General features: G+C 42.0%; 5 protein-coding genes across 7 annotated transcripts in view; 4 read left to right on the forward strand and 1 right to left on the reverse strand.

Annotated features, from left to right (window-relative positions):
- The first annotated feature begins 34,558 nt into the window (after positions 1-34,558).
- ivns1abpa (influenza virus NS1A binding protein a) lies at positions 34,559-47,247 on the forward strand. The gene is made up of 14 exons (XM_072439077.1): positions 34,559-34,779; positions 34,976-35,110; positions 35,998-36,167; positions 36,262-36,337; positions 37,289-37,462; positions 40,952-41,077; positions 42,754-42,861; positions 43,321-43,462; positions 44,435-44,659; positions 45,101-45,222; positions 45,556-45,682; positions 45,756-45,887; positions 45,961-46,134; positions 46,204-47,247. Exons 2-14 carry the CDS (start codon positions 35,000-35,002, stop codon positions 46,464-46,466), a joined length of 1,950 nt encoding a protein of 649 aa, XP_072295178.1. The 5' UTR covers positions 34,559-34,779; positions 34,976-34,999; the 3' UTR covers positions 46,467-47,247.
- Positions 47,248-49,833: 2,586 nt separating this feature from the next.
- swt1 (SWT1 RNA endoribonuclease homolog) lies at positions 49,834-95,181 on the reverse strand. The gene is made up of 17 exons (XM_072439082.1): positions 95,148-95,181; positions 94,114-94,185; positions 93,350-93,540; positions 92,038-93,277; positions 91,459-91,588; positions 91,288-91,380; positions 89,456-89,647; positions 87,072-87,165; positions 85,480-85,718; positions 84,580-84,731; positions 84,316-84,454; positions 80,909-81,051; positions 80,700-80,830; positions 79,750-79,896; positions 71,685-71,748; positions 71,532-71,596; positions 49,834-50,115 (listed from the first exon to the last, which is right to left on the reverse strand). Exons 2-17 carry the CDS (start codon positions 94,180-94,182, stop codon positions 50,010-50,012), a joined length of 3,195 nt encoding a protein of 1,064 aa, XP_072295183.1. The 5' UTR covers positions 94,183-94,185; positions 95,148-95,181; the 3' UTR covers positions 49,834-50,009.
- Positions 95,182-108,542: 13,361 nt separating this feature from the next.
- On the forward strand, positions 108,543-191,473 carry anos1b (anosmin 1b). 3 transcript variants are annotated; one of them, XM_072439073.1, is made up of 15 exons: positions 108,543-108,813; positions 128,619-128,666; positions 150,753-150,815; positions 152,885-153,092; positions 153,841-154,025; positions 164,090-164,219; positions 170,343-170,436; positions 172,774-172,987; positions 182,407-182,545; positions 184,233-184,580; positions 185,573-185,670; positions 188,277-188,439; positions 189,664-189,890; positions 190,408-190,551; positions 190,629-191,473. In XM_072439073.1, the coding sequence occupies exons 1-14, from the start codon at positions 108,634-108,636 to the stop codon at positions 190,546-190,548; spliced, it is 2,238 nt and encodes a 745-aa protein (XP_072295174.1). In that variant the 5' UTR covers positions 108,543-108,633; the 3' UTR covers positions 190,549-190,551; positions 190,629-191,473. The 3 variants fall into 3 exon arrangements, with proteins under 3 accessions (XP_072295174.1, XP_072295171.1, XP_072295172.1); XM_072439070.1 differs by having other exon boundaries at positions 108,545-108,813; positions 172,771-172,987; positions 190,629-191,472; XM_072439071.1 differs by having other exon boundaries at positions 108,545-108,813; positions 172,771-172,987; positions 184,236-184,580; positions 190,629-191,471.
- Positions 191,474-191,874: 401 nt separating this feature from the next.
- senp5 (SUMO specific peptidase 5) lies at positions 191,875-201,495 on the forward strand. Its single transcript, XM_072438907.1, has 10 exons — positions 191,875-191,947; positions 193,073-194,606; positions 195,465-195,570; positions 195,747-195,894; positions 196,878-196,925; positions 197,055-197,132; positions 197,298-197,435; positions 198,083-198,166; positions 198,873-198,923; positions 201,236-201,495. Exons 2-10 carry the CDS (start codon positions 193,295-193,297, stop codon positions 201,344-201,346), a joined length of 2,076 nt encoding a protein of 691 aa, XP_072295008.1. The 5' UTR covers positions 191,875-191,947; positions 193,073-193,294; the 3' UTR covers positions 201,347-201,495.
- A 53,753-nt stretch (positions 201,496-255,248) lies between these two features.
- The window catches only part of pde4ba (phosphodiesterase 4B, cAMP-specific a), a 266,818-nt gene continuing 233,708 nt past the window's right edge, over positions 255,249-288,358 (forward strand). The window contains exons 1-2 of the mRNA XM_072439007.1: positions 255,249-255,305; positions 280,585-280,826. Of these exons, the coding sequence (XP_072295108.1) occupies positions 255,264-255,305; positions 280,585-280,826 (284 nt within the window). The 5' untranslated portion in view covers positions 255,249-255,263. The remainder of the gene's footprint in view (positions 255,306-280,584; positions 280,827-288,358) is intronic.

Here is a 288,358-nt window from a genome sequence, read left to right on the forward strand (position 1 = left end):
CAACCTTATATTTAACCTTATATAACATGAAATGCCTATGACACCGGCGCATTCCTCCACTTCACCACCGTCCCATAACTGCTGGGACATAACTGTTTGTTCCCGGACTTCACCAGAACTGTGCGGTATGTACGTGCTCAAGAACAAGGTGCGAAGGGTCACGAGGTCACGAGGTCACGCGCCTGACACAAACGCACCGACCAATGAGCCGCAGTCTTGTTTGTCGCACTCGGGCTTTGAATGTTTCCACAGCAACCGTTACGCAACAGCAGGAAAAGAACACGTGTGGTTTTTATGGTCACGGGAGGTTTTCTTACCAGAGGATATTTCATTCAAACAGATGGGATATTGTACGGATTAAATAATACATAAAGGCTTTTAAATTGAGTGCGTCAGCGAAAGGAAATGAGGGAACATCAGAGTAAAGTGCACGTGACAGGGTTTCGTGTTTTTATAATTGTCACTTTGGTGGGACGGTGCATGTGGGAAATACTTATCGTAGTTTTATATCAGTCGAGTGGCAGAAACACATAGAAAATTACAGGAAGCAGCTGAGTCTTCAGTAAACAAATGTAATCAGGCACAAGGAAAAAAAAAACTTAATTCTGACAGTTTAAACATTCCTCAAAGAAAGAAAATGAGGTCTTATATTTTCAGTTTAGTCACATATTGAAGCTTGTGTAAATTAGACAAGCTTTGGGCCTTGTTTGCCCTTGGTTGCTAGGTGACGGTTATTTATAACGATGCTGCGTTTCAGTCGTGCTTGACGGTCGGAACACGTTGATCCAACTCAGATCATTTATTAATCTACAGCGGTGTTACGTACATTTGTGAGTTATGAATCAACCTTTGGAAGTGAATTTTAGGTTTTGTTGTTGTTAGCTCCATGGACTTTAGCCACATTAGCACAACAAAGTGTTTAACTGCAGAGGGACGGCGCAGGAGCAGGCTCACAGTCAGCCGGGACAGTAGACAGACTAAAGTAAAAATACACAGACACGGCCATGTTGGGGTTCTGAAATATTGCCCAGGTTTCCAAGTATGAATTCCCAGATGTATGTGTGACCAGGAAGTAAAATAAGAAGCATCACCAAAAGTATCAACCGGTAAATCAACCAAACTTTATTTAGAAGCACTAAAATAATAAGCAACATAACAAAAAATAATATATAAAGTGCTTTACAGATCGTTAAAACCAGTCTCACATGCCCTTCCACCGAATCTACATTGTAAAATACATGAGTGCAGATGAACCAGTTGAGAAAGTACCATCAGGAGCAGAGAATCAGTTGATTATTATTATTATTAATATTATTATGTATAAATTGTCATGAAGGTTAGTAAAGTATGAATGGGGAAACCTCAATAGGAAGTTTAAAGCTGTTAAGTCTTAATAGAACTGCTGTAAATAAGGTCACTTTTTGTTTGCTACTATTATTATTATTATTGTTATCTTATTTCATTTCTATTTATTTTTTTTATTTTACTTCTTATTAAGAATATAAGAGGTTTTGTATCTTATTTTATTTAAAAAAAAAAAAATACTTGTTATTAATAATATGAGAGGTTTTGTCAATAACAGTTTTGTTTATAAGAGTTTTTCTATTAAGAGTGTTTTTTCTTAAAGCTTTCTATAAGTTATCTTTTCGTTTACTTCTGTACCTACTGCGTTGCAACATTCAAATTTCCCCATTGTGTGTACAAATAAAGGCTTATCTTATCTTATCCTATCTTATCTTATTACACACCTTCATCCATGACTATTTATATTTCATCGCAGTAAAAGTACTACCTTCTCGTTCTCTCTGAATTCCACTTGGTTGACGCTTTAACTCGGAACACCGCAGCCGCCCGCACACTTCAGCAGCTCCTCTCTCTGCACGGGGGATTAATACATGATGCATAAACGCACTGAGTTTAATCCCCATAGGTTGAGATCAGCAGTGAACGTGTACTTTTTTCAAAGATGCAGTATGTTCCGGGCTGTACGCGGCTGCGGGGGAATCCAGGTCAGTCCCATGACTCCTCGCCCTCGACTGCTTCTCCTTTTCACTGCTCGGGTTAATCGAAGGTCTGCGGTCGGACTCAGCGAAACCGCAGAGGAGAGTTACTGTTTACACACACTTTCCACACAGTTCTTTGTACTTTCTTTGTACTTTACTCCTTCGCTTGAGTTGTCATCGGGTACTAGGTTTTGGGTCACATTGAGATAAGAGAAGCTGAATTTGTGGGGAAATTCCACTGTTGCAACACGGATTAGGCACAGAAGTGGTGTAATAAAAACAGATAACTTACTTAAAAACAATATATGGTATACCGTATTTTCTGGACTATAAGTCGCACCCGAGTATAAGTCGCACCAGCCAAAAAGTGCATAATAGAGAAGAAAAAACATATATAAGTTGCACTGGAGTGTGAAATGTGGTAAAAATAACAAATAATATCACATATAAGTCGCTCCGGAGTATAAGTATAAGTATATAAGTATAAATATAAGTAGTAGAAAAAGCTTCAGTTGTAGTCATCTGGACTCAGTTTGAAAAAATAGACGTTTCGACTCTCATCCAAGAGTCATTGTCAATAAAAGAATTTAGATCGAGAACTCCGATATTAATACTGTTCTGTGGTAAGACCCGTCCATTGGGAGGAGCCTTCCTGAAGTAGAAAGAGTTGTTTGTTTCAACAGAAACTCCCCCCTTGTATCTACCGAGCTAGCCTATTCAGAATCTTAATGGGCTATTAGAATCCTCTTTGTCTTTGTGAGACCCTGGCTCAACCACCCTGAGTACCTGATTAGCATCTGAATGTCCTCTACCTTTCCAGGGGTTCAGAATCCCATTATAAATAACAGGAAGATTAAACCTTAGCCCTCCATTTCTGTTTAAAGAAGGTCTTTCTTTTTTAACAAAAATAGCTTCCTTGACTCCTCTTTCAAACCATCTTTTCTCCCTGCTTAAAACCTTCACCTCACCGTCTTCAAACGAGTGATTAGAGGCTTCAAGGTGGAGATGCAATCTTCCTGTTATTTACAATGGGTTACTGAACCCCTGGAAAGGTAGAGGACCAGGACCAGGACATTTAGATGCTAATCAGGTACTCAGGGTGGTTGAGCCAGGGTCTCACAAAGACAAAGAGGATTCTAATAGCCCATTAAGATTCTGAATAGGCTAGCTCGGTAGATACAAGGGGGAGTTTCTGTTGAAACAAACAACTCTTTCTACTTCAGGAAGGCTCCTCCCAATGGGCGGGTCTTACCACAGAACAGTATTAATATCGGAGTTCTCGACCTAAATTCTGTTATTGACAATGACTCTTGGATGAGAGTCGAAACGTCTATTTTTTCAAACTGAGTCCAGATGACTACAACTGAAGCTTTTTCTACTATGGAACACGCCTGGACGAATGAGGGATTACACCGATATAAATATAAGTATAAGTCGCACCCCGGCCAAAACTATGAAAAAAGGTGTGACTTATAGTCTGGAAAACACAGGTACTTAAAAACAATATATGGTATAAATATAAGTTGAGGAAAAAAAATGCACTAAAAGAATGGAAAAAAACTTGATAAAACTGATATTTTCTTTTTTGAGTTTTTTTTTACGGGGATTTGTTTTATGGTGCACAACGTTTCATGGAGATGTTTTTTGAATGCTCCATGTTATTATTTATCTCTGTGGAGACGAGGAGAGGACAAAACCAGGCCAAGTTACAGGTCAGAGCTGTGGAGAGGCAACAGTGCGGAACAATTCAGGCAAAGCAGTCAAGCAGGCGATGAAATAGTGCACCTTTAATATGAGAGAGTAGAACATTATAAGTATGTTGTTATTATTCTTCAGAGGGGGAAAGACACTGGTCAATTCAGCGGTTTAGTTCCTGAAAATACTCGTTGTACAAGGTCACGAGCAGGTATTTCTGTGTGGAGTGCTGCGTTTTAAAATAACTTTTTCGATCTTTAACATTTTCTCATTCATTTGTGTCTTTTGTCACATTAGTTTGCGTACTTTTCCCATCAAGATCGATCAACAGTTAGAGATAAAACACATCGCTCACAGATGTAACCGTTACGTGACATTTCAATAACCTGATAACTCCAGAAATCAGACAATGATCATCTTACATAAATCGTAAACGCTTACGACGGAAATAAATCTTTTTCACGCAATTTCTTTCCTTTATAAAATGAGCTGCGACTCGATATTTGTTTATACAGTCACACTTTATATCATAGTAGAAAAAGATTCAGTTGTAGTCATCTGGATTCTTTAAAAAAAAAAAAGAAACAAAAAACAAAATACAAAATACAAAAAATACATTAAACAAATTTAAAATAAAAACAAAACTAAATTAAAAAAAATAGATGACTACAACTGAATCTTTTTCTACAAGGGAACACTGTATGAGGGATTAGACTGACACTATATATAACATATTTTTTTCTGAGCAACCATGCCATTAAAAGCAGAACAGTTAAGCATGCATTCTTCCTTTAATCCAGTATTGCTTCCTGTCACGCAGCACATTTCCTTGGCCTATGTAGCCTTTGTTCGCGTGCCTTTGATCCCATTCTACTGCGAGTGCCCGGCTCCTTCAGCAGCGGAGGAAGCGGGAGCCTGACAATGGAGAGTGGGCCATGAATAATGAACAAGGCGAGAAAGTGGGACGGACGAGGAGAACAGGAGACAAACGGCTTGGAGATGAACTAAGTGGGTTGATTTACATGACGCGTTATGCAATGTTTATTTCGGTATGAGGCATCTCCAACAAGCCGTGGTTCTCATGAAGACAACACAAGACAAACATGGATGGGGGAAAAAGGATGGTTCCCAAAACACACGAGAAACTGCAACGATGGCAAATATATGCAGAGTAGTGCGAGTAAAAAAAGCATGTAATAGTCGTAATTTGAGTTTGAGTCAGATTTATGTGTAAGATTAACCTGGGATTAGACAAATGCACAAAGCTGGAGGTCGCGAGATGATCTCAAGAAGTTATTTTAAAAGTATTGACACTATTGCTACTGAAAAGTCTGTGAACCCCTGATCTAAATCATATGAATAATTAAGGACTGGACGGACATTATAACTGACATACGCAGAATGGAAAAAATAACCACCGGACTCAACTTGAAAATAGACGAATTCAACAAACAATGGACAAAATGGGACTCGTTTTACCCAGCGCTTCATCTTTTTTATTTTTATTTTTTTATTTTGTATATTTTGTATTTTTTATTTTGTATATTTTTTATTTTGTATATTTATATATTTTGTATATTTATATATTTTGTATATTTATGTTTTTTTATTATTATTACATATTCCTCTTTACATAGGTCAGTTTGTTTTAGGTAAGTTTTTGATGCTGTTGATTTAAAAAAATAAATCGGAAAAAAAAGGAAAGTATTTTTGTGGTTATTAATCTCTCTTTTGCGGTTATTGTTCTCTCCTGACTCACATGTTGTACCGGACAGAATGTTTTGTTCGTTTTTAGGTCAAATAATGAACAAAAGACGTGTTGAATCTTCACCGTCATTACGTCAAACCAGCTTCTTTGTCATGTGTTGCTGCATCAAATTAAAACGGTGGTAATATTCCATGTTCAATAGCAAACTATTTCAATATTTGGTATGTTTTGTTATTATGAAAAGGATAAAATGGTATGATTTATGCATATAAAGTGTCTGTCATTATGTTTGGCTACTGCAAAACTACCAGGACCTTCAAAAAAGTTAAGGTGGTGCTGAAAAAAATCCGTACAGACAAAAATATATTTCTTTAGTTTATAAGTTTTGATGCTGATGGGTACAGGAAGTTGTGCAGTTTCACCACACACAAACAAATAAAACTTAATTTGTTCAAATTAATGGTATTTACTTTGATTTGTGCCACAGCAATAGTTCAAGTGCTGGGATTTTGGACGTATTTAATTCTCTAGCCATAAATATTTAACATATCTTCAGATGATACCTGTATTTTGTGAAAAACAGAACAAAAACGATCCTGTAGTGCAGCAACAAAAGGGAACAAATGCAGCTTTTCTTTCCGCAACCCATGTTTACTAGTACTTTTATTTCAACGTCAACCACCGTTACCAATATTCTACCCTGTCACTTTTCTCATGCGGTGTAAATTATGGGAAAAACCTGCCGTTCTCAAAACACATCTCCAAAGAAACTGGCATCTTCTCTGAGAGCACAACATCTCACTCAAAGGACAAGCAAGCAGTCCCATGCGAGCGCGCGTTTGTGTGGGTGTCTTCAGGACGTCCTCGTTTCATAAGCGTCCAGTGCTTGCCCCGTCCTTGAGGAATGTTTGACGGAATGTTTAGCTTATATAACGACATCTGCTCGCCTGAGAATTACCTTCGCTGGCGGAGAAATACATCAACAAGTTAAAGAATTGTGCAAAGTGATGCGACGCGGTCTCCAGACTTCGAATGGCCTGTGGGAAACGATTAACTTTGAGTGGAGCTTTGCTGGAGGGCTTTGAAAACAGTTTGGGTTAATAATGTACAACAGTAGAGGTTCGGTGGTTGTGCTTGAGGAAGTTAGGTTTTTTCCATGAATAGTCAGGATAAGTAAGAGTCGTACACATTCTGTAAAAAACAAAGAGCTCATTGTAGGAGAGTTGTTCATCTCGACTTGGAACAGCTTTGTGTAAAATGGCACAGACCAAACTGCTGTGGTCAGTCAATAGAAATAAATGTATTGTTTTGAAATCTGATACTTTACGTTCCACCGTATTGCATTTATTGAGTTACAGGTTATTTTTATTGCCTAAAAATACATTGAAAAAATGTAAATGTAAATAAAATAATAAATAAATAAAATACTTACAGACAGAGAACGATCAGGTTTTCAAGAGCAGGCTCAAAACCTTCTTTTTATCTCAGCATTTAATTCATATTTGTTATTTAATTTGTATTTATTTAATTTATCTATTTATTGTATCTATTCATCTAAATTTTTAGGCTTACTATTTTGTATTATTTAGGTTATCGTTTTTATGTTTTACTCTCAAATTAAGTCTTAGCTTTTAAACATATATATAGTTTTTATTTATTTTCATCCTTTTATCCTGGTGGGCCCCTGGTGGAGGTTTGGCGTCTCATCTCTCCTCTGGGCCCCTGGTGGAGGTTTGGCGTCTCATCTCTCCTCTGGGCCCCTGGTGGAGGTTTGGCGTCTCATCTCTCCTCTTGGCCCCTGGTGGAGGTTTGGCGTTTCATCTCTCCTCTTGGCCCCTGGTGGAGGTTTGGCGTCTCATCTCTCCTCTGGGCCCCTGGTGGAGGTTTGGCGTCTCATCTCTCCTCTGGGCCCCTGGTGGAGGTTTGGCGTCTCATCTCTCCTCTGGGCCCCTGGTGGAGGTTTGGCGTCTCATCTCTCCTCTTGGCCCCTGGTGGAGGTTTGGCGTCTCATCTCTCCTCTGGGCCCCTGGTGGAGGTTTGGCGTCTCATCTCTCCTCTGGGCCCCTGGTGGAGGTTTGGCGTCTCATCTCTCCTCTTGGCCCCTGGTGGAGGTTTGGCGTCTCATCTCTCCTCTGGGCCCCTGGTGGAGGTTTGGCGTCTCATCTCTCCTCTGGGCCCCTGGTGGAGGTTTGGCGTCTCATCTCTCCTCTTGGCCCCTGGTGGAGGTTTGGCGTCTCATCTCTCCTCTGGGCTCGGACAGGGACGTACGCATCCACAAGGTCAGAGCGGGCCTTTCACACGTGGCCTCGGTCGAAGCTCGTGTCGATACATCGTGAACAAGAGGAGGACATGAACGCGTGTAGTTAGGCCGCAGTTATTTTATTACTTGGTTTACAGATGTTTAATTGAAATATATTGAACAGGCGGACAAAATATAAATGTAATTTCAATTTCAGAAGATTTTTTCTTCATAAAACATGAATATAATAATTTAAGGAAATATTGCGACAGGCAGGAAAAATATAAATGTCAAAGAACACGTTTGATGAATTTGGCACCGAAGTCTCTAAGTACGAACAGCGGAGTTGACATTTCATCAGGGTCCACTTTGGAGGAGTCCAAAGGCTTCATCACTTTGGAGGAGGAGTCCAGAGGCTTCATCACTTTGGAGGAGTCCAAAGGCTTCATCACTTTGGAGGAGGAGTCCAGAGGCTTCATCACTTTGGAGGGGGAGTCCAGGAGGCTTCATCACTTTGGAGGAGTCCAGAGGCTTCATCACTTTGGAGGAGTCCAGAGGCTTCATCACTTTGGAGGAGTCCAGAGGCTTCATCACTTTGGAGGAGTCCAGAGGCTTCATCACTTTGGAGGAGGAGTCCAGGAGGCTTCATCACTTTGGAGGAGGAGTCCAGGAAGCTTCATCACTTTGGAGGAGTCCAGAGGCTTCATCACTTTGGAGGAGGAGTCCAGGAGGCTTCATCACTTTGGTGGAGAAGTCCAGGAAGCTTCATCACTTTGGAGGAGTCCAGAGGCTTCATCACTTTGGAGGAGGAGTCCAGGAGGCTTCATCACTTTGGAGGAGTCCAGAGGCTTCATCACTTTGGAGGAGGAGTCCAGGAGGCTTCATCACTTTGGAGGAGGAGTCCAGGAGGCTTCATCACTTTGGAGGAGTCCAGAGGCCTCATCACTTTGGAGGAGGAGTCCAGGAGGCTTCATCACTTTGGAGGAGTCCAGGAGGCTTCATCACTTTGGAGGAGTCCAGAGGCTTCATCACTTTGGAGGAGGAGTCCAGAGGCTTCATCACTTTGGAGGAGGAGTCCAGGAGGCTTCATCACTTTGGAGGAGTCCAGAGGCTTCATCACTTTGGAGGAGTCCAGAGGCTTCATCACTTTGGAGGAGGAGTCCAGGAGGCTTCATCACTTTGGAGGAGTCCAGAGGCTTCATCACTTTGGAGGAGTCCAGAGGCTTCATCACTTTGGAGGAGGAGTCCAGGAGGCTTCATCACTTTGGAGGAGTCCAGAGGCTTCATCACTTTGGAGGAGGAGTCCAGGAGGCTTCATCACTTTGGAGGAGTCCAGAGGCTTCATCACTTTGGAGGAGTCCAGAGGCTTCATCACTTTGGAGGAGTCCAGAGGCTTCATCACTTTGGAGGAGGAGTCCAGAGGCTTCATCACTTTGGAGGAGTCCAGAGGCTTCATCACTTTGGAGGAGTCCAGAGGCTTCATCACTTTGGAGGAGGAGTCCAGAGGCTTCATCACTTTGGAGGAGTCCAGAGGCTTCATCACTTTGGAGGAGTCCAGAGGCTTCATCACTTTGGAGGAGGAGTCCAGGAGGCTTCATCACTTTGGAGGAGTCCAGAGGCTTCATCACTTTGGAGGAGTCCAGAGGCTTCATCACTTTGGAGGAGGAGTCCAGAGGCTTCATCACTTTGGAGGAGTCCAAAGGCTTCATCACTTTGGACGAGGAGTCCAGAGGCTTCATCACTTTGGAGGAGGAGTCCAGGAGGCTTCATCACTTTGGAGGAGTCCAGAGGCTTCATCACTTTGGAGGAGTCCAGAGGCTTCATCACTTTGGAGGAGGAGTCCAGGAGGCTTCATCACTTTGGTGGAGGAGTCCAGAGGCTTCATCACTTTGGAGGAGTCCAGAGGCTTCATCACTTTGGAGGAGGAGTCCAGGAGGCTTCATCACTTTGGAGGAGTCCAGAGGCTTCATCACTTTGGAGGAGTCCAAAGGCTTCATCACTTTGGAGGAGGAGTCCAGAGGCTTCATCAATTTGGAGAAGGAGTCCAGAGGCTTCATCACTTTGGAGGAGTCCAGGAGGCTTCATCACTTTGGAGGAGTCCAGAGGCTTCATCACTTTGGAGGAGGAGTCCAGGAGGCTTCATCACTTTGGAAGAGGAGTCCAGGAAGCTTCATCACTTTGGAGGAGTCCAGAGGCTTCATCACTTTGGAGGAGGAGTCCAGGAGGCTTCATCACTTTGGAGGAGGAGTCCAGGAGGCTTCATCACTTTGGAGGAGGAGTCCAGGAGGCTTCATCACTTTGGAGGAGTCCAGAGGCTTCATCACTTTGGAGGAGGAGTCCAGGAGGCTTCATCACTTTGGAGGAGGAGTCCAGGAGGCTTCATCACTTTGGAGGAGTCCAGAGGCCTCATCACTTTGGAGGAGGAGTCCAGGAGGCTTCATCACTTTGGAGGAGTCCAGGAGGCTTCATTGCTTTGGAGGAGTCCAGAGGCTTCATCACTTTGGAGGAGGAGTCCAGAGGCTTCATCACTTTGGAGGAGGAGTCCAGGAGGCTTCATCACTTTGGAGGAGTCCAGAGGCTTCATCACTTTGGAGGAGGAGTCCAGGAGGCTTCATCACTTTGGAGGAGTCCAGAGGCTTCATCACTTTGGAGGAGTCCAGAGGCTTCATCACTTTGGAGGAGTCCAGAGGCTTCATCACTTTGGAGGAGGAGTCCAGAGGCTTCATCACTTTGGAGGAGTCCAGAGGCTTCATCACTTTGGAGGAGTCCAGAGGCTTCATCACTTTGGAGGAGGAGTCCAGAGGCTTCATCACTTTGGAGGAGGAGTCCAGAGGCTTCATCACTTTGGAGGAGGAGTCCAGGAGGCTTCATCACTTTGGAGGAGTCCAGAGGCTTCATCACTTTGGAGGAGTCCAGAGGCTTCATCACTTTGGAGGAGGAGTCCAGAGGCTTCATCACTTTGGAGGAGTCCAAAGGCTTCATCACTTTGGAGGAGGAGTCCAGAGGCTTCATCACTTTGGAGGAGGAGTCCAGGAGGCTTCATCACTTTGGAGGAGTCCAGAGGCTTCATCACTTTGGAGGAGTCCAGAGGCTTCATCACTTTGGAGGAGGAGTCCAGGAGGCTTCATCACTTTGGTGGAGGAGTCCAGAGGCTTCATCACTTTGGAGGAGGAGTCCAGGAGGCTTCATCACTTTGGAGGAGTCCAGAGGCTTCATCACTTTGGAGGAGTCCAAAGGCTTCATCACTTTGGAGGAGGAGTCCAAAGGCTTCATCACTTTGGAGGAGGAGTCCAGAGGCTTCATCACTTTGGAGAAGGAGTCCAGAGGCTTCATCACTTTGGACGAGGAGTCCAGGAGGCTTCATCACTTTGGAGGAGGAGTCCAGGAAGCTTCATCACTTTGGAGGAGTCCAGAGGCTTCATCACTTTGGAGGAGGAGTCCAGGAGGCTTCATCACTTTGGAGGAGGAGTCCAGAGGCTTCATCACTTTGGAGGAGGAGTCCAGGAGGCTTCATCACTTTGGAGGAGTCCAGAGGCTTCATCACTTTGGAGGAGTCCAGAGGCTTCATCACTTTGGAGGAGGAGTCCAGGAGGCTTCATCACTTTGGTGGAGGAGTCCAGAGGCTTCATCACTTTGGAGGAGTCCAGAGGCTTCATCACTTTGGAGGAGGAGTCCAGGAGGCTTCATCACTTTGGAGGAGTCCAGAGGCTTCATCACTTTGGAGGAGTCCAAAGGCTTCATCACTTTGGAGGAGGAGTCCAGAGGCTTCATCACTTTGGAGAAGGAGTCCAGAGGCTTTATCACTTTGGAGGAGGAGTCCAGGAGGCTTCATCACTTTGGAGGAGGAGTCCAGGAAGCTTCATCACTTTGGAGGAGTCCAGAGGCTTCATCACTTTGGAGGAGGAGTCCAGGAGGCTTCATCACTTTGGTGGAGGAGTCCAGGAAGCTTCATCACTTTGGAGGAGTCCAGAGGCTTCATCACTTTGGAGGAGGAGTCCAGGAGGCTTCATCACTTTGGAGGAGTCCAGAGGCTTCATCACTTTGGAGGAGGAGTCCAGGAGGCTTCATCACTTTGGAGGAGGAGTCCAGGAGGCTTCATCACTTTGGAGGAGTCCAGAGGCCTCATCACTTTGGAGGAGGAGTCCAGGAGGCTTCATCACTTTGGAGGAGTCCAGGAGGCTTCATCACTTTGGAGGAGTCCAGAGGCTTCATCACTTTGGAGGAGGAGTCCAGGAGGCTTCATCACTTTGGAGGAGTCCAGAGGCTTCATCACTTTGGAGGAGGAGTCCAGGAGGCTTCATCACTTTGGAGGAGTCCAGAGGCTTCATCACTTTGGAGGAGTCCAGAGGCTTCATCACTTTGGAGGAGGAGTCCAGAGGCTTCATCACTTTGGAGGAGTCCAGAGGCTTCATCACTTTGGAGGAGTCCAGAGGCTTCATCACTTTGGAGGAGGAGTCCAGAGGCTTCATCACTTTGGAGGAGTCCAGAGGCTTCATCACTTTGGAGGAGGAGTCCAGGAGGCTTCATCACTTTGGAGGAGTCCAGAGGCTTCATCACTTTGGAGGAGTCCAGAGGCTTCATCACTTTGGAGGAGGAGTCCAGAGGCTTCATCACTTTGGAGGAGTCCAAAGGCTTCATCACTTTGGAGGAGGAGTCCAGAGGCTTCATCACTTTGGAGGAGGAGTCCAGGAGGCTTCATCACTTTGGAGGAGTCCAGAGGCTTCATCACTTTGGAGGAGGAGTCCAGGAGGCTTCATCACTTTGGTGGAGGAGTCCTGAGGCTTCATCACTTTGGAGGAGTCCAGAGGCTTCATCACTTTGGAGGAGGAGTCCAGGAGGCTTCATCACTTTGGAGGAGTCCAGAGGCTTCATCACTTTGGAGGAGTCCAAAGGCTTCATCACTTTGGAGGAGGAGTCCAGAGGCTTCATCACTTTGGAGAAGGAGTCCAGAGGCTTCATCACTTTGGAGGAGGAGTCCAGGAGGCTTCATCACTTTGGAGGAGGAGTCCAGGAAGCTTCATCACTTTGGAGGAGTCCAGAGGCTTCATCACTTTGGAGGAGGAGTCCAGAGGCTTCATCACTTTGGAGGAGGAGTCCAGAGGCTTCATCACTTTGGAGGAGGAGTCCAGAGGCTTCATCACTTTGGAGGAGGACTCCAGAGGCTTCATCACTTTGGAGGAGTCCAGAGGCTTCATTGCTGCTGCTGCTGCTGCTGCTGCAGGTGATTTCCATGACATTGCGGTCACATATATTGTCGGGCAGGAGTCTGTTTAGTATATCTCCAACTGTAACATCCCGATCACCACTTGCATATTTTTTCAAGACGATATGGCCTCCAGGTTATGCAAAACCACACTGGCCCATAGAGCGCTGAGCGCTCTGACTGGGAAGTGTGAAAAGTATTTCCTGAAGCAGTTTGTTTAAGGCGAGACATGAGGAGCAAAATGTTTTTTGTTTTTTTTTACATGTGGAAACGAAAACATGTCCAATCCGCAGCTAAATATGTTTTATTTAATTGATCATTATTTCATCGATCGATCGTACTGAAGACAATCTAATTTTTGATGTCTTCAAAAAATGAGGTGAAATTGGAATTTTTACTAAAGAATAAAAAAAAATAATCTATGTTTACTCAAGAAAAATTATGCAAAAAAAAGACAAACATGAAAGAGAACGTTTTAAAATCACTCTAAGTTATTGATATTTTCGCTAATCTGATTACTCTTCACCCCAAAACCAGATCTAACTGTTGGGTTATCTGATAATGACATCATCTATTTTCAAGTACCCAGAGCCAATGTATAAGCAAAAGTCAAATCAATATACAAACAGCACAGTATACGTGCTTTAAAAGTCTTAAAACTCCATAAATGTACACATGTAGATTGCGACATACGACTTTGAATGCAACTGAATAAATGAAAGAAAGAAAAAGTGGCACATTAAAATAGAAATACAACGTAAACGCAAGAGAGACTGTGTTTGATTGGAATAGTGAACAGGGAAATGGAAAAAGTGACATTATTTCTCACATATTTCCACAATGCACCCATTTTTCTACCTCAAAATTTGATTATATTCAATGCAACCCGCTGCACTCGTCTCCTGTTTGTTTTATATTCAAACGCACCTCCTGGAAAGCTAAAGAAAGATTTCCCGAAAGTGTTGTGGATGGAATAAGAGATGCTGGTCAAAATATAAGATAAGATAAGATATTCCTTTATTGTCCCACATGGGGAAATTTCATTGGTGCAACGCAGGTAGATACAGAGGTAGATACAGAAGAACAGATATAAACTTTATTGTAACGTGACAGACGCTGGTCAAGCCAAACAACACTGAATTTCAAAGTAAAATGGCTTTAAAAAGTCAGTTCACCGGTAACAGCTTCTATTTCAAATCATTACTGGGTCTGTTGTTGTGAAAATAGACTTGGAAAAAGACAAACAAAAAGGTCAAAGTTCAGCCCCAAAAATCTACAAACACAAAGTCGCTATAAAGAAGCACCCGTGGCAACTTCTTACTCCACAGATCTGACCTGTAACTTGGCCTTGTCTTCGTAGGGATACACGGGTTTAATGACGTACTGAGGATCGATCAAAGCAAAAAGCTCACATCGCCATGGAGACGAACACGTGGCCAGAAAAGTGTCACGGTCAAAGAAGAAGAAGAAGAAGAAGAAGAAGAAGAAGAAGAAGAACGTTAAGTACAAAGAAAACCGTCTGCATGATGTTCAGCAAACGTCCACCAGTGTTTTTCTGAGCAGTGTTGAGCTCAACCTTGTGAATGACTTTAAATACAGAGGAAAATAAATAGAGTTTGCTCAGTTTCGATAATTGTGTTCATTTCAAAATATTGTGTTCTTCACGGACTTGGCCCCTCCCCCGTTGGAGGAGGCAGTGAGTGGGAGGGCATCAGGGCCACGGCTCAGGGGACCGTGAGGTAACACGTTTGGGCAGACTGTGCTCTCTAAAGCCCTTTAACTGCACCTTTAATACTCTCAAAGTCTGTGAGCGCTTTAATTTGTAAGCTTTTGTGTTGGCCTTTGTAACATATTTATACATAATATATATATATATATATATACTAACATGCACTGTCCCTATCAAATAAATATAAATAAATATTTAAAAAATATAAAAAATATAAATATAAGTAAATATGAATAACTAAATATATGAAAATATATGAACAAATGAATTAAAACATTTAAATTAAAACATTTAAATTAAAAAATAAATAAATTGAATACATAGTGGAAAAATAGTTTTAGCGCATTGTTACAGTTTTATTGTCCCCGACGTTGCATAATCCCCACATGAGCCGTGCACAACATTTGCAGCCAAGGACATTTTCCAGTTTATCGTCCAAGATAAATATTATGGTCTGTCAAGGAGCGATAGACCCGCCGACACTTGCAGCTGGTGCCACAACAAAACACAAAAAGGACAACAATAATATGACCGCCACTGACTCAAGATACAGAGGTTTTAATCAGAACTATGTGCTCAGAATAAAAAAACAAAAACAAAGAAAGGACATGGTCGAGGACAGATCTTGTATTGTTTGTTTTTACTGTCAATCACCCGTCCAACTCAGTACAATTTGCACATTAGTTTGCTTTATTATAACCACAGTCGTATTCTTATATATTAAAATTTGCATGATTTTTCAGTCTTCTTTGTGGAGAATAGTTATGGAAATGTGATGACTAATGCTCCGTTCGGTTTGCCTGGTGAGTCAGAACCTACTTTCTGTTCCTGTCGCTAATTTGTGACATGTCTCTCTCAAACGCAGGCGACGTCTCCGCTGGAATATCTTTGTAATATTCCGAACAATACTATGAATACTTTCAGCTCAGATTTACAGAGTTTAGTACTTCACTTGTTGATCGTGCAGTTAATTTAACATTTAAAAGCACTGGGGCTGTAGTCGACTAGATAAATTGTTGGTCCACTAAAGACGTGTTCTGCCTGTCGATTGGTCTAAAAAGGGGGCGTGGCAAAAGCTCTCACAGTGATTATTATGTATATCTATGTTTCTGACCCAAACTGCACTCAAAAGACCTCAACATGCAAAAAAGATAAAAACGTTACATATAGATTAAACTTGTTAATTGGCCTTTTTACATAGAAATGCAAAGAAATACCAAAATCTTCAGCTAACTTAATCCATATTGTGTTTTTCTTCTGTTGTCCATGTCGACTTAAGCACACATTGGTCGATTAAGACTTTTCGTTTGATTTTCGCTCTCTGTTTTTCATAATGGTGCAAAATTCCCTTCGCGAAACCAGTTCACACAACCTCAGCTCGGATCGGAGAGAGTTCCAAGCTGTGGGAGCAGCTTGGAAGGCTCGCTTCCGCCAATCAGTCGGTACTCGAGGGAACAACTCGCCGTGAATGCAGCGTGAGCTTCAAGGACCTTCAGCGCTTTTCTCAATATTGACATTGTTGTATTCCACCCAAGACACAAAAGTTGATCTTATCTGAGGGCACAGTGTTCCATCTGGTTATTAAATATGCTGATCCAAAGTAAATATTTGGATTTTAGTAGGTTTAAATACTTATTCTTCTGTGGTAATGAAGTGAATCGAGAAATATAAATGCCAACGTATCCAGTTTGTTCAAAAATGACTCTCTCCTTCCATTAAACCAGCGACAGACAGTTGTTTTTCTCTAGTTTTAGTCCCAGTTTTGTCCAAGTTTTAACTGTTTATTCACTGACCAAAACATGACACATAAAACAACAAAAAACCCAAAACTAAAACAGTGCAGTCATCAATGAAAAGAATCACACAGACGGACAATTAAATCGCAATTTACAGCTTATTGAGCAAACAAACAAGTTGTTTTGCACCTTGGGACCAGTTTTGCCCAGATGGAAGAAGCCTCTGTGCAAAGGGCGTGACACATTATTTAAATGTGAGGCCCAATGAGAGCACTTAAGGAATAGTAATGGACACTTAAGGGTGACTCCTCCAGCCACACCATTCACAAAATACAATTAAGCAAATTTGCATGCAACAACATTATATGATACAAATTATTCTAATGGCCCTGTTCAGCCGGCGTTGAGAAAAAAATCATATAATTAAACTATTTGTGTATTTCAGCACTGCCTTTGGTTAATGTCCCTGAAAACAGAAAAGAAGAATATGTCACGCGTTTGAGAGGAAATACACTTAATCACCTGATATTTTAGATGCTTTGATCAGATGTACTAAAGACGCACTGTGTAACTTTCCAGGTGAATGCTTTGCTACCTGCCTGTCTCCATGGAGATTTTATCGCTTTGCCCGGAATGTCCCACCGTATGGCAATAAACGTCTCTACCGGTACGTATCTTGCAAAAAAATACCTTGAAAAGCAAGCTTACCGTGCGTGTCGACGCCTATCCACAGATCTGACCTGTAGCTTGGCCTGATGTTGTTACAAGAGAGATTCGTTTAATGCCACACTGCGGGACATTCCTGACAAAGCAGTACTTGATCAAAGGCGACGATGGCAAACCCTCCGGCAGAAAAGATCTTTAAACGGTAAGAACGGTAAGAACGGTCAGCCAAAGCAAACTGTTGATGTTTACAGCCGTTTATTTGTTTGTATGTACAAGCCCACAGCTCTTTACTGACTTTGTCCTGCTTAGTTGTTTCTTTCTTTCTTTTTTTTCTTTTTCTTAGACGGTAATTCATGTCGGATTCGGCGGCGTCACATGCTCTTTTTGGCATAAATGAAAACGAGGGGCAAGTGGAGATTGGCTCTGCAGTTTCAGTGGACCTGTTTCTTTAAGTAAGACGTCGTGTTTAAATGGCATTATAAATATAAATCTAATTTGTGTATCAGTAACGCCTTTAGTTGTTTTTTTTAATCGTCTGAATGAAAGCTTGTACACAGGAAGAAAGACCTGTGAATATAAACAGGAGGCAATCACAAACCCAGACTTGTAATGGATCATATGAATCACACTCACAGGGAAGCGACGATAACCAGCTCGTTACCATGGATGCTCGTTACAGCAGCACAACGCTAAGAGCCAGACGTTCATACTCCGTTCATTAAGTAAGGCTCGGAGACAGCAGCGTGTTTTGGGAGAGTGAGAAGTGAGATATCGAGGCCTTGTTAAAGTCGCAGTACATCGCAAAATAAAGAGGCCGGAATATGAGCCGTGACTGGGGGCTCACTTCACTTATATGTGATATTATTCGTTATTTTCACACTGGCCACCGCATTTCACAAGACAGCTGCAAGAGGGCGCTCTAGACTCTAAGCGACGCAGAAGAAGAATCTGCACTTCCTCTACCTCTGGAGTTTGTGGAGTTGTTTAGAAGTGACACAGAGGAAGAAGAATTCAATAGATTTAGTGATTTGGGGTAATTCTGATGCTTTGGTAAACTTGTTAGCATGTTCTTTATGCTATAGTTATCTGAATAACTGTTAATATGTTACGTTAACATACCAGACACTTACCACAGTTCTGTCTGTGCGTCATGTAGCTGAAGGTGTTAGCGTTAGCATACGTACACCTATTCACCATGTTCTCTCATCTGTTATTATTTTAAATTGCATTTCAAGATGAAATGTCTGTTCTTGGTCTTGGATTTTATCAAATAAATTTCCCCAAAAAATGTTTGTGCATTTTTGGGCTGGTGCGACTTATACTCCGGTGCGACTTATAGTCCAGATAATACGGTAGTCACTATTCACGTTTAGTACGATACTTTAACCTCAACTAAGACAATTACAGCCATGTTTGATCAGGATAATCCCCAATTAAGAATGCAGCGTGTGACTTAATAATAATAATAATAATCATATTCAGATACACATTGGACCAAAAACATCCTGTGTTTGTTTGCTGTTTATTCTGAGTTGTGTTTTGACAAGGTTCCCATGAAAAAGAGAAGTTCTCTCATTGGGTTTTCACTGTATAAGAAAAATAAAAAAATAATGAATTTAAAAACACAAAACCACATGTGCTGGATTTGGCTCTCACGTGTGTCGAAGTATTTCTCCTGCATAACTTTGCATTTTAAATAACTGTAAATAGTAGAAAAAGGTGTCTTGTTCATCGGATGTTCATCGGCTCACTAAATAAATAGAACCAGGCTTTCTTTAAACTTAATATTCAGAACCAAACTAATACAATTTCTAAAAAATAACAAGAGCATTGGAGTTAAAGCAACAGTACGTAACTTTCTGGAGGCGGCACCTGGAAATGGAGAGTTACACGGAGACGACAGATAAGTACGGAATATTAACACTTTCATGGAGACAAACAGGAAGAGGCTCCTCCAGGTCAAGTACGAGTCAGGTTTGTGGAGATGCAAGCTCGCTCACAGTAGAAGGACGCACGTTTTATCTTATTTTATTTTAATTTCCAGCAAATCAAGAAGACCCTCCACCTGAACCGTTACATCTTCAGAAGTCGTCCTAACTGTGTATTGAATATTAGATAAATCGTTACCGGAAACATCGTCTCTTTTAGCTTAAGCTGATTATTTGAGAGGAAATGAGTGCACGATCTGTGTACGAGCGTGACAAGCACATTTAGTCTTCAATAATCCCACTGTGGGCTGAACTTGATGTTTTAATCTCGTGATGCAACGGGCCCACGGTCGTCAGACGCAGAATAAATGTTTAGTTCTCAAAAACCGGAAATAATATTCTTCTTTTTGCATTGAAACAGGCCACGGAGTTCATATTGATGGAACAAAGAGCTGCTGTGATCCAGAGTCCGTGAAACCATCAGCAGTTTGGTTTTTACATTACATTACGGCCCCAAGACACGAGTAACAATCATCTTTTCACGTCTTACAGAAACATCTTGTTATAATAGTTTGTATTAATAGTCAAGAGGTAAAAGAAAACAAAAGGCTTCCTCTTTTATATTTTATGTAATAGTTCATTTTTCTGCAGGGCAATCAACAATATTACACAATTTTTTTTAAATTAGTCAATGTACCATATTTTCAGAGAAAGAAGAAAGAAAAAAAAAACATATATAAGTCACATTTTTGGGGGGAAATTTATTCGATAAAATCCAAGACACAGAACAAACATTTAATCTTGAAATGCAATGTAAAATAGTAACAGATTAGAGAACATGGTGAATAGGTGTACGTATGCTAACGCTAACACCTTCAGCTACATGACGCACAGACAGAACTGTGGTAAGTGTCTGGTATGTTAACGTAACATATTAACAGTTATTCAGATAACTATAGCATAAAGAACATGCTAACAAGTTTACCAAAGCATCAGTATTACCCCAAATCACTAAATCCATTGAATTCTTCTTCCTCTGTGTCACTTCTAAACAACTCCACAAACTCCAGAGGTAGGAAGTGCAGATTCTTCTTCTGCGTCGCTTAGAGCCTAGAGCGCCCTCTTGTGGTTGTCAGTGTGATAATAATTCATAATATCACATATTATGACACATAAGTCGCTCTGGAGTATATATAAGTCGCACCCCAGCCAAAACTATGAAAAAGATGCAATTATAGTCCGGAAACGGTAGTAGGGCCTCTTTATGGGGGCCCTATCAAAATGCATCTTGGGGGACCCGGTTGGCAAACTACATGACCAGCGTCAATTGTAGAAAAAGCTTCAGTTGTAGTCATTTGGACTCAGTTAGAAAAAAATTGTCTCATCCAAGAGTCATTGTCAATAAGAGAATTTCTCTTAAGAATAAATAAATAAATAATAAATTCGATGAGAGTCGAAACGTCAAAGTTTTTCTAACTGAGTCCAGATGATACAACTGAAGCTTTTTCTACAATGGAACACGCCTGGACGAATGAGGGATTACACCGACCAGCGTCAATGTCACGTCATTAAATAATTGTTACTTGCACATCTTGAATGAAGGAATAAAAACAGCAAACAATAAAACCTCAGGTCGAAATGACGACGTTGAAGACTGGAGCTAAAGTGTTGCGTAAGTAATGACCCCTGACCTTTGACCTGATCCTCTCCACATGACCCAGACATGCTGTAGACACGTGTGAAGGTCCGACTGCGGCCGTGTCCCACTCTGCCACGTTTCCTCATTTGTTCTGCACCGTGAGACCTGCACACGGTCTGATACACAATACAAACCACCATGAATGAAACTATATGTTATGTAGTTCCGGATTAATACATTTTGTTCATTGTAAACCACAATATTGAGCTAAAATGGCTTGATAACTGTGTATTGACTTATTTTATCAAAACAGCAGGACCGATACCATCCATTTTGTTGCTCATTTACTTTTGTTGTTGAAAAAGGGGTTACGTGACATTTGGAATTTAAAATACTATTATTTAAGGCACTAGTGAATCCAGAGGGTGTATTTTTAGTACTGTAGTAGGACTCGTTACTATGAGAGGAAAAATTTCTATTTTACAATTGTGACGTAATGGGCATAATTCAGTTCTTTGTTTGTTTTTTGGACCAAACATTAGCACACGTTTACTGCATTTTCTGTTTGCTTCTGTCCTATTGTGTTCAAATACACAAATGGCCACACATTTAGAAGCTTGGGCAGAATAAACGTGATTGGTTTTAAACACAAACTCACATGAAACTTATAATTAGAGCCTAAGGAAGTGAAAATAATTCATTCAAAAACGTGCACCGCAATTCCAAAGTCCTTCTTTGACGTTCTTTTAAAGTCACTGGAGTTCACTGCACCACTGGGTCAACAATAATCCTTTACTCAGCTCCAGCATTACTGTAGTAACTGACCCACTTCTGACTGGTTTTATTCAGACCTGTGTCTCTTCAGTCTGAGCGGGTCAGAATTAGCACCGATCCTTGTGAGTCTCTCGTGACACGGAGTCCAGACGGAGTCCAGACCGGAGTGGGACGAAACAGCATCTGACGTGTGGACAGTATCAGCCAAAACATTTGTATTTACAACTTTCTTAACTGGTTATTAAAGTGTGCTGTAACTTCTCTGGTATTTCTGTATTTGTGGAGATGTTTGAGGGGGGCATGACTTGAACTTCACTCATTTGTGTTGCAGCAAAGAGAGAAGAACGACACGTAAAAAGAGTAATACACAGTTTGTATCAACAGGGCAAGATAACACAGAGAGGTGTGTCAATTAAAAAGTAGTAGAGTATTTGAAGTATATGCAGCACTAAAGAGTGGTTGTTACTTCTCACTGTGGGAAACCTGAGTCTGGAGCCTGAAGGAAGGTAACAGAACTCACTGTGCAGCAGACGGGCCTTTTCACTGGTCTAGAGAGTTTTCTGCTGAAGATTTAAAAAAAAAATTGTGATGGTCCTGTCCATCTGGAGGTATCTAACACATGCTGCAGGCCCGTATTGTCATTAAAATGTAGCTTGTGGTCAATCAGACTTCCGAGGTACTTTTGACCTTTGACCAATGTGACTCTGGGAAATGTGCCATGTCTCCTTCAATTTGAAAAAAAAAAAAAAGAGCTGTCACACATTGTAATACGTCCTCCACAACAGGACCATGATCGTCTTCATCGACGTGCAAGAGACGATGATGATGATGACCGACTCGTCCGCCAGTACTGCAGGTCGATGGGACTGAATTTGCAGCTCTTAATTAGGCTCATAACACATAAATATCATACTATTTACATGATCATTATTTCATATTTCATACTGACTTGATGGTTCAAATAATCAACCACTTGAGGACTAAACATCTGCATTTAGGTTTTGTGCAGTTAAATTCTGGAACGGTCTCTCTGACAGTGTTCAAATCCAAGATAAAAACTGTTCTATTTAGCTCTTTTAAAGACAATTAGCTATAATGGTTATTTATGTTCTCATTTGTTTGTATTGTGATTTTAATGCCTCTTTTTTCTGTTCTGTAACACACTTTGAATTGGTTTGCGTACAAATCATGCCCAAAAAAAACTACCGTATTTTCCGGACTATAAGTCGCACTGGAGTATAAGTCGCACCAGCCAAAAAATGCATTATAGAGAAGAAAAAAACATTTATAGGTCGCACTGGAGTATGAAATGCAGTTGCAAGTATGAAAATAACAAATATCACTTATAAGTCGCTCCGCAGTATAAGTATATAAGTATAAATATAAGTCGCACCCAGGCCAAAACTATGAAAAAAGGTAAGAAAATACGGTAATACATTCTAATATTAAACTAAACAGATTTAAAAATATTAAACATTTATTTCTTTTTTTTGTGATTTCTCTAAAGCATATTTCCACAGAATTTCCATAAGTGCAGAGAAGTGTCTCGTATGAGTTCTGCAGCTCTGCATTTCACAATCTCGCACGTCGTAGTGACCACATTGCATTTCTTTGCTTATTTGAACTCTTCCGTCACACGTCCGGGTCGACTCTGAGCTGCCCTCCAAACCCAGTGACCCTCTGGTCCCAATGTTGCAAAAGCGCTAACGTAACGGACAGCGCTTATCAGTGTCTTATCAGAGGACTGTGGAATGGCAGGGTCAGGTTTACAGCTGCTCTCGCTCGCCACTGATCCGAGCCGAGGGAACCGCTTTTAAACTACACTTTGTCCACTTTAACCATGTAGAAATGAAATAAAACATGTACGTGTAGATTCAGAAAGAGGTTTGTCGTTTGCGTTCACGTGATGCGCCGACTTTTCAGGTTAACGTCAATTACAGGAGTTTGTGCGGCAAGGAAATTGGGGGAAAACGTGCACTTTTACTGCGAGCGTGGCCCCATTCTCCACAGATCTGACCTGTAACTGGGCGTGGTGGTGTGGACAGCTTGTTTACGACGCCTGGAACGATACTTTAATGCCTAGATCAACCCAGCCAAGAAACAACAGACAACCAGAGAAGTCCCATGAAGTGAGAAAAGTTACAGAGGGCACCATTAAAAGCTTAAGATAAAGGTTGAAGGACGTGGATTCTGGTTCGATCTATGGTTAACACAAAATGTCTCAATCAAGCCCAGCCAATATCTATAAAAACTAACGCTTTATCCATAAGTGATATTGCTCTTTTCCCCACATCTGATATTTTGACAGTGTTAAGTTATAGAACATGAATGTGATGTTTTTCAGTTAAACGTCCGTCTGGTTTGACTCGAGCCCATGCAGCGGTTGCAGCTCGGCTCTCAAATCTAAAATATTTATGGCGTCCTTGTCAGAACAGATTTATGCAGTGTCACTGAATATCATTTTTTTTTTTTTTAAAGTGTACTTGGAAAACAGAAGGAAGGATAATACATTCAGAATCGCTGTAGTTTAACAGATAGGTTTTCTTAAAGGCCTCAGGTTAAAGAGAATTACTCCAGCTCCGCTCTAATTTGTTATGATATTAATGAATGTGGGGCCGTATTGAAGCCTGTGCCTTAATGTGATGTCATATAATCTGGAAATAATAATAATCATAATTAAAGTGGCATATGTACATTTTAGCTGGAGGGTCAGATGTCGCTGCTTTGCCTGGAATGTTCCTCTAAAATAGTAGTTTTTGACAATTTAACTTAACTTACAGAACCAAATAAAGAGTAAACATAATGACCTTTTCATCTACTTAAACAGTAACTGAAAGCAGACATTTTCATCTAATAAAAGTCAAACTGAACACAAAAGAAAAAAGTGGAGGCTGGATCCACTTTTCAATCCCAGAGCCCCAAATCTAAACTAAAAATACAAAAAACAAGCACGTGTCCCATGAAGCACTTCCATCCATCCATTTTCTACCGCTTGTTCCCTTTCGGGGTCGCGGGTGACTGGAGCCTATCCCAGTGACTTCGGGCCTTAGGCGGGGTACACCCTGGACAGTGGCCAACTTGTCGCAGGGCCAACACAGAGATTCATTCAACACATTCATTCACTAGGGCCAATTTAGAGTTACCAATTTTACCTAACACATGCATGTCTTTGGACGGTGGGAGGAGCCGGAGAACCCGAAGAGAACCCACGGTAACACGGGGAGAACATGCAAACTCCACCCAGAGAGATCATGTGATGTTGGTCTGGTCCGGGAATCGAACCCATGATCTCCTTCTTGGGAGGCAAGAGCGCTAACCGTGCACCCCCCACGAAGCACTTGCAACACAATTTATTACAGTTAAAATGAGAAAAAAACATTTTCTGGTTGAATTTTCATGACATTTTTGTCGACTAAAACTAGATCAAAACAAATAAAACGCAGTTGAATAAATCTTGAGTGAAACTAAAAAGACTGATACTGAAACTACATCACAGAGCAATACTGCTACTTCCGTTTTTAGCTCTAGTGCGTTTTGTTCTTTTGTTTGCCTCGTGGAATCGCCTTGTTAGCCGTCTAATGACTCGTGGCGCCTGAGCTGGCTCCCCTGCGCTGTAGTTTTAATCACTTTGTGCTCGAGACGCCGCTGCTGCTCAAGAGAAGATGGACCGGCCTCTTGCCAAGGGATCTTCAATCCTCCTCATGCAGCAGAAAAAAGCTCCTCCGGCCCGTGAATGATTACAAGTGCTCTAAAACGGCAGCAAACGTGTTAACCTAGTGGACCTGGCCTTATCAACTCGCCCTATATAAGCTTTAGATTGGAGGGCAACGTCGTCACGATTTGGTAACCTGCCAACAAAACGTCCCACAAACACGAGCAAAGGAGGCTGTAAAATGTAGTAATGTTTGTATATTTATGTAGTAGTGTCTGTATATTTATGTAGTAGTGTCTGAATATTTATGCAGGACGGGCAGCGCTGTGGTTTAAATGTAGAAAGAAATGTGAAAGCCCAAAATATGACGCAGAACGAAATCAAGATCAATAAAGGCAGCGAAAGATGTCAAATTAAGTATCTATTTGTACAGGGAAAACCCAAAGAGAAACGGGTGCAAAAAAGGTGCAAAGTTAAAACAAAGCACAGAATCAACAGCAAACACAGGATATCCAAATAAAACACAAATAAAACAGTCAATGAAATTAAACAATACATAAAAACATATTTATACCACCAAAAAATTCCCAAAGTTGTTCAAATCTGTCGAATTCGTATCTCAATTGCAACATCAGTCCAGTCCTTGATCGTTCACTGCAAAATAACTCCTTTTTTAAAATTATTTTTTTGATTTATATTTTGCTTTTTGGTGAGACAAATAAACAATGACAATAAGGACATACCATTTTTACAGGAAAAAAAAAATATATCAAAAAATTACACCTGCTTAAAAGTAGAAAAATACATTTGTTTTAGGCACAAATGTCCTGGAAATACGTGAAATGATCTGCCAGTGTGGTAAGTGAATTCTACTTTAATTATCTGAATTATTTAGCTTTTGTTATTGTAGAAATGTCTCAAAACAAAATATTTTTTGTCTAGATTTAAGTGAATGGATCTTGTTTAGATTCATGAAATGTGCAGCGTTGGCTGAGTTTGTGTCATGATGGCAGAAAGTATCCATTCACTGTATCCATGGCAGGAGGTTTGAGGCCTAAACACAGAAAAGAAAATTGACTTTGAAGAGCTTTTAACTATTATAATGGATTTCCCTTTCCATTTACCCACACCAAGCTGTATTTGGAGTGATTGTGATGTTACATGTGTACAATTGGTTATAGGCTTTCAAAATGTTGATGTAAAATGGTCAACATCACCTTCAAAATTAATCAATTGCCAGACTACATTAAAAACAGGTTGTGTTAGAGTTGTGCAAATATTTTCACAGAATCCACGGAAGCGGCACTTCCGACTGCCAGGTGACTCCGGTAAAACGGTGATCCTCTAATCTAATTATGACGTGGGATGAGGCAGTGTAAGCTCCGTCAGACTGAACATGCTGAACGGGCTCCTCCAAAATGGCATCTGTCCAATAAAAGACTCTGAGCGGTGACATCTGTGACCTTTCGACTACAATCAATCACCTACAGTTTGTTGACCCTGTGACGAGCTGGCCTGTCCAGAGTGTGGCCCCGCCTAAGGCCCAAAGTCACTGGGAGAGGCTCCGGTCACCCGCGACAACGGGAACAAGAAATGAAGGAATGAAGGCTCCTGTTTCTCCAGTTACATTGAAAGATCAAAGGACAAATTTCCCCATGAAGGAAATAAAGTTCACCTTTAATTCCCAGGAAAGTAAAGAAGCTGTAACTATTGTGAAAGAGCTCACAACTCACAGAACAGAGGAAGTTTAGGATAGAGGTATCAACACTGCTGTGAGTGTGACACACTTGTTCTTGTATATTTGTGCCACTGAAGTGAGAAAACATCAATCTTTACTTAAAGTTATGGGCTTGCATTAAACATTGTGTCTTATAGACACTATAATCTTAGTTACAAATATTAAGGATTCTGCATATTGACTCTTGACCTCCCTCTTTTTGTCCTGAGCCTCTGACTCTTGTGTGTCTCACTTGTCACTGGCGTCACACACATTTCTATGAATAGTGTGATTTACATGGAAACGTGATGATATCTTTGTTCTCACAAATAAATCAAGACTTTTTGTGTGTTCTGGCCTTCACAGTTCTTATATGTTGGCACCTCCAATCTTGATAAAAACTGTTATTGCAGTTATTTTATCTGAGCTTACATTTCCAGTCGTTCCTCCGTATCAACAATTGGTGGTCATCCTTGTGTTAAAATATGATTAATATTCTTTATACACAAATTGTATATTATAAACGCAATAGAAGATGACATAATGAGGCATTATAAGAACCCTAGTTAGCTGTAATAATTTTGTCCATTTTATTAGAATCAGAATCAGAAAAGGTTTATTGTCATTGTCAAAGAAAACAACCTATATAAGTCAAAAAGAACAACGAGGGCACCACAGTTTGCCGTTCAAGCGATCATCGATAAGCACTCAGGTGATGTGTTTATTTATACCGACGGGTCTAGGGATCCTGAGAGTGGGCGTACTGGCGCCGCTTATTTTGTGCCTGACCTGGGGCTAGCGGTCAAGAAGAGGTTGACAGATCGCCTTTCTGTTTTCACGTCGGAACTTATAGCGATACGGTTGGCGTTGGAATGGGCGGAATCTGCTTTGCAGTGTTGCGGCATTGTGGTGGCCTGTGACAGCCTTTCTGCATTGCAAAGCATTAAATCTGGGAAATCGGATTGCAGACAGGATGTGTTGAATGGCATCTTCTGTCTGATGCTCTCCCTGTCCAGGAAGGATGTGAGGGTTTCCTTCATTTGGGTCCCTGCGCATGTGGGGGTGGATGGTAACGAAATGGCTGATACACTGGCTAAACGTTCCCTTAGGCGGCCATCAATTGATGTGGCGGTTGAGTTAAGCAAATCTGAAATCAAGCCCGTTATCAAGAGTCATGTGGTCGGCCTTTGGCAGGAATTTTGGAGCCACTGTGTTACTGGACGGCATCTCTATCACATACAGGGTAGTGTGGGTCCTTGCGGGTCTATGGGCAGGAACGCGTGGGAGGAAAGGGCCTTCGCCCGCATGAGGATTGGCCATACTGGACTCAATTGGTCACTGAGTAGGATAGGCAAACATCCGACCGGTCTGTGTGGTCACTGTCGGGTGCCAGAGACTGTCGAGCATGTGCTGATTTGCTGTGAGGCTTATGATAGAGAAAGGGCCGGGTTGGCCTTGTGGTTTCGGAATAATGGGCGGGAGTTCAATCTGCGGAACGTTCTGGCGATCCAGTCACAGGGTTTGTGTCAGGCTGTGGTTGCTTACTTATATAGCACAGGGCTGGGTAAACGTTTATAGAGGTGGGGGGTGTTGGAGACTGAGCCGAGGATGAGGAGCAAGAGGATGTTCTAACGCGCTTTGACTTCAGGGGCCTAGAAACGCCAAAGTGATGGAAGAGGGACTTCTAACGGATAACGACAAAGACGTCCCATGACCTCATGGGCTTTGTACTTCCAAAGCAATGGAATACGAATTTTTAAGGACTACGACAAAGTCTGAGGGGAGGAAGAACTACGAAACGTCTGAGGAATAAAGTCTGGCGGTAATGCAACACTCGGATGCCAACCGCCATGAAACAACAACAACAACAACAACAACAAAGTCTGAGGATACAATGACAAAGGCATCTCATGACCTCTTGGGCTTTGTCAAAGCACTGGAGGTCAAAGCACTGGAAGAACAACTTTTAGGACTACGACAAAGTCTGGGGAATAAAGTCTGGCGGTAATGCGACACTCGGCTGTCGACTGCCATAAAACAATAACAACAGCAACAACAGTCTAAGGAATAAAGTCTGGCGGTAATGCAACACTCGGATGCCAACCGCCATAAAACAACAACAACAACAACAACAACAACAAAGCACCGAACGTCAAAGAGGGAGAGGAAGATGAAGAAGGGTCTCCCTGGAATAAAGCCGGTTGGTCTCTGAAACAACAACTATTCTAGTCACAAAGACATATCATGACCTCATGGGCTTTGTAACACCAAAGCAATGGAAGGAGTACTTTTACGGACTACGACAGTCTGAGGAATAAAGTCTGGCGGTAATGCAACACTCGGATGCCAACCGCCATAAAACAACAACAACAACAACTTCTATAGGATACAATGACAAAGGCATCTCATGACCTCTTGGGCTTTGTCAAAGCACTGGAAGAACAACTTTTAGGACTACGACAAAGTCTGGGGAATAAAGTCTGGCGGTAATGCGACACTCGGCTGTTGACTGCCATAAAACAATAACAACAGCAACAACAAGTATCCTCGTCCAGTCTAGTAGATGCACGGCTGGAAAATGAAGTCTGAAGAATAAAGTCTGGCGGTAATGCAACACTTGGATGCCAACTGTCATAAAACAATAACAACAACAACAACAACAACAGACACACGGCTGCCAAGCAACGACGTCAGTGGAAATATCAAAGCCTAAGGAATGAAGCCCAAAGAATAAAGCTGTACGACGGAAGCACCGAACATCAAAGAAGGAGAGGAAGATGAAGAAGAGTCAGCCCTGGAATTAAGCCGGTCGGACTCTGGAAAATGAAGTCTAAATAAGAAAGTCTGGCGGTGATGCAACACTTGGATTCCAACCGCCATAAAACACCAAAGAAGAAGAAAGTGTGGCATTGCCGCCAGACTTTATTCTTTAGACTTTGTTGTTTCCTATTGCCAAAGTTTAAGATTCTACAAGTTCACCCAATCATAAAGTGAGATCGGGATGTATGACGTCGTCATTGTAATGATGACATCATCATTCTATTAGAATGATGATGTCATCATTACAATGCAATAACGTTGTCATTGTAATGACTTAACTTTAGAAAATGAAGTCTGACTCTGAAAAATTAAGTCTAAAGAATAAAGTCTGGCAGCATTGCAAAACTTGGATGCCAACCGCCATAAACAACAACAACAACAACTGCTACTTTACTTTACTTTAGGTAATGTAACACTTCGATACCAACCTCCATAAAACACCAACAACAATTAAAATTTGTTACAAGATAAAAAATAAAAATATGCTTACTATGTGCATAAAATGTACAGTTGAATTGAATTTATCAGGCACTATTTGAGACATTATTTACGGTTTGACTATTATTGCTCTTTTCTATGGTTAACATTTTGACTCGTGCTTAATTATGGCAGAACTTGGACTCTGTATATAACATTTTCCACTTAAATTAAGCAGACAATCGTAATAACATAATAATATAACGCTCCACACACGGTGGATTTCATCAGTCAAAGTGGGCGGAACGACACCCCCCTCGCAACTGACGTCAGTGGGCGGAGCTGCCGGGAGCGCGCTTTCCGCTGGCGAGCACGTGCGAGCAGCGGGGGGCGCCAGACCTGATCCAGGCCCGAACTGGAGCAGACGCACACACGGATCCCCGGACACACAGGCGGCTCTTCCCCCGGACACAGGAGGCTCTTCCCCGGCAGCAGCAGGAACACACACCGCCCCGCGCGCTTCCCTCCGGACCGACACAACCCACTCTGAATTCACGCTAAACATGCCGAAAAGCGTCTGCTGCCACGCGCCGCGGGTAAGACGCTTTTACGTGTCCAAATGTCATTGACGTGGGGTTATTTTAATGTTTTTTTTTGACGAAAAAATTGTATTTTTTCGTCAAAAGCTTCACGAGACCTTGTGGCGTCACGTTTAAAAATCTTGCTTTGATGTTGTCAGAAGATTGCGCAGCGGAACAATACGGTTATTTTTACGGTAAGAGAGCGCGCGCGCGGGCGGGCGTGACACGCGCCTCTCGCCGGCTCTCGCTTTATGACATTTACGTGCTTTTTCTCTCTTTTGACTGTAATGAACACGTGCCGTTCTATCCACCACCGCGTCCCCGTCACATCATCGTCCACGCTGCGGGTTATATACATCGCCGCGGGCCCGCAACCGTCTATATGCGTGTCTTTGCGTGTCTTTGCGTGTGGCGGGGCGCGTGGGTTGGCGGGAGACGTCGCCCCGGCCTCGTGGTGATTTTTTTGCAACGTCGGCGCGCGCGTGTGTGTGTGTAATCCCGGGCAAAAGTGCAGTTAATCACGGTGTTACTGGGGGGCTTTGGTTCCTGACCCACTTTGAGATGGCGGCGGCGTTGTGCTCGTTTTTACGCACCGCGCGCGCCCATAGAACACAAGCGGATGTATAGACCGAGACATCATCATCATGGAGGAGGAGGAGGAGGAGGAGGAGGAGGAGGAGGAGGAGGAGGAGGAGGAGGATGCCAAACCCGAGACCGTTCCGCGGGTACATCCTGTGCTTTTGTTTATTATATATATATATATATATTTGTTTCCAATATTTGCTCGTCTCGTGTCGTAATAGTTTGTTGGCCCTGAGCTGGCCTGGAAGGATGTAGACTTCCTGTTTGCGGTTTCAGTCTCATTAAACAAGCCCAACATTGACTCATCTGCTCAAGAAAACACTTTTATTTAGATCTTACTGCGTCGTAACTGTGCCATTCTTGCACAAAGTCATTGTTCAGACTCTCACTGAAAAAACAGCTCTGAAACCATCTGTGACTCTTAAGTGTTCCCGCTTTTATTTTGTGATTTTAACGCATTTTCACGCGCTCAATCGCTTCCTGTTAACGCGTTTACATTGAACAGTAGATTTCACAACGCTACTACTTTTAGTTGTTGCTCCGGGCACGTGGTAAATCTATGTCCAAAGCGTTGTGTCTGTAAATTTCCACTGCGCGTCTGGTGAAACGGGCCCCTGCGCCGCCGCGCTCGGCCGCTAGAGGGCGGTAGAACAGGCGTCGATTTTTCAGCCTGTACCGGGACTAATCGGATGGAAACATGGAGAAAGAGAGAGACTGAGACAAAGTTGTGAACGCGCTCTCTCTGCCTCCTCTCTCTGCCCGTCAGGCCTTTTGTTTGTTTGGTTTAGTCCAATGGTTGCCAAGCGTGTGATTCTCGCTCACTGACTCTTACCGCAACTTTAACATTTCCCTTTTAGTAACTTCTTGTGTAGTTGGCGACTGAAACGATTGAGACTTTTCTTTTAAATACACAAAATTACTGTATTTTCCGGACTATAAGTTGCACCTTTTTTCATAGGTTTGTCCGGGGTGCGACTTATACTCCCGGGGCGACTTATATGTGATATTATTTGTTATTTTCACACTTGCAACTGCATTTCATACTCCAGTGCGACTTATGTTTTTTTCTTCTCCCTTATGCATTTTTTGGCTGGTGCAACTTATAGTCAGGAAAATACGGTAACCAAATAAAGGTTGAAATATGGAGACTGACTGCGTCTAGATTTCATTAGAATTCATGAATAAAGTGTATAATGAAATTATAAATGGTACTATTATATTCTGACATTTTTGCCACCTCTGTCGTTTAGTTTTAGTCCGTATAGTCAGGATTATGATTGCTACTTTGATATTTTTCAATGGTTGATTATTGCTCAATTTTGCGGCCCTCTTAAACAATTCCGTAGAAGTTGAATAAAGTGACGCACAAGTAGAACGGCGAAAGAATAACGACAATAAAATAAGGTAAATGACTAAAACGAAATAGACCTCATTGTTTAATTTGAATATTTAAATTTGCATCATGTTTATTCATTGCCCTGTTTATGTTTAACCTGAAGTCGGCACAAAATGTTCCCGTATGTTCATTTGATCAGCACAAAATGTTCCTGTATGTTCATTTGATCAGCACAAAATGTTCCTGTATGTTCATTTGATCAGCACAAAATGTTCCTGTATGTTCGTTCATCAACGCAGAGTAAACTGGAGGGCGGGGCACGCTCGGGGTAACCGGGGAAACCGCGTAGAGTGCAGCGTCAGACCAAAGTGCGTGGGCGGAGGAAGAAGTGGCGCCAGTTTGAACTTTCACCGGCCAGATGTGTCATAACTGGCGAAAGTGGGAGATGATGCCCGCCCGTGCCATACACAGACTCCTCCTCCTCGGGGGTCCAAGAGCAGCAACCGGTTCGTTCGCTCTGATTTTAACGGTCAAATCCCGACGCGACTCGCCAGTTTTCCAACGGGGCTGCGAACCGAACTCGTTTAACGCCTTTCGCAAACGGCAAAACGTCTTCTTTCTAGAACCTGTTGACGCTGTAGTTTTAGTTTAGACCTCGACAAACAAACGACACCCATGCGATTCTTGGATTACCGCGGCAACTCTGCTCACAGACCTCACACGTTAACGCCCCCGGATGATTTAAAATATGCTTCTTTTTTTTTTTTAACCGGATCTTTCAAATAAATGCACTCCTTTCTGCGCCCACCGGATCCCAAAATGTCACGGGTGTTTCGCAGCGCTCCTCGTCTTATGTAACGCGCCCAACTGTTCCATAAATGTCTTGCGTTTCGACGGCGCGCGCTCGGCCCTCCTCGAAAGCCGACACGTTGGGCGTTGGATACGGTTTCCCCGGCGACCCCCGACAGCTGCGCTCCGTCGCCTCAATCTGAAATACCGGTTGTTCTGGCGCTCGACCGAACAAATGCTCGAGACCTTTTTTTAGTGAGTTCCACACTTTGTTAGCCTTTTGTCCGAGCTTCGTCTCCGGGGCGACGGGCGAAACGACACGTGTGCATTGAAATCGACAACTTAAACGCGGTCTCGGGCGAAGAAGTCGAGTTGCAATCCTTTTTTTTAACATTACAAAGACATCAAGTCACTTGGAAGGGGCGGGGGCGACCCTCCTCGTTGTCCCGATTGGCCGGTGAGACTTCCTGGGGGGGAGGAGCCAGCGCAGGGGGCTCGTCCAGACACGTGCGCTAGAACAGAAGAGGCTCGACTTCAGACCTTCAGACGGGAGAGGGACATGGCTACAGGCGCAACACAGATTTAACGCTTTAACTTTGTGGCATTCGTGGCAAGACATTTGAAGACGTTTTTTTCCCTCAAACCACGGACATGGAAAAGCTTGTTTTTGTTCCCTTCGACTTGCTCAAGTACGGAAACGACTGTCTGAAATTGTGTGGTGAATTTGCCGGTTTGATTATGTTGCAAATCCGTTTTTTAAATGTAGCTTTTTGTTTATCGCAGAAGTTTGGCAAATAGATTAGAGTCGATTTTTAATCCAGTTTTACGTCTCTCGTTGGGTAATTTTTGGTTTAAACTCTCGTTCAGGTGTATAGTCCTTTTTTTAGACCTGCCGTGAAAGTATAGACTCAAGTATAGTCCAGATTTAGCCTTTACGTCCAGTGGTACTCGGAACACGCTAAAGATCTCTTAAGCAGTACTTGAAGTGAACATTTTGAGAACTGACTCAGAAAAAGCTCAAGAAATGCTGTTTTTTGGATGTTTTGGTGGAATATAACGGGCAAAGACGGTTTTCATTCAGAAAGTTTAATAATGTGCATGTTTTCCGTGTCATTTTGATGTAATTCCTGCTTCATTACTATTTGTCCAGTTGTTTTGAATCGATCAGTTGCGATTCGTCGCTTGTTTCTGCCTTAATTTTGAGCAAATATTGACTGCTTTTGGAAAGTTACCGACTCGTCTTTTGGTCGCAACCCCCCCATGTGTGTCTCGCTCACGCTAACGACCCTGCACTAAAAGCCACTCGTAAAAAGACTTATTTCTGTTCCTTGTCTCCTCCCCCAGGTTACAATGTTTGACCAACACAGGATAGGAGCCAGTCTATAGCCGACGGGTTCCCGAGGACTTGATTACGGTCGCTTCAAGCCTGATAGTTTGTCCGGCCGCGTCGTCGCCCGGCATTTCTTCTAACTGCGCCCCCCCACGTCGGGTGAAGAGGACCCCCGGTGTTTCCTGTTCTCCTCGCGGTAGTCGCTCTTCCTTGGATTTGAATTGCTCTCTATTAGGTAAGACCATTACTCCTGCACGACACGGGATTATAGTACACGGTTCACATTAAGCCTAATCCTCGTCCCGCGCGCTGTGGTCATCAATTAATGGAGCCGGCCGTGGCCACGTTGCTCAGATGAACGGTCAGGGGAGCCGAGTGTAATAAAGCCCCTTCTGGTTTTGTAATGCACGGTGTTTTGGGCATTTTCGCAGGCAAATCTTTGAAAACTCACCAAGATGACTCCAAACGGATATTTGATCTTCGAGGACGAGAGTTTCCTGGACTCCACTGTGGCCAAAATGAACGCTCTGAGAAAGAGCGGTCAGTTCTGCGACGTTAGACTTCAGGTAAGGTTACGAGCGTGAGCGGGCGTGACCTTTAGGAGGGCCTGACCTTTAGCAGTCTGAGGCGGCGCTGAGGGTTAATGAAAGGTCAGGAGGGCGAAAGCCGGACTCGAGACTCTCAGAGACACTCAGACTCACGTCTGAGTGTTACAATATTTTAATAACATTTTGACTATTTTCAAACCGCTTTCAAAATCTAAGAAACGGATACATTTTGTCTTCATTTTGATATAAATGTAGTTTCTTTTGATGATTTTTGGCATGTTCAGTTTTAAACCTAAAGCCCCCCCTACAGGTCGGACGACTCATTGAACTAAAATGCAGTTAAGATGAATATATTTGGAATTTTACCATTTAAAATAAACAAATAAAACAAATATCACAGAATAGCAGATTTTTTAGATTTTATAATTTCACTTCCTGTTTGTAATTGGTGACATCACACTAGGAAATCGCCCAGCAAACACTTGGCCAATTTTTTTTTTTTATTTCATTGACAAATAAAAAATACATGAGAGCGACTTTATTTTTGTTGAATTCATGTTTAGACAGTCAAAAGAGTTTATTTGTGTAAATTCTGCATAAACTTTGACTGTAATGAGTGTCCCTGGTGTGATGTCACTTCCTGTCATTTTCTACAGATTTTTCCAGCGTTTTCTCCACAAATACTTATACTTGATTTGTGGGAAACTATATATAACAAGTATAAATATACCAAATATAGTCTAGATTAGAATTATTCAAACCTGTCATACGTCACTTTAATGTATGCTGCTTTTTATCTTCACATACTAAAGGAATAAGTAAATGTTAAGGATTTCAGATTCTTCTCACAGTAACACGTTCTGCACATATTTGACGGCGGCGTTTCTTGTTTTTTTCCTCCCCAGGTGCGCGGGCACGAGCTGATGGCTCACCGTGCCGTCCTGGCCTGCTGCAGTCCGTACCTGTTCGAGATCTTTAACAGCGACCTGGAGCCTCACGGCGTCTCCCACGTGACTTTTGAAGACCTGGACCCGGAGGCTGTGGAGGTGCTGCTCAACTACGCCTACACTGCACAGTAAGCGAGGGGCGCACGGGCACACTGAGGGGCACACTGCGACACTCTGAGAACTCGACCACGCCCTGACGACGTGTTTGTGGTGATTTGACAGGCTGAAGGCGGACAGAGAGCTGGTGAAGGACGTGTACTCTGCAGCCAGACGCTTTAAGATGGAGCGCGTCAAACAGGTAAAACAATCCACCCCAATCCTTTTCTTTTATTGTTCAATTTATAGTTCTTTCAAAAACAATTAAAGGTTTTGAATAAAGTGATTAAGTTTATGAGCAAAGATGATATGGACTGATTTGGCAATTTCATGTAATTGTATAATAAAACCTTCGTATTCTCCTTCGTAGTATTCTCTTTCGTATTCTCCTTAGCATTCTCCTTTGTATTCTCCTTCTTCGTATGCTTCTTCTTCGTATTCTCCTTCGTATGCTTCTTCTTCGTATTCTCCTTCTTCGTATTCTCCTTCTTCGTATGCTTCTTGGTATTCTCCTTCGTAGTATTCTCCTTCGTATTTTCCTTCTTAGTATTCTTCTTCGTATTCTTCGTCTTCGATGTATTCTCTTTCGTAGTATTCTTCTCCTTCGTATTCTCCTTCTTAGTATTCTTCTCCTTCGTAGTATTCTTCTCCTTCGTAGTATTCTTCTTCGTATTCTCCTTCTTAGTATTCTTCTTCGTATTCTTCGTCTACTTCGTAATCTTCGTCTTCGATGTATTCTCTTTCGTAGTATCCTTCTTCGTATTCTCCTTCTTCGTATTCTTCTCCGTAGTATTCTCCTTCGTAGTATTCTTCTCCTTCGCAGTATTCTTCTCCGTAGTATTCTCCTTCGTAGTATTCTTCTCCTTCGTAGTATTCTTCGTATTCTCCTTCGTAGTATTCTTCGTCTTCGTAGTATTCTCTTTCTTCGTCGTCTCTTTCGTATTCTTATTTTTATTCATATTTTTATTCTTCTCATTTTTAAAATGAGAAGAATAAACACAAATATGCTCCAGAGTCTCCAACACTAAATATGATGAAACATTTTGACACTATTCGATCAGTTTGATTTCACGTTGCACGACTGTAAATGAATTAAACCGTAAACTAAATGCATAACGCCGACAAGTTCTAACCGTGCCGTTCATCGCTCCAGATCTGTGGCGACTACCTGCTCTCAAAGGTGGATTCCCAGAACGCCATTTCTTTCCGGAACTTTGCCAGCTCCATGGGAGACGGCCGAGTTTTGGCCAAAGTGGACGCCTTCATCCAGGAGCATCTTCTGCAAGTGTCTGAACAGGAGGACTTCCTCAAACTCCCTCGCCTCAAGGTGAACACTTCCAACACTTCCAACACTTCCAACACTTCCAACACTTCCAACACTTCCAACACTTCCAACACTTCCAACACTTCCAACACTTCCGATGCCTCTGCTGTGGGGTTTTCAGGACTTTCAAAAGGGGCAATGTTTAGATAGAAATTGACAAATGCCACGGCAACATGACTTTATCATGGACATCAAAATTATGACCGGCGGTTTTATTTAAGATGAGGACACGACTTTATGAACCTGACACTGGACTCAAAGTCATGCATTTATTCCCGTTATTGTGTCACGCTCCGTAGCACTTGTTTGTCTTTAAAGTTCACTCTGTAACATTTGCGCAGGTCAGTCACAGTTTGTCTGCACCCGTGACTTTTTCTTGTATCCAGTGTCACAAATGTATTGAAATGCAGTCGTTTTTATAAATTGCTAACAATTGAAAAACGTGCTGTAAGTCTGCTTGCCTCTCCACAGAGCTGACCTGTAACCTGGCTTGACTTTAATGCCCAAGTGTGGAACAAATGGCATGTAGTTTGGCAATATTGTATTTATTGAATTTATTTACTGAAAAGTGCTGCAAAAAATAATCTCCCAGTGAAATATAATGATAAAACTCTAAAATGATATTCTGAAACAATAGTCATGTTTAAAAAAAAAATGTAAATAAAAAGTACCGGTAACAGAAAAATAAATACACTATATATAATAAAACTAAAGAGACACAGGGTGAATAGAAGTGGATCTTAAGACCTCCATGTTGCACTTTTAAAGATCTCACAGATTAACTCTAAGATTAGCCACGTATAGAAAATGTAGGATTGTAAAATGTGTGAAGGTCGAGGGGTTAAACCTGGAGGGCTTTGTACTGCGTAGGTGGGGCTAACTACTACTACTACTACTCCTACTCCTACTCTTCCTACTCCTACTACTCTTCCTACTACTACTACTCCTACTCTTCCTACTCCTACTACTCCTACTCTTCCTACTCCTACTACTACTACTCTTCCTACTCCTACTACTACTACTCTTCCTACTACTACTCTTCCTACTACTACTACTACTACTCTTCCTACTACTACTACTACTACTACTCCTACTCCTACTACTACTACTACTACTCCTACTATTCCTACTACTACTACTACTACTACTCTTCCTACTACTACTACTCTTCCCACTACTACTACTACTACTCTTCCTACTACTACTACTACTACTACTACTACTACTACTACTACTACTCTTCCTACTACTACTACTCTTCCCACTACTACTACTACTCTTCCTACTACTACTACTACTACTACTACTCCTACTCCTACTCTTCCTACTCCTACTACTCTTCCTACTACTACTACTCCTACTCTTCCTACTCCTACTACTCTTCCTACTACTACTACTACTACTCTTCCTACTACTACTACTACTACTACTCTTCCTACTCCTACTACTACTACTCTTCCTACTACTACTACTACTACTACTCTTCCTACTACTACTACTCTTCCTACTACTACTACTACTACTACTCTTCCTACTACTACTACTCTTCCTACTACTACTACTACTACTACTACTCTTCCTACTACTACTACTACTACTACTCTTACTACTACTACTACTCTTCCTACTACTCCTACTATTCCTACTACTCTTCCTACTCCTACTACTCTTCCTACTACTACTACTACTCCTACTACTACTACTACTCTTCCCACTACTACTACTACTACTACTACTCTTCCTACTACTACTACTCCTACTCTTCCTACTCCTACTACTCTTCCTACTACTACTACTCCTACTCTTCCTACTCCTACTACTCTTCCTACTACTACTACTACTACTACTCTTCCTACTCCTACTACTCCTACTACTCCTACTCTTCCTACTCCTACTACTCTTCCTACTACTACTACTACTACTACTCCTACTCTTCCTACTCCTACTACTCTTCCTACTACTACTACTACTACTACTACTCTTCCTACTACTACTACTCTTCCTACTACTACTACTACTCTTCCTACTCCTACTACTACTACTCTTCCTACTCCTACTACTACTACTCTTCCTACTACTACTACTACTACTACTCCTACTCTTCCTACTCCTACTACTACTACTCTTCCTACTACTACTACTACTACTACTACTCTTCCTACTACTACTACTCTTCCTACTACTACTACTACTACTACTACTACTACTACTACTACTACTACTACTACTCTTCCTACTACTACTACTACTACTACTACTCTTACCACTACTACTACTCTTCCTACTACTCCTACTATTCCTACTACTCTTCCTACTCCTACTACTCTTCCTACTACTACTACTACTACTACTACTACTACTACTACTCTTCCCACTACTACTACTACTACTCCTACTCTTCCTACTCCTACTACTCCTACTCTTCCTACTCCTACTACTACTACTCCTACTCTTCCTACTCCTACTACTCTTCCTACTACTACTACTACTACTACTCTTCCTACTACTACTACTCTTCCTACTACTACTACTCTTCCTACTACTACTACTACTCTTCCTACTACTACTACTCTTCCTACTACTACTACTACTCTTCCTACTACTACTACTACTACTACTACTACTACTACTCTTCCTACTACTACTACTACCACTCTTCCTACTACTACTACTACTACTACCACTCTTCCTACTACTACTACTACTACTCCTACTACTCTTCCTACTACTACTACTCCTACTCTTCCTACTCCTACTACTCTTCCTACTACTACTACTACTACTCTTCCTACTACTACTACTACTCTTACTACTACTACTACTACTCTTCCTACTACTACTACTCTTCCTACTACTACTACTCTTCCTACTACTACTACTACTACTACTACTACTACTACTACTCTTCCTACTACTACTACTACCACTCTTCCTACTACTACTACTACTACTACTACTCCTACTACTCCTACTACTCCTACTACTCTTCCTACTACTACTACTACTACTCCTACTCTTCCTACTACTACTACTACTACTCCTACTCTTCCTACTCCTACTACTCTTCCTACTACTACTACTACTCTTCCTACTCTTCCTACTACTACTACTACTCTTACTACTACTACTACTACTACTCTTCCTACTACTACTACTCTTCCTACTACTACTACTACTCTTCCTACTACTACTACTACTCTTCCTACTACTACTACTCTTCCTACTACTACTACTACTACTCCTCCTCTTCCTACTACTACTACTACTACTCTTCCTACTACTACTACTACTCCTCCTCTTCCTATTACTACTACTCCTCCTCTTCCTACTACTACTCTTCCTACTACTACTACTACTACTACTCCTCTTCCTACTACTACTCCTCCTCTTCCTACTACTACTCTTCCTACTACTCTTCCTACTACTACTACTACTACTACTACTACTACTCCTCCTCCTCCCTTCCTAACGCGCTGCCGTCTCTGTTCACAGTTAGAAGTAATGCTAGAAGACAACCTGGCCCTGCCCAGTAACGGGAAGCTGTACTCAAAGGTGCTGAGCTGGGTGCAGCGGAGCCTGTGGGAGAACGGGGACCACCTGGAGCGCTTGATGGAGGAGGTCAGTACACGAGCGCTTGTCCTTTTTTCCACACTCACCGCCTCCCCCTCCCCCCACGCCCGACCCCGCCTGTTTTTGACATTAACGAGTCACTCAGGGGGCCGAAATAGAAAAAGGGGCGTGTCACGCTGTTACGTCGGGACTGTTCTTTGTTTTTTCCTCTGATTTGTTGAGGTTTTGGCTGTAAGCAACTTCTCCCCGATTTCCAAACTGCAAATCAGAGGTGAGCCTTTAAAAAAAAGAGCTGGTGTTTGCTCTTTTGTCTTTTATTCCTACAGTTTTCCTTTGGGTATGTGGCTGTTTTTTTTTGTGATTATTTTTACACACGACCCCGTCCGGAGACTGTAAGCGCTCCGCACGCTCGGGTTTTGCACAGGTTTGACCCGTGACTGTGACTTTACTGTCTGACAGGAGTTGTTGTTGTGGACCCAGCACTAACAGGCGCTCCTCCCCGTTGATTTATCTCTCCTGTAGGTTTATTAGCAGCAGCAGCAGGAGCCGGACTGAGGAGCCACGACTGAGCCACCAGGGTAATGAGTCAGAGGGGGAGGACAGCCGAGCAGCACTGTGCCCCCGTCTGTGCGCCCCCGAATACAGATGCACCGCAAGAACGCCGCGGCAACCTCGCGATTTGACAATAGTGAAATTATACCGACGAGGCCCGCGACGGTCGATCGGCTCGTAAAAGGCAAAAAGAATAAACCGATTCTTAGTTTCGTCCCTTAAACACTGTAAATATTCCCTCAAGTTTATTTCCGTTTTACACAGATTTCTTCATTGGTCTTCAAAACAAACAACCGTCGACTACTAAAATACTAAAGCTGAAACTCAAACGACGAGCACCTCCATAAAGTAAAAAAGTAAACAATCTGAACTAAATGTCAATGTCAATACTGAAAGATTCACATAAATGGGACAAAACTGTACCACTCCTGAAAAGTTAATTCATCTAAATCAGACTGTAGAGATTCTTTGCAACCAGATGTAGTTTTATTTTTTAATGTAATTGCATTTTTGATTGTATACAAATTGACATTAAGTCTATAGTATCGAAATGGTTAAAACACTTAAGAATTGAAACATCTCTCAACATGTGAAAATAATTTAATATATTTACATTTAACCAGCTTAAAACCCATGGATCAATCTTTTTCAAACCTGTGCCAAGTGGACTCATGCCACTGAACCCAACACGGAATAAAACACTGCATTAGCGCACGGGGAACACCACATTTGGTCATGGAAAAGGAACATTGGTGCAAACGCTTCCACGCGGCGTCCCGCTGGTGTTAGCGAGGTAAACGCCCCTAAACGCCGGACGTGTCGAAGGATTATCTTTTATAACCACAGTGTTGTCTCCTGGAGCGACGCGAGCGGCTCCAGCTAAAGGATGGACCATGAAGATCCAGAGGCAGCTCTTTGTCTTCACCAGCTTTTCTTTTAGATGAGAGTGAAGAGTTTCCACGGCGACGGGACGAGTAAACGCCTCAGTCTGCAGCGCCTCTTAATCTTAAATACGTTTCCTCAGATTGAAGAACCGGGCATCTCCTTTTCCAGCCTTTCCTTCCGAGCCGCAGTCGGCGTGTTTTCTTGTTCCCCCCCGAAACGTGGTGGGGGCTCTTCTTTTTGTTGCCATGGACACAGCCACATGGGTGTTGTTCCTGTTTGTCTTACAGGTGCAAACGCTGTACTACTCGCCTGACCATAAGCTGGTGGATGGCGGCCTGCTGATTGAGGGCCACAGTGAGGTGTTTGGTGACGACAACCACCTTCAGTTTGTGCAGGTACTCGACAGCGAGCGAGTCACTTTAGCTTCAGTTTGTGCAGGTACTCGACAGCGAGCGAGTCACTTTAGCTTCAGTTTGTGCAGGTACTCGACAGCGAGCGAATCACTTTAGCTTCAGTTATTTTTACATTTTATGTATAAATCTGAGAAATGGACAAAGCAAAGTTCAAATTGTCTTCATCTTGACACCTTAGCATCTTGAGCACTAAACGGTTTGTTTAACTAGTTAAATATATTAAAATCATTCTGCGAAGCCGCGGTCAGTTTCACCTTCCTGGCTAAAGCTGTTGAGCGCCGTCAGAGGCTCTAGGTTCAGAGTTAGAGTTGCGAGTGCAGTGCTGCTTGTAGCCGTTAGCTCAGACGGCTTCTCTGCTGTGGTTTGGCCGTGTCGGTCGGTTGTCGTGGGGCCGGTCGTTGGTGCTGGCGTGGCTTCTATAGCTGCACTGTGCTCTTGCAGAAGAAGCCCGCACGCGAAAGCGCCCAGAGGCAGATGAGCTGCAGCTCCAGTGGAAGCCTGTCGCCCTCCAACCAGGCGGCGAACGCACCCAAACAGTCGGCCCGGAAAGAGTGGAAGTACATCGCCTCTGAGAAGACCACAAGTAAGGCCCAGCGGCACGCAGGGGGCAGTGTGCGTGACCCTTTTTGAATTCAGAACGTTCCTAAAACCATTTCAGACAGTAAATGTGCTTCAGACTCATTTCAGGCTGAACTAGTGGTAAATAAGGACTTGTTATGCTTAAATTCTCCCACATGTGTAGATCGATCACAATGTCAGCTAATGAGTATAAGTCTCATTTTTGGGTAAATTTATTCGATAAAATCCAAGACCAAGAACAAACATTTAATCTTGAAATGCAGTTTAAAATAATAACAGATTAGAGAACATGGTGAATAGGTGTACGTATGCTAACGCTAACACCTTCAGCTACATGACGCACAGACAACGAACTGTGGTAAGTGTCTGGTATGTTAACGTAACATATTAACAGTTATTCAGATAACTATAGCATAAAGAACATGCTAACAAGTTTACCAAAGCATCAGTTTTACCCCAAATCACTAAATCCATTGAATTCTTCTTCCTCTGTGTCACTTCTAAACAACTCCACAAACTCCAGAGGTAGAGGAAGTGCAGATTCTTCTTCTGTGTCGCTTAGAGCCTACAGCGCCCTCTTGTGGTTGTCAGTGTGAAAATAAGGAATAATATCACATATAAGTCTTTCTGGAGTACAAGTCGCACCCCGGCCAAACCTATGAAAAAATGTGCGACTTATAGGCCGGTAAATACTGTAGTGGACATGAGTTTGAATGCAGAATGTCGTCTTAAAAACGGTTTAAAGATGTACTTTTCCTGATTTATTTCAGTCTGAACTAGTGCGATGGAAATGTTTTACTCAAAAAATGCAGAGTAAACTAATGGAAGAAAGCGATTATAACACAGTCAACAGTTAATGTAGCAATTCAGTCCAACCGCGCTTAAAAACGCGCTCGACGCACACAAACGTTCTGAATTGAAACGGTTTTAAGCCGCGCTCCCGGAGACCGGCCGTAACGTGCTCGCTGTCCCGCAGACAACACGCACCTGTGCCTGGCGGTGCTGGACGGCGTGCTGTGCGTGATCTTCCTCCACGGCCGCAGCAGCCCTCAGACGTCCCCCTCGGCCACGCCCTGCCTGCTCAAGAGCCTGAGCTTCGAGGCCCAGCCCGAGGACCTGGAGGAGCACCCGCTGTCCCCGATGCAGTACGCTCGCTCGGGACTCGGCATCGCGGCGCTCGACGGCAAACTCGTCGCAGCAGGTACGGGGTGGGCGGGGCGACGGGGCGGGGCGACAGGGTGGGCGGGGCGACAGGGCGGGCGGGTTTCCACTCTTGAGACGGTCCGAAAGTGTCTCCTGCTCAAGTGTGGACGCATCCCACCAGAACTGGGACTGAACAAGCTCGGGACCAAACGAAGACTGGAACGGGGCCAAACGAAGCCCAGTGGGGTTAGGCTCAATTTAGGCCCAAATGACCCGGCCCGTTTGACCCAGCGGGGTACTAGCTGCAGCTTCCTGTTTGACACGGCATCTTATTCTCTAAACCCAATTACAGAAGGAGACAATAAAAGACGCAACGAAAAGAAAGCTCCAAAGCGCTCCTGGTCAAACCGGTCCAGGGGGGGGATCGGGGCCAGTCGACAGGGGGCGCTAAATGCCGAGAGTGGGTTTAACTTCAATATATATCGTTTGTTTTGCGCAGGAGGCTACAACCGAGAGGAGTGTCTCAGGACTGTGGAGAGTTACGACCCCGCCGAGGACAACTGGACCTTCATCGCCCCCATGCGGACCCCCCGCGCTCGCTTTCAGATGGCTGTGCTAATGGTAAACCGGCTTTAACCGCTTAAGACCATCCTGGCGCTAAGGCCCGTCACCATAACTACCACATCGACTCATCGTCCAGTCAATACTTGCGTTTTCTTTGCGCTAATTGGAATTTGTGTTAGAAAGATGAGATTTGGGCTGCAGAAGGTTGAATGTGTCATTTTATTTCTTGCATCTCATATTCTTTTAACTGTATTGCACATGTAGAGTATTTGTCAGTGACATAAAGTTGTTTCATTATTATTATTGTGGTGCAGCAACACGTCCGTCCCACATTTGTTCTCGTGTCTCTTGGTTGTGTAATGTAAAGTGAATATGGCCTCGTGCTTTCAGGGTCAGCTTTACGTGATCGGAGGGTCAAACGGACATTCTGACGAGCTGAGCTGTGGCGAGACGTACGATCCGCACGCCGACGAGTGGGTTCAGGTGCCAGAGCTCAGGACCAACCGCTGCAACGCAGGTGAGTCGTCCTCCGCCACCGCCGAGCATTGTCCCAGCGCGTCCTTGTACTCATCGTGGTGTCTTTTCCCAAGGCGTCTGCTCCTTGAACAACAAACTGTACGTGGTGGGAGGTTCTGACCCCTGTGGGCAGAAAGGCCTGAAGAACTGTGACGCTTTTGAGCCCGTGTCCAAGACGTGGGCCAACTGTGCTTCTCTCAACATCAGTAAGTCACTCGAGTTGAACAAATGCGTCCTCCAACCGCATGAAGGCTAATGACGGCGTTGTGCCCGTTTCAGGGAGGCACCAGGCGGCCGTGTGCGAGCTGGAGGGCTTCATGTACGCCATCGGTGGAGCCGAGTCGTGGAACTGTTTGAACAGCGTTGAGCGCTACAACCCCGAGAACAACACCTGGACCCTCGTGGCCCCCATGAACGTGGCGCGCAGAGGAGCCGGCGTTGCCGTCCACACAGGTAAGAGCTCGTTTGACCCGGTGACGAGTCTGAGTGACGCGGTTCTTAAAGCGGGAAACCTCTGTCCAGGCAAACTGTTTGTGGTGGGCGGCTTCGACGGCTCGCACGCGCTGCGCTGCGTGGAGGTCTACGACCCGCTGCGCAACGAGTGGAGGATGCTGGGAAACATGACCATCTCCCGCAGTAACGCCGGCGTGGCCATGCTCGGGAACTCCATCTACGCTGTGGGCGGCTTCGACGGCAACGACTTCCTCAACACCATCGAGGTCTACAACCCGGAGATGGACGAGTGGAACGACTGCACCACCGCTCCGTCGCCCGTGTCCGAGTGAGAGCGGCGAGCTTCAGAGCTTCACCCTTTTCCAAACTAACAGGCTTAGTGACGTAATCGTGTTTTTGTGATGTCCTGTGTGTGAGCGGGTATGTGGGGGCGGGGCTATGGATAGAGGGGTCTTCAGTGAAGACTGACTTATATTAGGGGGGGGTGTTGCCCAGAGCAACATGACGCCTTTGCATATTGCATACGTTTTTGTGCTGTACATATTTTGTTTCTCCTCATTTCGGCGTATGCCAACATGGAATTCACAGTGCTTTTCTTCTCCCAGATGAGTTGAAATGGTTTGTCACTAGAACGTTTTGGACAGTTAATCTTGGGTCATTTGGACGGCCTGAAGTGGTGATTGACTTGGAAGTTATTTAAGTTTATTTGTTTCTAAAATTGGACTCAATGAAAGGTCAGCGGTTGACGCCTTAGAGTGCGAGTGGAGAAACACCGGTCATGGCTTTTTGTCATTTTAACTACAGCTGATTTGCTATTTCTGAAATCTTAAACGGCCTTTTTTATATTTTTATACACTGCTTATTTACAAAAGATAGCTTTAAGTCGAATCTAACCCGTGCCAGATTTTAGTACCTTTTGTGCACAAACCACACACGCACAATGCTTCTGCTAACCAAACTTTAGTTCTTGTGATATGACATTGATGTACGTTGTGCAATTTACTGGAAACCCCGTGTTCAAACTGTCAGGCATTGACACTTTTCTGGAAGGAATATCGGAGCAAATGATCACATTTGTAACATTTCTTATTAAATAAACCATTTAATTCAGAATCTTGCTCTCTGTCATCTTTAACTTCCTCTGATGTAATGAGTCGTCCTGTTTGAGGCTTTTATTCTGACATTTCCATCAGGACGTCGCACAAGCCGCTCGCTTTCTGCCCCTCCAAGTGTCGTTTAACAGAGATTAGCACTGAGCTGGTGGACGGCGTGCTTCAGGACGAGCGGGCCACTCGTTCGGACCGGAACGGACCCCGAGCCGCCGCCCACACGTCCTCGTCACATCCAGCTCATTCATAAGTCTGTGGCACACGTGGCACCGGTTCAGAGGGAGGCTCACAGAGTCTATTTTTAACTCCTCACTATAATCCTCGTTACTATTGGTAGCGTAACTTTTACGTGTTCTGCACTAGAAATGTGCGGTTTTGGAGACTGAGATTTCTCATGTCACCGGGGGAATATTTACTTTAAAAGCTAAAAACTAAATGCAAAGTCATCGATGGAAGCAATAAAATGTAAAAAAAAAAAAGAATTGTGATGAAAATGACTTGTTTTATAATGTGTATATAATGGTGCGTTCACACTTGCACATAAACCACATCAAAACTAGATCTAAACCAGGACTAAACCAACAGTAGGAACAATAAAGGAAACATTTTGATTCAAACTGTGCAAAAACTAGGAACCAAAAAGGACACTTTGTATATTCTAATCTACTAAAACTATACTAATTTGAACAAGTATAAATTCTGAAAAAGTAACATACTAGGCATTTTCCTGAAGCTCTTGCTCAACAGGACTAATATAAAACCAATAATAAAATAAAAGTAAAAACTTATATCTTTTCAGAAGGCCATGAATTTGTCTTTGAATATTTTCATCTGGTACAATTTGTCACTTACTGGTTTTATTTAAGTTAACAGCGGTTCTTTCTGATCAATATAAAACTACTATGGTAACTACAAATGACTCAAAGTACCAGGAAGACATTTTGAGATGTTTTTTTAATAAGAATAAACTCTCACAAAATATGTTCACGTTGAATGCAAAATAGATCCAAATCTATAATACAAAACAAAACTCAAGCTTTTCCTTTTGAATGATTTAAACTAATGTAAAGTTGGATTGATTCAGCCACAAAGCGCCACAGGCCAGTGTCAGTCCCCAGCCTGGATAAGAGTTGAATTTGAAAGATGCAAATGATCAACATTATTCTCTAAAATATAAATCTACCCTCTGAGCAAGTAGGATTTTCAATTTCCATAAAACGTCTTCAAAAACAGTGTACAGCTTAATAAATAGTGGAATAAAGTCAAAATATTACAAAAAATGTATAATACAAAATAAAAATGACCTTACATAATAACACTGTGAATCAACCAAACGCTTTCTAAAAATGTTTTTTTTTTTTAATCAGAGGTGGGAAGAGAAATGGGACTCGAGTAGCAGTATTGTTACTTCAAAATAATATTACTTAAAGAAGCAATGGCCGATTTTTCGGCGATTTGAGAACTTTCTCCGTCTTCATTTTGTCCCATACACTGAGGGAACTATATTATGATAGATCAATGCGCTTAGACACGCGGAAACATGGGGACGAACCGCACGCGGCTGCAGGTGAGCGGTAGGTGCGTTTTATGATTGATACGTGGCAGGACTAATCGGCAGTCCACGCCACGAGGAAATAAGACTCAGATTTGGGCCAAAAAAATCGTCCATTCAACCTTTAAGTAGAAGTACAAAGCAGAGGTAAAATGATTAATAATGATAATGGCTTCTCCATTGTTGAACCCCAGTGTTGTAGTAATTTTACTTTAATTAAAAATGACTCAGTCTCAAGAAAGAGTAATTTTACTTTAATTAAAAAACGAATGAACAAAATAAAAGTCACTGAAGGGTAAAAGTCATTTAGCTGGTTTTACGACAAAATGTATAAAATGTAAACGGCTGAACTCCATTCAAGTATAGGATATATGAGCGTGTCTGCGGCGGGCGCTTAGGGCGGCGCTGTGCAGGACGCGCGTCTGCGGCGGGCGCTCAGGGCGGCGCTGTGCAGGACGCGCGTCTGCGGCGGGCGCTCAGGGCGGCGCTGTGCAGGACGCGCGTCTGCGGCGGGCGCTCAGGGCGGCGCTGTGCAGGACGCGCGTCTGCGGCGGGCGCTCAGGGCGGCGCTGTGCAGGACGCGCGTCTGCGGCGGGCGCTCAGGGCGGCGCTGTGCAGGACGCGCGTCTGCGGCGGGCGCTCAGGGCGGCGCTGTGCAGGACGCGCGTCTGCGGCGGGCGCTCAGGGCGGCGCTGTGCAGGACGCGCGTCTGCGGCGGGCGCTCAGGGCGGCGCTGTGCAGGACGCGCCTCTGCGGCGGGCGCTCAGGGCGGCGCTGTGCAGGACGCGCGTCTGCGGCGGGCGCTCAGGGCGGCGCTGTGCAGGACGCGCGTCTGCGGCGGGCGCTCAGGGCGGCGCTGTGCAGGACGCGCGTCTGCGGCGGGCGCTCAGGGCGGCGCTGTGCAGGACGGGCGTCTGCGGCGGGCGCTCAGGGCGGCGCTGTGCAGGACGCGCGTCTGCGGCGGGCGCTCAGGGCGGCCCTGTGCAGGACGCGCGTCTGCGGCGGGCGCTCAGGGCGGCGCTGTGCAGGACGCGCGTCTGCGGCGGGCGCTCAGGGCGGCGCTGTGCAGGACGCGCGTCTGCGGCGGGCGCTCAGGGCGGCCCTGTGCAGGACACGCGTCTGCGGCGGGCGCTCAGGGCGGCGCTGTGCAGGACACGCGTCTGCGGCGGGCGCTCAGGGCGGCCCTGTGCAGGACGCGCGTCTGCGGCGGGCGCTCAGGGCGGTGCTGTGCAGGACACGTGTCGACCAGCGAACGCCACGCAGCGATCCAGAGCCGCCTTCACCTCCAGCAGCTGGTTTCCTCCCACATTCAGACGCTCCCTGCACACCAAAAACATTATCATAAGAAACAACAGAAAATACACAAATCTAACTCAAAACTGCGCAGAGTAAAATGTACAGCGCTCAGCAGAAGGGACTGGAAATACAAGCTGGAAGTGTGTAATGAGTGAGGACAGTACGGCTGAATGTCTTTCCCATATTTATTTGACGTTGCCAGCGTGACAGGCGTCTCCGGGACGGGCACAATCTTACTTTTAGATGGATTCTTTCCCATGTTTGACCGTCCGTAGACGTCAGCGCGCTATCTGCCTCTGCTGAGCGTATGTATCTTTCACCGCGACTCGCTCATCGACACCTCCACTTTTTGTGTGGAGCTTTTGCATCTTTAACGACGGACACAATCTTCTCTTTTTGCTAAAACTGGACTCTGGAACTTGGACCAAGGCGTGGCTCTGAATGTGTAGAAATGTATGTGTGGAAAGACATAATATCGGGTTTATGAGAACGAGGCCAGACTTTGATTAAAATGTGCAGTTCAGTTCACAATTTGATTTATTTGATTTCATATTTTGCCTTCATTGTAGCACTTTTATTTGTCCGATCTTTGTCTCGTGGCACAAGATCTCGTCCGCTCCCTGAGACAATGGATTCTTCTTCAAACACTGAATTTTAAACTAATGACGTGAGACTCAAGCGTTATATTCAGTTCACGTGCTCGATGTAACTAGCACCACATCCTCGCCCGCAGTTTCAAACGTAGCTGCAGATTCAGAATTGTGGCATGTAATTCAGCTGAAAGGACGTCAACGTGAGCAGATCTTTTCACAAACGGTAAATCTCCCTCGAATGTGAACGCGCGAGATCGTTTTTGGACAGGATTAAAATCGCGCCTCATTTTCAGCCTCGGCACATCTTCACACTCGGAGACACAAAGCGTTTGTTGTTTGTCGCTCAGGGAGACCGCGGTTACGTAACCGGGACCAACGGACGAACGATTATCAGAACGGTTTTGACAGCAGCTCGTGCAGCACACACAGGGTTAAAAAATAAAAACAATTTAAATCCTTTGTTTCCTCCAAACAGAAAAACTAAAGCACAGTTTTATTCTTCGCCGATACGTTTGCGCGACATCCAACGATACAGCTGCGAACTACTAAACAACTACAGTTTTCTCAGAGTTTACGAGCGGCGGTGCGATCGGGAGCGTTCAAACTCGAGCTACACGACCAACTCTTTGACCCGAATCTAATCCACGATGAAGAAGAAGCCCGCGGCGACGGGACAAGACGGAGAGGAATATATGGACTAGGAAGATTAGAAAAAGCAAGTGTACGAGTCTGTAAGTCTTTAAATGTGTGTACGAGTCTTTAAGTCTTTAAATGTGTGTACGAGTCTTTAAATGTGTGTACGAGTCTTTACGTCTTTAAATGTGTGTACGAGTCTTTAAATGTGTGTACGAGTCTTTAAGTCTTTAAATGTGTGTACGAGTCTTTAAGTCTTTAATGTGTGTACGAGTCATTAAATGTGTTTACGAGTCATTAAATGTGTGTACGAGTCTTTAAATGTGTGTACGAGTCTTTAAATGTGTGTACGAGTCTTTAAATGTGTGTACGAGTCATTAAATGTGTGTACGAGTCTTTAAATGTGTGTACGAGTCATTAAATGTGTGTACGAGTCTTTAAATGTGTGTACGAGTCATTAAATGTGTGTACGAGTCTTTAAATGTGTGTACGAGTCATTAAATGTGTGTACGAGTCATTAAATGTGTGTACGAGTCATTAAATGTGTGTACGAGTCTGTAAATGTGTGTACGAGTCTTTAAATGTGTGTACGAGTCATTAAATGTGTGTACGAGTCTGTAAATGTGTGTACGAGTCTGTAAATGTGTGTACGAGTCATTAAATGTGTGTACGAGTCTTTAAATGTGTGTACGAGTCATTAAATGTGTGTACGAGTCATTAAATGTGTGTACGAGTCTGTAAATGTGTGTACGAGTCTGTAAATGTGTGTACGAGTCTTTAAATGTGTGTACGAGTCTTTAAATGTGTGTACGAGTCATTAAATGTGTGTACGAGTCATTAAATGTGTGTACGAGTCATTAAATGTGTGTACGAGTCTGTAAATGTGTGTTCGAGTCTGTAAATGTGTGTAGGAGTCATTAAATGTGTGTACGAGTCATAAAATGTGTGTACGAGTCTTTAAATGTGTGTACGAGTCATTAAATGTGTGTACGAGTCATTAAATGTGTGTACGAGTCATTAAATGTGTGTACGAGTCTGTAAATGTGTGTACGAGTCTGTAAATGTGTGTACGAGTCATTAAATGTGTGTACGAGTCTGTAAATGTGTGTACGAGTCTTTAAGTCTTTAAATGTTTGTATGAGTCTTTAAATGTGTCTTTAAATGTGTGTACGAGTCATTAAATGTGTGTACGAGTCATTAAATGTGTGTACGAGTCATTAAATGTGTGTACGAGTCTGTAAATGTGTGTACGAGTCATTAAATGTGTGTACGAGTCATTAAATGTGTGTACGAGTCTGTAAATGTGTGTACGTGTCTTTAAGTCTTTAAATGTATGTACGAGTCTTTAAATGTGTCTTTAAATGTGTGTACGAGTCATTAAATGTGTGTACGAGTCTGTAAATGTGTGTACGAGTCATTAAATGTGTGTACGAGTCATTAAATGTGTGTACGAGTCTTTAAATGTGTGTACGAGTCATTGAATGTGTGTACGAGTCAATGAATGTGTGTACGAGTCATTAAATGTGTGTACGAGTCATTAAATGTGTGTACGAGTCTGTAAATGTGTGTACGAGTCTTTAAGTCTTTAAATGTGTGTACGAGTCTTTAAATGTGTCTTTAAATGTGTGTACGAGTCATTAAATGTGTGAACGAGTCATTAAATGTGTGTACGAGTCTGTAAATGTGTGTACGAGTCACGAGTCTTTAAATGTGTGTACGAGTCTTTAAGTCTTTAAATGTTTGTATGAGTCTTTAAATGTGTCTTTAAATGTGTGTACGAGTCATTAAATGTGTGTACGAGTCATTAAATGTGTGTACGAGTCATTAAATGTGTGTACGAGTCATTAAATGTGTGTACGAGTCTGTAAATGTGTGTACGTGTCTTTAAGTCTTTAAATGTATGTACGAGTCTTTAAATGTGTCTTTAAATGTGTGTACGAGTCATTAAATGTGTGTACGAGTCATTAAATGTGTGTACGAGTCTGTAAATGTGTGTACGAGTCATTAAATGTGTGTACGAGTCATTAAATGTGTGTACGAGTCATTAAATGTGTGTACGAGTCATTAAATGTGTGTACGAGTCTGTAAATGTGTGTTCGAGTCTGTAAATGTGTGTAGGAGTCATTAAATGTGTGTACGAGTCATTAAATGTGTGTACGAGTCTTTAAATGTGTGTACGAGTCATTAAATGTGTGTACGAATCATTAAATGTGTGTACGAGTCTGTAAATGTGTGTACGAGTCTGTAAATGTGTGTACGAGTCATTAAATGTGTGTACGAGTCATTAAATGTGTGTACGAGTCATTAAATGTGTGTTCGAGTCTGTAAATGTGTGTACGAGTCTTTAAGTCTTTAATGTGTGTACGAGTCTTTAAATGTGTGTACGAGTCTGTAAATGTGTGTACGAGTCTTTAAGTCTTTAATGTGTGTACGAGTCTTTAAATGTGTGTACGAGTCTTTAAATGTGTGTACGAGTCTTTAAATGTGTGTACGAGTCTTTAAATGTGTGTACGAGTCTTTAAATGTGTGTACGAGTCTTTAAGTCTTTAAATGTGTGTACGAGTCTTTAAATGTGTGTACGAGTCTTTAAGTCTTTAAATGTGGGTACGAGTCTGTAAATGTGTGTACGAGTCTTTAAATGTGTCTTTAAATGTGTGTACGAGTCATTAAATGTGTGTACGAGTCATTAAATGTGTGTACGAGTCTGTAAATGTGTGTACGAGTCATTAAATGTGTGTACGAGTCATTAAATGTGTGTACGAGTCATTAAATGTGTGTACGAGTCTGTAAATGTGTGTACGAGTCTTTAATTGTGTGTACGAGTCATTAAATGTGTGTACGAGTCTGTAAATGTGTGTTCGAGTCTGTAAATGTGTGTAGGAGTCATTAAATGTGTGTACGAGTCATTAAATGTGTGTACGAGTCTTTAAATGTGTGTACGAGTCATTAAATGTGTGTACGAGTCTGTAAATGTGTGTACGAGTCTGTAAATGTGTGTACGAGTCATTAAATGTGTGTACGAGTCTTTAAATGTGTGTACGAGTCATTAAATGTGTGTACGAGTCATTAAATGTGTGTACGAGTCATTAAATGTGTGTACGAGTCTGTAAATGTGTGTTCGAGTCTGTAAATGTGTGTAGGAGTCATTAAATGTGTGTACGAGTCATTAAATGTGTGTACGAGTCTTTAAATGTGTGTACGAGTCATTAAATGTGTGTACGAGTCATTAAATGTGTGTACGAGTCATTAAATGTGTGTACGAGTCTGTAAATGTGTGTACGAGTCTGTAAATGTGTGTACGAGTCATTAAATGTGTGTACGAGTCTGTAAATGTGTGTACGAGTCTTTAAGTCTTTAAATGTTTGTATGAGTCTTTAAATGTGTCTTTAAATGTGTGTACGAGTCATTAAATGTGTGTACGAGTCTGTAAATGTGTGTACGAGTCATTAAATGTGTGTACGAGTCATTAAATGTGTGTACGAGTCTGTAAATGTGTGTACGTGTCTTTAAGTCTTTAAATGTATGTACGAGTCTTTAAATGTGTGTACGAGTCTGTAAATGTGTGTACGAGTCATTAAATGTGTGTACGAGTCATTAAATGTGTGTACGAGTCTTTAAATGTGTGTACGAGTCATTGAATGTGTGTACGAGTCATTGAATCAAATCAAATCAAATCAAATCAATTTATTTTTGTAAGGCCCAAAATCACAACAACAGTTGCCTCTGAGGGCCACAGGGAGAAATGAATCAACAATGTCTGTGGTGGCGATGAAGTCAGACAATGTCTGTGGTGGCGAGGGACGATGTCCCAGGGTCCTCTGTCCTTAGACTCTCCTTCTCGGCCAGGAAAAACTACAAAAAAAACCTCTGAATGTGTGTATGAGTCATTAAATGTGTGTACGAGTCATTAAATGTGTGTACGAGTCTGTAAATGTGTGTACGAGTCATTAAATGTGTGTACGAGTCTTTAAATGTGTGTACGAGTCATTAAATGTGTGTACGAGTCATTAAATGTGTGTACGAGTCATTAAATGTGTGTACGAGTCTGTAAATGTGTGTTTGAGTCTGTAAATGTGTGTTCGAGTCTGTAAATGTGTGTAGGAGTCATTAAATGTGTGTACGAGTCTTTAAATGTGTGTACGAGTCTTTAACTGTGTGTACGAGTCTTTAAATGTGTGTACGAGTCTTTAAGTCTTTAAATGTGTGTACGAGTCTTTAAATGTGTCTTTAAATGTGTGTACGAGTCATTAAATGTGTGTACGAGTCATTAACTGTGTGTACGAGTCTGTAAATGTGTGTACGAGTCTTTAAGTCTTTAAATGTGTGTACGAGTCTTTAAATGTGTCTTTAAATGTGTGTACGAGTCATTAAATGTGTGTACGAGTCATTAAATGTGTGTACGAGTCTGTAAATGTGTGTACGAGTCATTAAATGTGTGTACGAGTCATTAAATGTGTGTACGAGTCATTAAATGTGTGTACGAGTCATTAAATGTGTGTACGAGTCTGTAAATGTGTGTACGAGTCATTAAATGTGTGTACGAGTCTGTAAATGTGTGTACGTGTCTTTAAGTCTTTAAATGTATGTACGAGTCTTTAAATGTGTGTACGAGTAATTTAATGTGTGTACGAGTCTGTAAATGTGTGTACGAGTCATTAAATGTGTGTACGAGTCTTTAAATGTGTGTACGAGTCATTAAATGTGTGTACGAGTCATTAAATGTGTGTACGAGTCTGTAAATGTGTGTTCGAGTCTGTAAATGTGTGTAGGAGTCATTAAATGTGTGTACGAGTCATTAAATGTGTGTACGAGTCTTTAAATGTGTGTACGAGTCTTTAAATGTGTGTACGAGTCTTTAAATGTGTGTACGAGTCATTAAATGTGTGTACGAGTCTGTAAATGTGTGTACGAGTCATTAAATGTGTGTACGAGTCATTAAATGTGTGTACGAGTCATTAAATGTGTGTACGAGTCATTAAATGTGTGTACGAGTCTGTAAATGTGTGTACGAGTCTGTAAATGTGTGTACGAGTCATTAAATGTGTGTACGAGTCTGTAAATGTGTGTACGAGTCTTTAAGTCTTTAAATGTTTGTATGAGTCTTTAAATGTGTCTTTAAATGTGTGTACGAGTCATTAAATGTGTGTACGAGTCATTAAATGTGTGTACGAGTCATTAAATGTGTGTACGAGTCATTAAATGTGTGTACGAGTCTGTAAATGTGTGTACGAGTCATTAAATGTGTGTACGAGTCATTAAATGTGTGTACGAGTCTGTAAATGTGTGTACGTGTCTTTAAGTCTTTAAATGTATGTACGAGTCTTTAAATGTGTCTTTAAATGTGTGTACGAGTCATTAAATGTGTGTACGAGTCTGTAAATGTGTGTACGAGTCATTAAATGTGTGTACGAGTCATTAAATGTGTGTACGAGTCTTTAAATGTGTGTACGAGTCATTGAATGTGTGTACGAGTCATTAAATGTGTGTACGAGTCTGTAAATGTGTGTACGAGTCTGTAAATGTGTGTACGAGTCATTAAATGTGTGTACGAGTCATTAAATGTGTGTACGAATCTGTAAATGTGTGTACGAGTCTTTAAGTCTTTAAATGTTTGTATGAGTCTTTAAATGTGTCTTTAAATGTGTGTACGAGTCATTAAATGTGTGTACGAGTCATTAAATGTGTGTACGAGTCATTAAATGTGTGTACGAGTCTGTAAATGTGTGTACGAGTCATTAAATGTGTGTACGAGTCATTAAATGTGTGTACGAGTCTGTAAATGTGTGTACGTGTCTTTAAGTCTTTAAATGTATGTACGAGTCTTTAAATGTGTCTTTAAATGTGTGTACGAGTCATTAAATGTGTGTACGAGTCTGTAAATGTGTGTACGAGTCATTAAATGTGTGTACGAGTCATTAAATGTGTGTACGAGTCTTTAAATGTGTGTACGAGTCATTGAATGTGTGTACGAGTCATTAAATGTGTGTACGAGTCATTAAATGTGTGTACGAGTCATTAAATGTATGTACGAGTCATTAAATGTGTGTACGAGTCTGTAAATGTGTGTACGAGTCTGTAAATGTGTGTACGAGTCTGTAAATGTGTGTACGAGTCATTAAATGTGTGTACGAGTCTGTAAATGTGTGTACGAGTCTTTAAGTCTTTAAATGTTTGTATGAGTCTTTAAATGTGTCTTTAAATGTGTGTACGAGTCATTAAATGTGTGTACGAGTCATTAAATGTGTGTACGAGTCATTAAATGTGTGTACGAGTCATTAAATGTGTGTACGAGTCTGTAAATGTGTGTACGAGTCATTAAATGTGTGTACGAGTCATTAAATGTGTGTACGAGTCTGTAAATGTGTGTACGTGTCTTTAAGTCTTTAAATGTATGTACGAGTCTTTAAATGTGTCTTTAAATGTGTGTACGAGTCATTAAATGTGTGTACGAGTCTGTAAATGTGTGTACGAGTCATTAAATGTGTGTACGAGTCATTAAATGTGTGTACGAGTCTTTAAATGTGTGTACGAGTCATTGAATGTGTGTACGAGTCATTAAATGTGTGTACGAGTCTGTAAATGTGTGTACGAGTCTGTAAATGTGTGTACGAGTCTGTAAATGTGTGTACGAGTCATTAAATGTGTGTACGAGTCTGTAAATGTGTGTACGAGTCATTAAATGTGTGTACGAGTCATTAAATGTGTGTACGAATCTGTAAATGTGTGTACGAGTCTTTAAGTCTTTAAATGTTTGTATGAGTCTTTAAATGTGTCTTTAAATGTGTGTACGAGTCATTAAATGTGTGTACGAGTCATTAAATGTGTGTACGAGTCATTAAATGTGTGTACGAGTCTGTAAATGTGTGTACGAGTCATTAAATGTGTGTACGAGTCATTAAATGTGTGTACGAGTCTGTAAATGTGTGTACGTGTCTTTAAGTCTTTAAATGTATGTACGAGTCTTTAAATGTGTCTTTAAATGTGTGTACGAGTCATTAAATGTGTGTACGAGTCTGTAAATGTGTGTACGAGTCATTAAATGTGTGTACGAGTCATTAAATGTGTGTACGAGTCTTTAAATGTGTGTACGAGTCATTGAATGTGTGTACGAGTCATTAAATGTGTGTACGAGTCATTAAATGTGTGTACGAGTCATTAAATGTGTGTACGAGTCATTAAATGTGTGTACGAGTCTGTAAATGTGTGTACGAGTCATTAAATGTGTGTACGAGTCTTTAAATGTGTGTACGAGTCATTAAATGTGTGTACGAGTCATTAAATGTGTGTACGAGTCATTAAATGTGTGTTTGAGTCTGTAAATGTGTGTAGGAGTCATTAAATGTGTGTACGAGTCTTTAAATGTGTGTACGAGTCATTAAATGTGTGTACGAGTCATTAAATGTGTGTACGAGTCATTAAATGTGTGTACGAGTCATTAAATGTGTGTACGAGTCTGTAAATGTGTGTACGAGTCTGTAAATGTGTGTACGAGTCATTAAATGTGTGTACGAGTCTGTAAATGTGTGTACGAGTCATTAAATGTGTGTACGAGTCTGTAAATGTGTGTACGAGTCTGTAAATGTGTGTACGAGTCATTAAATGTGTTTACGAGTCTGTAAATGTGTGTACGAGTCATTAAATGTGTGTACGAGTCATTAAATGTGTGTACGAGTCTGTAAATGTGTGTACGAGTCATTAAATGTGTGTACGAGTCATTAAATGTGTGTACGAGTCTGTAAATGTGTGTACGAGTCTGTAAATGTATGTACGAGTCTGTAAATGTGTGTACGAGTCATTAAATGTGTGTACGAGTCTGTAAATGTGTGTACGAGTCATTAAATGTGTGTACGAGTCATTAAATGTGTGTACGAGTCTGTAAATGTGTGTACGAGTCATTAAATGTGTGTACGAGTCATTAAATGTGTGTTCGAGTCTGTAAATGTGTGTAGGAGTCTGTAAATGTGTGTAGGAGTCATTAAATGTGTGTACGAGTCTTTAAATGTGTGTACGAGTCATTAAATGTGTGTACGAGTCATTAAATGTGTGTACGAGTCATTAAATGTGTGTACGAGTCTGTAAATGTGTGTACGAGTCATTAAATGTGTGTACGAGTCTTTAAATGTGTGTACGAGTCATTAAATGTGTGTACGAGTCATTAAATGTGTGTACGAGTCTGTAAATGTGTGTACGAGTCATTAAATGTGTGTACGAGTCATTAAATGTGTGTACGAGTCTGTAAATGTGTGTACGTGTCAAATGTATGTACGAGTCTTTAAATGTGTCTTTAAATGTGTGTACGAGTCATTAAATGTGTGTACGAGTCTGTAAATGTGTGTACGAGTCATTAAATGTGTGTACGAGTCATTAAATGTGTGTACGAGTCAGAGTCTTTAAATGTGTGTACGAGTCATTGAATGTGTGTACGAGTCATTAAATGTGTGTACGAGTCATTAAATGTGTGTACGAGTCTGTAAATGTGTGTACGAGTCTGTAAATGTGTGTACGAGTCATTAAATGTGTGTACGAGTCTTTAAATGTGTGTACGAGTCATTAAATGTGTGTACGAGTCATTAAATGTGTGTACGAGTCATTAAATGTGTGTTCGAGTCTGTAAATGTGTGTACGAGTCTGTAAATGTGTGTAGGAGTCATTAAATGTGTGTAGGAGTCATTAAATGTGTGTAGGAGTCATTAAATGTGTGTACGAGTCTTTAAATGTGTGTACGAGTCATTAAATGTGTGTACGAGTCATTAAATGTGTGTACGAGTCATTAAATGTGTGTACGAGTCTGTAAATGTGTGTATGAGTCTGTAAATGTGTGTACGAGTCTGTAAATGTGTGTACGAGTCATTAAATGTGTGTACGAGTCTGTAAATGTGTGTACGAGTCTGTAAATGTGTGTACGAGTCTGTAAATGTGTTTACGAGTCTGTAAATGTGTGTACGAGTCATTAAATGTGTGTACGAGTCATTAAATGTGTGTACGAGTCATTAAATGTGTGTACGAGTCATTAAATGTGTGTACGAGTCTGTAAATGTGTGTACGAGTCTGTAAATGTGTGTACGAGTCTGTAAATGTGTGTACGAGTCTGTAAATGTGTGTATGAGTCTGTAAATGTGTGTACGAGTCATTAAATGTGTGTACGAGTCTGTAAATGTGTGTACGAGTCATTAAATGTGTGTACGAGTCTGTAAATGTGTGTACGAGTCATTAAATGTGTGTACGAGTCATTAAATGTGTGTACGAGTCTGTAAATGTGTGTACGAGTCTGTAAATGTGTGTACCTGGAGCGTGTAGAGCCACTGCTCAAGTGCAAAGTGTTTCCTCTTCCTGTTTTGTGTTAAGTAGCGTCAGTAACCAGGGAAACAACAGACGATGAGTGGAAATGGAAAAAGAGCAACTAAGATTAAATGAGACAATAATGTAACTAATTATCCCAGTTACTGTATTTTCTGGACTATAAGTCGCACCCGACAAAATGCATAATAGAGAAGAAAAAACAACATACAAGTCCTAAAAATAAATGGCTTGAAATCGGTTGTTGACGCGCGGCCGACACGCTAACGATGACATAACTCAGCAGGTAATAACAGGAGGGACGACTTGCCGGGCGGGGACACGGCCGCGTCGCCATGGAAACTAGCCTGCCATCGGTTTGACGGAGCCGAAAGTGAGGCAGTTGTTTCAGATCATATCGAGCCAATTGTAGTAAAAAATAAATACAAATAAATTGCTTACCAAACTTGATGTGGTTATTCAATATTAAGTTTAAGATGGAAAATATAATAGATTAATTGGTATTTTGATTAGTATTTTAAGCAAAGAAAAAAAATATTACCCTTCAAAAAAAAAAAGTAAAATGAATACTATTTTTTGACAAATGATTAAAGTTGGTGTTCGAAGTAGGATGAGATTTAGTGCAAAAAAGGTATAATATTGCTCTTGGCGTTATAATCAAAAAAAGAATATTAATCATGTCGTCTTCTATTAAAAATGTCCTCAAAAAGAGAGAAACGTGGAGCGGCTCAAACAAGAGCATAAAACGTGACTCTTGAACCCTTTACGAGCACATTCCTGTCCTTTAAATACTCTTGCGTATCGTTATCGAGCAACTAAACTGACCACGTCGCCCGCGCCTGATCGAGAGGCACCGAAGTCTGTGACAAAACCAGAGCGCTGCACGCTTTCTGCATCTAATAATAAAGTATTTCACCTTCCTCCAGCCCGGCGTGAGAGCTGAATACAGCGCTCTGATTGGCTGTCTGTTCTAAAGCCCGGAAACATCAAGCGGGTGGATCTTGACCAATCGCCTGAGGCTTCGGGAGCGCCGCGGACACGTTATTTAAATACAAACTTCCTCATTTTGCGGTTTGAAAATGAGCTTTAAAGATAAGCAGCGTTGTAAACTGAGCGGCCGACGAGCTCCGTAATCCAACGAGCCGTATTCAAATCAGAAACCTTCCAGAACGTTCTGTCTTTAACTTTTACATAATCGTGTGGACTCTTCAGAACTAGTTAATGATTTATTTACTGTATGAACTCATTTAAGAAGAACTAGCGATCATTTTACTCAAGAGAAATGCTACTTTACAATAATATTACTAGAGTAGAAGTAAAAGTTGTGACAAAAGTAATGTCTCAAAAAAAGTAAAAAGAATATTTGGAGAAACTACTACTTAACTTGCGTAAAAGTACTGCACAGATGTATGGTATTTCCAAAGAATAAACAATACAAAAACAAATCATATCTGAAGTGTAAGAAAGTACTGTCACTGGTACTTAAAAAGAAAATACTACTCAATTAGAAGTAAATGTAATGTACAGTGTCAGAAAACTACTCAAAATTCAATTTCTTCAAAGAGAATGTATTTGTTGCTCCGACATAAGACTGAGAGAAGGAAGTTTAAACTAAACCATGATCCTTATGGTTCTAAATCTATATTATTATTATTATTTCCAGTCAAAATTTTCCACACACGTCTAGTAGCGGCGGGAGGGTCTGAAGTACTTTGTCACTTTGATGTTTATCGTAGCTACTGCACTCGAGGAAAACCAAACACTGTAATGAGGCTCTGGGGCCGATAAGATTTATGAGCAGAATCATTTCCACATCACGTCCATAAAAGAGCAAAGCAAACATGAGAGCGCCAGATAAAGCCAGAGCATGACAGAACGCTACAGTCGTGTCACAAAGTACAAACAGAGACTTCAAACTGAGACTTGAGACGTGGCGGCGTCACTGGCTGTACAAGAGGGCCCCTGGCTGTACGAGGGCCCCGGGCTGTACGAGAGGGCCCCTGGCTGTACGAGAGGGCCCCCTGGCTGTACGAGAGGGCCCCTGGCTGTACGAGAGGGCCCCTGGCTGTACGAGAGGGCCCCTGGCTGTACGAGAGGGCCCCGGAACAGCGCGGAAGTTTTTAACTAACATTAAACTGTCATTACTTTTCCTCGTTAAGTATTTGTCAGCACAAAGCAGCACAACATGAATTAGCTTTAATAAAGTCTGTGTAATCCCTCGTTTGTCCAGTAGGGTCTATAGTGCGAAAGCCTCAAGAAACCATGAACCTTTACAATGATTCAGGCTTAATAACTACTTAATTAATACTCCTAACCCCTAATAACTACTTAATTAATACTCCTAACCCTTAATAACTACTTAATACTCCTAACCCTTAATAACTACTTAATTAATACTCCTAACCCTTAATAACTACTTAATACTCCTAACCCTTAATAACTACTTAATACTCCTAACCCTTAATAACTACTTAATACTCCTAACCCTTAATAACTACTTAATACTCCTAACCCTTAATAACTACTTAATACTGCTAACCCTTAATAACTACTTAATTAATGCTCCAAACCCTTAATAACTTAATCACTAAGCCAGAATCATTCTTTATAAACTATTTGTTCATAACGTCTTTGTTCATGCTTTATTAAGGCTAATTAAGATGATTAGTTATCAGATATAATAAAGTGATGTCGTGGTTGGTTGACAGTGGAAGATCAATCTAAAAATGCACAATATGGTAAAAGTTGTTAAAGCGGTGAATAAAATGTAAATATTGAGTATAATATCTATATATTTAAAAAAAGATTCAAAAATGACTCGAGAATTCATTTTTCTTTCTTCTTTGCCTTTTCATCCAACACTTTGCCTCGGGATAAAAGCGCGTCCGCAGTAAAAGGCTTCAATCTGGGTCAGTGTTTTGTTTAGTCACTGACCGAGCGCGGCCCCGGGGCCCCGTGTGAGCGCTGACATCACCGTATCAATGCGGCCAGCAGGAAATCAAATATTTAACGATGACGCGGTCGCTCGGGAAATGCCCCGTCACGTCTCGGTGAACATAACCGTCAATTATACATGGGCTCTTCATCAGGGGCCACGTCGCGCTCATGTTAAAGGTGGTGTTAAAGGTGATGTTAAAGGTGGTGTTAAAGGTGGTGTTAAAGGTGGCGTTAAAGGTGGCGTTAAAGGTGACGTTAAAGGTGACGTTACAGATGACGTTAAAGGTGATGTTAAAGGTGGTGTTAAAGGTGATGTTAAAGGTGGTGTTAAAGGTGGTGTTAAAGGTGGTGTTAAAGGTGACGTTAAAGGTGACGTTAAAGGTGACGTTAAAGGTGACGTTACAGGTGACGTTAAAGGTGATGTTAAAGGTGACGTTAAAGGTGACGTTACAGGTGATGTTAAAGGTGATGTTAAAAGTGACGTTAAAGGTGATGTTAAAGGTGACGTTACAGATGACGTTAAAGGTGACGTTACAGATGACGTTAAAGGTGATGTTAAAGGTGATGTTAAAAGTGACGTTAAAGGTGACGTTAAAAGTGACGTTAAAGGTGACGTTAAAGGTGGTGTTAAAGGTGACGTTAAAGGTGACGTTAAAGGTGACGTTAAAGGTGGTGTTAAAGGTGACGTTAAAGGTGACGTTACAGATGACGTTAAAGGTGATGTTAAAGGTGATGTTAAAAGTGACGTTAAAGGTGACGTTAAAGGTGGTGTTAAAGGTGACGTTAAAGGTGACGTTAAAGGTGACGTTAAAGGTGGTGTTAAAGGTGACGTTAAAGGTGGTGTTAAAGGTGACGTTAAAGGTGACGTTAAAGGTGACGTTAAAGGTGACGTTACAGGTGATGTTAAAAGTGACGTTAAAGGTGATGTTAAAGGTGACGTTACAGATGACGTTAAAGGTGACGTTAAAGGTGGTGTTAAAGGTGGTGTTAAAGGTGGTGTTAAAGGTGACGTTAAAGGTGACGTTAAAGGTGACGTTACAGATGACGTTAAAGGTGACGTTAAAGGTGACGTTAAAGGTGACGTTACAGGTGATGTTAAAGGTGATGTTAAAAGTGACGTTAAAGGTGATGTTAAAGGTGACGTTACAGATGACGTTAAAGGTGACGTTAAAGGTGGTGTTAAAGGTGACGTTAAAGGTGGTGTTAAAGGTGACGTTAAAGGTGGTGTTAAAGGTGACGTTAAAGGTGGTGTTAAAGGTGACGTTAAAGGTGACGTTAAAGGTGACGTTAAAGGTGACGTTAAAGGTGACGTTACAGATGACGTTAAAGGTGACGTTACAGGTGATGTTAAAGGTGATGTTAAAAGTGACGTTAAAGGTGATGTTAAAGGTGACGTTACAGATGACGTTAAAGGTGACGTTAAAGGTGGTGTTAAAGGTGACGTTAAAGGTGACGTTAAAGGTGACGTTAAAGGTGGTGTTAAAGGTGACGTTAAAGGTGGTGTTAAAGGTGACGTTAAAGGTGACGTTAAAGGTGACGTTAAAGGTGACGTTAAAGGTGACGTTACAGGTGACGTTAAAGGTGATGTTAAAGGTGACGTTAAAGGTGACGTTACAGGTGATGTTAAAGGTGATGTTAAAAGTGACGTTAAAGGTGATGTTAAAGGTGGTGTTAAAGGTGGTGTTAAAGGTGGTGTTAAAGGTGACGTTAAAGGTGACGTTAAAGGTGACGTTAAAGGTGACGTTAAAGGTGACGTTAGAAGTGACGTTACAGATGACGTTAAAGGTGATGTTAAAGGTGACGTTACAGGTGATGTTAAAAGTGACGTTAAAGGTGATGTTAAAGGTGACGTTACAGATGACGTTAAAGGTGATGTTAAAGGAGGCGTTAAAGGTGACGTTACAGATGACGTTAAAGGTGATGTTAAAGGTGGCGTTAAAGGTGACGTTAAAGGTGATGTTAAAGGTGGCGTTACAGGTGGCGTTAAAAGTGACGTTAAAAGTGACGTTAATGGTACGTACAAACCGCAGACGCCTAAACGCGCCCGACGCAGAATTTGAGTGCGTCCTCGACGGCCCGTGCACTACACACAGGCGCGCGTACAAGGCGCGCTCGAGCAGAAGATGACATTAGGTGCCTCTGGGACACAATTTTTTTTTTTTGTAGGAAGGTAGATTTCTCAGCCAATTAGAAGGTGAGCAGCTTCTGGGTGCGTGTTGACCTAAGCGGGCAAATCACATGCGAGGTACATTTACCATCTCACAGAGGGGAATCCTCAGCTTTGTTGGCAAAGCGGTTAAAGACACGGCATGGGGCGCTCGAGATCCTGCGTTCGACTCCCGCTCCCACCTAGAATTTATTGCGGGATTGAACTTTTTTTAATTTATAGATTACGTTTTTCCCCCCTTCGTCTCCTAACTACTACAGAAACTTAGGGTTTAGGGTTAGAGGTTAGCGTTTAGGGTTAGAGGTTAGCGTTTAGGTTTAGGGGTTAGGGTTTAGGGTTATTTATTTTATGGTCAAACACTATCTTTGAGCAGACTATACTACGTGTGAAGTGGAACAAACTGTAATGCAATTAAAAAAAGCTTCTAGCATGTCCATTGTCATTCTCTAGTTAGTTCAAGTTATGTGGCGCTGCAAACTCTTGGGAGCGGCAAACACGGATCTATTCTGGGTGGGAGGAGACCAGATTTGAGGTCAACTCCCACCCAGAAGCTGCTCGCCTTCTGATTGGCTGAGTGTCAGAACGTTCCTACGAAAAAAATATTCGCCTCCGTGACACCAGGAAACACCAGTCCACTGACGTTTACAAGGGCCCGCTCCGCCGCCATTTGCATGTAAAATGAACCTCTGCTTACTTAACTGCATCTATTCGTATTTGTTTTTCATGCGACTGCCAAACGAAGCGCGAGAATTTTTAAACTCAAATGTCGCAGCGGTTTTCAGAAAAGGTCAAATGGATTAAACCGAGATTTGTGCGCAGAATGTGTCAACGAATCGATACGCATACAACAGAAATTGATAAAAAAATAAATAAAAAGATGTTCTCACAATATTTTCACAATGCATCAGGATCGTGCTAAAATGCAACAGTAATAAACGTGTTGGTTGAGGTTCGAGTGTTGCACAAAACATGAAATTGACCACAAAAGCGCAGAAATATCACTTTACCTTTAAAAAAAACTATATTCTATTCCTTTCTTAATATATATTTTTGCTTTTTAGTGAGACAAACAAACAACAACAACATAAGAATTATCCAGAAAGGACAAAAAATATATACAATACTCAAAATACTAATACTAAAAATATATGTGTTTCAATAAATATCCTGCCTCTTTTTAATTTAAATATACATACGAGTATAAGTCGCACCAGCCAAAAAATGCATAATAGAGAAGAAAAAAACATATATAAGTCGCACTGGAGAATGAAATGCGGTTGCAAGTGTGAAAATAACAAATAATGTCACATATAGTTGCTCCGGAGTATAAGTATATAAGTATAAATATAAGTATAAGTCGCACCCCAGCCAAAACAATGAAAAAAGGTGTAACTTATCGTCCGGAAAATACGGTAAATAATGGGCCAGTTTGACTTTGCCACACGCTTTACAGGGAACGAACCGGTCCGGCCGGATGAATCCTGGTGATATTTGCTTCACAAACTCTTGATAATCATCTGCTCGGGCTCGCGTTGTTTGCTTTGAACACGGCCGCTTAGACCAATCACAGCGCAGCGATTCTGTTTGGGCGGAAGTCAAAAAGGACGAACTTATACTAACCTGGCGACGCCCACAGACAAACTTTGGCCCGTTTGAGTAGGATTTAAAAAACGCGTTAGAAGCGCTTTGAGCATCTGAGGACGGGGGGGAAAAGTCAGTGCTCTTCTCTGACTGGATTTAACTGCTGTTTGGACTTCTCGGCTCGTGCCCGTAGCCGTGACGCTTCGACCAATCAGATTCAATTACTCGGCATGACACCGAGCCTGTGAGAGACTGATATTGTGTAAAAAAAATATCCATCTGGCAGCGGTTAACAGGGAACGCCATTGTTTGAAATGAACCATGCGGCTTCTTCACGGTGTTGGCGATAGGAGAGGGGCTGGTTCCCATGGTAACAGCAGCTCTTTACACGATCGCTTTTGTAAAAATAGGGACAGCTTGGCGACTCAAACAGCTAAAACTTGGAACAGCTGTAAGTTTTCTGGTGGAGCGTCACTTTAAAATGCAGTATTATATAAACTTCTCCATCCTTCATTCCTTCCATTTCCAGTACTTGGTTTTGCTGAGTCGCCATGCCGATTAATCAGCATTATGTCATTTTGAAGAGCATTTCAGGCAAAAACGACATTTTCATGGACGAAAGAACGTTTCTGGGCCAATTTTTTTTAATTATTGACTGTTACTTTGCCACTAGTCTGAATACATGACTCAGTATCCAGGTCAAATACTGTACGGGTTATACAGGAAGTGAAGATTATATAGAAAGCTAAAGTAGGCTGGAGGATTAGCGTGTACGTAAGTAACTGACCAGCGTTAACAGTCATTTTAAGTAGAGCAAAAATAATCTTTGAGGCGTTAATGCAAAGCTTACTTTACATAAGGAGTGTTTGGAGGTCACTATTGAGAGAAAAACAGTCTAATAGTACTGTAGTCAAGTTATTACAATATCGGAGTAGTAAGTATTGTAACTTCAAAAGAAAAATATCATAAATAAAAGTGTTGTACTAACTTGTCCCTGGATCAAGTATTAAAACACATTTTACCTTGGAAAGCACAATGTTATCAGCGCTAATATCGGTTTCGGTGATATCAGGGGATTTCTTCAGATATCGATATATTAGAAAACCTTGCTGATACATGGGACCGATATCTTTTCTAAATCTAATGTAAGCAGAGGAGGAACGACCCTAAAGAGGAGGCTGTATGATACACAAGTGTCATGAAAAGTTCAACAAATGACAGTATATTATATCAGAGAAAATACATTGTGTGATTACTATGTCAAAAGTCCTGTAACACTTTATAATAACTAAATCTTGCCCTAATAAAGTATGCAAAACCCCCCAAAAAGTTACTTAATTGCAGTAATTAGGCCCGAGACCCATATGTATACAAAAAAAGATAAAGCCTTTTCCCTCAAGAGCATTCTGAATGGTTAAGGTTTGCACTTTCATACACAATATACTTCTGCCCTCAAGATACTTCAAGATACCAGCAGTATTATAAGAGAAACTGTAGCGCAGAGACCTTGTATATTTAGTGTTTGAACTGCTTGTAAAGAAAGATTCAGCCTTACAGAAAACCTGCTTTACAGTTCTAATGTGTGACACTCGTGAATCATTATGGACATTTTCAATTGCAATATTATATCTAAAACGAGTTATTAAAAAAATAAAAATGCAAAAGGAATCACTCTATTTCTGGTTGATGAGAAGGAATAAGAATGAATGTGGTTAAACGCTCCTAAATGACAATGTTGGATAATGGGGCTCTTTTAATAAACCATTTGTTCATTATGAGTTCATTAAGATGTAGTTATTATAAAGTGGTGCCAAACGTCAAAAGTGAATTTACTTCAATTTGTGGGTCTTGCCATCAATTTAAAAATATTAGTATTGACATCAGCAAATGTTAGTAATTGGTCACAACATGAAGACACATTTGACATTGCATCAGCTGATATATGTGGATAAAATCATATTAAACCATTTTAAACTCACACTTGTTCTTACAAAATGGATGATAACCCCGGCACGATAACATATTTTTAAGTGCAATATTTTGTTACAGAAAAATATCACAATAAACGTTAACACTGAACTTACTTGATGCCATCACTGACACAAAACGCCTAAAGCACCATCATAAAACTAAAGCCTTTTCTAAATGTGTAATAATTGTTCAAAAACAAACAAGAGTAGCAATAAATAAATATCAGAATGAAAGAAGTATCTATATAAAGTCACAGAGGTTCCTTCCGTATTTTCCAGATGATAAATTGCATCTTTTTTCATAGTTTGGCCGGGGTGTATACGACTTATACTCCAGAGCGACTTGTATGTGATATTATTTGTTATTTTCACACTGACAACCACAAGAGGGCGCTCTAGACTCTAAGCGACGCAGAAGAAGAATCTGCACTTCCTCTTCCTCTGGAGTTTGTGGAGTTGTTTAGAAGTGACACAGAGGAAGAAGAATGCAGTGGATTTAGTGATTTAAGATAAGATAAAATAATCCTTTATTGTCCACACATGGGGAAATTTCGGTGTTACAACGCAGTAGATACAGGGGGAAAGGACAGATAACTTATAGTTTGTAACTAATATTTGGGGTAAAACTGATGCTTTGGTAAACTTGTTAGCATGTTCTTTATGCTATAGTTATCTGAATAACTGTTAATATGTTACGTTAACATACCAGACACTTACAACAGTTCGTTGTCTGTGTCATGTAGCTGAAGGTGTTAGCGTTAGCATACGTACACCTATTCACCATGTTCTCTAATCTGTTATTATTTTAAATTGCATTTCAAGATTAAATGTCTGTTATTGGTCTTGGATTTTATCAAATACATTTCCCCCAAAAATGTGACTTATACTCTAGTGCGACTTAAAGGTGGTATGGACGATTTTTTTCAGCAAATATTTTATCATATTTCCTCGTGGCGTGGATAAATCATTTGTCCTGCCATGTATCAATCATAAAACGCACCTACCGCTCACCTGCAGCCGCGTCAGGCTCGTCCCCACGTTTCCGCGTGCCTAAGCGCATGGATCTATCATAATATAGTTCCCTCAGTGTACGGGGCAAAATGAAGACGGAGAAAGACAGTTCGAGCTGACGCAGAAGTGGACAGAAATCTACGGGAGACGAGAGATGCGATCCGTTGCGCTAATAAACAAACGCACGTGTGTGTTGTATCAGTCCACACGGGGGAGTGCGCAACCCTGAACCAAGTAAAAGTACTCCAATCAAAGCACTCAAGTCAAAGTACTCAAGTCAAAGTACTCAAGTCAAAGTACTCAAGTCAAAGTACTCAAGTCAAAGTACTCCAGTAAAAGTACAGTCAAGTTACTCCAGTAAAAGTACAGTCATATGGGCAAAAAGGTGCTCAGTTGCAAAGAATACGTACTGCTGCCACACTTTAACTTGAGGAAAAGTAACAAACATGGACATTTTAGTATTTTTTTTAAAAGCTGTTCAGTTTGTCAAGTTATCACAATCCGCTTTTACAATGACATGCTGAAATTGTACTCAATTACAAGTTCAAGTCTAAGTTAAATCTAACTTAAAAAAGTACAATTTCCCAAAAAACTTACTGAATTAGAGTAACTGGAGTATTTGTAATTTGTTACTTTTCAACCCGGGACAAGCCAGGGACTAGACCAGGACTAGACCAGAACTAAACCAGGACTAGACCGGGACCAGACCGGGACCAGAACGGGACCAGACCGGGACCAGGCCGGGACCAGACCGGGACTAGACCGGGACCAGACCGGGACCAGACCGGGACCAGGCCGGGACCAGACCGGGACTAGACCTGGACTAGACCTGGACAAGACCAGGACCAGACCAGGACCAGATCAGGACCAGATCAGGACCAGACCAGGACTAGACCAGGACTAGACCAGACCAGGACAAGACCAGGACCAGACCAGGACCAGATCAGGACCAGATCAGGACCAGACCAGGACCAGACCAGGACTAGACCAGACCAGGACCAGACCAGGACCAGACCAGGACTAGACCAGACCAGGACCAGACCAGGACCAGACCAGGACTAGACCAGACCAGGACCAGACCAGGACCAGACCAGGACTAGAACAGGCTGTTTTACACTGTTTACATTTTCGAGCAGAACATGTTTTGCTCAGATTTTTCTATTTCGACGTTTCTTAAGTAAATAATTCAAGTCGATTTCAAATTGCGTTCTGCAGTATGAATAAAATATAAAATGCGGTTTCATAACTCACCTGTATTCTTGTTGCGAGAAGCAATTTAGAAGATCCGTGGCCGTCAGTTTGTCCGCTCCAACAATCTGTAACAAACAAAATGGTTTCATGACGCCGTTGGCCACAGCCGGTAGATAGATAATCACACATTTTAGTTATTACGAGGACACTTGCCTGAATGGATTGCATAAGACTGAGGAGACCTTGTGCTTCAGCTGAACCTGGAGATGTCAAGACACTGCAAGGACAAGAACATGAAGCTTTTGTAGAATCTAAGCAGGAAAAACTGTTGCGCAGGCCGACTAAAAATGTGAACAAAAATGTGCATAACAAAGAAGACATTTTTGTTTTGGTCAAGGCTGCAAACACAAAAAGCGTAGAGACAGTATTTTAACACTTTCTCACTCATCCGAATCCAGATATTAAAATAAATAAATAAATAAAATACTTCAATAAAAAGGACAAAATTAGACTTTTCTTAAATTCTTAAGAATTCTTAAGTTTTGACTAGCACTGGGTAGAGTTCATTCATTAAAATGTAATCAGTTGTTTCAGTCGGCTTTGTATAGGGCTTTTTGATAGGGAGTTCGACCGTCAAACTTCTGTCAGTAAAAGCCCGTGATTTGGAGCAGGGTTTAAACTTTGGAGGAGGAAATTTGTTTTTGGGGTAAATGACACATGAAAAAAAATCTGTTTCGTCAATATTCATGAAATTGAAAGACATATTTACCGTATTTTCCGGACCTTGTTCATAGTTTTGACTTATATGCAATATTATTCGTTATTTTCATATGACAACCACAAGAGGGCGTTCTAGGCTCTAAGCAACACAGAAGAAGAATCAGGACTTCCTCTACCTCTGGAGTTTGTGGAGTTGTTTAGAAGTGACACAGAGGAAGAAGAATTTAATGGATTTAGTGATTTGGGGTAAAACTGATGCTTTGGTAAACTTGTTAGCATGTTCTTTATGCTATAGTTATCTGAATAACTGTTAATATGTTACGTTAACATACCAGACACTTACCACAGTTCTGTCTGTGCGTCATGTAGCTGAAGGTGTTAGCGTTAGCATACGTACACCTATTCACCATGTTCTCTAATCTGTCATTATTTTGAATTACATTTCAAGATTAAATGTCTGATCTTGCAAGGTCTTGGATTTGATCAAATAAATTTTCTCAAAAAATGCGACTTATACTCCAGTGCGACTTATATATGTTTTTTCTTCTCTTTTGTGCATTTTTTGGCTGGTGCAACTTATACTCCGGAGCGACTTATAGTCCGGAAAATACGGTATGTGTTCTGAAGAAGAAAACATTTAAATTGTATCGAAAATCGTGATGGATCGTGATGTGATGTCGAGTATTGAGTCTCGTATTGGGAACCAGAACAAGGCCTCCGGAGCGAGCATGACGCAGATGTCGGACGCACCAAAGCGCGACAGGCTAAACGTGCAGGTAAATACAGGCTCAACGTGCAGGTAAATACAGGCTAAACGTGCAGGTAAATACAAAACCAGCAGAATAAATACAAAACCAGCAGAACACACGGGTGGAGCGAGCCCTAAATGATCCGTAGCTTGCGTTCTCCTCTGAGTAAAGAGGCTGGGGAGATGGGGACGGAGCTCGGCGCAGTGATTCATAGTGCCTGGCTGCGAGCACGTGAAAATGAGTTGAGCCGTCTCCATGGTAACGGAGCCGGGAGCAGCGGGAGCAGCAGCAGCAGCAGCAGCAGCAGCAGCAGCAGCAGCAGCAGCAGCAGCAGCAGCAGCAGCAGCCTCTCGACGCAAACTGTTGCATGGGTGATTTCTGCAGACGGGGAAACGCAATTACATAAACTGCGAGGATTAAATATCTGGCCTTTCTCACAGGACATTTTCTGCTCATGACAAAGAAAAGGTTCAATACTTCAATACAACAGAATGTAATCTCCAAAACAAAATAGTAGAAGTTTCTTTATTGTTACAGATCTGCATCAGAACTAGAATAAGATCAAAACCCTTCTAAAACGATTCAATTAACTTTATTTATACCGCACGTTTCATACACAGAAAGTGTTTCCAAAGTGCTGCACAATGCAAATAAAAAAATCCCAAAAACAATATAAAATGTAGCTACTAGTCCTAACAATAAAACTAGTCAAATCAAATAATAATACAAATATTAAAACTAGCTAATTTTTAAAAAGTAAAACAGACAAACTTGGACCTAATGGATCTATTAACAACACAAAAACTCTATGTTGCTTATTTCTTAAAAGAGGCTAAGCACATTTTAGTGAACTAACAACTGCAATCCTGAACAAAGGTGGCATTTCCAGCACAATGCGGGAGAACATTCTGAATCTCTCCGTTTACGTGAGACGAGTTTAACGTCGGAGGGTCGACCGTGGCCAACGCATCGCAGACCGACAGCGGCGCTCCGTAAATGTCAAAGTGGCATCGATAGGGCGACACACGGTTCAACATGTTCCCCACGACTAACCGGCATGTTGCGGCGCCTGTGTGTCGACCACGACGAGGTAACGCTAATGCAGGCTCATCTACGCAACACTGAAACCACAATACGTCCAAGAAGCTGAGGGTGCGCTACGAAACTTTTCCAGTCTCCGTGGATACGTTATTGCTTTGCGTGAAACTGGTAAACGCGCTCAAAAATGTTACGTATGTCAATGTTTGATCCGACCAAAACTGCACTCACAAGTTCACGCAAAAACAACTACCGTATTTTCTGGACTATAAGTCGCACCAGAGTTTCAATCGCATCCGAGTATAAGTCGCACCAGCCAAAACATGCACAACAGAGAAGAAAAAACATATATAAGTCGCACTGGAGTATAAGTCGCACTGGAGTATAAGTCGCATTTTTGGGGGAAATGTATTTGATAAAATCCAAGACCAACAACAGACATTTCATTTTGAAATGCAATTTAAAATAATAACAGATTAGAGAACATGGTGAATAGGCGGCGGTGGCGGTAAAGTTAGCGTCATATTCACAGACTTCCGAGGTCAATAGCTCCTAAACGCAAAAGTCTTTGCAGATCATTCACATGCCAAAATACTCATATTTACACTGCCAAGTGACGACAACCTCGTTTTTAAAAATCAGGTGCGTATTTTGGGGGCAGCGAATTACACTGATCCGAATGTACAGCTCAAGCCTTGACGAGTGCTTAGGGACCGTCATCAAATGTGCAGCCGAAGCCAAGACGAGTACTTAGAGACCGTCATCAAATAGCAAAACGAAAAATTTAAACGTTATATAGCTGGAATGGAGCGTCAAATAGAGCGGTACACTTTAAATAACACACTAAATACACCATTGTGGACACCACAGCAACCTTTATTTTTGCATCAGAAGCGTAATACATATTTTTTGTGAGTGTAATGACAATTAATATGTAAATGAGACTCCTGCAAATAGTCATCTGATTGATAATGATATGGAAGAAAGTTGTAAATAAGGCCATCTGACTTTATGTTAATTGTTGACTTTGTTCAACAATTAATTTTATTTGCAAGTTTTCCGTTTTATATTAGATTTTTTTTTTGTGTTTAAAAGTTAATTTGTAAGTTTTTTTTTTAAAAATAGAATGTTTACAAATACATTTGAAATAAATAATCTTGTTACATCAATGGAAAATATTGATTGTTAGTCACTTTCGTGTTTTGCTATGCAATTATGAAATTGCTATACAAATTTGAAAAAATTCACGGATCGTTTAGCAGCACCGCTATACAAGTGAAAATCCTTAATCTAAGCCCTGGGTAAGTGTCTGGTATGTTAACGTAACATATTCAGATAACTATAGCATAAAGAACATACAAACAAGTTTACCAAAGCATCAGTATGACCCCAAATCACTAAATCCATTGAATTCTTCTTCCTCTGTGTCACTTCTTAACAACTCCACAAACTCCAGAGGTAGAGGAAGTGCAGATTCTTCTTCTGCGTCACTTAGAGCCTAGAGCGCCCTCTTGTGGTTGTCAGTGTGAAAACAATCAACATGTGAAATGTGGTTGCCAGTGTGAAAATAACAAATAATATCCCATAAGTCGCTCTGGAGTATAAGTCACACCCCGGCCAAAATTATGAAAAAATGTAAATTTATGGTCCGGAAAATACGGTATTTATACAAAAGTAAAAGGTGGAAACGGTGGTGTTATATGTGAAAAGGCACAATTCACTCCCAAACCTGAACCGACAAACACTGGTCTGACAGACATCTAAAGTATCTAAAATACCTGGCAACAACACCTGCACAGAGTTACGATATATGTACTATACAAATTATATTGTTCTTTATAATGTGTTCCAAACGAGTAACAAACTAGCCCCCCTCTTCTTCCTCCTCCTCTCTGAAAATGTGCCGGTCGTAGATGTGCAAGCGAAGCACTTTAGTGTTTGGATATATTTAGCTCTGCGTCACTGCTGCAGGGAAAGGGGAAAAAGGGAGAGAAAAATAGAGTAGAATGACAAAAACAGAATGCCTTGGGAGTAAAACACTGAAAAGTATTAAAACAGGGCTGATTTGTCATGATCGTTACTGTCTTAATCAAATCTATTGTGACATTAGGTAGTAGGTATTAAAGGTGTTTTATGTAAATTGAGTTAATTGTCTCCATGGAGATGTTAACGTTTTACCAAGAATGTTCCAAAGTATTGCATTAAACCATCTCCAGCAGGGACTAAACCAGGACCAAACCAAGTCTACATCAGGACTAAACCAGGACCAAGACTAAACCAGGACCAAACCAATTCTACATCAAGACAAAACCAGGACCAAACCAATTCTACATCAGGACTAAACCAAGTCTAAACCAGGACTAAACCAGGACCAAACCAAGTCTACATCAGGACTAAACTAAGACAAAACCAAGTCTAAACAAGGACTAAACCAGGACCAAACCAAGTCTACATCAGGACTAAACCAGGACCAAACCAAGTCTACATCAGGACTAAACCAGGACCAAACCAAGTCTACATCAGGACTAAACCAAGACAAAACCAAGTCTAAACAAGGACTAAACCAGGACCAAACCAAGTCTACATCAGGACTAAACCAGGACCAAACCAAGTCTACATCAGGACTAGACCAGAACCAAACCAAGTCTACATCAGGACTAAACCAGGACCAAACCAAGTCTACATCAGTACTAAACCAAGACAAAACCAAGTCTAAACCAGGACTAAACCAGGACCAAACTAATTCTACATCAGGACTAAACCAAGACAAAACCAAGTTTAAACCAGGACCAAACCAAGTCTACATCAGGACTAAACCAGGACCAAACCAAGTCTACATCAGGACTAAACCAGGACCAAACCAAGTCTACATCAGGACTAAACCAGGACCAAACCAAGTCTACATCAGTACTAAACCAAGACAAAACCAAGTCTAAACCAGGACTAAACCAGGACCAAACTAATTCTACATCAGGACTAAACCAGGACAAAACCAAGTTTAAACCAGGACCAAACCAAGTCTACATCAGGACTAAACCAGGACCAAACCAAGTTTAAACCAGGACCAAACCAAGTCTACATCAGGACTAAACCAAGACAAAACCAAGTTTAAACCAGGACCAAACCAAGTCTACATCAGGACTAAACCAGGACCAAACCAAGTCTACATCAGGACTAAACCAGGACCAAACCAAGTCTACATCAGGACTAAACCAAGACCAAACCAAGTCTATATCAGGACTAAACCAAGACCAAACCAAGTCTACATCAGGACTAAACTGTGTCCAAACCAGGACCAAAGCAAAGTGTGAACACCTAAACTCATCGGTTTGTGTCATCGTGGTGTAGACAGTGCAGTGTGTCGGGAAAAGTAAATCTCTCTCTCTCCAGTGGCAGTAGGAAGTACAGTATATTCAGAAAAATGTATCGCAATGGTAGTTTGAGATTTGAAAATTAGAATTTTAAACATATAATCTGCAAAAAAAGAAAAAAAAAAACTATATGAACTGTGCAGTAGGAGCAGATAAAAAAAAAAAAATGCAGTGTAATCTGTCAAATAGAGGTACAAAATAATATTTCTGTACTTTTCAATTTTACAGCCTTTCAGATGGCCATGTGAAGACGCTCTCGTTCTGAACTGGACCACAGAACGACCTTTGCAGAGTCACAGTGCAGCCGACTCTGGCGCGTCACAGCCAAAGGTGATAAAACAAAGCCGGAAAGGTCGAGCAGATTACAGCCAGACCAGAGCTGAATGCCAAATACGACACAGACAGTACACGGCTGTGAACGCGTGCCACGAGCAGAAGCAAGGGCTGGACACCAAACAAATAACACAGAAAAAAAGTCAAATATACTCCTCAAAACGTCTCATCTCCAAACCACATCATTTTACACCGGATTATAGCCCTCAATTAAAAGGCTCAAGCTGATCATTTGACCTCAATTTCGTTAAAATGTATTTACAGCCGAGTATATTTAAAAGAGCAAGTCATAGAAATCAGTTTGTGGTTGTTTAATCGATAACTTCTTACTCAAAAGATTCCAATATCTTAACGTTTTGAAATAATTTAAACACATTGACACAATTATGTTAACACAGAACTTCCAAACCACTTCAGTTAAGCGCTCGTTCTTATTATTATATTGATTACGAATGTGACAATGGATTAGGAAAAATGGGAAAGAATTAAAAGTGTAGGTTAAAATTTATTTCTTTACCGACATTACAATGACCCAAGAGTGAAAAAAAATCATATTTTCCTTAAGTTTTGCAGCGGTCCAAACGTATACCCCACTTTCCAAACGCAGTTCTAATTCACCCTGATGAGTTTATAGGCGCTTTTTACAACTTTCAGAGGCCAGAGTGAAGTTTGGACGTCGCGGTAACGCTAACGTTTACGTCATAAGGCGCTGGTACAGCTGGCAGCCCGGTGTAAACGCTCTCTCTTCTTTCTCACACTTATTGTGCTTTATCTCCTATATTTTGTAAATATAGTTAGTATATTTTTTCTATTTTACTGTACGATAGGGACACGCGCTGGAATAGTTTTTTAATTCAACTGTTTTTGACTTCTTTCGGCTGGATTTGAGCGTTTTTCGTTGCGTTCGTCGTGTTGTTGTGACGTGAGCTAGCTCCGAGCGAGCCCACCAGCCCCCCCCCCGCGCCCTCCGGCCGCGCTAAAGTACGGCGTGTCGTCGGTACACGTTTATGTACACGTTTATATGAAAGAGGAACTTCACGAACGATCAGGACACGCACTGGAATCGCTTTAAATTAACTTGTTTTGACTTTATTCGGCTGGATTGAGTGTTTTCGTCGTGTCGTTGCGATGTGTCTTGGCTCTGAGTCCCCCGGCTCCGGCCCCGCCCCCCGGCTCCGGCCCCGCCCCGCCCCCCGGCTCCGGCCCCGCCCCCCGGCCGGCGCCGTACCGCGTTTCCACAAAGGAGGAACTCATGAAACTGCGGAGAACAGTCGTCTTACCCGGAGATCGTCACGTTATCCCGTCGCAATACTGACCTAACCTAATACTGATGTGCAATTCTGTCGTATGTGCAATTGCTGTTGGAATTCATGTGCAATTCATGTGCAATTACTGTGAAATTCATGTGCAATCTATGTGCTGTCGTGACACATATTCATGTGCAATTACTGTCGGGATCACATGCAATGGTATTTATTTATTTATTTGTCTATGGGAGTTTTTATTTATTTATAGGAGATCTTCTACTGAAAGTGTTTTTCAGACTTCCTATAAGTGATCTGTTCTTCTGTATCTACCTCTGTATCTACCTGCGTTGCACCAATGAAATTTCCCCATGTGGGACAATAAAGGAATATCTTATCTTATCTTATCTTAACAACAGCTAGCATGCTAACAGTGCTAAAAACAACTATCATGCTAACAGTGCGAACAACAACTATCATGCTAACAGTGCAAACAACAACTATCATGCTAACAGTGCACGTCTTTTACAATACGTCAGCGCTAGAGCGAGACCATTTTTACTCTATTGCATGAAGAAAGGCGACGACACCGGCCTAATTACAGGTCAGATCCGTGGCGAGGCGAGCCCACTCACAGTAAGAATGCATGCGTTTCAAGGTGCGTCTTTGCTTGTAAATTAATGAATGGAAAAATAAATGTTTCTCATGCTCTGCTGTGGAAAACTCCAGGCATTTTCACCGAGATAAGCAGGAAAGTTACAGAGTGCAACTTTAAATGGTGGCGATAACATTAGAGAGGGCACAGGGAGTAAAGCGCACGTACCCGCTGAAGGCCTGCAGCAGCTGTGGGACGGTGCGCGCGAGCCGGTCCAGGCAGAGCAGGACGTCCTGTGGCGGCGGGAGACCTCCGGCGGGCGGCGCGCTCTCGGAGGCGTTCGGGTCAAAGTCCAGAGCTTTGAACACGCTCAGGCTATAGCGGGACAGAAAGACATGACCTTTGGGGGTTAGCTGGGGAGAGAAATCAATGTAGACGGTCTCCACGGGGCGTTTCTGTGGCAAAATGCGCCTCGCGGGGCTCACACTCTTTAGTCAAGACTCGAGCAACACATCGAACAAGATAATTACTCTCATAATTATCTTATGAGTTTTTAAATAATACCAATCAATAAATGGTTTGGTCGTTTGCATCGCTATTTGCTGTTCTCTGATCAACTTCAGTAATGTTAAGAAATGTATCCATTGTTGAACAAGTACAGTATTTTCCGCAAGGTGCACTTAAAAGCCTTTAATTTTCTCAAAAAACGACAGTGCGCCTTATACATGGATTAATTCTGGTTGTGCTCACTGACCTCGAAGCGATTTTTTGTGGTACAAGTTTTGTTTCGGTTAATGTGCCTTATAGTTCAGAGTGCACCTTATATATGAAAAATGATTAAAAATAGACTCATTGACAGTGCGCTTTATGGTGTGGAAAATACGGTGGTACTTAGCATAGTTATATACCAGCGTTATTTTTTAGACAACTGTACTTTTGCTCGAGTAGTGAACTTTAGTAATAAAAAAAACACTGCGTTGAACCAAGTAAATAACTAAACGTGGTAAGCTTTCCGTCACGTACACTTCATTGAAAGGAGTAGTCCAACCTGTCACGTGCACTTTAAAGATGTTGGCTGTTCTGTGTAATGAAAACGCTGCGCCTTGAAAATACAGCATTAATATCTCATCTGCGTCTGGTAAATAAGACCAGAGCAGTACAATCCATCGGACGCGTACCTCGCTTGAAACACGTGGTCCCAGATGTTCTCAAAGAGGGCCCACACATCGCAGGGAGGGACCTGAAGCGATGCGAGCAATCGATCCTCCTCCGCTTCCCTCATAACGACGTCGTCGGCTGATGTTTCTCCCTGCGCGGACAACCATTAGTGTCACGGTAAAACCCACAGACTGATCCCAAGTAGACTTTTATCATTACTTCAACTGACCTGATGACTTTGAAGAGCGTTTAAGATGTTGCCGACGACGGAAATGGCACTGGGAACACGGCTCGAGCGTTTCACAAATGTTTCTAAAAGGTCCTTAGCGTCCAGCAGCGCCGCTAAAGTAGCATTCTCATCTAGAGCTTTACCTGAGAGAAAAGGGAAACAAATTCAGTCAGACGCTACTGTCCATATCGAGCAGAATAGTAAGAAACCGTATTTGTGCGAGACAAAAAAAACATAGTACCATTGTATTTTAGCTTTAGCTTATGTTAGCTTGAGCGTGCTAATAAACTCTTCAGATAATGTCCTGTGTTCCTTCTGCACATTTCAGTGAGAAGAGTTAAGTGTTATTCATACTTTATCCGTGCAATATTTTTTGGGCTTAATATTCATCATCTGTACATTTTATTTCACTCTTGTGGTACTTTTTTCGTGAATAACGACGTCTTTGTGACTCTTTGTTGATGCTACGATTGTGTCACGTTCTGCCATCTTGTTATTATCGCAGGATTTATTTTTCTTGACAATTTAGTGCAGTCCTGCAAAAATGCACCTTGATATTATAATTAATCGCAATATTATCTGTAGCAATTTATCCCGCTTGGAAAAATTTTATCGTCAATTTTTACTTACAAAAATTCAGGAGAAGGAGAAGGAGAAGGAGAAGAAGAAGAAGAAGAAGAAGAAGAAGAAGAAGAAGAAGAAGAAGAAGAAGAAGAAGAAGAAGAAGAAGAAGAAGAAGAAGAAGAAGAAGAAGAAGAAGGAGAAGGAGAAGGAGAAGGAGAAGGAGAAGAAGAAGAAGGAGAAGAAGAAGAAGAAGAAGAAGAAGAAGAAGAAGAAGAAGAAGAAGAAGAAGAAGAAGAAGAAGAAGAAGAAGAAGAAGAAGAAGAAGAAGAAGAAGAAGAAGAAGAAGAAGAAGAAGAAGAAGAAGAAGAAGAAGAAGAAGAAGAAGAAGAAGAAGAAGAAGAAGAAGAAGAAGAAGAAGAAGAAGAAGAAGAAGAAGAAGAAGAAGAAGAAGAAGAAGAAGAAGAAGAAGAAGAAGAAGAAGAAGAAGAAGAAGAAGAAGAAGAAGAAGAAGAAGAAGAAGAAGAAGAAGAAGAAGAAGAAGAAGAAGAAGAAGAAGAAGAAGAAGAAGAAGAAGAAGAAGAAGAAGAAGAAGAAGAAGAAGGAGGAGGAGGAGGAGGAGGAGGAGGAGGAGGAGGAGGAGAAGGAGAAGAGTATGTCTAATAACCTATAACAAACATCACAAACCCAATTACTCTTCATTTATCAAAGATTCAGAGCTATAGTCTAATCATTAAACCAGAAAAAACACAAAATTGCCTTTAGACTACATTGTGATTCAGTGATTTAAATTTAGTTTTATTTAGCAAATCAACAGAAAAACATTGACTTTTCAGTACGTCTCGAAACAAGATTTGAATCATGACAAAACAAAGCATTATTCCATCCCAAAAAATACACAAATTAACGTTGGGACCACTTCCGCATTTGAACATGTAGTGCGTTTAATTCTGCAATAAATAACTATTGTTTTTGTTGTTTTGTTGTTGTTGCAATATCCCTATTTTGAATATGCATTAACGTGAATTAAACACATTTTTTACTCTGAACAGCGCATACGACTCTAAATTTGACAATTGCTTACGTTTTTATCTGTTTGTATTGTGATTTTAATGCATCTTTTTTTTTTTTTTTCTTTTCATGTCATGTAAAGCCCTTTGAATAACTTTGTTTCTCAAGCTAAGACAAGCCACGCTAAGTCTGCGGAAAAGCCCAGAAAACGACCTGCAGTATTTTTCCACTCCTGGATTTGTTTCACATTTGGTTCTTCCCTCCCCCTTATTCCTCTCCCTCCCTCCTCCTCCCCCTTCTTCCTTTCCCTCCCTCCCTCCTCCTCCCCCTCTTCCTTCCCTCCCTCCCCCTCTTCCTTTCCCTCCCTCTTCCTCCTCCTTCTTCCTTTCCCTCCCTCCTCCTCCCTCCTCCTCTCCCTATTCCTTTCCTTCCTCCTCTTCCTTTCCCTCCCTCCTCTTCCTCCCTCCTCCTCCTCCTCCCTCCTCCTCTCCCTATTCCTTTCCTTCCTCCTCTTCCTTTCCCTCCCTCCTCTTCCTCCCTCCTCCTCCTCCCTCCTCCTCCTTTCCCTCCCTCCTCCTCCTCCCCCTCTTCCTTTCCCTCCCTCCTCCTCTTCCCTCCTCCTCTTCCCTCCTCCTCCCTCCTCCTCCTTTCCCTCCCTCCTCTTCCTTCCTCCTCCCCCTATTCCTTTCCTTCCTCCTCCTCCTCCCTCTTCCTTTCCCTCCCTCCCTCCTCCCCCTCCCTCTTCCCCCTCTTCCCTCTACCTTCTCTTTCCTCCTCTTTGCTCCTCCTCCTTAACAGCCCGGTCATAAAGCCAACCTGTGTGAGACCAAGAACTCCGAAGTCATGCTAGTCAACAAAAATACAAAAAACAGATCCTATTGTTCCGCTTAATGCCCGTTCCTGGCTGGATTAAGTTTATCGCGCCGCCACAGAGGGGCAGAGGGGTGGCGCCGCCACAGAGGGGCAGAGGGGTGGCGCCGCCACAGAGGGGCGGCGGCGCGAGGGGGGCAGAGGCGGCGCGAGAGGGGCAGAGGCGGCGCGAGAGGGGCAGAGGGGCGGCGGCGGCGGAGGGAAGGGGCTGACGGATGCTGGACACTCCAGGCGTAACGTCATTAAAGCCCGCGACGAGAACCAGAGCGCCGCAGCGGACGACTCGGCGCTTTCCCCTGACACACATTCGAGCCGCTGACCCCGTTCTGCCCACTGTTACTGTCGCGTCGGTTCCACTTAAATGCGATCAGGGAAAAGGGGGCTCGCGCACAGAGGTCGACAGTTCAAATCAGAGCTATTTTAAGGCTATGGAAAAATCATAACCACAATGAAATACTTACAAAGGTTAACCTGCAGTGAAAGAATAGACTTTCTAACGTTAATTAATACTGTTGTTTTTAAAGCTACTATTAAGGCATGAACTGGGCTATAATTTGAACACAATTATAACACTGTTTTTAACTTTTTTGAAATGAAAACTGTGTCATTCTGTGTCATTTGCTGCAACGACAACAAATTACTCAAAAAAACAACCGGATTGTTCGGGCTAAAGTTGTTAAATAAAATAATCATAGTCCAGATGATAATGATACATATGCACTACAGAAGAAAGAAGAAAGCCCGGAGTAAGTTATCTGGAGTTATTTTTTAGTCGATTAAGCGATCCAGACTGATTTTATACATTGACCGGCAACAATTGTATGTGCTGTGGGTGTACTAGGCCCCTCCCCCCTTCTTTGTGTATATCATTTTAACATTGGTGTAATTCATTTACCATATATTTGTTGATCAACAGCACGTTTCTGAACCGAAATGATCACACATAGTCCCATCTCTCTCTATACCTGCAGTGAAGAACTCAAGGAGGTTCAAGACGTTCTGCTGCTTGGACCGCAACACCACGTGACCAAAAACGGCGATCCAGTGTTTTTTCATGCAGTGCAGCGCGTCGTAAAGCGACCACGGAGGTTTCCTGCAAACGATCTGTCGACAATCAAACACAAAGACATTGTTAGGACCGCCGTGTGCGTTCGTGCTCGTCGCATTGGCGGCAACGGTCACTGTGGAGACTGTGCCGAACACCATTTCCCAGAGCTCGCGTTTTTTACCTCCAGCCAGAGGTCATCGTAGGCGGCCTTCATTTCCGCTTCCAACACGTCCGACAGCGCCTCCTGCAGGCAGCTTTCAAACGCGCACACGAGGCTGTCCAGGTGCCCTCTTCTTCTCCTGGCATCGCTGGCTTCGCTTGTCTCATTGTTCTCTGCGGCATGAGATACAAAATGGAGGCATACTCAACACGTGTAGGAGTTACAATCTTGGCAGTAATGATATAATAAACGATTAATTCATGTGTATTTAGTAAGACTGCGATGATTCGATAACTGTAACCATTATTTGGACTAGATCGACTCTAAAACATATACAAGAATATTATTGCTAAATCAAAATGTCCTGCTGTTACCATATTTCAAACTTCATTTTGTTGCAAATGTATTCAAAAAGTGTACCATATTTTTCGGACTATAAGTCGCACCTTTTTTCATAGTTTTGGCCGGGGAGCTTATACTTACATTTATACTTATACTCCGGAGCGACTTATATGTGATATTATTTGTTATTTTCACACTTGCAAACGCATTTCATACTCCAGTGCGACTTATATATGTTTATTATGCATTTTTGGGCAGGTGCTCCAGAAAATACGGTACTGTTGACTACTAAAATAATTGCTAGCTGCAGCGCTTTACAAAAGGGTGGCATATTTTAACACAAAAGAGCAAGAGCCGCAATTTTACACAATAGGAAAAGGAGAAATGATTAGTTAATGTGTATTTAGTGCAACCTCTGCTTGAACTTTTAGCCAGTGTCTTTAGGATTATCTCATGTACACAGGAACAGGTCTGATAGCTTGAATGACATAAGATGTCTATGTAGATGATAAAAGCTGATGATGAAACAACCCTGAGAATGTTTTCATTAGAAGAGCACATCTAATCCCCCCGGCTCACCGTTCTCCACCGAGAGGCTTGTTGCTTCTTGGCCGTATCCCGCTTGCGTCTGCGCGTGGACGTCGCCCGGCGCTAGTGTCGAAACGCTGTGTCGCGCTCCAGCCGGGGCGGTGGACGTGCCGACGTTTTGCAGGAAAGGAGAGTCGAGGCTGCACCTGGCAACCTCGGTTTCCAGGTCGTTCTTGCTGAAGGCCTTGACCCCACTCAGAAGAGCTTTGATGCACAGGTTCTTATCATTACTGGAGCAGAGAAAAAGAGATGATGCGTCGGGTTTAGTTGGACGATATTGAGGTCACGCAGTCCAGGTTTGCAAGCTGAACACAAAAAACATCTTAGTAGTAGTGTCATTATTATATATAAGTAACTATGGGTGAGTTCACGCTTCAATCCCCACATAAAAAGTTGTAAAATGGGACTAAAGCAGGACAAGAGCAGGACTAAAGCAGAACACGAGTCTACATTAGGTCTCAATCTGTAGTTTTTAATCAGCATAGGCAATTAGTGACCTTTATTCTACATAAATTGCATCAAATAAATTATTCAAATATGGATTGCTTGTGTAGCATTAAGCTTGGATTATACGTCCCTCCTGGCAGAGTGCAGCGGAGAAGACGTTTGCAGTATTTATAGTCGTGGGGTTCATGCGGTGACTAAGCGAGCTGCAGGGAAATAATGCTCATTTCCAAGTGGAACCGTCCACATAGTTACACATTTTTCCCTAACGCGGAAATTCAGGTTCCTTGCGGACCTCGCGTCAAGCATAAACCTACATTTAAGCTGCGTTCAGACCAAAGCGTCCACCAGCAGACGCACATGCGCGGCGGCGGAGGAGCTGTTGTGTTTCCCACTGTTGCTGTTCTCTTAGTCCGATGGCAGAGCAGGCTGAGAGAGTGGCTTTGGTCCATTTGCTTTATGAAGTCCAAAAACTGAGACATTCGGCTCGGGGGCTTGTGTGGGCCCCCCCTTGTCTGGATTTGGGGCTCAAAAACGCTCAAAACGCCCCGCAAAAACCCTGGACGCACAGGATGCATGTCCACATAGAGTTTGAATGTAAACTGGACGCTTTGACGCCGCGGTGTGAACGCTCCTTAAGCCTCAATTTGTGGCAAACAATTTTGGTCCCGTTCTTGTCCTGCTCTAGTCCTGGTCTAGTCCCGCTCTAGTCCCGCTCTAGTCCCGCTCTAGTCCCGCTCTAGTCCCGTTCTAGTCCTAGTTCAGACTCAATGTTGATACAGTGTGTGCAGAAGTGTGTGTGCGACATGGATATCTGAAGAATAAAAATGATATGCTTGCTTATTAAAATGTCATAAATATGTACTAGCAGTGTCTGGAAACCTGTGTTGGGCAGGCAAATGGCTTAAAAGGAAGAAAAAAAAAAGAAAGAAAGATAGGTTTACAACAAAACACTGCTATTGTGAGAAGAGAAATGTCCTTGCTCAGCACATCTATTCACTCCCAATTATCGTGTCTGGCCGTTCTCTTTCTCTGTGTTGAACTGGAACTATCTGGCTGGAGTCACATGCGTGTGCATTATTTGCAGAGGACGCACACTTTGCAGCAGCAGCAGAATGGAGGTGGGGGAGGGGACTCACGTGCACAGGATGACAGCGCACTCTGGATACAGGAGCTGGAACTGCAGACAGCACTGCAAGACGCGGTCGTCATTATTCTCCGCGTTCAGACCGTCTGGGGACAACCAAGGAGGAAGGAAAAACATGAGAACGCAGAGAAGGATCGGGACGACACGCCGAGACAGGACAGACGCTCCCACAAGGACAGGACGGGGAGAAGATTCAAGTCAACTCTGAAAGCGCTTCTGCAGACGGCTTTGCAAAGAGCAGGGGGTTTGAGAGAAAGAGAAGATGCAAAAATGGCTCTACAACTAAAATCACAATGGAAGTCTTTCTAAAACATCCCTGTGATTTACATGTGTTATTTTCTTATATATACCTGTGTTTTTTTTTTTAATATGGTGGAGGTGCTTGCCCTTGAGCAGCACAGTGGACAATCAACAGTGCCCCCTAGTGTCTGAGTGGTATTAAAGGTGGGTCAAATTGAGAAGCAAATGCCGATTGAGCAAATAAAAAATGCCTTCCCAATATAATTACAATTGCTAAAAATACATAGGATATACAAATGGTGAGTAAGACAGACTAACTAACTCATTTCAATCAGATTTGAGGTTTTATGTGAACTGGTCTATTTCAGGAGGTTTCGCTCAAAAAATCCTACTAAAAATGTCTGTGCATTTAAATGTAGTTCTGTTTTAATTTTCCTTAAATGTCCCCTTTTGTGTAAATATGCTAATGATTTATGTGCGGTCACTTTTTCACCTTGCCCCAGGACAAGTGTTGGTTAATAAATAATGTACAAATAACTATAATAACTATAACAAACCAACAATAACTAACACAAAGTAAATAACTAATTAATGAACTATCCAACTATTGATTAAAGTTATAAATCATATATATGTGAAGTCATTTGGCATCACTAAGCGACATTGTCAGACCCTTGTTCATCCAGGGCCAACCATTAAGTCCAGGCTTAAAACGTGTTTATTCAGACTGTCTTTTAACACTCTGTAATGTAGTGACACTTTATTTTGTACAGTTTGTTTTTAGTTTCTTAGTTTTATGTTTTGTATTTCCATCGTGAAGCACTTTGGTCACTCTGAGTGTCGTAAAGGGCTCTATAAATAAAGCTTGATTGATTGATTGTAAATTCCACTCAGTCATAACATGGTGTAAAATGATCATATAGTGGTGTAAAGTGTCATATCGTGTTGTAAAGTGTCATATCGTGTTGTAAAGTGTCATATCGTGGTGTAAAATAATCATATCGTGGTGTAAAGTGTTATATCGTGGTGTGAAGTGTCATATCGTGGTGTGAAGTGTCATATCTTAGTGTGAAGTGTCATATCTTGGTGTAAAGTGTCATATCGTGGTGTAAAGTGTCATATTGTGGTGTAAAGTGTCATATTATGGTGTGAAGTGTCATATCGTGGTGTGAAGTATCATATCATTTTGTAAAGTGTCATATCGTGGTGTAAAATAATCATATTGTGGTGTAAAGTGTTATATCGTGTTGTAAACTGTCATATCGTGGTGTAAAATAATCATATCGTGGTGTAAAGTGTTATATCGTGTTGTAAAGTGTCATATCGTGGTGTAAAATAATCATATCGTGGTGTAAAGTGTCATATCGTGGTGTGAAGTGTCATATCGTGGTGTGAAGTGTCATATCGCGTGTGAAATGTCATATAGTGGTGTAAAGTGTCATATCGCGTGTGAAGTGTCATATCGCGTGTGAAATGTCATATCGTGGTGTGAAGTGTCATATCGCGGTGTGTAGTGTCATATCGCGTGTGAAATGTCATATCGTGGTGTGAAGTGTCATATCGCGGTGTGTAGTGTCATATCGTGGTGTGAAGTGTCATATCGCGTGTGAAGTGTCATATCGCGTGTGAAATGTCATATCGTGGTGTGAAGTGTCATATCGCGGTGTGTAGTGTCATATCGTGGTGTGAAGTGTCATATCGCGTGTGAAGTGTCATATAGTGGTGTAAAGTGTCATATCGCGTGTGAAGTGTCATATCGCGTGTGAAATGTCATATCGTGGTGTGAAGTGTCATATCGCGTGTGAAGTGTCATATCGCGTGTGAAATGTCATATCGTGGTGTGAAGTGTCATATCGCGGTGTGTAGTGTCATATCGTGGTGTGAAGTGTCATATCGCGTGTGAAGTGTCATATAGTGGTGTAAAGTGTCATATCGCGTGTGAAGTGTCATATCGTGGTGTGAAGTGTCATATCGTGGTGTGAAGTGTCATATCGCGTGTGAAGTGTCATATCGTGGTGTCAAGTGTCATATCGTGGTGTGAAGTGTCATATCGCGTGTGAAGTGTCATATCGTGGTGTGAAGTGTCATATCGTGGTGTGAAGTGTCATATCGTGGTGTAAAGTCACCCTCACTCACTGGAACTCTCGGCGGCTTGCTGCATGGACTGGCCCCACAGCTGGCTCTCTTTGCCCTTTAATGAGTTCCAGATGTAGGAGATGGCAGGAATGGCCAGGTGCGCCACGGACCCCGAAAGACCCCGGCCCTTTTTGAGAGAGTCCAGCTCCTGGAGCACCACCCAGGGAATGACGACGACCGACCGGCTCTCTGCTGCACGAGGAAGAGAAAAAGAAGCAGTGCGCGGATTACTACAGGATACTTCTGCAGTATTCACACCATGGAATCATTTCTTTTATATATTATATAATTTGTCCATTCTTTGAAATTAGTAATAAATCATTCTAATTATTTATGTGTACATTTCTATACCGTATTTTCCAAACTATAAGTCGCACCTTTATTCATAGTTTTGGCCGGGGTGCGACTTATATGTGATATTATTTGTTATTTTCACACTGGCAACCGCATTTCACATGTTGATTATTTTCACACCGACAACCACAAGAAGGCGCTCGAGGCTCTAAGCGACACAGCGACGATCTGCACTTCCTCTACCTCTGGAGTTTGTGGAGTTGTTTAGAAGTGACACAGAGGAAGAAGAATTTAATGGATTTAGTGATTTAGTGATACATTTCCCCCAAAAAATGCGACTTATACTCCAGTGCGACTTATAGTCCGGAAAATACGGTACTTGAAATGAAACGTATGCAGTATATGTAAAGTGTTTTAATCAAGCTTTTTTATCAGGGCCGTAGACGTCTAGTCGAGTCGATGAATCGGTCGCTGTCTTGAGTGACTCATTTCTGAGGTTATTTTAAAAGGATTTACATTCAAAACAGCAGAAAGGAGACAACATGGAGTGAGTGAATAGTTTACAGATGAATACGCCATTTACGATTGGTTTTCAGTTTAAACATTTGTAATTAGAGCTGGGTTGAAATAATCGATTTTCAGATTTTTAATGACGATTATCGATTTGTACATCCAAAGATCGATTTTTAAAAAAAAAATTTTTTTAATTCAAATTCTTTTCTGCATTTCCCTCAGTGAACTTCAATCTACCTTTAAGAAAGATAATTCAGGACTCCTGGATTATCTTTCTTGAAGGTAGATTGACCCTTAACCTTTTCATCAGTCTTCCATCAGTAACTACCAATACTTGTAAGATTTGCTGTTTAATATTGATATAATACTAGTTTTAATATGTTGCTTCTCTAAACAGTCATGAAGTGAAGGAAACGGTTCAAATACATTTTTCATTTTTAATAACATTAACCCCCGGATTGAATCATAATCGGATCGAATCGGAAATCAGATCGAAATCGGAGCGAATCGGATGGAATCTGAGAAATCGAAAAAATACGATTTTGAAACGTAAAAATCGGAATCGAATCGATTCTTGATATTTGAATCGAAACCCAGCTTTATTTGTAATAGTGTGATCTCCTGGAAAGATGTATGGTCAGGTCAGAGAGATACTTCATAGTTTTATCTTTTTGCCAGCGCCACGCCCCTTTTAATCAACCTAGACTTTTATAATCAACTGCAGCCCTACTATTTATGTAACATTATCATTTTAATCACTTTAATGTCATAAAGCTGGTCACATAGAAGAATGGTGATCTATTACTAAACAACGTTAATTTGATTTGCCAATAACGTCTTCATAACTGGAGCCTATCACTCTCATTCAGTGATAGTACTGGTGTATTGTGAGAATAAGCACATATTAAAATAACATCATAAAAATAATAATAAAGAAAATAAAGAAAGTTTGAAATAGTTGGTGGTGTGGTGGATATTCTGTTCCTTTCAAATGGTGATTTACAATGTCTATAGAGTTCTTTTACCTTTTAAACCACGAGTCACAATCCTTTTCACATAGTCCAGGTGACTGAGGAGAATGTTGGTGTCCAGCATGATGAGCAGGTCTTGTTGTTTGCCTAAACAGCTGAGCTTTAGTCACTTTTTCCCACATAACATGTATGCATCTTTCCCTTTAGTTCAGCTTCACTACTCACGCTCTGTGTTTATGGCTCCCTCTTCTGGTGGATCGATCTCCATGCAGGTGAGCTCCCCATAGCTTTGCATTACATCCACCTCCAGGAGTTTTTCTGAGCGAGCCTGGTGGAGCTCTTCTGCCAAATTCCTCTGGGGTAAAAGGAGGCAACAAATAATACAATATTTACTTCATGCTAACCCTAACCCGCGTGTTACAGGTACAGAGTGCTTCCTGGAAGATGGGCTGAAACAGCGTAACTCAGCCCCCGTTCGTCTGCTCATCCGAGGGGAAGGATAGAGACTGTTCTCTAGCTAAAGACAGCAGGAATCAATCAAAAAAACACTTTGGGCACATATACGAGGAACCGATAGCACTATAAGAAGGTCAAAAGCTCTGAAAAGTCGATTTTGCATGATATGGAACCTTTAACCTTAAAGTGTACCTTAACCTTAATGTGTACCTTAATGTATGCAATTACATGTGTTTTTATTGTTAAATGAGCCTTGGAAAAAGTGAATTTTTACTGTGGAATATTCCAGGCAGAGCAAATGCTTCTCCATGGATAGAAAAGTTGAAAACGTACGTGAAATGTCATTACCTGGTCCTGCCACGGCGACGGGTCAGTGTGAGGACAGAAGCTGTTCACAGGATCTTGATTTGGGGCGATCGTCGCGCTACATGACGACTGCGGGGGCTGTTTCGTAACCGATGGAGCAGGCTCATGTGCTGAAGGCGTCTGATCGCTCTGTATTTGAAGAACTGCATTGTCTTTTACCAACGCTTTTATAACCGTCTTTTTGGGGATTTTAAAGTTCAGGCGTCCAAAAGGCGGCAGACGCGGGAGGATGTCATTTTCTTTCAAAGTCTTTCGTGGTTGTGCCGGTGACAATTTAAAGATTATTTTAGACGTTGTTGCCGTTGTCGTCTCCTTCGAAATAGCTGTAGCCGGCGTTGTCCATAACGACTGGTCCGCATGTTGCGCAGGTGAAGCTTTTTGACTGCTTTTCACACTTTCGTTTTTGTCTTTTGCAGCGATTTTAACATCTACAGCAGGAGTTTTGGAGTACGGGGGCACGTCGAGTGTTTGGGGCGAGTCTGCGCGACACAGTGGAGAAAAGCTGCTACAAAACGCTGGCTCAGAATCTTGTTTATTAAGACTTTGATTCAACCGTTTTGTCGCGCTACTGCCTGACTGCGTAAGTTCTTTGTCTTCAGCGGATTTTTCTGCGACAACTGTTTTTTTGGAAAGAGGCTGAGGCGTGGTCACGGCCCTTTCTTTCAGGGTTTTGCGTTGCTGCGATAGCCAAGCTACGGCGCTTTCTTTCGGGGTTTTGCGCTGCTGCGATGGCCAAGCTTTTGCTGTCGTTTTGAGGTCCGTTTTTGTCTCTTCTAAAGCAGCGACAGCAGGCGTTTTACTCTTCAACGTTGCCTTTAAATCTTCTTGTCCATGATAATGCTCATTTGGCTTTGCAGGCTTATATTTCGTTGATGTATCGTTGAGAATCAGGCGCGGCGTTTTTGCCTCCGTGGTTTCAGACGGTAAAACATCCCAGCGTCGTTTTCTAGTAATTTCTTTCTGAGCCACAGAAACGGACCTCGGTATCAAAACGTTCTTCTCCGCTTTAAGCTCATCCTGTGAATACGTTTTAATTGATCTGTCTCTGGATGACTTCCTTTCAGGTCTTTTACCGTGTTCACTTTGTTCTTCTTTAAAAATGGGAGACTCTGCTCTTGCTGATTTTGTTTTTTCCAGCCTGGACACCGGCTTTTTAACGTGGTGCCAGCTTCGGGCCTCATCTTTACTGGACCTGTAGTCTTCTTTGGTTTTGTGCACAGTGCTGCGTGTAAGAGCAGAGCAGACACGTTAACATGAAAGAAGAAATCATAAAGAATAGAACACAAACACCTACGCATCATTCTTCTTTTTGCTGGGGGACTGAGCACGTTTGGTCTTGCTCGTTTCTCTTTTGCTCGTTTCTCTTTTGCTCGTTTCTCTTTTGCTCGTTTCTCTTTTGCTCGTTTCTCTTTTGCTCGTTTCTCTTTTGCTCGTTTCTCTTTTGCTCGTTTCTCTTTTGCTCGTTTCTCTTTTGCTTGTTGATGTCTGTGGTGGATTAAGAACATAATTATTCAATATTACAGGAGTAAATGAACATCAGTCAGCTCATCATGGACGATGCAGAACTACACATCAATAAATAATAAATGTTTTACATGTCAATTTGCCTTTTTGAGGAGAGAATGAAAAACATATTTAAAGAAAAAACTAAAAAGAAATTATAGTTAACTTAACAACTGAATACAGTGAAGTAAACTATATAAACACATAGATATAGAAAAGGCAATAGTTTTTTTACTTTATTTTAATACCACAATGATGAAAAATAAAATGTATTTCAACACTATATAATAGCACCTTCTTTATGTTGTAGTTTATGCAATTTCTGATTCAAAAACTGTTCAGGAAAGGTCACATTTTGTCTTGTTAATGTACATTTTACACTATGTATTAAAACTTTCTCTTTCTTCTGGATTGTGACTGGCCCCTCCATAAAGAACCCAGATGAGGGGAATGTTAAAGCGACTACAGAGTCAATTTGACAGCACAACGCACTGTGTTCATATTCAATTATTCAAAATAAACTAGAATAACGTCACATAAACAGGAAGTCCTTACCTCTCCATAATCCTCACTTGAAGATGATGACAGCTTCCTGCGTTTCCTCTTCTTTGCTTTCTTGGCCATGTCCTGCACAAGAACTTTAAAATGTTAAGATTTGTGAACTGTATCGTGATATTATTGACCTCTAAGTTTGTTACAGAAGCAGATTACTTTTGACGGACACCATAAAGGCTTTAGTATGACACTTTACATTATTATTATTTTTGTATTTAAGAGGATATTAAGATCCTGATGTTTGAATTTTACAGGACAAATACTCACAGAAATATTAACCCTACATTTCTTCTTCCAATAAAACTATGAAAAGGAAATGTTAAAGCTAGACATTTGTTTGTTTCTCATCTTTTGTAATAGAAACGCAAATTAACTGACATTTCTATCCTGGAAATGTAAAATTCTTGCTTACTTTTAAAACCATTAGCATTTAGATTAGACGTCAGCTAATCCTTGAGCATGTTTTATGGTTTACTTCATTTTGCCTACAGTCGCTTCCATCCAGGATCTTTGCACATTCAGATGACAGCATTTTAAAGGGTCTTTTGGCTTTGGATTTGAATTGGGAATTGTCAAAAGTCAAGACTTTCCCAGTCTTGTCAGACCAAAGAGCAGAGCCATTTGTTCACACACGTTTAGAACCAGCTTCAGTTTGACTTTACACCTGTTTTTGTCCATTTCTTGGAAGATTCTGCACCAAGTTATCTTTTATTTTAAAGTGTAACAGATAAAACTAGCTAAAATTAACTGTTAGTCACTTGCAAAAATAAATCCTACAACGACAGGAATTTATAACCTCTCAAAAACATAATATTATCAGAAATAAACATTATAACAACGATATTATGCTATTTAGGCTAAGTTTATACCAATGGTTGTGTTCATTTCTGGAGTCTGGGCTAAATGTCACGTCAGATCACAAAGCTAGCATTAGTTAGCATGATGTTAGCAACGCCGTGGACGCTTATTATAGAAGAAAGCTGTTTTTTTAAACGGAATAAATTGTAAAATAGCTAAGTTGTGTCCGAGCTCACCGTGGATCAACGTGTAAAACCAAAACTTCCGCTTTAACCAAAAAAATTACAAAAATAAAAGCTCCGCACATGCGACGCTACCGCCCCCAACAGCACAGGAGTGGTATGGAAAACATCCAGAAAAGGTACAATTGTTCACTTGATTATCGATTTATGATGTTTTCTGTCTTTTACTGCTATTGTGTAAAGAAGAAAAATGTGAAAGAGTTCTGGACGTGTCGTGTGTGGAACAAGAGGCAGCAGCCAAGGTCATAAATGTGGGAGTATCAGTCTGTAGTAGTCACCTTGACCGCTCAAAAATGTGCAGATTAAAGCTTGTTGTTCTCATCCCACCACAGTCTGAACATTGCCCTTGGGAGACAATAATAAGACTTGAAGCATAGAAGTAAATGTACACTTTGAGGTATTTGTACAGTACATTATACGATGGATTTTTTAATATTGCACCTCACTACATTGGATCTGTAGTGTTTGATCTACTCACACTACATTTTGTAACTGAAATGAAGTACTTTTCCTTATGGTTTGCATTTTTTTTGGACATCCTGCCGAATATATAAAATGACTAGAAAATAATTAAAATATTGCTTCAGTTGTCCACAAATCATCACAATTCTTTATTGAGATCACTACATTTGAGTCTTGAAATTAGTGTGAAGTACTTTGCTTTTTTATTCTAAACACGCTTTTACTTTCACTTGTTCCACTTGAATAATGTTCTGCCTCCGATACTTTTACTTTTACGTAACAAAGGCTGGTTACAAAGGCTGAATAATCTACATTTTATGATTTGTTATGGAACTATACACCGTACTATGTCAAGAGTTTAGTTTGTGCAGTGTGTGCAATGTGCTGCATTCTCTGGTTCAGAGCTTCTTAAACTTTTGATTTGGGTTGTATTATATGATTATTGTGTCTCTTTTTGTCACTCTTTAGAGATTCCACTGGTTCTGGACAATCAGACAATCCAGAGCCAGGATTGAAGGTCAAAAAGTATATCTATGTTTGTTTACTTTGCCAACAGTTGAAAACAAACTCGTTCTGTTTTTCCACGTTTGTAAGACAGTAAAAATCAGGAAGCCTACAGTGCTTTCAATAATTAAGGTTTATTCTCCTTAAACAATTGTAGGAGGACACAAGTTTAACAGGACTATTTCCATATTCATGCTAGATATATTATCAAGGAGGTAAAGAGTACTACCAAGAACATTATAATCAAATACAACAAAGAACATTTTATAATCAAATACAACAAAGAACATTTTATAATCAAATACAACAAAGAACATTTTATAATCAAATACAACTCAACTTTTTTTTAATCTGAAATAAAATAATAATAACACTACTACTACTACTACTACTACTACTAATAATAATAATAATAATAATAATAATAAAAATAATAATAATAATAATAACAATAATGATAATAATAATAATAATAATCAGGAACTATGGTTAAAGTCAATAACAAATCAAGGCTTTCACTGAACTGCACTTACCTTTATTCACCACACGGGGTCGCTACAGCTCTTTTCCTAAACAATCAAAATAGAAACAAGCCTAAAATCAATACTTAAAATACTAATGTTTGAAGACGTCCAAAGTGACAGGCAGTATAACTTACAGATGAGACCCAGGAAATCATTTCAGACCACTTCAGTGACGCTGGACGCGTACGAGAGCGACGTATAGACTCGCAAAGCCGGCGGGATTGAGAGGATGACACAGTTTGCTGACAAGTTAAACACATAATGATTACATCCAATACTACAAACGGGGTCTCACTTTCTGCTGCTCAAATGAAAGGCTTGTGATGTGGTCTGTGTTTTGTGTAAATTACTTTGGATGTGCGTGTGTCAGTTCTCCAGCAGACCGCTTCATAACATTACATCACCCGGACGGCTTCTTGTAGCTTCAGGACATTCGATCTCTTGTCTGAGCTTTCCAGAACATTTATATGTTTTATATGTTTTTTCATTTATATTTATAACAGGACTTGGTGTTCTTGCATTTGTTAATTTGGGGTTTACGTTAGGGCAGCGCAGTTTATTCTAAAATTTTAAATCTAATTGGGATTTGTCTATATGTTTTTTGTTTGTTTTTGTCAACTTTAGAATCAAATTAAAAATCCTCCTCCCGACCTACAAAGCCATAAATGACATGGCCCCATCCTACCTCAAAGATGCTATAGAACCATATCATCCAAAGAGAGCTCTTCACTCAAAATGCTGGCCTTCTGGTGGTCCCAAGAGTCTCTAAAAGCACAGTAGGAGGTCCAGCGTTTAGCCACCAAGCTCCTGTGTTATGGAATCAGCTCCTGTCCATGTTAAAGAGCCCGACAGTCTCTTCATTTAAGACCAGGTTTAAAACCTTATGGTCAGACCAGTTAGGAACAGAAATAAAAACCTACAGTTTTCTAGGTGCGCTGCCTTCATCTGCCCTGAAGAACTGGTTCTCCTCCTAAAGAACTGGTTCTCCTCCTGAAGAGCTGGTTCTCCTCCTGAAGAACTGGTTTGAGAACTGGTTCTCCTCCTGAAGAGCTGGTTCTCCTCCTGAAGAACAGGTTCTCCTCCTGAAGAACTGGTTCTCCTCCTGAAGAACAGGTTCTCCTCCTGAAGAACTGGTTCTCCTCCTGAAGAACAGGTTCTCCTCCTGAGGAACTGGTTCTCCTCCTGAAGAACTGGTTCTCCTCCTGAAGAACTGGTTCTCCTCCCAAAGAACTGGTTCTCCTCCTGAAGTGGCTCCAGCTCCACTCTCTATCTCGCATCAGCCTGTCCGTCTGCAGGAGTCAGATCTCTCCTTCACTGTGGAACTCCTCCAGGTTTCTACTTTTTCCCAAAGAGGTTTGGTCTAAGAACAAGGGAGCTTGGGACATTTGTCTAAGGACACAGGACGCTGGGACATTGCCAAGTCCCTATAAACTTTGTTCAATCTGATCTCACTGTCGCCCTATCTCGCAATGGTTGACACATAGTGCTTCGAATGGAAACATGTAATCCAAAGTGTACCAAAAGTGTATGATTTTCCTAGTGCCCCCTATGGGCTGAAGCTAATACTACACAAACATTTACATCATTATGGGAACATTTTAACAATTTTACAATCTTTACTTTTCATTCGAATAGCTGAACAAATCAGATAATAGACGCAGGATTTTGTGGTTTGTTCACACCGGAGAATATGTCTACAATTTTGTGGTATCTGATTGCAACGTGTTCCCCACCAAATTGTTATTCAATCACTTTCTGGCTGATTTCTACTGACCAGTGCGGCTTAGGAGCTCACATTCGTACACGTTCTCCGGGCCAAACATCTGCCTGCACAAGTGTCCCCCTGCTCTCCCTCTGTCCAACTCCACCACATTTGGCTTTCATCAACAGGCCGGGACAGATTGACAGTGAATGCCCCCGGTACAGGCCCGTGCACCCCAAAGATAGTGAAAGTGATGTGTGTTTGCTAATGGTTTGTACAGAAACTAGAGACAAGCGGTAAAAGAGTTCAGCAGCTGTTCAGATGGGATACTACTTTTGTGGGCAAAAAACAATGTTTCGCTTTTTTTTATTGAAGAGTTGTTAAAGTTTGCGATTCCCATGGGGTGAAATACCCGAATACACATTTTTAGGGTGCCCTCGTGTAACTTCTGTATCTCCATGGAAACAAGCAGGTCAAGTTGCAGGTCAGATCTGTGGAAATGCAGTTTTAAAAAGGTATATGTTTTATTTACTATCCATCCATCCATCCATCTTCTGCCGCTTTATCCGGGGCCGGGTCGCGGGGGCAGCAGTCTGAGTAGGGACTCCCAGACTTCCTTCTCCCCAGACACTTCCTCTAACTCCTCCGGGGGGATCCCGAGGCGTTCCCAGGCCAGCCGAGAGACATAGTCTCTCCAGCGTGTCCTGGGTCTTCCCCGGGGCCTCTTCCCGGTGGGACATGCCTGAAACACCTCCCGAGGGAGGCGCCCAGGAGGCATCCGGAACAGATGCCCGAGCCACCTCAGCTGGAGGAGCAGCGGCTATACTCCGAGCTCCCCCGTGTGGCCGAGCTCCTCACCTTATCTCTAAGGGAGCGCCCAGCCACACGGCGGAGGAAACTCATTTCGACGGCTTGTATCCGCGATCTTGTTCTTTCGGTCACTACCCAAAGCTCATGACCATAGGTGAGGGTAGGAACGTAGACCGACCGGTAAATAGAGAGCTTTGCCTTTCGGCTCAGCTCCCTCTTTACCACAACGGTCCGATGCAGCGACTGCATCACTGCAGCCGCTGCACCGATCCGCCTGTCGATCTCACGCTCCATCCTTCCCTCACTCATGAACAAGACCCCGAGATACTTGAACTCCTCCACTTGGGGCAAGGACACCCCACCCACCTGGAGAGGGCAAGCCACCTTTTTCCGGTCGAGAACCATGGCCTCGGATTTGGAGGTGCTGATTCTCATCCCAGCCGCTTCACACTCGGCTGCAAACTGTCCCAGTGCATGTTGCAGGTCCGGGTTTGATGGAGCCATCAGGACAACATCGTCTGCAAACAGCAGAGATGGAATCCTGTGGTCCCCAAACCGGACACCCTCCGACCCCTGACTGCGCCTAGAAATTCTGTCCATAAAAATTATGAACAGAACCAGTGACAAAGGGCAGCCCTGGCGGAGTCCAACATGCACTGGGAACAGGTCTGACTTACTGCCGGCAATGCGAACACAGCTCCTGCTCCGGTCATACAGGGACCGGACAGCCCTGAGCAAAGGGCCCCGGACCCCGTACTCCCGGAGCACCCCCCAAAGGACACCCCGAGGGACACGGTCGAAAGCCTTCTCCAGATCCACAAAGCACATGTGGACTGGTTGGGCAAACTCCCATGAACCCTCGAGCACCCGATGGAGGGTATAGAGCTGGTCCAGTGTTCCACGACCGGGACGAAAACCACTCTGCTCCTCCTGAATCCGAGGTTCGACTATCAGTGTTTTATTTACTATTTTCAGAAAAAGGGGGAACATTGCATATAAATGACCACTTAAACAAAACAGGCGAACCAGGACAGAGACTACAGTATTTATTTTCTTTCTTTCTTGATTTATTCATTCATTCATTTTCGACTTGTTCCCGTTCATGGGTCGCGGGTGACTCGAGACTGTCCCAGAATGAAGAATAATGGCCCCAGAACAAACCCTTGTGGGACTCCACATTCTGCACTATTACATTCTGAATCTAAAATGTACATATTGTTTTCTATTTGTGATGTAACTAGTGAGCCATTTGTCCATTATTCCACTTATTCCATAACTGTATCATTTTGATAATAAGAACTCATGATTTATGGTGTCAAAGGCTTTTTTAATGCACACACTGATTGTATATTGTTTCTTGTTGGTTGCGTTCATGATATCTTTTTCCCATTAGATGTATTTCTGGCTTGTTCATCTGTGAGATCTAAAACCATAGCGGTTGTCACAAATTAGATTATGCTTCTGTAAAAAGTGTTTTCATTTTTCTGCCAACCATTTCTCTGCAACTTTGGAAAAACAGTGAGAGCAAAAATTTGGCTCTATCATTATTAAGCTTGTGTTTGTCACGACTCTTGGACATTGCATAGACAAATGATCAAAGTATCACGTTAGAACAAACATTCCACAATATGCTACTGTAAATAAGTCATAAAGCACATAATAGTTACACCTTTAAATGAAGCACAATGAATGGATTTATTGTTTGATTGGTTTTGTGCATGAATCTCTCCTTTGTAGTTGAGGTTACTATGTACAGGGGCCTACAAACATCTTACATAAGGCCCCCACAAAGGAACACAATATGCTTGGAACAAATCAGCAACAAAATCTATGCAGTTCAATGTGTTTTGGAAGATACTTTTTGCACATCAATTACAATTCAAAGGCACAGATTGGAACGATATGGCTCGAACGTTGTGGATAAAAACGTTTAAATGTGGTGAGTGCAACAGAGCCACCAAAGTGCAGTGCGTGGACTTTAGACGGCCCCGAAGTATCAAAGCAAATTCTATTATTAATGGAAAGTTAGTGTGAAAGTGAGAGTTACTATGCTCTCTTTTTGTTCTGCAATGTTTTTGTATTTTTTCATTGATATTGACTATAATGGTACTGGAATATGTTACTTTCATACCATACTTTATACAACTCTTTATATAACAACTCACCCTTAATACATAACCTCATGTAATTTACTTCTGTGCACTGTATTTTCTTACCTAGAGCCAAGATGTTTACTATATTTCATATTTTTGACTTGTGCCTTTACAAATAGTATAGAAATAGTAATTTCCCTTGTGACTCTATAAAGTTTATCAAAGTCTGAGGTTCTGGACAAACTAAAGCAGCTGATGAGATGCAGCAGTTACTACGAGACGGGAGATGGCGGAGGAGAGTGGATCGGTGGTCGAAGACGTTCTGGACGGCGTGGAGGAGCAGCCTTTTCTGGCTGCACGTGCCCGGAAACGTAAAAAGTCCCTTAGCTCGTCCGAGGGTTCTAGGAATGAGCAGCAGGATGAGGCTGAAGCTATTGATATCCGGAGTGAGAGCAGAGACTGTAAGGTGATCATAAAGCTTGCACAGGATAGTGCATCCTTTAAGGAGTGGAATTCAGTGGCATTGTCAAAGAGCCAAACTGTAGCTGTGGGAGTGATCAAGAGTGCGAGTGTCCTTAGAGATGGCTCGCTGCTGGTCGTGTGCAAGGACGCGGCTCAGCAACGGAAGGCGATTGGAACTAAACGTCTGGGTGGAAAGGACATTCTTGTGTCTGATGCTGAAAGAAACATGGTCAGAGGAGTTATCGTAGGTGTCCCTACGGCGACGTCTGTGGATGAAGTTAAGGAGAATTTGACTGGAGCTAAGGTGGTGGACGCTAGGCGGTTGAAGGTGACCCTGTCTGGGGTAAGATGTGACAGCTTGTCGGTAATGGTAACACTTGAAGGGAGGTGCCTGCCTAGTAAGGTGTTCATTGGGTTCATGTGCCATGACGTTAGGCCATATGTTCCACCGCCCCTGCGTTGCTTTAAGTGCCAGCGCTTTGGGCATATTGCAGCGGTCTGTAGAGGGAGGCAAAGATGTGGTAAATGTGCAGGAGATCACGAGTATGGGAAGTGTGACGTGGGAGCAAAACTGAAGTGCTGTAACTGTGGGGAAGAACATAGCTCTGCCTACGGGGGATGCAGGTTTAGCAAAAGAGCTGCTGAGGTGCATAAAATAAAGGTCTCTCAAGGTGTATCCTATGCAGATGCAGTCAAGAAAGTTTCAAGTAACGAGTTTAGAGTAAATACAGAGAGAGGAGCCAGCGCTGCTCCCAGCCAGGGCGAAATGAGAAAGGCCAGCGTGGCTCCCAAGAAGTGTGAAGGTTTCAAGAGTGGAGGTCCCAAGTGTGCAGGTTCCAGAATTAATGAGAATACCCTGGTTGTGGATAGAGAGGATTTTGTACTCTTTATGGTGGATGTTGTAAACTGTGCTGCTCAGACTCAAAGCAGAACTGAAAGGATCAGGGTCATTGCTAAAGCTGCAGGGAGATTCCTTGGAACAAAGGAGCTTGATTGGGCAGATATAGAAAACAGGCTAAAGGTGCTAAATGGGAGTCGGAGTGATGGGGGTCTGCTTTTGGGGAGTCAGGGTGATCAGAGTGACGAGATGGGGGTGGGGGTGGTCTCCTGTCCTCGTCCAGTCTCGTAGACGCACGGCTACCAAGCAGCGACATCAGTGGAAATATTAAAGCCTATAGAATGAAGCCTAAAGAATAAAGCTGTACGGTGGAAGCACCGAACGTCAAAGAAGGAGAGGAAGATGAAGAAGAGTCTCCCTGGAATAAAGCCGGTTGGTCTCTGAAACAACAACAACTATTCTAGTCACAAAGACATATCATGACCTCATGGGCTTTGTAACACCAAAGCAATGGGAGGAGTACTTTTAGAGATGGCTCGCTGCTGGTCGTGTGCAAGGACGCGGCTCAGCAACGGAAGGCGATTGGAACTAAACGTCTGGGTGGAAAGGACATTCTTGTGTCTAATGCTGAAAGAAACACGGTCAGAGGAGTTATCGTAGGTGTCCCTACGGCGACGTCTGTGGATGAAGTTAAGGAGAATTTGACGGGAGTTACGGTGGTGGACGCTAGGCGTTTGAAGGTGACCCGGTTTGGGGTAAGATGTGACAGCTTGTCGGTAATGGTAACACTTGAAGGGAGGTGCCTGCCTAGTAAGGTGTTCATTGGGTACATGTGCTATAGCGTCAGGCCATATGTTCCGCCGCCCCTGCGTTGCTTTAAGTGCCAGCGCTTTGGGCATATTGCAGCGGTCTGTAGAGGGAGGCAAAGGTGTGGTAAATGTGCAGGAGATCATGAGTATGGGAAGTGTGACGTGGGAGCAAAACTGAAGTGCTGTAACTGTGGGGAAGAACATAGCTCTGCCTACGGGGGATGCAGGTTTAGCAAAAGAGCTGCTGAGGTGCAGAAAATAAAGGTCTCTCAAGGTATATCCTATGCAGATGCAGTCAAGAAAGTTTCAAGTAACGAGTTTAGAGTAAATACAGAGAGAGGAGCCAGCGCTGCTCCCAGCCAGGGCGAAATGAGAAAGGCCAGCGTGGCTCCCAAGAGGTGTGAGGGTTTCGGGAGTGGGGGTCCCAGGTGTGCAGGTTCCGGAATTGATGAGAGTACCCTGGTTGTGGATGGAGAGGATTTTGTGCTCTTTGTGGTGGATGTTGTAGACTGTGCTGCTCGGACTCGGGGCGGAACTGAAGGGATCGGGATCGTTGCTAGAGCTGCGGGGAGATTCCTTGGAGCAGGGGAGCTTGATTGGGCAGATGTGGAAGGCGGGCTGGGGGCGCTGAATGGGGGTCGGAGTGATGGGGGTCTGCTTGTGGGGGGTCAGGGTGATCAGAGTGACGAGATGGGGGTGGTCTCCTGTCCTCGCCCAGTCTTGTAGACGCACGGCTACCAAGCGGCGACATCAGTGGACATATTAAAGCCTATAGAATGAAGCCTGAAGAATAAAGCTGTACGGTGGAAGCACCGAACGTCAAAGAAGGAGAGGAAGATGAAGAAGAGTCTCCCTGGAATAAAGCCGGTTGTTGTTGTTGTTGTTGTTGTTGTTTTATGGCGGTTGGCATCCAAGTGTTGCATTACCGCCAGACTTTATTCCTCAGGTTGGTCTCTGAAACAACAACAACTATTCTAGTCACAAAGACATATCATGACCTCATGGGCTTTGTAACACCAAAGAGTCTAAGGAATAAAGTCTAAGGAATAAAGTCTGGCGGTAATGTAACACTTGGATACCAACTACGAAAAGTCTGAGGAATAAAGTCTGGCGGTAATGCAACAATTGGATGCCAACCGCCATAAAACAACAACAACAAAGCAATGGAAGGAGTACTTTTACGGACTACGACAGAGTCTGAGGACTACGACAAAGTCTGAGGAATAAAGTCTGGCGGTAATGCAACACTTGGATGCCAACCGCCATAAAACAACAACAACAACAACAACAACTACGAAACGTGTGAGGAATAAAGTCTGGCGGTAATGCAACACTCGGATGCCAACCGCCATAAAACAACAACAACAACAACAACAACTACTTACTGTCATACTTACTTTAGAGTATAGTGTGTATTTGATGCAAAAAACATGTTTACAATTGCTATACAAGTAAACAGTGAGAAGGCTTCAGTAGGAATATGGAGTACGAGTGTGTATATATTCAGTCAAAGTATTTAGTATAAGTTTATTTTGTGTATATATTCAGTCAAAGTATTTAGTATGAGTGTATTGTGTGTATATATTCAGTCAAAGTATTTAGTATAAGTTTATTGTGTGTATATATTCAGTCAAAGTATTTAGTATGAGTTTATTGTGTGTATATATTCAGTCAAAGTATTTAGTATAAGTTTATTGTGTGTATATATTCAGTCAAAGTATTTAGTATAAGTTTATTGTGTGTATATAGTCAGTCAAAGTATTTAGTATAAGTTTATTGTGTGTGTATATTCAGTCAAAGCAGGCATGTCCAAACTATGGCCCAGGGGCCAAATGCAGCCCTCAGACCAATTTTTGTTGGTCCTCCGGTTTCCTGCTAAGGAATCATCTCAAAATGGGTTGAAGCTGAAAAGACTTAATTTTTTTCATCTCTCTCTGGACCCCCCCCCCCCTGTCTCGCATGTTTGTTTACTCAATCCACATGGTCCATGGGCCCTAGGGGCCCTACGATCGTCCCATTCAACCCAAATTGTGAGATGACCACATTGAGATAGTCTCAAGAGGATGAGAGAGTGAGAAACTAATGTTTCTTGTCAAAACCTGTAATTGTCAATTGCCTGTGTTTAGACCTTAGACATGTCAGAATGACAGAAGCAGAACAGGTGCTTTCGTCTCAGTGAGAATCTCACGTCTTCTGTGATTGGCCGAAACCTCATGCGGGTTTATTTTGTTTCCTTCTTCCGGGCAGTGCGTAGCACGTTACTAGAGCCAAATCTCTTGATCATTTGCTGCACTGCATCTTGCCGCAAAAAAGCGTTGGCGACGGCGACGCCCCGCCTCTCGCGTCGGCCAAGGCGCGCCGTGATCCCCCGCACGCACCCGCCATGCTCCGCGCACGCACTCGCCGCCTAATGTTGGCCTAATGCTCGTTGCCGATAGAGTTTTTTAGCATTTCAAAACATTTACTGCCACAACGATGTATTGAAGCTTCAAAGCAACAAAAAGACGAAATGTAGGTTCAACCCCCCCCCCCCCAAGACGAAAAATATTAAGTCTTTTCAGCTTAAACCCATTTTGAGATGATCCCTAAGTTGGTCCAAGCACAAAAAGTAATACATTTCACTGGAAAAACTCAACTATTTTGATGTTATACTGACCTCATTTTAATGTTCCAAGTCTCATTAAAGGTGTGGAGGCATCGAAACAATGTCAAATGCAAAATTTCGATTGAGTGACTTGTTCGTGGCCTCTGCCCTATGTTAGTTTCAAAATGCGGTTCTTGATAAAAAAAAAAAGATTTTTCTATTCTTTTTCAACCCAATCTTTTATTCATGCCTCAGTATCATTCTCTTATATTTTGCTATTATATTGTTGTTTCATGTTGCACCTTATCACTGACGAAAGTTCCTAGTTTGTGAATCTTGTTTTTATTCACTCACAATGGCAGTAAACCTGATTCTTCTAGAGATTTGTTTCAATAAATTAGCGTGTCCCCCTGAAGGGCACAACAATGTTATTAAGATAAGATAAGATATAGATAAGATATTCCTTTATTGTCCCACCCAAGAATATCACAACACAATTCATGTAAAAACAAATGTCATAATGTTACTATTATTCACCGCTATTGACACAGTGACCAAACAAAAGTGACATTTTAAAAAAAAAATTCAAATAAAGTCTAAAAAAAGCGACATTTTTCAAAACATTGTTCAAAATTTTTCAAAACATTTTTCTAAATTGTTCTCAATATTTTCAAATAAAGCAGGATAAAAAAGCACTACATGAAGATTTATTTGAACACGTTTTTGGTTCAAAAATTATCTTGATTATTACGTTTTATTTTAGTTCTTCCGATTATACTGCGACCTGAATAATCATCGATACCAAATAATCTGGACGTCCCTGCTCCTCGCCGTACACTCCATCAGATGAAGATCCTCCATTTTACGTGTCTATTTAAAGACCAAACACAGTGCTATTTTACCAAGCGCTCACTGCCAAAAATCGTACACTGACTAAATATTTACACAGTGCTCAATCAAACTTGGCTGATTCTTTCCACATTTTATCGCCGATGGGGACGACTCCACGTAAACAAATATAAGCAAAACAAGGCTCTCGACCTCGTGTCCCGAGCACGTCGACTTGGCAACGCTTCTCTTTACCCCAATTAGCCCCGAACCCGCGCCCGCCGCGACCCGCCGCTTTTTGGCAAAACACTTACATCAACATGAATAAATCTCACTTTATTAGTCTGCCCCAATAATTAGCCATAGCAAGGATCGGCAGCCCATAATGCGCAGTTTGTTTGGAGGGTTGTAAAAATAAAGTGTTAATAGGCCCAAAACAACAGACGGCCGTTGGGAGCGCTTGGCATTGGAGCGGGCCCCTGTGATGTCGGGGCCAAATTTAGAAGCGGCATTAGTCGAGCTTTGGCGTGTTGTGGTGATAATGAGGATGGAAATAACTGTAAATAGACTAGAAAAGGAACAGAAGAGGGCATTGTACCAGGGCAAGTGGGTATGGGTTTCCAGTGACTCATAAAGCATAGGGATTTAAAACGCTTTATGTAGAAGTTTGTTCAATAATTCAGTTTTTTTTGCAGTGGCAGTGATTTGGTTGAGATATGAGATACCAGGATGTAACTCTGCAAGGTCTTTCTATTTTAAAAGCCATACATTTATTCACATTTATGCTGGCAATATAGACATTTATAAATACATATTATGAGCACATTTAATTATGTCTGCAACACAATATTCTTTAAGGATCATTTACTGTAACATTTTATGACAACTACACTTTAATAACTTAACAAAGCATGAACAAAGAGTTAATTCATAATGAACAAATTGTATATCAAGGGCTGAGTAACTTATCAATTAAGACCCTAACTCCTTAATTAAGTAGTTACTAAGCCTGAATCATTCTTAATAAACGTGTTCATTCTTTATTAAGTGTTCATTCTTTATTAAGGCTAATTAAGGTGTAGTTAAAGCTTCACCAGATGGACTACGAAACGTCTGAGGAATAAAGTCTGGCGGTAATGCAACACTCGGATGCCAACCGCCATAAAACAACAACAACAACAACAACAACTTTGTAACTTTTGTGCTCGGCTCCATTTAGATGCTATTGTTTTTCCTGAAATGTTCCACAGTGTGGCTTTAAACATTTATTCAATTAGTTCTAAAAATGCCTCACGTTTCTTCTGTGAGCGATGGCGCCTCCACAGATCCGATGCTTTTCTCCATGGAGATATATGTCATTCCATGGAACATTCTTGACAGAACAATATTATCTCTACAAAGAAAAATATGTGGTGGTCCTATGACAAAGTGCTTATAGCAGGTTTATTAACTATAATCAGTGCAAATGACTAATATCTCTTAGGAGAACAATCTGGACATGTTTGCATTTAAGCTCTTGGAAGATTCACCAAGAGTAAAAACTACAGGCTGTAACTGTAGTTTAGTGACACTGTTGTTAAAATGATCGGTAGTCATGGTTACGTAAAGTAAACAGACTGTGATTTAAAGCTGTTTGTTGGCTGCTGCTGTAATGAGCGCGCGCGGAGACGCACATGGGACAGTGGGGGAGTGTCTCTGCGCGCGCGGGGGGTGAGAGAGCGCGCGCGGGGGGGAGAAGAGCGCTCTCGTCCGCCGCGCCGCAGATGTTTTCATTCACAATTCATCTGTCCCGGGAGCAGGACGCCGCCGCGGACTGCAGGAGACACGAGCGCGTATCCCGCCGGCCGCCAGTTACTTTTGCGCCATGTCTTTGCGCGCGCTGGCTCTGCTTCACCTTTGCGCGCTGCTCGCCGCGGGGGCCGTGGCGCGCCGGACGCCACCGGAGCACGAGGACGTCCAGGACAAGATCAACAGCGCGCGGTGCACGTCCCGGTGCCTCACGCTGCACATGACGCAGCTCACGGCCGCCTTCAGACACGTTCAGGTAGGACGGGGTCAGACACGCGCTCCTTTACTGCCTCTGACACTTCTAAACTTGAGAACGGACTGACTTTTACACGCGCGTGACTTTGATTCTGGTTTTAATGATCAAGTGCCAACACTGCACTCTATTTGTCTCATTGAAAGAATATTATGTCTCATTCATGAGGCCATAAACAGCACGTTTGGGGTCGTGTGGTTAACCATGATGTATTAATATGGAAATGTGCGTAAGGGGCTGTGGTTGGAGTGGGCATTACCTCACCACACTACAGTTGCATTTACCACTGTTGTAAATGGACTGACAGCTGCAATACGTGCATTCATTTAGAATGGTATTAAGATTAAAGATGTAGTATTTCTCTAGCTGGATAAAAAAGACTTTTGACGTTAACGTTGGATAGAAATCAGCCATTAAAATGCCTTGAAGAAGATGATGAAATATGAAGTTATGGTGCAGTCTAAAGGGGTATAAATGAGTAAAAGTATCCTATCACTATGTTGATTTAGCTGTTTAATTGTTCAGTTTGTGATGAATTTAGATCTGTAGCTTGAGTTAAGTGTGTCGAGTGCAACACTGTGGACTTTTAGCTTTTAATCCATTTAGAAATATTGTTCTTCCAAATAATGACCATGAAGAGGTCTCAGTCCCGTTTACAACCAAATCATTTTTCATGCTTTGTTGTGATGACTATTTGAGTGCTACATGACCAGATCAAGTCCTGTGAAGGTGTGCTGGCTCTAAGCAAAGAGCACTTTTAGATTTCTGCTGACATAGTTAACTAAAATTAGGTTTTGATTATGTAAAATAACAAACTGTAGCAGAATTCCATGTTCACAATTACCCTATATCAGAACATGGATAAGTCACATTTTCAGCCCTGCAGCAGTCAGAAGGTTCAAACGTTTTATAACTCAGCAATTTAAGATAAGATGTAATTTCTAATGAACTTATGTTGTTTAATACACATCTCTGTATCCACACACTCAAAGAAGCTGTATCACTATTCTGACTTCCACCCTGAGTGAAGAAAATGCATTCTGTGTTGACATGGTGCTGCGGTGAGCCTCACTGCAAGAAGGTTCTGTGTTCGATTCTCAAGTGGCGCTGTCCTTTCCGTGTGCATGTGTTTGCATGTTCTCTCCGTGCCTGCGAGGGTTTCCTCAGAGTGCTCTGGCTTCCAATACCACTAAATACTCCCAGAACTCCCCTCAAAACGAGATTCCGAATCCTATGGCTATCCTTTGGTGTAATAATACAAATAATACAAAATAATGGTAAAAAATACATCAATATTGTTGTTGTAATCGACTGAAATGTTGATTTAAGACCCATTTCTGTGCCATGAAAGATGTAGTTTGCTGTATTCTCATGATTCTAACATTTCAAACTTGATATCGATACTAAGGAATAGACTTGATACCAATATTTATACCAACATTATGATAAAAAAAACATATTTTTAGGCATTAAACATCATTTTCAACACAAAATAATGTAATTTTCTGGTCACATTTCGTCCTATTTACATCATTTGTTTGGTGTTTATTCTTGCTAAAATGAATATGCAGTTTCAATACATTTGCAGTATTGATTAGTATGCGGTTTGCGATACTTTTGACAATGCTTGTAGTAGAAAAACCGCTACGCACACTTTTGACCTCAGAGTTTACAGCGAAGGGTGAAGTGCGGTTCAAATACACGTTGTTAGTCCGGGCTCCAGAGGTGGCCCCGGAATCGCCTCTCGGTTCTGCCCCGCCCCGGCCTGGCCCTGCCGCCTTTGTAGTGCGGAATGTGAGATTAACGGGGACATTAGGACGTTACCTAGTTGGGGAAAAGCCACTTATCACTAACGGCTTCAGCATGTGCGCGCCGTGTAGTGGGTGGGAAAACCATTTATGGCCGTTCGTGTGCAGTGTGTGTTCGCGGGCCCCGGCGGCTCGGAGCAGTGCGGTGGACCGGGGGCTCGTGTGTTTGGGGCAGTGGTCCGGGAATAGCTGCGCCTTGCCACCTGTGCGCTGTGTACTGCTGGTAATGAGGTGGCCCCAGGATGACTCGGCAGTGTGTGTGTGTGTGTGTGTGTGTGTGTGTGTGTGTGCGTGTGTGTGTGTGCGTGTGTGTGTCATGCAGTTGAGTTAAGAACATAGGTGTGAGGACGTTTGGTCTGAACTTTATGAAGTGCAGCGCAGTAGTCAGATCTTCAAACGGCAGCGGGAGAACAGTAGGCTACGATGAAACGAAAACTAAAACATTTACAGTTCAGTTTATCTTTTAAGACAAGAGTTATTTAAGGCGATTTATCATTGTAACTTGATTTTGATGTTTGTGGTTTTTGAACAGTCATAATCTGGCAGCGTTCACTTTTCGCCGTAAATTAGGTGTTAAATTCCTGTGTTCCATCGCAAACCTCAGCCCTTTTTAACTATAAAACCCTGCATCTGCGTATCTAAACTTTAGACTGTCTTGCATGAGTCGGTGTGATCCCTCATTTGTCCAGGAGTGTTCCATTGTAGAAAAGGATTCAGTTGTATCATCTGGACACAAGACATTTCAACTCTCATCCAAGAGTCATTCTCAATCTGTGGATCGAGTCTGGGAACTCAGATATCCTCTTGATGATGGGTGTTTACAGTTTCACTTGAGACTGCTCTTCTTTGTATCCAGGCCTGTAATGGGCTATCGAAATCTTATTGTGAACTGACTGTCGCTCCCTTATGACGATGAGTGCCTGATTAGCATCCTGAGTTAGCGTGTCTTCTGTGCTGATAAAGCCTCCTGTGCAGTGGCTGTTTAGTCTACGTACCGCTCTCTACAACTTTTCTTAATACAGTAAATTGTCTAGTAATTGTTCATTCTGTTTTTCCGACAGTCCTGCAACATAAGGGATAGAAACACCCTTCTTTCTTGATTATGTTTCCCCTTTGTCCCTTTTGTCCTGCTTTTTGGTTCTCTTCACTTTGTTAAGAGCCCATGCAGGGTAACCACAGGCTGTAAGGGCATTCCGGACGTGTTTTTCCTCTCTCCTCTTGCCCTCTGAGCTGGTGGGCACCTCCTGGTCTCTGTTTTGTAAAGTTCTGATCACTCCCAGGTTGTGATGCAGTGGGTGGTTAGAGCCAAAGAGCAGATCAGTGTGTGTAGGTTTCCCATATACTTCTATTTGGAGCTTTCTGTCCTCTCCTCTGATATGAGGGTCCACAGCATTGATGTCCTCTGAGCAGGCTTCCTCTTGTTTTTTAATGGTCAAGAATGTGTCATCCACGTAGCGGTACAAAGAGTTGGAACAGTTAGTTACGTTTTGGTCATAGAGATGGTAGAACAGCTTTCAACGTCCTCACCGATGTGCCTGTCAGACCCTTCTGCGCTCGAACACGACTCTATAAAGTATCAAACAACCATCTTTATTTGAGATGTTCCAATCTCAAATATCCTTGGATCCTTCAGAACAAAACAAAATATTTACCTCGATACATAAAATCAGAATCATGGAACCAGTGCTATATCTCAGTCCTCTGTGTTACGTTTTACTCATAAACTGCCATCTTTGTTTTTGACACAGATGAATAATGTGTTTTCCAGTCACACCCATCAGAAACTAAGGTCCTCGAATCCGCTTTGTACAGTATAAAAGCATTTGGTCTTGACAGGACACAACATTTGAAACTTTGTCTAGCAGACTTCACCAAACTCGAGTCCTGTGCATCACGCATTTCCACTTTTATGATTTGTTTCATAACCACTGTGATATTATTTTTCAGTAAAGCATGCTAGGAAATCACTAACACCAACGTCTATACCAACTTACGTCGTTGTAAAACATCCACTCTGACCCAGCTCTCCCTTTGACCCACATCCTGGGAATAACCCTACGACACACGGTGAAGCAGACGCACACCGACCGACATGTGGCCATCGGTTTATTTAAAATAATTTTCTGACAGCAGCTCCAGTCGCCCGGGCCTTTCATGGCGCTCGTCTCCTCCGTCTGTGTCGTGTAGACCCTGTGTTTTGGGCCTTTTCGGTGGTTAGCGCAGAGCCACTGGTATGTGATTCGCTCGCGTTCTATTTACACCTCCTTCTCCGGGTTTTCCAGCAGCCCTTTCCCTTGGTGTGTTGTCATACTCCCAAAAACGATGCATGATGTAAACAGCTAAAATCAGATCGGGGATCTTAGTTGGTTCAAAGCAGTGGAACGGAGTAAGAAGATTAGATTAGGTCAAGATGATTCATTTTCCAGTTGATATGTGTAAATGTAGATTAAAGCTATCTGCAACTGTTTTAAATGTCTTGCTGCAAACAACGTTCATGGAGTTGCGTAACCTTTCTGTGCCCCTGTAGGTTTATCGCCAAAAATGATCAAATGAATTCACATACAGTAGAAATTCAGTGTGAAAAATGACAAAATGTGGTGTAAATGTACTGTACTGTATCTGTCTCATGTCTATTAGAATAAGACATGGTATTGTAAAACGGTTTATTGAGTTGTCGGAACAATAACTTCCAACGTAACGGGTGTATTTAGTCCAAAATGTGGTGCAAATGTCACACACTATATTCCAGACAATGATATTCAACACACATGACAACATTGATTACCAGTGTAAATCTAAGTAACTACAGTCTAATCTGTGTATGACTGTTTAGTTAAGGTTCCTGAAGGTTCGCACTATCTTCTCACAAGGAGATCAGTGGTTTAAAGTGTTGGTTCTCAGACTCGGGATCGCGATCCAAACGTGGGTCGCGGGAGATTATGGAAGTTGTCAAGCGAACGAGGGTTTTGACGCTCAGTGAAGGACTCCTGCAGCCAAAGTCCGGTTCCAAACGCCAACTTATCCTCCAAACCGTTAATGCTGAGAGCTGTTTTATTGTGACGAGTCAAGTCACAGCTCGCTCTTTTCCCTCTTACTTCCTGTCGGGGCGAGGTTGAGGTTTGCGCATTGGTGGAATATCTCAGCCATGTTTGATGAGTTTGATCAGTTCGTCCCGAGGATAAATGGGCGATGTAAACTTGGGTGGGTTTCACGTGAAGCCCATTCGAGATAAAAAGAGACATGGCGTGCGGATGCGAAATCGCGAGAATTCACGCTGCTGACGAGATTAAGTTGATTAATTGGAAGTGGAATTTTAACAGCAAACACTGTAATCGAGTGCCAAAGCTCGACTAATTCGCGCAATCGTTATTATCGTTATTTTCCAAAAACGATGCTGAAAATGTGTTCCTTGTGCGTAAATTGTCTCACTCTGCAATTCGTCGTGTAATTTTCAACATTCTTTAGATGTAAAACTACGATAAACATTCACAGCTTGTGCTTTCTCATGAGTAATAACACACAAATACATACATAAATCTGCCAAATGCACTTTAAAAGAACGGTCCAAAAGCTTAACACGTGCAAAGTCTTCGTCCTACCGCAGCATGGGGCGCTAACAAGGTCCTACTAAAGCAAGATGGATGTGGACAGCTCCAGTATGAATGGGACAGCTCGGCGTTCGGGAGAAATCAATGGCACTACATCTAAGAGGCGAGTGCAGAGGTCAACGAGCACAGCCTGCTTTACGAGTGATTGGTTAGGGTCGGATTGAGCCGTAGCATTGTCTCTGTCTCAAGGTGTGGACATTTAGCTCAGTAACGGTGGCAACACAGTCTAAATGGGATTAGAATGTCTGTTGGACACGGTGTAGGCCTGTAATCAAACCGAAATCACAGTTTGAATAGTCACACAATGATAAAAGATACACCTTTTTAACAAAATATCCTGTCTTTTTGTGTACAAAACCCTGTAATTAGACCTTTACGAACATGTTCTAAACACAACATTCTTCTATTCGTTTTAGCAGTTCATCTTTCATGCTTTAAAGGTTCAGTCTGAGCCGAATTCTACCATTAAAAAGATCTACAAGGGTAACATTTTTAAAACAACACTATTAAAGGATCTAAAATGTATTAGATTTGAAATAAAAGGACGAAGCTCAAAAAATCAACAATTGCCTACTATTTTCACAAATAGCTAGTATCTTAAACTCTGAGATCAATAACTGTGTGGACTTAATAAACACAGAGGAGCCCGTCTGGGATTACCAACTAATGACATCACAAACGTTTTGAGCTCTGAAGATGACGACGGTCTAAATATGCGAGATTTGTCAAATGTGACACAAGTGCAAGTAAAACAACTAAAAGCCTGTGAAACCCAATAATCTTCTCCCACAAGTCCCTCGGAACCTTCACCCGACCGCTTGAGGACATTTTGCAGGTTTGTGGAAACGACGGGCCGACAGTCGGGACTCTGGTTCGGGGCTCCTGGTTGGGGCTCCGGGTCGGGGTTTTGGGCCGGGGCTCCGGGTCGGGGCTCCGGGTCTTGTCTCAGGGTCTTGGCTCAGGGTGGGGGCTCCAGGTCTTGGCTCTGGGTCTGGGCTCCGGGTCTTGGCTCAGGGTCTTGTGTCAGGGTCGGGGCTCCAGGTCTTGGCTCTGGGTCGGGGCTCTGGGTCGGGGCTCCGGGTCGAGGCTCCGGGTCGGGGCTCCGAGTCGGGGCTCCGGGTCTTGGCTCAGGGTGGGGGCTCCAGGTCTTGGCTCTGGGTCAGGGCTCCGGGTCAGGGCTCTGGGTCAGGGCTCTGGGTCGGGGCTCCGGGTCGGGGCTCCGGGTCTTGGCTCAGGGTGGGGGCTCCAGGTCTTGGCTCTGGGTCAGGGCTCCGGGTCAGGGCTCTGGGTCAGGGCTCCGGGTCGGGGCTCCGGGTCTTGTCTCAGGGTTTTGGCTCCGGGTCGGGGCTCCGGGTCTTGTCTCAGGGTCTTGGCTCAGGGTGGGGGCTCCGGGTCGGTGTTCCGCTGAAGGAGCCACGTTTATGTGCGTCCCACAGATGCACTGCGGTAGGTAATTCTAATCAGCTCAGAGGTCGCCCGGCCAACCAAACCAGCCCCCACTCTGCGCAGCGGAGCAGGGGCCGCGGAAGCAGGGCCACAGGAGCCGGAGCCGTCGGGTCAGGTTGCACCGGGACGGGCTCACTGATAAAGACAGGAGACGCAGTAGGTCAAGCATGAAGACGCAGCGACAGACAGGTGTGAGCGGGACAACCGGGACGTTTGTGGTTTTCTGAACGCTGTAGGTCTCTGGATGTTTCCCCGATCCTGCTCCACCCAGACCAGGGCAATTTATTGTGTTTTTAAAGATCCAGATTCAGCCGTGTCTCATCGTCAATAATATGCTTAGGGTTTTCAAGTAAATCCTCGGTCAATAAGAGCGAAGAGTTCAGACTTTGGAGGAAGAAACAGTGGCAAGGATGAAAAGCCTGTATTGTTTATTGTCATGAAATCAACACCAAAAACTGTGATACGCAAAAAGTGTGATTTCTTTTTTCTCGATTTTTTATTTTTCCACATTGTTTTGTTGGTCATGTTCTCCTTAAATTACTAAAATGGACCAAATCAGTAATCACTAGCATTAATATAAGATAATGGAACCAGCCCAGTTGTGTATTGCAGTGGATGCTGAGTTCATTTTGATGATTTAGAAGATTTCGATGTATTTTGACATGATACAACCTTTGTAATTCCGTTTTATAGTCTTTATAATGAATAAGTAGTGGATTTCAGTGACTTCGTAGTAAGTATTGTCATTGTAAAAAGCAGCGCTGCACAAAACATCACAAAAGCTTTGATATCAATATTGCAACAAACTAAACGTATTGTACCAGTAATATAAAGTTCTATTTACAGTTTATAAAAAGGCCTATTTTATTCATAATTTACTAAATTAGACTCGACTTAGTCTTGGTTTTTATGTTTTATGTCACATATTTGAATCATTTTCATTATTATTCTGCCCTAGGAAGAAGTTCAGGTGTTTTGTCTTCGCACTTAAATTATTCCTCTGAATTTGACCCATTCTCTCAATGCCACTGGGTAAAACCTCTCAGAAGCAGGGGAACCATCAGGGGAACCATCAGGGGAACCATCAGGGGGACCATCAGGGGGACAATCAGGGAAACCATCAGGGAGACCATCAGGGGGACCATCAGGGAAACCATCAGGGGGACCATCAGGAGAACCATCAGGGGGACAATCAGGGAAACCATCAGGGGGACCATCAGGGGGACCATCAGGGAAACCATCAGGGGGACCATCAGGGGGACCATCAGGGAAACCATCAGGGGGACCATCAGGAGAACCATCAGGGGGACCATCAGCGAAACCATCAGGGGGACCATCAGGGGAACCATCAGGGGGACCATCAGGGGAAGCATCAGGGGGACCATCAGGGGAACCATCAGGGGGACCATCAGCGAAACCATCAGGGGGACCATCAGGGGAACCATCAGGGGGACCATCAGGAGAACCATCAGGGGGACCATCAGCGAAACCATCAGGGGGACCATCAGGGGAACCATCAGGGGGACCATCAGGGGAAGCATCAGGGGGACCATCAGGGGAACCATCAGGGGGACTATCAGGGGGAACTATCAGGGGAACCATCAGGGGGACCATCAGGGGGAACCATCAGGGAAACCATCAGGGGGACCATCAGGGAAACCATCAGGGGAACCATCAGGGGAACCATCAGGGGGACCATCAGGGGAAGCATCAGGGGAACCATCAGGAGGACCATCAAGGAAACCATCAGGGGAACCATCGGGGGGCCCATCAGGGGAACCATCAGGGGGACCATCAGGGGAACCATCAGGGGAACCATCAGGGGGCCCATCAGGAAAACCATCACTGCTTCTGTGCCTGCAGTGGGGGCCGACGTGGAAGCTACATATTTCAGTTTGATGGTGGAGAATCCAGAGGAAACACTTCCGGACTCAGTTGAACCTTCACGCCATCAGATGATCACGCTGTTAATTTAAAAAGAAAAAATTCTGAATATCCCACGTTGGAATTTGAAGACTCTGAACACGTGCGATGAACCTGCGGACAGACGACGAGCGACGGGCAGCGGGTCCTGAGGGGGAAAGCGGAGAGAGACGGGCGGCGGTTACAATGGACTGTTTGATTCGGACTGCGGTCGGCGTCATTCGATCGGCGCGGAGCCCAGAGGGGCGGCGGTGAAGCTGTGGCGGGAGAAGACCGGCTCGCTCACCCGAAACCGGCGAGGGACGCAGCGGGACGATGGACGGCGAGGACAGAAGGGAGGCGCGCGCAGCTGCAGGGGCACGAGCGGCACAAAGAAAGACCTCTACTGCCTCAGACCCGCCATTATAGTCCATTCAGAGATGTCAAGATGAGTCCTTATCGTGATTGCTCAGGTGAAAATGTAATCGCTTCTTACAATTAGAACTGAATTATAATTGTGAGAAGCTAAAATAGGCCCGTTAAATTTAATCTATAGTCTTAGATTGTAGAAAAAGATTCAGTTGTATCATCTGGACTCTGGAAAAACTATATGTTTCGACTCTCATCCAAGAGTCATTCTCAATCTGCAAATCAAGACCGGGAACTCAGATATTTATCCTTCTCGGGATAACGGCCGGGACCTCCTGATGAAAAGGTGTTATTGGTTTCACAAGAAAATAAACCACTTTGTTTTCTATCAAACTCTTTGTTTACTATCAGTCCTTTAATGGGCTATAAGCCTTCTATTGTTCCTGACTCACTCACTCTCTCCTCCCTGTGTCAAAATAGTCCTTTTCCAAATTAAGTTTGAATGTTATTTTTTTCCCCATTTGTCTAATTCCTGTTTAGTTTGCATTTTACCCATTCATTGTATTATTTATTACAGTAGGCTGGGATGTAGCACACACTTGCATTTAATGACGCGAGCAGCAGTTATGAAGTAAAACTGTAAAAAGACGAGATACCAGAGGGTTTACGGGCCGTTACTCTCCCTAATTCATGATCTACCTTTAATTACGGCTGTTTTATTCGCTCACAAATACCTGACCTGCAACTTTCCGGGAAAAGTAATACAAGCAATGAAACTGTTTACTGTTTGTTTCTAGATTTAGCTTTACAGTTTGATCGGAGCGGTCACGTCCTTCGTACACTTTGTTTGGAGGATGTGGGCGCCGTGACCAATAACGTGACACACTGGGCTGGTGTCGGGAAAGTTCAGGCCCCGATCTGTGCTTTTTGGGAAGAGTTTCGCCGCGAGTTAGTCACGGCGCGTTCGTTCTTTTCTATCGGGGCTCGCAAACCCGGTTGCTCAGCCGTCCACCGTCATCTGGGGGCCATTAGTCGAGTTAATGCATCGTGTAAAAATCCGCCCGCTTCTGCACTTCACCGCGAACACTGACCACAACATCCACCAGCCAATTTCACACACATTTGCACTCACTTCCATGCCTCTTATTTAGTTAGTTAAGGGGTATATCGTGTAGAATAGACTTTTATGAGCGTTTGACCGTGTTATGACTCTGCTCCCTCACCACTGCCTGATTCAGAGGTGTATTTTGATGTATTTGCTCATGTTTGCGTCATCCTGGATTGTCCTGGATTTGAGGTTTGACTGTTTTCACCTACCCCCTATCTCCGCCCGTTGCTCTGTACATAGATTATACAAAACCTTCAGACTCCGGGTCATACATAGGGTCATAAAATGTCACCGAACCATTTTTCTGCAGTGAAACGTGTAAATGAAAATCTGCAGCTTGTTACAAAGAAATACCACCATGAGGGGGGGGGCCTGAACAGAAAGTCAATGGACCTGTTTCCATTATTAAGCGTTTTTTGATAACTATTGTGGTTTACAATGACCCAAAATGTAAACTAATGATCTAAGTATGCTTTAGTTTAATATTAAATACCAGAAAAAGTACGTCTTCTTTAAAAGGCCCATAATTTGAAAAACCTTTAAAAGCAGTTGAGCACACATAAATTGGTTGATATATATATTTTTCATGTTACATACATACATACATACATACCATCTGCTGTTCAAGACCTTAAAACATACTGTTCCACCTGCTGATGTCATGAGGTAGATTGTGTTTATGTTAATGTTTGCTTGCCGCTTTAGTGTCAGTCTTATGTTTGCAGCTTTTTCTCTCCAGTCCATCCTCCCTCTGCTGAAAATATTGTAATTGTAGCACTGCTTGTCTCCATGGAGATAATATTTCTTTGCAGGAATGTTCCGCAGTTTGGCATTAAATGTATCTATATAGCATTTATTCAATTGCAGTTGTCTTTATTACCCCCAAAAAATAAATAATGATGACTGAAAATATTTATTGCATTCTTACTCTCCACAGATCAAACCTGTGCTTGGCCTGGTGGTGATGCCTGTTGTTTTCACGGCGATAGATGTATTTAATGCCACACTGTGCGACATTCTGGGCAAAGCCATTCAAACGTTACAGGTGGCGAACGCTTCACATGATGATAATGATAATGCACCGTATTAAAAACCCTTAAACAGACTTGAGAGTGTGTTACAGTTGACAGTTCTCTTGAGTCTTAATGTCATGGCTGCAAGATCCAACTAGAAAAATGTCTTCCAATTTTGTGTAGATTCTTCTTTCAAAGGAAATAAGTGAAATGTCCACACCAAATGCTTTTTTGCAATTACCCTTTTCCTTTATTTAACGAGCCAAACCATTTACATTAGTGGTTGCAGGAAGGAGCAACAACTTTGATGACAAACTAATAATGACAACTACATTTTCTTTATTTTCACATTGAATTTTCGATTACACAATACTTAAGTACATCACTAAATCAACGACACTTCTTAGCGTTTTTTGTCCACGTCCTGAATAGTTTTCTCTTCTCATAATTCCCACAAAGCCTCCTATTCATAAAGTTTCCGATGATCAATAGCCTCTGAAATCCATTGAGTCCTGCTCCATAATTAGTCTCCGACGGGTTTTTGCCAGACTTCTATTAGCTTGTATTTATCCACATCTTTCACTGGGATTCTCCTGTCTCTCGCTGCTCTTTTCAACTTCCTCCTCGTCCACCGAAAACGTTTGACTCCTGGAGCAATTGCAGCTGTTTTTGCCTCAGACACATTAAAACCTCTTACTTCGACCACCATTTAATAGCCGGAGAGCTCAGCGGTCCGTCCAAACTGCACTGATTGGTTCTGACAGCAAATATGTCCCATGAAATTGACTTGGGACTCGAGTGTGTGCGTCCACATGTGTGCGAGGACAGAGGCGGTTGCAAGGACAGAGGCGGTTGAGCAATAGCTGGTAGAAAAAAGAAAGAAAGGTAAAAGCATCAAAGAATTATCAGAAAGCTGCAAAAATGGAGTAGAAAGATGCAATTGGTTGGCAGTTAAAAGAGAAATCTGCCCTCCTTGTTGTAGGGGTCCCTTGCATATCCCCCCTTGTAGATGATAAATGGAGGGATGAAGATCCGGATGCTCCTCATCTGGCTGGAGGAACAGTCTGTACTCCAGATGAACAGCTCTTTATCTGCCTGGATGAGTCGTCCTCCTGAGTGGCTCTGGCCCCACAGCCTATTTCCTCACTGTCACCCTTCGAGGCAACTGCGGTTGTGATTTTGGCCGTTGCAACAATAAATTGAGTTGAATATCCTTCCCAGCCGCATTAAAGCAGGACATGGCGGTGATGTGGTCTCTTGTTCCAGGGGCCTTCCTATAAATGTGCTTTGTCCTCCAGGACGACACCTTTGCTGTGAATGCTGTCCAGCTGAAACCCCGTCTCATCACAGTTGTGTATTTGATGGGTTTCTCCCTCAGCACATACTTCACCATGGTGTTTTTCAGAAGTTTGCAGTAGTCTTCAATCGGCCCCCTCTTTGCACATGAGGCCCTCCCACTGCCAATAATGTCTCGGGGGTTGTGAGGCGTTGATAGTGTCGCTCTTGGAAGTTTATCCACCTTGTTTGACCTGGCGTCACCTTTGGAGCCTCTGGCTTGTTGTGGATGGTCGGAGCCTGGGCCAGGACCTGAGGCTTCGTCAGTGGAAACCCATAACTGGCAGAGTACAAGCGGTACTCCACCAGCGTACGCTCATCCTGGCTGGAGAGTAGGTTCTTTGGCCCTGTGATGCAATTTGAGGCCACCTTTCCACTGACTCGGTCACTCAGGCTGGACTTCTGTCTGTCTGCACCACAGGGCCCCTGCCATGGTCTCTGGAGGGCTTCCTCTCCCTCCTTTGGAACCTTCTTATGTTTATTAACAAAACAAGAAAAAATGATGCATTTTACTAATGAAAACAGCTATTTGTTTCCACTTGAAAAAATAAACTAATTTAAAAAATCCAGTAAATTACCCGCCACAGTCAGCTCCCATTTTTTGTACAATCTGAGGACGACACTTTAATATTTATATATATATATATATATATATATATATATATATATATGTATATACATATATATATATATATATATATATATATATATATAAAAATACTTTAAGCCTTTAAAACTCACTGTTAAGAGGCAGAATAACACCAAATGTCATGTAATAAAATTTAGAATGAATAGAGCTTGACACACTTTTTTTTTTATAATCAGCTGCCTATAAACTATTTATTTTACATTACTAAATATATCGGCACCTCCAACCTCATAACCCCATAATCCATAACAGTCAGACAGAGATGTTATTGCTTTGCCTGGAACTTTTCTGATTTATTCATTTTCAGTCACAAAATGCATCGAAAGACATGCATTTTTACTGTGAGCAGGGCCGTCTCTCCTCAGATCTGACCTGTAAATTGGTCTAATGCGTCGCCACAAAGAAACATCACATCACTTCTTCACAAGCGGGGCCAGAGAAATTCAATAATTCCCCCAAAACAGGATGACTATTTACTTACCTTCACCCGTACATTCTTCTAAATTTAGCCTGGAACGATGGACGTCAATGTCGTGTGCAAAGTCCCATTTCAACATTTAACAGGATATTGAATTTCCTCCACCTGCCTGACTCATAAACATGCAGATAACGACACGACAATGCGAGGAATGCCACGCAAATAAAATAATATCAAAAAGATGTCGACGTTTGAGGCGCGCAGAGAGAGGAATGTGATTTCTATTGAAAATCTGGAGATGTTTAAGAGCCTCGCCGCCGCGCGCTGCTCTTTGGAGGGGAACACGGCGTATATCATGGTCGTCGTGACAGTTTCTGAGGCGTTGTGTGGCGAATGGTGCACAGGAGAGTCGGGCAGCGTGACAGGGCACAGCCGATGCACATGTCTCTATTATATAAGGCTCACTCTGGCGGCGGGATACAACCATCAACCCCAGTGGCCGTGCGTAAGAGGCATAGCTAACAGGCGTCTGCACATTCATCTGAGCCCAGACAAGACCAGCGGTAAATCAGACACAGCCACAACTCAATATGTCTTGATCGTTACAATATTTTTTATACATATGTTCATTTTTTGGTTCCAAAGAAGGTTCCAGGTTTGGTGCTTGTTTGAGCTCAGTTTAGTCCTGATGGAGTGTTAGTTTGGGCCTGATCTAGTCCTGGTTTGGTCCTAATTTAGTACAGGTTTTTCTCCGGCTTTTGACCCAGTTTACTTCAAATGTCTATGTTGATGTTTGATGTGAAAGTGTTACTAGGGCCAAAATGGCATATTATATTATTCTATTTTGATTTTCGATTAGATTTCTTCTTTAAAAAAAATAGAAATTGATCAAACAATAGATTAATTTTTCGTGATTATTTAGAGTTCACTAACTATTGAGAATCCATCTTGTAAACGGGCCAATCGCATGGCGTTTAGAGCCTGCAGGGGGGGGACTAGAACCAATCACAGAGCAGCGTTGTGGTTTGGGTGGAAGTCGAAACAACTGAACCAAAACAAACATGGCGGCGCCGACAACCGTACTTCGGGCTATTTTAGGAGAAATACAAACGATTTTGTTTTTCTGAAATGTGCACACGATGTTGTTTTGTACATTTGTGGATGAGAAAGAGGAATGTGCTTTTCTGAACACTGGATTTAACACGATTTAGATGTTTCTGCTTCTTCCTCTGTTGTAACACTTCAACCAATCAGATTGATTCATGTGAAGAACTCGATTCAGAGTGAGACAGCGAGCTTTAGTCATTATCATAAACATAAACTTTTAATCAGTGCCTTTTAACACCAAGAATAACCCAAATTCTTTCTCGAAAGTCCAAAAACTGCCTTAAAAACATGTTTTTACTGACGGAAAATTTACTGTAGTGCTCGCTCTCAATTAAAAAAGTCCAAGTATATTACTGATGATTAGACATAAATCAATACAAATCAAATTAATTGCCCTGCCTGTCATTAAAAGCAATTAATCAAAGTTTTAAAAGTCGCAATGAGCAAATCCAAAAGTTTTCAATTATCATATATTTTCTGCAGAAAACTAAATATCTTGTCTTGTGGTTTGTCCTGATGCATTTCTTGTATTATTTTCATATTTCAGCTGAAAGTCAGTCTGATCGCAATAAAAATATATACAGTATACATCAGATACTTCAAATTATTCAGCGCCACGTCAAATATTCTTTGTAGACCCAATAAAAATGTCTGTAATGTCACAGCAGCATTGGTCTCTGCATCTCCGTCAGCATGTGGAAGACATTCATATGGCTTTGCTGTTGGATCCAAGGCCTTGGCAGCACGTTTAAAGCATATTTCTGGTCATATTAATGAATGGCTGTTAAAGGTAATTAGTAAAGCCATCATTAAAATAGTACGTGTAGTGTAATTTAGACTCGCATTCCTGGGCTCTTTGTTGATATCGGCTTGTCATATCAAGATTAGATTGCACAGATAAACCACACCAGCGTTATTCAATTCCAACTTTCCAATTTGGTTTGAAGCTAATTGTAGTAGGTTTTCTCAGGGTGATCAGTCAACTGCAAATACGCAGTGATCGTAGACTAATCCTTCATTTGACCATTGGCGGGACGGTGAAAGAGTGGCTGAGACTCTAGCCTCACAGCAAGAAGGTTCCATTGAGCACTCCAGTTCTCTCCATCAATGCAAAACGTGCACAAAAAGTCAAATCCTCCAAATTTGCGCAAGATCTGGAGATGTCTTCCAGGGCACTGCATGCACTGCTCTGTGAAGTCCTCTGCTGTTGCCCCAGAAGACGTATCTCCCTATGGGAATATAAACCGCTTCCAGCTTCTCACAGGTTACACCAGTGGTCCTAAAGGATGGGCCTTCATGTGGAGAGGAGCTGCTGACGTGGCTCAGGCCTCTGTTCCCTGGGGAGGTGGGGCATGTCCCACCAGGAGGAGGCCCGGGGGAAGATCCAGGACACGCCGGAGGGACGATGTCTCTTTGTGGCCTGGGAAGTCTGGCCGTTCCTGCTCGGACTGCTGCCTCCGCGACCCGACCCCCGCTTGGCCTGGAAGGTTCCACTGTGAAGAGTTAGGGCAATGTTTCTCCATGAAGACAAGCAGGGGACTCCACCAGGTCACCTCATGGCATAGATACAAGACTGATAAGTTTAATGCCATAATGTGGAACAACAAAGCAATAACATCCCCTTTGAGACAAGCAAGTTGCAGATTCCCCTCCCCCCACCAGAAAAGTTACATAATGCTTTAATTTCACATTTAGAAGCCAAGGAAACTTTGTTAATTGTTATTTGTCTTGGCTCTGGCTAAACACTGTACAAATAAACTCTAGTGGAAATTACCAAAATAATTACTGGGACTATACTGAAAAACTTCACACAATCATTAAACAAAGTGTCTTTATTTTATTTCCCCTGACCCATGACAATCCTTTCCCGCTCTGCAGACTGTTCATGTTTCTTGTATCACTTCCAAAACTGCTCTGGGCTTATGACATTGAGCTATTAAACCCTCGAACGGTGTGACATGGCAGCAGGCCTCTGGTTTCCTGGCCCTAACCTGGCTTCCACAGACCCGCCTCCAATTAGTTTGCGTGGGATTTAACTAATACTTTACTGGGACAATGTCAGGCTGTTGGTTCTCTCATTAACACATATACCTGAAGTAGAGTTTAGTTGGAGTAATCCTGCCGTGGCTGGGTCCTTCTTGAGAGCTTTGTCCAGGAAGTACATACAACTTCATCAGACTTTCATCAGACTCTCATCCCAGCACTTAAATTAATTACCTTCTTTGTACAAGCAACTTTGATAGCTTTTGTCTGCTGTATCATTATAATCTGACACCTTTTTGTATTTCGGACATTTTAAATTGCAATATTGATCGGAAAACAACTTCCGGCTGAAAACTGTGGCGCTGATTTCCGCCCTTTACGGGTTTTTTTTTCTTTCCCTTTTCATATAGAGGGAAGAGAACATTTAATTCTGTCAACTGGACCAAAGAGTGAATAACCTTTGCCACTTATCGACAATTTTGCATAATATGTCCCTTTAAGACCCTCTACTGGCCAGCAGAGGGTTAAGATGAAGCGTTTTCTCTACAATGGTTGAATTACATCTTTCCACATACATAATAATACACTACAAATAATACAATTTCAGCCTTATTTAGGTCGTTTGCAGGATCCATTCAAGCCTTTTTCGAATCAATCTTTGGCATTTTCTTTCCATACATATAAAATTCCACAAATACGTAGCGATGCCAATGTAAACTATCTCGAACAAGTCATCAAAACATGTTGATATCTTGTCCCCGTTTTATTGCTGTAACTCAAACCGAGCAGCTGAACCCCGCTCGATGCCTGGCCGAGCAGCAAGAACGACAGGAATGGTGCAAACAACGGCATTGGAACAGGGCTTGGCGCGCGCCCCGTTTTCACACGTACTAACTCTTCTCTGGGAACTCTCCTCAGTCCTTCGAGGTGTATCGTGTAGCTGAGAAAAGCAGCTTGGAAACGCATTGTCCCGCCTCAAAAGAAGTCCTCAATTTACTAAATGACTATTATTATTTTTGCTGCGTCATCACAAAGGGGGGGAGAAAAGAAAAACATTAAAGCACGTTGAAGAAATTGGCTGCCCGTGTCTTGTAGCGCGGAAAGAAAAGTCCCTAAATCCTAATTGCTGACCCTAACCTGTTCAGAATGGCCCTGGCCTTAACCTTTGAACTTGAACCAAAGCAGGAACACAATAGGTTGTGCAGGGAAAGGGAGAGAAAGGCTGCGGAGAGAGATAAGCTGTGCACAAGGGCTAAATACAGCTCTCGTCATTATGAGGGTTTATCCCGGACGGAGACGCCGGAGAGGACGATCGCTAAGGATACAAGGCGGGGAGAGAGCGCGTGGGCCGTCCCGACAGACGCAGGCGCAGCACGTCACGCGGGGGTAATGGCTGTTTTGGTGAGGAGCTGATTGGGCTGATGACAAAGCGGCGCAGAGGGAGAGGTGGAGGGCCCAGAGGAAAATGAACTGTTGAGTGTGGAGCGTCAGTAGGAGTGGAAAGTAGGGCAGGACGGGTAATCGCAATCAAACTGGAATTGCAATCTGAATATGTGCAATTAGCTGATCGCGTAGGCTATATTTTTTGCAGAATTTCCTCCACAAACAGTAAAACATCGCGTCCTTTTCTGCGTTAAAATTGTTGACGCTGTAGTTTAGAGCAGTGCAAACGTGTTCTGAAATACATCTGATTCTTTTATTAGTTTGTCTTTTTGTCACGTTCAAGATGTGAACATTGAACAGAATCCAATTATTGTGACGTAAATAGAATCTAATTGGAATACTTTTTTCAGAAAAAAATTGCAGCTAGCTAATATATTTGTGCAGCCCTGAAATGAAGAAGAAGTCAGTTTGCTTCCTGTTTATATGGTCCAGTGATTAATTAAGTTTTTTTTTTTATTTGAATGGTTAATGTTGCTTAGGACTAGTGGAGTTATATTGTTATTTGTTTGTATATTATACTTGAATTGTGCAAAACCCCCACTACACACTTTATACGGGCATTAACGTTCCCTCACATTTCTCTCTTGTTTAAACACTCTCAAAGTTCAAACCTTCCTCGACGATCACTTTGTTGTTCTCGTGTGCCTCTGCTCCTGTAAAGTGTTTCTGAAATGTCTCAAACCAGCCGCCGATGGTCTTGTCGATGGCCCGGGCTCCATGTCGTCCTGCTCCTCCTGCTCCTCGCGCTCCTCCTGCTCCTCCTGCTCCTCGTGCTCCTCGCTGTCATGGACGTCGCCGCTGGCAGCAAAAGTTTCATCACAACGTATTGTCCTTTTTTCTGGCGTCACTGATCCGTTCTTTAGCTACTGCACAAGAGACACGGTACAGAAGAGATTGATTGACAATAGTCTACGGTCCCTTAGCCAATCAGGACGCAGAAAACAATGATCAACAAACAACGAACAACAAAAATATGTGAAAGGTGAAGCGCGTTATAGCAAGGGACCACTGTATAAAACTATAAATACACAGACTTGAACGCTTTCAGAAGAAGTACGGCCGCACTGTAAAATAAACATGAAAAAGACATTATTATTCTGTCTTTAATGTTACATTTTATAGTTTCATAGGCTATAAAACACTGATAATAACCTGGAGTTCTCTGCGGTGCGTCTCAAAGCCAAAGTGTGCGATTGCTTTCATCGTATCGAAATCGGTCACTTTTTATTCCAGTAGTATCAAAATCAAGCTTAAAACGCGACTGGTGAATCGCTCATTTTTCGTCTTCAACTTTATTCTTAATTCTTTCTTAATTCTGTGTGGCCTTGTGTGGACGCCTCTCTGTGCCCAGACTCTTTTAAACACACACACACACACACACACACACATATTTGACTCCTCCCCTTGTCCACAGTCACGCATGCACAGTATAATTATTCCTACCCTCCTGGATAATCGCCGTGCGTAAATAAGCACAAATGTCAGCCGCTTGTGTCGTTTAGCAGTGACCTTTCAGGAATAATATTTAGCTTTCTGACGGCAGGACTTTTCCCCCCGGCCGGGTTTATTTTCCTTTCCCTGCTCATTCTAACGCTCGCCCTTGTGTTTTGTGTTCGCAGAGTGACCACGTCCTGGACTGGTGCGAAGGCCACAGACGCTGCGCTCAGGTAAAACGTCGCTAAAACGTTCGTCATCTCACAGGCGTTCGTAATGAGAGGGTGAACGGATAATAAGACGATAATAAGCTGATAATAAGATGATTCGTGGTGGCCGTTTAATCGTTGAGTCGGTCGTGGTCTTGATTGATTTGTCGTTTTATTGGGATTATCCAGATTGAATGGATCACAGTAGAAAGGAAAAGGCTTGGAGTGAGTTGGTTTGAGATAAGGACTATAAATTGCACCTTTTTTCATAATTTTGGCCGGGGTGCGACTTATACTTATACTTATATACTTATACTCTGGAGCGACTTATATGTGATATTATTTGTTATTTTCACACTTGCAACCGCATTTCATACTCCAGTGCGACTTATATATGTTTTTTTCTTCTCTATCATGCATTTTTTGGCTGGTGCGACTTATACTCCGGAAAGTGGCCAGCTTTTCCTTGTAATCTTTTGGCAGTTATTAATGAATCCATATACAAGGCGTACTGGATTATGAGCCGTTTTTTGAGGAAATAAGGCTTTTGAGTGCGCCTTATAGTCCGGAAAATACGGTACTTGCACTTCTACATTAAAAGATCATTATTGGTCTTATGTCAATTACAATTTTAAAGCAGGACACCACATTTGAAAGCTCAGATAAGAGTATATTTTAAACACATTACAAAACCAAACCATGACTACACTAAACAGGGAAGATCCTAAAAATAATAAAAGATGTTTTATTGCAGTTTTGTGGTAAAATCCTGGTTCAAGCTCTTCCTATTGCACGACAGGAGATCTTGCAATAGTCCGTATGCGCCTTAAACGCTTCGTGATGCTTTTCCGCCGGCTCCTGGACAAACGTAAACAGACAAACTGTGCTTTCCTGCTGCAGACCACACCGCTCCCGTTATAGCTCGCCCTGTGTGTTCTGCTAAAATAACCTCCTTGCATCCGCGTCGCCATCCTCCGTAGCGCACAAATCATTCGTGTTTATCCCTCCGACACGCTTGCAGATGACTCTCCCGTTTTTCGGAGGAGGTTTTTTTTTTACGGGCCCGTGCGGAGCTGCCAGCGTTTCAGGCGGAGCGGCGGTCGCACCGTGTTACAGCTCTCTGGACGTTCTTGAAGCGGTGGGTGGCAAACCAAAGCCGGAGCCGGTGTTTGTTGTGCTTGCGCTAAGGCGGGACTCACAATGGACATTAACACCGGCATAAAATACATGTTCAGCTTTTCTTGGTTTAGAATCCTGTGAGTGGACCGTTGGACTTATGTTCTTGAGGCGAAAAAAAGACTCTGAACTCCATTTTTAAAACCATACAATTTCCATGATGTTCCTTTTGTCAAATGAGAGTGTTTATGAAACTATTTTATATTGATATTCATCCCAAAATACAATTACATGCATGCACAATTAAATAACTTGAGAGAAGCCGTGTAAGTGAACACATTCAGCTACATGACGCACAGAAGTGTCTGTTATGTTAACGTAACATATTAACAGTTATTCAGATAACTATAGCATAAAGAACATGCTAACAAGTTTACCAAAGCATCAGTTTTACCCCAAATCACTAAATCCATTGAATTCTTCTTCCTCTGTGTCACTTCTAAACAACTCCACAAACTCCAGAGGTAGAGGAAGTGCAGATTCTTCTTCTGCGTCACTTAGAGTCTAGAGCGCCCTCTTGAGGTTGTCAGTGTGAAAATAATGTATAATATCACATATAAGTTACTCTGGAGTATAAGTTCAAAACAACAATAACAAATAATATTTGTTATTGTTGTTTGCAAAAACAAAACTCAGGGGGGCTCATGTCGGTGGCGCATGTCGAGTGGCTTATGTTGGGTGGCTTATGTCGGGGGCTCATGTAGGGTGGCTTATGTCGAGTGGTGCATGTCGGGTGGTGCATGTCGGGGGCTCATGCCGGGTGGCTTATGTCGAGTGGCTTATGTCCGGTGGGGCATGTCGAGGGCTCATGTCGGGTGGCTTATGTCGGGTGGCTTATGTCGAGTGGCTTATGTCCGGTGGGGCATGTCGAGGGCTCATGTCGGGTGGCTTATGTCGGGTGGTGCATGTCCGGTGGGGCATGTCGAGGGCTCATGTCGGGTGGCTTATGTCGGGTGGTGCATGTCCGGTGGGGCATGTCGAGGGCTCATGTCGGGTGGCTTATGTCGGGTGGTGCATGTCGGGTGGTACATGTCGGGTAGTGCATGTCGGGGGCTCATATCGGGTGGCTTATGTCAGGTGGCTTATGTCGTGTGGTGCATGTCGGGTGGTGCATGTTGGGTGGTGCATGTCGTGTGGTGCATGTCGGGTGGTGCATGTCGGGTGGTGCATGTCGGGTGGTGCATGTCGGGGGCTCATATCGGGGGGCTTATGTCAGGTGGCTTATGTCGTGTGGTGCATGTCGGGTGGTGCATGTCGGGTGGTGCATGTCGGGTGGTGCATGTCGGGGGCTCATATCGGGGGGCTTATGTCAGGTGGCTTATGTCGTGTGGTGCATGTCGGGTGGTGCATGTCAGCGGCGCATGTCAGCGGCGCATGTCGGGTGGCGCATGTCGGTTGGCTCATATCGGTTGGCGCATGTCGGTTGGCGCATGTCGGTTGGCGCATGTCGGTTGGCGCATGTCGGGTGGTGCATGTCGGGGGCTCATATCGGGTGGCTTATGTCAGGTCGCTTATGTCGAGTGGCTTATGTCGGGTGGTGCATGTCGGTGGCGCATGTCAGCGGCGCATGTCAGCGGCACATGTCGGTTGGCGCATGTCGGTTGGCGCATGTCGGTTGGCTCATATCAGATGGCGCATATCGAATGGTGCATGCCGTGGGGCGCTGCTCTGGTTTCGGACAGACAGGAGCTCGGCCAGATATCGAGGTGCCAGGCCATTTAGAGATTTAAAAACTAAAAAGTACAATTTTTAAATCAATTCTAAAAGAAACGACGAAGCCGGCGGAGAGCGAAACGAACTGGGGTGAACTTGGCATCGTCCTTTGCCCCCATCGACGCGCGCGAGCCCATCGTTTCTCACCCGCCACCAATTTATCTCACTCAGTTGTTCTCCTGCTACAACACCAACACCATCAACATCACTCATTTTGCACATTTCAGTTGCAACAAAAGGCCGTTCCGTTTGCGCCGCGTGAGTAACGAGGCTCTTGTGTGGAGGACAAATATGTGTGAAATGTGACCTCTTTATGCGCCGGCGTCGGGGATATTCACAGCCTCCTGACAGAGAGTGTTATGGTTCAGGGCGCTAAAGCGAGCTGTCCCGGCCGCAGCACACCTGAGTCGTATTTCTCCTCTTTTCTGGAACCTTCTGACGCCGGGGCAGAGGCGGAGGAGGAGAAGGTGCAGGACGACGGGGTTTATGGCCGTTTGACGGGGTCGCAAAGGTTAACGTCAACGCCAGGCGAAAGCAAACAACAACAGGTCGTTACGAGGCGCAGGCACAAACACAAGTGGAGCGATAGTTTAAACTGATTTAGAAAACGCAGTGTCTCTTTTTTGATGCAATAAACTGTACATTTTAATACAAAATAGTTACATTTTCTGTCATTTTGCCACGTGGTCAAAGGAAAGGTCCAACTTTGTCCTATTTATGTGCTGTCTTCCGGTGATGATTGTTAAAATTAAAATGAGTCTTTTCAATGATAGTTTTAGTGTTAATTAGTATCTGGATATATATTTTTGACAACATTATAGTCTGCACAGGATTGTAGACAGAGAATCGTACATGAGCTTTACATTTAAAACCAAATTAATGATTGTGGCTCTCCATTTTCTGATGAAGAAAGTTTTGGCTCGTGTGAGGAAAGCGGCTGCTGACAAACGAGCCGTGCGGAGCTCATTTAATCTGACAATTGCGTTCAGTAAAGTTGAAGAGGCGATTTGAGTTTTAGACATTCATTAGGAAGTTCATTGAGGTTCAGTTACTTGTCGTGTTGTCACAAAAATAATGGCAGAATTTTTTTTTCCCTTCTCAATAGACACAATAGTCATTTTTGTAATTTTCAACACAAAATAGTATTACTTTCTATATTCTACCATGTCCATCTATCCCTCTGTCCTCTGTCTTTCAGTCCCTCTGTCTTCTGCTCTCTGTCCTCTACCGCTCTGTCCTCTGCCCCTCTGTCCTTCTATGCGTTGCCCCTCTGTCCTCTGTCCCTCTGCCCCTCTGTCCTTCAGTCTTCTGCCCCTCTGTCCTCTGCTGTCTGTCCTCTGTCCCTCTGCCCCTCTGCCTTCTGCCCCTCTTTCCTCTGCCCTCTGCCCTATAACACTCTGCCCCTCTGTCCCTCTGTCCTCTGCCCTTTGCCCTTTGCCCCACTGTCCTCTGCCCTCTGTCCTCTGCCCTTTGCCCCTCCGTCCCTCTGCCCCTCTGTCCTCTGCCCTTTGCCCCTCCGTCCCTCTGCCCTTTGCTCCTCTGTCCTCTGCCCTTTGCCCCTCCGTCCCTCTGTCCTCTGCCCTTTGCCCCTCTGTCCTCTGTCCTCTGCCCTCTGCCCCTCTGTCCTCTAACCCTCTGCCCCTCTGCCCCTCTGTCCCTCTGTCCCTCTGTCCTCTGCCCTTTGCCCCTCTGTCCTCTGTCCTCTGCCCTTTGCCCCTCTGTCCTCTGTGATCTGCCCTCTGCCCCTCTGTCCTCTAACCCTCTGCCCCTCTGTCCCTCTGTCCCTCTGTCCTCTGCCCTTTGCCCCTCTGTCCTCTGTCCTCTGCCCTTTGCCCCTCTGTCCTCTGTCCTCTGTGATCTGCCCTCTGCCCCTCTGTCCTCTAACCCTCTGCCCCTCTGTCCCTCTGTCCCTCTGTCCTCTGCCCTCTATCCCTTGGCCCTCTGCCCTCTGTCCTGCTCCTTGGTGTAATCCCTCATTTGTCCAGAGAACGAACGCCTTATTTCTTCAGCTGTTTATACTGACAACTTCATGAATAAAGACAATAACTGAGTTGAAGGCGTTGAACATCTTTGTAAACGGATTGTTCACTTGTTTTTTTACGAATAAAGTCCAAAACAATGCATTATTTTCCCACTTTCAAATACAAAGTACAGTGTTTACGATCAGAGCTGCTCCTTCACACCTCGGCACACAATGAATCTTAGTGTAATGTTTACTATTATTAATGTTACAGTCTGTTGAGCGCGCGCACGGCTTCATTTGTATAAGTCAGCCGGCCGCGCCAACACAAATAAATCAGATGAGAAATGAGCAGGTCCCACTCCGGCGCTGTAATTGCCAATATTAATCACAATAACAAATGATGCGCGCTGAGGAAGTCCAGCGCCGCGAACGCTCCCAAGGTGTGACCGTTTGTTAAAAGAACATGTTCAGAGCTCACTTTTTCTTATTTGGTTGTGCGTCACGGCAGCATTATGTTTTCCACCACGCGCTTTATTACATCGTAGATTGCACCAGGAACGACTAAACAAAAGAGCATTTCACGGTTCACTTAAACGGGCCAGTGAAAGACAAGCGGTCAGCGAATTCAACCCTCAGCATAGTCATTAGTTGTTATGGAAGGGAAAACTAGCCTTGAGTCGTAGATTTGCACTTTAGGGAGGAACATTTTGGTGTCTTTATGAACCCAATTTAAAGTGAATTTGTCATAGAGGGCTTACAAAACTGTGCTGGCTCTGTAAAGGGAGCTGGCGGCGCTAGCATCCGCCTCAAGTTTACAAGATACACTGGGATCTGAATGAGGTTTCCCTGTTGTCCCCTTAAAAGCCAAATCCAGAGTTGAATTACTGCCGTTTGGTGACATTAACATGCTTTTTAAGGCAAACTTAGTCAAACTTTGACTACTAGTTGCAGTGTGTTTACGTGAGGAACGCTCGAGGGTTCACAGTTTGCTGCAGTGTTCATGGATGACACAGAGGAAGAAGAAGAATCTGCACTTCCTCTACCTCCGGAGTTTGTGGAGTTGTTTAGAAGTGACACCGAGGAAGAAGAATTCAATGGATTTAGTGATTTGGGGTAATACTGATGCTTTGGTAAACTTGTTAGCATGTTCTTTATGCTATAGTTATCTGAATAACTGTTAATATGTTACGTTAACAGACACTTACCACAGTTCTGTCTGTGCGTCATGTAGCTGAAGGTGTTAGCGTTAGCATACGTACACCTATTCACCATGTTCTCTAATCTGTGATTATTTTAAACTGCATTTCAAGATTAAATTACTGTTCTTGGTCTTGGATTTGATCAAATACATCCCCCCAAAAAATGTGACTTATACTCCAGTGCGACTTATATATGTTTTTTTCTTTTCTATTATGCATTTTTGGCTGGTGCTACTTACACTCCGGTGCGACTTATAGTCCAGAAAATACGGTGTCTGTAAATTGCATCACAAAAATACAGAAACATAACCTTTTATTCACATATTTGAAAATGTCCTGCATAACTTTTTTTTATTTGCATTTGTAATCAGCTCTTTTTGTAGCATTTCTTTTCTTTTTTACTGTAAACGACACCCTCTATGTTGAAATTATGCATATCTTCAAAACCCGCACGTTCACGAGTATTATCTAAATTTCGATTCCACTCATGGTCCGGAAAATATGGTACTTATCTGAGCTTGGAGCGAACACCACGCGCCTTTTTAAAACCGAAACGACACCGAACCACCACATCTCCGCGAAATCCACAACAAAGCACTTTTTTTTGTCCCCTTTCCCGAACCACGACTTGTCAAAAAGCCTCAAAATCCGACCTCCTAATTTCCCGAACAAACCGAATTACAGTTTGAAGATAAGCAGCAGCGACATGTCATTTGTTCTTATCAGTTTGTGCTTTCGTCTGTCCAAACACACACACTCGGGGCAAATGTAACCTGCTCGCATCTGGTTCCCATCCCGGATCATCCCTCGTCATTAAAACGCATGCGACTTCGCTTCTGCCCCTCCCGCTTTTACCTCCCCCCCCTCTGCACACGGGCCAGAGGGCGGAGGTAATGCGGGCCAGGTGCCTCAGCCGACGGGACGTCCCATCGAACAAACCGAGAACAAAGCACCGCAAAGGTATCGGGTCCGCTTCGTCTTCTTCGATCACGGTTTTATCCCCCCTTTACCCGCTCGCCCTCCCTCGCAGAGTTTGGTTTAGTCGAGTCCAGATGGAAGTGTTCTGAACGCCTTTTATTGCTTTGACCCGCAATACGGTTAAGCTAACCTAGAATTAGCCGCACCACAAACACTGGCGGGCCACGTTCTGATCGCGTTTCACACTTTCCAGCCCGTCCCTCACGTGCCAGCAGCAAAATACGCCGCTAGAGAAATATTTACGCCTGTTGATTTTCCACCGCTTGGGTATGAGTTGTGGCGGTTGCACAAGTTTAAAGATGCCACTGTGTTTGGGGTTGGTTTTGGCTGCGGTGTTTTGAAAGACGCAGTTTGAGGATTGAGACTGTTGGAATAATGGTTCGAAGATTTAAATTAGACATGATTTTATTCAACATTTGAACTAGATATTAGGAAGTTCCAATCCACGTCACTTCTACGTCACATTTTATGAACCAAAGTCGTTTCCAAAGTGTTGTAATAACTTAAACAACAACAAGTAAAGAGTAAAAACTAAAATAATTAAATAGATCAATAGGAATCGATAAAACACAAACACAGAAGACCACACAACCTACGCAGTGATAAAAGCCTAAGAATAAAGCATAAGACAAAAAAAATATACATTTATCTAGCTTTTGATTTGAACATTTATTCCAATATTGTGTTATTTTATCATTTTATACACCACTTATAGACGCAAACAATGACAAGGTTTTCATATTTGTAGGTTTTTAGTACAATATTTGATTGTTAAATTATAGGCATTTTGCAGATACGACAAACCCTTCGAGTCATCTTCAATTTATGCAACAAAGTAGATAAAAGAAATATTTGACTTTAAATATGAACTGACTGAAATGTGGCTTATTCCTTCCCTTTTCCGTGTACTTAAATGCCGCTTAAGTGCACCAGAAAGCAGACAGTGTTCCCTTCTAGAATGCATTTGTCCTGTAACACCAAAAAACATGTATTTTCTTTGGTGAAACACTTGGAAAGAAAGATTGGGGTTTTCCCTCGGCAGGTGGGACGACGTGGAGTGTCTATTCTCTTCTAGATGTTCTAATAAACTAAAAGGAGGTTTGGAATCAGCTCAAAGGGCTTCAGTTTCAGAACAGATGTTTTTATGGACTTAACAGGCGGAGCTGGTATTGGAAGTGTTTTTGATGAATGAAAAATGTTATTCTTGCATTGACTGACTACATTTTTGTACGCGATTTAAGTTTTGGCCACAAAAAGTACAAACTGTGAACTCAAAATTGCAATTTGAATAATCACAGCAAACGGTGAAGATTGCATTATTTAACGTGCACCATTTCTTCTGCAAACCCCAAAATATCCAGTCTTCTTGTACAAAACCTGCTAGAATTGCATGGGATTTTTGTATTAAATCTCCAGTTCATATTGTTGTTAATGGAGGTGTTTAAAACAAAATCAAAATATTTTAAAACCAAATCCAAAAAGAATCACGATGAAAATTAAACTAATATTCCAGTACAGTTTGGCCCCGTGTCCTGGCCCTGAGCACTATTTGAAGGCGATGATCTTAAACACCAAAGTGTCTCATTTGTCTTCTCTTTCTCCCTTCCTTCCTCCTTTCCTCCCTCCCTTCCTCTCTCCCTCACCTCTTTGTAGCGTCCTGCCATGTTGGATTTGGCCGGGCTGATTTTTCATCTTCCTCCCGCTCTGGCAACAGTCTTTAACATGCTTTTCAAAGGGATTTTTGGAATTTGTTCCGCTCCTTTTGACCAGAGACCAAACAAAAGCTGAAGTGTGTCCATTTGGATGTGACTTTAACAGTGTCGTCTCAGGTGCGGCGCAGCAGTGAAGGAGAACATGTGGGGAAATAATGTTGAAATTGCTGTTTTGGAGATACACTGTTGAGATAAAAAAAAAAAAACTCAAAGAATGGCTGCATAGAGAACATATTGAAAACAGAAATTTGCAGTGTTTTTCTGCACTTTTGTGACATTTTGCCTGGCAATGTCCATAATATGTATGCAAATATGTAGATTATTGTGAAAATAAACATTCTGATTTTTGTATTATCATGATTATTGACGAACAGAGAAATAATTTCCGTATTTTCCGGAGTATAAGTTGCATCAGCCAAAAGATATTCCCAGGCATATTAGAGAAGAAAAAAACATATATAAGTCGCACTGGAGTATAAGTCACATTTTTTGGGGGAAATTTATTTGATAAAATCCAGGACCCGAAGAACAGACATTTCATCTTGAATTACAATTTAAAGATTAGAGAACAAATGAGAGAACATGGTGAATAGGTGTACGTATGCTAACGCTAACACCTTCAGCTACATGACGCACAGACAACGAACTGTGGTAAGTGTCTGGTATGTTAACGTAACATATTAACAGTTATTCAGATAACTATAGCATAAAGAACATGCTAACAAGTTTACCAAAGCATCAGTATTACCCCAAATCACTAAATCCATTGAATTATTCTTCCTCGGTGTCACTTCTAAACAACTCCACAAACTCCGGAGGTAGAGGAAGTGCTCATTCTTCTTCTGCATCGCTTAGAGCCTAGAGCGCCCTCTTGCGGTTGCCAGCGTGAAAATAACAAATAATTTCACATATAAATCGCTCTGGAGTATAAGTCGCACCCTGGCCAAACTATGAAAACATCTTATAGTCCGGAAAATATGGTAATTAACTTTGTGATTGAATCAGATGAAGTACAGTTAAAGCAGGAGTGGACAATTATTTTCCTCCGAGGGCCTTATTCGAATCCAGACAAGTAGCGGAGGGCCAGCCCCCAATCATTGGTGTGAAAATAAAAATTCTAAAAAATTAAGAATGAAATAAAATATCGCTTTTCTGTCAAATATAGGCTATTCAATCTATTATTTAATTCATTTCACGTCATATTTATTAAGGAAACAAGTGCAGACAGATGCTTGAGGGCAAAAAATAAAAAAAAATAATAAAAAATAAATTAAAATATTACTTGGCATGTTTGGCGGGCCGGATTAAAAAGACAAACATGTGGCCCACGGGCCGTAGTTTGCCCGCCCCTGAGTTAAAGTGACCCCCATAAACAAACAATATAAGACTTAATGTCAGGCAGGGGCAACCTTTGTGGCCCAGTAAAAAATAATTGAAACCACCACCCCAAAGCTTCTGGTGTGAGTCTGAAAGTTAGTTGTGATCCTGCAGCCTCACATGTGACCAGGAACATAAATTACCATCAAACTCCACACATGTACACACCACACATGTACACACACATGTACACACCACACATGTACACACACATGTACACACCACACATGTACACACACATGTACACACCACACATGTACACACACATGTACACACCACACATGTACACTCCACACATGTACACACCACTCATGTACACACCACACATGTACACACCACACATGTACACACCACACATGTACACACCACACATTTACACTCCACACATGTACACACCACTCATGTACACACCACACATGTACACTCCACACATGTACACACCACACATGTACACACCACACATGTACACACCACTCATGTACACACCACACATGTACACTCCACACATGTACACACCACACATGTACACACCACACATGTACACACATGTACACACCACACATGTACACACCACACATGTACACACCACACATGTACACACCACACATGTACACCACACATGTACACACCACACATGTACACACCACACATGTACACACCACCCATGTACACACCACACATGTACACACCACACATGTACACACCACACATGTAAACACCACACATGTACACACCACACATGTACACCACACATGTACACACCACACATGTACACACCACTCATGTACACACCACTCATGTACACACAACTCATGTACACACCACACATGTACACACCACACATGTACACACACATGTACACACCACTCATGTACACACCACACATGTACATACCACACATGTACACACAACACATGTACACACCACACATGTACACACCACTCATGTACACACCACACATGCACACACCACACATGTACACACCACACATGTACACACCACACATGTACACACACATGTACACACCACACATGTACACACCACACATGTACACACCACACATGTACACACCACACATGTACACACACATGTACACACCACACATGTACACACCACACATGTACACACCACTCATGTACACACATGTACACACCACACATGTACACACCACTCATGTACACACATGTACACACCACTCATGTACACATATGTACACACCACACATGTACACACCACTCATGTACACACATGTACACACCACACATGTACACACATTTGCACACCACACATGTACACACATGTACACACCACACATGTACACACCACTCATGTACACACCACACATCTACACACACATGTACACACCACACATGTACACACATGTACACACCACTCATGTACACACATGTACACACCACTCATGTACACACATGTACACACCACACATGTACAGACCACACATGTACACACCACACATGTACACACCACACATGTACACACCACACATGTACACACACATGTACACACCACACATGTACACACCACACATGTACACACCACACATGTACACACCACTCATGTACACACCACACATGTACACACATGTACACACCACACATGTACACACATTTGCACACCACACATGTACACACATGTACACACCACACATGTACACACCACTCATGTACACACATGTACACACCACACATGTACACACATGTACACACCACACATGTACACACCACACATGTACACACCACACATTTACACTCCACACATGTACACACCACACATGTACACTCCACACATGTACACACCACACATGTACACACCACACATGTACACACCACACATGTACACTCCACACATGTACACACCACTCATGTACACACCACACATGTACACACCACACATGTACACACCACTCATGTACACACCACTCATGTACACACCACACATGTACACACCACACATGTACACACCACACATGTACACACATGTACACACCACACATGTACACACCACACATGTACACACCACACATGTACACACCACACATGTACACTCCACACATGTACACACCACACATGTACACACCACACATGTACACACATGTACACACCACACATGTACACACCACACATGTACACACCACACATGTACACACCACACATGTACACACACATGTACACACCACACATGTACACACCACACATGTACACACCACACATGTACACACCACACATGTACACCACACATGTACACACCACACATGTACACACCACACATGTACACACCACCCATGTACACACCACACATGTACACACCACACATGTACACACCACACATGTACACACCACACATGTACACCACACATGTACACACCACACATGTACACACCACTCATGTACACACCACTCATGTACACACCACTCATGTACACACCACACATGTACACACACATGTACACACCACTCATGTACACACCACACATGTACATACCACACATGTACACACAACACATGTACACACCACACATGTACACACCACTCATGTACACACCACACATGCACACACCACACATGTACACACACATGTACACACCACACATGTACACACCACACATGTACACACCACTCATGTACACACATGTACACACCACACATGTACACACCACTCATGTACACACATGTACACACCACTCATGTACACATATGTACACACCACACATGTACACACCACTCATGTACACACATGTACACACCACACATGTACACACATGTACACACCACACATGTACACACCACTCATGTACACACCACACATGTACACACACATGTACACACCACACATGTATACACATGTACACACCACTCATGTACACCCATGTACACACCACTCATGTACACACATGTACACACCACACATGTACACACATTTGCACACCACACATGTACACACATGTACAGACCACACATGTACACACCACACATTTGCACACCACACATGTACACACCACTCATGTACACACCACACATGTACACACACATGTACACACCACACATGTACACACCACACATGTACACCACACATATACACACCACACATGTACACCACTCATGTACACTCCACACATGTACACACCACACATGTACACACCACACATGTACACACATGTACACACCACACATGTACACACCACACATGTACACACCACACATGTACACACCACACATGTACACTCCACACATGTACACACCACACATGTACACACCACACATGTACACACCACACATGTACACACCACACATGTACACACCACACATGTACACCACACATATACACACCACACATGTACACTCCACACATGTACACTCCACACATGTACACACTCATGTACACTCCACACATGTACACACCACACATGTACACCACACATGTACACTCCACACATGTACACTCCACACATGTACACACCACACATGTACACACCACTCATGTACACACCACACATGTACACACCACACATGTACACACAACACATGTACACACCACACATGTACACACCACACATGTACACACCACACATGTGCCAGCCTGTGTCCAGTCTATGGATACGTTTCTCTCTCTCAGCTTTACAGTTGGTCTTTCATCTCTTCTCTCCTCCTCACCCCTTCACCGTCGCACCCCTGCGCTCCCCGAAACCGCACGTTCACCTCTCGTTTCCTGCCTGAGAGCGTCTGTCATCCCTCCGTCGCGGCAGGTGAGGCCATAAAACAGCAGGACAGCTCCAAGTGTAATTCATTATCAGAGAAATCCTCTACAGTCCCATCTAGTGTCATTAATCTATATTATATGATGTTACACAGGGTTAAACAGTAACATCTCTGACCTTTTTGTACTGGTTTCATTCAAATGCATAAGTCATCATGTCATACCTTGTCTTTGTTTTAAACATACATGTGTTCTATTAAGTGTGACGTACAAAATCTAAGTGAGATTTGATAGAGTAAGGGTTGGAGTGCTTAAGAACAGTGTCAAACATTCAAATGCCTTTTCGCCTTATTACAGGTTATGAGACATTCTCATGGGACAATAATAATATTTGCATATAAAGTCAGGGGGCTGGTTCAAACGACCCCTGTGGGTGCAACAAGGGTCTGAGACAGTCAGCGGCATTTGTTTTCAATTGAATTTCATGCAACTTTTGGACAGAAAATAGTGTTCCTGGAAGGTTTTTGGTTCTTATTCAACAAAATGTCTCTTGATTCAAATATCTGCTTTTGCATTGTGTGGAGTAAAGGGCATTTACCAGAGTTATGAGAAATACAAGGTACAGCCCCTTAAATGTACTGCTTCAGTACTGCAAGGCTTGTTAACCCCGCGACGAGCTTTTCCCCGTCCAGGGTGTACGCCGCCTAAGGCCCAAAGTCACTGGGCGAGGCTCCAGTCACCCGCGACCCCCAGCGGGAACAAGCGATAGAGAATGAGTGAGTGAACGAGCACTAGAGGGCTTTCCTCTGCAAGGCTGATTATAAAGATTCTGAGGTCGTTCCTTGGCGTGCTGCCGTCCTCAGAAGTGTCACGTGATGTTGCTATGACACGTCTGGTGAGCTGATTTAACACACACATTAAGTAGTTTTGTAGTTTTTCCTGGCCGAGAAGGAGGGTCTAAGGACATAATAATAATAATAATAATAATAACTTTTATTTATATAGTCCTTTTCAGTGACCCAAAGATGCTGAACATAATAAAAAAGGGGGGGGGTCTTTACAGACAGGGGGGGACAACACGTACAATACACATTAATATACAGATAAAATGAACAAGACAGAAGAAGTAGAGAGAAAATGATGGGGATGTAACAGGGGGTAGAAGAGTAGACAGTGGGGTAGAGGAGGCTAGGGGTAGGGGAGGTCATAGGCTTGGGTGAAGAGGTATGTTTTTAGGCGGGATTTGAATGTTGTGAGTGAGGGAGAGTGGCGGACAGGTTGGGGGAGGGAGTTCCAGAGTCGGGGTGCTGTTCGGGAGAACGCTCTGTCGCCAAAAGTTTTGAGTCGGGATGTTGGTGCAGTCAGGGTGAGAGAGGAGGAGGATCGGAGAGCTCGGGTGGGGCGGTGGGGGATGAGGAGGTCAGACAGGTAGGGGGGGGCAAGGTGGTGAAGAGCTTTGAAGGTGAGGAGGAGTATTTTAAAGTTTATGCGCTGCTTGATGGGGAGCCAGTGGAGAGAGCGGAGAACGGGAGTGATGTGTTCACGAGACCGGGTGTGGGTGAGGAGGCGGGCAGCGGAGTTTTGGACCATTTGGAGTCTGTGGAGGGAATGGGAGGAGATGCCAGTGAGGAGGGAGTTGCAGTAGTCGAGGCGGGAGGAGATGAAGGCGTGGATGAGGGATTCAGCAGCGGGGAGGGTGAGGAGCTTGGGACATTTGTCTAAGGACACGGGATGCTGGGACATTGTTTAATCTGTTTATCACTCCCCCCCCGAGGCAACCGCTGTTAATTTGTCATTTTGGGCGTTTCCAAAATAAATTGAATTGTCCTACTTGGAGCAGTAGGACACCATCTGCAACCTGACATCTTCAGAACTGTATCCCAGGAATGATCAAGTTGGTTTGCCACCCTTGTACAGTCTGGTGGATGCCTTATTCAAACACATAATGGAAACCTGAAACATGTCCAGATACGGCACTATAATACAGGTTTGATTATAAAACTCTAATCAAAACATGAAGCCAAATTAAGCTGTAATCCAACTATGGGGTTTGCAAACTCAATCTGAAGCCCCTCTAATCAATGAAAGAGCTAACCATCAACCTTTGCATCTTCTTCTTCAGCAGTGATCTGTATATGAACTTCTAGTCCCTGTGTAACTAAAATAATGCCCGTTTACAAATGCATGTGATGACAGCGCAAAGAGGTCCTGTCGGTGCAGTGCGATTGTGTAAGTTTGGACACATAAACACTGGATCAGGAGCGGAGCGGTGAAGTCTGTCCCGGATCGCCGTGTGCGGACAGAGGAGAGGGCCTGGCTGCACCTCTGGGTGGCGGGCCGTGTGCCGAGAGAGAACCCGTTGATTTGCGAGTGTACATTTGTGAGAAGTGTTTTCACTGAAAGTCTGACAGTTTTAAGCCTCGGAGCCGAGGAGGTGATGGGACCCGAGGGAGCTCATTCACCAAACACATCGCGCACGCAGATCCGGTTACGTTACGGACTACGGGATGGGCTTTTTATATGTGCAGTGCATCTGGATTTTGAAACCGCAGTTTTACCTATGGGCACCTACAAATGTCAAAGAAATGAAGTGGTTTGACTGTGGGATCTTGTTCTGTTCTTGAGCGAGATAGTGTGACCGATCCCGTCGAGAGTGTCTAGAACTCCAATTATTTCGCTCCCTCAAATATGTGGACGACGAATCACAGCTGCAAAGTCTTGAATACTGTAACTAGTCTTGAAGTAAGGAAGGTGCGTCTCTTAAAATGTCACTGTATCATAAAAACAACTCATCTAGGACTGGGCATGTGGGCCCATAACTGATTTGGTAATATCCTGATCCAGTGCGTCTCAGTTTACGCTCAAGCACTTTTCCAGACTTACTTCTCCTTTTAGTCAGCCTCAGTCATGCTTTACTTGTGTGACAGGTGGATTTAACCAACAATCTTATGTGATGTGTCAACCTCAGATGAATCGTGATCATCATGAATGTGGTTTCTTCTGTAGAAAAGTGTGATATGTCCTCAAGACACATCACACTAGACTCAAACTTGTTGCTTATTTTAAATACTGCTGCTGCTGCTCCAGTGATGACTGAACTGTAGATGCCAAAATCCTGATCTGTGGACCCGGATGCTCCTCATCTGACTGGACCCTCCACATCAGACTGGACCCTCCACATCAGTCTGGACCCTCTACATCAGTCTGGACCCTCCTCATCTGCCTGGACCCTCCACATCTGCCTGGACCCTCCACATCAGTCTGGATCCTCCACATCAGACTGGACCCTCCTCATCTGCCTGGATCCTCCACATCAGTCTGGACCCTCCACATCTGCCTGGACCGTCCACATCAGTCTGGACCCTCCACATCAGTCTGGACCCTCCACATCTGCCTGGACCCTCCACATCAGTCTGGACCCTCCACATCAGTCTGGACCCTCCACATCAGTCTGGACCCTCCACATCTGCCTGGACCGTCCACATCAGTCTGGACCCTCCACATCAGTCTGGACCCTCCACATCTGCCTGGACCCTCCACATCAGTCTGGATCCTCCACATCAGACTGGACCCTCCTCATCTGCCTGGATCCTCCACATCAGTCTGGATCCTCCACATCAGACTGGACCCTCCTCATCTGCCTGGATCCTCCACATCAGTCTGGACCCTCCACATCTGCCTGGACCGTCCACATCAGTCTGGACCCTCCACATCAGTCTGGACCCTCCACATCAGTCTGGACCCTCCACATCTGCCTGGACCGTCCACATCAGTCTGGACCCTCCTCATCTGCCTGGATCCTCCACATCAGTCTGGACCCTCCTCATCTGCCTGGATCCTCCTCATCTGCCTGGATCCTCCTCATCTGCCTGGATCCTCCACATCTGCCTGGATCCTCCACGTCAGTCTGGATCCTCCACATCTACCTGGACCCTCCACATCTGCCTGGACCCTCCACATCTGCCTGGACCCTCCACATCTGCCTGGATCCTCCACGTCAGTCTGGATCCTCCACATCTGCCTGGATCCTCCACGTCAGTCTGGATCCTCCACATCTGCCTGGATCCTCCACGTCAGTCTGGATCCTCCACATCTGCCTGGATCCTCCACGTCAGTCTGGATCCTCCACATCTCCCTGGATCCTCCACGTCAGTCTGGATCCTCCACATCAGTCTGGACCCTCCACATCTGCCTGGACCGTCCACATCAGTCTGGACCCTCCACATCAGTCTGGACCCTCCACATCTGCCTGGACCCTCCACATCAGTCTGGACCCTCCACATCAGTCTGGACCCTCCACATCTGCCTGGACCGTCCACATCAGTCTGGACCCTCCACATCAGTCTGGACCCTCCACATCTGCCTGGACCCTCCACATCAGTCTGGATCCTCCACATCAGACTGGACCCTCCTCATCTGCCTGGATCCTCCACATCAGTCTGGATCCTCCACATCAGACTGGACCCTCCTCATCTGCCTGGATCCTCCACATCAGTCTGGACCCTCCACATCTGCCTGGACCGTCCACATCAGTCTGGACCCTCCACATCAGTCTGGACCCTCCACATCAGTCTGGACCCTCCACATCGGTCTGGACCCTCCACATCTGCCTGGACCCTCCACATCAGTCTGGACCCTCCACATCAGTCTGGACCCTCCACATCTGCCTGGACCGTCCACATCAGTCTGGACCCTCCACATCAGTCTGGACCCTCCACATCTGCCTGGACCCTCCACATCAGTCTGGATCCTCCACATCAGACTGGACCCTCCTCATCTGCCTGGATCCTCCACATCAGTCTGGATCCTCCACATCAGACTGGACCCTCCTCATCTGCCTGGATCCTCCACATCAGTCTGGACCCTCCACATCTGCCTGGACCGTCCACATCAGTCTGGACCCTCCACATCAGTCTGGACCCTCCACATCAGTCTGGACCCTCCACATCTGCCTGGACCGTCCACATCAGTCTGGACCCTCCTCATCTGCCTGGATCCTCCACATCAGTCTGGACCCTCCTCATCTGCCTGGATCCTCCTCATCTGCCTGGATCCTCCTCATCTGCCTGGATCCTCCACATCTGCCTGGATCCTCCACGTCAGTCTGGATCCTCCACATCTACCTGGACCCTCCACATCTGCCTGGACCCTCCACATCTGCCTGGACCCTCCACATCTGCCTGGATCCTCCACGTCAGTCTGGATCCTCCACATCTGCCTGGATCCTCCACGTCAGTCTGGATCCTCCACATCTGCCTGGATCCTCCACGTCAGTCTGGATCCTCCACATCTGCCTGGATCCTCCACGTCAGTCTGGATCCTCCACATCTCCCTGGATCCTCCACGTCAGTCTGGATCCTCCACATCAGTCTGGACCCTCCACATCTGCCTGGACCGTCCACATCAGTCTGGACCCTCCACATCAGTCTGGACCCTCCACATCTGCCTGGACCCTCCACATCAGTCTGGACCCTCCACATCAGTCTGGACCCTCCACATCTGCCTGGACCGTCCACATCAGTCTGGACCCTCCACATCAGTCTGGACCCTCCACATCTGCCTGGACCCTCCACATCAGTCTGGATCCTCCACATCAGACTGGACCCTCCTCATCTGCCTGGATCCTCCACATCAGTCTGGATCCTCCACATCAGACTGGACCCTCCTCATCTGCCTGGATCCTCCACATCAGTCTGGACCCTCCACATCTGCCTGGACCGTCCACATCAGTCTGGACCCTCCACATCAGTCTGGACCCTCCACATCAGTCTGGACCCTCCACATCTGCCTGGACCGTCCACATCAGTCTGGACCCTCCTCATCTGCCTGGATCCTCCACATCAGTCTGGACCCTCCTCATCTGCCTGGATCCTCCTCATCTGCCTGGATCCTCCTCATCTGCCTGGATCCTCCACATCTGCCTGGATCCTCCACGTCAGTCTGGATCCTCCACATCTACCTGGACCCTCCACATCTGCCTGGACCCTCCACATCTGCCTGGACCCTCCACATCTGCCTGGATCCTCCACGTCAGTCTGGATCCTCCACATCTGCCTGGATCCTCCACGTCAGTCTGGATCCTCCACATCTGCCTGGATCCTCCACGTCAGTCTGGATCCTCCACATCTGCCTGGATCCTCCACGTCAGTCTGGATCCTCCACATCTCCCTGGATCCTCCACGTCAGTCTGGATCCTCCACATCTGCCTGGATCCTCCACGTCAGTCTGTATCCTCCACATCTGCCTGGACCCTCTTCATCTGCCTGGATCCACATCAGTCTGGATGACCTCTGCTATACTAGATGAGCCTCTGTCCCTCTGTTTTGAGTGTTTCTGGCTCTACAGTCTCTAGATGTGTGTCAGTCTTGGCCCATCTACAGCCTTGTCCGTCCGTGGGAGAAGAATCTTTCTACTTTTTCCCACTGTTTTTGTGTGTGTAGTTTTTCCTTGCCGAGGACTAAATCCAAGGACAGGGAATGCTGGGACATTTGCATAATTCCTGTGAAAGTTTGATAATCTGCTTCACTACGGAGCAATTATTGACCAATGACTGATTCATTGTTTGATTCTCTTACTTTCTGCTGGTAAAATCAATTATTTTATGCAGTGATTTTGTGCTTTACAAAATTGATTGAAAAACATTTTTTTTTCTTCACTTTTTCTTTGTGCTATTAACTTTACCTCAAGAATCAGAATCTTAATCTAACGTTATTGCCGTTATCAGTTTAACAGTTTATTGCCAATTTCACAGGATTTTGAGTCGGCGATATGATGCTGCACAAAACAATGAATACCAAATATAAAGTAAAATATATACGTACGTGCATACATTCCACAATGAGTTACGAAAGATGCGTTTTCCTCAATTACGGTTTGTCAAATTCAGATGATATTTTCAGTAAAATAAATACAACAACGTACATCTGGAACAATTTCGCGTGCTAGAGCATTTACCCCGAAAAACCCCACCTACAGTCGTCTCTGCACCGTTATCTCACCGGATTTTGTTCATTAGGAAGAAGACATTTCCTTCACACTGCTCTTGGGGGATAGAGTTTGGGCGGAGAACCACTTGAGCTTGTATTTCCATGACTTAAAAAAGAAATGAAGCAATGTCATGACATTAACTGGCCATCACGCGTCCCGCTGACAACCCATTATCGGTACTCTGCGATGCCATAAGTCTCTGTCGAAGGGAAAAGCATCTACAATCGATCAAAAAAAACGAGCGCCTAAAGAACAGTGTAGCGGCCGTATTCGAACCAGATGTGGAAAGCTTGTCAACCGTCATCAGCCCGCGGAATAAGCTTATCGAAAACTGTATTAGGAATTGACAATACGTCCCCGGTAGCCTTTTATTTGATGTGTTTTTAAGTCTTTTGTTGATTCCGATGTTCGACTGAAGTTGGAAACGTGGAATAAATTGTCAGATTGATTGAAGCCAGGCTGTGTGTGGGGCTGTGGCAGACGGAGGGAGAGCGAGGAGCGGGAGGAGGAGAAGGAGGAGGAGGTCAAGGTGAAACCGCAGTTTTTATATGGAGTCTGTTTTGGATTTGGTAAGAGGCATCACTCAGCGGTTCACTGAGGAGGTGGTGAACCAGATGGCTGCGCGGACCTGTGGAGAAGGCTTTGGCAGTGGAAGGAAGTTGTGTCGGGGAGTACAGAACAGGAACGAGAAGAACATTGTCAAAAGCGATAGAAAATGTAATTCAGCATTTTTAAGAGGTTTTTTTCTGGTATTTAGAGAGGAAAATCACACGTGTGGGTCATTATTTTTCGATTTGTTGATCGTAAACTGCAATGTTGATCTGAAACTACTTCATAGAAACAGGTTCATTGACTTCTTGGAGTCTGTACTTTAAAAAGAAAAAAATGAATGCAAAATGTTACTCAAAATGCAACTCTGAGAACTTTAATGAATGAATGAGATTGGAAACTATTTTGCAAATGGGTCTTTTGCATTCTTCATTCATTCACACCCAGTAATCGGTGGTGGTGTTATTGCACTGGCCACTGCTGCCTTGGACCTGACTGATGAAGATATGGATGCCAATCTGTGCATCCACATGTCATCAGAAAACCGTAAGAAATAACTGTAAAACAAGAGCAATGAATCATATAAAGTATTACAGAATTCCAATCATAGACTTCCTGGTTGCATCATGTCTGTAATTATTCAAGAGGAAGTTATCTGAAATGCGAAACATGCACATCCATTCCAATGTGACTCGTGTTTTAAATTGAAATGCCTTTAAACGCTGCTTGTCTTTCTGTGCAGTGCCTTCAGCCATGCAAAGAATTATGGGAAACAAAGAAAGTGATGTCTCCAAAGTCCTGTGAGGTAAGATACATTGGAATATATTGTATAATTTGTTTTATCTATTTGAATTGTGGGAAGAGTGACAACCGATTTGATTTTTACCAATTGTGCAAAGGAAAGCAGGATTGTGTTTTGTGTTTTAAAGTTGAGATTACAGTAAAACATGACTGCGGTTTCTGGCTGTGGGGGTAGAATTTGAGAAGAGAGGGCTGAGGCAGTCTTGAAAATAGGTGATTGATGGCAGAGGGTTAATTGGGATCATTTCGGATTTGGAACTGTTAAAGTGGAGGAAGTTGTGAGCTATTCAACTGTTCAGCAGCTATACTTCCAGGATAATTTGATCTCAGCGGCAGGTTTATCTGTGTCGTCAGCGTAGCAATGAAAGGACATATTACGACGATTATGGAAAGCATAAAAACAGCAAATACAATGGGGCCTAAAACAGAACCTTGCGGAACGCCACAGGCAATTGGGGAGGAGATACAATTATGGTGATCGCAAAGGTTCTGTCTTGATAAGAATAAAACCAATTAAGTGCAGTGCCTCTGATGGCAACCCATGTCTTGACCACAACATAAAATCTTGCGGTCTGATGTGTCAAATGCGGCACTGAAAGCAAAAAGGATTAAAATTGTATTGTTTCCTCTATATTGGCATCTAGTAGAAGGTCATAGGTGACTTTGTGCAGGGCTATTCTAACATACTAGAACAGGAGTGGAATAAAAAGTATAAAAACATGCAAGATTTGTTTTACTTTAACAAACATAGAACACGGAACATAGAACAATACTAAAGAGACATAATACACACATTATACATAGTTCTCCTTATGTAGTCTGGTGTAAATGTCCCAATTGGTCAATTTTTTTGGAATGTCAATCAAGTGTCAGTCCAGTCCTTGTGTCACGTTCCAAAGGTATCCATTTTTAGTGTCCATGGCAGGAGTTTTGAGGCCCAGATACATAGTTCTGAAGTCCAGTGCGACGCCAGTGCCAAAGATAATTCGCAGCACATTCATCTCAGTCCAATATTCCTGAGCAGTAAAACAGTACCAAAAAACACATGGTAATGGTGAGTCACTTGGCAAACGCGATTTCTCCAGCAAACTAGTATTTCCCTGTGAATAGTCAGCACTTTGACGTGGAAACATGCAAGATTATTTACAACGCGAGGATAGACCCCTCAAATCTAACGTTCCGATCTGATTGCAAGACATTTAGATAAGATATTCCAAAAGGTTTACTGTTCTAGTTTGTTAGTAGGCTACATATCCCTTGTTTGCGTGAGTATGTACAGTATGTGGGGTTAAATGAACGTTTGTCGAGTTGTGGTGCGGTCGAGGGACAGATACGTTTTTCATCACAATAGCTGAGGCATGCTACAGGCTGAATGGCTGAGTGCCTGGAAGCCTAGCAAAACATTGCAACGTCGACCTCTCAGGGTGAGCTGATGTTTGTGAAACCACGCTCAGGGAAATAAGTTTCATTCAAGCTGAGGTCAGATTCCAATTCAATGTAAAGTTTAGCAGTAGGAAATGTTTCATCAGTGTACAGTGTGTGGCTTTTGTCGAGGGTCTGAGGAGGTCAGAAGAATAAGAACAGTGATTCCCGAGCTGTGGTGGACCCCCTGCTGTCCTGTTTTATGTTTTTCTTGTGGTCTGCAAGGCCTTTAGCATTTAGTCCTTGCTTTGTTAGAGAGATATTTCGTCCTGCTTTAAACCTAGTATTGATATTATCTTGTTTATACTAGGGCTGTAGTTCACCAAAGAAAGGTGCGTTGATTAATAAGCTATAGCCTTAGTTTACACCAAGTTTCATTGAAATTCAGGTCAGGCCCAAATTTGAAAGACAAATATGAGAAAAGCAGAGATGTTTCCAACACATATCATCAATGTATATGTGTAAAAACACTGAATATGGCAACATACTGCAGACATAAAGCCATAGAGAGCGTCAGAGGGTCAGTGGTTGAAACGTCTGCCCACAAACCCAATGCATCGAATTGTGAAATCCCCAACGAACATTATAAATCACTAAGAGTGCGCTTGACCGCACGTATACATTCATCCTCATGTCTCTGTGTGTGCTCAGAAACAGACGGAGTGCGTGACGAGCCGTGAGTTTGTGCTGTCTCTCAGGACCTGTCGTCAGGGCGACTGTCCGGCTCCTCAGAAGGCCTCGGGCTTCGCTGCTGCCTGTGTGGAGAGCTGCTCCTCAGACCTGCACTGCCCCGCCCCCAGGAAGTGCTGCTCCAATGGCTGCGGACACACCTGCCAGGTCCCAGCCAATCTGTACAAAGGTAACACTGTTCCCACGGTTACTCGTACAAACCATGACCCTGGTTAAATGCACAATTTAGTGTCCGCGAATGGAAACTAGCCTTTTGCTAAATCTGGTGCAAAGCTTCTTCTCTTTTTATAAGATTAATGTATTTGTACACGGTCCCAGACAAATACATATTAAACTAATTAAATACATGACTTATGACAGCATGAGTTCTCTGTCTTAAAGATGGGATGATTTATGTGAAAATTAAATGTATTTAAAATGTTCCCTGCGACTTTCACACAATTTCTTGATTTTTGGACGGATGACTCAGCAAATCAGGAGGGACCACCCACAGCACAGCCATGTTGCACCTCAAAGCTTTTGCGACGTCCCAGATTCTTTATTTCAAGTTTATAATTGATACCATTTTGTATAATTAAATGCAGTTAGTGCACAGCAGTCTGATTTTGACACAAACGGCTGCTTCTACAATATAATCTACTCTACAGAGGAAAAATTAAATCATTAGAGTTGATTAAAAAATTCAAATCAAAATGGAGTGCTGCTTCTGAACTGGATAAATAAAGTCTTATTTATTTGGACAAATACATTTAAAAAAAAAATTATATATAAAGAGAACTGCTTCCAAAGAACCGCACATAACACTTGGGGTGTTAAAAGCCAGAGAATAACACTGACATATATCTCTTACTTACTACACTACTATACTATACTGACACAATACACAAGCTGACGTCTCGCTGTGGCGCCCCCTGCAGGCGTTCCCCTGAAGCCGCGCCGGGAGATGAGCTTCGTGGAGGACTCGGAGGGCCATGTCCGGGTGCTCTGGGTGTCCAAGTTCAACGTCAGCGTGGAGCCGGTGGCGTACGTCCTGCAGTCGCGCTGGAACCCGGGCATTCATCCCAGCGAGGACCACGCCTCTCCGTGGACCACCGTCACCATGGTAACCAGTAATCACCATTTCACTTAAACACCGGACCGTCATAATTTAAGGCTTTGAGAAAATGATGATGTTTGTCTGTCATCACAGTTGTGTCTGATCTAAGTGAAACTGCGCTGAAAGTGACAGGGGAATTGGTAAAAGTGTGAAATGTATTTTTAAACAATGAAATGTTTTATGTCAATTTGGAAACACTGTTTAAATTACATTTAGTAGTACATTATAATACAGTGGTGGTGCTTTCTGTTTGGTAAAATGTAAAGAATATCCTTTCCCAGTTCAACTTTGATGCCAGAAACATCTATATGAATAATTGGACAGTGGAAACAAAATTTTTGACATGTGTGGTAATATTGTGGTAATATAGTAACAATAATCAAAGATGTTGTGGGCTATAGTGTCCAGACCTTGTATCACAATTAAATATTCATTTGAACAAGAAAAGGACATAAATAGGACTAAAAAGGACTACATTGGACATTTTCTGTGGTTTTGGTGAATGGTCTTTTTATCTGAACTAGGAAAAAGAAACGGCCATTATTGTTGAAAACTCACTCTATTTCCCCCGAAATTGTTGTTTGTTATTAATGTTTCAAAATCTAGTATCCAGCGTTTCTCTTAGTATCAGAAATGAGGTAATTCTAGTATTGTGAAACTTGTGGGTCGACTGACTTGAGATTGGTTCACACAATAATTGCAAAATGTAAAAAATGAAAAGTAAATGGTAACCAGTACTTTTGCTCTCTTTTTTAAAAGTTTTTATTTTGGCCAGAGCACAGTCAGCAAATTGTAAGAGCCGGGTACAATCTCACAAAGGCACAGAACCTGATATATTTGCTGCTTCTTAGACCACTATACTGCAGCAGTATACTGCATTTCCAATCTCCATTGTGAACTCGAAGGCCCAAGGACACAACAGGAACTGGTGATCAAACCTCTGAATCTACAACTAATTAATAATTACACTTTGAATGCTTAAAATAGAGAGGATTAGACTAGACACTATAATTGACTTATCGTTCAATAGATGAAAGATGAACCAATTTTTACGAGCTCAATATTTATTGATAGTTCCTTTTCTTTGCAATATTGGTGATATTTTAGTTATTTTAATGAGTATTATAAGATTTGAGCTTTTGAAGGTTGACTTTACTTTCATTCTGCTGTATTTTAGTTGCAGTTTTGAGGTGCTCTTCCATGAAAAAAGGGCACTTTTACATATCGCTTGAATTAACTTATGCACAACGTTTAAAATGTATTGAATATATTTATACTTCTTTGGAAATCACTTTGTGGTTGCTATAGTTCTAACAGTGAAGCTTTGTGCATACGTAGGTGTTGCCTGTAAGAGCAGAGCTGTGACGGGGAGAGCGGGGCAATATTATTTGATTTCCTTGTTGAGTGAAAACAGCATTATATCTCTGCTGTCTTCATGGGGCAAATATTAAATACAAACATATGTTATATGACCACGAGGCCTTAAGGCAAAGGTGCTTGTGCCCCGGCTGGGCTCTATATGTGTACGTGCCTGAGCCCATGTTTTTTTATATGAAAGTATTCTATTTTATTCTATTTTATTCTATTCTATTCTATTCTATTCTGTTCTATTCTATTCTATTTTATTTTATTTTATTTTATTCGACTCGACTCGACTTTACTTTACTTTACTCTATTTGCTTAAGAAAAGCCGCTTTAGATGGTCAATCTCTTTATCGAGGGGATCCTATATGTTATTGTAAACGCTCTAGAGAGACTTTTTAACTTTAATAAAACTATATATAATAACCAGTGATGCATTGGTCCATAAGACACCTTTTTTATTCCATAACTTCTCCAGGCAGCTTCAATAAGTTGCATATCACTTTCCTAAAAGCCCATAGAGCTGCTAAAACAGTTCCCACCCGTCTTAACAGTGAACACACAAAGCGTTCGTAACACCTTTTATACCTCATAACTCTTCATTTGTCTGAACGATGAAAGTGCTCAGCTATGGAGATGGATGTTAGACCTTATTTCCACCTCATCCGTCTAAAAGCGAAGTCCCGGGCCAAAATCCTGTCCTGCCAGGGTAAACTGCCTACTCCACGTGTGTCCTGTCTGCGTGAGCGTGTAAGCGTGTGCGGGGTAGGTAAATAAGCAGGCTTTTTTTTCAAACGGAGAACCACAGGCAGCCTCTGAATGTCTGAGCGCTCATTATGGACTTACAAAAGGGTTTAGACGGTCATTACGTTCGCACCAGCAGACAGACAAAACACGGGAATCTCCAGGAATTCTTGGGGCTAAAACACTTATTCTTCGCCATTATCAGATTGGATTCCAGCGCGGTGTGGTAATGTGATTTTCCGCGCTCCGTCCACGCCGATGCACGAGAGCGTTCGAGAAGTTAGTCTTTCGCTACGGCCGCACCGCAAATCTAAAAAATATGTAAAGTATGCAGAGCTTTTAAAGGCCGCGTTCTGATTTTTTTGTCGCGTCGTGTCCGCTCGTCTCCGTTGTGATGTTGAGATGCTTAATTATGTTCCGTAGTATGGCATCAAAAGTGTCGAACTCAGTGGAGATGACTTGGCCAAGGTTAAGTCAGATCTGCGAGGAGGCGAGAAATTTTTGAGCAATTACAGTATTTTCCGAAGTATAAGCCAAAAATGCATAATACAGAAGAAAAACTCCACTAAATCCATTGAATTCTTCTTCCTCTGTGTCACTTCTAAACAACTCCACAAACTCCAGAGGTAGAGGAAGTGCAGATTCTTCTTCTGCGTCGCTTAGAGCCTAGAGCGCCCTCTTGTGGTTGTCATGTGAAAATAATGAACATGTGAAATGCGGTTGCCAGTGTGAAAATAACAAATAATATCACATATAAGTCCCGGCCAAACTATGAAAAAAATATGCGACTTATAGTCCAGAAAATACGGTAATAACACCTGTAATTAACAAAATGCAATAGACCAGCGGTTCATGAACTTTCACACCAACTACCATCCAAGCAAATATTGTGTAAACCCGGATGATATCAACAATCACCTTTAAACAGTCTTTTATTGTCCGGTGCTGTATTCTTTATTAATGTTTTGTAATTGCTTAGGAACAAGGAAGTGAGCGTCTTTACTATAATCTGTCGTATTAACATGTGCTCATTAATATGTTGCGTTCACATTCTGGGATTAGATGATGTCTCAGATGGCGGGCAAGTGGAGATCTACTGTTTTTGAAAGAAATCCCCAATCGTTGAATAATATAAATCAATAATAGACGAGGACGGTCTCCGCGAGGACTTGTCATCTTAATCTCGTGTCTTAACGTCCTTTCGGCTGACAACAGTCACGTCGTCAGGGTTGAATAATGGCACCGCTTTCTGAGGCTATCGTGGAAAAAAAACTACTGCACTTTAGTTTATTTGCGCCGAAGAGACAAGAACACGTTGGGCTTTGTGCCAGTTTTTGTTTCATGCGGACTAGCCGAGTAACTACAGAGCTATGAAACAGTAAATCAGGTCAGATACATCTGACAGTTAATCGGTGAATTCTACCGTGGAAATCCAACCTGCTCCGGCTCATTTTAAACCACAAAGATGTCGGAAAGTTGCGACGTCACGTGAACACAACTTGTGCACTGTTCTGATCAAATAAATAAAAAAAAAACTCTAATTGGGGGCTAAACCAGGTCTAAAATCAGACTAAACCATGGATACGGCAGTTCTAAATAATCCTTAAACCCAAATGTGGACAAAAATGTGAATAGATCCGTCTCAAAATAAGACAAATACCCAAAACTAAAGAGCCCCACACTGCTACAGATAGGTACATTTAAGGAAATACTTTGGAACATTCCAGGCAAACACAAAAACTGTACTATTCTGCTGTAATAAAGAAGTGTTTTGCTACTACACAAGCACGTTTCTTGACACAAGGATAGTAATGCGTTGGCTGATATTGCTATTCTAAGAACTACGGAATGTATTTTGCTGCCCGGCGTCGTGTTTGCCCTGCACCTTAGCCTCTCAGCGTTGGCTTTTTAAAGAGTTTTCAGTGGTGGAAGTCCTCACATTGCTGCGGCTTCTCTCTGACCACATCAGACTTCTTCGTTCCGTCCAAAAAACATGTGTATGTAAGTAAACTGATCGCTGCAGATTTCCCGCCGTCAAAGCCAATAGGCTCGACTCGGTTAGATGTCTGTTATTCTTCCAATTATACAGTGTTTACGGCTGCAGGCCCCTCGTTTTACAATACAGACAAGACGGATTAAAAGACGTAAAGTATTAAAACTATTCATTAATCTCATTACATGCCACTTTTCCGGTTACGTTGATTTGTTATTTGGGGATTGTTCATTAATTTGGCGATTCTTAAACGTAACCACAGCTTCCCTGGGTCGGACTTTTTCTTTATTTATTCCATTTTGTCCACCATCTTATAAAAGAAAACTCTCAAGCTGTTTAATATGCTGTCCATAAAAATGAAGCTGTAACCTTCTTATTTCCAGTCAAATCAATTGTTCTGGGAAGCATCAGTGTCATTTTGAACTCCAAAAGTAAAATAAAATTAAAATAAAACTTAATAGGACTTTTATGAGGAGTCTGCCTGGACATTTTTGCTTTATTACAAGTCCCAAAAACTTATTTTTGGTGAATTTACCTTCAGCTTTTAAAAGAAAATTGTCAAAACCCAATAAATGCTACCTCCAGACACCATTTTACTCATACATATGTTTATTATATTTATATTTATCTGATTTCCTCTGAGCAGAGATTGTTTCTACTTATAATTAGAGAAAAACAGACATCAGACTCCAAAACTACAGTCTCAGCTTCACAAAGGCTCCAGATGTTTCTGCAGGCTCCATATGTTCTTGTGTTTTTTATTCTCTTTTTTCGATCTTAATCCCACGTTTCCACAGCTCAAACCTTTTCAAATGTTTCAAAACTTTTTTAAGTTTTTAAACCCTTTCCAATGTATGATCCGTGCTTTTTAAATTTTGTGTTTTTAAGTTTTGTACTTTTTGAAGTATTTACAAAAGTACAAGTATTTTTTCCCATTGACTTACATGGGGACATTTTTCAAAGTTAAAATGTTTCAAATATTTTTAAAGTTTTTAAACTTATAAACACTTTCAATAGTTGCAGCATTTACAAAACTAGAACTAGTACACACTTGCAGTACTTGTATACACATGCAATACTTTTACACAGTAAAGTACCTTCAGTTGTTCAGTTTTCAGAGGTCACAACTTTTGAAATATTTCAAATATTTTCCAATGTTTCAAAGCTTCTCAGTTGTCTAATGCCATCTATTACTTTTCACATGTATTTCAAATAAGTATTTGTACTTTTTCCCTATTCTTTACAATGGGATGTTAAAATGTATCTAGTTTTTCCAAGAATTTGATAGTTTCCGCACCTCAAAACACTTTCAACACTTTCACAACTACTAAGGACTATTGCAGTGATGTAGTACAAGTATTTTTGGGTTTTGACTCTAAAAACACTGTCAAATGAAGGTTTTGGGGGTTCCAGTCTTTCAGAGTGCTACTTAGGGCTATTGCAGTGACGCAGTAAAGTACATGGAGTACTTCCTTCAAAATAAAAGCCCGGCAAAACTACGCATTTGGGTTTTAACTCTAAAAACACTGTCAAATGTTGGTTTTGGGGGTTCAAGTCCTCCAGAGGTCTACTTAGGGCTATTTCAGTGACGCAGTTAAAGTATAAGGAGTACTTCCTTCAAAATAAAAGCCCGGCAAAACTACGCATTTGGGTTTTAACAGTAAAAACACTGTCAAATGAAGGTTATAGGGGTTCAAGTCCCTCAGAGTGCTACTTAGGGCTATTGCAGTGACGCAGTAAAGTACATGGAGTACTTCCTTCAAAATAAAAGCCCGGGAAAACTACGCATTTGGGTTATAACAGTAAAAACATTGTCAAATGAAGGTTTTGGCGGTTCAAGTCCCTCAGAGGGCTACTATGGGCTATTGCAGTGACGCAGTAAAAGTACATGGAGTACTTCCTTCAAAATAAAAGCACAGAAAAATAACTAATTTGGGTTTGAATTAAAAAAAAACACTGTTAAATGTTGGGTTTTGGGGGTTCCAGTCCCTCAGAGTGCTACTATGGGCAATTGCAGTGACGCATTAAAAGTACATGGAGTACTTCCTTCAAAATAAAAGCCCGGCAAAACTACGCATTTGGGTTTTAACTCTAAAAACACTGTCAAATGTTGGTTTTGGGGGTTCAAGTCCTCCAGAGTGCTACTTAGGGCTATTTCAGTGACGCAGTTAAAGTATAAGGAGTACTTCCTTCAAAATAAAAGCCCGGCAAAACTACGCATTTGGGTTTTAACAGTAAAAACACTGTCAAATGAAGGTTATAGGGGTTCAAGTCCCTCAGAGTGCTACTTAGGGCTATTGCAGTGACGCAGTAAAGTACATGGAGTACTTCCTTCAAAATAAAAGCCCGGGAAAACTACGCATTTGGGTTATAACAGTAAAAACATTGTCAAATGAAGGTTTTGGCGGTTCAAGTCCCTCAGAGGGCTACTATGGGCTATTGCAGTGACGCAGTAAAAGTACATGGAGTACTTCCTTCAAAATAAAAGCACAGAAAAATAACTAATTTGGGTTTGAATTAAAAAAAACACTGTTAAATGTTGGGTTTTGGGGGTTCCAGTCCCTCAGAGTGCTACTATGGGCAATTGCAGTGACGCATTAAAAGTACATGGAGTACTTCCTTCAAAATAAAAGCCCGGCAAAACTACGCATTTGGGTTTTAACAGTAAAAACACTGTCAAATGAAGGTTATAGGGGTTCAAGTCCCTCAGAGTGCTACTTAGGGCTATTGCAGTGACGCAGTAAAGTACATGGAGTACTTCCTTCAAAATAAAAGCCCGGGAAAACTACGCATTTGGGTTATAACAGTAAAAACATTGTCAAATGAAGGTTTTGGCGGTTCAAGTCCCTCAGAGGGCTACTATGGGCTATTGCAGTGACGCAGTAAAAGTACATGGAGTACTTCCTTCAAAATAAAAGCACAGAAAAATAACTAATTTGGGTTTGAATAAAAAAAAACACTGTTAAATGTTGGGTTTGGGGGTTCCAGTCCTTCAGAGTGCTACTATGTGCAATTGCAGTGACGCATTAAAAGTACATGGAGTACTTCCTTCAAAATAAAAGCCCGGCAAAACTACGTATTTGGGTTTTAACTCTAAAAACACTGTCAAATGTTGGTTTTGGGGGTTCAAGTCCTCCAGAGTGCTACTTAGGGCTATTTCAGTGACGCAGTTAAAGTATAAGGAGTACTTCCTTCAAAATAAAAGCCCGGCAAAACTACGCATTTGGGTTTTAACAGTAAAAACACTGTCAAATGAAGGTTATAGGGGTTCAAGTCCCTCAGAGTGCTACTTAGGGCTATTGCAGTGACGCAGTAAAGTACATGGAGTACTTCCTTCAAAATAAAAGCCCGGGAAAACTACGCATTTGGGTTATAACAGTAAAAACATTGTCAAATGAAGGTTTTGGCGGTTCAAGTCCCTCAGAGGGCTACTATGGGCTATTGCAGTGACGCAGTAAAAGTACATGGAGTACTTCCTTCAAAATAAAAGCACAGAAAAATAACTAATTTGGGTTTGAATTAAAAAAAACACTGTTAAATGTTGGGTTTGGGGGTTCCAGTCCCTCAGAGTGCTACTATGGGCAATTGCAGTGACGCATTAAAAGTACATGGAGTACTTCCTTCAAAATAAAAGCCCGGCAAAACTACGCATTTGGGTTTTAACTCTAAAAACACTGTCAAATGTTGGTTTTGGGGGTTCAAGTCCTCCAGAGTGCTACTTAGGGCTATTTCAGTGACGCAGTTAAAGTATAAGGAGTACTTCCTTCAAAATAAAAGCCCGGCAAAACTACGCATTTGGGTTTTAACAGTAAAAACACTGTCAAATGAAGGTTATAGGGGTTCAAGTCCCTCAGAGTGCTACTTAGGGCTATTGCAGTGACGCAGTAAAGTACATGGAGTACTTCCTTCAAAATAAAAGCCCGGGAAAACTACGCATTTGGGTTATAACAGTAAAAACACTATCAAATGAAGGTTTTAGGGCTTTCTAGTCCATCAGAGAGCTACTTAGGGCCATTGCAGTGACGCAGTAAAAGTACATGGAGTACTTCCTTCAAAATAAAAGCCCGGCAAAACTACGCATTTGGGTTTTAACTAAAAAAACATTGTCAAATGAAGGTTTTGGCGGTTCAAGTCCCTCAGAGTGCTACTATGGGCTATTGCAGTGACGCAGTAAAAGTACATGGAGTGCTTCCTTCAAAATAAAAGCACAGAAAAATAACTAATTTGGGTTTGAACTAAAAAAAAACACTGTCAAATGTGTTTTTGGGGATTCCAGTCTACTATAGGCTCTTGCAGTAATACAGTAGCAGTACATAGAGTACTACCTTCAAAATAAAAGCACAGAAAAACAACTAATTTGGGTTTTAAAGATTAAAACCACTGTCAAACTCTGTCGTAGGGTTTTTATAAATAAAACCACTTACAAAGAACTTTTTAGGGATTTCAAATATAAACTATCAAATGATGTTGAGGTTTTCAAAATAAAACACATTTCAAACAGTTTTGAGCTTTTTCAAGTATTTCCCCAATGTTTTCAGTAATTTACAACTAGCTTTTAAATTTTTGCACAATAATTTTCTATTTTATTTCAAAATTTTCCATTTACTTTGTTTTTTAAAATCTTAATTTTTTTTCCAAAATGTTAATTTTCTTTTTCAAAATGTTTAGAAATGTTTCCACAATGTTCAAAAACTTTTCAACTTTTTATTTTTTTTTCAAAATAACTTTCAAATTTTTTTCGAAATAATTTTCCAATTTTTAAAAAAATTCCCAAATTTACATACTTTGAATAGTTTTCAGTAAATTTTTCCAAACTTTCTGCAGTCACCGCAATGGCTTCAGCCATTGCAAAAGATTATAGTTTTATGTTTTTCTTGTCTTTTTGTTACTAAGTCATTTGTATCTTTTGCAATGCAGCTCAACGGTCGAAGTAGCTGCAGTTCAGGAAGTCAAACTGTATCAAAGGAACGACAGACGCTGGCCACTATTTACTTACTATTGTTTGTGTCGAGATCAGTTTCAGTCAAAAAACATGTTTAAAAAATCCAAAACTTGATGTTTACATATCTTTTTGGTTTCATAAAGTTTCAGAAATACATTTTTTACATGTCTCGGATAGATAAATAGACAGATACTTTATTCATCTTGGGGGAAGTTACAGCGCAGTCGTTTGCACGCATTCATACATTACATACATGAAGAAATGGAATGAATGATCCCTTTTCGCTCCTTTTTCACTCTTTTTCTTTTTTGTATAAATAGTGTATTATTTGAGATTACTGTTTTAAGAATAATGCATCCAGATGAAAATAAAGTGCAAGTTTAAAGCTTACCATGTCCAAAATTTTAGTCCCATTTTGTCCAGTTTATGCCAAGTTTGTCCATTTCCAAGTTCAGTTTATATGTGATTTTCCGTATGTCCATTATGTCACTCCTTTTCACTCCTCTTTCACTCCTCTTTCACTCCTTTCACTCCTTTTTCACTCCTTTTTCACTCCTCTTTCACTCCTTATTTCACTCCTCTTTCACTCTTTCACTCCTTTCTTCACTCCTCTCACTCCTCTTTCACTCCTTTTTTCACTCCTTATTTCACTCCTCTTTCACTCTTTCACTCCTTTCTTCACTCCTCTCACTCCTCTTTCACTCCTTTTTCACTACTCTTTCACTCATTTTTCACTCATATTCACTCCCTTTTCACCCCTCTTTCACTCCTTTTTCATTCTTTTTTCCACTCTTTTTTCACTTCTTTTTCACTCATTTTTCACTCCTTTTTCACTCCCTTTTCACTCCTTTTTCACTCTTTTTTCATTTCTTTTTTGCTGCTTTTCATTCTTTTTTCACTCCTTTTTCACTTCTTTTTCACTCCTCTTTCACTTCTCTTTCACTCCTTTTTCACTCCTCTTTCACTCCTTTTTCACTCCTCTTTCACTCCTTTTTTACTCCTCTTTCACTCCTTTTGTTTTGTTCCCAGACGCTGTCCGAGGACGTGCTCTTGTCCGACCTGCGGTGCCAGCGCTGGTACCAGTTCAGAGTGGCAGCCGTGAACAGCCAGGGCAGCCGTGGCTTCACCACGCCCAGCAAGCACTACATCTCCAACAGAGGTAAACAAACACGCACACTTCCACAGCTTTACCGGTTACCATGGCGCCACAACAAAGGGCTATTTCAGAAGTCGACTAGTCTACGAATATTGTCATATGAAAATACATTATCAACCAAATAAAATGAAATATTGTGAGTACAGGCTTCTAGATTTACAACTAAAGTATTATATTTATGTTTTTGTTTGACATTTTGATTTAATAATGTTGCTGTCTTTGTTATAAAAGATATTTTGGAATGTGTTTCAGAGTCTGTATAGTCCAGATAATGATTAGATAATAAGATCATCTAAATTTAAATTAGTGAGAGAAAAAGCATTTTCCGGACTATAAGTCGTTTCATAGTTTTGGCCGGGGTGCAACTTATACTTTAATGTATACTTATATACTTATACTCCGGAGCGACTTATATGTGATATTATTTGTTATTTTCACACTTGCAACTGCATTTCATACTCCAGTGCGACTTATATATGTTTTTTTCTTCTCTATTATGCATTTTTTGGCTGGTGCGACTCATACTCCGGTGCGACTTATAGTCCGGAAAATACGGTATAAAGGTTTGAAAGTTTGCTCTGGGGATAATCAGCTGTACGTGTATGGTTCTGAAACTTTATGAACGGCCGAGTTATTGAAACGACAAGTTTGAACTGTTTGTTTGTACTGAAAACGACAGCGTTAGGGACGTTTCCACATAACTGTTCGGCTTCCATTGTCCCTTTACTCTATTTTTTACATTTTCTAAAAGTCTATGGGAAAAATGAATGGGAATGTCCAGAACCACGGCAGCTTCAAAGTGGACCCCAGACCAATGCGAACTGGATTCGACTCTAGCTTGTGCGGCTTTTTTAAACAAAGCTTCTCCTCTGCGTCTCTGGAGTTGATGGATCAGGTACTCACAGCGGGAAAGCGTTCACACAGCCCATAAAGTACATGCAGGAAACTGAATATGCGGAGAACTTATTGTAGACGCGTGTGTTTTTTATGCAGGATTGTGAGTGCAAACCTGGGGTGAGTGAGTGCTTTGCAGGGGGCTCGTGGAACTATTTCATCAATTATTTTCAAAAGACAGTATTTGAAAGAAGAGGTGGGCAAGACAGTGGGAAAATGACTTCATTGCGTTTGTTGTTTTTGGAATATTGAGTATGCTGTAATATAAAGGCTCCTTCCAATAAGCAGAACCGATATATAAGGGTATAGAGTGATATTTCTGTAGTTTTGTGGTTAATGTTACAGTCCATCCACATTTTGTGCTATATTTCAACCAAACCACAACATGTTTTTGGACATTTACCACAATATTGATGATGCGGCGAGCAGATTCTCATTTCTGAAACAATCACATGGAAAGACGAATCCCGTGGTCATGGAAGAGATGTCAGCGTGTTTGAGAAGGTTCAGATCGTTGGCATCGAGCAGGGAAAACATCTAAAGAGAAGCAGAAACTAATCTACTACAGCTCTGAACCCCAGTAAGAGTGTTTGGGACGAGCTGGAGAAGGCTTTGTGCAGCGGTCACTCTCTCCATCATCAATACAAGATCTGTTTGAGGAATAATGACACACTGGAATTATTATTATTATTTTTTCAGACGCTTATTAACACTATGTCACAAAGAAAATGTGCTGTAATCAAAGCTAAAGGTCGTTTATACCAAATTTTAGAGCGTGTGACCCTTTTTTTCTGTGGTAACAGGCAGTTTATGTTTTAATTGTTAAATATATTAAGCCAAAATGACATATCGGAGCCATGTCATGACGTCTCCTCATTTAAAACATACCTGCAGTTGCGTTTGAGTCATTGTGTCTCCTTGAAGTAGTGTTGCATGTCAAAGAGCGTATGGTTTTTGAGATTGTCTAATTTTGACTTTATTCTGTGTATTTATACCTGTTGTACATATAAATTATAGTTTTACACCGATCAAATGCCGTATTTTCAGGACTATAAGTCGCACCAGCCAAAAAATGCATAATAGAGAAGAAAAAAACATATATAAGTTGCACTAGAGTATGAAATGCGGTTGCAAGTGTGAAAATAACAATTAATATCACATATATAAGGATATCACGGAGTATAAGTATAAGTCACACCTCGGGCCAAAACTATGAAAAAAGGTGCAACTTATAGTCCGGAAAATACAGTAGATATTTGTGGACACAAATCTGTAGAAGAATGACAGGAAATTACATCACACTAGGGACACTCAGTGTAGCCAAAGTTTATGCATAATTTACCCAAAAAACATATATATTTTTGTTTGTCAAATAGAAACAATTGTTTTTGCCCAGTATTTACGTCGTTTTAATCTGAAATCCACACTTGCCCGAGCTCTGGCCAATCCGAGCAGGCGACGCAGCTCTGCTGTGTGTGTTTTACCCCGGACAGGACTTTGAAAAAGGACCCAACAATAGGAGGCCCCGCACCGAAATGTACAGCGGACACGGTTTGGTGCCGATCCAGGATCTGGCGGAGAACGCAAGCGCGCTGCCAGAACGCATACATCATGTTTGTACGTGAAGAGCGGGGCCGGAGCCAGCGGCGGAAAAAAGACACACTTTAACGTTATCAGTTCAACTCGCACTCGTGTCGGAGATAATGTGTTCCACTGCTGTCAAGAATGTCAAAATGTTAGATTCCTCAGGCGTTTAAGAAACCCTTGGGAGTAGTTTTGGTCTGATGTAGTTGATAGAAAGTCTGCGCATTTACAATATGAACGTTCAAAAATAGAGGCTCGTTTTTCGACTTTTGCAGTACATTTGTAGGTTTTTTTCCACTTTAACTAAAACGTGTAAAAATGTGCAGAACAACCTGCAAAACCTTTAAACAACCACGTTCAAACAAACGAATGCTAACGTTCACATTCATTTGTTTCTCTGATTGATGCCATTAAAAACTTTTGTCATGATAAATTAGAAATGATTGGCAGCTTACCGGTCGCATTGGTCGTAATAATCTTTTTTTGTTATCTGTAATACACATTAATAAATACCAACCATCAAGAAACAAATACCCAGGTCACTATTTCCATAATAAATGTACGAGAATATTGTTGAGTTGTGTGAGTGCTTAGTATAAGGCAAACATGGTGGTTAAAAGAACAGATTTTTAAAACAAAAAAAATAATTTTAATTGTCAGCTTAAGCACAAACTCTCACAATGTACAATAGAAATAATTGTTAAAGACTAAAGAATTGTCGACTACTTAAATAATAATTAGTTTACAGCCCAGTAACAATTTGTGCAATATTTGAATCCTAGCCACGACATTTACAGCAACATTTAATCACATTTATATATTATTGTTTGAATTTTGTGATCACAATACGCCAAAGAAATACAAAGATATACATTTTAACTCTCAATCGCATGCGGATGTCTTTCTTCATTATGTAAATCCCATGGAAAAGCCCAGTAAACTTGTTTGACGGCGTTGACCCGGTCCTCATGCCTCACCGAGTTGTAAATACAGTTTGACAAAAGCGTGCAATAAACATCCTCCGCGTCCCGCGCCGCTTCAGCGCTCTGAGGCATGGTCGCCGCGAGTCCCGCGTAAACCCAGAGGAGCCGGGTCAAAGTTTAAAGCCACGCACTTTGAATGCCATCTGATGGGGTCGCGGGTCTTGTGTTTCCCCCTTCATTACGCTGATTAGTCAGGGGTGAGAGGTCACGGGGTCACAAATCAGGAAGCTTGCACATGTCGGGGTAGCGGCAGTTCATGCGCCGCATCTACGACCCGATGCTAACTGGGGAGAGCGTTTGATTGCGAGGAAGCCTGTGGTCTCCGAGTGAGCTTTTCCAAGTGATGAGCGGCTGCGGTCGCAGAGGAATGTGTGGATCTGAGAAAACTATGTCTCTGCACTGGGCACCACGAGGACGAGCTAACCCTAACCTTAACCCTAAACCTAACCCTAACCCTCTGCACAGGGCACCACGAGGACGAGCTAACCCTAACCCTAACCCTTTGCACAGGGCACCACGAGGACGAGCTAACCCTAACCCTAACCCTAACCCTCTGCACAGGGCACCACGAGGACGAGCTAACCCTAACCCTAACCCTAACCCTTTGCACAGGGCACCACGAGGACGAGCTAACCCTAACCCTAACCCTTTGCACAGGGCACCACGAGGATGAGCTAACCCTAACCCTAACCCTCTGCACAGGGCACAATTGAATATCAGTCATTGCAGTTTTACATAGGTAAGAACCACACACATTTATTTTTTATTTACAGTACTTTTGTTTCCTGAAGACTGATCCTGACCTTAACCATAATTACTACTTGCTTAACCTTAACCCAAACCCTAACCTTAACCTAAACTAACCCGATTAAGCTTCTAGCTAGCCCTGGTCTTGGACTACTTTTGTTATTTTTGATTGTTCTAAGATTGTGACGTTCAGTTGACCAAACATAAGGTATAAAGTCTTCTGGATAATGTTTTTTCTAACCTTTCAAACATGTTCTACTTTTTCTACATTGAACAAAAAGGTGCGACTTACATTCCGGAAAATACGGTATATGATAAAAAAATACCATAACTAACCATTTTGTTGATCTAATAGCAACAGAAAGACCTCAAAGCACAAGATCCCCCTGAAGTGACCACAAGTGCGTTTTCAAACTCGCCCGCTTTAGTCCACGGCGGTGATAGTCATCTAAAGTAAAGCACTAACTAGTCACTACCACACGCAGCTTCACTTCAAACCCAGAGCATCACTTTAAAGTCATTACCGGCCGAGTGCGACGCCGCCGTGGTACGAGACATGCCGCGCAGACGCCGGGACGAGCCGCGCACTCCGATACGACGGACTTTGATCTCCGAGGACGGCCCGGGGCCCCGTGGGGAACGTTAGTCCTTATCAGATACATTTTGTTACGTTTTAATCGAACACAGAATGCGCCCCGGTAATTAAACGCAGGAGCGCGGTCGGAGGGAAGGCCGATGGCGGCGGTGGTCTCGTGGCTACTGAGCCGGGACCCTCTGCGTCTCCTGTGTCGCGCGCCTTTTTGAAGCTCTAAATCCAATTGTCGTGGAGGACTCGAACAAGGGCAAAGGGAAATTGGCCTTTCCCCCTCTGTTTTCTCTCACTGCAGCGCATTAAGCACCGGGTTATGAGACAGTTAGGTTAAGCTCGTGGGCAGCCGCGCGGTCTGAAGAGCCTCGCCATCTTAAATATAGCTTTATGTTCTTTTGAAATGACCAGAGGAGTTCAAAAGACTACGACAGTTTGGGATTTATTACAATTAATCTCCAAGCAAAGCAAATTAGGAGTAGGGCTGCAACAAACGAATATTTTAGTAATTGACACTTTTTAACTGCGTTAACGACCAAATAAAGGGTAGAATATAGTGATAGAAAGCTTCAAGACAGAAAATATTTATGAATTAAGTGTATTTTTGAGGATTTTCACCCCAATTTTTTACAGTCCATTTGTGTACAGTCCAGACAATGAAATACAAATATGATTATTGTTTTTATAGTCGACTGCAGCCACGATCGGTCCATTAATTGTTGCAGTCCAACTATGATGTCATTATATTACATCATCAACGGGATTCTAATAGATTTTTAATACAATAAACTATGAGGTGACTGGAAAAGTACAAGAACATACCATTTTTAAATTCGATAAGATTGGTCTGACTTTTCAACTTTTTAAATCCCAAAGGGCAATTGTTTCGCAAACAATCAGTAACAACCAGAATCAGAATAAGATATAAATAAAAGAAATAAAAGAAATAAAAGAAATAAAAGAAATTAAAGAAATTAAAGAAAAAACTGAAAAATAAAAACATAAAAAAACATAAAAACCAGCCAAACAAGACACATAAGTTTAGTGTATTAATAAGAAGGATGCTGACTACAAATCCTTCTCCATTGCAATAAAATTAAACATCATACAAAGCTATTTCCATGAGATTGTCAGAAAACATGACTAAGGAGCAAAATTGTTGTAACAATGTGACTGTGATGTGTATGAAATGCTTTTTTGATTCAGAAATATCCCTTCATACTGGTCCTCGCTGTGCGCTTTTCTTACGTGAAATGTAAATGAAAGGATGTCATTGCCTGATACGTGTTTTTCCTACTATCACCCGGTGTTAATGAGAGCGTTCTGTTCTAGATCCAGCTCCTCCTGAACCTCCTCAGAACATCCGAGCGGAGAACCAGACCGTGGAGTGGAGCACCTCCTCGGCTCGTTCACACTTTACTGACAGGTAAAGACGATGACACTTAGCTTGTGGTCTAAAAGAATAAATATACAGTAGTTAAAAAAGAGTTTAGCTGTAATTAAAATCACACCGGTCAGTATGTTATACCTGAAGTACAAAGGGTCAGACAGATCAAAGCACAGTCACTTTTGTTCACAGTCACATGTTGATTAACTTTCACACTTGAAGACAGTCACAGACAAACAAAGGGTGGAGACTGTGGGCCTGATAAGCTTCTTCACATATGGAAGCTTAGGTCTGGTTTCTACATTTCCATCACAGTACTACACTCTTGTACTTTGCAGTTGTAGTTGCATCCGATACAGGGCTGAAACGGCTAATTGTAATGGTCTTGATTGTTCGACTATTTAAGTAATCGTTACCTGGAATGGAACCTGTAATAACAAAGACAGCTGCGTTGTGACATCAAAATGTAAAAAAAGAAATTAAACTCCACCATATTTCAACTATTAATTGGTTAAAAAATTGGGAAAATGTCAATGTACAAAAAAATTAACGTTTGACTAATCGCTGACTTAGAACGTGTTCCTGTTTCTATATTTCCTTTCACATTTACCATTTCAAACCTTATAAATGAGCCAAACCTGCATACTCAAGTAATAATGCACATACAGAGGGTCCTCCACCTGTCATTGCTTTGCCTGGAATGTTCCGCAGTGTGGCATTAAACTCATCTCAACATATAAAAAGCAATAAAAGCAACTGGAATTTAATAAAAGCCAGACATGCAAGTTTAATGCTGTGCTGTGGAATATTCCCGGCAACGCAAGATCACCTCTCTGAGACAACCAACTCCCAAGTGCATCTTTGAAAATATGATATGATGAAACGAGTACCGTATTTTCCGTACTATAAGTCGCACCAGCAACAAAATGCATAATAGACAAGAAAAAGTCACATTTTTGGGGGAAATGTATTCGATAAAATCCAAGACCAAGAACAGACATTTCATCTTGAAATGCAATTTAAAATAATAACAGATGAGAGAACATGGTGAATAGGTGTACATATGCTAACGCTAACACCTTCAGCTACATGAGGCACAGACAGAACTGTGGTAAGTGTCTGGTATGTTAACGTAACATATTAACAGTTATTCAGATAACTATAGCATAAAGAACATGCTAACAAGTTTACCAAAGCATCAGTTTTACCCCAAATCACTAAATCCACTGAATTCTTCTTCCTCTGTGTCACTTCTAAACAACTCCACAAACTCCAGAGGAAGAGGAAGTGCAGATTCTTCTTCTGCGTCGCTTAGAGCCAAGAGCGCCCTCTTATGGATGTCAGGGTGAAAATAACGAATAATATCACATTTAAGTCTCAACAATAGAAACAATAGCCTTAACCCTAACCCTATTGTCTAGAAAATACGGTAACTTTTGTGTACACTCTTTTTAATGCACATATCAAAAGCTGCCGACTTTGCTCTAAATACAGAGAGTTAAACGTCGCTCTCGTTGGAGTCTCCCATGAACCTTCTCGTCTGCTTGTTTTCCTGATTGCCGAGTTCACTGTGAGTTCGCCGTTGCTGAGATCACCGCGGTGACAATCTTATAAAAGTTTTAATGACAGAGGTGAGGTCATGATGGAAGCTGCTGCGTAACATGCTGATAAAAGCACGGCCCGGACTCCGACATAAAGTGTGGTTGATTGAAAACAGTCGACAAATAAAAAACTAGGGAAATGACATTGTTTACGCTCGACATTCTGAATCGCCTCTTGTTTTCTCGGCTTTGTCAACTTTTTTTTCTTCGAGAATACATGGCGGCACACTCGCCTCGCGGCCAAAAAGTCCTGGGTTTGATTCTATGGAGGCGTGGGGCCTTTCTGTGTGGAGTTTGCATGTTCTCCCTGTGTCTGCGCAGGTTTTCTCTGGGTGCTTTGATTTCAGTTGCACTCTCCGGGTGATATAAAGGATAAAAACAATGTCGAAATAATCCTTTGTAAATACTGAATGATGGGATGTACAATGTCAAATTGTGTATATATTGTGAGAGGAATTGTTTGGTAATTTTAAGACTATTCACTTTGATTTACGCTGTCATTATTTAACAAATCTGTCCTGGTGTCAAAAAGTTGCATAGTGCATCGTTATGTTTAAATGTACGATGTGGTGATTTGTTCAATAATTTGTAGATTTATTTTCAGCAGTTATTATTATTATTAACTAAATCAAAAACACTTTTTACAACAAGAAATGCTCAGATTCAAAATATTCTAAAATAGTGCTGCATTCTGTCCATCTCAGGCCTCAGATGCTTGAACTCGTGAGCCTCGTTTGTCGTTTGTGACTAAACGTCTTGTGTCCGTCCACAGAAGAGGACGTGCGGCCACGGTGGGTTTGCTGCTGCGCTGGGACGTCCCGAGAGAAGGAGACCTGCCCGTGCACAGCTACAGAGTGACCTGGAGCCCTCAGCAGCTGACGCCGGGCCGAGGGCCACACCCGGGACATAGTAACGTCCACAGCATGCGGCCCCTGTCCCGGTCACAGGAGCAGAGCCGCAGAGACAGCAACACCAGAGTCACACAAGGGGTAAATGTCATTATTATTGTCTTTTATTGCTAAGAAACATATCATTTGTCTGATGCGTTTGGCTGTTGGGCTGAAAACACAGAATACAGGCTAGATTATGATGATGTTTGGCATTTTGGATAAGCTATAGGTCTATATCATGATCATTCCAAATATGTCTCTTAATGAAAGTTCACTAGCGACTACAACCCCAGCTACAATGCAAAGTGTTTATTGGCAGGCGAGAAACATGAACAACACAAATGTACGGAAGTTGATGCCGTTTTGGGGCTTCTGGCGATGAGGGCTGAAGGCTCCTGGGCCTGATGAATTAGAATGATTACAATGGTTAAAAGAGGGTGGGAGGGAGGGGCACGAAGTCATGAACACAGGTGTATGTGATCTGGACGCTTGAATAGTGTAGCCGCAGGAAGGGGCGTGGTCCTGCTCCCGAACTTAAGATAACAAACGTATCTTCATAAATATGCAAACTACAGTGGACCCCAAGCGCCACCAGATGCACGCGTACCACAGTTTGAGAAGCACTGTTCTGGGGGGATGGGCTGGGTCGATCTCCTCAGTCGTTTCAGTGCAAAATCGGAGTCGTAGATGCTCATCGCGGCCCAAATCTCATCGTCCACGCACAGGCCAAAGGGCACTGAGGGTTGATTTCTTCATTTATTTGCTTCTGATATCAAGACACACAAAAACAATGACAGCTTGCATGATTCTGCTCGCTTTTGAAAGACTGCCAACTCTCCGATTGTGAGAGTTTGTCATTAAAAGTGTTTTATTTGACGACCAGCGCTCAAGCCTCGCCCCGTGCACCTGATCGCTTTTACACACCTGTAAAGCTCCACCTGCACATGACTCACTGTTTCCAGGTGGTTTACAGCCTCTGAAGTGGTCTAACTCGATGCTTCTCATAAACTCACACAAAACCATTAAGCAAATATGTGTTATACAGTACAACGCATGGGAACAGGTGTATCATAAAACCTTTGATGCAAATTTCCCCCACAATTATAGATCACAGTTCATTTGACTACTTAACGCAACATTATGCTCAATTTAAAGTTATTTTGGACTTAAACGTTTGCTATATTCACGGGTTTCAGCTTCCTGTTATACCATTATGAGGACGGTTGACCAACAAATGTGATATTTAGTTTTTTGTTGGTCCTGACTTTTCACCATTCAACACATGGATAGAAATAGTCTGACAATTAAAATCCATGTTCAACGCGGTAAAAAAGGATCAGAACTGATTTACGAGGCCCACGAGCAATCCAAATACTTAACCACACACTAAACTAATCAGCGGAGGAATTCAAGCTTATTACGGTTGATAATTGCATTCTTGCACAGGCACATAGACAATAATAGAACCATGCTTGCTTGCTTTATCATTATCGATCAAAGGCAAAGATTACTGGTAATTGTGTCCAATAAAAATGCCATCACACATACCTCATTAAGGAACGCTTTAAATAACGTGTTCGCTAAGTACTAAGCAGTGCTACGCCAGCTGTGACCAGTAAAATCAGACCGTACGCAATGATTTAACTGGTCAATTGTTGGATTATTTATCAGATATCACGGTCAAGGTAATAACCGTATTTTCAGGACTATACTTTTTTTCATAGTTTTGGCCGGAGTGCGACTTATACTTATATTTATACTTATATACTTATACTCCGGAGCGACTTATATGTGATATTATTTGTTATTTTCACACTTGCAACCGCATTTCATACTCCAGTGCAACTTATATATGTTTTTTTCTTCTCTATTATGCATTTTTTTGGTGGTGCGACTTATACTCCGGTGCGACTTTTAGTCCAGAAAATACGGTACCCTTTAAAGCAATTGAAAATACTTAACCACTTTGTGGTTAAGTATTTTTTTGTACTTTGTGCGCGGAAATAAGAATAACTTTAGACACAACATCTCTGTGAGTTTTCATAATATGTCAGTGTATGAAATGTTGCTGTGCCTATAAAGTTCCACCGTATGATATTAAAATGATCCGATCTGATTAGATTACAGCGGTTTTAATTTAATTCCTTGAAACTACTGGGTCGCCTCTCCACAGACCTGACCTGCAACTTGACCAGTTTGCATTTCTTTTTGAAAGTAAAACACACATAAAACAACAGTGGCAGTATCTCGGACCTCTAATGCCGTACTGAGAAATATTTCAGTCCAAAAAGTGATAGGTAAAAGCAAAACAAAACGTGTACCACACAAAATCACTTCGAGGTCACTGAGCACAACCAGAATTCATCCATATATAAGGCACACTGGATTATAAGGCGCACTGTTGTTTTTTGAGAAAATTAAAGGCTTTTAAGTGCGCCTTATAGTGCCGAAAATACGGTAATTTATTAAGAGTAAAAGGATGTATGTGAAGCGCATCAGAAAAGGAGAAGGAGTTTTGGGCGTGAGTGAGCAGTTTAATCTGCCTTTTCACTTTCGAGAACTTCTCTAGCGCTCTGATGTACTTTGTGCGCAAGAACTGAATCATTTGGGCAGCTTTGATCGTGTTTCAGTCAGTTAATCGATCATTTTAGTCGTCCAAGAATTTCTTTAGTTGACAACCTCTGCTTTCTGTGCCTTCCAAGCTTTAGTTTTTTTAATGGAAACGTTGCTACTGACTGACAATCGCACAAACGTAACCACAAATGCAAACAGCAAGAAAACTAGGACTTTATCCATCTATCACTTCACACGCTTGTCCATTATTATCCTTTTAAAGCGCCCCCTACAGGTCGGACGACTCATTGAACTAAAACGCAGTTAAGATGAATGTATTTTGAATTTTGCTTATAAATATAACAATTTTATCACAGAATAGCACATTATTAGGTTTATAATTTCACTTCCTGTTTGTAATTGATGACATCACACTAGGAAATTACCCAGCATCCACTTGGCAAAAACTCAGCTAATGTCAAATTGTTTTAATTTGACGAATACAAATATATGAGAGCGTCTTTATTTTAGTTTGAAGAGTCAAAAAAGTTGTTTCTTTGTCTTAATTATGCATAAACTGTGACTGGAATGAGTTTAGTCCCTAGTGTGATGTCACTTCCTGTCAGTTTCTACAGATTTTTCATTGCTTTCTCCATAAATACCTGCTCGATTGGCGTAAAACTATAATTTACATGTTCAATAGGTACAAATACACCAAATAAAGTCAAAATGATAAAATAGTAAAAACCTGTCATCCGTCAGTGTAATATCAAATTTGGCTTGGATCTTATTAAGAACTCCAAACTGCTCTTTGAAGCCTTGTCGAAAGTGCATTTCCAAAGTGAGTGTTTGCTGATACAATGATGATGTAATGCGTTCAAAGCGTGGTCCGCCGCTCCAAAGTGCCCGTAATCTCCACAAACAGGCTCTCAGACCGGACAAGTCTCACTTCAATCAAGATAACACGCTCGGGACTTGTCTAAACTCACTCTGCACTGGCCCTTTTAACTCTCGACGTAGTTTATTATAGCGTTTCGTTGGGTAGAAGAGGTAAACGGTGTGATTCCAGCTCATATGTTGGAGTCGTTTCTCTGCTTGGCTCGGCTGGGACGGCTGGAATGTAAATGAGCCCCCCATGTGACGGAGCTTCCTACTGCAGCTGCATGTTCGCTCACCGCGGACACGCAACAGGACAGGTGATGGCAGCCGACGAGACAGGAACGAATGACCTGTTTAGTGTGTGAAAAACGCTTGGCGGAATCCAAAGTGATCCATTTATGATCGAGTAAGTACAAAACGAAATCACGCAATTGTTGATTTTGGCGACAGAAAGTTAGAAATCGAACAATGAAGGCGAGGAAAAGGAAAAACTAAAGAAAAACCCTTAAAAACACTTATCACTTTAAAGGTGCACGGCGTAACTTTGACCGTGGAGGGTCTGCTAGCTGCATGTCAGATCTGCGGAGAGGCGACAGCTCATTCATAATAGTTCCATGTAGATTTGGTTTGGTCCCATTCTCATCCTGATTTAGTTCTGCCGTATTTTCTGGACTATAAGTTGCACTGGAGTATGAAATGCAGTTGCAATTGTGAAAATAACAAATAATATCACATATAAGTCGCTCCGGAGTATAAGTATATAAGTATGAATATAATTATAAGTCGCACCCTGGCCAAAACTATGAAAAAAGGTGTGACTTATAGTCCGGAAAATGCAGTATTTATTTCTGCGTTTGGTTTCATTTGAATCCCAGTTTTGGTGTTGTGATTGTGCAAGAGTTTACACACGCTAAGAATGCACATGGAAGACTTTTCATCTCATTTCAAGGCAAAACAAGGGTGATTCTGTAATCTACAAACAATTATTTAAAAAAAAAAAATCCTTTGTGTCTAAAATACTGTACCTTTTATACCGACTTCCCGTCTGTTTGTGGCATGAGGTAATTGTCACAACTAGCATATAACTTAAATGTATATACAATACACTATATTCACTATTGGAGTATATATACATTAGTTTTCTCATAATCTTGTCACGTCTCTTGATCACGAGCAAATCCCCAAATAGCGTGTCATTCCTGTCTAAAACAAGACCCAAAAATGACGGCAAAAAATGACATTCAAAGCGTTGGAAAACCTGGCGCAGTCTCGTTTAAATATACATCAGCTTCCTACACATAATATGAGGTGACTTTATTCTCAAAAATAGAAATCCAGGCCTCGCTCCGGACGCTCAGACGCAGTCACGCACACATGCAGCTGCGCACGACATGTGTTTTGTCTATCCGGGCCATGATGGAAACGCTTCAAACCCCGTTTTTTGTCCGCAGAACACCGAGAAACCGCTTTTAACTGCAACTTTGGCCCCGTCCGTCTTATGCACGACTTTCGCAGCGGCGCACGGGCACGTCAGTTATCGCATCTCTGCATCTCTTTGTTGTGACTAGGGCAAGATCGACTGAGAGCCTGTTTTAATGAGACGTCAGTCAAACGCAGGGGGCTAATGCAGAACAGCTCCGGTGGCGTGCAGAGAAAAAAGAACTACTGTGGCGCCATCTGCAGGCCGACTTCTTCAGGACAGTGTTACGAGTGTGCGAGAGCATAAACGCCCCTTCGTCCTGCTTCACGGTCCCGTATTTCAATAGCCTCCTTGAATTGTGGTTCTCTAAAGGCACGTAACAATAGAAACAACAGCATAATCATCATCATCATCAACAACAACAACATCCACAACAACAACAACAACAACAACAACAACTCAGAATAGAACCAGACGACCAAATGAACCTCATGGACTTGGACAAAAAGAGATAAACACTCAAGTATTCCTTTAAGGTTCATTGCGTAGCGTTTCTGCTTTGTCGCTGTTGCTTTGGCAGGATTGTTCCGCAGTAGGGCATTAATCGTGGAGAAATGCAGGATTGACAGGTTTAATGATAATAGTATTGCATAATATTCCAGACGAAGTTTAAGTGCGCGTTGAAACTTCTTTCTTGAGATTTTAACACTGCCACGTTGTTTTTCTGGTGAAGAATATCCTTTTATTTCATTCGATTACATATAGTTTTCTTTCTCTTGAGTGGCGCCACCTCTTGACATCACCTGGCATTGATCCAGAGGGGTTTCTCCGTATATTTAAAGTTCATTTTAACTCCACCAGACGATGATTTCTGATAATTTCATCACTCAAATGTCCATATTCTCTTACACACAGTGAACACAGACTCCTATTCTTTACCCAAACCAAGTGAGTTCTCTGAGTGCGTGTTAAAGAGTGAGCGTCAACAGTAAATTAAATATAAATGCACTGCTGTATGAATAATGACATCATATATTTTGAATGATAATGTTATTGTGTCGGGGCCCGACGTGGGGCCGCCCTCCCGTGGGCCCACCACCCGCAGATCTCCAGACACAGAGACTATCTCTGGGGACATGGAATGTCACCTCGCTGGGGGGGAAAGAGCCTGAGCTTGTGCGCGGGAGGTTGAGCAATACTGACTAGATATAGTCGGCCTCACCTCCACGCACAGTTTGGGCTCTGGAACCCATCTCCTCGAGAGGGGCTGGACGCTCCACTTCTCTGGTGTTGCCCGCGGGGAGAGGCGGCGGGCTGGTGTGGGCTTGCTGATAGCCCCTCAGCTCAGCCGCCACGTGTTGGAGTTTACCCTGGTGAACGAGAGGGTCGCGTCCCTCCGCCTTCGGGTGGGGGACAGGTCTCTCACTGTTGTGCCGGCCTACGGGCCGAACAGCAGTGCAGAGTACCCGGCCTTCTTGGAGTCCTTGGGAGGGGTACTGGACAGTGCACCAACCGGGGACTCCGATGTTCTACTGGGGGACTTCAACGCCCACGTGGGCAATGACAGTGACACCTGGAGAGGGGTGATCGGGAAGAACGGCTTCCCCGATCTGAACCCGAGCGGTGTTCAGTTATTGGACTTCTGTGCTAGCCACGGAATGTCCATAATGAACACCATGTTCAAGCACAAGGGTGTCCATCAGTGCACATGGCACCAGGACACCCTAGGCCGGAGGTCAATGATCGACTTTGTTGTCGTGTCATCAGACCTCCGGCCGCATGTCTTGGACACTCGGGTGAAGAGAGGGGCAGAGTTGTCAACCGATCACCACCTGGTGGTGAGTTGGATTCGCTGGCGGAGGAGGAAGCCGGACAGACTTGGCAGACCCAAGCGCATTGTGAGGGTCTGTTGGGAACGTCTAGTGGAGCCCTCTGTCAGTAGGGTATTCAACTCGCACCTCTGGGAGAGCTTCTCCCATGTCCCGGGGGAGGTTGGGGACATTGAGTCCGAGTGGACCATGTTCTCCGCCTCCATTGTTGATGCGGCTGCTCGGAGTTGTGGTCGCAAGGTCTCCGGTGCCTGTCGTGGCGGCAACCCCCGAACCCGGTGGTGGACACCGGAAGTAAGGGATGCCGTCAGACTGAAGAAGGAGGCCTATCAGGCCACTCTGGCTTGTAGGTCTCCGGAGGTCATCGACGGGTATCGGCAGGCCAAGCGAGCCGCGGCTCGTGCTGTCGCAGAGGCAAAAACCCGGGCCTGGGATGAGTTCGGGGAGGCCATGGAGGAGTACTATCGGTCGGCACGGTGGAAGGAATACTTTGAGGCTCTCCTTAATCCCTCAGTCACGTCTTCCGAAGAGGAAGTAGAGACCGGGGACTCGGAGGCTGGCTCATCCATCACCCAAGCTGAAGTCACTGAGGTTGTTCGCAAACTCCTCGGTGGCAGGGCTCCGGGGGTGGATGAGATCCGCCCTGAGTACCTAAAGTATCTGGATGTTGTAGGACTGTCTTGGTTGACACGTCTCTGCAACATCGCGTGGCGTTCGGGGACCGTGCCTCTGGACTGGCAGACCGGGTGGTGGTCCCTCTGTTCAAGAAGGGGGACCGGAGGGTGTGTTCCAACTACAGAGGGATCACACTCCTCAGCCTCCCGGGTAAGGTCTATTCCAAGGTACTGGAGCGGAGAATCCGACCGATAGTCGAACCTCGGATTCAGGAGGAGCAGAGTGGTTTTCGTCCCGGTCGTGGAACACTGGACCAGCTCTATACCCTCCATCGGGTGCTCGAGGGCTCATGGGAGTTTGCCCAACCAGTCCACATGTGCTTTGTGGATCTGGAGAAGGCGTTCGACCGTGTCCCTCGGGGTGTCCTTTGGGGGGTGCTCCGGGAGTACGGGGTCCGGGGCCCTTTGCTCAGGGCTGTCCGGTCCCTGTATGACCGGAGCAGGAGCTGTGTTCGCATTGCCGGCAGTAAGTCAGACCTGTTCCCAGTGCATGTTGGACTCCGCCAGGGCTGCCCTTTGTCACCGGTTCTGTTCATAATTTTTATGGACAGAATTTCTAGGCGCAGTCAGGGGTCGGAGGGTGTCCGGTTTGGGGACCACAGGATCTCATCTCTGCTGTTTGCAGACGATGTTGTCCTGATGGCTCCATCAAACCCGGACCTGCAACATGCACTGGGACGGTTTGCAGCCGAGTGTGAAGCGGCTGGGATGAGAATCAGCACCTCCAAATCCGAGGCCATGGTTCTCGACCGGAAAAAGGTGGCTTGCCCTCTCCAGGTGGGTGGGGAGTCCTTGCCCCAAGTGGAGGAGTTCAAGTATCTCGGGGTCCTGTTCACGAGTGAGGGAAGGATGGAGCGTGAGATCGACAGGCGGATCGGTGCAGCGACTGTAGTGATGCAGTCGCTGCATCGGACCGTTGTGGTGAAGAGGGAGCTGAGCCGAAAGGCAAAGCTCTCTATTTACCGGTCGGTCTACGTTCCTACCCTCACCTATGGTCATGAGCTTTGGGTAGTGACCGAAAGAACAAGATCGCGGATACAAGCGGTCGAAATGAGTTTCCTCCACCGTGTGGCTGGGCGCTCCCTTAGAGATAAGGTGAGGAGCTCGGCCACACGGGGGAGCTCGGAGTAGAGCCGCTGCTCCTCCACGTTGAGAGGAGCCAGCTGAGGTGGCTCGGGCATCTGTTCCGGATGCCTCCTGGGCGCCTCCCTCGGGAGGTGTTTCAGGCATGTCCCACCGGGAAGAGGCCCCAGGGAAGACCCAGGACACGCTGGAGAGACTATGTCTCTCGGCTGGCCTGGGAACGCCTCGGGATCCCCCCGGAGGAGTTAGAGGAAGTGTCTGGAGAGAAGGAAGTCTGGGAGTCCCTGCTCAGACTGCTGCCCCCGCGACCCGGCCCCGGATAAAGCGGCAGAAGATGGATGGATGGATGGATGTTATTATGTGTTAAAAGCTCGTCAGGACACCAGCAGCCAGAGCTCTTTTAACATTTTGTAGCATTTTATCTGCCCAAACATGAAGTAACTTGTAATTTAGTAGATTTCTTGGGGTAACATGTACGTTTACTTGTAATTGAGTGTACTTTACCTGTGTATCATTATATTTTCATTCATAGAAGACACTTAGTACTGTACATGCACGACTGCTTCATTGCAACACTGCATAACCTGCTCTGATTGGCCAGAGAAAATGTCGATTCCTGTTTAAAATGACTAAATTCAGTTTGATTGATCATGTTTTGTTTAAAAGACTGATCTAAAATGCTTCTAAAAATAATAATACTCCGAGTAATATTATTCACATGGACTTTTTCCTATAAATACAAACTTGGCTGCAGTACTTGTACTGGAGTACATCATTGCCCGTGTAATTGTACTTTTAAATCAGTATACATTTTCCTTGCTCTTGTCGCCATTGGTTTTATGTTACAGTTTGATGAAAGCTAATTCAAAAGCCCGAATCAGACATTAAGCACACGCAGTTGGACTAAACCCCTGTAAATCCTGCGAGTACACACGGAGCAGGACCATGACAGTGATGTTAACCGGCCCTGCATTCTGTGGACGACACCAGCCAAAGAACACAGGTCACCGAGGTCACGATAAGGCACTCGCTGACGACGTGTGTGTGTGCGTGTGTGTGTGTGTGTGTGTGTGTGTGCAGGCGCAGTGCGAGTTGTGGCTCCAGGGCCTGCAGCCTGCCACGGCTTACGTCCTGTCGGTCCAGACGGTGGCCTACTGGGGTCAGAAGAGGCTGAAGAGCCCCAAAGCTCACGCTGTGTTCACCACAATCACTCACACAGGTAAAACACACACTCTCTTGTATGTGGTGAGGGCAGCTGCGGCCTCAAAGTAAAGCACTCATAATAAATGCATGGTTATTTCATGTTTTATGTCAGTAATCGTTATAAAATACTTACACAGACATAGTTAGCATATAATTCAATCACCTATTTACTCTCTCTCTGTAGCTCAACTTTTTCCGGTACATATCACATACATGTACATATGTGTAGAACCGTGAACAAATTAATAATATTCATATATTTTATGAATGAGTGAATGAATTTGGGTTCTAACAATACAAGGTGTTAAAAGTAAATAAACAACAATAAAAATGTCAGTTTCAAGACATATTCAGGCAATTGAAACAACCATATATAGCTATATATAGCTTTTTCCCTCTCTCCTTTTTGGGAAAAGGAATAAGTCAAATTACATATTTAGCCCCACCCCTTTCATGCTATACAATTTTTAATTCTGTGTTTTGTCAAATGTAATCTGCAAAACATCTGCAAAATAGTGTTCTCTCAGGATTCACCAGGTGTAAAACTTGGCTTTTATATTTTGACTCGTTGACTTTTTATGTACAAATTTATGTTACCAGCTTTTTACTCAGACTTGTGTTGTTTGTTTGTCGTTGTTTCCCTGGGAAATACGACCACAGTAGTGTAGCTTGTTGGATCAGGGCAACTCACATCAAACTCTGCCAAAACACTGTGCCACTGCCACAAAAGAACGCAGAGCTTGAGCAGATGCAGAACCGCGCGTTATTGTTCATAATTTTCCGGTAACTGTAGAAGTGTTGCGTTTGCTGACAGTCAGCACTTTGAGCTCTGCAGCTGCTGTGTTTAAAGTGAATCCAGTGGAAAGAGCTGGTGTTAATGGGAGTCCAGGCAGCAGTGGTATTTATAGGTGACCCATCGGGCGGCCCTCCGAGGATTACAGCAGCTGCAGCTCAATTATCAAGCCCCACACTTACACTTTTATGTGGAATATTTCACCATTCATCATTCGCTCGGTGCGTTTTCTGTGGCCTCATTTCTCACAGCTAATGAGGGGCATTTAAACCAAAAAAAAGTCTTATTATTCTGAATTAAATAAGTATTTCAAGGCCCTTGTGGTCCCGTAACATCAAAACCTTTTATAATCCCAACAGATTAAGATCGATCTGGAGGACAGGTCAATCCTCAACAGTACAATTTCTCATTTAACTGTCAAAATGCAGATGTTTGTCCTGGTTTATGGTTCATATCTCTGTCATTACTGGGCCAAGCCACATGAAACAAAAACTGGCACTAAATCCAAATTATCCTCTCTAGCATCATAAATAAACACAACTGAAATTAATTTAACTGAAAAATAGCTTAACAAATTGGTAACATTATTCTACCGCAAAAACATATTGTTGTCGTTGTTAAAGGAGATTAAAAAGGTTAATATAGTTTGTGGAGCCAAACAATGATAAGGTTTAACATTTGTCGGTCAGAATTGCCTTTTTTTGGTCTGATTTCACTGTTCATTGTTCTGTATTGTTGTTTCTGTGTTAATGTTGTAACCTTCTTGCTGTGAGGCGAGACTGCTTGCCATTCTGCCACCTTTAGCTGATTGATTGGCTGAAATGTTACGTATTGGGGCTTTAAACATAATAATCAACACAATACACAATAGTTTTCTCAACCTAAACAATGTCTCTGTTCTCCTTTATAGCAGATGACTTCTCAAATGAGCTCCCCTCTTCATCCTCCTCGTCTCCCGGCGCTCCTGGTTCTTCTGGTTCCTCTGGTTCTTCTGGCTCCTCTGGTTCCTCTGGTTCTTCTGGCTCCTCTGGTTCCTCTGGCTCTTCTGGTTCCTCTGGTTCCTCTGGTTCTTCTGGTTCATCTAGTTCCTCTGGCTCTTCTGTTTCCTCTGGTTCCTCTGGCTCTTCTGGCCTCTCTCCCCACACGGACTCCTCCTTTAACCCTTCGACGGTCCAGGCGCTGCGTCTGGAGGTGGCGGCTCCACATTACCATGACGACCAGCTGCAAGTCAAGGTCTTCTGGAAGTGGCCTCATCACTGTGAGTGCGACAAAGGAACTCGCGGCACAATGGAAGCCATATGTCATTGTGACATTTGGGAAAATGAACTGTAGGAGCAGAAAACAAACAATAGCATCAGCAGGAAACTGTATCTGTGAAGTTTGGTTGACGCTTCGTACACTCAGGCTGCTCAATTGCAGTCGCGGCGTGTAACAAAGCCTTTTCCGGCCACCGGCTTTTAATTAACTGTTAAGATCTTTTCTCTAACCGCTCTGACACCATGCTGCTGTCTTTATGGTACCATGGGGTCTTATACGAGTTCTGAATTAGCTGATAAAGCTCAAGATCATTCAGGAAAGGTCAAAGTTTGTCCTGTTTTCAGCTCAAATTAGTTCAGATTTCAATTAGAATTAAATGATTTATACTTCTGACAAGCCTGTTCCACCCCGCCCACTTTTAGGCGGTTCTGTTGTGCTTCTGTGCTTCTGTTGTAATCACATTCACGTTTAAGGACTCGTTTTATTCTCTTTACTGGACAACCACTGAAATATTATTTAAAGTAAAGTAAATTTGTGTAAAATGTTCATGTGCGCCCTTTTCCTGGGTGCATATTTGTCGTCTCTACACCCAAACCCTATAGAAAACTTCCATAAAAAGGTGTGAATAGGCTTTTTTTTTTACTAAACCACTGCCACATTTACCCCTCCACTGAAAGATTACAGTTTCAAATCCCCCGTTGTCTTCACACCCGCCACAGGACGTGACTCTTAACTCGTCTAAAACATTGTGAATTTGCGGTGGGACCAGCACACCTCGCCACACTCCACCACACCCCACCACACCCTGCCCCGCTCCGTCCCCCAAGAGCCCGAGCCGGAGCTGTCAGCGAGGCGTGCGGCTAAAACAGACCTCATCCTGGTGCTCTCGGAGATGTTTCATGCTCCATAACTCAGTCCCAGATGACAGAAGCGCGTACATGTGGAAAGTATGCGCCATCTGACCTCCCTTTTGTCTTTGTCGGTGCGTTACAGCCAAGCAGAGGCATCCGGGGCCTTACGTCCTGCGCTGGCTCCCGCATACCTGCGCTCGCAATGCCACCGGTGAGGTCGAGAGGACCACTGCGGTGAAGGTAAACGCACTGTCAAGGTCACGGGCTGGATTTACTTTCTACTCGTCGGACACTCCCGGTCGTGACGAGTAGAAAGCAGTTGCAGCTGATTTTCACTTCATGTTTTAATCTGTGTTTTGAGGCGTGAAAGTGTTGGTATCCCTGTTGTACGTTGGATGTTTTGGGAGGAATGATAAGCCACTGTTTGTGACATGGCAAGCATACGCTGTTTCCAGTGTTCCTTAAGATTTTTTCTTTGGCCACTGGGCTCCGTGTGTGCGCAGCAATGTCAGTGCCGTATTTTCCGGATTATAAATCGCACCTTTTTTCACAGTTTGGCCGGGGTGCGATTTATACTCCAGAGCGACTTATATGTGATATTATTCGTTATTTTCACACTGGCAACCGCAAGAGGGCACTCTAGGCTCTAAGCGACGCAGAAGAAGAATCTGCACTTCCTCTACCTCTGGAGTTTGTGGAGTTGTTTAGAAGTGACACAGAGGAAGAAGAATTCAATGGATTTAGTGATTTGGGGTAAAACTGATGCTTTGGTAAACTTGTTAGCATATTCTTTATGCTATAGTTATCTGAATAACTGTTAATATGTTACGTTAACATACCAGACACTTACCACAGTTCTGTCTGTGCGTCATGTAGCTGAAGGTGTTAGCATTAGCATACGTACACCTATTCACCATGTTCTCTCATCTGTTATTATTTTAAACTGCATTTCAAGATGAAATGTATTTTCTTTGTCTTGGACTCAATCAAATAAATGTCCCCAAAAAATGCGGCTTATACTCCAGTGCGACTTATTGTCCAGAAAATACGGTAAATAGTTAATTCGCCTTGAAATTCAGACTGTTATTGAGGATTGGTAACTTCTTTACGTGTTGCACACTTTGAAAACGCAGGTCCAGTTGTAACAGCTCCAGAGGACGAGACTGAAGCAGCTGCAGCTATAACAACTATGACTGAGAGTGACTAAACAAGACTGAATATCAGAAGAAAATCTGACTGAAATGGCTGAGTTTAGTTGAGTTTCACAGAGGAGTGAGGTGCACGCCGGTGTTTCGCCATAATCCAGGATATCAGTCAAAAGCTGTTGTCATGTCAAACTTCCTGCAGGTCTGATTGAAACGCACCAAGGGCCCGATTTGGTTGTTTTCGCCAGCCATGAACACAACGTCCTCCAATACTTTACAAAGATGTGAGTCATTGGTTTCATCTTCCAAAGTTTAGATGGGTGAGATTGACAGGTGGATTAGCCAATCGGACACACACGGTCCTCTTGTGGTAAATCAAATATGGCTGCTCACCAGGAAAGAGAGCGCATCGCAGGGACTGAAAAACATTGCATATTTCTGCAGAATCAATGACCAAAGCACAAACTGAGGTGCGAGAAGTTTGATCTGGTTTTAAATGATGAACCTGATCTTTGGCTCCGTCTGATTTTGGCCCAAGAACGTGGCTAAAACCCTTATAGAGTATACAGAGAGAACCAGTCTGTATCCTAGGCAACCGATTTGCCCCAGAGGCTGTAAAATGCACATGTCTGAGAACACTTAATGAAATAAATAAGCTTGATACATTTCATGCTGATTTCAGGGCACGATCTCGACTTGAACGTGACATGTTTTCGTGATCGCACATCATCCACTGTGTAAAAATAGCATTACTTCATCAAACACAAGCTTAGATGCCACAAAATTAGCTTTAATCGTGCGATGAAGCGGAGCGTGGAGAAACTCGGCGCGTTCGCGATCGCCCGACGTCCCGCCGCGAACCCCTCGTCAGAAGCAATCACGAGGCCGCGGCGCCGATAAACATCACAGGGCGCTGAGGTCATACGACGCGAGTGAGGCTGATCGAGACCGAAGCCCTGTTCAAACACTTACGTTATCTCCATGTTCGAACACACCAGAGTGCAAACCCGCCAAAAACCTGCCAACCACTGCTCAAACTTTGGACGAGCTGACTTTTGTGTGTACCGTATTTTCCGGACTATAAGTCGCACCAGCCAAAAAAATGCATTATAGAGAAAAAAAAACATATAAGTCGCACTAGAGTATAAGTCGCATTTTTTTGAACCAAGAACAGACATTTCATCTTGAAATACAATTTAAAATAATAACAAATGAGAGAACATGGTGAACAGGTGTACGTATGCTAACGCTAACACCTTCAGCTACATGAGGCACAGAGAGAACTGTGGTAAGTGTCTGGTATGTTAACGTTACATATTAACAGTTACACAGATAACTATAGCATAAAGAACATGCTAACAAGTTTACCAAAGCATCAGTATTACCCCAAATCACTAAATCCATTGAATTCTTCTTCCTCTGTGTCACTTCTAAACAACTCCACAAACTCCAGAGGAAGAGGAAGTGCAGATTCTTCTTCTGCGTCGCTTAGAGTCTAGAGCCCCCTCTTGTGGTTGCCAGTGTGACAAATAATATCACATATAAGTCGCACCCTGGCCAAAACTATGAAAAAAGGTGCGACTTACAGTCCGTAAAATACAGTATTTCAATGAGCCGAGTCGTGGATCTGACTTAACACGTCGCTCTTCTTCCTCGCACCAACCTGACCCAGTCTTTTCCCCCCTCTGTCTCGCGCCGCAGGCCACACACCACACCATCACCGGCCTGCTGTTTGCCTGCAAGTACCGGGTTGCCGTGGCGATGCAGTCCGACCCGGCATCAGAGGCGATTGCTTGGGTGACGACCCCGAGCTGCTCCTCCATCAGGCTCCGGGGAGGCAAGAGTCTGTCCTGCAACACAGAAGGTAAATAAAGTCGATGTGAAGCCGATTACGGGAGTTTGGTGATGGAAACGTTAAACCAGTGAGTAGTTTTGTCTGCCACCTGCTTGTTACTATGGAGATGTTAATGCTTTGCCTGGAATGTTCCACAGTACGACTTATGTATCTCAACAATATGAACAGTTTTAAATAAACATAACCTCGCCGTGTTGAGGAGGTAAACATGTTCAAATCAAATATCGCAATACAAGTGAAATATTTATTTATTTTTATTATGAAAACGTTGGACTTCATTGACGATTTGTAGATGTTATAATTTGGTAATTTGGTGCAATTTCCGGTTCGACCCTTTTGGTCCGCACGAGGCTGCCGGGCGTTTTGTCTACGCTCTCATCAGCAGGACGAGGCGACGCTAAACATGAACGCGCCTCGTCTCTCATCTGTGTTGCCAGTCTCAAAGCTGAAATGCAGTGAGTTAAAACCACTTGGTCCTGGCGTTGATCTGGATGTTCACTTCATAAAGAGCCCAACACCTGCACCAATCATGTATCAGAGCAAGTTTGGCCTCTGCTGAACATGAGCCACGATGTGTCCATAAACTGAGAGGGACAAACACTTGAATGTATTTAAATCTCTGGCAATACAGGTTCAGTTGTGATGTAGTTACTTTTGAAACAGTAGGAGCGCAGGCTGCTTACATTTCCATTAACTTATGTATCTCCAAGACAAGCAGGTGGTGGACCCTTCACTAAAAAGGTTACATCGTGCCCCAAGAATGAACTATTATCATGTTTCAATAATTAAGTTATTTATTTTATTTATATATTTCACAGTGTTAGTTTTCATCTGTTGTCCGTTGCCATGGTTGGACAACGATAGATAGATTCATAGGGCAGTGGTGAGAAGTAGCCTGATGAAAATAATATAACTCAAGTTGAAGTAGAAAATTATAATTCTAAAAACCTGTGAGGAAGTACAGAAAATGCAAGTAGTTTTGTTAAAAAACGATGCAGGAGTTTTGTTCAAACCTAATCCGACTGACAAATCATAAAATAATGTGTAACATCTAAGATAACCAATATCAATGGGGAAAACATACAAAATAATATTTATTAAGAACGTTTCTGACTATATCGATATAACATAACTTTATCATAGACATTTTTGGTAGCTTAAGAGCTCTGTTTGTAGAAAATGACTGAATAATTGTTTGGAGACCGTCTGAACTGCATACTCGCTTTGTGTTAGGGCACCACCTGGCGGTCAGAAAGGTGGTACTGCGCCCTGAGCGCCTCACTGCAGACTTCCAACAAAAAAACGGGACCCTTCTCTCTACGTTTCGCTGGAGGATGTCCCAACACGCCCTGGAGCCTTCTGCTGTGGAGGGCTTTCAGTTCACGTGGACATTACAGTCTCCAGTTACATCCACCTCCAGAGAAGACACGCTCATCTCACAAACGCAGACTATCGCACCGGTGAGACCTCCACTTCCATTCACTGTCTTATTGTCTCCACTATTGTCTAAAAAACACAAACTTCTATGAAAAATTACACTTTTTACTTGTTTTACTACAATAAAGATAAAAAAGTGGGTTTATTGTTAAAAAGGAATCGTGTTTAAAGAGCAATTAAACATAATAAGTGACATAAATATACTCTCCAGAAATGTTATAAACTTAAGATAGGCAAATGTGAAGTTGTTCATAATACAATTTAAATTTGAATAAATCAATAACAGATTATTATCATTTTTCAACAATAAAAACAATACATTTTACTTTACTGCTTGTTATGGTAAATTGTGATTATCCATTTTGCAGTTTTGTTCAAGGAGTCAATGGACCTGAGCCTAATAAGCTGTTTTACAATGAACAATGTAAATAATGGTCTACATATGTTTTAGTTTCATACTAAGGTGGAAGGGAGGAGCAGGTAGTCATATCACACCATCATCAAATCCAAATTCTTCAATAAATATGATTTTGTTCACAGTTTGACAGATCAGTAATTGTCTCAAGACTGCAACCAGACAGCGACTATCAGCTGCAACTCCAAGTGTTAACAGCAGGGGGCAGTACCGGGGCAGCAGTCTCCAAAACCATCCACACTCCAGCCATCCAAGCCTCACTTTGACAGGTATCTATATAATTAAGATAACATAAAGATAATATAAAACAAAATGATATTGACACATTGTTATTTATTACTTCCAGGTTCACTGACCTCAGCTGGCCACGTCTACTGCATCACTGTCACCTTCAAAAACAAGTGAAGCTCGTCATGTTCTCATAAAAGAAGAGGATTTTTGTATTGATTGTATTTTTGTTTGTTTTTTTTCCTCATTGACTCTAATGCAGTTGAATGTTAGTTCCCTCATCTCCAAATGCCACAGTCTTGGTGGACCTCATCAGTCACATGAAACCTTCAACAAACTCCTACCCATGGGTTTCAGAGAGAGAAGAAGAAGAGACATTAGCACGGTTGTCATAGCAATTAAGAATTCAAAACAGAGATTTTAGCTTAATAAGTACAGATAAGAACAGAGGAAATGGTGCCTACAAACAGGTTAAAATGTAAATAATATGCTTTAAATTGTGTCATTTTAATATGTAACAGAACGAATGCTACCTTTTTACATCATATACATTGCCATTAAATGTAATTGTATGTTTTCACTGGTTTGAAAATAGAATGTCATCAAAACATAACGTATACTTTTCTGTTTTAAATGCCAGAAAGTTCATGTCAAATGGTTCTTGAATAGACACATGCCTGCTTATTTACATCATGGACGTAAATAATAATTGAGCACTGACTTTGTACAAAATGTATAATAGATATGACTTCAAATTTAGTTAGTTCAGATGTAGAGTAAACTTGCGTCTTTTTTTCCTAGATAAAATGTATTCATTTGAATTTGTTACACAAACCTGTGACCTTTAATGAGATATAACTGTGGTTCTGATCTAAATGATATCCATTAAATCTTTATTTTAGATTTTACTTAAGCCAATAATGTTTCACTTGTTAGATTTATTTATTGTTCTCAGATGTTTTGTAATTAAAAGGGGGGGAAAGTCAGTTGTGTGTCGTGTCTGTTATTACTGTGTAGCAAATGCCATAATATCAATGATCAAATTCAGGTCAGGAAGTACTGCTATATTCAGGACCTTTCTCGAAAGATTTTTCATTGTACTTTCATTTGTATAAACATATAGAAAGTTATTTCTCTTGCTGTTTGTCATATTTATTTAGTAAATTATTCATCCATTTATTTGTTTATTAATTTAATTTACTTAAGTTTATAAATTGAATTTAAATTCGAGAAAAACTCTTCCTTAGGGCTTTGCAGAATTCCCTAATATTTTTCTCACATCTATATATAATATATAATTTAGAATATATTATTATATATATTTTTACGAGTATTTATGTTATTTCTACGCAAGGGTTTCGGGGGCGTGCATGGTCGTCGACGTGATGACGCAATCAATAAGCGACCACAGTGTTGTTTCTTCTGTTCGTGTTGTTGGTAAGTGTAAACTCTGATTGTTGTTTTACTGTGTTACAATATAAACTGTGGAGTTATTTAGCTGTTTCTTGCACATTTGATCTTTGCTCTTATCAGTAAGCTAGGCGCGAGTGCTCCTTTGTCATCGAATTACATCCACTTCCTCACAAAAATGGAGGAAATGTGAGCCGTGGCTATTTGGTGGTTTCGTATGTTTCCTTTGAGCAGGTCTCAAGCTCTTTCTTGAGAATCACGCACTTTACAAAATAGTTTGAGAATAATCATGTGTTTATTTCACACACTTTCACGGTGGAGCTCGATGTGCGTGAAGAGGATGAAGGCGAGAGAACTGTGTTAGCTTTAAACGCGCTTAGCTAACGGCTGTTGTTATTTTCCTCAAGTTATTTCATTGAACCAGCTGACGGTTTGTACTAGTGTCAAACTTTACTATTACTTTGATTACAATGAGCTACAATTCTCACAACTGTAATCTAGTAACCGTAATACCGATTAGCTAAATACATATGATTATAATATATGGTTGGACAGTACAATTCCCTGCATCATTTTTCTTTCTGTGAAAAGATTTCTAAAATACAATTTGGTTTTGGCAAATGAATAAACGGATACATCCTAGTGACATCAAAGTCTGGTTTGAACACATTTAGAATTGTATATTTGTATGATTTACACATTTAATGGGAGACAAGGTAAGAGAGATAGACATATGTTACATACTTTACTACAGCTTATCAGATCAATTTTATGTAGGTCAAAGACAATTTTTTGCACAGATTTTTCATTTTATTGCTTATTGTATGTTTTAAAGGCTTCGTAATCTGCATTTAGATCTGATGATCTTTGAAAATATTTTATGGTCATCTTTTATTTTAAAGGGTCTATTTAATAATATTAATTTGACTCCATTAAATGTTTCTGTAAAAATAAAACAAATTCTATTGAATTTCAGACATCCTTTTTTGTTAGTTGTTGGTTTCTCCAGACAGTTTAAGATTCTTTAAGGTTCTTCAGTTCTGCTTTGTCAGTGGCCAAGTTTATATGGTACATTGTGTAAATGTGTTTACTCTTCGGTCTCACCTTTTATGTATCCGTCCTTTTGATTGTATTTATTTTTTTCTTTTCTAGGACATGAAATGAGGACCTTTTGGTGTTTTTCATTGCTTGGTCGCTATTGTCCTCTGGATTTTGTGGAGATCTGAGTTGATGTTTATGTTCAGAGGATTGCAGAGACAAAGAACTGCCTTGGATCGTGGGCCCGTATAAGGAAGAAGATAGGACACGAGGATAGGACAAGCGAGTGTGCAGTGCGGTGTTGGGGATGGGGTTGAAGAGCCAAAGGAGAAAGTCATGGTTCACAGCGGCTTTTCTTCCCCGATGAATACAACGTCTGCACTGCCTTTACCAGCCTCTACCACAGCGCCCCCTGTTGTGCCCCCGTCTGCAGAAGCCACAGAGCAGACCTTACCCCAAACACTGATCAAACTCACCCCCAACTCTGATTCAACCAATGTCTCGACTCCTTTTAATGACACTTCCATCAACAATGAAGCAAGTTCTGTATTGTCCACTTTAACACCAACCCCTGCTCAGCCAGTGGTCAATGGCCGCACATCAGGGAGGAAAAGGACTCCTAAGTCATGTGACTGCTGCGGCCCTAAAGGCCATGGCCACGGCCACGGCCACAATGTCCAGACCCCAAACAGAGGAAGAGGAAGGGCCAGAGGGAGAGCCAGAGGCAGAGAGAGTGCTCTGGAAGAGACTCCTAAAAGGACTGGAGGACTCTTGACATACACAAAGTCTTTTGACTTGACAAATGATAACTTGGTAGAAGTTGAAGGTACTAAAATGGGAGCTGATAGTCCGTCACAGAACTCCACTGAAATACCGGTCCCTGATCATGATGGGCTTGCGGTGAACTCTGTATCCTCAGACATTAAAAATATACAAAATAAGAAGTTTCCGATAGCAAAGGGAAGTGTTAATAACAATGACATTGAAATGAAGGTTTTGGATAAGCCAGTCGACGTGGTTCAAAGCAGTCCTGTGATGGGACCTACTCTTTTAACTACAACTACTACAACCACACCAGGGGAGATTAAAAGGAAAAATGATGATAATGCGTTATGTTCTTCAACAAATGTCCAAGTTCCATCAAAAGCAAACAAACAAGCAAAGTTAGAACAAGAAGAGCAGACTGACCGAAAATCTTTGTCACAAAATGGAGAGTTAATTTTTACCACAAACGGGTTGCAGTGTAGTAAGAACGATGTGAGTGAAACTGTGACAAATGGACCTTTGCTGATTGGTACAAAGCCGGGAGATTCCTCTGCTGTCGACTTGACTTTGATAGACCAGACCTGTGAGAACACAAACTCTTTAAATCTTACTTTGTCCAATGGAACCACACCCACAGACGACACTCAGGAAGTTATGGGAGCTATGGGTTTAGAGACCTCCAAGCCCCCCGCTGTCCCCCCTCCGCCTCAGGACCCCATCGCAGTGAGCATGGAAGAGCACCTGTGGGCATTACGGGATCACAGGATGTACTGTCGCCTGGGAACCTGGGACAGAGGGGACCAGGCCGAGGAGAGCAGCGGAGAGCGGTTAGATGACGGATCACAAGAAGCCGAGTGCGAGCAGCTTGTTGACATTATCCACGGTAAGATTACGCAAGGCTCAGATACACGCGCAATATTAGAGACATCCTTTGTCAACAGTTTGTGGTTTGAAGCGGCGGCGTCCTTCGGCATCTCCTCTCACTTTAAGATTAATTCTAACCAGACATAAACAGTTGAACAGATTAAATTTAAATAAGCAAATGAGCAAGTGCACGTTTGTCATGTTTGATACAAAAACATGGTCAAGCATAGGAATAATTTTAGACAACTGGGTCATGTGTCTCCAAATGTATTCTTAAAGTGTAAATATGGTTTGTATTTGTATAAAAAGGTGTTTAAATTATACATTGGGGTGTCCTGGTTGTATGACTGGGCAATAATGGTGTATTTAACTTTATTGTATGATGTTATTGTATATTTTCTCAAAACAAATAGATATAGATTTAATATTAATTTCAAGAACATGAAAAAGACCAACTTTTAGTCGGTGTCTTTAAACACAAAAAAATGTGTATTGTATTAAAAAAAAATAACTGCCTCCAAACTACATGATTTTATCTACATGATTGGATGCTGATCATTAGATTTGTTCTTGATTTGATTCCATTTAAATTAATTGCAGATCCCAGTGGGTTTCAGCTTTCTGTGATATGCTACATTTTGAGGACTTCAGAAGATATAATATTCAGTTTTAAACTGTTAAATGCCATGGCGATGGTCCTAATTTCTCATAATTCTGGAAATGATTTTATATTAGACTTAACGTGACCATTATAATACGCCAATGCTTATGCAACTAAGTACTTCTGGTTCAATAATTCGATATATAACCCAACTTTACTTCACAGTTTTTGACATTTCTTGTGCTGAATTGTTAAACGTCTTGTTGTTTTTTTTAGAATTCCTCGAGAGCTTTTATATCAAATATGGCAGTTTCATTCCTCTTGCTGAAAACGATGTTGTGGAGCATTTGAAGAAGAAGGGCAAATCTGACCTCACAAACAAGTAAGCGTCACCAACGCCAATCTCACTCGTGTTTATTGGGTTTTAATTTGACTCTCCGCAATTGTAATACACAAAACTGACCTTGTGTTTTGTTGTTTAAACCGACTCGCTCTACGTCATTAGTTGATAAATGAATCCGCGCCTTTCTGAATCTGGTATTCTGTCGTTTGTGGCAGGGGTTTGGACATCCAGAAGGAGGTGAAGCGGTACAGAGCGGGTCTGGCCTCTGCCCCCGTGGCAGGGTTCATGGTGACGCACAACAGACACACGCTGAGTCTGGACGACCTAAGCACATTAGAGGAGCAGAACTGGATCAACGACCAGGTACAAACACGACACAGACTCCGAGGACTTCTTCCACCTGGTGCTGTCGGGCAAGGAAAGGCTCTGTGTGGATTAAACATAGCAGGAATTTACTTTTATTTTAGTTTTTAACCACGTTCTGCCTCTTCTATTTAGTTGTATTCACTCTTCCTTGTCTGTGCCTTCTCTGAGCCTCACACAGACACACAACATTTCCCAGCTTTGTGGTGTTTTAAGTAGAGATCCGAAGGTCTCGTGTTCTGTTTTTAAGTCAAAAAATTGCCACCAGACTCGCTTTGAACGTTGCCTCTGTCGCACAACTGCGTTCTCACATCAGCATGTTGGATGGCGAGCTAGCTTCGGTTTACTTCCCCGCGGTAATTCCCTCTCCTGCCAGTAGATGGTGTGCAAACGCAAATCCTGGTGGGGAAATGCCAGACCAGGGGAATTAACAGAAGCGATTAGCTCTTTTGAATGCATAGATTTTATAAGTTCTAAAACGTGAGATGTCAAAGCAAAGGTGCCTCAAGAGCATGTTTAAAGGACAATACAATACAATATCAAATCATACAATACGTTACACATGATGCATAACATGTGTCCTATAATAAGTTAATTAGGAGTTAAGCTGTAGAGGTTTGAATAAATAACCTGCACGACTCCGTAAAGATACAAACTACTTTCATTCATTATCGCATCTCATGTTTTTTAACCATTATTGTACATTTAGAGTAGCTTTTGGGGGATAATCCTGCGTTAGTGTACGTAATGTCGTCAGTGGCATAATTAATTTCCATATTATAAATTACCACGTTTATTTTCTTCAGCCATAGATCACACTTTCACAGTCCAACATCAAACGGATCATCAACAAATCAGCATTACGTTCAATTCAATTTCAATTCAATTCATTTCATTCGTAACATGTACTTATGTCCTGTGTTCTTATTTTAATGGAAACTCATAATTAAGAGTACTAACTATGGTGTCTTTTATTCGATCAGATCATCAACATGTACGGGGAGCTCATTATGGAGGCCACCGAACAGAAAGTAAGAGTGATTTTATTTGATCGTGTTCTCTCTGCATGAAATGAGTTCCTGTGATGGATTATGTTCAGTTTCACTCAAGGACCTTTAACTTTCGCCGTGTTAATTAGTTTTATTGATGTGTCGTCGTAGGTTCATTTCTTCAACAGCTTTTTCCACAAGCAGCTGGTTGCCAAGGGTTATGAGGGTGTGAAGAGGTGGACCAAAAAAGTAAGGCAATCAGCGAGTCTTTGTGTAGTTTGCACGCTTTTCTGTGTTTCTTTTATTTATTCAACGATTTCCGCTTGACTTAATTGTACGATTTGTTCACTTGAGCTTTTGCGGATCGATAGATATTACGTTTTGATTAACCTTTTCATGTATTTGGTGTTTTAGATCGACCTGTTTTCCAAGTGGCTGGTGCTCATTCCCATTCATTTAGAGATCCACTGGTCTCTGGTCACCGTCAGCATGGCGCACAAAACCATCAGTTACTACGACAGCCAAGGCATCGTCTTCAGGCACACCACAGAAGTGAGTGCCGCCGTTATGGATCTGTGTGTTTTTGAAGCTGAGGTACATGATTTTACCCGTTTGCAAGCTGTCGAAGGAGAAGGTACATGTGGGTCGTTGAAACTGTTGTAACTCTGGCTGTCACTAACCCCTTAGCATATGTGCGTGTGCTTACGCTCTGAAAATCATAACATGGTGGACAATTTTTTTCTGGATTTACGATTGACGAAATGTTGTATACGTTGATGCAATTTGATTTAGACACTCGGTTTATAATAAACTCTGTTCCATTAAAGGTTCCATATCATACTAACTTTTCAGAGCTTTTAACCTTCTTACAGTGCTATTGGTGCCTCATGTATGTGCCCAAAGTAGATTTTGATTGATTCCTGCAGTCTTTAGCGAGAGTACAGTCTATATCCTTCTCCTCGGATGTGCGGACGGACATGTGTCGGATGTCGGATGTGCCTATTCACATCAACATGTCATCCCTGTAACACGCAAGACTACGAAATGGGAAAACTACCATGATATGGGATCTTTAAAGAATAAATCTTACCATTTTAGAAGACAAAAAAGTCTGATATCCCAGCATTTTCAACACTTTCACCAGCTCAAGCATAAAGGTGATGTTTGCCTCTACATTATCGTCTCTGTATCATTTTCAGAACATTATGAAGTACCTTCTGGCTGAAGCCAAAGAGAAAAAACAAACAGCGTTCCAGAAAGGCTGGAAGATCACCATCATCAAGGTAAATTGTTGAAAGATTTTGCCCGAAAATAGCTGGATGATGTACATGAATGTAAGATTTTGTTTGGCACGAAGCGGGCATGGATTATGTATGAGACTTGGCCAGCGCAGGCGCCCTGGTTACCATGGGTTCTCCCCCGTCCTTGGACATGAATTCACTTCACATGTCGAGTGTTACATGGCCAATTACTGCCTTGGCTTAGAAAAGTGTAGAGTAGAAGAAACGCCTAATTGACCAGACTGACAATTCTGCAGTATAATTCCAGCCATATTCATCATCATTCATTGATTTTGGATTTATGTGATGTATATATGCCCCTTTAAAAACAGAAGCTTCCACAGACTTCAGCTATTTTTCCTCAAACTCAGTGGTTCTAACCTTTTTTTGGCCTGGAAGCAACAACAATATTTTCATAACAGGCATTTATTTCAGACAATTCAAAAACTGCAATTACAGTGTTTTGGTAATACTCATAATTTCCTATCATAGATCTGGGATTTTTACGGTTCATTATTTGGTGCGCGTGATATTTTTGATGACCTGAGATGGATAATTCACAGCAGAAATCGCCACAGTCATTCTCATAGTTGCACGTTCTGCTGTAACTTTGTAGTGCGCTCTCTCTAGTCCATCACGGCACCAAAGTCAGAGCAGCAGAGTGGACACCCTTGTTCTCTGTGTGACTCTTGGACTTGTGTGTTCCCAGGGGATTCCTCAGCAGAAAAATGACAGCGACTGTGGGGTTTTTGTCCTTGAGGTGAGGCAGCTCTGTTCTTTCTGTCTTTGTGGTTTGTTGTGTCCCAGAAAGAAGCAACAAAAAATTGGTGTATGTGTTTTTATCAGAGGCTTTTGTTCACAACCTTATTTGTATTAAGTGCAAGTTATTATGGGTCATTATTTACATGACATCAAGGTACAGCACATCCATTTGTGGAGAAAAGGTTGTATATTTTTTAGAGGAAGTGGAGAACAATAACTAAAATTATATTGAAAGTAAGCATCAAAATGAAGAAATTAAAATTAAGCATCAAAACTAAAAGTACGTTAAAAGTAACCACAAAAACTAAAAGTATTTTGAAAGTAAGCATCAAAATTCAAAGTAAATTTAATAAAGTAAGCATCAAAACAAACAAAAAATGTAAAAGTAAGCATCAAATCTAGAAGTAAGCATCAAAACTAAAACAAAAGTAAAAGTAAGCATAATGAGAAAGTATAAATTTAGTTAAAATGCTGAAAATACTAAATGAAGTTATAAAAGCATAAATCCCAGAGCCCCAAACCAGACAAACAAAGTCCAAGTCACTACATGAAGCAAAGCCATACAATTAATCAAAGTTCAAATGTCCATTATGAATATAGAAAACCAGGATTTAACTGACACAATTAGACATTTATTTTATTTTCATTATTTACAACAACAAAACGATGCATTAGATATTGGATAGTAGGTAAAGTAAGATGCACAGAAAACCTAAAAAGGGCTTATTTTAAACCTTAAAAGTCTTATCCGGTGAAACGTCCAAACCACCAGCTTGAGCCAAACCTAGTCATTTGTTTATTAGGCGTGGCAGTGATGGCAGATGTAAACACACACTTGCCACGTCACCCTCTGCTTAACACGACAGTTTCAGCTCCAGTCAGTGCGGTGGCAGAGTGGTTAGTGCCTGTGAAAGAAAGCGTGTTTGTGCCAAAGTGCTGGGATCGGCTCCAGCTTCCTCTGAGCTCGAGAGGAGCAGTAAACGACAAGAAAATGAATGAAAACGTCCCGAGAAAACATGTTTGAAGATGACTAATGCAACCGAATGAAAAGATGACAGAAACGTGTAATTACAACTTTACAAATTCCACCAAAGCACATTTAGTCTTCTGGAAAATCATCACGGTATTTTCAGGCAAATTATTTCTTATTTCCTTATTTGTTTTGTAGAGACGTTTCCACATTTAAAAGATGCAATATTTAGCTTGAAATGCATGAACTGAACATATGATTCTATTGTTGTTGGTGTTTACACAACCTTGTCTTAAAAGAGCAAACAAATAAAGAAATAAATAGGTTTGTATGTGTCAAGAATGTACAATACTTCAGCAAAATGAAGTAATATTTGCATCCATTAAACCAATCCCTAGATCTGGAGAATGGCCGCACGCAAATGTTTAAATGGAGGCAAAATACATATACATACATTTAAAGTGTTTATTTTCTGTAGTTCAGGAAAATAGCGCTGTAGGTCTTTTTTTAGTTTAGTCGACTTATCAATTCTGTCAACAATAGACTGCTTAGCTTGAGATTTGGGAACGGATTAAGATAAGATAAGCCTTTATTTGTCCCACAATGGGGATATTCCAGGGTTGCAACACAAAGTATCGAAGTATAATAATAAAAAACGGATAACTTATAAAAAACACTCTTATAGAAAAACACTTATTAAAAAAAAAACTTAATTGTGAACAAATTGTGTTGTGAACAAATGCAATTTACAAGTACTTTTCTCGGCACAGAGATCGATTTGAGCGTTTTTACTCATTCCACACTTCATTTGAGTCGACTACTTGATGCACAAGGCAACTGTTTGTGTTACTTTTGATCGCAGCCCAACAGGACTATGCCTTTTACACCATAGCACAACATAATAACAGAAATATTGCCTATACATTAAGAAAAAAAGGCATTTTTGTTGGATGAAAACTCCCAGACAGTTGTTTCTCTGTCATGGTTCAAGGTTAAACTGAGAAAAGTAACTTACCATATTTTCCGGACTATAAGTCGCACTTTTTTCATAATTTTGGCCGGGCTGCTACTTATACTTATACTCATATACTCATACTCCGGAGCGACTTTTATGTGATATTATTTGTTATTTTCACATTTGCTACTGCATTTCATACTCCAGTGCAACTTACATATGTTTTTTTTCTTCTCTATTATGCATTTTTTTGGCTGGTGCGACTTATACTCCAGAAAATACGGTAACAGGTTCAAAATCAGTTCCAGGCTCTTGAATAGTGTCCTTTCCCTCTGTATCACATCTAGAAGTGCACGTTTTCACTGGGCTTGACTTGTCTCCTCAGTATTGCCGGTGTCTATCGGTGAAGCAGCCTTTCCGCTTCAGTCAGGAGGACATGCCGCGCATTCGAAAGAGGATCTACAAGGAGCTGTGCGAGTGTCGCCTGGACGTCTGAGAACTCCAAACCCCCCAGCGCTCGGGACGCGGGACGACTGACAATACGGGCCCCTCGGTGACCGCCGCACTGCAAACAAATGTCTACACCAAGACTTAAAATGCCTAGAATAGAATGTAATCTTGATTTGAGTAGTTGTGACTAGTTTGTCTATTTAGTTTGTAGGTCTAAGTTATTTCAAAAGCTGTCAAGCTGTGTGTCAATTTTGATAGAAATTGAAAACGTCAAAAACCTAATTGAAATCTTAGTTTTTCCAAAATTGCTCAGGCCTAGTTCCAATATATCCAATGTAAAAGACCATATTCCATTGTATTGTGTAGTTTAGTCTCAGCTGGTGAGGCAAAAGGAAAAACTTTGCTAAATTTGTATAAATAAGTCGCTTGAAACTACAATCTTACTTGAAACAAGAACAACATTTTTTAAACCAGTTTGAAATACCTAAAAAAAAAACTACAATTCTCAATTTATCATTAACATTTAAGCTAAACCTCACTACATTTTGGCGTTTACTGTGAGTTTTCTTAATCATAAAAGCTACAGATTTGCACACAAAAGGACAAACATTACTGCTGTTCCTCTATTAGCCTGCAATGTTTGCCAATTAAAGTTAAATGTACAACAGATTTTTTAGATTCCAAGCAAACGAGCAACAAATTGTACTGCCTACATCTCCAGATAAAAACACATGCAAATGCAATTTTTTTTTTTTTAAGTAAAATTTTCTCATAAAACAAAAGCTCCACATAATAAACGCAACTATTTAACGCAGCTAAACGAGCACAACCGATTCAAATCAAAGCGAATATTCTGGATTCAAGTCATTTTAACGGGTGTAGACGTGTCGCGTGTTGCGTGAGCCGACACATCTGGGTCATCCGCGTCCGACCTTTGACCCTCTCCATATTTGAAAAACGAACTGTTCGAGAGCGGCTGACGTTGAACTACAGTAAGTCTATCCGCCGTTTCGGCCCAAAACCCCTCGAGAACTTTGGAACAAGAGCGTTGCCAGCCCGGACCAACCATGGAAAAGACCGTTTTATTCTTTTCCGACGAGTGGCCTTATATTCAGTTGGCCAGTTTTAAGCAGGTTTATTTTCTTTTTGCGGGGAACACTGCGTCGGCGAGCGGACCAACCATTTCATTTACGCTTGAAGGATTTACGTCGCACACGGAGGAACTGAATGTCCGAGATGACGTCGTCGGAGCGCAGACCTGGAGACATTTTCACATTCTAAATTATGATTTCAGCGCAGTTTAGTCGAAGCGTCGTCGTCCCGGCAGCGACCGCCACGTCTTCTCTATTAAGGCATTAATCGCGAGCAATTTATTTGTTTATTCCACAGACAATTTCACTTCCCATTTCATGCCGGTTAGTCGATTTCACTTCTTTTTTATCCCGGGATAGCAGCTAGCTTACGCGGGGTAAACGAGTGGGACCTCTGCTCTTTTAACCCTTAACCCATCCTTGGTTTTATCGTTGTATGATTTGTACTTGCAGATTGTATCGAAAGTCTATCGTTGGCCTTCTACTGTACACACGCTAGCTTCGGCTCAAAGTCATGACTGTTTTTACCGTTGATATTAAAAAGGACTGTACTGCTGAAAAAAAAGAAAGTGGCTCGAGTTCTAATGGGTTGACCGCTCTCCGTCGCCCGGTAGAGGATGAGTATGAATGTAGCTGCCTTTTTTCTCTCGTTCCATCTGCTTTACAAGGTCACCAACGTGTCAGATGGCGTTGGATCAGCGCCGGTCCGCCTGCCCTCGCCGCCGGCTTCTGTGGCGATTATGTAAGTCTAGATATTTACAAGAAATGTAAATGTAAGGGAAATGTTATAGTGCAACTTTAAGAGATTCAAAAAATGACACTGTTCACACACAAATTTCTGATGATTATCTGATTTCTGAAGTTGTCAGATTATGGTCACGTATAAGGTTAAATCTGATGCGAGTAATCTGATTTCTTTCTGATGGTTCACACCTGTGCAGGTTTTACCAGGGAAACTTTTCAAAAAAAATGGCTTAACTAATGCGTAAAAGATACAGATGAAAGAGAAAATGTTAACGATCGAAGGAGTAACAACAAAATGTCATCCAAATACAACAGATAAAAATCCACTTATGATCAGACACTCGATGTTTTTCATCATCATATTTCTCTTGGACATGTAAACACGCGCCAAAAATCTGATCTAATTATTGCGTTACAGGATTATTTCAGTTCAAGTAAGTAAAGTGTTTGATTTGTTATCTGCCGCTTTATGTGTAGTACTACAACTTCAACGAGTACAACTACCACCAACAACGCCGTTACCATTGCAACTTTTACCACATGTACTACTACTATTCGAACTGTTGGCGCTACTTCTATTGTGCATCACTAGATCACTAGACGCTGTTCCAAACCCGTCGTTGAGGTGGAAACATTTCAGTCATTTTGCCCATGATCGCTGTCAAAAGTATCAAAAATCACCAGAAGTGGTAACGTAAAAAGTACTATTATTTTGCATTGTTTTTGTTTGTTTCTCGTCTCACATAAGAGCATTTTTAAATTATTATTATCCTTAGAATCTAACTTGAGTTTAAATAGTTGGTATCGTGAAAACAAAGTACACGTACCTTTACTATAGATTGACTTTTAAGAACTGTAACCATGTTCTACTCGTTTTCTCTTCTTGTTTAACCTCTGGACGTTGCATTTAGAGTAAGGTTGAAGTTCACTTTATTGTAACTTAAGTCATCTTTGTTTTACTGCAATTGTTCCTTTTTATGGAATCGTTTAGGTTAGGTCAATATTGCGATTTAAAATGTCAGCTGAGAGGTGCTTTGTCTCAGCATGAACCAGAAGATGCAATGTTTATGATTCCCTAGCAACGGCTTATACACGAAAGGAATATCCAATGATTAATAATAGTTAAAGATGCACTATCTTACATTTTTGGGGGACAATTCGACACCTGCTTCTCTCCAGGATCCATTCTTTCTTTGTCTCTTCTTCACGGAGAAACAGAATCTCCTAAAGCAGGGAAACAGGGAAATGTACTTTTTACCCCACTTTTTGATTCCATATTATTTTGTCTTTTTTAAAAAACAAATAAACCCCTGAACATAAAGAAAGGTGATTTTTAATTGAACACAAAACATAATCTGAACTAGTTTTTTTCCAAAGTCGGAACTTGCAGATCGTTGACAATAAGAAATGATTCAATCTCAACATGATGAATTAACTAATATAAGTAAATAAATAAATAACACCAAAATATATTGCCAATACGGAAAGTGCGGTTTTCTGGCCCATATTGGCAGATAATGTAGTTTGAAATAAAAAAAAACAAATAAAACCCGGTCCGTAACTTCTTCTGTGTTTTTTGGTGGTTAGTATCCATTAACTGTTACATTACCGCCACCTACTGTAGTTGTACGTCTTCAAAGTATATGTTTTACGCTATGTAAGAGAGAAAGCCCCGGTCTGTCACGTTGTAATTTAATGCAACACAGTCAGCCAAGCAGTGACATCTCCATGGAGATGAGAAGGGCACAGATCAGATCCTCCTCAGAAACAAAGCGACATCCTTTAAGAATAAGAGTGTACGTGGCTTTTGTTTTGCAGTGCAGCCATTTCCCCCTCATTTTAGTCTCGATTTGAGCCTTCCACTCTTGTCTAATCCCTTTTCTTCCTTTGATCGGGTCTGGCGCCTCATCCTCCACTCGCCTGGCGCAGAAACACATGTCCAAACTTGGCTTCCATAAGAGAAACTTGCGCTGAAATGACAAACGGCCGAGAGCAAAGACTTTCCGTAGATACCGAACTGTTTCCAAAATACGGTCGGTCCCAGAGGCAAACAAACGACCCCCGCGCCATCAGATAAGTGGCTTAAGTGAAGGAATAAGGTTTCAGACGCTGCTGCAGACTGGACCGAGCTGTGGGAATAGGAAGAGTTTGTCAAAGTTATCGTTTTCACTGATTTAAATGAGATGGTTGATACTTTTACTCACATTTACCGCACTCAAATAAGATTTTTTCATAGTTTTGGCCGGGGTGCGACTTATACTTATCTATTCTTATATACTTATACTCCGGAGCGACTTATATGTGATATTATATGTTATTTTCACACTTGCAACCGCATTTCATACTCCAGTGCAACTTATGTTTTTTTCTTCTCCATTATGCATTTTTTGGCTGGTGCGACTTATAGTCCGGAAAATACGGTACTCGAGTCACTTTATTGAAATCGTACCTCATGTGTTCGTTACCAGATGGCATTAAAAACCCCTGTAAATCCCAAAACACGTTGAACTGATGCAAGGCGGATATGTTTAATGCCACTGAGGAACATTCCAAACAAAGCAATAACACCTGAGATATGTGCCATTTGATAAGGGATTTATATGATTTTATGTTTTTTAAATTTAGTTCCCAGACCTCATACTTGAGTTCCGTATTTGACCGTAACACAACTCTTGCTCGTGCTTCCTCTTCCCACGTTGAATTGTTGTGAATCCATTGAAAACGCCAGATTTCGTGCATTATTTATTGTTTTAAAGGTTACATTAGTAGTCACGCTGCATTGAACAAAAAAAGCTGACATTTTATTTATCGTACAGGTTACGAAACGCATTCTGTAATTATGTAAATCGTATCAATGTTCTTTTGTTGCTCATCAGCAGAAGCGACAATAACCCGAACACTTTGTATGATTCGGCTCCAGCGCGAATGCCAAACGGTTTATTAGCAGTGAAGACAATGATTACCACACACAATACACACAATATACACTAACAATACACTGCTATGGAGTCAAGAGGTGCAGATGTACGTTAATACGAGATAGCATCGTATCACAATAAGCCCCCTAGCCAGAAGGTGTGTGGTTTGATTCCTAGACCGTGTGGAAGTGAACCTCTCTGCTTGTTCTTCCCAGGGCAGACAATGCAATGGTGGATTCTGATATTTTATGCATTATTTTGGCTTTAATTGGCTTTTAAATATGCATTTAGTCCCATTGGCTGCGTCCATATGTACACTATTATACACTATTCTCTACATCGGGCACTATATCCAATCCAGTCCAACTTTATTTGTATTGCACATTTTACCAACACAAAGTCTCCAAAGTGCTGCACAGAGTACAAAACAAACGCAAGCAAAATATGTTACATGTTACAAAAAAATATACAGGAAAAAAATATGCATATATACGTACAAACCAAATAAAAAAATATTTAAAAACAACATGACATATAAATAATAATAAATGACAGGAGTATATAGGGAGTGGCGTCTGAATGTCCAGCAGGTGAAAAACGAGTGCATTAAAAATGTCCCACAATACACCATGAAAAGTAGTGTACAGCAATGGTCACAGATTGACTGAAGCAGAAGAGCTGTTTAAATGCACTGACTCAAGAATATGAACAAAAATACAAAATAAACCGTTACGCTGCAGAGTTGCTAGCATTAGCTGTTTGTTGTTGAATGTTAAATCCATGACTTGTGTGGGGATTATGTGTCCATAAATATGTGTGTGCCCAGACAGATTTGTACTATTTATTGTGTGCGTGTGTGTGTGTGTGTGTGTCTGTGTGTGTGTGTCTGTGTGTGTCTGTCTGTGTGTGTCTGTGTGTCTGTGTCTGTCTGTCTGTGTGTCATGGAGGGGTCAGGGGACAAGTGTGGACATTTGGACGCAGCCTTTGCAATTGAACTTCACCTCCGTCTCCAATATGGATTTATTCAAGCGCAGGCCTAACCCCAAACTCAACCTGTTTGCATCACCTGCCTGTGTCCAGGATTAACGCCCTACTACGGAACATCCCACGCAATGCAATAAAAGCATTAGCGCACCTTTTCAAAGCGACATTCTTGGATAACTTTCGTGGTTAACCGACTGCGTCACAGGCGCAACCCGACTGCAAAATGAAGACCCCGTTTTCATATCGTTATCTCTGCTTCTTTTCATTTGCGATAATTAACGTTAAATTATGCTCCGATTTCTAAAGCTCTGCCTCATTAGCTCTTATGATTCCAATTTCAGTCTGATTCCAAGAACTGTGTTATTTGAAAAGACCTGTGCATTTAAGCCTTACAAATGTGAACAGAATGGGACTCTCATTTGACGGCATAATTACTTGAAATGGGCTTAATTATAAAGAAAGATGGGACAGAGGATTTGAGCGAGTACCGTCCTCAAAACGTTTTGTCCAGGACTCGGGCTGTCTGAGTGAAATGGGGAATTGAGATCTTATGGGGACTTTAGAGTTTGGATGTGGAGCGGATAACGACAACAGATGTTTTTTTTCATGAAAAAAACCTAAGCTATACTGAACTGTAATACTGAAAAAAGCTGGAATAGTTCATCTTTCTTGCCTGAATCATTTCATTGTGTGATTGGTGCATTAAAGCTCCAGCATGTAACATTTCAGGCATAAAAAAGCTTACATTTCCTTAAGGATACACTCAAATATACCTTGAAAAACATCTTGTAGTGGTTTGTTACTACTATAAACTACTACAAGACTAACAAGGGCAAAAGAAAACCTCAAATTGACCACTGCAAAAGGGAGAATCATGTCCTGGACTGGAACAGAAGGGCATGAGTACAAACGCTGTAAATGTACAACAATAGTTTGGAGAGTTGGCTGTGGTCCTAAGTTAATCGTTAATCATAATGATGTCTTCGTTGACCAAACCGTTTTTATTAGTGAACCAATTATTTGATTTGGATCATAGAGATTTATAAGGACCAAAGGAGAAGGCATGGAGTGAGTAGACCAAAGTTTACTGGACAGTTTAATCACCCTTTTATGCTGTTAAACCGCTCTGTGTATTGGAGATCTTAATAAATCATCTTATTTTAATCGATCAATTGATGCACAGGGCATGTCTTCTTTTGTCGAGCAAGAATGTATTGGTCAACAATAGCCCTGGTGGTCAGATACTCTAAGTAAGTTATTAAATGTCACTTTTTTTGTTCTTTGCCCTGAGCGCCAAGTGAAAAGAAAAACCCGGCACATTATTTGTGGTCCATCTTCTTAGTTCAACATATTTTTCATCTGGTTTAAGCTTGCTGGAAAAAACAAAACCAAAAGTATAAGTGTTGTTCTTTGCTCTCAGTGGACCTGATGATTTATTCTTTTATTTTTGTTGATGCAACTCAAAAGTGGGTGGAAAAGTTGGACTTAGAACTTGATGCACAAATAATGCCTTTACTTTCTGACCTGCAACCTCAAACCGGAGAGAGAGAAATATGTTTTGAACTCAGAAAATGGCCCGCAAATGATGTGCCATTCTTTGTTCGTTTTTTTTTTAATTTGCCACTTTGTCGACGCAGATATTTGACAAAGAGCACGAGACTGCAGAATGTCAAAGTGTCAAAAAAGGCACGTTGTTGACCATCTCTCTCTCTTTCTCTCTCCCTTTTTTTTTATTTTTTATTTTTTACGGTGTAGTGTAAAACACATACTTTGAAGACGTACAACTACAGCAGGTGGCGGTAATGTAACACTTTAGGGATACTAACCACCAAAAAACACCGAAGAAGAAGCTCTTTGTGTATAATCTTTTTTGGAAGATTCAGACAGTATATTGAGATCTATATAGAAACAACAACCTGCATCATCTCAGACAGTCGTTGGTCTTATATTTGGTTAGAGAAGAGATGAGAATGGAGTGAATTAAAGGCGCAATGGACGATTTTACGGCGATTTGAGAACGCAGGCGGAAGTGCGCATGCGCACTCCCCCGTGCGGACTGATACAACACACACGTGCGTTTGTTTATTAGCGCAATGGAGCGCATCGCATCTCTCGTCTCCTGTAGATTTCTGTCCACTTCTGAGTCAGCTCGAACTGTCTTTCTCCGTCTTCATTTTGCCCCGTACACTGAGGGAACTATATTATGATAGATCCATGCGCTTAGGCACGCGGAAACGTGGGGACGAGCCTGACGCGGCTGCAGGTGAGCGGTAGGTGCGTTTTATGATTGATACGTGGCAGGACAAATGATTTATCCACGCCACGAGGAAATATGATAAAAAATTTGCTGAAAAAAATCGTCCATCCCACCTTTAATAATGGTGTGTAAAGGAAGGCGCTGTATTATTGTTAGTTCTGCTCTCATGGTTCAAACTGGGGGAACAGCACCTTTAATGTCAGCCGCTTCACATCTCGGCGCTCACAAGGTCATTGTCACTCTCGATGCCGCGAATGACTCATCATTGACTGACTGAATATTTCTCCGTTCCTAATGATCGCTTCCTCTCGTGCTGATCCGAACCCTCCGCGACAGATGGGACGTCTTAATCCCCCTCCTCGCCCTTTTCCTCCCCCTCCTCACCCTTTTTCCCCCCCTCCCGTCATCGCCGCCGTCGCTCTGAGGCCGCGGCGACATCTCACGCCGGCCGTCTACGGGAGGGAACGCGCTCGGCCCAAAACGCACCGAGAACGTGGGGAAAACGGAGGCTAATTACCGGACGGTTGTGCTTCACTGCGGAGCGTTTCGCGGCTCCCGCACGTCCCAGAGCGAGCAGAATGTCACGAATATCCAAGGACACGAGCTGAGGCCGTTTGTCTGACCACGGTTTGGATTACAAATGTGTTACTGCGTGTGTTTTAACAGTTTTCCCTACAGTGTAAAGACTGCAGAGTCCAAAAAGTATATGTTGCGATCGAAACGTGATGGATGAAGAATCCAATAGGAATTTTAATAATCGGAGTGTCGCAGAAAGCCGTCATAATGCACAATATATTAGTAATTATAATTATTGGTACTAGTTTGAATGTAGTATAGTACGTATGGTGGACATATTTAAAACAAAAAAAACACATTTTTATTTATTTTTTACTTAAAGAACATATTAAAAAAAAAAATTAAAAAGAAAGACACAAAATAAAAGCAGCAGAAATCCAACAAATAAAAGAAAAAAAATTGAAAAAATAAAATCATGGCCTAGAGAATTCTTAAAGATCCCTTTTTGTCCAAAGTCTTGTTAAATTTGTACATTTTCAATTGAAGAGCTGGACATAATGTTATGGCTGGTCATTGTTGTATAGAAATGCATCGACATAAAGTAAGAAGACGGAAAAGGACAAAATATCTTTAAATAACTTTGATAAACAAACTAGACAGCTGTTTGTAATCCAAGGCTAAATATTTGAACAGCGTCACATTAACTGTTTTATGCAAAATATTGAAGTGGAAATTAATTTGTGGAGCCGTTTCTCGGGATTGAGCGTCAAACACAGTCTGTCTAACACAATAGATTCACAGGCATAACACAGAGATAATTATTCTGTGAAAAGTTCAACAGTCTGAAAGAGCTTTTAGAAGATTTGCATTACAGTTTCCGTTCTCGCGGCTGACAGCTCAATGATGAACTGTCCAAGCAACGATAAATGCCCACTTAAATAATTCAAACTAGAACTGTTTTACATAAAATATTGAACGGAAAATGTGACATAATATATTTATTTAGAGCCAACATTTGATTTTATGAGTAAACATTGAAATTATAATTGGAGTCCAGACGGATTGGACGGCTACATAAGAGGAAACGGACTGATGTGTTATTTTCTGGACTTTTCTTTGATTTTTGCCTTTCATGCTCTGCAGACCCAAGCTCTCTGTGTATAGCCTGCAACACAAAACCCTTTACTTTTAAATGTGTTTGTTTGTGTGCCATTTCAGCTCATCCTTTTTCTTTTTTTAATACACCATTTTAGACCATTTTTGACCCAGCCCTCAAGGCGCTGGGCGATCTGCCAGGAGCAGGGGACGACACATTTCATTAGTAATTCAATATAATCTTTTTTCTATTCATATTTTTTTTTTACATACAAACATACTCTAATAAGGCTTAGTCCAGATGTCTTTACTAATCAGTTTGAACTGTTGACACTGCGACTCCTTAAACTGACAAATCTGTTTTTTTCAGACATTTTTCCTGTAAACTATTTTGGACGATTCGGAGAAATTCAAAGTCTGTTTTCCCGGTGTTTCGTTGGAGATAAGAACGATTTAAAACCAATGAAATGATCAGCAGTGTGTTTTGAATGTGGAGCCAGCTGTTGTGTGGCGGGTTTGGGTGGGGCCGGTTGTCGGGGGAGCGTGGGGGCGGGGCTTAAGGACAGGGGCTTTGGGGCTGGGGTCGGCTGTCTTTAAGATTAAAGGGCAAATCCTGGACTTCTGCTTCACGCTGATGGGATGGAACCAATTTCCTGTTGCGATTTCCAATGTTCGGGTCGTGCACACGTTATTGGCTTTTTTTAAACTAATGAATTGTGACAAATGAAGGGTGGCAGTGGTGTAGTGGGTTGAGCATGCGCACATTCACCGGAGGACAGCTGGTTCTAATCAGGGATTGAATTGTTCTTGTTTTGTGTGTCACGCATTGGTAATTCTTTTATTTTAAAAAAATGGCTGCGCTAATTAACCAAGCGACTATAAATCAGGGGTAGATCACAAGTAAATGAGGACTAAACCAGGACCAAGCCAGGACCAAGCCAGGACCAAGCCAGGACCAAGCCAGGACCAAGCCAGGACCAAGCCAGGACCAAGCCAGGACCAAGCCAGGACCAAGGCAGGACCAAGGCAGGACCAAGGCAGGACCAAGGCAGGACCAAGGCAGGACCAAGGCAGGACTAAACAGATGTTAGGAGTCAGGACCATGAATAAAGCTGCTTTGAAGCAAAGCGGGACTCAAACCGGTAACACGGTGGCTCTCAGTATTTCTTGTGGCGTTTCTTTGGGAGGCTCCATGAACTGTCCCATCTCTGAATTGAAATTGCACATGACAAAACGACTTGTCTGTTGAAGTGCACCTGGGCCTGTCATCCCGCCGTCCTCTGATTGAAATAATGACCATGTTCTGTGTGGATGCTCCTGATTGCCGCTCTGTCAAAGCAACGATGCAAAATTGCCAAAGGGTCAGAGCTCCAAATGACATTTCACAAGTATTTTTACCATGATTTCTCTGTAAATGAAAGCTCCCGATAACAGTATGCGGACGGCATGATTACTGCATGGGCCGTATTCACAGTGCGGTATGAAAGGGCGACGGCCTGAAGAACTGGCTCATACATTCAACGGTTTTCTCACTATATTTAGCTGAAATCACTGCGAGTTAAATTCATGTGGAGAAAAAGGGCCGTGAGCAAAGTCTGACCCAGGAACATGCACTCAAGCCTCAGAAATATAGAGTATCTGATCTGAGTTCCTTCTATGAATGAGATGAACGATCAAACATGAAACACATTTGGCTGTTTAAATGAATCAAGATGTAATCAAATATGTTTTAACCAACACAGAATTCAATGTTTTTTTTGGAATAAATTCCTTTAAAAATGTGGTGGCACTTTGTGGAAAAGATTTAACCCCGGAATATGACCTCCATCCTTGAATTAAATTGTTACTTGTAAGTAAAATTAAAAATGATAAATAAACAATCACTTTTAGATGATGATGGTAGGTAAGGCCATAAACACAAGGACTGTACGCTATGATTGAGGATCTGTCTGTGGGTTTTGGGGATGTTGGGATAGCCTCCATGAGGAAGTGTATGACCTCTTACTGTATGACCTGTATGACCACTCACCATCTGCAGCCTGTCCATCTGTCCACATATATGAGGCACCAATAGAACAGCAAGAAGGTTAAACGCTCTGAAAAGTTGATTTTGCATGATATGGGACCTTTAATCTCACAGGTAAAGAAGGGGTAGAGTCTGTCCAGAAAGTCCTTTCTGATGTTTCGCTCGGGGACCCAGTAAACCCGTGCAACGCCACGGGGCAACACAATGGCCTTCTTTTGTAGAGTTTTGATAAGATATTATGTGGGTCATTGGGTTTGTTCACACAGCGATAGAGGTGTCCTCGGTGCTGCTCTGAACACGACTGACTCACTCGGTCATTCTTTTTCCTTCCCAAAAATGAGTTTCATATTCACATTGTATTTCTTGCATATTCCAAAATTGGAGTGGCAATTGTGAAAAAGGGGAACACATCAATACCTCGGGATAATACTAATAATTAAACAATATTTTATAATCAGAAATGTGCTAAAAACATGCTTGTGATTTTTCAGAATAACATTGTAAAATATTGTGAATGTGGGTCTGGGGCTTGGGCCTTCAGTGAGGTCATACACAGTCCCACCCGAATAAATCCCCCTCTTATTACCATCATATTACCATCATTATGATGCCATGGCTCTAGACACTACCTTTAGACAAAAACACAGTTTAAACAGGCGTTGCTTTACCGTGTCTGCACTCGTTCTTTGCGCGTTGTCCGTGCCGCGGGCGTCCCTTCAACGCGCCGGTGTCCAAACTTTGAAAGTGGGGAACAAATCCGCCTGTAACAGGCTTTGCAGCGTCGGTGTCGAATGATCTCTTCTTACAATGTCTAACTTTTCTTGAAAAGTTCATCATTGTTGATTCATTTCTCCCTGTGGCCCTCAGAGGCAACTGTTGTTGTGATTTTGGGCCTTACAAAAATAAATTGATTTGATTTGATTTGATCTTGAGAAAGGCATTATAATTATATCCTCGAACAAATCGATATATTGTCCTCCTTCCACATTGTGGGTTGAAAAAACAGCTTTGTAGTACGCTGATTAATGTGTCTGTCACATCCAGTTTCCTCGTTCAGAGTTTCTGAGGTTCCATAGCCCATACGACCTGCTTCTTAATATTGGTGATCCAATCAAAAGACCTGCACGTGATGCACCTGCTGCTGGCTCCTGTGTAACAGCAGTAAACGTACAAGAGCCAACTCTAAACCTGATTGGTTGACACATCATTTTCATTTCCATTTACTATAAGCTACAAGCACCAGCTCTGTTGAGGTCTGAAGGCCTCGGCAGATTTTAGATCCCTGGCAACACGTGACGGCTGAATATGATTGGATAAAAGCTCTAACATAAAGACCAGCCTCCAAATCTCAACCTGGGGCAGAAGCAGTGCAACAAGAGGAAAGCCATGAAATGAAGAGTAGCTCTCTTACTTTGGGGAATAATGTAATAAATATTTGTGGGAAAATATATATATTTTCAAATCATATTCTGATTATGTTTAAGCTAGCAGAGAAGGCCTTGCTAGTCCTGACGACCCACCACTGGATTATATGCTTGATTCTTTTGTTGCAACATTCTTTTGTCATTCAACAATTACCAATTTTTCAATTTGAGTCGACCTCTTTTCTTATTTTTGTTGCAATGATGTAATTTTCACCGCGTAACATGATGACACAATCGTTTATATTCGGCTCCGCACTGAGGCGATCCTGCACTTGTGTGACTCGTGTAAGTGTGTGAGGCATCATCATGTGGAAAGGCTAACGACTCAAAAGGCTAAAGCATGATCCGAGAGCGTGTGGGCTCCAGCGCGTAGTCCGCCCCGCTCCGTGTGTGGGTCTGAGGCAATAACAGAACTGTCAGCTCTCGTTGGACTCCGCCGTCATGGGGATTAAAACATGCAGATTGGGAAAGGCAGCGCGGATACTTAATGTGTCCTTTGCAACTGAGCGTACGGAACAGGAACGGACATTGAATAAAGCAAGATCTTAAGAGCCAGAAAGACTTTATTTCCGTCACACAGCGAATTGACAGGTTTTCTGCCGGATGCCCTTCCAGCTGCAACCAACTACCGGCACATTTTCTTATTGCAGAAGCCATTGTTTGAAGGAAAAACAAGAACGTGATCATTTTAATGTTTGTTGTTTAGTCACAGCGCATGCATTTGCACTTTTGATTGGTTTGTATTTTGTCCTTGGGTTGCACGAGCAGCTGTCTCTCTCTTTTGCGTTTTCATGGCTCTTTGTGTTGGTTTCAATACGATACAAAATCCCGATACAGCGAACTTGATACGATACACGTCCTGATTCACGATATCCCTTAAAACTGGTGTTAAATGTTTACGAAAAATGATGTTTTGATTAAATAGAACAGCAAAATGCATTAGAATCTCAGTTCACATTGTCTTCAATATCAGAATACAACTGTCCTATGATGAAGTCACATGTTCAGCTCTTGTCTTGTTTCAGCAGTCTGTAGGTTCACAAGTGTAACGCTGCTATTTCTAATGACTTTATGCTGTTTTAGCGTTTCACATAGCGATAAACATTTCTGAATTGATACACGTATTGCCAAGAAGTCCATCACGATATATCACGATACCGATATATAGAGCACAGCCTTAGTATGTACGCTATTGTGATTGTGTGTTTAATCTCGTTGTCCTGCCCGGTTATGTTGGTTATGTTTAGGTTTGATTTGTACTCGTTGTTCTCCCTTTTCTGTTGCCCACGTTGGGTATGAACAGTTTTTGTACCCCTGTTGGATGTGAGGAAGAACACATCCAACAGGGGCGCAAAAACTGTTCATTAAATTAAAAAAAATGGTATAGAGGCTGAACCCCAAAAGCAGAGTGACAAGACAGAGGCAAGTTTAACAGTTTATTTTACAAAAGTCAATGTTGCAGGCAGTGGAGGCACTGGAGCGAGACACAAACAAGACCTGGACGAACAAGGAGCAGCAGATGAGTACAAAAGCCCAAAAACCCGTGCAGCACTTAAGAACATGACTAAATGATCTGGTACAGTGGTGGTGAGAAGGGTTTGATGTGCTGCAGGTGGATGGAATGATGAAGTGCGTCTCATCTGCAGCCCACACACATGTACTGCTGAAACAAGAGCTGAAACACCGCTTCACTTTGCTCTCTAAAAGCCCGTTTTTAAAGCCGTGCACTCGCCTTGAAAATGAATGAATAGGATCACAAACATAACAAATGGTTTCCGAGAGCTGGAGACGAGTTCGATCGATTTAAACCCTTCCTCTTTTTGCTGTTTTAAAGTCCGGTACCTCAGCTTTAAGGGGCATACATGATCAATCCTCGGCCCAGCCTTCAATGAACATCCCATCCCCAGAGTCCCATCTCCAGATCTCGAGCTTGGTCAGGACTTCAGCTGGGGATATTTTTTCAATCGTGCATGTTTTGGGTTGATGGGGGAAACCTGAGAGACAAACTCCCACAAAAAGGGCCGGGTGGCTTGGGAATCGACCCCAGAACTGCCAGTCATTCAGTCATCATGCAGCCAACAGCGCATGAGGTTACGTGCATCCAGTGTTTACTTTTGTCGATATAGTTATGTCTAATTCCAGCCTCAATGTAGCTGCAAAACACGACGCGTTCGCTCCAGCACGGGCCGCACAAAGCTGACACGTAAAGTTTCGATACGGTACATTTATCCATTCAACAGACAATGGTCGTGCGGATCTGCTTTTGCCGTCGACAGGCTTATTTTACAAGATAATTAATGGATTTGCACATGGAAAACATCTCACTCGTATCTCCCCCCGCTGCCTTCTAGGTTGCCTTCTCGGTTTTCTTCAGACCAGCACGACTTAAATGGCACAATTTCATCAGTTTCTTCAGTTTTGTGGTGGTCACGTCTGCATAGAGATGTCGGAGCGAGTCTACCGCCCCGTCGTTGCGAGATGGGGACAGGGTCGATAGATGTAGTCAGGGTGTTGGAAGGATGATTTTTTTTTTTTTTTAGTATTTGCAGCTGTGCGAGGAGAGAGAAAGGAAAGGGAATTGTGCTTGAAAGAGTCTGCTGCCTCCGGGCTCGGGTAGAATAGGAATAAGATTGATGTTAGTTTGCGCTTCGACGGCGGGGATGGGGCCACGCCTCCTCCTCCACAGGCTGCAGATGATGTGAATGCCACGTCAGTCGGAGAAGAAGAAGTCACTGCCACAAGCAACTCTTCCGTCTCGATCAGGTACGTCGTTGTATTGATGTTGTTTTTGTGCAAAGTTTTAAACATTGTTCCCTCATCAATAATATATGTCGTAGTTGTTGGCTTAATTTACACCAGTTTGAGGAATTCTGTCTACCGTCTTTTCCGGTCAATAAGTCGCACCTTTTTTCATAGTTTTTACTGGGTGCAACTTATACTTATATTTATACTTGTATACTTTTACTTATACTCCGAAGCAACTTATATGTGATATTATTTGTTATTTTCACACTTGCAACCGCATTTCATACTCCAGTGCGACTTATATATGTTTTTTTCTTAGAGTATGAAATGCGGTTGCAAGTGTGAAAATAACAAATAATATCTCACATAAGTCGCTTCGGAGTATAAGTATAAATATAAGTATAAGTCGCACCCCGGCCAATACTATGAAAAAAGGTGTAGCTTATAGTCCGGAAAATACGGTAGTAAGTTTGTAAAAAACACTCCATTCTGTACTTCCCACATTTGTGATGATCTTCTGCGAGGTTTTAGGTCCATACATCATCACCATCCGTTGGTAGAATGGTCGTCTTCTGATCCCAAAGTTGGCCCCTCTGTTGAATGCTGCTGTTGTGTCCTTGGGCAACACACCCGCCTCAGCCCCTAGTGTCTGTGTGCACTGGTGTGTGAACGTGTGTGTGTGTGAATGGGTGAGAGGTTTCTTGTTCTTTGAGTGCCTTGAAGGTACAAAGGCGCTATGTAAATGTGTAACAGATAATGCAACTTTATTTCCTTTAAGTAGTGGACAGAGGTGGATATTCAGGCAGTAAGATTTTTTAACCAATGTTTAAATGCAGGTTTTTCTAATAATGACTTTGTTTGGAGTCTGTGCCTGTGGACATTTTATGCACATATATATGCACTTTAAAGTCAAGCACGACTACCCACTCAACAGATCCACGACTGCACAATGACCTTTAAGAAGGCTCCATTTATTCAAAACTGCTTTTAATCTTTAACTCACATTTTCTCATGTGATTCACTGGTTTAATATTTACTGTATAGTCGGTTTGATTAACTTTAACTGTTTTATAATTGTTTTGTGAGGCGTTTTCGAGTGTCCCGAAAAGCTTAATGTAGATAATGATTAGTAATCATTTACTGAGGCTCAGGAGGTGGACCACGCCTCAACCTCCTCCTCCTTCCGCAAACACTCCTCCACTCTTTAACCACACCTCTAATTACCCAGAAGCCCTATTTACACAGCAGCATGTCTCGACCTCACCCTCCCACCCAATGTCTCCATCCAACTCTAATCTATCCATCATCTATCCATCCTCTATCCATCCTCTATCCATCCTCTATTCATCCTCTATTCATCCTCTATCCATCCTCTATCCATCCTCTATCCATCCTCTATTCATCATCTATTCATCGAAACCGACGACGTTAAACTAATCTATCTCCATGGAGACAAGCAGAAGCCGATACCAGGCCAAGGTACCAGTTAGATCAGTGGAGAGGCAAGCCTTCTTTTTTTTTTTATTACCAATAAAAACACCTGTAAATAATAGAACATATACAGTTATTTACATTTATTTCATGTTTTATGTTTAATTATGATAGGACAGTGCACATTACTGAACATGTAAATGTGCCAGAGTTTGTGCCACGCTGTTTAATGCCAGTGTGAAGCATTCCAGGCAAGTTACAGTATGTACTTTAAAAAAAAAAAGAATCATAATAAAATAAAATAAAACTAAAATAAATAAATACAATACATGAAATAAATATAATGAATAAATGAGATGGAAAAATTAAATTAAATTGCGTGAAATGAAATAAAATAAAATAAATAATGCTTTATACGTGAGCTTTTTACTCAGCTTTCACCCACTTGGATTCACTAGAAGAAGACTGGGTTTGGCTGCAGATACATGTGGGACTCATGGAAGTCAGTGATAAGTCCATGTTCTCGTGTTGTATCATTGAATGTCGTTGGCTTGAGCGTGTAACTGCACCGGTCTGATGTTTGAGATGTGCTGTATTTTGCTGCACTAACCCCGCCCCCTGCCTGGCACTTATTTGTAATTCTTTGAAAACATGTAAATCCATTGCCTCCCAACAGTGAAATGGGAAAATAAAAGCAGAGAACAAATCTGTAGTTTTGAGACTATCATTTAATAAAAATACGGGTTTCAAAGAACAAAATGTAGAATGACGATCTATTGTGTCTTAGTCTAATACAAAACGTATACAATTATAGTATGTCTTCTGTTTGCAAAGGGCAACAACACATGCAATCTTCACCTCAAAAATACTCCAAATCTCAGAGGAAGAAATGGTCCATATTGATTCTGCTGTGAGAAGTTAGAATTTCTTGAACTGCGAAGAAAACCGAAAGAGAAGATGAAGCAGAGGAGGCAGTCGGACCAGAATGATCCTGTTGGTGTGAGTGAGACGGAGGGAAAGTAATCGTAATGAGCTCTCAAAATGGTGAAAATATAGCATCTTGTACAGTCTAATCTTGTAAAGTCTCCCCCACATTCACAATTATTATTATAAAATGTTGGTTGTCCATTGATCTGCAGGACTATTATACTCCAAACACATTATAGCATTATCACATTTCAAACATAAAGCAAATTACCGTAGTTCCTTTTTACTTTTGCCATGTCCAATTCCCAGATATTAGTGGATAATATCTGGAAGTTTAACTATGGGGACGACATCTACAGTATCTGAACACATTTGCTCATGCTACTGTAAACTATAGAGACTTTATTCTACATTATTTTACAGTGTACGCACTAACAACAATATTGGTTTGGGCAGCAAGCTTTCCATTCAGAACAGATTAATTCATTTTCATACATTTTATTTATTTATACAGGGAAAACCCAATGAAGCACACAAACACATGCATAAACACATCCTTGCACATACACTATGAGATAAAATTACCGTATTTCCGGACTATAATTTGCACTGGAGTATAAGTCGCACCAGCCAAAAAAATGCATAATAGAGAAGAAAAAAACATACATAAGTCGCACTGGAGTATGAAATGCGGTTGCAAGTGTGAAAATGACAAATAATATCACATATAAGTCGCTCCGGAGTATAAGTCTACAAGTTTAAATATAAGTCGCGACTTATAAAAGGTGTGACTTATAGTCCAGAAAATACGGTATATAAAACAATTGCACTGCGGGGAGTCCTTGACCAGTGCCTTAAAAATAATTAAAAGGTATAATAGAAAATTAGTAATTTCTTGTTATAGATTAGAGAATTCTACCATGAGACCATAATAAGTGACAACATAAACAAATAAATAATAATGTTGCAACCATAATAATTCAACTTCACCTCTTGATGGTCATTTAAAAATTTTTTTTAATCATTTTAAAAACAGACGTAGTTTTTCTCGGTTCAAAAACATTAAACGCAGCCTCAACCGTGCACGCGTCTTTATAAAATGTAAGCGTGGCAAGAGTTTTAATCAAATCTAAATGGGTCAGTCAGCCTGTGATGGGATTATACTGTGACTGTAAATGAAATTACAAATCGTAATTTTTAAGCCACGCGGAAATCACGCCCTACTTTTCCAACGCCGACGGACTCTCGCCATTCTGCAACGCTCTCCCGCCAAATGAGAAGAACGACGCACGTTTTTGAGCAATAAACACACCCGAGAGTTCGATACTGTAACGCGAAACGTTCCGGGTGAAGCGAGCAACATCGCCATGGAGACCAGAAAACATGCATGTTTTTTTAAGGCGGTTGCATCATGAAAACACATCTCATACCATGTCCTCTCCCGTATGAGCCTCACAAAAAACTACCTTACGAACTTCTCAGGTTTGTGATGTCATAGTCCTTGCGTTTTAGCATGATTTTCACTCGACTTATAGTATGTGGACACCTTTTCTTTTAGTGTGTGCTACAAATTAGTAGAGCATTGTTGAAATTTGATTATTATTTGATTACCGTATTTTCTGGACGGAGAAGTCGCACCGGAGTAAAAGTCGCACCAGCTAAAAAATGCATAATAAAGAAGAAAAAAACATATATAAGTCGCACTGGGGTATGAAATGCAGTTGCAAGTGTGAAAATAACAAATAATATCACATATAAGTCGCTCTGGAGTATAAGTATAAATACCTGCCAAAACTATGAAAAAAGGTGCAACTTATTGTCCGGAAAATACGGTATTCTACATACTTTGCTCTTATGTTTGGAGTAAAACATTCGTCTTCTGTGTTGCTTTTTAGTCCATAAACGTCCGTTGCCGGATTCGTTCTGAGAATTTTTGGCGTAAACACTGCGTTCATCACGATGAGGGAGCGATATATCTTTTCTGTTTTTCTCCTTTGTAATTCCCGCCACTAGATGGAGCGCTAACACAAATCCTGTCGCGGGATTGCCTGTCAGATATAAAGTTGTTTGCTTTCGGTTGGCATTATTTAAACAAAAACAAATGTCCTAGAGGGCAAGTTTAAAGGCCAATATATACAAATGATGCGTAATATGTGTATTTAAAAGTACTTTGAGCTGGATTGGAGGAGACCTGAACATATTTGGTGCGTCGGTTGAAGGTTATGAGAATACAATGAGAGAGAGAGAGATAATGCAAGGTTTTCACTATAATTAAATGGATCATAATGGATAACATTTGCATGTCAGTGTTTTAGTCTACAAGCGTAATTTTCAATGTTAAGCAAATTAGTATTGAGCTTTACTGGTATTTGATTGTTTTTTGATTCCGGCTCGCACAGATGAAGACTGTTCCTGGGTCTGCACTAAAGTAGAGACAAAACATTTCAGAGTCCCATTTGTTTCAGAATAAGGAACAACAGAGAAACGGTGCTCGGAATAAAAAGAGTACCTTAAAAGGCGGTATGGACAATTTTTCGGTGATTTGAGAACGCAGGCGGAAGTGCGCATGCGCACTCCCCCGTGCGGACTGATACAACACACACGTGCGTTTGTTTATTAGCGCAACGGATCGCATCGCATCTCTCGTCTCCCGTAGATTTCTGTCCACTTCTGCGTCAGCTTGAACTGTCTTTCTCCGTCTTCATTTTGCCCCGTACACTGAGGGAACTATATTATGATAGATCCATGCGCTTAGGCACGCGGAAACGTGGGGACGAGCCTGACGCGGCTGCAGGTGAGCGATAGGTGCGTTTTATGATTGATACGTGGCAGGACAAATGATTTATACACGCCACGAGGAAATATGATAAAAAATTTGCTGGAAAAAAATCGTCCATACCACCTTTAAGACGGTAAAAAATCACTGTATAAATGTGACAGTTTAACCTTTCCAGAGCTTCTCCTTGAACATTGTGTCCAGTGACAAGCTCTTTCTCTCATGATAATCGCCTCTTTTACATGTGACTCTTTTGACTACTGAATAATGTATAAGGATTGTTTTTGTTTTGAATAAATAACTTATTGTCTATTTGAATGTCTTAGTTTTCTGGCTACACAAAGGTGCTATATATATATATATATATATATATATATATATATATATATATATATATATATATATATATATATATATATATATATATATATATATATATATATATTTGTTTGTTTGGATTGACCATGCCAAAAATGTAAGTCATTTATATTCCAGTTGGAGACTTCATCCTCTCGTCAGTTGTGGTCAGCGCAGGCTGACTCTCTCCTTCTCTCTCTCTATCTCTCTCTCTCCATATCTCTCCCTCCCACTCTCTGCCTCTCTCCATCTCTCCTCCACCTCTCTCTCTCTCTCTCTCTCTCTCTCTCTCTCCTCCACCACCTCTCTCTCTCTCCCTCTCTCCTCCACCTCTCTCTCTCTCTCTCCCTCTCTCTCCCTCTCTCCTCCACCTCTCTCTCCCTCCCTCTCTCTCTCTCCCTCTCTCCTCCACCTCTCTCTCTCCATCTCTCCTCCACCTCTCTCTCCTCCACCTCTCTCTCTTTCTCTCCCTCTCTCCTCCACCTCTCTCTCTTTCTCTCCCTCTCTCCTCCGCCTCCCTCTCCATCTCTCCTCTCTCTCTCTCCCTCTCTCCTCCGCCTCCCTCTCCATCTCTCCTCTCTCTCTCTCTCCCTCTCTCCTCCGCCTCGCTCCCATTGGTCCTCGCTCCAAAGCCAAAGGGAGGAGGGGGACGCAGACTTTCACACGCGCGTGAGTCGTGTAAAGGAGATACAAACGCGTCTCTTCCCGGGCTCGTAAGTGACTGAGATCTGACACATTTTTACGGCATGCAACTTGGACAAAGGCGCGCCGTGTCGTTCCGCGCACCGGCGGCTTTGCCTCAAATCCCTCTCATTTTGGGTAAAAGTTGATAAGGACGGAACATGATGTCAAAACACAGAGGCTGGATTGTGTCCGCGCTGTGAGGAGACCGCGCCGGATGTCCCGCAGCAGAACGGACTGAACAACTATTGGAACGGGAATATATGTGTTTTTGGTGCGTGACGGCGCGCGCTTCCCCCACTGAGCCCACCGCACGGCGCTGGAGACGGGATTCCCTTTGTCCGCACGTGTCCCGGAGCCAGGCGAAGGTAAAGCGGCCCCACGCGCCTTGGAACACGGGCTGAGGGCACTTCACACGTGACCTCAGAGCGGGTCAGAGGTGCAGACACACGCGCCTTTGGGGTGATGGGTTTGTCTTTGTCACGTGGGCAAGTTCACGTTGTAGGATCAAAGAGCGACACTTTTCTAAATGGGTCAAAAACAACTGAAAGGAAGTGTTAGATTCAGGAGACAATGCGGTGAGAACACATGCACTGTTCAAGAGTAGAACCAAGGTAAAGATACATATTTAAACTAGAAACTTTGCAGTGTCAGAAGCCCTCGTGTGACTGCAGAATGTTTGGGAAAAAAATACTGGTAAAAAAATAGCTGCTTGTAAATGACTGAAGAGATTTGAAAAAAAAAATTGAAAACCCGCAAAATTAGTTTAATTTTGGAAAATCACCAAAAAAATGTTTCAAAGTGTTTTTATTTAGGAAAACCCCAAGACATTCGGTTATTGTGAAATATTTAGATGACATATTAGATTTTTTTTTACCTGTGAAAAGCATTTGTGTAAAAGTATTGCATGTGAGTACTAGATCGGTGTAAGTAATAATTTAGTGAATTGTGAAAGTGTTGAAAGTACAAGTACAACCTTGTACAAGTTCAGTAAAACATAATATATCTATGCAGCTGTATGCAGTACTTGTTTTAGAAATATCATGTACTTTGATATCATTCCAAATGTGACATGCCATAGTTCTTTACCTTTTGAGACAGAAATTTTCATCTGGAACAAACAAAAACATTTCACTATTACTATTACTATTTATGTTGCAGAAGAAAATGCATTTTACTTTTACTTATTAACAAACTTTATTGAGTCACAAGGGAAATTACTTGGGCAGAGTGTCACATCATGACAGAGATAACATTCACTATGATTGGACATGTCAAATACAAATACACAGTTATGTATTTGCGGATATTATACCTCTCTATGTTGCCATGGAAACAATGTAGCCGGGTAATCAACGTTATGAACTTAACTTAACGGTCTCAAGTCATCTCTAATCATCAATGTTCAGGTCTTTTTAATCGTCCGTCGTTTGGAGCAGAGTTCAGACTTTGCATGATGAATCTTTTTATTTTGATTATTGAAAATTAATAAATACGAACATTTAAAATATGATGAATCAGGAAAAAGGATTCAAAGACAGTGCATTTTCGTCCACTTTCTGTAGCGGCACATTTGACTCACCAGTGCAGTCTTTACTAATACCAGCGTGTTCTTTGATCTTGCACCTCGCGAGTATACGTAGATGTTCTGTTATCGCCATGGAAACCTCTCAATGATATCCGACCCCGTCCCGAGAGCAGAGTCGGGAGCAAATCGCCGGAGAACGATTGGCTCACAGTGTATTCCGATTGTCAAATGGACCGCGCTTTTGTCGTTTACTGCCGCTTTGTAAAGTTGTGTTCAAGTGAATTTCGGGAATTGCGCGGTGAAGCGGGGCATTCCGGAAACTTAAATGAACATCGTAGTCTTTGTTTGAAGTGACTGTGCCTTTGCGGGGGACTCCCCTGCGGCGCCGGGCGGGAGTCTGGCCCCGCCAACCGAACTGTGAACAAACACTAAATAATCTGCCGACGGCGGGGTAAAACTGCCCCCCCGCTGCCGCCGCGCGCCCGCCATAATATCAAACACGTCCCACTATTCGCAAAGTCAAGAGTGAGTCGTTCATCGCATTTCCACATGGTTTAGCTCGTAGCCGCTAATCGCATCACAAATCACGCTAATGAGTCCGGACCAGGTTAGCATAACGTTTGCGATGAATGCGTCGCCCGTACCTGCTCGTCTTTATTGTTTTTATTCTCTGTGTGTTGCAGTTTGGCATTACATTTATCTCTCGCCGCAAAAACAAGCAGGTGTGACGCTAGCTTGACCGACGCTGGTGCTGATTGTTTGGAATTCCGAACCGGATAAGCGCCGCCATATTAGATTACGTACAGTGCATGACGTGGATTAGATTATGTGAGCGAGAACCTAAAAGAAAGCAGCGTAGACCCGTTTGGTTCAGTGCGATAAAGTGTTAAAATAAAGCGTTATGTGTGTTCTTCAGGCGGCAGGTCGGCCAAAACCAAATATCGCCCTCTGCTGGGGAATTGAAAGTGCCCCCTACAGGTCGGACGACTCGTAGAACTAAAATGCAGTTAAAATAAATATATTTAGAATTTTGCTTAACAGTTTTATCACAGACTAGCACATTTTGAAGGTTTATAATTTCACTTCCTGTTTGTTATCGATGACGTCGCACAAGGAAATTACCCAAAAACTGGGCAAAAACTCATCTAATCCGTCACTTTTTTTCAATTTGACAAATGAAAACATACGAGAGAAAATTTATTTTGTTGAATTGATGTTTAGAAAGTCAAAAAAGTTGTTTCTTTGTATAAATTAAGCATAAACTTTGATGTGTGATGTCACTTCCTGTAGTTTTGTACAGATTTTTCAACTTTTTCTCCACAAATACCTGCTCGATTGGTGTAAAATTATAATGTATATGTACGACAGGTATAAATACACCAAATTTTGTCAAAATTTGAAAATGGTTAAATCCTGTCATACGTCACTTTAAGGCCGCTAAAAAGTGTACATATTGATCATATCTCGGTCTGTCTCTGGTTACGCCACCGGGACAAGTTACAAGTCAGATCTGTGGAGTGGCGACACCGCTCACAGTACGAAGGTATTTTTAGTTGAAGATGTGAAATACCAGCTTTTTCGCTTTCGATTTTGATTCCAATTGCCAAACACCGATTCTGATTCCAAATGTTAAATTTGACATGTTTTTCATTGTTTCCTGTACGTTAATTACTGACGTAGACACGCATTCAAACTTATCTTATTAATGGGTAATATTTAAAGTAGTTCTGCTGTTTGCTGTATCACGTATCGGCTGTGTTTTTTTTTACATTTTATGATGCAGTTTTGTGATTAAAGTCTGTTTTTAATTTTCTAGAAGTACCTATTCTCGTATTGATACCGTAAAGTAATATTAAAACTATAACTTATTGATACTTGGAATCCATTCGTACGTCCCTAATTTTGGTGCGACAAAAACAGCTCGAACAAAAGCGCTTGAATGATATAATGCGATATAATGTTTAATGCGATGCTGCGGAACATTCCAGGCAAAGTAAACGGGACTTTTCTGTAAACCGGAAAAGCCACGCGACATTTGTACCTGGACGTGTCGATATTTCGTCCCTGAAATAATTGAAATTCCGAGCATTAACGATGTCTGCGGTTTGGCTCCAACTTGCAAAACTCTCCTAAAACTTATTTCTTTTCAAAACAAAGCGCCCGCGGGGCTTTTGATGTGAGTCCCAGCAGCGCAGAAGGGGGCAGAATAACACTTACTTCATATTCCAAACATGACACAGACTCCATCAATACTCCACGGTCAGTCCAGACAACTCTGTTCATTACAACGTCGACTATTGCGAATGTATTTTTGCAGTTTTAGAATCACTGTGAGAAGAAACGTCGCATTTTTACGAACGTTGAGATTCAATAATTTCTTGTCGTCAAACGATTTGTTAAGTTTATTTCACAGCTAAGTCTGTCAGTAAATGCAACGTTTGGGGCAAAATTCAGACTTTGGAGGAAGAATCTGACCATTTTTGTGGTTTAGAAAATGAACATTGAAAGGTATTTTTAAACTAGATCTAAAAGACACCAAAAGTACGGAGGTTATACCGTATTTTCCGGACTATAAATTGCACCTTTTTTCATAGTTTTTGCCGGGGTGCGACTTGTGTGATATTATTCGTTTTCACACATTTTCACACTGACGACCACAAGAGGGCGCTCTAAGCGACGCAGAAGAAGAATCTGCACTTCCTCTTCCTCCGGAGTTTGTGGAGTTGTTTAGAAGTGACACAGAGGAAGAAGAATTCAATGGATTTAGTGATTTGGGGTAAAACTGATGCTTTGGTAAACTTGTTAGCATGTTCTTTATGCTATAGTTATCTGAATAACTGTTAATATGTTACGTTAACATACCAGACACTTACCACAGTTCTGTCTGTGCCTCATGTAGCTGAAGGTGTTAGCATTAGCATACGTGCACCTATTCACCATGTTCTCTCATCTGTTATTATTTTAAACTGCATTTCAAGATGAAATGTCTGTTCTTGCTCTTGGATTTGATCAAATGTCCCCCAAAAATGTGACTTATTGTCCGGAAAACACGGTAAATAGGCACCTTACCCAAAAGTGGAAATAAATGTGGATGAAACTGACTGAAACCAGGACTGAAACTGACAAAAGTACAACGTGAGCGCACCCGGTGACATTTCTCCGTGAACTGTGCGGCGTTGGAAAGAGCCACCTGGTCCTCCGCGCACATTTCCGTCACTACATTGTGTCCTGACAAGCCTCAGACATGCGGCAAATTACCCCGTTGTTTTCCCGTCTGTCTCTGGTGCAGGAAGTCGCGTTCAACAGCTGCGCTCTCGCCTCCCTCTTCACCTTAGATTCCCCCCCCCCTACCGGCTCCCGTCTCCTTATCGTACAGTGAGCGGTTTGACAGAAGGTGTTTTACAGATGCATCCTCTTAATGTAAATGCATTTGTGTAACGTAGAAAATCATTAAAAGCGTTGCTCCTGATGGGAAGGACCGGGCTAATGGAGATAGAGAGGCACACTTACCTATAGCAGATAAATAAGACTCTGAACTTGACAGAAAGCGCAGTTTTAGCAAAGCAGATGGAACAAATTGGTAAGTTACTAATGATAATGTAAATATTGTGTGCGAGACGTAGACTAATGCATTGCGTGGATAGTTTTTAGTTTGTGTGATCTGCGGTCGGCTAAACAAGACAACACTACAGATGTGAGTCGCATTAGCCACAAGGTAAGACAGGCTTATTTGTAGAGCACAGTTTGAACACAAGGCAGTTCAAAGTGCTTCAGACGACGCATTAAAGCATTAAAATCACAAAGACATGTGAGAAATCACAAAACCTTTATTTCTATTCAGTCGGTTTAACACTCTTGCTGACATGAATCATACATTTTGTCCATGCTTATGATCCGCCAGATGGAAAACCAAGTCTATTGGGCCACACTGGCACTCCACACACTCTTTCCCATATTTATGTGACATTTGACACAATTTTACAGTTATAAAAGCCATGCCATGCAATACACACCTTATACCAGATTGTAATTAGTATAGAAGAGTTGACATGATCAAGTTAGTTATGCTGGATTTATATTTTGGACGTGAAACATACATATTTGACCTTTTCCTAAACAAAGCAGAACTGTCTTGATCTATATCAGAGCTAGAATAAGTATCAAAATGGATATTTAATGAGCATAACAAGCCTTTTCTATATTGAAATCAACTTAGACATGTTAGTACACTATAGTTTGTGACACTATATGGGAGTCCATCTCATCATACTCTCATATGTTTTATACATCTGATGATTTCATACATATTATGTGCAGATGGGGGATAATTAAAAACAATTATAATATCACAATTTGCCATCTAATCTTTAAAATACAGAGAATAATGTCACATTTCTGCACTTTTTTTGTTAATTTCACAGCATATTTTAATGTGATACTTAACCCTAAAAAATGTTTGAGCACGTTTATAATCTAATGTCTGAATATTGTCATTGAGATAATCCCAAAAATATGCTCATATAAATCGTCAATATTGCCCACCCCTATTTGCAGCTCATTATTGTGTGTAATTCTGTTTACATGGAAACAACCGCACACGCTTGTAAATTGGCAATGATTAATGTTATGAGTTTGTTGCCCTCTATTTTAAGTGTGCTAACATTTTTTGAAATATTTTTTTTAAACTAATGAATGAAGCCAACAGACAAACATGGACTACACTAAATACACCAGGCTACAGTGTGTGGTGGAGGTGCAAATGTTAAAGACCTGAATTTCTTTGATGCCAGCTGCTCATGACGCTGAACGTTTTCTCAATTAATGCCCCGCTGTGTGAAATATGTCAGCAGTATACGGAGGTACGCATGGTAAGTTTAACAGCAAATTATAACTTTTTAAATGACACGGCCCTGATAGAGGTCTTTTATAATTGGTTGGTTGGTAGAGAACCAGCGTTGCTCTTTTGGATCAAAGATTAAAGTGAAATTTGCTTTGCTTCTAAAATACTCATAATTATATATTTTTTGTTCTTACATTGCGACTTAAATATCACAATTATCTACTTAACTAAATCATCTTGACATCCCCTTCATTGAAGCCTCAGCAGTGCAGTTATAGCAGCAGAACACTGGGTACACTTCCTCCTGCTCTTCCACACACACTTCCTCCTGCTCTTCCACACACACTTCCTCCAGCTCTTCCACACACACTTCCTCCAGCTCTTACACACACACTTCCTCCAGCTCTTCCACACACACTTCCTGCAGCTCTTCCACACACACTTCCTCCTGCTCTTCCACACACACTTCCTCCAGCTCTTCCACACACACTTCCTCCAGCTCTTCCACACACACTTCCTCCAGCTCTTCCACACACACTTCCTCCAGCTCTTCCACACACACTTCCTCCAGCTCTTCCACACACACTTCCTCCTGCTCTTCCACACACACTTCCTCCAGCTCTTCCACACACACTTCCTCCAGCTCTTCCACACACACTTCCTCCAGCTCTTATACACACACTTCCTCCAGCTCTTACACACACACTTCCTCCAGCTCTTACACACACACTTCCTCCAGCTCTTACACACACACTTCCTCCAGCTCTTTCACTCACTTCCTCCAGCTCTTCCACACACACACTTCCTCCAGCTCTTCCACACACACTTCCTCCAGCTCTTCCACATGTCTTCTAGCTCTTTCACACACACTTCCTCCAACTCTTCCTCACACACTTCCTTCAGCTCTTTCACTTTGGGGCCAAGATTAATTCGTTTTCTTCTTGATGAATATAGTACTGCCCAAAAGCAATTTAGATTTAATTTGTGCAACAGAAGATATGCAGTGGTGAGAGGTGTAAAAGTAATCTTATTTCCTGTGGTTTTAAAATGGATTCTTGCTCTTACGTTGATCTATAAATGTGACATTGTCATTGAATGCGTCATCAACTCTCCTTATTACTGTAGATTGCAATGTTATAGTTATTATATCTGAAGCAGCATGTCGTTTGATCCCTCTAAGTGCACTTGTGTTCAGACACAGGACAATATTATCATGAGATTGTGAGTTTACTACATGGAAAAGAAAAAAACATTTGAGATAAAATATGCAAAATAAACACAATAATAGTGGGTGAATCTGATCCAAAATGACTGTTAGCGAGATGTTTACAAAATGTTCAAATAAATGTGAATAAATGACAGAGAAAAGTTTGTTGCAGCACAAGCTGTTCCTCTATTTACAATTCAATCAGTGAATGAATAGCTTTTTTGTCAGTTGTGAAAATATTGATGCTACAATGAATGAATAATGATTATGGTTTAGCTCATATTATTTAGTGGTTTTGGATCATCATCATGTTGCTTATTTTATGTATTTAAGAAAAAGGAGCATTTTAATGAACATGCAGAGAATAGCTTTGGGCTATAATTCCCATTTCAATGTGGTAGATTTTATTTGGATAATTAATAATCATCTATGCTAAGAGCTTTTTTCTTCATTTAAATAACATGACAGAACAAAACTTAATATACAAAAAAGTTAAAGTTTAGTTAAATTTTAAAATTGAGTTTGAATGTAATTTTTTCAATTTTAATAACGTCCATTCTAAGTAGCAATTTTTGCACAAAGAAAAAAACTCCTTGTGGTCATATTAATAAGACATTACTCCCCATAAAGCTCGGATACCACCTTTTCACCCTCATAATTAGTCAAATCTGACCACCATTTGCTTATTCTAACTATTAAACATTTTATCTTTTCAAACCTGTAATAAAAAGCCGTGTGAGTCGCTGGGATGAGAGCTGATTGGTTCTTTTTGTGTCTGAAAAAGCTGATTTGAAAAAATAAATCGATGCATTTGAAATCTAGTGAGGCGCCAAAGCATTTGTGAGAGCTCAGAAGGAGTTAGAAAGGTTCAAATATCTACTTTCTTCTTGAACATTAGATACCCCAGCTTTAAAGGTGGTATGGACGATTTTTTTCCGCAATTTTTTTGTCATATTTCCTCGTGGCGTGGATAAATCATTTGTCCTGCCACGTATCAATCATAAAACGCACCTACCGCTCACCTGCAGCCGTGTCAGGCTCGTCCCCAGGTTTCCGCGTGCCTAAGCGCATGGATCTATCATAATATAGTTCCCTCAGTGTACCGGGCAAAATGAAGACGGAGAAAGACAGTTCGAGCTGACGCAGAAGTGGACAGAAATCTACGGGAGACGAGAGATGCGATGCGCTCCATTGCGCTAATAAACAGACGCACGTGTGTGTTGTATCAGTCCACACGGGGGAGTGCGCATGCGCACTTCCGCCTGCGTTCTCAAATCACCGAAAAATCGTCCATACCGCCTTTAAAAGGCACCGGTGAAATAGACGTTGCATGAGTTTTATATGTATCTGCTGTATGTGTTGTATGTGTTGTATCTGCTGTATGTGTTGTATCTGCTGTATGTGTTGTATCTGCTGTATGTGTTGTATGTGTTGTATGTGTTGTATCTGCTGTATGTGTTGTATCTGCTGTATGTGTTGTATGTGTTGTATCTGCTGTATGTGTTGTATCTGCTGTATGTGTTGTATGTGTTGTATCTGCTGTATGTGTTGTATCTGCTGTATGTGTTGTATGTGTTGTATCTGCTGTATGTGTTGTATCTGCTGTATGTGTTGTATCTGCTGTATGTGTTGTATCTGCTGTATGTGTTGTATGTGTTGTATGTGTTGTATCTGCTGTATGTGTTGTATGTGTTGTATCTACTGTATGTGTTGTATGTGTTGTATCTGCTGCATGTGTTGTATCTGCTGTATGTGTTGTATGTGTTGTATCTGCTGTATGTGTTGTATCTGCTGCATGTGTTGTATGTGTTGTATCTGCTGTATGTGTTGTATCTGCTGTATGTGTTGTATGTGTTGTATCTGCTGCATGTGTTGTATGTGTTGTATGTGTTGTATCTGCTACATGTGTTGTATGTGTTGTATCTGCTGCATGTGTTGTATGTGTTGTATCTGCTGTATGTGTTGTATGTGTTGTATCTGCTGCATGTGTTGTATGTGTTGTATGTGTTGTATCTGCTGCATGTGTTGTATCTGCTGTATGTGTTGTATGTGTTGTATGTGTTGTATCTGCTGCATGTGTTGTATGTGTTGTATGTGTTGTATCTGCTGCATGTGTTGTATCTGCTGTATGTGTTGTATGTGTTGTATGTGTTGTATCTGCTGCATGTGTTGTATCTGCTGTATGTGTTGTATGTGTTGTATCTGCTGCATGTGTTGTATGTGTTGTATGTGTTGTATCTGCTGCATGTGTTGTATCTGCTGTATGTGTTGTATGTGTTGTATGTGTTGTATCTGCTGCATGTGTTGTATCTGCTGTATGTGTTGTATCTGCTGTATGTGTTGTATCTGCTGTATGTGTTGTATCTGCTGTATGTGTTGTATCTGCTGCATGTGTTGTATCTGCTGTATGTGTTGTATGTGTTGTATCTGCTGCATGTGTTGTATCTGCTGTATGTGTTGTATCTGCTGTATGTGTTGTATCTGCTGCATGTGTTGTATCTGCTGCATGTGTTGTATCTGCTGTATGTGTTGTATCTGCTGTATGTGTTGTATCTGCTGTATGTGTTGTATGTGTTGTATCTGCTGTATCTGCTGTATGTGTTGTATCTGCTGTATGTGTTGTATCTGCTGTATGTGTTGTATCTGCTGCATGTGTTGTATCTGCTGTATGTGTTGTATGTGTTGTATCTGCTGTATGTGTTGTATCTGCTGTATGTGTTGTATCTGCTGTATGTGTTGTATCTGCTGCATGTGTTGTATCTGCTGTATGTGTTGTATCTGCTGTATGTGTTGTATCTGCTGTATGTGTTGTATCTGCTGTATGTGTTGTATCTGCTGTATGTGTTGTATCTGCTGTATGTGTTGTATCTGCTGTATGTGTTGTATGTGTTGTATCTGCTGCATGTGTTGTATCTGCTGTATGTGTTGTATGTGTTGTATCTGCTGTATGTGTTGTATCTGCTGTATGTGTTGTATCTGCTGTATGTGTTGTATCTGCTGCATGTGTTGTATCTGCTGCATGTGTTGTATCTGCTGCATGTGTTGTATCTGCTGCATGTGTTGTATCTGCTGCATGTGTTGTATCTGCTGTATGTGTTGTATGTGTTGTATCTGCTGCATGTGTTGTATCTGCTGTATGTGTTGTATGTGTTGTATCTGCTGTATGTGTTGTATCTGCTGTATGTGTTGTATCTGCTGTATGTGTTGTATCTGCTGTATGTGTTGTATCTGCTGCATGTGTTGTATGTGTTGTATCTGCTGCATGTGTTGTATCTGCTGCATGTGTTGTATCTGCTGCATGTGTTGTATCTGCTGCATGTGTTGTATCTGCTGCATGTGTTGTATCTGCTGCATGTGTTGTATCTGCTGCATGTGTTGTATCTGCTGCATGTGTTGTATCTGCTGCATGTGTTGTATCTGCTGCATGTGTTGTATCTGCTGTATGTGTTGTATGTGTTGTATCTGCTGCATGTGTTGTATCTGCTGTATGTGTTGTATCTGCTGTATGTGTTGTATCTGCTGCATGTGTTGTATCTGCTGTATGTGTTGTATGTGTTGTATCTGCTGCATGTGTTGTATCTGCTGTATGTGTTGTATCTGCTGTATGTGTTGTATCTGCTGTATGTGTTGTATCTGCTGTATGTGTTGTATCTGCTGCATGTGTTGTATCTGCTGCATGTGTTGTATCTGCTGCATGTGTTGTATGTGTTGTATGTGTTGTATCTGCTGCATGTGTTGTATCTGCTGCATGTGTTGTATCTGCTGCATGTGTTGTATCTGCTGCATGTGTTGTATCTGCTGCATGTGTTGTATCTGCTGCATGTGTTGTATCTGCTGTATGTGTTGTATGTGTTGTATGTGTTGTATGTGTTGTATCTGCTGTATGTGTTGTATCTGCTGTATGTGTTGTATCTGCTGTATGTGTTGTATGTGTTGTATCTGCTGTATGTGTTGTATGTGTTGTATCTGCTGTATGTGTTGTATGTGTTGTATCTGCTGCATGTGTTGTATCTGCTGCATGTGTTGTATCTGCTGTATGTGTTGTATCTGCTGTATGTGTTGTATCTGCTGCATGTGTTGTATCTGCTGCATGTGTTGTATCTGCTGTATGTGTTGTATCTGCTGTATGTGTTGTATCTGCTGTATGTGTTGTATCTGCTGTATGTGTTGTATCTGCTGTATGTGTTGTATCTGCTGTATGTGTTGTATCTGCTGTATGTGTTGTATCTGCTGTATGTGTTGTATCTGCTGTATGTGTTGTATCTGCTGTATGTGTTGTATGTGTTGTATCTGCTGTATATGTTGTATCTGCTGTATGTGTTGTATGTGTTGTATCTGCTGTATGTGTTGTATCTGCTGTATGTGTTGTATCTGCTGTATGTGTTGTATCTGCTGCATGTGTTGTATGTGTTGTATCTGCTGCATGTGTTGTATCTGCTGTATGTGTTGTATCTGCTGTATGTGTTGTATCTGCTGTATGTGTTGTATCTGCTGTATGTGTTGTATCTGCTGCATGTGTTGTATCTGCTGTATGTGTTGTATCTGCTGTATGTGTTGTATCTGCTGTATGTGTTGTATCTGCTGTATGTGTTGTATCTGCTGTATGTGTTGTATCTGCTGTATGTGTTGTATCTGCTGTATGTGTTGTATGTGTTGTATGTGTTGTATCTGCTGCATGTGTTGTATCTGCTGTATGTGTTGTATGTGTTGTATCTGCTGTATGTGTTGTATCTGCTGTATGTGTTGTATCTGCTGTATGTGTTGTATCTGCTGTATGTGTTGTATCTGCTGCATGTGTTGTATCTGCTGTATGTGTTGTATCTGCTGTATGTGTTGTATGTGTTGTATCTGCTGTATGTGTTGTATCTGCTGTATGTGTTGTATCTGCTGTATGTGTTGTATGTGTTGTATCTGCTGCATGTGTTGTATCTGCTGCATGTGTTGTATGTGTTGTATGTGTTGTATCTGCTGCATGTGTTGTATCTGCTGCATGTGTTGTATCTGCTGCATATGTTGTATCTGCTGTATGTGTTGTATGTGTTGTATCTGCTGTATGTGTTGTATCTGCTGCATGTGTTGTATGTGTTGTATGTGTTGTATCTGCTGCATGTGTTGTATCTGCTGCATGTGTTGTATCTGCTGCATGTGTTGTATCTGCTGCATGTGTTGTATCTGCTGCATGTGTTGTATGTGTTGTATCTGCTGTATGTGTTGTATCTGCTGCATGTGTTGTATGTGTTGTATGTGTTGTATCTGCTGCATGTGTTGTATCTGCTGCATGTGTTGTATCTGCTGCATGTGTTGTATGTGTTGTATCTGCTGTATGTGTTGTATCTGCTGCATGTGTTGTATGTGTTGTATCTGCTGCATGTGTTGTATCTGCTGCATGTGTTGTATCTGCTGCATGTGTTGTATCTGCTGCATGTGTTGTATCTGCTGCATGTGTTGTATCTGCTGCATGTGTTGTATCTGCTGCATGTGTTGTATCTGCTGCATGTGTTGTATCTGCTGCATGTGTTGTATCTGCTGCATGTGTTGTATGTGTTGTATCTGCTGCATGTGTTGTATCTGCTGTATGTGTTGTATCTGCTGTATGTGTTGTATCTGCTGCATGTGTTGTATCTGCTGTATGTGTTGTATCTGCTGTATGTGTTGTATCTGCTGCATGTGTTGTATCTGCTGCATGTGTTGTATCTGCTGTATGTGTTGTATCTGCTGTATGTGTTGTATCTGCTGCATGTGTTGTATCTGCTGCATGTGTTGTATCTGCTGCATGTGTTGTATCTGCTGCATGTGTTGTATGTGTTGTATCTGCTGCATGTGTTGTATCTGCTGCATGTGTTGTATCTGCTGCATGTGTTGTATCTGCTGCATGTGTTGTATCTGCTGTATGTGTTGTATGTGTTGTATCTGTTGTATGTGTTGTATCTGCTGTATGTGTTGTATGTGTTGTATCTGCTGTATGTTTTGTATGTGTTGTATGTGTTGTATCTGCTGTATGTGTTGTATCTGCTGTATGTGTTGTATCTGCTGTATGTGTTGTATGTGTTGTATCTGCTGCATGTGTTGTATCTGCTGCATGTGTTGTATCTGCTGCATGTGTTGTATCTGCTGTATGTGTTGTATGTGTTGTATGTGTTGTATGTGTTGTATGTGTTGTATCTGCTGCATGTGTTGTATCTGCTGCATGTGTTGTATCTGCTGCATGTGTTGTATCTGCTGCATGTGTTGTATCTGCTGCATGTGTTGTATCTGCTGCATGTGTTGTATGTGTTGTATCTGCTCTATGTGTTGTATGTGTTGTATGTGTTGTATGTGTTGTATCTGCTGTATGTGTTGTAAGTGCTGTATCTTTTGGCCGCAGTGGAGTGTGTGACGGGGTTAATCCCTCGCTGTCGCCGTTCACACAGTCTGTAGCACAAGGTCACAGGACTCATCTCCGCTGCATAATCCAGGACAGACACAGGATCAAGTTTGTGTCTCACGACACGCTCCGCTGCACTTTCACATCCTCTCTGCACTTTCAAAACCACACGCTGAACTTTTAACTCTCATTCATCAGTTATTCAATTCCTTATATTCCATTATAACTGTGGAGTAGACCTGGGGTGTCAAACGCATCCTCACTTTCTTAACACTTTCCTTGCTTTCGAATTATGCCGCGATGAGTTTATGAGCACTTTTCACAACTTTCAGAAGCCAGAGCGTTAAAGCTAACAACATCAAGTATGCTAACAGCCCACTTCCTGGTTCTCTACACAATAAAATGCTTTATAACTAGATGCGAACAGCAGATGGTGGTCTCGTTTTGACCCTAAGCGCTGCTCCTACATTATGTCTGTACTGGGGCAAAACAGATTGCACTTTATTTGAATAGTTACGGTAGCCACAGCTGTGACGAGGCTGACTGAGAAAGAGTTGGCTGCCAATCTGTGCCAACGTCCCGCCTGAGCGCCACCAATTACCACCACATTCACACGTAGAAATACTAAACATGTTTTTTGAATGTAAAATTTTAGTTCCAAAACTGAATATAAAGTATGAAATAAATAATAAATAATGATCAAATTATACATTTAAACAGGTGTTACAGTGACATTTGGGAGGTGGTAAAACCCTTATATTCTATTTTCTTCAAAGTGCCTGAATTAGACTATGCTTTTCACTAAAACGTAGTGAAGATTATGACAAATTTGACGAATAATAATCCCTGACAAGACCTTTATTTGTTGAATTATTCCTTGAACTGTGAATTGTCCCTGCATTTTTTATGAAACGTCGCTTATTGATGACGTAAACAGATTACTTCCTGTCATTTTCAACTTTTATTTACTAAATTTGTCTTTGAAAACTGCCACTTGACTGATGCAAAACCGTGATAAATATTTACCACAGGTTCTATGCCACCAAGTTAGAATTACATGAGAACCTACACTTTAAGAGGTAAATAAAGGCGCCTGCTGCTTCTGGCGGCTCATACTTCTCTGTGATTGGTTAAATTCCCCTGTCACTCACTCTGAGCTGATGGAACATAGCGCTACTTTCTTTTCTCCGCCACACAAACAGATAAGTGTCTGCTCTGGAGGTACTCAACAGGAGTGCACCTCTTACTCTGATTATCCACATCATCACAATCTCCACGCTCCAGGCACTTTGGAGAAGAAAAAACAACCTCTCAGTCGCTTTAATTATCTTCGAGTTATCTAAGATTCTGTGCTAATTAGCGAGAGATAATTCGAAAAGTGTATAATATCAGTGTTTGGAGGATATTGTGTATGTCGTCTATAGCTTTTGATTTAAAATGATAAGAACATTAACTTCCAAAAAAGGGGGGAACAAAGTAATATCTCTGCACATCTGTGTTTACCTTTTTTCATAGTTTTGGCCGGGGTGCGACTTATACTCCAGAGCAACTTATATAAGATATGATTTGTTATTTTCACACTGACGACCACAAGAGGGTGCTCTAGGCTCTAAGCGACACAGAAGAAGAATCTGCACTTCCTCTACCTCTGGAGTTTGTGGAGTTGTTTAGAAGTGACACAGAGGAAGAAGAATTTAATGGATTTAGTGATTTGGGGTAATTCTGATGCTTTGGTAAACTTGTTAGCATGTTCTTTATGCTATAGTTATCTGAATAACTCTTAATATGTTACGTTAACATACCAGACACTTACCACAGTTCTGTCTGTGCGTCATGTAGCTGAAGGTGTTAGCGTTAGCATACGTGCACCTATTCACCATGTTCTCTCATCTGTTATTATTTTAAATTACATTTCAAAATGAAATGTCTTTTCTTGGTCTTGGATAAAGTACATTTCCACAAAAATGCAATTTATATATGTTTTTTTCTTCTCTATTATGCATTTTTTGACTTATAGTCCAGAAAATACGACAAATGCCTTTTTGTGCGATACTTTTGTACGATACTTTTGTACGATACTTTTGTACGATACTTTTATGCGATACTTGATGCTCAACGACAAAGACAGACACACTTTAGCTTTAGCTTGTCTGATGAATTGCCATAGTATATAGTCTGAATATTGTCAGTTTATAATAAGATAATACCTCATAATATGGAGATTTTTTGTTAATATCGTATCACAAAAATGTAGACTTGATTTTGATACTTCTTGATACAAACTTCAACACCACGATGACGATAAAAACACATTTTAATACAAAATAATAAGTTTTATTTTCTTTAAAGAACACATGATCTATTAATCATGCTATAACATTGTCCCCTCATCAAAAACATACATGGAGTTGTATTTATCTCCATTTATATTTGTTTGATGAATCCTGCTTAGTAAGTCCTCTCCCTCTGAGCCTCAGAAAACGCTCCAAGATCTGCTGTGCTTTTCTTAAATCCATGAATTATTTCCAGATTAATTCTTCGTGTTTCTGCCTCAAATTGCATTCATTACAACCGTGTTCTTACATTAGCACGTCAGGGTTTGTTCATCTCCATCTTGTGCAAGTTCTAAAATATGAGATACAAAAGCAGAGGTTTTCACAAGCACGTTTAAAGACAACAAAATAACAATGCATAATATGTGTTCATTGGGCGCGTTCTGAACTTCAGCAACATTCAAATTGTTCACTATTTACATTATATTTTTAGATTCAGTATGGATTAGTAAATTGTCTTGACAACCTCATTACGTGTCGTTTTCTCCAGAGTAAGTGTTGAAAATGCACAGAATATGCACAGGGGGTGGAATATGTGTCGAGCAGCCACAGAACATCACGGAATCACAATGAGACGTGTTTTTCCTTTGGGATAAATATGTTGTTTTTCTCCCATCTTTCCATCAAGAGTCAGCGAGATGTGCCAGAGATGTGCAAAACGTTCAGTAACATCATCAAGGCGAGATAATGAGCCCAGATATGATGTTTTTATGTCATGGGAGAGAATGGCTCTGATGTGCTCTGATGAATTGGTGGCTTTTCTCTGAACAATGGCACAAATTGTGGGCACAGTCTATTCTGGTGGACGTGACCTCTGCCCCCGACAGATTTCTCCCCTTGTGTCTCGCAGACGTGGGCGACCGGAGAGGCACGAACATGAGGGTTTTTGTATATATATTTCATCCGTACAGTATGGATTTTTTGTAGCTTTCAAAGTGGTTACGCGTTGTATAAGAAAAACAGCATACATTATAATTGCCCATTGGTTTTTATGTCAATCGATATCTATAAATGACAAGGGACGAGGCACAAGTCATTTATTAAGACGTATATCGTATTTTCTGTAAGTCGCACCTTTTTTCATAATTTTGGCTGGGGTGCGACTTATACTTATATTTATACTTATATACTTATACTCCGGAGCGACTTATATGTGATATTATTTGTTATTTTCACACTTTCAACCACATTTCATACTCCAGTGCAACTTGTATATGTTTTTTTCTTCTCTATTATGCGTTTTTTGGCTGGTGCTACTTATACTCCGGTGCGACTTATACTCTGGAAAATACGGTACTTTTCTTTTTAGTATTAATTTGGAACATACAGCGATCACTATTTTACTCAAACACTGCAATATTGATCTAAAGCGCCTTGATAATAGAAACACACACACACACGAAGAGCCAGTGCCATCAGAGCGTTAGACCTAAAAACTCCAGTGGTTTCAACTCTTGAGGTGTTTTTAGTTCCGTTTTAAAGCCTTGGATTGTAGCGCGTGTCATGCAGCATATTCCACTGTGTCCTGGCCTTCACTGAGGGAGATGATTGTCCAAAAGCAGAGTGAAGGTACGATGCAGTCACGAAGAGAAGATATTCTTGTGGATTGTAGAGTTAGCGGCACGATAACGCACACGGTACGTCACGAGTACAAAGTCCTTCAAACATTTAGAGTTTTTAACACCGGGCCCATCACAGCAGATTTTCACTTGTGTGTTTTTATTGTTGAACCAGAGTGTGAATATTATGAATAATCCCAAGTAAATACAAGGATGTGGGCGGGGTTTTGGGGTAGGTTACATAATTACTCAAACATGCAGGAATCAATGAAAATACAACTCTTAGCAAGTGAACAGTATTGTAACGTGGGTTAAAATATCATGAATGGTGATTTTGCTTTATATTCCCTTTAAGGTGCGCATTAGATCAAGGACACGAGTGAAAATATCAGCGTTTAATATTGAAGCGAAGAACTCGTGTTATATATACTATATACTATTCTATATACATATTTTTGTGTAAAATTGTTCCCTTGATAAATAAATGAAACTGTCCCACGACCCGCTCCTCCTGTATTCATGTGTATTATACATAAGTACTTTATTAACATGTATGTAGGAGAGCAGGAGAAGAGCAGCCAGAGATCACCTGCGTGAGCTGTTTATTAAGAGCTGTTTTCTCAGTGTGTTTAAAATGAGCAGCGTAAACCCAGTTCCTTTTTGAAACTGCAAATCTAATTGTAATATCATTCGTGAAAAATCACAGTGTGAGAAACAGTGGTCTGAAAACCAGCTGTGGGCCTGTGGCTGTAGGTCTGTGGCTGTGGGCCTGTGGCTGTGGGCCTGTGGCTGTGGGCCTGTGGCTGTAGGTCTGTGGCTGTGGGCCTGTGGCTGTAGGTCTGTGTCTGTAGGCCTGTGGCTGTAGGTCTGTGGCTGTGGGCTGGTGGCTGTAGGTCTGTGGCTGTAGGTCTGTGTCTGTAGGTCTGTGGCTGTGGGGCTCTGGGCCTGTGGCTGTAGGTCTGTGTCTGTAGGCCTGTGTCTGTAGGCCTGTGGCTGTAGGTCTGTGGCTGTAGGTCTGTGGCTGTGGGCCTGTGGCTGTAGGTCTGTGGCTGTAGACCTGTGGCTGTAGGTCTGTGGCTGTAGGTCTGTGTCTGTGGGCCGGTGGCTGTAGGCCTGTGGCTGTAGGTCTGTGGCTGTGGGCCTGTGGCTGTGGGCCTGTGGCTGTGGGCCTGTGGCTGTAGGTCTGTGGCTGTAGGTCTGTGGCTGTGGGCCTGTGGCTGTAGGTCTGTGGCTGTAGGTCTGTGTCTGTAGGTCTGTGTCTGTAGGTCTGTGGCTGTGGGCTGGTGGCTGTAGGTCTGTGGCTGTGGGCCTGTGGCTGTAGGTCTGTGGCTGTAGACCTGTGGCTGTAGGTCTGTGTCTGTGGGCCGGTGTCTGTGGGCCGGTGGCTGTAGGCCTGTGGCTGTGGGCCTGTGGCTGTAGGTCTGTGGCTGTGGGCCTGTGGCTGTGGGCCTGTGGCTTTGGGTCTGTGGCTGTAGGTCTGTGTCTGTAGGTCTGTGGCTGTGGGCTGGTGGCTGTAGGTCTGTGTCTGTAGGTCTGTGTCTGTAGGTCTGTGTCTGTGGGCCTGTGGCTGTGGGCCTGTGGCTGTAGGTCTGTGGCTGTAGGTCTGTGTCTGTGGGCCGGTGGCTGTAGGTCTGTGGGCCTGTAGCTGTGGGCCGGTGGCTGTGGGCCTGTGTCTGTAGGTCTGTGGCTGTGGGCCGGTGGCTGTGGGCCTGTAGCTGTAGGTCTGTGGCTGTAGGTCTGTGTCTGTGGGCCGGTGGCTGTAGGTCTGTGGCTGTGGGCCTGTAGCTGTGGGCCGGTGGCTGTGGGCCTGTGTCTGTAGGTCTGTGGCTGTGGGCCTGTGGCTGTGGGCCTGTAGCTGTGGGCCTGTAGCTGTGGGCCTGTAGCTGTAGGTCTGTGGCTGTGGGCCTGTGGCTGTAGGTCTGTGGCTGTAGGTCTGTGGCTGTGGGCCTGTAGCTGTGGGCTTGTAGCTGTAGGTCTGTGGCTGTAGGCCTGTGTCTGTAGGCCTGTGTCTGTGGGCCTGTGTCTGTGGGCCTGTGGCTGTAGGTCTGTGGCTGTGGGTCTGTGGCTGTGGGCCTGTGGCTGTAGGTCTGTGTCTGTGGGCCGGTGGCTGTAGGTCTGTGGGCCTGTAGCTGTGGGCCGGTGGCTGTGGGCCTGTGTCTGTAGGTCTGTGGCTGTGGGCCGGTGGCTGTAGGTCTGTGGCTGTGGGCCTGTAGCTGTAGGTCTGTGGCTGTAGGTCTGTGTCTGTGGGCCGGTGGCTGTAGGTCTGTGGCTGTGGGCCTGTAGCTGTGGGCCGGTGGCTGTGGGCCTGTGTCTGTGGCTGTGGGCCTGTGTCTGTGGCTGTGGGCCTGTGTCTGTGGCTGTGGGCCTGTGGCTGTAGGTCTGTGGCTGTAGGTCTGTGGCTGTGGGCCTGTAGCTGTGGGCCTGTAGCTGTAGGTCTGTGGCTGTAGGTCTGTGTCTGTGGGCCGGTGGCTGTAGGTCTGTGGGCCTGTAGCTGTGGGCCGGTGGCTGTGGGCCTGTGTCTGTAGGTCTGTGGCTGTGGGCCGGTGGCTGTAGGTCTGTGGCTGTGGGCCTGTAGCTGTGGGCCTGTAGCTGTAGGTCTGTGGCTGTAGGTCTGTGTCTGTGGGCCGGTGGCTGTAGGTCTGTGGGCCTGTAGCTGTGGGCCGGTGGCTGTGGGCCTGTGTCTGTAGGTCTGTGGCTGTGGGCCGGTGGCTGTAGGTCTGTGGCTGTGGGCCTGTAGCTGTGGGCCTGTAGCTGTAGGTCTGTGGCTGTAGGTCTGTGGCTGTGGGCCTGTGGCTGTAGGTCTGTGGCTGTAGGTCTGTGGCTGTGGGCCTGAAGCTGTGGGCCTGTAGCTGTAGGTCTGTGGCTGTAGGTCTGTGGTTGTGGGCCTGTGGCTGTAGGTCTGTGGCTGTGGGCCGGTGGCTGTAGGTCTGTGGCTGTGGGCCTGTAGCTGTGGGCCTGTAGCTGTAGGTCTGTGGCTGTAGGTCTGTGGTTGTGGGCCTGTGGCTGTAGGTCTGTGGCTGTGGGCCGGTGGCTGTAGGTCTGTGGCTGTGGGCCTGTAGCTGTGGGCCTGTGGCTGTAGGTCTGTGGCTGTAGGTCTGTGGCTGTGGGCCTGTGGCTGTGGGTCTGTGGCTGTGGGCCTGTAGCTGTGGGCCTGTAGCTGTAGGTCTGTGGCTGTAGGTCTGTGGCTGTAGGCCTGTGGCTAATGACTCTTGCTAATTGGAGGATATGGCTGAGTGTAGAAATCTCACACTAATGTTTCAAGTGTCTTTATCAACTGCCAATTAGTCTCTAAAAGCAGAGGTGATTTGTTCAAGTCCACAACCTCTAACGTCTCTAACGTCTCTAACGTCTCTAACGTCTCTAACGTCTCTAACGTCTCTAACGTCTCTAACGTCTCTAACGTCTCTAACATCTCTAACGTGCGTTATATGTTGCAAAAGTAGGATTGCGTTCCAGGAGCATTGCTTTACCGTTGTTACCATATTTTCTGGACTATAAGTTGCACCGGAGTATAGGTCGCACCAACCAAAAACTGCATAATAGAAAAAACAAAACAAAAACATATATAAGTCGCACTTGAGTATAAGTCGCATTTTTCGGGTAAATTTATTTGACCAAGAACAGACATTTCATCTTGAAATGCAGTTTAAAATAATAACAGATTAGATAACATGGTGAATAGGTGCACGTATGCTAACGCTAACACCTTCAGCTACATGACGCACAGACAGAACTGTGGTAAGTGTCTGGTATGTTAACGCAACATATTAACAGTTATTCAGATAACTATAGCATAAAGAACAAAACCCCAAATCACTAAATCCAACTCCACAAACTCCGGGGGTAAAGGAAGCATTGATTCTTCTTTTCTTCTTCTGCGTCGCTTAGAGCCTAGAGCGCCCTCTTGGGGTTGTCAGTGTGAAAATAATCAACATGTGAAATGCGGTTGCCAATTTGAAAATAAGGAATAATTTCACATATAAGTCGGAGCGTAAGTCGCACCCCGGCCAAAAAAAGGTACGACTTATAGTCCGGAAAATACGGTATAAGCTTTTCTGATAAAAATATGAAATTATGAAGTTTGTTTGGGCTTGATTTCAGAACTCAACCCAACTTGAACTCGTACATGTTCCCTTAGAAACCGTATGTTTTACCACCTTTGTTCAAGTCTCCCCATTGCCATTTCTAAACGTTAAATCTGGCTACAATTAGTTTGAATTTCTTTCAAATCCAAATGAGTTAGATTCACGTGAACAATTCCCCATTCGAATCGACCCCATGTGTAAAGAAAACGGCACTAACTCTGTCGCTTATCCCACTTTCATTCACCCATTTTCCCCAAAATACGTGTCCAAACGGCCCCATAATTTTATTCACACTGCTGTTGTGATTTCGGGCGTTACAAAAATAAATTGAATTTAATTGTATGGCGTGGTCCTGCATTTTTATAATTATTGATAGATTTAAAGAAACGCGCTGTGAGACCCTGTGTTTTTCTCTCATGTTTTATTCAGATCTGTCTGCATTCTCACTCACAGCAGAGAACAAAGTATATGAAGTACGCACCTCAAATAACCTATGGTGTAACGTTTAATTAAAATGTGTTAATTCAAAGTGAGGATAAGTCCCCGTCTCATTTCGTTAAACGGACTGCGACACGGTTTGATTTTCTCTTTTCTTTCCTCTCGAGGGTCAGGAAGAATTTGTGTTTTTTAAATATGTGCATTTGAATGTGTGTTTTCAAGCAAAGTGAGGTTGAATAATGAATTCTGATTAGAGCAGAAAAGCTGGACGAACACAATACAAAGACAAGGCGAGGGCTCATTTATTTGTAAAGCACAATTTGTGATTCAAAGTGCGTTGCGCCAACGAGAAAATATCCATTCGAGTCACAGCGCAAAAGAAAAGAGTGAAAAGTACTACGCTATGAATGTCTTGACGATTAATAATTCATCTCAGCGTGTCAAATATGTCATCTAAACATTTTTATACATACAACGCTGATATGTATGATTCTTTGACTTTAGCGTCTTCTCTCCAAAAATAATGCTCCACTGAACAGATTTTCAACATCAATAAATGCATGGCAGAACTTATATTTTTTTCTTTTAATACATAGATAAATACATAGATTAAAACACTAGAAAAGATCTTATAAAAAAACCTCTTATATTCTTCCTTATATTCTGTAAAAGGAAAAAAAAATAATATAATAAAAATAATAGGAACAAAAGTAATCATCAATTATATGGATGGATTCAAATAGATTATCATTAAATCTAAATAAGACATTATTATTCATATTGCAAAAACAATCAGTTTGGATTGTTAACTCACACATGATCTTTTTATTCAGTCCACATTATTAAAATTCCCTGACCTTGTAAAAAACGATACAGTATTTTATTATTCAAAGCCTTCATTGATGTATTACCAATTAATGTGCAAAAGTTCTATATTTCAGAGGCGATATAAATGTTACACACATGTTTTTGTGAGAGTATGTGGGGTGAAGATGTAGAATGCTCTTGATCTCCATCAAAAGCAATGCCAAAATATCCACAAATGTAAGTTTTTATATAGATATAATATGAATACATGGTGTGGTCAGAATACAGAGAGAAACAGCGTAAAGGTATTGCCATATTGCACCACCGATATCAAATTATCAATACAATATTCATACATGTCAGTCCAACAGAAATGCATTTAAATATGTCTTTAAATACATTAGTTGAGGTTAAATTACGAAACAAATAATAAAAATAAAACGTGCAGAAAAATCACTCACAACCCTTATTTGAAACGTAACTTTTTTCATTTTTATTTGAAATCAGCTCTTTTAAACACAAATAATTTACTCAATATTCAAACAGTAAGAATATTATTTACAGTCCACAAAATAACCCCCCTCTAGATGGGACACTGCGACTGGACCACGCCCGCATCCTCCAAAGTAGAACTTAGATGTTTAATCCACAGGTTCATTTCAGAAGCATTTACTCATGACCTGAAGTGACTGTTACAGAGTTAACTTCTTTCCACTTGTCTATAAAAAGGTTTTATTTGCTGTCTCTGCTTCATGTCCCCGCGCTCTCAGGAGCTGTCACCCCGTGCAAACAAAGACACTCCAGGCTCACTGTGAAATGGTGCATTATTTGAGCATAAAGTGATAGAAGAATACACCTACACACTTAAACCTGCTCTGACTTTGTGGAAATGGTTTGCACGGCACGTCGCAATCCCAAACATGCAGTCTTTCGGTGACTTTATGCTTGCCTTTTTAGTATAACATGTGTTGGCGTGCTTGTTTATGAAAGGCGGGGCAGGAATGAAAAATAGTTGGAATGAATCATATGTTTAATCCCTATCAGTACAATTCTAATACAGATAACAGAGCACTTACCATCTGACGCTATTGAATGTGTCGGCGTCTCACACGGGCTTTCCGGATCGCGCCCTTTCCCTGTGCGCTCAAACAATTTATACATTTTGATACAGGGCGGGATATGAAAGGTCTCCTCTGTACTGCTCCAGTTTCGCACAGAAATGTCCTTGAGCTCGTCTGCAGCTTTCTACGGCACAGGTGTTCTATCAGAGAGTGTCTTAGAGGAACAATGGGATCTCTGTCCGCGAGTGCGTGTAAGGAATAAACCCTTCATAGTTTCAGCGTATCTCAAAATATAGTTTAATACAGTCTCATAAAGGAGATGGTGGTGGACTTCCGCAGACGCCACTCTGCTGCCCCCTCACCAGTGAACATCCAGGGAAGGGACATTGAGAGAGTGGACTCATACAAGTACCTGGGTGTTCATCTGAACCACAAACTGGACTGGACTCATAACACAGACGCACTGTACAGGAAGAGCCAGAGTTGGCTCAACCTCCTGAGGAGACTCAGGTCTTTTGGAGTGACAGGGCCACTCCTGAAGACCTTCTATGACTCTGTGGTGGCATCAGCCCTCCTGTACGGTGTGGCCTGCTGGAGCAGCAGCATCACAGAGAGGGAGAGGAAGAAGCTGGACAGAGTCATCAAGAAGTCCAGCTCCGTCCTGGGCTGTGCTCTGGACTCGGTGCAGGAGGTGGGGGACAGGAGGGTCCTGGCTAAATTCACATCTATGCTGGACCATGAGTGTCACCCCCTGTAGGACACTCTGTCCGCTCTGGAGAGCAGCTTCAGTGAGAGACTGATCCACCCTCGCTGTGTGAAGGAAAGGTTTCGCAGGTCTTTCCTTCCTGCTGCTGTCAGACTCTACAACAAACACTGCTAGCCCTGAACACTGATGTAACCATGTGCAATACCATCATATTCGTGTGCAATACTGAATACTGAATTAACCATGCGCAATACCTGTAAATAAGAGTGTTCTATTGTGTTTTTATTTGGTTTACTTACCTGCTAATAGTATTACCTAGTCTTGTGCTTGCTATTTTTACTTTATTTTATTTTTATTCTGTTCTACTATCATTATTTTATTATTATTATCTTATTTTTATCTTTATCTTTTTATTTTTATTTATCTATTGTATTTTATTTCCCCCCTCCATTCCATATTAAGATAGGAGAGGAGTTTTGTTAATAAGAGTTTTTTGTTTTTGTTCATATGAGTTCTATTAAGAGTGTGTTTTGAAACTTCTATAATCTGTCCTTTCCTCCTGTTTCTACAGCGTTGTAACAACGAAATTTCCCCTTGTGTGGACTTTAAAGGATTATCTTATCTTATCTTAAAATTAATATAGTTGGTAATACAATCTTAGTAAAGTTAATATTATTTGGTTTTCCCTTCACCTTACCTGGAGGCTAAGCTAAATCCGATCGGACAGCGACTGGAAACGGGCAGGCAGTGATGAAAATGGAGTTGGCGCCGATGCACTTTGAGTGGAAGGTGAAAACGGAGCCTCCAAACATCATCTAGAAGCGTTTTGTGTAGAAAGTTTGTGATTAGTGCCCAAAACTGCACGCGTCTGTTAATAACACCAATAATAGACATTTATTAGACATTTTTCTGGATATGACGACAATAATAACAATAGTAATAATTCAACATTTCAGAAAATAGAGGTTGAAGTTTGACATTGATAGTTATTACTCGTTACGACATTACAGTTTTTTATTCGCCTAATTAAAATTAATGGGATAGAGTGTTAAGTATAAGTACCGGCTTTAGAAATGAATTATATGTCAATTGAAGCAGCAGATATATCAAGGTTTCTCTATAATCAACAGTTCAGCATTAACTGAATAGAAGGCATTATAGGATTATTCTTTGTGTCACCTTTGTGTGGGAGGACTTATTCTAATAGGGAAATTGCTTTGACTGACTGGAGCAATTTTCCATCGAGAGTCCTTAAGGGTTGTTTAAAGTAGTAGTAATAACCTCTGCTTCAAGGAAACATCCCTCTGTTCTCCCATTCTATTCTATTTTTCAGGCCTTGTAGCGTGAACAGCGTCTTGATTTACGCTTGTTTTATGAATCCTGTTCACAAGGTCATCTTTCTCCAATTTGTTTTCTGTAAGATTGTTATATGGATTGAAAATTTAGAGTTGGGAAGGGGTGTTTTTTGCGTAACATTTTCATTCAACAAATCAAAAGTTCTTAAGACAAATGAAAAGACAACAAACAGGTTCAGTTCTGTTTTAGTTCTTGATAAAGACCTGGTTTAGTCATGTGTTACTCCTGGTTTTGTCCCTGGTTTAGTCCTGGTTTAGTCCTTGTTTAGTCCCTGGTTTAAGTCATGTGTTAGTCCTGGTTTTGTCCCTGGTTTAGTCCTGGTTTTGTCCCTGGTTTAGTCATGTGTTAGTCCTGGTTTTAATCCAGTTTTAGTTCTTGATGAAGACCTGGTTTAGTCATGGTTTAGTCCTGGTTTTGTCCCTGGTTTAGTTATGCGTTAGTCTTGGTTTTGTCCCTGGTTTTGTCCCCGGTTTAGTCATGCATTAGTCCTGGTTTTAACCCTGGTTTAAGTCATGTTTTAGTCCTGGTTTAATTCTTGATGAAGACCTGGTTTAGTCATGCTTTAGTCCTGGTTTTAACCCTGGTTTAGTCATGTATTAGTCCTGGTTTAGTCTTGCTTTAGTCCAGTTTTAATTCAGTTTTAATTCTCTATGAAGACCTGTTTTTGTCACCTTTTAGTCCTGATTTTAACCCTGGTTTAGTTTTGCTTTAGTCCTGTTTTAATTATTGATGAAGACCTGGTTTAGTCATGTTTTAGTCCTCGTTTAGTCTTGCTTTAGTCCAGTTTCAATTCAGTTTTAATTCTCTATGAAGACCTGTTTTAGTCATGTTTTAGTCCTGGTTTAGTTTTGCTTTAGTCCTGTTTTAATTCTTGATGAAGACCTGGTTTAGTCATGCGTTAGTCCTGGTTTTAACCCTGGTTTAGTAATGTTTTAGTCCTTGTTTAGTCTTGCTTTAGTCCAGTTTTAATTCTTGATGAAGACCTGGTAAAGTCCTGGTTTAGTCCTGTGTTAGTCCTGGTTTTAACCCTGGTTTAGTCATGTGTTACTCCTGGTTTTGTCCCTGGTTTAGTCCTGGTTTAGTCCTTGTTTAGTCCCTGGTTTAAGTCATGTGTTAGTCCTGGTTTTGTCCCTGGTTTAGTCCTGGTTTTGTCCCTGGTTTAGTCATGTGTTAGTCCTGGTTTTAGTCCAGTTTTAGTTCTTGATGAAGACCTGGTTTAGTCATGGTTTAGTCCTGGTTTTGTCCCTGGTTTAGTTAAGCGTTAGTCCTGGTTTTGTCCCTGGTTTAGTTATGCGTTAGTCTTGGTTTTGTCCCTGGTTTTGTCCCCGGTTTAGTCATGCATTAGTCCTGGTTTTAACCCTGGTTTAAGTCATGTTTTAGTCCTGGTTTAATTCTTGATGAAGACCTGGTTTAGTCATGCTTTAGTCCTGGTTTTAACCCTGGTTTAGTCATGTATTAGTCCTGGTTTAGTCTTGCTTTAGTCCAGTTTTAATTCAGTTTTAATTCTCTATGAAGACCTGTTTTTGTCACCTTTTAGTCCTGATTTTAACCCTGGTTTAGTTTTGCTTTAGTCCTGTTTTAATTATTGATGAAGACCTCGTTTAGTCTTGCTTTAGTCCAGTTTCAATTCAGTTTTAATTCTCTATGAAGACCTGTTTTAGTCATGTTTTAGTCCTGGTTTAGTTTTGCTTTAGTCCTGTTTTAATTCTTGATGAAGACCTGGTTTAGTCATGCGTTAGTCCTGGTTTTAACCCTGGTTTAGTAATGTTTTAGTCCTTGTTTAGTCTTGCTTTAGTCCAGTTTTAATTCTTGATGAAGACCTGGTAAAGTCCTGGTTTAGTCCTGTGTTAGTCCTGGTTTTAACCCTGGTTTAGTCATGTGTTACTCCTGGTTTTGTCCCTGGTTTAGTTCTGGTTTAGTCCTTGTTTAGTCCCTGGTTTAAGTCATGTGTTAGTCCTGGTTTTGTCCCTGGTTTAGTCCTGGTTTTGTCCCTGGTTTAGTCATGTGTTAGTCCTGGTTTTAGTCCAGTTTTAGTTCTTGATGAAGACCTGGTTTAGTCATGGTTTAGTCCTGGTTTTGTCCCTGGTTTAGTTAAGCGTTAGTCCTGGTTTTGTCCCTGGTTTAGTTATGCGTTAGTCTTGGTTTTGTCCCTGGTTTTGTCCCCGGTTTAGTCATGCATTAGTCCTGGTTTTAACCCTGGTTTAAGTCATGTTTTAGTCCTGGTTTAATTCTTGATGAAGACCTGGTTTAGTCATGCTTTAGTCCTGGTTTTAACCCTGGTTTAGTCATGTATTAGTCCTGGTTTAGTCTTGCTTTAGTCCAGTTTTAATTCAGTTTTAATTCTCTATGAAGACCTGTTTTTGTCACCTTTTAGTCCTGATTTTAACCCTGGTTTAGTTTTGCTTTAGTCCTGTTTTAATTATTGATGAAGACCTGGTTTAGTCATGTTTTAGTCCTCGTTTAGTCTTGCTTTAGTCCAGTTTCAATTCAGTTTTAATTCTCTATGAAGACCTGTTTTAGTCATGTTTTAGTCCTGGTTTAGTTTTGCTTTAGTCCTGTTTTAATTCTTGATGAAGACCTGGTTTAGTCATGCGTTAGTCCTGGTTTTAACCCTGGTTTAGTAATGTTTTAGTCCTTGTTTAGTCTTGCTTTAGTCCAGTTTTAATTCTTGATGAAGACCTGGTAAAGTCCTGGTTTAGTCCTGTGTTAGTCCTGGTTTTAACCCTGGTTTAGTCATATTTTAGTCCTGGTTTAATCTTGCTTTAGTCCAGTTTTAATTCTTGATGAAGACCTGGTAAAGTCCTGGTTTAGTCCTGTGTTAGTCCTGGTTTTAACCCTGGTTTAGTCATATTTTAGTCCTGGTTTAATCTTGCTTTAGTCCAGTTTTAATTCTTGATGAAGACCTGGTTTAGTCCTGGTTTAGTCATGCGTTAGTCCTGGTTTTAACCCTGGTTTAGTCATGTTTTAGTCCTGGTTTAGTCTTGCTTTAGTCCAGTTTTAATTCTTGATGAAGACCTGGTTTAACCCTGGTTTAGTCCTGGTTTAGTCCTGTGTTAGGCCTGGTTTTAACCCTGGTTTAGTCTGGCTTGTCAGTTGAACAGAAATGTGCTAAAACGTGTCTTTGAATGCAGTCGTTGAGGTTTAAGAATGGGACTAAAATATCACACACAAACATGAAGAAAATACTATTTGCTGATAGTCACAATACCAACGTTCGCACTGATACAGTATATTGTCTATTCCTGCTCCACGTCGTTGCAGTGCTAATGCCAGATTTCCCTCTTTTGTGGTTCTATTTAGTCGAGTTCAGTCTTTTTTCCCCGTGACCTCCCTGATGCCCCGCCCCGCAAGCACAAGTCAATGTGCATCCATCAGTATTGAAGGAACAGGACGTCCCAGATCGCACCAGGGACACAGTCACTCACCGCAGTAATGACAGTGACAATCATTACAGTCACTTTGCCGTTGCTCTGCAGTGACTACTGACAGGAATGGATACGTTCTTTTCTATGGCGATGTCGATTTCGCTTATCGATCCAGCTTCTTAACAATCCTCTTATTTCTAATTAGCCTATAATTGTTTAGGGAGGAGACGTTAGATTCTGATGGACGGCTAAATATATCGAACCGGTTCTTGATTCCCGCAATACTTCAAGAAGATAGAAGTTTTTGGTTTTGATCCTCAGCTACTGACAGGCGAAAACTTGCCCCAACTAACTTTCGTGGACACAACGTTACAGCTAAGCGTCCTCGTCCACAGCCACTCTCCGTACGAACAAGCCTTTATCCTAAAATGTACCTCCTGGACAGAAGGAAATGGGGCTAACGTTGAGTCTGCAAGTATGCTAATACCGTTTATTAGCATAGCCACACAATGTACGTGGGCGTTTAATGTGTAAACTAGCATTAGCCAGCTGCTAACTGAAGCTAATTGCACACTGTACCGTCTGGAGTGATTTCATCAAGTCCACTGGTCCTTCTGATGGTGGTAATCCATCTCTGGTGATGAACTGGATCTTTGAGGAGATTATAGAAGAATAATCCTTTCTTCTGAGACTTGTAGTTGGTACTGTACACAAGCAGATCGTACTGCTTTCCATCCTCAAGATGACGATAGCAACCAGTTTGTCATGTCACTTCGGGTCCATGAATAGTTAAAGGTGCAATATGGACTTTTCTAGGAGAATGGACATTTTTATTGCAAAAGGAAAACGTCTTCCTTGACCTAGCGCTAGCTTAAGGGAGCTAGAGAAGTGCCATATTGGTGAACAATGTTCCTGCTGCTATAAACACGCACAGAACTTTAAGCCCTCTAGTCTTTTAAAAGCATAATAGCGGTTCAGAGCTTTATGGGACAATGTTTCAGACATCTGAAGTAAAGGAGACGCCGGCTCAGGCTGTGCCTAATGGTTTTCCACTGCATCCACAGGACGCACAGACTCAACTCGTTTACAGGTGCTCACATGCTGGACATTTACTCATTACACAGCTCTGATTTCACGTGTGTTCTGACCCTTATTTAGCTGACAGAATGTGCTCTTTGAAGCTACAATTATACCAAATTGCTACATGACGAGCGAAAATGAAAAGCAAATGGCGTTGACAAAGACGAGTTTGTCCAAAGTGCCCAGAGGATGAAAGTTGGTCATTTCCACTCTGTTGAGCCGGATCCGGGCCGCTGCATGACGTGCACATGAATGACAGAGTTCTAATAAACCCATGCACTTTACTGAAGGCCAGAGGTACATTACTGGATAAAATTCCCAACACAAATCTGTTAACCCTTCTACAGGATTCATATTATATCAATTCATATGACCTAAATAGCCTATATTATCTTTTGAACAATACAATAAATTACCTTACTATATCAAAGTCAAAGTGATCAACATCGGCCTCAAAAATTCAGATGATTAATATCCGTGATAAGCCTAAAAAATGCATCGGAATCGGAACATTCCTGTTGTATAATGTTATAGCGTTAAATCTCAAGCAATTTAGTACTGATTAAAATGTACAACTAATAATGTTTCTCTTATAATTTACAAACTCAAGCCATTTTATGTTGAATCAGCTTGAAAACTATGTCATATAATATTTATACAAACTTATTCAAGCCATCTGTTGCATCTGGGCCAAGCTGTTTACAACTGTTTATAGAACTTTATATTGTTTCTTTTTACTCTGTTTTTATGGGCTCTAAAAGGCTTTCTTTCAGATGACTTTGTAGCTTTCTATCAGGGGCCCTTAAGTCGGCAGTCGCTCTGTGATGATCTATCTCTAATGTCTCTCAGTGGAGCCGTACAGCAAATGCACTTGACTTTATCTGTCCCGCGATAGAGACGTCAAAAACACTGGCAGAAGGCCGGCTCTATATCGCTCCTGCAGTCGTGCCTCTGCCTTTGGTCTACACCATCATTCACGTTTTCACCAGCTGCTGCCTTTGTGAAGTGAATTTAGGCACAGTCGCACACGTCATCTCATTTGTGCTTGGGTATAGTTGAAAATAAGACACTACCGAAGTTCTATTTGACCATAACCAAGTGTGACTGAGGATGGAATGAATAAAATAACTAATTATGCTTGATGTTTGTCGTAAATCTCTCTCTGCACTCTTTGTTACGTTGCTCAGAGTTGTTATTTGGTGTGTGTTTTTCAGGAGTGCATGTGAAAGTGTGGAGTTGGACAGCGAGGGAGGAGCTCCAACATGAGGAAGAGCAGGAGTGTCCTCACTGTGTCTCCCAACAATGTAAGTTATGACATTATGCACAGCTCTTTCTAATATACTCTATAATTATCATGTCTGCATTTTAACATTATAGAGCGAGCTATTTTTCCAAAACTAACACTGCTAATATAGTTCAAAAGAAGAAGTTTTCTCTTGTGTCTGACCTCTGCAGGATGGAGATAATATTTATATAAAGGTGTTTTGCCTTTGTCCAGACTTAGTGTCCTCTGCAAACAGTGCGGACAATCGCTCAAACTGCTGGTGCATTATCTTTTCTTCTGGCCAACTTTATCCTCTTTCTAAAAGTTTCATTGGTTCATATGTATTTATATATATCATTGCATTTACCAATTGCTTCTATTGTCAGGGTTATATTCTATTAAATAATCCCCTGAGGGTGCTCTAAATCCATTTGTAGAATTAGAGAAATTAGAGAAATACAAAGATAGAAACAAGCATGGAGGCGCTCACGGCAGTTTGAGATCACACTTACACGTGTAAAAGAGTCAACAAAGCCAGGTGAAAGTGCACGTTTATTAGTTTTGCAGCCGTCACTTTGTTTTACGTTGAGCCGTCACTGTTGAGTTATGTTTACTTCTGCCCCAGTGGTTATCGCTGTTGTGATGTTGTCACACGCTCTGAGGAGATGAGAGGACCGACAGAAACCTTCAGGCGCTAAATGAGCCTTAAAGCTGCGTTCTTAAGGTGTGGGCTCAGTATTCAATCAAAAAAAACAACCATTGGATTTCTAAGACTATTCAAGGCTGTGCTCCTGTACGCTCCTTCTGCAGAGAGCTGAACGCGTTCATGTGACATTTATCCTGTGGCGGCTGGTGGTGCAGATTATAGTAAGGGCTATTTGACATGACCGTGTTTTTGTTTTTTTTAAATGTCCAAAATTGAATATTTAACATTGACTGAATGGATACAAATTTTAAATACACATTTACAACTGAATTAATTAAGTAAACACACTTTATTTAGACTTTTGTTAATGATAATACAATGACTTAGAGGCAGATAACATTTGAGAGAAAATACTTATGACATAAAATTACATTTTACACTTTATAAAATATCAGATTGTAAAGAGCAAAACAAACGCGTCAGTGATACTGTAACTTATACTGCAGAGTAATAATTACTACATGAAGAGGAAATAAAAACACAAACTATTGTTTGTGTCTGTTTCATAAAACAGCTTCTAAGTGGCATTAGTTACTCTGAACTACATGTGTAACATTTTTATATTTAATCATCACAGACATTAATGCTTTATGGAAAGTTGTTCTTAAATACATGTCATTTATAGCATTCTTTCATGGGTTTTCTAATAACAAAAGCATATTTTTTATGAATAGAAGTTAAGCAATACTTAATGCTTAGCTTTAGCCTTATGCAAGTAATAAAGTTTAAAAAAAACACTCCTCTTTAGTGTGTTTGTTGTCAAGGTAACAGAGTTTGACTGATTACATGTCCCGGCTCGGATTGATATGAAATCAGCCGATTTCACTTCAACACGAATAAAGCCAGCAAACAGTCGAGGAGCTCATTCTGAGTCGTTTTGGACGTACCTTTTGTCACAGACGTCTGTAGATGCAGTTTTAAGACGTAAACACGGAAAACATGGCGTGTGCCCCTGCGCCCTTAATGGACCAGCCGCTGCTGCATTTATCCTTTGTTTGTCCCTCGAGTGGTGACTGACTGACTGAGCAAGCTAGCAAGCTTTGAGTTATGCTGCTCCCATAGCTTGGAACAGTTTGCAAACTCTGCTGGAACTTTGTGAGCTGGTTCCTCTGATGGGTTTTGGCTTTATTGCAGATAACATTGCCTTCAATCGTAACTTTGATGTAATGTTACAAAGCTTTTATTCCAGCGTAATAAAATGTCTCAACACTTTTATTTCACATTCCTATTTTTATATATTTTTGCATAATCAAAATATTTTCTATCCAGCATAAGTAAAGCTACATTCATATTACAGATATTACAGAAACATTTGATGCTCTGTACATCCATCTTCAGTCATAGTATAGACCAGATTATAATAGTGGTGACTCATAGATTCCTGTAACACTCTGGATGTCCTTCCCTCTATGTAACTGTACGACATGTCTCCATAATGTGTGTGCTCAGGGCTACAGAGGTGGGCTGCTGTTATTGGATTGATGCTCAACTGAAAGGATTAGCCTGAGCTGCTGATGCTTAACTGGGATTAGATGAGCCTGGTGTGTTTGTTAATTATCAGTCCTTCATAAAGCTGACGTATGGATTTAAATAGGAGTAGGCTTAGGAATCATCAGGTCCCTCATGATTCAACATGATCGATGATGCTCAGGTTTGTGATAGATGCAATAATTGATAGCACATTTTGGTAATACTATACAGATTGTTTTGTAGACTTTATTAGACAGGACAGTGCAGAGCAAAATGGGGATGAGACTGTGGAGCGGCCACAAAAGAAGAGGCGCCTTTGGGATAAGCAAGATGTAAAAAAGATGTAAAGAAGTAATTTCTTTCTCCACAAAAGTAACATCCTTCACTACTCTTTAAAAAACTTTCACCTTGTTTTCTCCAGTGGCTTTTAGATGAAGACGCACAGCCAATTGTGAACCAGAATTTGAGTGTCTCCTGTGTTCATACAGTCTTTTGTTCAGTGGTTGTTTGTTTGTAATTCTCATTGCAGCCGTTACATGCTTAATTTGACATGTGCGCAAATGTCAAGAACAATCTTGCAAAGATTTTGTCCTCCATCTTTACATTTGTTACGGGTGTGAAAGGATTCGTTTGCACATAGAAACTTGTCGTGGACATTTGACAGAGAACACTTTCATCTCCATTTGGACTAAAACTGACAGAAATAATCAGTGCTACAAATAGTTGAGACAAACTGTAAAATACACACGGCTGGTGCAGTACATGCAGTGTTTTTAGCACTCAAACATTGTTTAAATATAGATATTTTCTTCATCAATAATTTAGTTTAAAGCAAGTAAGAAGAGCGCTCCTCCTCTGTGTCCCTCTTGGTTCTGTGAATTGATTAGTCGACTACAAGATGTCACTTCGTGGCGCGGGCAAAAGCTCTCATGATTCAAACATGTAACAGAGATCACAGTAATTAAACTGTGTATTTATCAGTAATAGACAAATTAAACTCTCAATTAAGTCCCAGATCTCAAGATAACTCACTACATGCCTTCTCCTTTATGCTGTAGTGAAGATGAATCCTTTAAAATACCCCCAAAATAATAAATCAACTAATAAAAATGTTTGTCGACCAAGACACTATTGACCCTTTAATTGATTAAAGCTCACGAGACCCAAACCCGAGTCTCTTAACACTCAGAAAGGACAAAAATATTACTGTGCTCAAGCCTCCCGGAAGAAACACTCCAAAACACCTTTTGGCCTTTTGCAGAACTGAACTGCACCACCCACTCTGGTTTCTTTACTATTTACATTGCCTGAGCAGCCAATCCCTCCCACATTCTGTTCAAAGGAAGAAGGGTAAGGGCATCAAAAAAACTCTCTTAGAACGATCAAACCACAGCCGCCAATTTGTATCACATCTTTTCTGAATATCCTCAAAATATACAACTTCTTTTACCTCAGATTGAGTTCAGAGTTTTGTGTTTTGCCTGTTGATTCCACTCCATTTCTCAATACGCTATAACTCAACTTTTTTCATGTTTGTTTAGACTCAAACGGACGGTCTGTTTCTATGATTGGTTAATCTGCTTGTCAATCACGTCCATTTGAAATCAGGGAGACAGGATATTATTCTAGCCCAAGACATCTTTCGTAAAGTATTGCTAAAACATGTGGTCTTGGCTCGCCAGGCCCTTATTCACACACACCACCAGGACTCTACTACAACTAATACTACTACTATGTACAACCTCTCTCCCATCCAATTTTAATGATGTAATACAATAGATACAAACACATTTATCAGTTCTGGAGGCTCAAATGTGTCAGGTCCTGCAGGAGGGAGAGTTTGCCCTTAGATTCTGTCTCTGAGCTGAAGAAAAACAGATCAAGTGGGTACGATAAACTGACTTCCTTTCATTTGACGTTTGCAAGTACTAAGCTGTATCACTGCGATCCATCCGCTTTATGGGGTTTTGGGTTCATGGGCTTTTGTCGCCGTCTCTCTTGTCTATTGCTGTGGTTCCTTTTATCAAAAATCAAACAGATAAACGTAGTGTGACATTTATGGGCCGATAGCGTTGGCGCAAGGGAGAATTCCTTTAGCCGTAGCCGTTGTAGCTTATCATGGTTTGCACTGGGTATGTTTGCGCTGAAGGAGATATTGGATAAATATAACTATAAAGTTTCACTATATTCGTGCGTATTCCTGACGTGTCTGGTGTGTTTGATCAGAGGAAGATTATCTGTGTAACTGCCGTGTCTGAGAGTTTGCCCTTCATCTTCTTTCATTCTAGTACATTACTGTTCCATTAGTATATGACCAATTTCATGAAATCAAACTTTCTGAATGCAAAGGTAAAAGCTCTATGCATTTAGCTGTTCTTTTCTGAAGTACATATTAAAATGAAATGACTTAAATGACCGTATTTTCCGGTCTAGTATAAGTCGTACTAGCCAAAAAATGCATAATAGAAAAGAAAAAACATATATAAATCGCACGGAGTATAAGTCGCATTTTCGGGGGGAAATTTATTTGATAAAATCCAAGACCAAGAACAGACATTTCATCTTGAAATGCAGTTTAAAATAATAACAGATGAGAGAACATGGTGAATAGGTGTACGTATGCTAACGCTAACACCTTCAGCTACATGACGCACAGAAGTGTCTGGTATGTTAACGTAACATATTAACAGTTATTCAGATAACTATAGCATAAAGAACATGCTAACAAGTTTACCAAAGCATCAGTTTTACCCCAAATCACTAAATCCATTGAATTCTACTTCCTCTGTTTCACTTCTAAACAACTCCACAAACTCCAGAGGAAGAGGAAGTGCAGATTCTTCTTCTGCGTCGCTTAGAGCCTAGAGTGCCCTCTTGTGGTCGTCAGTGTGAAAATAACTAATACATAAGTCGCTCTGGAGTATAAGTTGCACACCGGCCAAAACTATAAAAAAAAAAAAGGTGCGACTTATAGTCCAGAAAATATGGTATAACCAAAACAGACATGATTATTACTTTTTATTTCTTATTCTTCGGAATAATCACAATTAATTCCTTTTGACATCCCTATAAAAACATTACATTAAATACAATGCTTTAAAAAGTAACATTATGATTGTAAAAACTAATAATAAGAAAAAACAATCTGTTTCTGATTTATTTTTGAGTGGGAACATTCAGTCAAATATCTCGGATGGAAGAAACATGGGCAGCAATACAAACTGTAAGCCAGGTTGCGTGCCCGTATATTCTACTTGGAATGTTCCACAGTATGGCATTCAACTCATCTGCATTTATTGTCTCACGGGTGTTTGAAATACTAAAAATACCTTGAAAACCATGTTGTCTTACTGCAAGCAGGCTCGTCTTTCCACAGAGCTGACCTATAACGTAAAGATATACACCAATCTGCAGAGCCTTCCAAAAGTTACAAGGTGAAAAGTATCAGTATTGATCTTATTCTGAACACTATCTCTGTCGCTGTTGTGATGGCGACGCTTTCATGGCTTCTCACCTGGCAGTGCACCTATTTGGATTTTCCCATTTGTTTCTTGTTCTCGCGCTCACCTCCGGTCCCTGAGTTGTAATTCTGGTTTCCTTGGTAACTGTCTCTATCCCCAAGCGCATTAGAGGAGACGAAGTGTACGTCCTCTTTGTCTCTAAGCTTTCTGTGTCTGATTTTCTGCCTCCTGAGGCTTCCGCCGCTCCAGCTCCGTGTTCAACTTCAGTTTGTCTGTGGAAATAAATCGACCGGCAACAAATAAGAAGCTCACTGTCGGGTCAGCACCTGTGGACATGGGGTCCCTCGGTAAAACACTTGTGTGCGATGCTATTTGTACGGTACCTTTTTCTTTGTACTCCCAGGCGCTGCACTGTGATAGAACACATAAAAGTCAATAAAGTAGGGCTGGGCAATATGGCAGTAACAAAATAAAATTGTTATCTGATTGCTTTGACACTAGGCTGCTGTATTGTCTGTTTTACCCTGCTCATGCTTATTTCAGTTGGTTGCACTCAAACCCGTCTCATGGGAAATCAACGATATAAAGTATTCACATTAACGTTACAATCTAGACACAAAATTGAGGGAATAACGTTATTGGTGTGTTTGTTGTTGTCGCTCGTTTGCGCACTTCACGGCATGATGTAAGATAGATGAAAAAAAGCGTCTCATTGACAACGGAAAGGGCTGATACTCCAAGAAGAAGAATCTTTTTCATCTTTATCAAGTGCCAGGCCAGTCGCTGAAGAAAACTTGCCAAAACAAACATTTGCGCACATTTCCATCTACTCCTCCAGCCGCTGAAGAAGAGACACGCCCTCAAAGAGACACGCCCTCAAAGAGACACGCCCTCAAAGCTTTCAAGAGCAGTTGTAAACGAGGCTAACGTCAAGTCTGTCAGTAGCAACAAATGTGTCACGTCACTATGTTGTAAGAATAATGGTTTGTCGCAAAAGAGACACGCGGGGTTAATGCAGCTTTATGCTCAAAATGACACTTTTTCCCCCATCGACTCCTCCAATTGGTCAGCAGCAGATTCAACCAATCACAGAAGTTGCTGCTTGAAGACTTATATGACTTGTGATACAATCGTGATTCAACATAAACACTCGATGGTGCATCTTCACCAGTTACGATCATTTCTGAAGCTAATAAGCTACAATGCAACGCTCTTGTTTTTAGCTTCATTTTAACTGCTTTACTGCTTTTGCTTTTCATACATATTATAAGGTGTATAATTTAAAACTTCAATTCTAAGCTGTCAAGGCTGTTTTGAATTATTCATACTGTGGATGTAATATAAACTATATTGGCTTTTTGATTTAGGAACTAATTAATTACAGTTGATAACAATTTCACTGTCGCCCTCAGAGGCAACTGTTGTTACAAAAATAAATTGAATTGAACTGAATTGAATTGACATAAAAACGTACTTTGCTCAGAAATAGTGTTGTAACAATACTGACATTTCACACCTAAAAGCGTGAAATGGGGATGAGAGAGAAGGAAGGACATGCAGCAGGGCTTGAACCACCTTGAATCAGAGCCGGGACTTGAACGCACGACACTGCGGCACTCAACCACTCGACTCAGCATAAAGGCTTTGAAGCCACAAACATTTCATTTTAGTGCTAAGTAGTCAAATTGCTAAATGAGTATCTAGTTTCTATACCTGTTTTATATCTACACTTTTTTGTGACAACCTTAACCAACCTTAGCCATCCTTAGCCAACCTTAGTCAACCTTTGTCAACCTTAGCCAACCTTAACCAACCTTAGCCAACCCTAACCAACCTTAGTCAACCTTAGTCAACTTTAGCCAACCTTAGCTAACCTTAACCAACCTTAGCCAACCCTAACCAACCTTAGTCAACTTTAGCCAACCTTAACCAACCTTAGCCAACCTTAACCAACCTTAGCCAACCCTAACCAACCTTAGTCAACCTTAGTCAACTTTAGCCAACCTTAACCAACCTTAGCCAACCTTAACCAACCCTAACCAACCTTAGTCAACCTTAGTCAACTTTAGCCAACCTTAGTCAACTTTAGCCAACCTTAGTCAACTTTAGCCAACCTTAGTCAACTTTAGCCAACCTTAACCAACCTTAGCCAACCTTAACCAACCTTAGCCAACCTTAGCCAACCTTAACCAACCTTAGTCAACCTTAGTCAACTTTAGCCAACCTTAACCAACCTTAGCCAACCTTAGTCAACTTTAGGCAAGGCAAGGCAAGTTTATTTGTAGAGCACATTTCATACACAAGGCAATTCAAAGTGCTTCACACAGCAGGAAAAATGCATTCAAATCACAAAGAAATTACAGAAATACAATAAAATTAACTAAATTAAAAATTATCAATCCAACTGATTTTCTAAACTAATAAAATCACAAACAAAAGAGAAGAGTGCAAAGAAAAAATCCCTTCAGTCATATGCGCAGCTAAACAAAACTGTTTTTAGCTTAGATTTGAACATTGTCAGAGTAGAAGCCTGTCTCACATCTTCAGGAAGACTGTTCCAGATTTTAGCTGCATAAAACTGAAACGCAGATTCCCCATGTTTTGTCCTGACTCTGGAAACCAGCAGGAGGCCGGTCCCTGAGGTCCTCAGAGTCCGAGATGGTTCATATGGCACTAACATATCCAAGATGTACATTGGTGCTAGGCCATGGAGAGACTTGTACACAAGCAGAGCTGCTTTAAAGTCTATTCTCCGAGCCACAGGGGGCAGTGCAGAGACATGAGAACAGGACTAATGTGATCATACTTCCTGGTTCTAGTCAGGACCCGAGCAGCAGCGTTCTGGATGTACTGCAGCTGTTTTACAGCTCGTTTGGAGAGGCCAGTGAGCAGGCCGTTACAGTAGTCTAATCTACTGGAGACAAACGCATGGATAAGTCTCTCTAAATCTGGTTTTGACACTATATTTTTGATTTTGGCAATGTTTTTTAGATGGTAAAAAGCTGCTGATGTTATTGATTTGACGTGGCTATTAAAGTTCAAGTCTGAGTCCATTATTACCCCCAGATTTCTAATTTGGTTTGTAGGTTTTAGAGCGAGACTCTGGAGGTGACCGCTAACACTTTCTCTTTGTTTCTGTGGGCCAAAAACGATTATTTCAGTCTTGTCTGAGTTCAGCTGAAGGAAGTTGTTTTGCATCCACAAACTGATCTGTTGGATGCAGTGACAGAGTGAATCTACTGGTCCATAGTCACCTGCCGATAGTGAAACATAGATCTGAGTGTCGTCTGCATAATTGTGATAGGACACATTTTCACTGCGTATCAACTGACCCAACGGCAGCATGTAGAGGTTGAACAGAAGGGGACCCAGGACTGACCCTTGGGGCACTCCACAGGTCAGGGTCATGTGGTCTGAGACACAGCTACCAATTTCAACAAAGTACTTCCTGTCTTCCAGATAGGACCTTAACCAGTTTAGTGCAGTGCCAGTGATGCCCACCCAGTCCTCTAGTCTCTGTAAGAGGATCCCATGATCGACAGTGTCAAAAGCAGCACTCAGATCTAACAGAATTAAGACTGAGGCTTTGCCCGTGTCAGTGTTCAGGCGGATGTCATTTGTCACCTTGACAAGAGCAGTCTCAGTGCTGTGATGAGGTCTAAAACCTGACTGAAAAACATCAAATGAGTTGTTTATTAAGAGGAAATCTGTGAGCTGTTGGTAAACAACCTTTTCAAGGACTTTGCCCCAAAATGGCAGATTAGAGATGGGCCGGTAATGACTCAGTACTGCGGCATCAAGACTGCTCTTCTTTAGGAGAGGCTTTATTACCGCAGTTTTCAAAGACATTGGGAATGTTCCAGATCGAAGCGACATGTTAACTATGTGAGTGAATGGTGCTAACAAACTGTTCAGCACAGACTTTAGAAATTTGGTGGGTAACACATCAAGGCAGCATGTAGATGAACTCAGACTGGTGATGATCTCATGGACAGTTTTGTCAGTTACTGGTGCAAAGTGAGTTAGCTCTAAGTGTCTTGGTGGTTTTAGGGTAATTTTTTGCATTGTGGGATTTATAGCATTTTTAATGCCCTGAACTTTGTCATTAAAGAATAATGCAAACTCATTACACTTGGATGTGGAAATGAGTTCTAACGGCAGCTGAGCTGGAGGGTTTGTTAATCTGTTTACTGTGGCAAACAGGACACGCGAGTTGTTACTGCAGCTTCCAATTATTTCAGAAAAATATCTTTCCCTAGTTCTACATAAGATTAGGTTGTACATGTTCAGCTTTTCTTTGTAAATCTCTTTTTGAACCTGGAGCTTTGACTTGCGCCATTTCCGTTCGGCCCTGCGGCACTCGCTTTTCTGTGCCCTGACCGAATCATAATTTCTCCACGGCGCCTTCTGCTTATTTTTAACCATTTTAGCCTTTATAGGGGCGATGGTGTCCAGAACATTCAAAACACTAGATGTAACAGAGTTCAACAAATCATTTACATTAGAACATGAGACATTTTCAAAGTTTATCATTTCCATAAACAGTGCACCTGTGCCATCACTTATGTGTCTCCTCTGAACAACTGCAGGACCAACCAGAGGTTTGGGAGAAACAGACAGGTCAAAGAAGACACAGAAATGATCAGACAGAGCAACATCAATCACATTAACATTTGAAATATTTACCCCCTTTGTAATTATGAGATCTAGAGTGTGTCCTTTGCTGTGGGTGGGGCCTCTCACATGCTGAGTAAGACTGAAGGTTTCAAGGACAGCATCAAGCTCTTTAGCGTTTCTGTCACAAATATTATCAACATGCACATTGAAATCACCTGTAATGACCAAACCATCAAAGTCTGTGCATATGACTGAAAGCATCTCAGTAAAATCATCAATAAAACTTTGGCAGTGCTGGGGAGGCTTGTATAAAACAATGAAGAGAATGGATGGAGACCGTTTTAGCTCCATTTTAAAGGATACATACTCAAATGATGAAAACACCCCAAAAGACAACCTGCGGGTAATTATTTCATCTCTAAAGACAGCACAGACTCCACCCCCTTTTTTGTTTTCTCGTGTTTCAGATTCAAACTTAAAGTTGGGTGGAGCAGATTCTATCAGAACTACATTTCCTGTGTTTTTGTCAAGCCATGTTTCAGTTAAAAACATAAAATCAAGATTATAAGAGGAAAAAAAAATATTAATTAAGAGAGATTTGTTACATAAGGATCTGACATTTAGCACAGCAAGTTTCAGACTAGTTTCAGTGAGACTGGGCTTTATCTTTTCACAGGGAATATGAATCACATTTCTCAGATTGGGCCTGACTCGCATTTTGTTTTTCCATCTCTGTGATGATGTGACTACAGAAATTGCACTAGGGGGGGCTCTTTTTACATAGGGCCCCGGGTTGGTTTGATTTTTAATGTGACAATAAGTCCCGGCAACGCTGAGACCCAGTGCATCCTAGCTATGGGAGATACCAGGTGAAAGGCGAGGTTGGATGGGTGGTGGGGCTTTTGTAGCCAAGGAGAGTTTGAGACCAGGTGAGAGGCGAGGGGGGATGGGTGGTGGGGCTTTTGTTGGTGTAGTCGGTACTGACATAGCCCTTGCTATGTTGGGCGTGAGTGGAGCCATCTTAATGCCTGATTTGATCAGACTTTCAAAATGGCTGGGAAGGCCCATGGGTGAGAGTGGAGATGAGAAGGAGAATGATGAATCTTTAGTGGGAGTAGATGTTGCAGGGGGAACCCAGGGCTGGTGTGAAGGCAGGGGCGATGACAGGGATGTTCTTGGGCTTGTCACAGATGGGTCCAAGGCCTTTGAAGATTGTTCCTTTGCTGGAGGCGGTGGAGGTGAATGTGGAGCAGCTGGAGCTGAATCCTTTGCTGGTGGTGGTGGAGCAGCTGCTGATGAATCCTTTGGTGGAGGCTGAGGTTGTGGTGCTTTTGATGTTGAAACATTGGCTCGGTCTCTGGCTGATGGAGCAGGAATTCTTCTCTCATTCCTCTCTTCTCTAACTATCTGCTCAGGACCCTGTCCAGGCCCAGTCCAATGCCTCAGAGCGTGGAGCAGGTTCTCTGTCAGCACCCTCACTCCACCTCTGCATAGGTGGGGGCCATTTCTCTTAAACAGGTCCTCTCGTTTCCAGAATAGATAGAAGTTCTCAATATAGTGTAGTCCTCTCGGGGAACACTCTTTGGACAGCCATGTGTTCAGCTGAAGAAGCCGGCTAAACTTGTTTATCCTCCTGTCGATGTTTGGAAGAGGTCCACTTATGAATGTTTTGATTTCCATTTTATCAAGCACGTCGAATAACTTCAAGAAGTCTTTTTTCAAAACTTCAGTCTGTTCCCGCCGCATGTCCACTGCACCCACGTGCACAATCAGCTGTTTAGCTCCTCCATGCTTAGCCATAATATTTGGAAGGAGTGACGTTATCTCAGAAACAGTGGTGCTTGGAAAAGAATGTGTGTTTATCTTTTCATGCGTCACGTGACTTATCGCGCCGTCCCCAACTAAAACAATCTGCGTGACCTTGGCTGCTGGCACAGATCCTCCTCGCTGTATTTTGGCCACGTCATCTTTCCTTTTTTCATTTAATTCCATCTCTAAAAGTGGTACAAATCTGTTGGTGAGCTGTATTTTAGGTGACTTCACGTTATCTTTGTATCGTTTAGGCTTTGCTCCAAGTTTGTTCCAAGAAACAGCCTGGTCTTTCTGGTTTTTAGACAGTTTTGGAAACGACACAGAGTCCCTGCGGTTTAGGTTGAAAGTAGCAGTTTTTCTTGTAAAAAGTGTGCTCTTCTTACCGTCGGTTGACACAGGAATGGTATCGTGAAGAACTTTTTCAGATTCCAAAACAAATATCCGTGTTTTCAGCTCATTAATTTCTTGTTGATATTTCCGACAGCGTTCACAGTCTTTCTCCCTTCTTCTCACGGACATGTCGCTGGCGTCAGATATGTCGTTAAAACTGGAAAAATTTTCTTAAAATCCTTGGTTTACTTGAAAAAGTCTAAAGCAAAAATGTTTGGAAGACAAAAACTGATTAAAAAGCAAAATAAATAAGGAAAGCAGCGATAGCAAGCGGAGCGAGCAAAAAAGCGTGTGCACTCTTCGGAAGCAGGATGCTATAGCGAGTTGGAAAAGTTGCTTATTCATCTCTCTACAGCTCGAATATATTGTATTTGAGCTGTAGAGAGTTGTATTGTGCTTAAAAAAGAGAACAAAAAATTCCCAACTTGACCAGAGGAAATGTACACACTAAAAGTACTGAGTCACAGCTCTAATTTACAGGGCAAAAAGTCGATATAGTAATTATTGTCTACTTCTACTGGCTTGTTCTCGCTCTGACTTTGACCTTTCCTATTGACCCAGGTCGCACTTTCTTCGCTTTCTACTTCCTCTAAATCCGCACAATCTCGTCAGAGAGGACTTTTTCTGAGTTCTTGAATGAAAGCCGATTGCTCCTGTCACGTCCTTCTGCCAGATACTGCGCCTCAGAATGATGATTGCTGTCCCCTCGGTCGGACGCACGAACAGGATATTAATACAAATTGTTCAGAAACGTTATTTCTTTTCCTTTCTTTTATCATCTCACGTTCGTCGTGGCGAAATAATCCCTCAGCCTCAGACAAGAGATAAAACGAATAGTCCTCGCAGCGAGCGGAATTACGTGTTATAAATTTAGCTTGTCTGAGGCTCCGGGACGGAACAAGTTGCCCCCGGCGTCTTTAATAAGAGTTTGCATACATTTATTTTGTGCACAGACACTGAAGGGTCGCGACATCAACACATTCGTCTCGGGCTTTTGTGGTTTGAATCGTCTGTGAGGTTCTGTGAGGTTGCATTTCACACCTTTTCTACACGTCATTAAAGGGGCATTGTGTGCATGTTGAAGTTTTGTCTTTCCACAGTTTGTTCTATCTTCATGGAGACAAGTGAGTTACAGGTCAGAGACGATCAGGTGGTGAGGCCTTATCAGAAAAGTTACGCAGTGCGACTTTAACTAATGAGTGGCTAAGGTTGGCTAAGGTTGGTTAAAGGCGGTATGGACGATTTTTTGGCGATTTGAGAACGCAGGTGGAAGTGCGCATGTGCACTCCCCCGTGCGGACTGATACAACACACACGTGCGTTTATTTATTAGCGCAACGGATCGCATCACATCTCTCGTCTCCCGTAGATTTCTGTCCACTTCTGCGTCAGCTCGAACTGTCTTTCTCCGTCTTCATTTTGCCCCGTACACTGAGGGAACTATATTATGATAGATCCATGCGCTTAGGCACGTGGAAACGTGGGGACGAGCCTGACGCGGCTGCAGGTGAGCGGTAGGTGCGTTTTATGATTGATACGTGGCAGGACTAATGATTTATCCACGCCACGAAGAAATATGATAAAAAATTTGCTGAAAAAAATCGTCCATACCACCTTTAAGGTTGGATAAGGTTGACTAGGGTTGGTTAAGGTTGGCTAAGGTTGGCTAAGGTTGACTAAGGTTGGTTAAGGTTGACAGGAGCAATCGGCTTTCATTCAAGAACTCAGAAAAAGTCCTCTCTGACGAGATTGTGCGGATTTAGAGGAAGTAGAAAGCGAAGAAAGTGCGACCTGGGTCAAAAGGAAAGGTCAAAGTCAGAGCGAGAACAAGCCAGTAGAAGTAGACAATAATTACTATATCGACTTTTCGCCCTGTAAATTAGAGCTGTGACTCAGTACTTTTAGTGTGTACATTTCCTCTGGTCAAGTTGGGAATTTTTTGTTCTCTTTTTTAAGCACAATACAACTCTCTACAGCTCAAATACAATATATTCGAGCTGTAGAGAGATGAATAAGCAACTTTTCCAACTCGCTATAGATACTAAATCAGCGGAACTGTTTCCTTCTGCTAATTATACTTCACTGCTCGTGTTTTTAAAAACTTTTATTCACTGAGAAAAGGTTTAATGGGAAAATCTTTTGCTTTATTGTGTCAGTCGCACGAAGAGTTTCAATATTATCTTTTACCGTGACGTTTTTTTTGTAATACATCGCACTTTAAACTGTGTTATTGTGACAGGAAAGAGTAGAAGGCAATAGAAATCCTGTTAAGCGTTAATGTCATGTTCTGGAAATGTGCAGAATATAACAGTTCATTTTTATTCATATTTATTTATTTGTTTTCACCAAATGTTGCTAAAACAGTTTGAGTGTTTCAGCCTGATGGTTTTTGGTTTGATCCCAGTCCAGTGCACACTTCAGCTGTTTCCTTTAGAGAGGCTTTAACACCCACAAATGTAAAAAACGCAAGTGCAATGCAAAAGTTGTCGGGTTTCAGTGTAATAATGTAATGAAAATAATTCCCACAAGCATATTATTTATAATAGTTTTAGGATGTTTTTTTATCTTTTATTTTTTTCATTTGTACGACAGTAAAAATCAAGAGTTTGTGTAAATTGGTTGCCTCGGTCTGTTTACACCAGGGCAGCTGTGGCTACAGATGTGGATTCACCAGGTCTGGTGTGAATAAATACACAATGCAATGTAAAATCTCTTTAAATGCTAAAAAAAATTATGATTGACTTTTATCTAACATTAACAATAGATGTTTCTGAAAATAAAGCTATAAAAGGGGCTTAAGCTTGCTGAAGACTTGAATCAGGAGTTTATTCTGCCTTTTTGTGTAAATAAATTGTTTCCTATATCACATACATAGTCAGATCATTAAAATACTGAAACGTTTTGAGAGTTTTTGCCATTTTGCCAAAGTCACATTAGTCTAGACTAATGTGACTTTGGCAAAATGGCAAAAACTCTCAAAACGTTTCTGTATTTTAATTAACATTAACATTTTGTCACATTAGTGACAAAATGTCTAGACCATTAGTCTACTCTAGACATTAGACTAATGGTCTAATGTCTTCAGTCGACCGACCAAAATTATTCAGGTCACAATATAATCGTGAGAACCAAGAGAAATCATAATCGTGACAATTTTCGTCTTTTTTTTGTTCAATCTATCTTTCAAAAAATAGATATAATAATAGTCTGTTTTTATCATGTTTAACTTTATTTTGTCTTTCAGAAAGTACAATTTTGTAAAGCCGGTAACAAACTTGAGAAATTGTAACGTGTTAATGAAAGAAAATGAAAGAGAATTAAAGATTTCACTGTTGTTTGCTCTCAATAATTGTGAATAATCGTTAAATCGTGGTGTTTTTTCCTCACAATAATCGTAATCCACTACACCTTTTTAAAATTCCTGATTCGTCTGTAAGCTCTTAGGTCACACGCTCTCTTTTAGGCGCGTGTCTGGAGCATCTATGAAGAAAATCTACTATAATACAACCCTACACATTTCACTCACAGCTCAAGCTCTTCCCTCATGACCCGTGTTGAAGAACAAGCGACTAACGATAGTGTCAGCTCAGAAGACAAGAGGGACACAGCATGATGGACTTGTAACAGACCTGAGCTCCAGCTACCGCCCGGCACATGTCAAGTCAGGCTCACTTATTCACCCAGACGGACACAGAGCGATGAGTGAAGGCGCAAGAGGGAGAAACCTGGATAATCTTTAAGTAGAGGAGCTTTATTCAGTCTTTATGGGGTTTATCATGTTCTCATCTTACATTTATTACATTATGTCTGCGGCAGTATCGGTGATATCTAAATATTGGTATCAATAATTATTGGCTATCAGCTACAAGACAAATGATCGATATTGGTAATGGCAAAAATTACAAAAAAAATCCATGTGTTGTGTTTGAGTATTTTTGTATTGTCCTGCAATTGAAACCCGCTCAGAAAAATTCAGTTTATACCAGATTATACCGCCCAGATTCATTGGAAATCTCCGACTCCGGGTCACACATATACAGTGTTATAGGGTTTTTAAACAAAGTGAGTGGGCATTTTTCACCGGAATATTCACTGACGAGATATTGTTCTGAATATAGCTGTTCATAATGGACAAAATCAGGGGTCTCCGACTTGGGGGCTTTAGGAGTTCAATTTATGATAAAGTTGATTCATTACAGGTTAAATGATACTTTGTCCCACAGAGAGAAATTTGTCTTAGATACGTAGGGCTTTGATACGTGCTGTATTTTCTGGATTATAAATCTCACCTTTTTTCATAGTTTTGTCCGGGGTGCGACTTATACTCCAGAGCGATTTATATGTGATATTATTTGTTATTTTCACACTGACAACCGCAAGACGGTGCTAGTCTAGACTCTAGACGACGCAGAAGAAGAATCTGCACTTTGTTTGTGTGTCATGTAGCTGAAGGTGTTAGCATTAGCATACGTACACCTATTCACCATGTTCTCTAATCTGTTATTATTTTAAATTACATTTCAAGATGAAATGTCTGTTCTTGGTCTTGGATTTGATAAAATAATTTTCCCAAACTTATTCTCCAGTGCGACTTATATATGTTTTTTCTTCTCTATTATGCATTTTTTGGCTGGTGCGACTTATAGTCCGGAAAATATGGTAAACAACAGAATAAAAAACAATACCCTACAGAAGACAGGTGGTGCAGACGTTTTAAAATGAGTGCAATCAACATAATCCATGCAAACAATATGAATGTTGAACCGGTGAAGAAAATATACCAATTTGTATCTTGTATGTCGGAATACTACTACAAATTGTGCTTTTTTTCCAGTGTTCTCTTGCCATTAACAGATTCACATCTTAAGATTGCAGCGTTTCTTGTCTGTTCTGCAAATTTCCTCCATGTTTTTTGTGTCAAAGTATTAAGAACATTAGCGTCTGACACACTCTTTACAGTATCATCAGCATCAGTCTCCCACTCTGTCCTCATCAGCGTATAGAAACTGTCGTGAGTCACGTCCGGTAAATGCAAACACAGATTGGCCAATTCCCCCTGTCACTGCCTCTGTTATAAAAGGCGAGAAAATCATCAAGGTAACGGGATGACTCAGATTGACTGAAATGATTCTTGGCGGATGTTTTTTTTTATTGCTTTGTACGTCGGAAGATGAAGAACATTTAATGAAGCACTCGCAATAACATGCAACAATAGAGGAAATGAAAAGTAATTAGGCCAATACAGGAGTGAATGGGGTTTGGATGGTTGCCCTGACGATACGAGGCTCTTGTCCCCAGTAAACTGATGGAGGTGGCGCTATGAGCCAATTTCTTAATTTGGACTCTTTTTAAAGGACACATTCATAGGATCATAGAAATCACAGAAAAAAAACAATTAATCAATGTGTTTAACTATTTATTAATGTATTATTATTTTTATCTAAGTTACCTGTGCTTGTTTTGTACTCCTTGCAGCACTTTAGAGACTTTGTGTTGGTAATATGTGCCACACAACGATGGAAATACTGTGAAAAGTGCTTATAACAGCTTCTCAAAGTGTGGGCCGCGCCCGTTTGAGTCAAGGGAGGCGTGAGAAGTTTGGGCACATTACGTGTGAGAGCACCAACATGGGATTAGTTTCCACGACAACGCAGCGGACGAGCGATGTCTGTCTCTTTGTGCGTCCGACAGACTCACACAGGTTTGGCCTCTGCACTGTAAAAGTCACTCCAGTAATGCCCCTTTTCCATTAGTACCTCCTCGGCTCTACTCTGGGGCGCACCAGAACACGCTTGAGAGGCATTGGCTTATACACTCATCGTGAATATTTAGGATGCTAGGAAGGCATTAGCTAAGTGAGTTTAAGAACAGTGTGAGAACAGTTTGAAATGGACAAGTTTTAAGGCAGAAAAATGTAGATACAACGCCTTTAAACAGCTCGAAACAAGTCAATTCATCAAGGCTGTTTAGGACCATTATGTTTGACCATGACAATTTTGTTATATAATATGTCATTAAAAATCACACTATTATCTTGTTCGCAGGTGTAATGGCAGAAAATGGGTCATGTCATGTCATTCTAATGTTGTTTTAGGCCATGACATGTCACGGAATTAATATCTTTGTTGTTCTCCTGTGTGCAGATGGGATAAGAATATGAGGTCCTGATTATACTGAATATCTACTGTCCGGCGCCTCTTAATCATCAATTAATGCGTCAGGACCGGATTCGGTGTGGAAATGGTCTTTGATTAAACCTCTGAAGAGATGGCTGGAACCGTCACAGACGTGATAGTCTGGTCTATCTCTTTTTAAGCTGATTTGGGTTGTGATTATGTTATGTTTGTTACCACCTATAAAAGGTGTACTTTGTAAATTGTAAAGTTAGGTAGGGACAGAACGACCTTGTCTTAGGGAGAGTGAGGGTGTTTATCCACTGTGCACGTGAATAAACTTCCACCTTTTGAGAGAGACCGAGAGACTCTGTTTCTGCTTCAAGTTATTGCCTGGTTACTCTTTACTTGATCATTGTTTACAGGAAACTGCCGTAACACAGGTCAAGTGGATTTTCTTTTCTTTACAATACCCTTGAAATTTGTGAAACTTACATACTTACCTGTTTCTCTTTTTTCCCCTCGCTCATTTAAAAAAAAAGATTGTTTCATTCCATTTTCTCCCTCAACAACACAGCAAATTACGCGTGCAATGTCAGATTATCGGCATCAATTTGTTTTCACTCACAGCGTAAAATTGTCATAATTCTAAAGTGCGAATGATGAAAACTTCTACCGTCATGCATGCGTAAACAAGCGCAATTATTGGAGCCATTTGTCATTGGACGTCGTCCCCGGCAGCAGCAACATTAGGCCGTCGTTTAGCTTCAGGAGACGTTTGTTAGATTCTCCGAGCGCGCGCGGCGAATCCAACTCTGTCGCGGCTTCACTTTATGCAGATGCCGCGCTATTGTTACTCCTACGTTTTGGCCTCGGCCTTCGCAAACCAAACGCTGCACCGCGTCTCAACGTGCGGCGCGCGTTCCCATCGGCGCTAATGTCCTGAGAGGCAGCGAGTGGGGGCGGAGCCGTCCTGGGACTCTGTGAGAGGGACGAGGGCGTTCCACAACCTTCATTTCAAGCAGCAGAAATCTAAGGAAATCAGAGTGTAAATGGAAATGTAAAGAGTTTAGATATAAATGGAAAGATGCGTTTTATTGCAGTTGGAGATGTGTCAAAATTAGAATATCTGCTATATCATGTAGAATTAAAACGATTCTTCCAAATAAGCTGTATAAACTGATATTTATTCTCTTTTGTGGTTAATTTTTTGTTCCATTCCCGTTTTGTGCTCAACCAAGGACACATTTTAGCACATTCCTGACACGTTGTTAAAATATTGTCTGAATATTGTTATCGAGACGCTAAAAAAACATAGATGAATATTATCTTTTGCTACTATCACTCTCCCTTAGATCAGACTGGGACATGTGTTCTGACATAAACACATGTGGAGCTGTTAGTCCAACACATTTGGGGATTACGCTCTTTCCATTAATAATATGATATTTTTATACATATTAATCCATGTGTTGACATTGAAATAAGAGTTACATTTATGCTCCAGGCCTTTAGTCGTTCTGTTGAATAGTTGGTCGATGATGTCTCCAAAATGTTTATTATTCGACTCATCATTTTATTGGAATTATACGAATTTTTAAGAACATTGTGAGTTTTTTTTTTACATATGAATATCTGGTTTACTTCTGTACTGAACATTGTAAGTTATTTTTTCATGAAATCTAGATATTTGGTCGGATCAGTGGTGGAAGAAGTACTCAAAGTTCACACAGGAGCAAAAAGTTACTCAAGTAAAAGTATTGCGTATACAAATCCATTTAAATAAAAGTACTGAAGTACAGGGAGGGGCTGAATGCTGGAGAACCTGTGGTTGCCAGGAGACATACAGAGACATACCATGTGTTTTGGGGCTGTCCTTTTGCTATTGGGCACAACTTAACAAGGCGGTTTCTGATCCCACTTAATTTTAGAACATGTATTTAGGCCTCAAAACTCCCGCCATGAACATAATGGATGGATATCTTTGGAGCGTACTTTTGGCTGTCGGGAAGAAGGCCATCATACAAAAAATGGAAGACACAAACTGCTCCTATGGTTAAGGACTGGACATCATAACATCATAACTGACGCACAATGGAAAAAATAACTGACTGGAAACAATTTCAACAAACAATGGACAAAATGGGACTTTTTGCCACCTCTTTTCCTCATGATCTGCTCATTTTATTCTTCACTTATTCTGAGTCCTCTGTGGTCCAGCCCAGCCCTGCCTTTAATTTTTTTTAATTATTATTATTATTATTTTTTGAATTTGAATTATTGTATTTTTATTACTACTATTATATATTTATAAATGCATATGAGGGAATGTGTATGGCCGTGTATGTATATGTATATATACATCTTTTTTCTGTCTTTATCAGTTTGGTCCGTTTGTTTTATATAGGTTTTTGTGCTGTATGTTTAAAATAAATTAATAGGAAAAAAGAAAAGCACGGCACAAATCCAAGACTCAATTTTAGTATCAGGTTTTTACCGAAACATTAGATTTGACCTGTGGTCGTCAGTGTAAATAGTAAGTAAATAAGTATTACGTCTGTTTTGTAATATATCAGACTGATATCGAGTATATAATGTATTGTATAAAAAAAGAAAAAGCTTCGAAAAGGGTTGATTAAAAATTCAAACGAAAGCAGTTTTGTTGTAAACTTTTAACGGGTGATTCTTCAGTTTTGACAAACATCTCTTTTCTCTCTCTTATTGCTTCTTACTTTATTTGTTTTTCTCATTATTGATCCCTGTGTAATCCTAACAATCTGTATTTAACGATTCCTGATTTCCCGTTTCCCGTCGTTTGCGCTTGTCTCTCCATCATTAGCTCTCGTCGCTCGTGCACTTCTTAGACCCGATCGTGCCCTCCAGATTTATATGTAAATTGCATGAGGAATAAACGGGCTTATTCATGGCCCGCAATCATCAGCCGCGCTCTCTAATGAGACGAATGGAGGCGCTAATGAGGCTGAGGGAGGAGAAGTGCAGTGGGAGGAGTCACTGAAGGAGCAATAACAGCACTCTCAATTTAAACGTGTGACTCATAAACCTTCAGTCGTTTTGTTATTAAGCCGATTGATTGGTCAGTGGCACTTTAGTCGACCAAAGTTTGTATTACCGTATTTTCCGGACTATAAGTCACACCTTTTTTCATAGTTTTGGCCGGGGTGCGACTTATACTTATATTCATACTTATATACTTATACTCCGGAGTGACTTATATGTGTTTTTTTTCTTCTCTATTATGCATTTTTTGGCTGGTGCGACTTATACTCCGGAAAATATGGTAATTGACTAAAAATTGACCAAAGTGGAGCTGCGACTAACGGTCATTTAACTAATCGATTAATCAGAAAAATGGTGCAATCAATGAGTAATAATAATACAAATAAATAAATATATATATACATAAACCATGATCAAATAAAATAAAGCATGCATAAAAATAAAGCGTTACTAAATTAAAATAGACTTGGACTAAATACATACGCAGACAAAAGTGCAAAATTAACAGTGCAAATGCTGTTGACGTGATATTTAAAGTATTTTTATGAACCATTTAATGAATATGAGACTTTTACTGATGGAATACAGTATACATTATTTACAGACTAAACAGGTTTTTCAGCTATAAATGTAAAATTTTGGAGTGTGTGTATAATCCAGATAACGAGTATTCAATTACTAAAGTAGCGATTATTTCAGCAAGTTAAGGTTAAAGCGCCCCCTACAGGTCGCACGACTCATCGAACTAAAATGCAGTTAAGATAAATATAGATATTATAGATTATAGGGAGGTGTTTCGGGCATGTCCCACCGGGAAGAGGCCCCGGGGAAGACCCAGGACACGCTGGAGGAACAATGTCTCTCGGCTGGCCTGGGAACGCCTCGGGATCCCCCCGGAGGAGTTGGAGGAAGTGTCTGGGGAGGAGGAAGTCTGGGAGTCCCTGCTTAGACTGCTGCCCCTGCGACCCGGCCCCGGATAAAGCGGAAGAAGTTGGATGTATGGATAGATATTATAGATATTTGAATTTTGCTAAAAACTATAAAGAATAGCACTTTTTTTTACGTTTATAATTTCACTTCCTGTTTGTAATTGATGAGATCACACTAAGAAATTGCCCCCAAAAACTCATCAAATTACATTTTTTTTTAAAGTTGACGAATTAAAATAAATGAGAGCGAATTTATTTTGTTGAATAATGTTTGGAGAGTCAAAAAAGTTGCTTCTTTGTGTAAATTCTGCATAAACTTTGACTGGAGTGAGTGTCCTTGGTGTGATGTCACTTCCTGTCATTTTCTACAGATTTTTTAATGTTTTCTCCACAAATACCTCCTCAATTAGTCTAAAACTATCATTTATATGTACAACAGGTATAAATACACCAAATAAAGTCAAAATTAGAAGTCGTAAAAACCTGTCATAGGCACTCTAAGGTTAAGGTACACTTTATTGTCTTCCTAAAGAAATTTGTCTTCTGCATTTGAACGATTAGTTGCGATTAATCAATTAACTTGTTCAGACCAGCGCAAAGGAGAATAATGAGTTATGTGGAAGTCAGTTGTGAATTTATTACATACAAACATATATATATACAGACCTATGCCATTTACTGCATTTTGGGTCAAATCCACGCCTCCTTTTAGCTGTAAGAGTAAATCTTTTTAAAGGTTTTTGTAATTGTGGTCATTTTTGTGTTTTTTTCAGGCTCATAATTTTGCTCAGGACCGTCCAAAATGGCAAATTATTATAACATTAAAATATTATGAATATTTGCTTGGTCAGTCTTATTTTTATTTCGTTTTTTAGCAATACAACACCCGAATCAATACAAAATACATAACTTAAATGCCAATGTTTCAGGCAAACCATCGTCATCTCCCTGGATACGAGCCGGTGACAGACACCCACAACAGTAAAGTTACATCGTGCACCTTTGGGATGTTGTATACAAAGGTTGTGATAGGTTTAGAGACGCAAATGCAATTGTTTGTCTGGTCACGTGGGAGTAAATGTTTCGATGTATTAAGTAATTTATGATGTACAGATCTTGGTAAATAAGTTTAATACTGAGTGGATTTTTTGCACAGAGAAAACAGAAGCTGGATAAGAACAGTCTATGGCGCCCCTTAGTGGACAAACAGGAAATTACAGAACATTAAGCTGGTCTTTTATTCATATTATTGAGAACCCAAATAAAACAATTACTTCACAATATCTTTGGATTTATAAGTGGCACAAGGACTTGACTAAATCGAGACGAACTCAAGTTATGTAAGTGAAGTAGAATAGTCAAGAAGCAGCAGAAATCAGAACTTTCGCTTTACTAGAATTTATTTATAGTCGATAAAAGTAAATCATGGCCAAAATATGCTCTGAAATAATAGTCAGTATTTACCACCCAAAATGATTGTTATATTTATTTAAAGACTACATCATAAAGTTGCAGCATAAAACACTTTCATTTTCAGTATTTCACAGTAATTCCATAAATTTTGAATGGAACAATTAAGAAAATGTTTGAAAACTTGTTATGTTATGAACAAATGTTGAAACATATTTGTATTGCATTGCATGATATTGTAGTTCAAAAGGTGGTTAGGAGCTTTCACTTCTATCTACATTTCCTATTTGAACGTGACATTTTAAATGTGATGATAAATATTTCTGATGGATTTCCGCAGCATCATCTGAATATTGTCTTCAAAATCTGTATTAGTCGACCAATTATATGATTTAGATTAGAGTCATCTGATGCTCGTGATCGTTGTAGACTTTAACATGCATGTTTACATATACATACAGGTAAATATAGTACTTTTCTATGTACTTTGTTGAACTCCTGTGTGGTTCTGGTCCCGTCTGGTCAGTTTTGGGTCACAAACACGGTCAGATCATAGAGACACTTGATCTGCAGGGCGTGTCTTTAGTCGACCGGTTGATCTGCAGGGCGTGTCTTTAGTCGACCGGTTGATCTGCAGGGCGTGTCTTTAGTCGACCGGTTGATCTGCAGGGCGTGTCTTTAGTCGACCGGTTGATCTGCAGGGCGTGTCTTTAGTCGACCAGTTGATCTGCAGGGCGTGTCTTTAGTCGACCGGTTGATCTGCAGGGCGTGTCTTTAGACGACCGGTTGATCTGCAGGGCGTGTCTTTAGTCGACCAGTTGATCTGCAGGGCGTGTCTTTAGTCGACCGGTTGATCTGCAGGGCGTGTCTTTAGACGACCGGTTGATCTGCAGGGCGTGTCTTTAGTCGACCAGTTGATCTGCAGGGCGTGTCTTTAGTCGACCAGTTGATCTGCAGGGCGTGTCTTTAGACGACCGGTTGATCTGCAGGGCGTGTCTTTAGCCGACCGGTTGATCTGCAGGGCGTGTCTTTAGACGACCGGTTGATCTGCTGGGCGTGTCTTTAGGCGACCGGTTGATCCGCAGGGCGTGTCTTTAGTCGACCGGTTGATCCGCAGGGCGTGTCTTTAGTCGACCGGTTGATCCGCAGGGCGTGTCTTTAGTCGACCGGTTGATCTGCAGGGCGTGTCTTTAGTCGACCGGTTGATCTGCAGGGCGTGTCTTTAGGCGACCGGTTGATCTGCAGGGCGTGTCTTTAGGCGACCGGTTGATCTGCAGGGGTGTCTTTAGGCGACCGGTTGATCTGCAGGGCGTGTCTTTAGTCGACCGCCTGTCGCCCCACAGTCGCACATTAAAATCAGTTTTAATGTCTGTGTCTCTCTTCTCGGCGTTCAGGACAAGGACCCGTCGGACAGCTCCCTCAGCGAGTCCTTCACCTCTCCGTCCTGCACGCTGGGAGTCGACCTGCGCAGGGGCCGACGCCGCTTCTCCGGCAACCTGCAGCTGCCCCCGTTGTCATGGCGCCAGGGTGAACGGCCGCGCACGCCGGACAACGACGAGGAGGTCATGACCCGGCCGACCTCCCTGCCCTTCGGAGCACCTCCCCGGATCGACATCACTCCCGTCGACCCGGAATGGTGAGTGAGGAACGCCGGGTTTGGGCTGACACGGATCGACTCCAGTTACAAAAGGAAAGCTGGTGGCGGGTTTCAGAGTGATGAAAAGTCATAGACGCTGCGGTCGATGCTCACGCTATCGGTCACTTAGCAACGCGGCTGGTCCCGAAAGATTTTATCATTCTGTCGCCGCGAGTAATGAATAATCAAGATGGTTTCAGCTACTACCAATCCATCAGCCACATTTAGGTGAGGTGAAAGCCTAAAGTCTAAAGTCTAGACATAGAACTACACTAGGTGGCAGTAATCTAACACTTGGATTAGGTGAGGACATATTTAGATGAGGTCACAGCCTTGTCAAAAGTTATTGTTGAGTGTTAAACCTGTTGGTGTTTTGTTTTGGATTAGATTAATTATTAACTTTAAGGTGCAATTTCTGATGTTGTGTACTTCTGGTAAAAATGTAGTGACACTAAACGTATTTTATTTATTTTGTTTTAACATAATTGTATTTATTTATTATTTATGTATATATATATATTTAATTATTATTCTTTTTTTTTCATAAGCGTCATATTTTAGTGTTGTCTTATGTTACTGTGAGGAGGGAAGATAAATTATATAAATATCATGAAATAAACATTTGATATACATTATATATACTTTATGTGTGGGATTGGCCGCTCTTGTGATGGAGCGTTCTCTGTAACTATGGCAGCGTGGACAGATGCGTGGACAGATGCGTGGACAGATGCGTGGACAGATGCGTGGACAGATGCGTGGACAGATGCGTGGACAGATGCGTGGACAGATGCGTGGACAGATGCGTGGACAGGGACAGACAATTATGCGCCTATACATGTCTTTGATGAAACATTTGCGTAGCTGCCACTGCAAATAATAATTGAACACAAAATATTACATGTGAATGGTCAAGCGTCCTCCAAATTACAATAGATAACAGTGAGCGGAAAGACAGCAAATGACCGGTTTCAGAGTGAGTAAAATTTAGCGCCATTGCCATAGAAACAATCCCAAACAAAATATTATATCTCTGAATGAGCAAAAGTATAACCAGTAAATGGAACCCCATGAATATGGTGTATTTGTGATATTTATGATAAAGGATTTCAATTAATGAGGCTTAACTCAAACATTCTGTTGATAAATTTGCTCAGTTCGGCCTTTTGTTGCTGTAATGATGAACATTCTCTTTTTTTTTGCACTTTTAATGTAAATAACAAGTCTGATTTTCATATTTTGCGTCACGAGCCAAATTTGAAAGTTGCATTTTAAGAAATATTTAGTTTGAAGACCAGGTGTCCTAAAACATATTTTTCATTCTTTCTCAGACACATTATTTTAGTCCATAATAACACATAATATTGGAGTTTATATGTACTTCTTTTGCCTTCATGTTGCTGAATTTACAGGTGCTTTTGGGCTAAAGTTACACTGTCCCAGCTGAATAATACATGCACTTGTGTCTTATAACACAAGGAGCCAGTGTCAGATACTGATACTGTACACGTTTCACTTGTTACTCACTCCCAATGGCGCATATTTAAATAAATCATCACTATTACATTCGTGCATATTTAATAAGAAGTAATAAATAGTGCATTGTAATCTGTCATGTCTCATAAAAAAAATGAATGAATTACAGGCTGCAGTTTAGATAACAGCCAGGTGGGGGCAGTGTAGACATTTGTAACTCCTGTAACATGTCACTGAGAGAAAAGCTCAGATATGAATTTGAGATTGTGAAGTTATATTGTGTGAAAAAGAACAGTCCTGAAGGGTTTAAATGTGTCATGACTTTAGATACATTAAAAACACACCTCCTCTTGGTCCTGAAGAGTATTTTTGAGAAAACAGTGGACAACAAGACCAATCGTGACTGGTCGACAATAAATAATAATCATATTTTACTTGTTGTCTGGACTATACAAACTCTAAAGCATATAGAAAAAGACATAATTATAAAAAAGACATTGGCATTATTACTTTAACGATCAATAATACACATTTATTCTCCATCTAGAACCCTTCAGACACCATATTTCAACCTTTATTTGGTATATTTAAACTTGGCGTGCAATCAAAATAATTGTTTGTATGAAAGGTTTAGGGTATGAACCAAATGGAAATATTCTATCAGCATTTATTGATTTATCTTTTGGAGAATGCATGAATACACCACATGCAAACTTGAACCGTGAATGTTTAAAGTGCCGTGTGGTCTTTCTGTTAACAGTTTGATTGGTCGCAGTAGATGGCGCTCAGGCCCTCGCAGACTGTACCGAAGGTGAGGTGTGTGTCATGTGACCCGCCCTGGTGCACTGGACCCTGTTTGAAACACTCTCCCTTGTGACTTACTCCTAACTATGACCAAACTAACCTACGCATTTAAGTCCCATGTGATTGTAGTAGTCGTAGCTGCTCCATGTAATGATTGAACTACAGAGATGTAACAATATTCTAATCCTCCTAATCCCATGTTAAAGTATTATTAATGTGGCAGGAAATGTTTCAAAGATAATCATCTGGACACTGCTTTTTAAGTCCTGCCCTAAAGGGAGTAGTCCTGTCCTAAAGGCATAAGTCCTGCCCTAAAGGGAAAGTCCTGCCTTAAAGGGAGAGTCCATCCCCTAAAGGGAGAGTTCTGCCCTAAAGGCATAAGTCCTGCCCTAAAGGCATAAGTCCTGCCCTAAAGGGAAAGTCCTGCCCTAAAGGGAAAGTCCTGCCCTAAAGGGAGAGTCCATCCCCTAAAGGGAGAGTTCTGCCTTAAAGGCATAAGTCCTGCCCTAAAGGGAGAGTCCTGTCCTAAAGGGATAAGTCCTGCCCTAAAGGGACAAGTCCTGTCCTAGAGGGAGAGTCCTGCCTTAAAGGGGGAGTCCTGCCCTAAAGGGAGAGTCCAGCCCCTAAAGGGAGAGTTCTGCCCTAAAGGCATAAGTCCTGCCCTAAAGGGAGAGTCCTGTCCTAAAGGGATAAGTCCTGCCCTAAAGGGAGAGTCCTGCCCTAAAGGGATAAGTCCTGCCCTAAAGGGAGAAGTCCTGTCCTAAAGGGAGAGTCCTGTCCTAAAGGGAGAGTCCTGCCCTAAAGGGAGAGTCCTGCCCCTAAAGGGAGAAGTTCTCCCCTAAAGGGAGAGTCCTGCCCTAAAGGGAGAAGTTCTGCCCTAAAGGGAGAAGTTCTGCCCTAAAGGGAGAGTCCTGCCCTAAAGGGAGAAGTTCTCCCCTAAAGGGAGAAGCTCTGCCCTAAAGGGAGAAGTCCTGTTCTAAAGGGAGAAGTTCTGCCCTAAAGGGGAGAGTCCTGTCCCTAAATGGGAGAGTCCTGTCCTAAAGCGATAAGTCCTGCCCTAAAGGGAGAAGTCCTGTCCTAAAGGGAGAAGTCCTGCCTTAAAGGGAGAGTCCTGCCTTAAAGGGAGAGTCCTGCCCTAAAGGGAGAGTCCTGCCCCTAAATGGAGAAATTCTCCCCTAAAGGGAGAGTCCTGCCCTAAAGGGAGAAGTTCTGCCCTAAAGGGAGAAGTTCTGCCCTAAAGGGAGAGTCCTGCCCTAAAGGGAGAAGTTCTCCCCTAAAGGGAGAAGTTCTGCCCTAAAGGGGAGAGTCCTGTCCCTAAATGGGAGAGTCCTGTCCTAAAGGGATACGTCCTGCCCTAAAGGGAGAAGTCCTGTCCTAAAGGGAGAAGTTCTGCCCTAATTGGGAGAGTCCTGCCCCTAAAGGGGAGAGTCCTGCCCTAAAGGGAGAGTCCTGCCCCTAAACGGAGAAGTCCGGCCCTAAAGGGAGAAGTTCTCCCCTAAAGGGAGAGTCCTGCCCTAAAGGGAGAAGTTCTGCCCTAAAGGGAGAAGTTCTGCCCTAAAGGGAGAGTCCTGCCCTAAAGGGAGAAGTTCTCCCCTAAAGGGAGAAGTTCTGCCCTAAAGGGAGAAGTCCTGTCCTAAAGGGAGAAGTTCTGCCCTAAAGGGGAGAGTCCTGTCCCTAAATGGGAGAGTCCTGTCCTAAAGGGATACGTCCTGCCCTAAAGGGAGAAGTCCTGTCCTAAAGGGAGAAGTCCTGCCTTAAAGGGAGAGTCCTGCCTTAAAGGGAGAGTCCTGCCCTAAAGGGAGAGTCCTGCCCCTAAAGGGAGAAATTCTCCCCTAAAGGGAGAGTCCTGCCCTAAAGGGAGAAGTTCTGCCCTAAAGGGAGATGTCCTGTCCTAAAGGGAGAAGTTCTGCCCTAATTGGGAGAGTCCTGCCCCTAAAGGGGAGAGTCCTGCCCTAAAGGGAGAGTCCTGCCCCTAAACGGAGAAGTCCGGCCCTAAAGGGAGAGTCTTACCCTAAAGGGGAGAGTCCTGCCCTAAAGGGAGAGTCCTGCCCCTAAAGGGAGAAGTCCTGTCCTAAAGGGAGAGTCCTGCCCTAAAGGCAGAGTCCTGCCCCTAAAGCAGTGGTCCCCACTACGGCCCGCGGGTTCAATCCGGCCCGCCAAGCTTGTCCAAGTTATATATATTTTTTTTAATCTATTTTTTATTTTCTTTCCCTAGGCTTTATTAGACAGTAGATGGAATGAGAAAGAAAGGAAGGGGAATGATGAGAGAGAAAGGAGGACATGTGTCGGAGTCGGGATTCAAACTCACAATACTGTGGCTGGCCGTTCATTTTCCCTTTTGCCTGTAATGCCCACATTTCCCCAAGAGATGGCCACTGTTCCCTCTAAGCTGTGCGCCTGCACAGCTGCGCACTGCTCGCACATAGTGCGCTGCTCGCACTTAGCTTAGTGCGCTGCTCGCACATAGTGCTCTGCTCGCACATAGTGCTCTGCTCGCACATAGTGCTCTGCTCGCACTTAGCTTAGTGCGCTGCTCGCACATAGTGCTCTGCTCGCACTTAGCTTAGTGCGCTGCTCGCACATAGTGCTCTGCTCGCACTTAGCTTAGTGCTCTGCTCGCACATAGTGCACTGCGCGCACAAGAAAATCTATGGCACGCAGAAAATAAAATTCACCACAAACGGCCACCGGGGCCAATCAAGCAGGAAACGCAAGTGTTTGACACTGAAGAAGACTCTAGTGGACAGTAGAAGACTCTAGTGGACAGTAGAAGACTCTAGTGGACAGTAGAAGACTCTTGTGGACAGTAGAAGACTCTAGTGGACAGTAGAAGACTCTTGTGGACAGTAGAAGACTCTAGTGGACAGTAGAAGACTCTTGTGGACAGTAGAAGACTCTTATGGACAGTATAAGACTCTAGTGGACAGTAGAAGACTCTAGTGGACAGTAGAAGACTCTTGTGGACAGTAGAAGACTCTAGTGGACAGTAGAAGACTCTTGTGGACAGTAGAAGACTCTAGTGGACAGTAGAAGACTCTAGTGGACAGTAGAAGACTCTTGTGGACAGTAGAAGACTCTAGTGGACAGTAGAAGACTCTAGTGGACAGTAGAAGACTCTTGTGGACAGTAGAAGACTCTAGTGGACAGTAGAAGACTCTAGTGGACAGTAGAAGACTCTAGTGGACAGCAGAAGACTCTTGTGGACAGTAGAAGACTCTTGTGGACAGTAGAAGACTTTTGTGGACAGTAGAAGACTCTTGTGGACAGTAGAAGACTCTAGTGGACAGTAGAAGACTCTAGTGGACAGTAGAAGACTCTAGTGGACAGTAGAAGACTCTTGTGGACAGTAGAAGACTCTAGTGGACAGTAGAAGACTCTAGTGGACAGTAGAAGACTCTAGTGGACAGCAGAAGACTCTTGTGGACAGTAGAAGACTCTTGTGGACAGTAGAAGACTTTTGTGGACAGTAGAAGACTCTTGTGGACAGTAGAAGACTCTAGTGGACAGTAGAAGACTAGTGGACAGTAGAAGACTCTTGTGGACAGTAGAAGACTCTTGTGGACAGTAGAAGACTCTAGTGGACAGTAGAAGACTCAAGACTCTTGTGGACAGTAGAAGACTCTAGTGGACAGTAGAAGACTCTTGTGGACAGTAGAAGACTCTTGTGGACAGTAGAAGACTCTAGTGGACAGTAGAAGACTCTAGTGGACAGTAGAAGACTCTAGTGGACAGTAGAAGACTCTTGTGGACAGTAGAAGACTCTAGTGGACAGTAGAAGACTCTTGTGGACAGTAGAAGACTCTTGTGGACAGTAGAAGACTCTAGTGGACAGTAGAAGACTCTAGTGGACAGTAGAAGACTCTAGTGGACAGTAGAAGACTCTTGTGGACAGTAGAAGACTCTAGTGGACAGTAGAAGACTCTTGTGGACAGTAGAAGACTCTTGTGGACAGTAGAAGACTCTAGTGGACAGTAGAAGACTCTTGTGGACAGTAGAAGACTCTAGTGGACAGTAGAAGACTCTTGTGGACAGTAGAAGACTCTAGTGGACAGTAGAAGACTCTTGTGGACAGTAGAAGACTCTAGTGGACAGTAGAAGACTCTTGTGGACAGTAGAAGACTCTTGTGGACAGTAGAAGACTCTTGTGGACAGTAGAAGACTCTAGTGGACCGTAGAAGACTCTTGTGGACAGTAGAAGACAGTAGATAATTAATCATTATTTAATGCATTTGGAAAACAATTTGTACAGTGAGCCTTGCATTTGTTGCTTTGTTACAAGTTACGGGTCAAATCTTGTGTGTAATTTATAGTAATTCATTAGTTCACACAAATACACCATATTTTCCTGGCCCGGCCCCTCGGCCAAATTTTAGAACCCAATGTGGCCCTTGAGTCAAAAAGTTTGGGGACCACTGCCCTAAAGGGAGAGTCCTGCCCTTGATGATTAGATTAATTTGCTTTGAAGCTCCTAAATGAGTCCATATTTGTATTGTTATTTCATTGGCTTTAGAGTGATGAAATCAGGAGGCACTTTTGCCATTTCAATTAATGAACAATTCAAAACAGAATAATATATGTTTTAAATGGGGGAAAAACCCTCAAAATATCGCAGAAAGTTCATACACACTATTTCCTATCAGTAAATATCATTTAAAGTTACAATGTGTAACTTTTCTGGTGGATGGTCTCCATGGAGATTTATCATTAACTTGGGTAAAAGTGAATAGATTTGGCCAAAATGGTCCCAGAACATCTGCACCGTTCATTGGCCATCGGCTTCTCTGGAATGTTCAAATCAATATCAGTCTTATAAATGTTCATATTGTGATGAGGCTTTAAGATAAGTTGAATAACAATATTTTTTTCAAGTTGACTTTGATGCAATGAATTAAGGTCTATGTAGCCTCTATGAAAATATATTAATCACGTCAATAATCACCATTAATCCATTGTCGAACGCTCCTGTTCCATCTCTTGTTCTGAGCTCATATCTGTCTGTGGCCCTGTTTTTCCATTCCCCGCACAGCCTCATCTCATCTCCTGCCTATTCCCAGCCGTCTGTATTTACATGCCTCCGTCAGTGTTTGCGAGCACGAGCAGGAAGCACAGGAGTTATTTTGGGACTCAATTATTTTTCCTGCTGATGTATACAATAGTGCGAGCGCGCCGTTGCCCCGTGGACTTGGATTGAAAGTGTGTCGCGCCGGAGATAAGGCGGCTGAACAAAATGAAGACGGCAACGTGGTCCTGAG

This window comes from Eucyclogobius newberryi, unplaced genomic scaffold, assembly GCF_026437365.1.
Source record: "Eucyclogobius newberryi isolate DKJ021-1_F unplaced genomic scaffold, fEucNew1.0.hap1 SCAF_9, whole genome shotgun sequence".
NCBI lineage: Eukaryota > Metazoa > Chordata > Actinopteri > Gobiiformes > Gobiidae > Eucyclogobius > Eucyclogobius newberryi.

What these genes read in the sequence shown, in the direction of transcription:
- ivns1abpa (XM_072439077.1), top strand. Translation starts at nt 35,000, where the DNA reads ATGACTCCAAACGGATATTTGATCTTCGAGGACGAGAGTTTCCTGGAC. An exon ending in TGGAGCGCTTGATGGAGGAG is followed by an intron (nt 41,078 to 42,753) that starts GTCAGTACACGA and finishes TTTGTCTTACAG; the next exon opens with GTGCAAACGCTGTACTACTC. An exon ending in TTCAGATGGCTGTGCTAATG is followed by an intron (nt 45,223 to 45,555) that starts GTAAACCGGCTT and finishes TCGTGCTTTCAG; the next exon opens with GGTCAGCTTTACGTGATCGG.
- swt1 (XM_072439082.1), bottom strand. Translation starts at nt 94,182, where the DNA reads ATGGCCAAGAAAGCAAAGAAGAGGAAACGCAGGAAGCTGTCATCATCT. An exon ending in GGGAGCCATAAACACAGAGC is followed by an intron (nt 91,381 to 91,458) that starts GTGAGTAGTGAA and finishes TCAGCTGTTTAG; the next exon opens with GCAAACAACAAGACCTGCTC. An exon ending in CTGCTGCAGGCCTTCAGCGG is followed by an intron (nt 71,749 to 79,749) that starts GTACGTGCGCTT and finishes TTGTCCTTGCAG; the next exon opens with TGTCTTGACATCTCCAGGTT.
- anos1b (XM_072439070.1), top strand. Translation starts at nt 108,634, where the DNA reads ATGTCTTTGCGCGCGCTGGCTCTGCTTCACCTTTGCGCGCTGCTCGCC. An exon ending in GCCACAGACGCTGCGCTCAG is followed by an intron (nt 128,667 to 150,752) that starts GTAAAACGTCGC and finishes CTTTCTGTGCAG; the next exon opens with TGCCTTCAGCCATGCAAAGA. An exon ending in ACACCAGAGTCACACAAGGG is followed by an intron (nt 172,988 to 182,406) that starts GTAAATGTCATT and finishes GTGTGTGTGCAG; the next exon opens with GCGCAGTGCGAGTTGTGGCT.
- senp5 (XM_072438907.1), top strand. Translation starts at nt 193,295, where the DNA reads ATGGTTCACAGCGGCTTTTCTTCCCCGATGAATACAACGTCTGCACTG. An exon ending in TGAAGAGGTGGACCAAAAAA is followed by an intron (nt 197,133 to 197,297) that starts GTAAGGCAATCA and finishes TTGGTGTTTTAG; the next exon opens with ATCGACCTGTTTTCCAAGTG. An exon ending in GTGGGGTTTTTGTCCTTGAG is followed by an intron (nt 198,924 to 201,235) that starts GTGAGGCAGCTC and finishes TTGTCTCCTCAG; the next exon opens with TATTGCCGGTGTCTATCGGT.